This window comes from Oncorhynchus kisutch, linkage group LG5, assembly GCF_002021735.2.
Source record: "Oncorhynchus kisutch isolate 150728-3 linkage group LG5, Okis_V2, whole genome shotgun sequence".
Lineage (NCBI taxonomy): Eukaryota > Metazoa > Chordata > Actinopteri > Salmoniformes > Salmonidae > Oncorhynchus > Oncorhynchus kisutch.
In genome coordinates, this window is record NC_034178.2 from 36,485,718 (window position 1) to 36,774,075 (window position 288,358).

General features: G+C 42.3%; 8 protein-coding genes, 1 long non-coding RNA gene, 2 other non-coding genes and 1 pseudogene across 24 annotated transcripts; 7 read left to right on the forward strand and 5 right to left on the reverse strand.

The window, feature by feature from the left end:
* Nucleotides 1-224: 224 nt before the first annotated feature.
* Nucleotides 225-11,607, reverse strand: LOC109890997 (inter-alpha-trypsin inhibitor heavy chain H3-like). Of its 3 annotated transcripts, XM_020483227.2 has the most exons (22): nt 11,233-11,607; nt 8,148-8,177; nt 7,749-7,772; nt 7,186-7,340; nt 6,882-6,986; nt 6,489-6,651; nt 6,280-6,390; nt 6,033-6,161; nt 5,817-5,933; nt 5,497-5,665; nt 5,152-5,277; nt 4,821-5,002; nt 4,424-4,609; nt 4,086-4,225; nt 3,655-3,815; nt 3,466-3,492; nt 3,226-3,291; nt 2,821-2,934; nt 2,460-2,661; nt 2,104-2,276; nt 709-820; nt 225-616 (listed from the first exon to the last, which is right to left on the reverse strand). In XM_020483227.2, the coding sequence occupies exons 1-22, from the start codon at nt 11,332-11,334 to the stop codon at nt 478-480; spliced, it is 2,733 nt and encodes a 910-aa protein (XP_020338816.1). In that variant the 5' UTR covers nt 11,335-11,607; the 3' UTR covers nt 225-477. The 3 variants fall into 3 exon arrangements, with proteins under 3 accessions (XP_020338816.1, XP_031680856.1, XP_031680857.1); XM_031824996.1 differs by having other exon boundaries at nt 7,749-8,177; nt 11,233-11,602; XM_031824997.1 differs by lacking the exon at nt 225-616 and having other exon boundaries at nt 712-820; nt 2,041-2,276.
* A 2,100-nt stretch (nt 11,608-13,707) lies between these two features.
* On the reverse strand, nt 13,708-16,750 carry mustn1b (musculoskeletal, embryonic nuclear protein 1b). Its single transcript, XM_020483229.2, has 3 exons — nt 16,624-16,750; nt 16,272-16,395; nt 13,708-15,705 (listed from the first exon to the last, which is right to left on the reverse strand). Exons 1-3 carry the CDS (start codon nt 16,630-16,632, stop codon nt 15,599-15,601), a joined length of 240 nt encoding a protein of 79 aa, XP_020338818.1. The 5' UTR covers nt 16,633-16,750; the 3' UTR covers nt 13,708-15,598.
* A 1,220-nt stretch (nt 16,751-17,970) lies between these two features.
* On the forward strand, nt 17,971-18,042 carry trnae-cuc (transfer RNA glutamic acid (anticodon CUC)). Its single transcript has one exon. It is a non-coding gene; the product is annotated as a tRNA-Glu (tRNA).
* A 5,500-nt stretch (nt 18,043-23,542) lies between these two features.
* LOC109891000 (store-operated calcium entry regulator STIMATE) lies at nt 23,543-53,695 on the reverse strand. 8 transcript variants are annotated; one of them, XM_020483232.2, is made up of 22 exons: nt 53,593-53,695; nt 53,186-53,250; nt 50,957-51,014; nt 50,768-50,862; nt 50,424-50,667; nt 50,184-50,272; nt 49,818-50,064; nt 44,340-44,437; nt 44,137-44,238; nt 43,580-43,742; nt 43,389-43,471; nt 43,137-43,263; nt 42,870-42,983; nt 42,670-42,712; nt 42,474-42,541; nt 42,230-42,369; nt 41,723-41,832; nt 41,419-41,594; nt 40,844-41,022; nt 40,544-40,765; nt 38,889-39,017; nt 37,743-38,765 (listed from the first exon to the last, which is right to left on the reverse strand). In XM_020483232.2, the coding sequence occupies exons 3-22, from the start codon at nt 50,979-50,981 to the stop codon at nt 38,625-38,627; spliced, it is 2,595 nt and encodes an 864-aa protein (XP_020338821.1). In that variant the 5' UTR covers nt 50,982-51,014; nt 53,186-53,250; nt 53,593-53,695; the 3' UTR covers nt 37,743-38,624. The 8 variants fall into 8 exon arrangements, with proteins under 8 accessions (XP_031680860.1, XP_031680861.1, XP_031680858.1 ...); XM_020483230.2 differs by having other exon boundaries at nt 43,137-43,281; XM_020483231.2 differs by lacking the exon at nt 53,186-53,250 and having other exon boundaries at nt 43,137-43,281.
* trnae-cuc (transfer RNA glutamic acid (anticodon CUC)) lies at nt 25,765-25,836 on the forward strand. The gene has a single exon. It is a non-coding gene; the product is annotated as a tRNA-Glu (tRNA).
* A 17,173-nt stretch (nt 53,696-70,868) lies between the features above and the next one.
* LOC109891002 (protein kinase C delta type) lies at nt 70,869-104,468 on the reverse strand. Of its 2 annotated transcripts, XM_031825004.1 has the most exons (18): nt 104,284-104,468; nt 84,864-84,996; nt 84,415-84,684; nt 80,840-81,008; nt 79,896-79,927; nt 79,623-79,708; nt 78,745-78,874; nt 78,497-78,597; nt 78,298-78,391; nt 77,733-77,857; nt 77,250-77,423; nt 77,037-77,128; nt 76,796-76,858; nt 76,512-76,650; nt 76,157-76,345; nt 72,704-72,832; nt 72,347-72,546; nt 70,869-72,254 (listed from the first exon to the last, which is right to left on the reverse strand). In XM_031825004.1, exons 2-17 carry the CDS (start codon nt 84,970-84,972, stop codon nt 72,388-72,390), a joined length of 2,061 nt encoding a protein of 686 aa, XP_031680864.1. In that variant the 5' UTR covers nt 84,973-84,996; nt 104,284-104,468; the 3' UTR covers nt 70,869-72,254; nt 72,347-72,387. The 2 variants fall into 2 exon arrangements, with proteins under 2 accessions (XP_031680864.1, XP_031680865.1); XM_031825005.1 differs by having other exon boundaries at nt 70,869-72,546; nt 80,840-81,005; nt 104,284-104,466.
* An 8,368-nt stretch (nt 104,469-112,836) lies between these two features.
* Nucleotides 112,837-154,727, reverse strand: LOC109891003 (FYVE, RhoGEF and PH domain-containing protein 5). Of its 2 annotated transcripts, none has more exons than XM_031825007.1 (20): nt 154,450-154,727; nt 149,550-152,331; nt 143,584-143,701; nt 142,888-142,946; nt 142,371-142,401; nt 132,736-132,887; nt 132,156-132,312; nt 123,658-123,748; nt 123,437-123,487; nt 123,194-123,252; nt 121,867-121,938; nt 121,588-121,656; nt 116,646-116,729; nt 116,437-116,516; nt 116,164-116,260; nt 115,853-115,990; nt 115,408-115,647; nt 115,186-115,287; nt 114,634-114,788; nt 112,837-114,540 (listed from the first exon to the last, which is right to left on the reverse strand). In XM_031825007.1, the coding sequence occupies exons 1-20, from the start codon at nt 154,457-154,459 to the stop codon at nt 114,504-114,506; spliced, it is 4,584 nt and encodes a 1,527-aa protein (XP_031680867.1). In that variant the 5' UTR covers nt 154,460-154,727; the 3' UTR covers nt 112,837-114,503. The 2 variants fall into 2 exon arrangements, with proteins under 2 accessions (XP_031680867.1, XP_031680866.1); XM_031825006.1 differs by having other exon boundaries at nt 115,159-115,287.
* A 17,679-nt stretch (nt 154,728-172,406) lies between these two features.
* LOC116374093 (uncharacterized) lies at nt 172,407-174,811 on the forward strand. Its single transcript, XR_004209906.1, has 2 exons — nt 172,407-172,969; nt 173,413-174,811. It is a non-coding gene; the product is annotated as an uncharacterized LOC116374093 (long non-coding RNA).
* A 16,199-nt stretch (nt 174,812-191,010) lies between these two features.
* LOC109891004 (NEDD8-activating enzyme E1 catalytic subunit) lies at nt 191,011-202,719 on the forward strand. Of its 3 annotated transcripts, XM_020483236.2 has the most exons (18): nt 191,050-191,138; nt 191,269-191,307; nt 191,959-192,079; nt 192,285-192,365; nt 192,636-192,718; nt 194,375-194,455; nt 194,796-194,839; nt 194,959-195,023; nt 195,242-195,397; nt 195,499-195,601; nt 197,658-197,771; nt 201,042-201,095; nt 201,236-201,272; nt 201,372-201,453; nt 201,571-201,671; nt 201,793-201,856; nt 201,981-202,035; nt 202,198-202,719. In XM_020483236.2, the coding sequence occupies exons 1-18, from the start codon at nt 191,119-191,121 to the stop codon at nt 202,284-202,286; spliced, it is 1,389 nt and encodes a 462-aa protein (XP_020338825.1). In that variant the 5' UTR covers nt 191,050-191,118; the 3' UTR covers nt 202,287-202,719. The 3 variants fall into 3 exon arrangements, with proteins under 3 accessions (XP_020338826.1, XP_020338825.1, XP_031680869.1); XM_020483237.2 differs by lacking the exon at nt 191,269-191,307 and having other exon boundaries at nt 191,011-191,138; XM_031825009.1 differs by lacking the exon at nt 191,269-191,307 and having other exon boundaries at nt 191,109-191,237.
* Nucleotides 202,720-234,500: 31,781 nt separating this feature from the next.
* Nucleotides 234,501-252,723, forward strand: LOC109891005 (sodium/hydrogen exchanger 3). Its single transcript, XM_020483238.2, has 16 exons — nt 234,501-234,945; nt 240,612-240,914; nt 241,164-241,324; nt 242,318-242,396; nt 242,759-242,936; nt 245,063-245,283; nt 245,506-245,708; nt 245,858-245,947; nt 246,223-246,293; nt 246,449-246,578; nt 246,736-246,887; nt 247,754-247,874; nt 248,184-248,360; nt 248,472-248,526; nt 250,087-250,170; nt 250,329-252,723. Exons 1-16 carry the CDS (start codon nt 234,684-234,686, stop codon nt 250,436-250,438), a joined length of 2,397 nt encoding a protein of 798 aa, XP_020338827.1. The 5' UTR covers nt 234,501-234,683; the 3' UTR covers nt 250,439-252,723.
* Nucleotides 252,724-256,607: 3,884 nt separating this feature from the next.
* LOC109891527 (TATA element modulatory factor-like) lies at nt 256,608-272,971 on the forward strand (annotated as a pseudogene).
* A 4,683-nt stretch (nt 272,972-277,654) lies between these two features.
* LOC109890189 (EGF domain-specific O-linked N-acetylglucosamine transferase-like) lies at nt 277,655-283,945 on the forward strand. Its single transcript, XM_031825010.1, has 8 exons — nt 277,655-278,247; nt 278,329-278,400; nt 279,287-279,373; nt 281,516-281,584; nt 281,775-281,836; nt 282,078-282,197; nt 282,569-282,671; nt 282,898-283,945. Exons 2-8 carry the CDS (start codon nt 278,368-278,370, stop codon nt 283,042-283,044), a joined length of 621 nt encoding a protein of 206 aa, XP_031680870.1. The 5' UTR covers nt 277,655-278,247; nt 278,329-278,367; the 3' UTR covers nt 283,045-283,945.
* Nucleotides 283,946-288,358: the final 4,413 nt, after the last annotated feature.

Sequence of the window (288,358 nt, forward strand, 5' to 3'; positions counted from 1 at the left end):
CTTATGTGATGCTGTTGGGAAGTGACCTCATATCCGGATGAAGTAACTGGCATGAGCGCCTATGCCTAGTTAAACTGGGCAGAGCAAGAAACACACACATACCAAGGCTGAGGTCAGGTCTGACCAACGCCCCTACGTCAAGCACACAGGGGCGTTGATATTTAATCACTCTGTAAATCTTTCTCTCTCCGTGGCCATTCAACATGGGAAAAAATACACACAAGTTAGGTGGAAGTGGGTCCATTTATTTCAACAGGTTTTGCTCATCACTATCTATATCAATATCTATAAATGTCCCCTTTCTTGACACTTATCTTTTAATTAAATGTACTCCAGTCAGATTTTATCTAACGTTACCCACAATTATTCTCATGTCATGATGGTATATCTTTAGCACATAGGGGGTGTTGAATCCATGTGAAATGTGTGACTAATGTACTGTACAGTTTGAGGAGGTTGACTGCTAGTGTACCAGACTCAGACAGTCTTGAAGAGTCCAGACATGATGTAGTCTGTGTGGTTTCCATCGATGAGGCCGTTGCCGTTGCTATGGATGAACCAGCAGGGGATGTTCTCTCCATTCTTCACATCCCAGCGGAAGTCCCTCTGCCAGCCCCTGTGGAAACACAGCAAGGAGGAGAGACAATGATGAGAAAAGTGTGTGTATGTACTGCATGTGTGTGTGTGTGTGTGTGTGTAAACATCTACCTAGTCACTGTAAGCTCCTGTCCCTTCACTAGCATGGTGGCATCTGGTTTCTCTGGCACCTCTCCTGGACGCATGTCTTTCACCTCAAACTGCACGCCATGGTAAAACTGACCTGCATGGGGACAATACAAAACATTTTAATTGATCAACCAAACAGACAATTGTCCAATATAATGCAGAGGCCGTGGACGCTGGGGGAGAGGAGGTGGCGGTCCTAAGAGGAGGTGGCTGTCCTACCTAGAAGGTCAGGGACTCTGGGGGAGAGGAGGTGGCGGTCCTAAGAGGAGGTGGCTGTCCTACCTAGAAGGTCAGGGACGCTGGGGGAGAGGAGGTGGCGGTCCTAAGAGGAGGTGGCTGTCCTACCTAGAAGGTCAGGGACTCTGGGGGAGAGGAGATGGCGGTCCTAAGAGGAGGTGGCTGTCCTACCTAGAAGGTCAGGGACAGGAGGTGGCGGTCCTAAGAGGAGGTGGCTGTCCTACCTAGAAGGTCAGGGACTCTGGGGGAGAGGAGGTGGCGGTCCTAAGAGGAGGTGGCTGTCCTACCTAGAAGGTCAGGGACTCTGGGGGAGAGGAGATGGCGGTCCTAAGAGGAGGTGGCTGTCCTACCTAGAAGGTCAGGGACGCTGGGGGAGAAGAGGTGGCTGTCCTAAGAGGAGGTGGCTGTCCTACCTAGAAGGTCAGGGACCCTGGGGGAGAGGAGGTGGCGGTCCTAAGAGGAGGTGGCTGTCCTACCTAGAAGGTCAGGGACTATGGGGGAGAGGAGGTGGCGGTCCTAAGAGGAGGTGGCTGTCCTACCTGGAAGGTCAGGGACGCTGGGGGAGAGGAGGTGGCGGTCCTAAGAGGAGGTGGCTGTCCTACCTAGAAGGTCAGGGACTCTGGGGGAGAGGAGATGGCGGTCCTAAGAGGAGGTGGCTGTCCTACCTAGAAGGTCAGGGACAGGAGGTGGCGGTCCTAAGAGGAGGTGGCTGTCCTACCTAGAAGGTCAGGGACTCTGGGGGAGAGGAGGTGGCGGTCCTAAGAGGAGGTGGCTGTCCTACCTAGAAGGTCAGGGACTCTGGGGGAGAGGAGATGGCGGTCCTAAGAGGAGGTGGCTGTCCTACCTAGAAGGTCAGGGACTCTGGGGGAGAGGAGGTGGCGGTCCTAAGAGGAGGTGGCTGTCCTACCTAGAAGGCCAGGGACTCTGGGGGAGAAGAGGTGGCTGTCCTAAGAGGAGGTGGCTGTCCTACCTAGAAGGCCGTGGACTCTGGGGGAGAGGAGGTGGCGGTCCTAAGAGGAGGTGGCTGTCCTACCTAGAAGGCCAGGGACTCTGGGGGAGAGGAGGTGGCTGTCCTACCTAGAAGGCCGTGGACGCTGGGGGAGAGGAGGTGGCGGTCCTAAGAGGAGGTGGCTGTCCTACCTAGAAGGCCGTGGACGCTGGGGGATAAGAGGTGGCTGTCCAGGGTATAGAATCCCAGATAGTCCTGGTGGTAGGGGTGCTGCTTCCACACCTTGTGTAGGATGACCACAAACCGGACCGAGTCCCTGAGGGTGACAGTCAAGCTGCGGTCTTTGGTCACCTGCAGGTCCATACTGTAGGAGGGAGAGAGGCAGAGGGAGGTGGTTTAACCACGACCACAGAATAAAACGTTAGATGCCCCTTCAACCTTATGTGGTAGAGGGGTTGCATTACAGGTAGAAACTCTGGTCACTAATAACTTATAGGAGTTATATGGAAGCCAGAACGGCAAAATCAGAATGGGTAAGGGTGCTTACTTGGCTCCCTTGAGAGAGGTGGTGTCTGACCAGAAGAGCTTGGCCTGCTTGCCATCCTGGGACACAGTGATGTCATGAGTGGTCACCTCCAGTCTCACCCCCAGCCCCTGGTGAATGATGCCAAAGCGACCAAAGTAGGTGTTCACTTTGCCATCAGGGGCCACTTTCTTATCCCCAATGGTCTGGCCGTTGACCAAAATACCTGCAAGGCAGCATGGGATTGAGGCAAGCTGTTGATATAGATTTGATGTGTTATTTATTTGATAAAACAAGTGTCATGTTTTGATTTCATGCCTTCAAAAGACGCATTACTGTCAAAGGTTGGTCAATTTCAAATAATGTCTACTTTCTCCATATTCACCTGCCAGTTGGTCTCTCACTAGGTTGAAGATGGTACCAGGCCTGTCGTCTATGTTGAAGCACAGTGCATCCTCCTGCTCTGGCAACTCAATCATGAAATGAGGGTCTCCATCCACTGCAGAGCCATCAACAGATTGATCCAGTTTTTACATTTGATTTGGTTGAGGCTAAGCCCATCCAAACTTTGGATCACTATATTATTGTCTGTGCGTGACAGCATGGTGACAGCATGGTGACAGCATGGTGACAGCATGGTGACAGCATGGTGACAGCATGGTGGGCATTGAAAATACTAAATATAAATATAACATTTCAGTATTCATTTTTGGGACAGTTTCACTACATAGAAAATCCAGAAGTAACCCATGTCTGACAAGAGTGTCACTCTGAATGAAGGGGGACTCACCAAAGTTTGTAGGTGAGATCCTGCTGTGCGTCCAGGCGTTGCTCATCAGCTGGGGTACAAAATGACCTGAAAATCACGCCAAGATGTCAGATGGCAAATAAAGATTTCCACATTCAAAGTGGTAAAATGCATTTGATGGTGTCAGCTTTCCATGTCATAAATCCAGGTGATCCACTATAATGACATAGAAAGCCATTTCGTTGAAGGATCCAGTCATGTCCATTCATGTCAGGTGCTTACCAAATCTCTGGGCTTTCTGCCTTTCATCTGTCAAACAGTAGCAGGAGAAAAACAGTCAGACACACACATTTGACAATCGATGCAAGGATTTCCATAACCACTGAGATAAACATGTCAGATAAGACACGCCAGATGTACTGGTTGTCTCCCCCTGCCCCTGCCCCTCTTCCAACCCACTGGGTCACATACCCTCGGTCAGCTTGTCGGCGATGAGGGGGCCCTCTGGCTCCTCGTCAGTCTCAGGTTTGGTGACCACCATGGAGGTAAGGGGGGTGACGAAGCTGTACTGCAGGGACATCTCCAGAGCCTGGGCAGTGGCATTTCCCTTCTCCTCCGCAGTACCAGTCTCTCTGACAATAGAAACATAGGACGAATGGTGTTATTGCATTAGGTTAGGATTAGAGGTTAGGTTCGGTTTAACTTGGGTTAGGTTTGGTTTAACTTACACCGCAGGGCAGAAAATAATGGAATATTTAAGAACTGAGTTCCTTTAATATACCCAGTTCCATTCATTAGATCCCAAAGCTAAGCTCTCATCCACCAGTGATGCTAATAATGCTTAAACACAATTCAGTTCATTCACCAGACATCAGTAATAGCAGTTAGCTGATCACACAGACCTCTTGCTTAACAGTTCTTGGATGGTGAGGTAAGCCCAAAGACGCTCAGTGTAGTCCCCAAATATGTACTCCTGCTCAGGGTACAGTATGTCCCACTCCTGGGCACTGGCCTGGCCTTTGACAATAAAGTCCTCCTCAAACTAAAAAGAGAGTGAGGGAGTGAGAGAGAGAGAAGAGAAAGAGGTATTAGACACAGAGAAGGAGTGAGAGAGAAGCATTAGTTGGGTTGAGCATTGTCCAATACTTGAGTCGCAATGCCCTTCAGGTGCAAAGAAAATATCATCTTTCTAAGCTCAGTATCCGGGTGGTGTGTTGTGTCGTGCCTGTCTGTTCCTCACCCCATGTGCAAACACCTCCACCAGGAAGTTATCCAGGCTATAGTCAGTGAGCCGGCCAGCTACCACGATCTCTGAGCCGTTGAACAGCTGCTTGTAGTGACTGGTGGTCAGAGAGTTCACCAGGTTGTCAGGGTAACGCAGGTCCACCTCGGAGAGGAGGGGGCTGGCCACTTCCTCATAGAAACCCTGGGACACAAATGCACACATCACCAAGTCATTTGTCTATTGCAATTTTTGACAGTACATGATCAATAATGCCAAAACGTAGGATCAATATAAGACCTCGACCTACATAGTTTCGTTTGTCCTGTGACGCTCCCCATAAGTGATATGGTCAAACCAGAAAGACACAGAAAAGTGACTATTGTGAGATTTGGGACAGAGCCCTGGTCCACACCTGAAGCTGGACGGTGGCATCAGAGCCCTCATAGATCCTTCGGGCCAGTCCCTTGTTCTGTCTAGACATCACATCCAGAAAGGAGTAGTCCACATCATCCCCAAAGCCCAGACAGAACAGAGTCATGTTCCCACCCATAGCAAGAAGGACATTCTCCTGAATCTGTGGTACAGAAGACTCTCCTGTAGACAAACACAAATAGCATGTACCATGACCTTACTGGCTGGATCTAATATAGAGCAGTAAATCAGATGGCTACTTCAACGTTAAAATGGCAGTCCCAGTCCCAACCAAATAAGTACGATCAGAAGGGAAGGAAACCTGTACGCACCTGAGTTGGGCATTCCATCTGTCATTAAGATAACCATAGACACACTCCTCTCCGGGACCTTCTTGTCTCGTTTGCCTTTCATTATCATGTCCACAGCTTTCATCACAGCATCATTTATATTAGTGGCTAAAAGGAGAACACCAAAAACCAATCCAGGTGTAATCAAAAATAAATATTTGATAGACATAATTTTGTAACATAAATGCACCTCACTCAGTTTTATCATACTGCTTGCCCAAGTGTTGTACTGCCATAGTTTTACTACTAAAGTCCTAATGGCAGAAACATCATTAATGATCTATCTCTGTATGTCACCCTGTTCCCATTAAGCACATAATGACTCACTTCCCAAATCAGTTATTCCCTGGATAAATTGTTGGGCTTCAGACACATTTTCCTTGGTGGCCTTGGTAAGAGATTCCTTCCATGTTGAGATGCTAGAGTCAAATAGGACAATGCCGAAATAGTCGTCCTCAGCCAGGTCATTCAGTATGGCCAGCATAGCATCCTTTGTCTACCAGGGATCAAAGGCTCTCAGGTCAATCTGAACATGAACTACAATTACAGCACTGCAACCAAGTGATATGTTTCCTGCATCCTTCTCTCTTTCATCTTCTCTGATCTTTCTTTCTTTCATTCTCTCAGACACACGGTTTCTCTCTTACCTGCTTCATTTTGATTCCTCTCATTGACCCACTCCTATCGATCACAAACACCACATTTTTTGGAACTCGGGGTAAGTCCGAAGGCGCAAAGAAGTGCACAAAGTACCCATTAACTATCTGAAAAATACATACAATGAATATCATTATGACATGAACACCCTGAATTGATGGAATTGACCCCAATACTTATTCTATATTATATTCAACACAACTGACTTGGATGTCACCGATGGTCTCAGCTCGGTTCACGTCATATTTGATGAAGAAATCCCCGTCAATCAGGGTGCCTTCACAACCCAGGCACTTCCTCTGCTGGTCCAGTGTTGGGCAGAATGAGATGTGTGCCTGAGTGAGTGAGGGCAATACAGTTAAACACAAAACAACACAGACAAATAGTATTCATCTCTTTCGGAGGATATGTTCCACATGCAGTTGTTTCATAGAACAGAAGCGCATCATATACCTTTTTGTCGCTGACTGTTTTCTCCACCAGGGGGAGAAGCTCGTTGGAGATGAAGGTTCCATAGGCCTCCAGGAAGGCAATGCCCTGGGGTTCATAGATATCTGCCACAATCTGTCACAGAGACATGAACAGGACTGATGAGACACAGGACTGAGGAGTCAAAATGATGACAAGATGTTTTGGGGTATAGGGTGTAAACATCTACAGACCTCAAAGTGCTGAACCAGCTGCTTGGGTTTGACCCGGGTCATGATCTCGTATTGGCCCAGTTTACGCTGAAGCAACTCCTCGTGGGTCAAAATGAAGGTGACGTTACTATTGGCCGCGATGTTCACAGACACAGTGAACTTCTCCATCTTCCTCCCTGATGCCCTAGAGTACACAAACACGGGCCAAGTAGGAGGGCAATCACATTTTAAACAAAACACACAAACACAGGCCCAGTAGGAGGGCAATCACATTTTAAACAAAACACACAAACACAGGTCCAGTAGGAGGGCAATCACATTTGAAACAAAACACAGGCTGTGATGAAAGAGAATAGGAGTGCTTGGTGTAATGGAAACACGTTTGTACCCTCCTCATTGCCCTGGTCCACTCACTTGACCAGTCCTGCTGTCTGCCCTGTGGAAACAGCTTTCTGATACTGCTTCTTGGCTTTCTCCTTCTCCTTCACCTCGCCCGTGTACGTCTGACCCTCTATCTCCCTGAGATACACAAACACAGTCATTCAAACAAACACACAGAAACACATATATCTGCATATGTATATCTGCACTCACACGCAGATATACACACATACAAACACACACATAAACACACAGCGCAGAGTAACAGTCCTATGGATTGGTGTTATCATTTCTAGACATAACGTGGCTTCTACACACGCCATGGGTGCTGACTGACATGCTGAAGTTGGTGATGAAGGCGGTTTTGGGCAGATCCACCTCGAAGAACACTTCCTGAGAGGAGTTGGCCTTGTTCAGAGCACTGGAGGTTATGACCGTGTGAGCAAAACGAGAAGCGACCTTACAGTCCACCTTTACACTGTACACCTCCACCTGAGAGAGTAAGAGAGAAAGTAAGAGAGAGAGGGGAAGAGAGAGAGAGAGGATGAGAGACAGGGATAGAGTGAAAGAAAGAAGAAAGAAACAGAAACAGAAGGGTTTTGAAATGTTTGCTTGACTGTCTTGACTGTCTAATCTGCCTATAAAACGTTCACACACTTTCTCAAAATGTATTTTCCTGTTACAGCTGAATAGTGTGAAGTAAGCTGCATTGACTACAAGATTACTGCCAAAACAAATGATTACCGCTGTACTCTTGTGAAAAACATTAACTCAGTGTTTCCAGTAGAAAGACTAGATGAGTCAATCTGGGTGAGCAAAGGCACGTATTTCTAGTGTTGAATATAGTGGTGGCGATGCATGATCATCACAAATAGAACGTAAATATTGTGATTTCCTTACCTCCGCATTATCTGTACTTCTTTTCTGTAAAAAAAAATAATAATAACATTTAGACACAGTATTATAAAAAAATAAGTTTCTTACAGAGCACACTGTACGACTTTGACATGTTTTACTTTTCAAGTGGCTGAAACTTCTAGGTGCCAATGATACTGTTGTATTTACAGAAATAGAGAGTAGTTTAACCATGGTAAAGAGCGAAGGATTTCCTCAAATATTTACTCAACCACGATCTCAAAGATCTGTTTTGGGGAAAATACTAATAACAATATATTCATCAGATTCATCAGGTATCATCAGATGCACCACTGGGTGGTCAAGAGTAGAAGTCTGACGGATTCTGCAACAGATTCCTGTTTTGGATTTGTTTCAGACAGGTTTATGTCGATGCTGAGCTACCTTTAGTAGCCGTGTAGCACCATCAGAGCCCTGGGATACAAAAGCACAAGGGAGAAGTTTGAATTTAGGGTCAGAATGTCAAACTAATTTAACACCTCCTAGTCTAATTCATTGTAAAGCATAAACATATTTGCATGAATAAAAATGGATTAATGTACACAGGCGCATGCACAGACACCCACACCCACATACACGAAAGCAGACCAGATATGAATCAAAGTAGAGATGTGTTGACAGAAAAGTAGAAACGGTACAGATACACATCAAGTAAATAGAGTAACAGTAGAGTATATCAGGAGGGGTGAGATGTAGTAACAGAACAGTATAGCAGGAGGGCTGAGATGTAGTAACAGAACAGTATAGCAGGAGGGCTGAGATGTAGTAACAGTAGATTATAGCAGGAGGGGTGAGATGTAGTAACAGTAGATTATAGCAGGAGGGGAGAGATGTAGTAACAGTAGATTATAGCAGGAGGGGTGAGATGTAGTAACAGTAGATTATAGCAGGAGGGGAGAGATGTAGTAACAGGACAGTATAGCAGGAGGGGTGAGATGTAGTAACAGGACAGTATAGCAGGAGGGGAGAGATGTAGTAACAGGACAGTATAGCAGGAGGGGAGAGATGTAGTAACAGCAGATTATAGCAGGAGGGGAGAGATGTAGTAACAGGACAGTATAGCAGGAGGGGTGAGATGTAATAACAGGACTGTATAGCAGGAGGGGAGAGATGTAATAACAATAGATTATAGCAGGAGGGGAGATATGTAGTAACAGTAGATTATAGCAGGAGGGGAGAGATGTAGTAACAGTAGAGTATAGCAGGAAGGGAGAGATGTAGTAACAGTAGAGTATAGCAGGAGGGGAGAGATGTAGTAACAGGACAGTATAGCAGGAGGGGAGAGATGTAGTAACAGTAGATTATAGCAGGAGGGGTGAGATGTAGTAACAGGACAGTATAGCAGGAGGGGAGAGATGTAGTAACAGTAGATTATAGCAGGAGGGGAGAGATGTAGTAGTAGTAGAGTATAGCAGGAGGGGAGAGATGTAGTAACAGTAGAGTATAGCAGGAGGGGAGAGATGTAGTAACAGGACAGTATAGCAGGAGGGGAGAGATGTAGTAACAGTAGATTATAGCAGGAGGGGTGAGATGTAGTAACAGGACAGTATAGCAGGAGGGGAGAGATGTAGTAACAGTAGATTATAGCAGGAGGGGAGAGATGTAGTAGTAGTAGAGTATAGCAGGAGGGGAGAGATGTAGTAGTAGTAGAGTATAGCAGGAGGGCTGAGATGTAGTAACAGTAGAGTATAGCAGGAGGGGTGAGATGTAGTAGTAGTAGAGTATAGCAGGAGGGGAGAGATGTAGTAGTAGTAGAGTATAGCAGGAGGGGAGAGATGTAGTAGTAGTAGAGTATAGCAGGAGGGGAGAGATGTAGTAACAGTAGATTATAGCAGGAGGGGAGAGATGTAGTAACAGTAGAGTATAGCAGGAGGGGAGAGATGTAGTAGTAGTAGAGTATAGCAGGAGGGGAGAGATGTAGTAACAGTAGATTATAGCAGGAGGGGAGAGATGTAGTAACAGGACAGTATAGCAGGAGGGGTGAGATGTAGTAACAGGACAGTATAGCAGGAGGGGAGAGATGTAGTAACAGTAGATTATAGCAGGAGGGGAGAGATGTAGTAACAGGACAGTATAGCAGGAGGGGAGATATGTAGTAACAGTAGATTATAGCAGGAGGGGAGAGATGTAGTAGTAGTAGAGTATAGCAGGAGGGGAGAGATGTAGTAGTAGTAGATTATAGCAGGAGGGGAGAGATGTAGTAACAGTAGAGTATAGCAGGAAGGGAGAGATGTAGTAACAGTAGAGTATAGCAGGAGGGGAGAGATGTAGTAACAGGACAGTATAGCAGGAGGGGAGAGATGTAGTAACAGTAGATTATAGCAGGAGGGGTGAGATGTAGTAACAGGACAGTATAGCAGGAGGGGAGAGATGTAGTAACAGTAGATTATAGCAGGAGGGGAGAGATGTAGTAGTAGTAGAGTATAGCAGGAGGGGAGAGATGTAGTAACAGTAGATTATAGCAGGAGGGGAGAGATGTAGTAACAGTAGAGTATAGCAGGAGGGGAGAGATGTAGTAGTAGTAGAGTATAGCAGGAGGGGAGAGATGTAGTAACAGTAGATTATAGCAGGAGGGGAGAGATGTAGTAACAGGACAGTATAGCAGGAGGGGTGAGATGTAGTAACAGGACAGTATAGCAGGAGGGGAGAGATGTAGTAACAGTAGATTATAGCAGGAGGGGAGAGATGTAGTAGTAGTAGATTATAGCAGGAGGGGAGAGAAGTAGTAACAGTAGATTATAGCAGGAGGGGAGAGATGTAGTAGTAGTAGATTATAGCAGGAGGGGAGAGATGTAGTAGTAGTAGATTATAGCAGGAGGGGAGAGATGTAGTAGTAGTAGATTATAGCAGGAGGGGTGAGATGTAGTAACAGTAGATTATAGCAGGAGGGGAGAGATGTAGTAACAGTAGATTATAGCAGGAGGGGAGAGATGTAGTAGTAGTAGATTATAGCAGGAGGGGAGATATGTAGTAACAGTAGATTATAGCAGGAGGGGAGAGATGTAGTAGTAGTAGATTATAGCAGGAGGGGAGAGATGTAGTAGTAGTAGATTATAGCAGGAGGGGAGAGATGTAGTAACAGTAGATTATAGCAGGAGGGGAGAGATGTAGTAACAGTAGATTATAGCAGGAGGGGAGAGATGTAGTAACAGTAGATTATAGCAGGAGGGGAGAGATGTAGTAACAGTAGATTATAGCAGGAGGGGAGAGATGTAGTAGTAGTAGATTATAGCAGGAGGGGAGAGATGTAGTAGTAGTAGATTATAGCAGGAGGGGAGAGATGTTTCTGTAAATTTTTCTTAAGGGAAAATCAAGTCTGACATTTCAAAGTGGAAATTGTAAACTTCCGAAGCCTTTTAAAACCTCACAAACAATACAAGTTTAACATGTCCTGCAGTGCAGTAAGTCCTCCTGCAACAGGGGGATCAAATTGAGAACCTGCATCTTTATAGTAACAATGGAGAGTCACCTGTGGTGTGGAATCATCCTGTGAGATAACCAGAGCTCCATGCGACAGAGCCGGGAGAAAGACACATCCCAATAGCAGCAGCACAGTCCACACTCCAGACATGACCAAACTGCAGCTGAACACCGACTTCACTGCTTAGAAAACTCAACCCTTTCCTACTGCCCAGCTCAAAGCAGAAGTGTCAGAGTGTGTGCGTTTGTCTGCTTTTATACTGGCGCAATGACCAGAAGACATGACCTCAGCGTGGCAGGAGGCCCGAGGTGTGTGTAGGTCTGTGTTCTTGTATGCCTCTAGGGGTTTGTGTCAGTGTGTTTACATATATTTGTTTGTCTGTCCACATAGCCTACTCTCTCTACCTACTGTAGGGAAAAAAAAGCAACTGAACATTTGAGGTTACTTTTTATTCTGACTGCATGGAATCTGGTAAGCACAAAAAGTAAATAAGTTTGTTTTTGTAAGAGCTGTTATTCAACAAGCATGGACTTCATTCTATCGGTCAATACAACACCAGGATACTACAACCACTCCTTGTCCAATTTTTGTTAGTTCTGTTGACAAACCAAGTTTCTGAGAAGGCTCTATCCTAATTGGCTAGTGGAGTGGCCTTTGACCAGAGTAGTTTTTGCCTCTCCACTCTGTGAATATTCCTTTGCATGCCAATGGGCTATTCCCAGAATACATTGCAATTCAGCAAACCTAAAATCAATACACACCGAAGTCCTATATTCACCACCCATTCCTGTCCTTCTCTTTGGCTCACACATTGCTCCCACTGGTACAGTATTGTATGTGTGTTCCTGTTCTCACTCATTACCAGAGAAGTCTGTACATACATGTACAGCAGGTATATGTTCCCTCACTGAGGGTTGATTGCAAAATGATAAGAAAAGTTGTAATTTTGCTGACTCATGGAGGGTAGAGCTGGAGATACATATACTTGGACCACCATATCAAGGAGGGCTCTGTGTGCCCAATACTGAAGCCTCATTCAGACCAGAGGGGTACACCAATAATCTTGCTAGATGTACTCAAAGCTTTTCGGAATTGAGCTAGTTTCAGTTAGTTACACAATCCAGATCAGGCTTCATCCATGTTACGAAGGTAGATATTGATCGTGCACCCGCCACACTTGTAACTGTGTGTGCATGTCGCAAGTCCCTTTTCTCCCCCCACTACTCAGTGGCGTGTATTCATAGGTGCCAAGAGAAACCAGTGTTCCGCAAAAAAACATAAAATAATTTATCTTTTGTCTCTCAGTGTTTCATCATTTTCCTTCAATTCAAAAGCACCCATCTGTCTCTCTACGTGTAGGCCATCTATCTGATGATGTCTGGTCCAAACGAGTGTTGACGACCCTCCCACTCTGTCTGCCGAATTCTCTCTTTGCTCTTGTTTTCCTTATAAGGATGTCGGTGGGCGGAGCCAGGAGGGTCGTCAGCCATGTTGTGTCCCGGGATAAATACAGAAAATAATATCATGGCTTTAGAAGCTTCTGATAGGCTAATTGACATCATGAGTCAATTGGAGGTGTACCTGTGGATGTAGTTCAAGGCCTACCTTCAAACTCAGTGCCTCTTTGCTTGACATCATGGGAAAACCAAAAGAAATCAGCCAAAGACCTCAGATTTTTTTCTTTAGGCCTCCACAAGTCTGGTTCATCATTGGGAGCAATTTCCAAATGCCAGAAGGTACCACGTTCATCTGTACAAACGCAGCTGTCATACCGCTCAGGAAGGAGACACGTTCTGTCTCCTAGAGATTAATGTACTTTGGTGCGAAAAGTGCAAATCAATCTTGTGAAGATGTTGGAGGAAACAGGTACAAAAGTATTTATATCCACAGTAAAAACGAGTCCTATATCAACATAACCTGAAAGGCCGCTCAGCAAGGAAGAAGCCACTGCTCCAAAACCACCATAAAAAAGCCAGACTACGGTTTGCAACTGCACATGGGGACAATGATCGTACTTTTTGGAGAAATGTCCTCTGGTCTGATGAACCAAAAATATGGCCATAATGACCATCGTTATGTTTGGAGGAAAAAGGGGGAGGCTTGCAAGCCGAACACCATCCCAACCGTGAAGCGCGGGGGTGGCAGCATCATGTTATGAGGGTGCTTTGCTGCAGGATGGACTGGTGCACTTCATAAAATAGATGGCATCATGAGGCAGGAAAATTATGTGGATATATTGAAGTAACATCTCAAGACATCAGTCAGGAAGTTAAAGCTTGGTCGCAAATGGGTCTTCCAAATGGACAATGACCCCAAGCATACTTCCAAAGTTGTGGCAAAATGGCTTCAGAACAAAGTCAAGGTATATTTTCTTTGACTTGCGGCAACTCTTGGTGGTTCTAAATTTAGTCAAATAGTTGTTTAAAGGCAAACATTAACTTGACTGACCACTCTGTAGGTCATGTCTGTTACTGTACATGCAATATGCTTGGTGGACTTCACAGGACAGAGGTTGCTATCCGGTTTTGTGATAAAACAAAGGTGTGGTTTTATTCTGCCACGGTTTTCTTGTCTCTGCCTTTAGGCCTATATATCACGGTCGCAAAGCATATGAATTAACAGGTCATAGAGCAAACAATGCAATTATCACAACACAGTTGTAATATGGCTATCGATACAATTGTATTAAGTCATACAAAAGTTTCAAATGCATCCTGTCATATTGCATTTCAATACTATAATTTTTTTAAACTCACATTTGATTAATAAAATACTTAAAATGCCCCAAAATATGTTTCAGGAGAATGAAGGGATGATGGCGCACTCTTTGCGGCAATTGCTGGAGGGAACCTAATTTGATTGGTCCTTAACTTACAGCTCAAACCTTTCATGATAAATGAAGTTAGCCCTGAGTTAGACTGCTGTGGGGAAGGTTAGCTGTGAAGGATTCGTTCCCATATACATTTAGCAGGTTGGCATGTCATGAAACTTGTGCTGGAGGCAGCTCTGCAGAGTGGTCACTAGCTGGCACAGTCAGTCATAAATCCAGATTTTAAAACCTCACACACACACACACACAGAGCTAACCTTAATGCCTAACCATACATTTTTATGATAGCCAATTTTGACTTTGCAGCTGGCCCATCTAGCAGAAATAATTTAGTTCTGCCTCCAGTGTAAGATTCATTACAATAAACGTCAACCTGTAGAAATTTGCCTGGCTAAAAGGTGAGCCACTTTCAGGTCACCGGATGGGTTATCCCGAGTTGAGCTCAGAGCTGACCAAAGTTCGCTATGTTTGACACCCCTACTTTTACATGACTTTGTCCACGTGTTTAAGACGCTAATCTTGTAGTAATGGTGACAATAAGTAGGGAAGTCATTCATTTGTTTATAAAAACATAAGACAAATATTTCAGCATTTACAAATTTGAGCAACTTCATAGTAAGGTCAACCCGAACATGAAAAACTAGCTTATTTCCTAATTAAACTTTCATATTTAGAGAAAATATTTACCATATTTTCACTACACCCCCAATAGCATCTGCAAAATATGTGACCAATACAATTATATTTGAATGTGTGTATTTTGAAGTAAAGACTACATTTGGCCTTTATATTTGCCAAATTTAATGTTACTACAAAGTAGGCTACAAAGTCTCAAAATAAGTATTTTCAGTCAACCATATTTCATAGCTTTTGGTAATGGCTCACAGAACTTGTTTTGGTACTAACATCTGTCCCTCTGTTTCTGACCAAGCCGGAAGGTTCATGAAACACATTTTTGTCCTTTGATTGCTAGTATAGAATTCTACAGTCTAGTGAAGATAGAATGCTGATTTGGACAGGCAGTGTCACAACTGTAATGTTTTTGAGGAAAGGTTATTGTGGACATGTTTTGAGTATGATTTTACACAAACTTTCTGTGCAAAGCTAACTTCATCAAGGGCTTATGTGATGTATAATTGGTTTCCTTCCTCTCTGTAGGTACTCGTTCTAAGCATAACGAATGTGACCGTTACAGACACGTCATAACATGATCAATGGCATGATCATAACATGATCAGTCAGCATTGCTGCGTAAGGCAATCATGATAGCACTTTCATTTCAAGTCAACTCTGTGAGACAATTATTTTTTCATTGTGTGTGCAAATATCATATCCATGATGCTGGAATTTCCCTTAATTCTCAATCAATCATAAACAGTCATGAAAAAGTATGAACAAACCCTACTATGAAGAACCTGCTCAAAATGAGATGGGCCTATTTCCGTGCTGAAAATGGAAAAACAGGTATCAAACCATTCAATAACAGCAAAGTTTGGCTTCTTCATTGCAGTTTGTCCATTGATGCGTCTGTCCCGTCTCTCCTCCAGACTCTAGCGCAGTGATGATAGCCAACACTCCACGGCTCTACTTGCCAAAGATGCTGGCTCCTGGGGCTTTAGGCTTCTCCAGTACAGTCTCTCCTCCAGACTTCACCCCACTGAACACTGAGGGAGCCACCTTTCCCATACGCTCTGTGGATGGACAGAGACAAGACTGTGAGCGAAGATAGTGCTTGGCACGCCACACTACCACAGAAACATGATGCAACATACACACACTGACAAATCTATATAGTGAAATGTGTCTATAATCTTTAGAAGAAGTGCTGTAGTTGTTGTATTTTATCCTCCTTTCTAGTTATCTTGCCACCAACTATATATACCCTTGGTCTTACAGACTGACTATACAAGATTCAGTCTCTATAGAAGGAGTGGAAACTTTGTCCCTACCTCAATCCGAGCTGGGCTAGGGCCAAATACATGCCAGAGTTCAGAGATAACATTCTAAAAAGTATAACCGAGCTCACATCTCACTTGACTGTGTAACTTTACTCCCCCTGATATGTTCCCTACACTAGTGTCTACAACTAGTGAAAGTGATTCATTACTTATATTTGACACAAATGTAAATAAATGTTATGCAAGCGACAGTACTATAGGTACTGAGTCTGTAGAGCCAGAATGGAAACTTACAATAATGCCAGTGTGTAAAACGCTGTTCCGATGACACACTGTGGAGTGGTAAAGCTCCTACTCACCACACTCTACCATGACCTCATAGGTCTTACTCTTGGGCTCGCCCTTTAGCCCCAGTTTGCTGCGGGCTCCTTTCAAGTCTTCTTCCTTCATCACAGGACGCTTCTTCTTCTTCACCTCAACGGGCTATGGAGGGCAGGAGAGAAAATGGAGGTTAAAGACAGGACAAAATCTCACACTTTTCCCTGATCCTACAACGCTCCCTCTGATTTGTCTCAATCTTTCTATTCTAAAAGTAAACATTGTGGGATCCTTAACATAGGAAATAATATGGAAATGTGGCGATCATCAAAAACGGTGACAAATAGTTGATACAGTAGGTCAGTACAGTAGGATACAGGGAAGTTGGCTTACCTGAGACATGGTGTGTGGGTTGTGTCTTAATCCCAGAGTTCTGGTCAGTGGAGCTGTGTGCGCGTGTTGGTGTGTCTGGACTGTTCCTCTCTGTCCAGTCCATTATATTTATACCCCGAGATCCTCAGGGGGCTAATCTCTCTTATTGACCCTGGGAGTGAGTCAGTGGACCCCCACCCTCTTTCTATTCCTCTCTCGCTCTATGACCATTATCAGGGTGTATTATTAGGCCTGACGTGAGTGATTGTGCAGCTGGAACGGGTCTTCCTTCGTTTACGATGTGGTTTCAGCGAACAGCTGAGGGAACGAGACAACAAATAGCCCTTTCCCCACAACATTCTGCTGGGAGTGATTCCAAGGAACAGAAATAACTATGGGAAGCCACGCTAGTCCCTAGTAGTCAGGATTCAGCACTCTCACCACTGTGGCCTGGGTTTGATTCCCAGTCAGGGAATGTCCTTTTGGCCTTATTGAATGCACTTCAGCTCAACTGGCAGAACACATTAGATAAATTCAACATGACATAAAGTAACAGGCCTACACCCAACTGCACAAAAAAAAAAAAAAAGGTTTTGTCGTCACATACACCAGACTGGTGCAGTAAAATGTGTTTTACAGGGTCAGTCATAGTATGGCACCCCTGGCGCAAATTAGGGTTAAGTGCCTTGCTCAATGGCACATTGGCATATTTTTCACTCATCGTCAGCTCAACTATTCAAACCTTTCGGTTACTCGCTAACCGCTAGTCTACAGGCAGAGTTCTTCTTCCATCACATTAAACCTGGAGGTCAAAAGTACTTTTCTGAATTGATTACCTAAAAGGTGTAGAGATTTTGCAGACAACACTTGGTCATACAATTTCGACTTGACTCCGAGAAGGGGCAAGACCATACATATCACAGGGAGACTAGTGAGTCAACCTTTCTGTTTGGGAGAAAAGCCAACGCTTGCCTGTCAACATGCATCTGTGTGCAGTCAAATGGCAAGCGAGTCAGGACAGAATGCAGAAAGTGTTTGAGAGCCAGGCCTGTGTGTCAATAATAGTTTGAGTCATTTTAAATGCTAGAAAAGTCTGTGTGTAGTGAGGGGTCTATTTGTGGGTACTGAGACATTACTCTCGGAGTATGGGAAGAAATAGGTCCTCACTCAGTGGTGTACGTCTCACTGCACCTGTTACTGTTTACTGAGGGCCCACTCTGTCACTGTGAAAATGTGTACCCTGTTGGCAGTCTAGAGTATTATGAAGACCTATGATCTCAGACTCCTTCCCCTGTCTTATAACTCTCATTGTCCACCCCCTCCATTCCAAGAGACTTATTACTACAAATCATTCTATGCTCTGGCAGCTCCCTGGTGGTCTAGTGGTTAGGATTCGGCGCTCTCACCGCCGCGGCCCGGGTTCGATTCCCGGTCAGGGAACACGTGCTTTTTAAACCCTACAGAAAGCGCTCTCTGTTCAGAGACAAAATCTGTTATTTCAGTGTTTTACAAACTTTATTGTAAAATCATTTTTAATGGTAATGTAAGTCGATAATTTGCCAGTCATTTTAGTTTTTACAATAAAATCCCTCTGTTGAACGGAGGACAACCTGCACCACCATTTACCAAACCCCACAGTCAGTTATTCCTTTGCCTCAGCCAACATCCTACTCAAACTGTTCATCATCACCACATTTACTGTATCACCACTCCTTAAGACAGACACTCGGTGTTGTGTTCCTGGTCACCTAAAGCGAGACCGATTCAACACCTAGACCTGAGGAAGGGGGAGGGGGCGACAAAGTCAAGACCAGAAAAATGCGAGTCCAATTCAAGACCATGAATGTTATTGTCCAATCACCACCATAGGAGTTAAAAATGTCCAGTATTTCTGTGTTCATATTTCAGAATAACATATGGATATTTTAGATATTCATAATAGTGAATAAATGCATGCTGAGGGCAAATAGAGCCACTCTACAAGTTATTACTAACCCAAACACACTGGGGAACAATGAACTAAGGATTTATAAAATAATTATAAATGACACTATTTTAAAATTATGTTCTGATTTAATCATCAGTTTTTGTTGGATGGAAACAGTTAACAGTTTACAGGGCTGCAGCAGGTGTTATCAAAGAGGATGTTGTTGCTAATTTGTTAGCTTCTCCCATTTCAAGAATAACTTTCAACAAGAAGTTTCAAATGATCATCATCTGGTCTCAGCCTCCAGTATTTATGCTACAGTAGTTTGTGTGTCGGGGGGCTGGGGTCAGTTTGTTATATCTGGAGTACTTCTCCTGTCCGATTCGGTGTCCTGTGTGAATCTAAGTGTGCGTTCTCTAATTCTCTCCTTCTCTCTTTCTTTCTCTCTCTCGGAGGCCCGAGCCCTAGGACCATGCCCCAGGACTACCTGACATGATGACTCCTTGCTGTCCCCAGTCCACCTGGCCATGCTGCTGCTCCAGTTTCAACTGTTCTGCCTTATTATTATTATTATTATTATTATTATTATTATTATTATTATTATTATTCGACCATGCTGGTCATTCTTGGCCATGTTCTGTTATAATCTCCACCCGGCACAGCCAGAAGAGGACTGGCCACCCCACATAGCCTGGTTTCTTCCTAGGTATTGGCCTTTCTAGGGAGTTTTTCCTAGCCACCGTGCTTCTACACCTGCATTGCTTGCTGTTTGGGGTTTTAGGCTGGGTTTCTGTACAGCACTTTGAGATATCAGCTGATGTACGAAGGGCTATATAAATACATTTGATTTGATTTGATTTGGTGAGTGGAACTTTTCTATTGCAGCGTGCTTGCTGTTAGCCATCAATCAATCAAATGTATTTATAACGCCCTTTTTACATCAGCAGATGTCACAAAGTGCTGTACAGAAACTCAGCCTAAAACCCCAAAACGCAAGCAATGCAGATGTAGAAAGAAGCACGGAAATAACTTATTTGTGTGGAACACTGTTGCATTCAAAGTGGAACTGACAGCATTTTTTCAACATGAAATCTGTTCATATACACCCCCAGGAAAAATGACACTTTAAAAAATTATTCTGACAAGTGACAAATTAGATATGGTCATTTTCATGGTTTCCTAAATTCTTAGAATGTTTTGGAATGAAGTATTCTAAGGGATTTGTGAAAATAGAGAGAGGGAAAGCGGCCGAGCGTTTGGACAATTAATAGACACTGCTGTACAAAAAAACGAATAAAAACCTTGGTCTTGTCCAGGACCGGAGTCGACATGGAACGGACCGCTATAGCTAATCAGAGCTATAGTAGACCTTCATACAAACAAGTCATTTGAAACACGTGCCTGGAATCATTCACTTTGAACTGGACTGTGTTTACAGGCAGTTGCAACAGCGCGACTTTAAAATCATTATTACGCATTCGCCAAAAAACACAAAAAAAACCACACCTGACTGGATTTCAGCAAATATGTCAACACCAGCCTAATCTCGGGAGTTGATAGGATTGAAGTCATAAACAGCTCAATGCTTGAAGCACAGCGACGAGCTGCTGGCAAAATGCACGAAAGTGCTGTTTGAATGAATGCTTACAAGCCTGCTGGTGCCTACCACCACTCAGTCAGAATGCTCTATCAAATCATAGACTTAATTATAACATAATAAACACACAGAAATACGAGTCTTAGGTCATTAATATGGTCGAATCCGGAAACTATCATCTCGAAAAAAATGACATTTATTATTACAGTGAAATACGGAACCGTTCCGTATTTTATCTAACGGGTGGCATCCATAAGTCTAAATATTCCAGCTACATGACACAACCTTCAATGTTATGTCATAATTACGTAAAATGCTGGCAAAAGGGCGGCCCAAACTGTTGCATATACACTGACTCTGCGTGCAATGAACGCAAGAGAAGTGACAATTTCACCTAGTTAATATTGCCTGCTAACCGGAATTCTTTGTGTGCAAAATATGCAGGTTTAAAAATACACTGCTCAAAAAAATTAAGGGAACACTAAAATAACACATCCTAGATCTGAATGAATGAAATATTCTTATTAAATACTTTTTTCTTTACATAGTTGAATGTGCTGACAACAAAAATCGCACAAAAATTATCAATGGAAATCAAATTTATCAACCCATTGAGGTCTGGATTTGGAGTCACACTCCAAATTAAAGTGGAAAACCACACTACAGGCTGATCCAACTTTGATGTAATGTCCTTAAAACAAGTCAAAATGAGGCTCAGTAGTGTGTGTGGCCTCCACGTGCCTGTGTGACCTCCCTACAACACATGGGCATGCTCCTGATGAGGTGGCGGATAGTCTCCTGAGGGATCTCCTCCCAGACCTGGACTAAAGCATCCGCCAACTCCTGGACAGTCTGTGGTGCAACGTGGCGTTGGTGGATGGAGCGAGACATGATGTCCCAGATGTGCTCAATTGGATTCAGGTCTGGGGAACGGGCGGGCCAGTCCATAGCATCAATGCCTTCCTCTTGCAGGAACTGCTGACACACTCCAGCCACATGAGGTCTAGCATTAGGAGGAACCCAGGGCCAACCGCACCAGCATATGGTCTCACAGGGGGTCTGAAGATCTCATCTCGGTACCTAATGGCAGTCAGGCTACCTCCGGCGAGCACATGGAGGGCTGTGCAGCCCCCCAAAGAAATGCCACCCCACACCATGACTGACCCACCGCCAAACCGGTCATGCTGGAGGATGTTGCAGGCTGGAGGATGTTATTCAGAACGTTCTCCACTGCGTCTCCAGACTGCCACACGTGCTCAGTGTGAACCTGCTTTCATCTGTGAAGAGCACAGGGTGCCAGTGGCGAATTTGCCAATCTTGGTGTTCTCTGAAAAACGTCCTGCACGGTCTTGGGCTGTAAGCACAACCCCCAACTGTGGACGTCAGGCCCTCATGGAATCTGTTTCTGACCGTTTGAGCAGACACATGCACATTTGTGGCCTGCTGGAGGTCATTTTGCAGGGCTCTGGCAGTGCTCCTCCTGCTCCTCCTTGCACAAAGGCGGAGGTAGCGGTCCTGCTGCTGGGTTGTTGCCCTCCTACGGCCTCCTTCACATCTCCTGTGATGTACTGGCCTGTCTCCTGGTAGCGCCTCCATGCTCTGGACACTACGCTGACAGACACAGCAAACAGTCTTACCACAGCTCACATTGATGTGCCATCCTGGTTGAGCTGCACTACCTGCGCCACTTGTGTGGGTTGTAGACTCCGTCTCATACTACCACTAGAGTGAAAGCACCGCCAGCATTCAAAAGTGGCCAAAACATCAGCCAGGAAGCATAGGAACTGAGAAGTGGTCTGTGGTCCCCACCTGCAGAACCACTCCTTTATTGGGGGAGTCTTGCTAATTGCCTATAATTTCCACCTGTTGTCTATTCCATTTGCACAACAGCATGTGACATTTATTGGCAGTGTTGCTTCCTAAGTGGACAGTTTGATTTCACAGAAGTGTGATTGACTTGGAGTTACATTGTATTGTGTCGTTTAAGTGTTCCCTTTATTTTTTTGAGCAGTGTATTTCACAGGGTTTGAGATTGTGTAGGTGGCTTAGTGCATCATTTCTCTATTGTACTACATAATTGATAAGTCTTATACCTCCACAACACTGATACGCATTAGTAGGGATTAAGTTGTTGAGTATAAGCAATGCCCACTGAAAAAAAAGTGGGATATGGCTTATACCTGCGTATACCCTCCACTACACCACCGGCCCTTTGTGTTTTACAAATAGTGCACTCTCCTACATGAGTGCGCTGGTATTACGCTTGCTGTCCTTTCAGAATCACAAACATGTTACACACTGAACGCCTATAGGTTCGCCACTGCTCAAACGTCTATAATAGATAAAGGCTGTTAAGATAATGTTAAGTGTATAGAGCGCATTTGGAAAGTATTCAGACCCCGTAACTATTTTCATATTAAGCAAAAACAGATTTAGACATTTTGCAAATTTATTTAAAATAAATAAATATATAATTTACATAAGTATTCAGACCCTTAACTCAGTACTTTGTTGAAGCACCTTTGGCAGCGATTACAGCCTCGAGTCTTCTTGGGTATGGTGCCAGGTTTCCTCCAGATGTGACGCTTGGTATTCATGCCAAAGAGTTCAATCTTGGTTTCAGATCAGAGAATTTTGTTTTGCGTGTCAGAGTCATTTAGGTGCATTTTAGCAAACACCAAGCAGGCTGTCATGAGCCTTTTACTGAGGAATGGCTTCCTTCTGGCCACTACCAAAAAGGCCTGATTGGTAGAGTGCTGCAGAGATGGTTGTCCTTCTGGAAGGTTCTCCAATCTCCACAGAGGGACTCTGGAGCTCTGTCAGAGTGACCATCGGGTTCTTGGTCACCTCCCTGACCAAGGCCCTTCTCCCCTGATTGCTGTTTGGCCAGGCAGCCAACTCTAGGAAGAGACTTGGTGGTTCCAAACTTCTTCCATTTAAGAATGATTGAGGTCACAGTGTTCTTGGGGACCTTCAATGCGGCAGACATTTTTTGGTACCCTTCCCCAGATTTGTGCCGACACCATCCTGTCTCGGAGCTCTACGGACAATTCCTTGAACCTCATGGCTTGGTTTTGCTCTCACATGCACTATCAACTGTGGGACCTTATATAGACAGGTGTACCTTTCTAAATCATGTCCAATCAATTTAATTTACCACAGATGGACTCGAATCAAGTCATAGAAACATCTCAAGGATGATCAATGGAAACAGGATGCACCTGAGCTAAATTTAGAATATCATAGCAAAGGGTCTGAATACTTACCTCAATAGGTTATTTCAGTTTTTATTCAGTATAAATTTGCAAAAATGTCAAAAAAAAAAGATTTCTGATTTGTCATTATGGGGTAGTGTGTGTAGATTGAGGATTTAAAATAAGGCTGTAGCGTAACAAAATGTGGAAAAAGTCAAGGGGTCTGAATACACTGTATATTTGGCCTGGCGAAGTGGTTTTATGTACTGACTGAATGGAAGTTGATAATTATGTTTAGCTTTTAAAGAAATTACCAGTCGTCACTGTTCTAGACAGAGTCAAGACAGAGTACAAATGTATCTGACACCAAGACACTCAATATGTTGTCTCGAGACCAGTCTCGAGTACTACAACACTGCACACACAAACATACAAACATACCCGCACTGCTCTCCACTGTACTGTAGGTTGTACACCGGCCCAAAAGTCACTCCCAGTCTAGAGGTCTGTGCTTCTGTCAAGTTCTCAACATCTGAGCCAAACCAACTGAATGCTACTGCAAGTCTGAAGATCTGAGGCACAAGATGAACATCCACAAACACGGTAAATTCACACAGGCACATTGTCAAAAACAAGGAATGAACAAAACAAATACAAAAATACAAAACAAACAAAGAACATCCTTAGACCAGTGATGGGGGCAAGAGCAGAGAGTTTGAACATTGGTTGTGAGGACACACCCTCAGGTCCCATATCTATTCAGTCTCTGAATTAAGAACACATGGTGTAGGTTCAGTCTCATGGTTTTAGTCCAAAATAACTTAGTGTAAAAAAAATAAACAGGACACACCAAAGATTAGGAATAAAGAGGTAACAGAAGAGATCCTAGCTAAGTCACTCACTCACACACACACACAGGGAGAGAAGGGCCCGATCCAGGCCTGCAGACCTAAAAGCCTGGCTGTACCGTCAGTGGGATAGGGGTCTCAGTCCCTTAGGTTAATGTTGGGTGGTGCATGGTTGAGACACACACAGCCAAGCTGCACTGTCCTGACCCGTACTCCCTCTGCAGTCATGATATAGGCTTAGGAGTTAGAAATGTGAGTGTTATTATAAAACACTGCATGTTTACAGAGCAAAGCCTCCATAGGAGCATCATCCTAAACTTCCCGCACATGCATGAATGAGAAGTTCACAGACAGACGCACACCTCCACCAACTCCTATAAACAGGCCATTGCAGTCAGCCTAGCTGAGGAAGAGACATACATTTTATATACGGAATCTAAATGAGGAATACAATCACTTTTAGATTCGGAAGATAAGTATCAAATGTATTAAAATGTTAAAATGACAGAGGTTTGCTTGAAGGCAAGGGAAATACCGAGTGCAATCCCAGGTGCCTGTTCTCTCCCTCTACATCCAACAGGGGTCATCTGTTAAACCACAGAAAAAGTAACAACCATTCACAGCTTAACCTGATGCAGTTAATATTATCCGTGGCCTCTTAAGAGTCCGTGTGGAACCACAGTGAAGGGGTGCTAGCAATTATACTGCGTCACCCACTCAACCAGTCCCAAACATTCCTATAATACACCAGTGTTAACGGTTTTCCACAATCATAACAATTCATTTCTTCAATGAGTGTCACCACCATAAGTGATAGATCCATGGTGGAATCTGACGTGGTTAGCTGCAGCAAAATACTTTCCCGAGTGTTTCTATTCCCAGTGTAGAGGCTGCAGGAGTCCCATGCAAATGTGTAGTAAAGGCAGTCCAATAGTCCCCATGATCTGCAGTCCTCCAAGATCCCACCTCCCTACAGAGGCGCCCTACTCACAAAGAGACCAATGCTAGCCTGCTGTTAGAGGAATCTAGACGATATGTTCCCAGGAGGCTCCAGTCAGGGCAGCGGGGCCTGGAGAGGAAGAGAGTGGGGACGTGAAGTGAGGCGAGTGGACATAGGAGTGGGTTAGACCAAGTCAGCCTGGGTAGGACCAGGTTAAACAGGGATCCCCATACGGTGCTTCTTTTTCTTGACCGTTTTGAGGCCGGTGAGCCGGCGCACATCCTCCTCCTCTGAGTCGTCCATCTCATCGTCAGCCGAGAACAGGATCTGAGAGACAGAAAGATTGGAAATGAGACCAAAGGAAGTCACACTGCCTGGATGGCTGATATTCAAAGAACACTGCGATATGGGTCAAATGAGTTGAATCCCAGAGTTTAAAATGTTCACAGCAGCCAGCAAATCTCCCATGTCAGAAGAAATGCATCATTCTTCATCCATCTGTCTCAGAGGGGTGGAAAGATGGGGGTAGAGGCTGATTGCTTAGGGTAAAAAAAAGTGCTCACCCTGGTGGCAGTCTGGTAAATTACACCTTTTGGAGAGGCGCCTCCTTTTTGTCACGCATTCCATCTGACATAAATTCAAGCTCCACACAGAGCTCCCTGGTGGTCTAGTGGTTAGGATTCGGCGCTCTCACCGCCGCGGCCCGGGTTCGATTCCCGGTCAGGGAACACACGTTTTATTCTTTCCAAGAAGGCCCGACAACTGTAGCCCAGTCACCACAATCATTTTCTATTTACACTAGAGTACCTCTCCTTTTACCCGTTCATTCAGATCTTAAAATACACATGCATACAGTGCATTGAGAATGCATTCAGACCTCTTGACTTTTTCCACTTTGTTACATTACAGCCTTTATCTAAAATGTATTCAAATTGGTTTTTGTCCCTCGTCAAACTACAAACAATACCCCAAAATGAAAGTGAAAACGGGTTTAGAAATTGTTGCAAATGTCTTAAAAATAAAACCCGAAATACCTTTAGGTAAGTATCCAGCCCCTTTGCTATGAGACTCGAAATTGAGGTCAGGTGCATCCTGTTTCCATTGATCATCATTGATGTTTCTACAACTTGATTGGAGTCCAGTTGTGGTAAATTCAATAGATCGAACATGATTTGGAAAGGCAAACATCTGCCTATATAAGGGCATTGTGTGGATTGATGAGGGAAACATCTATTTAATCCATTGTAGAATAAGGCTGTACAACAAAATATGGAAAAAGTCAAGGGGTCTGAATACATTCTGAATGCACAGGTAAAATGAGAAGTACTCACCCGGGCCGCGGCAGTGAGAGCGCCGAATCCTAACCACTAGACCACCAGGGAGGTGTGAAAGTGGAAGGAACAAATGTCAAAGCATCTGGGTGTAGTATAGAGGGTTGCTATTGGGGTTGTTTACAGCATAACCAATATGTCAGCATCTGTAACTTCAACAACTAGGTCCAACTCATCACTATAAAACAAGCCTGCTATTTCCCACCACATATAAGATCACTGCTCTTAATCTCTATGTAGACACTGTTCATTTTTTTGTATAGCTTGAGGCAGATTACTAAAGCTATATATGCTCTGTGTACAGGAGGTTCATTTAATAGTGGGTTTGGGCCACACTGGTGGATTGCAGATGGTTCTTCTGATTGGAGGAAATGCGCAATGTGGTGGCAGTCTGCTACACTACATCCAGATGTCTATGAGAAACTACTCCCATCACACATGCCACGGCCAGTCGTGTGTAGTGCCACAAAGTCTATGTGACGGTAATTCCATAGGACATGCATTCCTAATATTAGATACAGCTCCCTGGTGGTCTAGAAGTAAGGATTTGATGCCCTCACCGCTATATATACACATTCAAGTTATTTAGCAGATGCTATTATCCAGAGCGACTTTAGTCACTCAACAATGTCAATAGTGCTATTAGAGCTGGGTGATAACGGCAAAAAGTAATAATATAAATTGACCCATTTTTCTTGATAACAATAAATACAACTAATATACACATACATACATAGTACCAGTCAAAAGTTTGAAAACACCTACTCATTCCAGGGTTATTTATTTATTTGTACTATTTTCTACATTGTAGAATAACAACTATGAAATAACACATGGAATTATGTAGTAACCAAGAAGTGTTAAACAAATCAAAATCAAATATTTAGCCAACCTTTGCATTCTCTTAACCAGCTTCATGAGGTAGTCAACTAGAATACATTTAAAATTAACAGGTGTCCCTTGTTAAAATTTGTGGAATTCCTTTCCTTCTTTTGAGCCAATCAGTTGTATTGTGACAAGGTAGGGTTGGTATACACAAGATAGTCCCATTTGGTAAAAGACCAAGTCCATATTATGGCAAGAACAGCTCAAATAAGCAAAGAGAAATGACAGTCCATAATTATTTTAAGACATGAGTCAGTCAATGCAGATAATTTCACTAACTTTTAAAGTTTATTCAAGTGAAGTCGCAAAAACCATGATGAAAACTGGCTCTCATGAGGACTGCCACAGGAAAGAAAGACCCAGAGTTACCTCTGCTTCAGAGGATACATTCATTAGAGTTAACTGCACCTCAGATTGCAGCCCAAATAAATGCTTCACAGAGTTTCAGTAACAGACAACTCAACTGTTCAGAGGAGACTGTAAAATCAGGCCTTCATGGTCGAATTGCTGAAAAGAAACCACTACTATAGGACACCAATAAGAAGAGACTTCTTATTGGCCAAGAAACACGAGCAATGGACATTAGACCGGTAGAAATCTGTCCTTTGGTCTGATGAGTCCATATTTTAGATTTTTTGCTTCCAACCGCCGTGTCTTTGTGAGACGCAGAGTAGGTGAACGGATGATCTCCACATGTGTGGTTCCCACCATGAAGCATGGAGGTGGTGTGATGGTGCTATGCTGATTACACAGTCTGTGATTTATTTAGAATTCAAGGCACACTTAACCAACATGGCTACCACAGCATTAAGCAGTGATACGCCATCCCATCTGGTATGCGCTTAGTGGGACTATCATTTTCCCCCCCCCAACAGGACAATGAGGGCTATTTGACCAAGAATTAAAGTGATGGAATGCTGCATCAGATGACCTGTCCTCCACAATCTTCCGACCTCAACCCAATTTAGATGGTTTGGGATGAGTTGGACCGCATAGTGAAGGAAAAGCAGCCAACAAGTGCTCAGCATATGTGCGAACTCCTTCAAGACTGTTGGAAAAGCATTCCAGGTGAAGTTGGTTGAGAGAATGCCAAGAGTGTGCAAAGCTGTCATCAAAGCAAAGGGTGACTACTTTGAAGAATCTCAAATATATTTTGATTTCTTTAACACTTTTTTGGTTACTACATGATTCCATGTGTTATTTCATAGTTCATGTCTGCACTATTAGTCTAATGTAGAAAATAGTCCAAATAAAGAAAGACCCTTGAATGAGTAGGTGTGTCCAAACTTGACTAGTACGGTATAATTTTTTATACCTAAAAGGGGTCCTCAAATTTTAAATCAAATAGCTAAATGATCCATGGTATTACTTTCTAAAAACAATTCCATATGTTAGCTTAGTAGAACCCAGACTGAATAGTTAAACACATAGATACCTGGACTAACTTTTTTTGACTGATCACATGCTGCGGTTTACTCAATTGGCCACTTTATTCCTAGTTATATGTACATATATCCCTCAATTACCTCGGCAGTGGAACCCCTTGTATAAATTGTTACTAATTGTGTTTATTTATTTAAATAGGTAAGTCAGTTTAGAACAAATTCTTATTTACAATGACGGCCTACCAAAAAGGCAAAAGGCCTCCTGAGGGGGCTGGGATAAAATAATAATAATTAAATAACAATGTAGGACAAAACACACATCACGACAACACTACATAAAGACCTAGGACAACATGTATTATGTGTTTGACTATTTTATCATTTCTAAATGTTGGTTCTCTCTGTATCGTTGGGAAAGGCCTGTAAGTAAGAAGTCAATGTTAGTCCACACCTTTTGCAACTTTGAAATTGGCTACTAGTGGGAACTTACACATAACTGTCAATAACATTTGATTGGCTTGGAAGAAAAAAAACTTATGGATATAACAACCAGATGAATTGGATATAACAACCAGATGAATTGGTTAAAACAGCAGAATTTGTTTAAGAAACATATCTATATCCAAAGATAAGTGGGCTTAATAGGTCCACTTACCCTAACAGTAAGTGTTTAAAAAATAAATTAAAAAATCCCCCCGTAATTACATTTAAAATTGTTCCTCAACAGTCGTATGCTTGTGCTTATCAGGATGCATCTCTCCCTTCAATCTGTGTGGAAAGGGGGAGAGGGAGTGTGAGCTGGAACCCAAAAACAGGGACAGGGTAGATATTTTCATTGCAGGAAGCATGCAAATGCATATTAAATGCTAAACAAATAATTGTTTTGGAACCCAAAAAATATGCAGGAAAGTTGTGTAGCCTAATCACCTAATATTACCGACGTAAGCAAATTTGCCTCAATAAGAGGGAATGTTGGTGTCGGTAATCCTTGCCTAGTTAAATAAAGGTTAAATAAAAATTCTCTAAGTGCTATGGCTCTCCAATACCCTCTTGTTAGTGGAGAAACCAATCGCCTAGGTTTCACAATAAGCTCAACCTTTGATACCAAAGCAACAACTCTGGACTCTAAAAAAAACTCCTGACGGATGAACAGTTTGATTTTACAGTTTCTGATTCATAAGAATTCCCCCTGCTCGAGACAGACTGTTAAATGACTTAATGTATGAATGTTTGTGAGTGTGGAGGTTGTCTCTGGTTTGTGGAGGAGATTACAGGCCTGTAAAGTGACTGACCATGGGCACCAGGTGGAATGATTTACAGCCCAGAGAGGCTCCTGCTGGTGCTGGGCAGGGTTTGTCTACACAGCCAGTGGAGTTCAGGGAGGATGTAGCTTAGCACAGTGGCTACATCAGCCTGAGGCAATGGAGGAGTGAGAGGCCACACAGGGTTGGTCTACACAGCCAGTGGAGTTCAGGGAGGATGTAGCTTAGCACAGTGGCTACACCAGCCTGAGGCAATGGAGGAGAGCGAGAGGCCACACAGGGTTTGCAAGGAGAGGGATTTTGGGGGTAAGGAGGAGAGGTGGACGAGGCTCAGAATCAAATCAAGGACTTTAGTCTATATTCCCGAGCTCTTTCCAAAACCAGCTTGTGTGTGTAATGTATGTATGATTGTGTTTTGAATTTTTTTTTGTCCATGACTTTATAAAATGGCCCTGTGTTAGTGGTGGGGTCCAGGTCTTACCTCAGACTCCGAGTCGTCGTGGGAGAGTGCCCGTCTGTAGCGCACCTTACGGTTGCCCCGCACATCCTCCCCCACCTCCCGCTCCTCCAGTTTGGCTTTTGTCCTCCCCTTCTTCATCAGGAAGTTATCTACCACCCAAAACATCAGGGCCTGAGGACAACATATGGTACACAGCCCATTGAGCAAGTACAACACCAGACACACATAACTGAGACAGTTTGATCACACACACACCACAAGCCTAACTGGCTAAAATCTGTCAACAAACATAACATCAAATACACATAGTTGTCGCAAACAACAACCTATGAAGTAATACCATTCCATATGATACCATGTTCTTCATAGAGCCCTGCCTCACGGAGGCACTGCACACTTAACTTACATTAACGAAGAATGGGACGATGAGCATGACGATGGCCAGCTCCAACTGAGGATTGTTTATGGGGTTCAGGAGAGCCAGCTGTGATACACAGACACACGAATGAGCACAACAAACAAGACAGGAAATACAAACATTAACACAACTAAGTTAAAACAGACAAAGTTTACTTTACTGTTAGAATTCATACACTTCCCACAGGGATAATATAACTGAACTGATACGAAATGGTCTGAACTGAAATGGCCATAGGTCAGGACCCTACCCAATATGCCCCCCCTACTCACCTTCTTCCACTGGGGGATGAGTAGGACCAGGATGATGAGGACCTTCTCAAACATCATGATGAGGATGTAGAGAGCACACTGGCCCGCCCACGCAGTGCACTGCACCGGCTCTCCTACACACACACACACCTCTTACTATACTTGTGAGGACTTTTTTGGGAACAATTGAGTCCCACTCCAAATACTGTTTTCCCTAACTCTAAACCCAATTATAACCCAAACCCCAAAGCCTAAAATAGTATTTTACAAGTGAGGACTGGCAAAAATGTCCCAACTTCTCTGAATATTTGTTGAGTGGTTACATTTCTCCAGGCCCATCTCAGCCTTTTACCAAAACAGAGGCAGGGTGACTGCTTTGTAATTGTTTCAACTACATATTGGTGTCTTTAAATCAAAGAACCAGGGAAAGTTCGTTGTAGCAAACAGAACTTGTTCAACTGAGGGAGAGTTTAACAGTGGTCCACTGTTTGATCTGGATGACATTGCAGCACTGCAGTGCACCAGGTAGCCTCTGCCCTCTTCTGGACATCATGTGTACTACAGGGTGAAAGGATCCACACCAACAAACACACACTCTCCTGATCCTCACCGTATTCTCCGAAGCGTAGAGCATCCCACTGCCTCCACTCTACAATGGCACTGACAGTCCTCACCCCGGCATAGATAAGCAGCATACCCAGAGATGCATCCAGGAGGAAGTTTATAAGGTAACTGAGGAAGAGAGAGGAGACATTATCCACTTCAAGGTTGAGGTATTTTTATTTCACCTTTATTTAACCAGATAGGCCAGTTGTCATTTACAACTGCAACCTGGCCAAGATAAAGCAAAGCAGTGTGACAAAAACAACAGTTACACATGGGATAAACAAATGTACAGTCAATAACACAATAGAAAATCTGTATACAGTGTGTGCAAATGAAGTAAGGAGGTAAAGGCAATAAATAGGCCATAGTGGCGAAGTTATTACAATTTATCAATTTACATTGGAGTGATAGATGTGCAGATGAGGATGTGCAAGTAGAAATACTGGTTTGCAAAATAGTAGAAAAAAACAAAAATTAAATATGGGGATGAGGTAGGTAGTTGGACGGGCTATTTACAGATGGGCTGTGTACAGCTGCAGCAATCGGTAAGCTGCTCTGACAGCCGATGCTTGAAGTTAGTGAGGGAGATATAAGTCTCCAACTTCAGTGATTTTTGCAATTCGTTCCAGTCATTGGCAGCAGAGAACTGAAAGGAAAGGCAGCCAAAGCAGGTGTTGGCTTTGGGGATGACCAGTGAAATATACCTGCTGGAGTGCGTGCTCTGTTTGGGTATTGCTATGGTGACCAGTGAGCTGAGATAAGGAGGAGCTTTACCTAGCAAAGACTTCTCGATGACCTGGAGCCAGTGGGTTTGGCAACAAATATGTAGCGAGGACCAGCCAACGAGAGCATTCATGTCGCAACGGTGGGTAGTATATGGGGCTTTGGTGACAAAACGGATGGCACTGTGATAGACTGCATCCAATTTTCTGAGTAGAGTGTTGGAGGCTATTTTGTAAATGACATCGCCGAAGTCGAGGATCGGCAGGATAGTCCGTTTTACGAGGGTATTTTTGGCAGCATGAGTGAAGGAGGCTTTGTTTTGCGAAATAGGAAGCCAATTCTATATTTAACTTTGAATTGGTGATGCTTAATGTGAGTCGAAGGAGAGTTTACAGTCTAACCAGACGCCTAGGTATTTATAGTCGTCCACATATTCTAAGTCAGAACCGTCCAGAGTAGTGATGCTAGGCGGGCGGGTAGCGATCGGTTGAAGAGCATGCATTTGGTTTTACTAGCGTTTAAGAGCAGTTGGAGGCCGCGGAAAGTGTTGTATGGCGCTGAAGCTTGTTTGGAGGTTTGTTAACACAGTGTCCAAAGAAGGGCCAGATGTATACAGAATGGTGTCATCTGTGTAGAGGTGGATCAAAGAATCACCCGCAGCAAGAGCGACATCAATGTTTACAGAGAAGAGAGTCGGCCTGAGAATTGAACCATGTGGCACCCCATAGAGACTGCCAGAGGTCCGGACAACAGGCCCTCCGATTTGACACACTGAACTCTGAGAAGTAGTTAGTAAACCAGGCGAGGCAGTCATTAGAGAAACCAAGGCTGTTGAGTCCGCCGATAAGAATACGGTGATTGACAGAGTCGAAAGCCTTGGCCAGGTCGATGAAAACGGCTGCACAGTACTGTTTTTTTAATCAATGGTCGTTATGATATCTTTTAGGACCTTGAGAGTGGTTGAGGTGCACCCGTGACCAGCTCGGAAACCGGATTGCATAGTGGAGAAGGTATGGTGGGATTCGAGATGGTCGATGATCTGTTTGTTCACTTGGCTTTCAAAGACCCAGAAAGGCTGGGCAGGATGGATATAGGTCTGTAACAGTTTGGATCTAGTGTCTCCCCCTTTGAAGAGGGGGATGACCGCGGCCGCTTTCTAATCTTTAAGACTCTCAGACGATACGAAAGAGAGGTTGAACAGGCTAGTAATAGGGGTTGCGACAACGGCGGCGGATAATTTTAGGAAGAGAGGGTCCAGATTGTCTAGCCCAGCTGATTTGTAGGGATCCAGATTCTGCAGCTCTTTCAGAACATCAGCTGTCTGGATTTGGGTGAAGGAGAAAGGGGGGGGGGGCTAGGGCCAGTAGCTGCGGGGGGAGCAGAGCTGTTGGCCAGGGTTGGGGTAACCAGGTGGAAAGTGCGGCCAGCCGTAGAGAAATGCTTATTGAAATTCTCGATCATCGTGGATTTATCAGTGGTGACAGTGTTTCCTAGCCTCAGTGCAGTGGGCAGCTGCTCTTATTCTCAATGGACTTTATTACAGTGTCCCAAAGATTTTTGGAGTTAGTGCTACAGGATGCAAATTTCTGTTTGAAAAAGCTAGCCTTTGCTTTCCTAACTGCCTGTGTATATTGGTTCCTGACTTCCCCGAAAAGTTGCATATCGCGGGAACTATTCAAAGCTAGTGCAGTGCGCCAGAGGATGTTTTTGTGCTGGTCAAGGGCAGTCAAGTCTGGAGTGAACCAAGGGCTATATCTGTTCTTAGTTCTACATTTTATGAAAGGGGCATGCTTATTGGTGAGGAAGGTACTTTTGAAGAAGAGGTAGACAACGTTATAAAGAGACTATCCTACATACAGTCATACGCACAGTTAGACAAACACAATGACTGACGGACACATACAAATATACAGACACTCACAGTGAACAGGGGTCCTCCTCTGTGAGGTCAGACAGGTAGACATTGGCAAAGTGAATAAACAGCATCCCAATGGCTTGTTTGGAGGTGTCCAGGAACCTGGAAGAGTTGGCCAGGACAGGAGGATATTTTAAAAACTCTTTGAGCATTCAAGTTGTTTCAAAAGCTGAACATAACATTACAACAAGCACCAGTCTTGTGTTTATCTTAGTTGCAATTCAGTATTCCCATTGTAACTAGGTCATAAGCAATATTGAAGAGGATTAGCTTGAATACACTGGTTGGGAGTGGGTGTGAGATGGCTCCTGTCTTACCAGATCCTCCAGGGCCTTCTCTCATGCTTGGGCTCCCTGAAGCGCTTTACTGTGGACAGGAGACAGACAGAGAGTCACATATAGGACTGCTGCTCTCCTTCTCACGCGGATACAAACGATGGCGGTGGGATGAATCAGTACCTCTGTCCTTCTAATTATGTCAAGGAGTAGATTCAATCAGCCTATTCATGTAAATTAATTTAGGACCGCTCAAGTCTGAACTTAAATAGGCTTTACATTTTCATCATCAAGTTTAGTATGATGGTCAACATATCAGCATGAAATGTAAGGGGCCTTTTTCTATGAGTATTGGCCAGTGTGATGGGAAATGCAGTTCAGTGTTCCCCTTTAACTAGGCTACACCTGGCACCATAGCCTAACTAGTAGACTTAAGACTGAACCAAACAATGTTCATTAGGCTACATTCTCTTAACAAGTCAGCTATTGAGATGCCATGTTTACACAAGGTCAGACTATAGAGGAAGGGTGAATGGTAAAAGAGGAAGTGGCACACTACTGTACTAAAATTGTAGTCAAGCTGATGTCACTGTGCCTATCATTATCAGCCAAATCTCACTTGGCCTGTGAGCAGAGGAAATACTTGGGTTGTTTCGCAGTGTAATCAAGAGGACCGGCTAGTGCTATGAGTATGTTACACCAGGCATGGTCATATTACATATCACACTGTCCTGACCACGTGACTGGTATATCAGTGACTTGAATCTTTCAGCATGATCACCTGGGTTACCAACCTGGCTATGCAAAAATGGGGATGAGATAGTGTAGGTTGGGAGAATGTGTTCAAACATTTTACCCTACAGACACAATAGCCTACATGAAAGAAACTGCCCGACTGCTACTCTGGGGTTCAGGCCCCTATGTGTACGAGAGGCACAAGCCACTGGGTTATTTTAAAGTCTAGGCCTACACTTTAATTAATCCCTGTGTGAGCGTGTGTATTCTCCCAATGTGATGTAATGGCTGACAAATAAAGCTCTGGCTGTTCCCAACAATAGTAATCTTGTTTCCATGCCCCCCCCCCCTTTCTCCTAACATCCATTACACATGATTGATTGCTGGGTGAGAAGTGGTTCAATGCTTTATGACTCAACTGGTCATTAATCTACTGGACATACCCTAATCCTCAATTTGTGTTTCAGCCATGGTACCACTAGACAACAATCTCCTAGTGTGTGTTAAGTACTTTACTGTGTGCGTGCATGCCTGTGTGTAAAGTATGTGTCTGTCACCTGTCAAAAGGGGAGCTTGTTTTCCTAGTGTGATGCCCAAACTAATGTTGACAGTGGCATTTTCATATGGTTGTGCTGTAACTTTAGGCTCCCTCATACTACTCTGTTATGTGTTGTGTATGTAACTACTGACACACCCTGCATGTAAGCTGTGGGCTGGGCTGTGTGACTGATGCAGGCTCAGGCCCAGCCAATTCCTGCTTAGAAATCTGCATCAAGCATCATCGCTGCTCTGAGAGCTGAACATTCCTCACCTCTTGCTGATGTGACTGAAGTTCCTCTTTACCAGCGAAACACTGACACTGAATCAAAGGGGAGGACAAACTACATGGCCAAAAAGGCACACCAAGGGGATGGGCCAACATAGATGTCTGTTGTGTCCAAAGTAACTCCGTCCAATCCAGTCTTTTGAGACACAGTGAATGCTATGACTGCCAGTGATTCTTGCCAATTGAAAACAGACAGACAATTCAAAACAAGTAGCCTAAGCAGGTTATCCAATTTCAACAATAAGCCTATACTGAACAAACAAGTCAAATTTCCAGCCTGGGTGTGCTTCTGGCTGGCTGTACTCACACATCAGCGTACTGAAGGCCACCATCGCTAGCAGGCCTTGCAGGAAGATGCCGAAAGAGTCCATCAAGGCACCGTTCTCGCAGCCACGGGTGTCCGCATCTGGCGTGGGACTGGCGGACACTGACGTATTGGAAGAGGACATAGCGGCCGGTGCAGCCACGTCCCCGGCTTGAGAAAGGAGACTCACCCCGCTAACCGCCATAGTTGACCAGATAAAAAATGGGTTGTTGGGGCGATGGCATATAGGTAGATAGCCAAGCAATAACGTAAATTTAAATGTCTCATCCACATAGAATGGGTGTCTTCGTCATCCAGCTAGCAATCGACTAGCTAGTTATGCAGACAATCTCGGCAAAACAGAGAACGATAACTAGCCACTAGTAATGGAATATTCTCCCTTTTAACTGCGGATCCATATCTTTTCGTTTCCTATGTAGCCAGTGTCAGCAAACAAATGCCATTGTTGATAATATTATTCCCGAAAAGCCATAAAAGGATGAGATACATACCATGCGTCAGCATCTTCTTTTACGACAAATCAAAACCCATCTTGGGTCCCTACCTAACGTGAACTAGTTAGCCTAGCTAGATACACAGGCAAGTATGGACAAGGATACTTCACGCATATACCACACTTACATGCATGCAGCTACTCAATGTTTTACTAACGGAAACATTAACAACAAAGTTGCATTTAACATCAGTCGGGTAAAAGATGAGTCATCCCAAGGCATGTTCTTCATGTCATTTTAGCTAGCAAATGAAGCTAGCTGATTTAGGCTATTTCTGTACCACTTAACGTTAGCTAGCTATGTTATCAAGCGCCTTGAGTAAATACAAATGTGTTGCGCTAATATCGCGTCAGGTACAAACCACCAGTTATCATTTTAGCTAGTCTAACGCTTCCAGGGTGAAGCAGGTAGTTGCTAACGCCGGTAATTTAGCTAGGCTAGCTAAATTAGCTACATAGTCTGGTCCAGTCCAAGTAACGTTACTTGCAATTGATCCCTCCTGCATGCATGAAATGCATGATATTGATCTTTTCACGACTCCAGATTTTATTTGAAAAAGCTGTTTAGCATAAAATCTATGAATAATGACCAGAGTATCCAGTCCATTCGTTGCATAGCTAGCTAATTTACCACTGGAATTTCAAGCTACATCACTTCTGAGTCTGAACAGACTGCCCACTCATGTTGACAAGACGTGAAGGTTCATGTGCTCGACGTGACACAATTAACGGCATCATGGGAAGTGTAGGAAAGATCATGAATCTCAAGAGGAAGAGATTCAGGCTTTTATTCCATATTCTCTTAAATATCATATTCCACAAACATATACAGTCAAATTAATCAATTGTATCTCCTGTAAAATATATTTGATCTCAGTGGCAGAGCCGGGTAAACGAGGGAAACTAAAAACACAGCAAAGAGTTAGTTGGCTAACGAAAATAAAATACCACACAATACCCAGTAATCTACCGAGGGTTGTAGGAAAAAGGTAAAACTATAAAATGTATCTGATTTCTGCTCCAAAAACACCTCAATCCTAAATGCTTTTACCACAGGCCCTAATGTCTTCAATATGATTATCAGTTCAAATCATTTTCAGAGATAACAAAAAGGCTGTTTTGAATGAAGGCCTTCACAAATACTTTCAAAGCAAATATGTTTTGTAGAAAATCAAGCTATAACCATTAATCACCCTGTTGTACTAGAATAGCTTTTAAATATGTACACTATACACAAATACACCCTGTTAGATACACTTTGCATACCACAATATAGTACAGTGGTTTATTTCTCTTTTGTGCTTAGAACATTGCATTGTCCATGCTTGCATGTTGATCAAATGAAACCAGGAGTCATTTTGAGACTGTCGGTGACAAACCTGAATATGAATATCCATGTGAGATGTCTTTGCCTAGAATAAAGCGGGGTAAACCCCTCTCTGACCATACAGTAGAAATTGCAAAGAAACAATGCAAGTCTTGAATCATCTGATATCCATGCCTGACTGCTGCTGCTGTTGTGCTGGGCCTGGGTGCAGAGTCCAAAGGATGTCCAGTGGTAGATCAGTTACGGAATCATTTCAGGTTACTGACTATGTAAAGTTTCTCTTATTTTAGAACCCTCAGCTACGTAGCAAATTGCTGGTAGAATGCCAGTTTGACCCTTTCGATATGGTGACACAGCTTTATGGCTGGTCCCAGTTTCAGGTCCATACACTCCTGCACCGTGGGCAGGTTGAGAAGGAGCAGAGCCTGTCCATCAATCTCCTGAAAACACAAGCACGGTCATGGGGTAAGACAACAATGGTCATGGATGTAGGCCACAGTGTACACACAGTTATACAGTAAAGATAATTATCGTGTGTGTGTGTCTGTGTGTGTAATTATTACCTGATCCAGGAAAATGCGAGCCAGGGGAGCACAGTCGGTGGTCCTGATGAAACGCACCACATCAGTCACACTCCACTCTAGGGGACTGGTGTCCAAACACAGCTTCTGGGGAGCCTCACTTCTTGAGCGCTGCAAAACAACATGCAAGACACAAAGATGCAGTTAATTATGTTTTTTTAACTTGAAAAGGGACAATAAAGTCTGGACAATACAACGTACTGTATATACAGTGCCTTGCAAAAGTGTTCATCCCCCTTGGTGTTTTTCCTATTTTGTTGCATTAAAACATGTCATTTAAATGTTTTTTTATTTGGATTTCACAAAATTGTGAAAAAATAACATTAAAATTAAAAAACAGAAAAGTGGTGCGTGCAGTATTCACCCCCTTTACTATGAAGCCCCTAAATAAGATCTGGTGCAACCAATTACCTTCAGAAGTCACATAATTAGTTAATAAAGTCCACCTGTGTGCAATCTAAGTGTCACATGATCTGAGTATATATATACACCTGTTCTGAAAGGCCTCAGAGTCTGCAACACCACTAAGCAAGGGGTTCCACCAAGCAAGCAGCACTATGAAGACCAAGGAGCTCTCCAAACAGGTCAGGGACAAAGTTGTGGAGAAGTACAGATCAGGGTTGGGTTTTAAAAAAAAGATCAGAAACTTTGAACATCCCACGGAGCACCATTAAATCCATTACTAACAAACCTGCCAAGAGAGGGCCGCCCACCAAAACTCACAGACCAGGCAAGGAGGGCATTAATCAGAGAGGCAAATAAAATACCAAAAATAACCCCGAAGGAGCTGCAAAGCTCCACAGCGGAGATTGGAGTATCTGTCCATAGGACCACTTTAAGCCGTGTCCTCCACAGAGCTGGGCTTTACGGAAGAGTGGCCAGAAAAAAGCCATTGCTTAAAGAAAAGAATAAGCAAACATGTTTGGTGTTTGCCAAAAGGCATGTGGGAGACTCCCCAAACATATGGAAAGTACTCTGGCCAGATGAGACTAAAATGGTGCTTTGTGGCCATCAAGGAAAACACTGTCTGGCGCAAACCCAACACCTCATCACCCCGAGAGAACACCATCCCCACAGTGATGGTCATGGCAGCATCATGCTGTGGGGATCTTTTTCCATCGGCAGGGACTGGGAAACTGGTCAGAATTGAAGGAATGATGGATGGCGCTAAATACAGGGAAATCCTTGAGGGAAACCTGTTTCAGTCTTCCAGAGTTTTGAGACTGGGATGGAGGTTCACCTTCCAGCAGGACAATGACCCTAAGCATACTGCTAAAGCAACACTCAAGTGGTTTAAGGGGAAACATTTAAATGTCTTGGAATCAAAGCCCAGACCTCAATCCAATTGAGAATCTGTGGTTTGACTTAAAGATTGCTGTTCACCAGCGGAACCCATCCAATTTGGAGCTGGAGCAGTTTTGCCTTAAAGAATGGGCAAAAATCCCAGTGGCTAGATGTGCCAAACTTATAGAGACATACCCCAAGAGACTTGCAGCTGTAATTGCTGCAAAAGGTGGCTGGGGGGGGGGGGGGTATTTTTTATTTTTTTATTTCTTGTTCGTTTCACAATTATTATTTTTTTCATCTTCAAAGTGGTAGGCATGTTGTGTAAATCAAATGATACAACAGTAGTTTACCTTTGGTGAAGGTGGGTGGTTCTCATAATCAGAGTAGGATGGGGAGTGAGGTTTCCTGCGCTTTCGGGTTGGCCGGGGCGTTGCAGGAGGAGAAGGGGACGGGGTGGGTGGCTGTGACTTCCCAATGGAATATTCTGAATCGTCCTGATCATCCTGGAGTTCAGAGCCAGTATCGTCACTCAGAGAGTCCTCATCATCCAGATCCTCCTCCTCTCCACTCCCCTGGGTTAGAGAAAGGGATGGTTCAGTTTAAAGATGTCTGGATATATAGAGATATGTATGCGTGTGTGTGTGTGTTACCTGTGGTGAACCGGCAGGTGTGTTGTCCAGTGAGGCTGAGGAGCGTCTCTTCTTATGGACGAAGAGTTGCTTCCTCCTCTTCCTCCTCCTACCTCTCCTCTTCACCCCCCCTTCCAGGTTAGAGTGCCCCCCTGGTGGGCGGCCCACTCGCCTACTCTTCTTCTTACCATAGTAATAAGCTGTAGAAAAAAAAATCAATATTACAATCTTTGTCCTCCTGAGCATTATAAATCCAATACTTTACAATCAATATTGTTTATTCATCTAAGTACACATAAAAACAGACACTGGTTCCCTTAGATTTTTCCCCCCTGCATATCAGCCTGATCTCAATAACACCAGCTATTTTAATACCCGTTTTCACAGATATGCATTAGATCTAGAGTGATTGATTAGGGCAGGGGCTCACCAGAGTACGGCACGTCAAATGTTCTACTGCTTGATCTCCTGTCCCTCTTATAGAATATTAACTCAAAAGTATTGTGGAGTCCCTGCATCTAAATATAAACAGTAAAAGCACCCAAAATGAGTACCGGCACCTATTACAGTTCAAGTCAAACACCGGTGACACGTACTGTATTTGGTCTTGGTGAGCACAGAACAGTTCTCTGAGCAGCGCTCCAGAACCATGCGAGGTCCAAACAGGTTTGGGCAACACTCCAGCTTCATGCAGGTCTTTCTACAAAACTCAGCCACGCAGTCTGCTGTACGCACTATATCCACCGTAGCCCGGTAACTCTTTCCCTTGTACCTGCCGGCCAAAAATAGATCCTCAGGTTTGCAACGCTAGGACTGCTTAGCCAGGTCCAGTACACACTTTAATAAAATCAACTCAAGCACAAAAGTTACAAACGTAATGATAGAGAATGCGTTCCTCACTTGGCTTTGAGCGTCTCTCCATGGCCGTGCCAGCGGTTCTCCTGGTCCAGCTGCAGCTCCCTGAGCACCCGGCTGGGCTTATAGGCAGAGTTGATCAGCAGAGTCAACACCTGGACAGGACACAGGGAGACGTGAACGGATTAGCATGGATACTATTCAAAGTGGGAAGTGATCTTCAGGGATTTTTATTTTTATTTTACCTTTATTTTACTAGGCAAGTCAGTTAAGAACAAATTCTTATTTTCAATGACGGCCTAGGAACAGTGGGTTAACTGCCTGTTCAGGGGCAGAACGACAGATTTGTACCTTGTCAGCTCGGGGATTTGAACTTGCAACCTTTCGGTTACTAGTCCAACGCTCTAACCACTAGGCTACCCTGGATAGTACAATTGTGCTCTATTACTAACCGGTTTCTAGAAGAATTGAGTAGTTTACTTTTGAGTATATTGTAATATAGTTATAATATTGTGTAGTATGGTTTTCCGATCCCACTCGGGTGCTCCTCACCTCTTTGAGCACCAGTACACAGTTGCCAGGGCCGACACACTGGGGCAGCTCAGCGATGCGGCCCTTGTTCAGGTAGGGGCCAGAAAAGCAGCGGTGGTTGAAGTAGATCTTAGGACAGCAGTACTTCCCGTTCCCCTGTCCTGTACAAAAAACATCACACACACAATGTAATAGCTGTGCCTCACCTCAGAAACAATCCTAATGTATTTGTCTGGGATGTCTAGATGAGAAAGAGAACACTCACCAGTCTCTGATTGGCTGGTCATCTGCTGCTTGAGTGCATCAGGTGTTGCGGATTTGGGTGGAGCTCGGCTTTAGGGACAAAGATACAGGTTAGTGGTCAAAGTGCACGGGACTGGAATATTAACCAATCAAAAGTGGACAAACAGCCAATGAACAGCCAATGATAAGAGTCCTTCCTTTCCCATAGGCCTACTTACTGTTTCTCAGGCTGCACCACAGCAATCCTCCTCTGCTTCTCAACTGTAAGACAATGTATAATCAACATGAAAACTACTGAAACTATACACAGTACTGTCAAATATTGTGACTGCAATATTAACAATTCCATGCATATTGTGGCATGGCACCCCTTCAGATTAGAGAGAGGAACAGAGGGATCCTATTTTGGGATGCCCACCTTCGGGCTTGATGGGGTACAGCAAAGGGTAACCGTTGGTCTCACACCAGCTGACAGGAAAGATGTCCAACGAGTCCACATGAGCTATAAGCTCTGGCATAGCCTGTTTCAGCCCTGGACACACAGGGACACAAATGATTTAATCACACAACTTATTAATGATCTAATATCAATACCACCATTGTGAACAAGCTCACACTTAAATGGTCTCAAACTAAGCTTTAAAAACGCAGGGCCCAAATATGAGGCGTAGCTACGGGTTCTCACCTTCCAGGCCAAGCCAGATATGTTGCCCTTTAACCTTGATTACTGATGCCACATGAATGTGCTCAGGTGAGAGTGGGTTGACCGCTTCCAGTTTCATGGCCTCTTTAAAGCTGTGATCGGACTGTTCCTGAGACAGACAGAGAGACTTCAGGAGAGAGAGATTATTCATTGCCCCTGTTCATCCATGCTATACACTCATGTTATAACATGCATTGTTCTATGAGGCCGTTTGTCAGACAGCGCATGACTCACTGTGGGGAAACAGTGTTGTGGTGCTGCCTCGGCCTCACTCTGTTTCAGGTAGTCTGCCCAGTCAAAGTCCTGCCCCTGGTACCCTACACAACCGGAGAGAGAGAACACAATACAATTAGCTTAATGTTTAAGAAAAAAAGTTGAGCACAGTTTTAAAAGTAGTTCTGTAAATGTTACTAGTGTTTCCTCACCTGGAGGGGGGCTGAGCGGGAGACCGTTCTTCAGGCTCCACTGGGCGGGAAAGATCCCAGGACTGTCCCTGTGACACAGGAAGGACTTCCCACGGCCTTCTGTCACCAAATCATCACCACAGAGATTATCCATCTTTACCAGGAAGTACTGGTCACTGAACACCTGAAGAGAAGAGGTAGGTTATGACATCATACTCATGTTGGCTCTATGCAGTAGTTACCCTACCCTTCCTCCATGACCATATCACACCCAAAGCTAGCCTCATACACAACCATACTGTATCTCACTGACTACCCACTTCCGCATGGAGTGGATAGACTCCCAGAGTTTACATGGGTACTATGTCAGGATTCATCTTTACTCTCCTAGCCCTGAGGTGAACACTGATCTGAGTGGACTGAATAGGCAGCAACGATATGGTGGAAACTGTTGGGTGGAGTACCTTCATTACTGTACTGCCATCATCCAACCCAGTCATTCATTTTGGCCTGGGAAGGACGCATTCAGACAAATCCAGGAGCCTGAGGTGAGAGGGGGACAGTAAAGAGGTTGTTACCTTGGTAACGGTGGCAGGACTGATGCAGAATGGGGATGCAGGGTCAACGGCCTCCAGTTTCATCCCCTCAGTGAAGCAGTGGGCAGCGATGACAGGCCGGTCCTGATGCACGCACACACACACACACCACACAGTGATGGCTTATTATATTAATATTGCAGACCCTTGTAACGTTAGTAAATAATGCTTGGTAGTGCCATCACCTTATAGAACTCCTCAGAGAGGGCTTCATCATGAGGCTGATCAATCATCCTCTGTCTGACCTCCTCCCACTTCTCTTCTGTGTGCAGGGCGACCAGGGCTGAAACAAGCAAGCACGCACACACACACACACACACACACACACACACACACACACACAAATTATCACGTTAAAACAGTAAAAACCGCAACCTCCGATTTATTCATAAATTGTGTTTGCATCTTAGCCCTTTGATGCATAAGATCACATATTTGTGATCATTGTTGAGTGGTCCCTGCAGCTTACCATCACAAATAGCAAGTAGCAACAGAACGCAGGATGCAACCAACATGTCTAAACAGCATTGCTGTCTGAAAAACAATGTTGTTATGTACTGATAGGAAATAAAAAAAGGTATTCACAACTTTATTCCTCAATTTCACCTTTTATTGTAAAAGATAAAACGCAAACTTCGTCATCCAAGCATCACACGGAACACATCCACAGCCAAACTCATTCCATAAACCAGTCTAAATAATAGGTTGTGCTGAGAATTTTAATTTTATTTTACATAAGTTAGCAACCTAACTGCTAGACTTGTTTGCAATGTACCACATCTCTGGTGAGCACAAGGGAGAAATGTAATATTGTTTAGAAAAGACATGCACGTCAGCTAAGATAACAGCAGGTAAATTCTTTATGATGGCAGCCATGTTTGTTTATGCTTGACAAGTGAAAACTCCCTAATCCCAGAATGACATTCACTATAAGACACAAATAAATGAAGTCAAAGTCAAAGATGGCTGCGTCCATTGTCTAAAAAACATGAACTTTGTTTGGCCACTTTTCAGCATATTACAAATCTTCGATGTACTTGTTACAGCGTATAAAAGAACCGGAGTACATGACATGACAAGTCATTTACAGTGTTTGACAAATCACATAGCAAATAAAATGTTATCAACTCACAGATCACCACCACCAAATAAAAGCCTCCTGCCTAGCCTAATCATAGTGTGAAAGCTAAACAGGGTTGCCAGATTGAGTTAAAAACCATTTTAGGATGTGTAATGGGAATTTTAATGTTTGTGCTTTTCTTATAACTCATTTCTGTGTTCTATTCATGTGCTGTTCGATAAGCCAATTTCTGTGTTCATGCAAGTGGCTGACTGTACAAATCCTCATTTATCAGTAGCTGCAATTTGGCAGTACGCCCAGATGTTGTTTTGAGAACGAACTAAAGATATCTCAGTTAAGGTCTCAGTTTAGAGAGAAGCCTTGTGAGGTATTGGTCTGTCCCATGTTATGAAACAGTATTGGTTGGTCACATGAATGAAACAAAACGGTAATGATGAATTAATTATGCTAAATCTTGTAAATATAACTTGTCTGTGTATAGTCATATATAAAAGACAACTGCTGGGTCTGCCCAACGAGAGCTCCTGATTGACATGTGTACTATGGTGCATTGAGTTGGTTGGGATATTTACGTTACCTCAGATATTTACGTGACAACCAGAAAGCTTTATAGGATGTCAACACACATGGCACCACACATAGCTGGAATTCACTAATCATAATCAGTACAACTTTCCAAAAAGTATTTTACACGCCATACACTACATGACCAAAAGTAAGCGGACACCTGCTCATCGAACATCTCATTCCAAAATCATGGGCATTAATATGGAATTGGTCCCCCCTTTGCAGCCTCTACTCTTCTGGGAAGGCTTTCCACTAGATGTTGGAACATTGCTTCCATTCAGCCACAAGAGCATTAGTGAGGTCGAACACAGATGTTAGGCAATTAGGCTTGGCTCGCAGTCGGCGTTCCAATTCATCCCAAAGGTGTTCGATGGGGTTGAGGTCAGGGCCCTGTGCAGCCAGTCAAGTTCTTCCACACCTATCATCTCAATAAACCATTTCTGTATGGACCTCGCATTGTCATTCTGAAACAAGAAATGGCCTTCCTCAAACTGTTGCCACAAAGTTGGAAACACAGAATCGTCTAGAATGTCATTGTATGCTGTAGCATTAAGACTTCCCTTCACTGGAACTAAGGGGCCTAGCCCAAACCACGAAAAATAGCCCCAGACCATTATTCCTCCTCCACCACATTTTACAGTTGGCACTATGCATTAGGGCAGGTAGCGTTCTCGGCATCTGCCAAACCCAGATTCATCCATCGGACTGACAGATGGTGAAGTATGATTCATCACTCCAGAGAATGCGTTTCCACTGCTCCAGACGCCAATGGCTATGAGCTTAACACCACTCCAGCCAACACTTGGCATTACGCAAGGTGAGCTTAGGCTTGTGTGAGGCTGCTTGGCCACGGAAACCCATTTAATGAAGCTCCCGACGAACGACAGACAATTTTTTTCGCACTACGCGGTTCAGCACTCAGTGGTCCCGTTCTCTGCTGTTGTTGCTCCTAGATGTTTCCACTTCACAATAACAGGACTTACAGTTGACCGGGGCAACAATTTAATGAAGTGATTTGTTAGAAAGGTGGTATCTTATGACGGTGCCATGTTGAATGTCAATGAGCTCTTTAGGAAGGTCATTCTACTGCCAATGTTTGTGTATGGAGATTGCATGGCTATATGCTCGATTTGGTACACCTGTCAGCAACGGGTGTGTTTGCAATAGCCAAATACACTTACTTGAAGGGGTGTCCATATGATTTTATAAATATAGTGTATGTGTCCATTATAATCTATGCAAGAATCGGAATGCATGATTTGTCAAAAGTACTTGAAAATGTGAATAAAACAGTAAATATATGATGCTCCATACATACAGTTGAAGTCGGAAGTTTGCATACACTTAGGATGGAGTCATTAAAACTCGTTTTTCAACCACTCCACAAATTTCTTGTTAACAAACTATAATTTTGGCAAGTCGGTTAGGACATCTACTTTGTGCATGACACAAGTACTTTTTCCGACAATTGTTAACAGACAGATTTACTTAACTTATGTTTCACTGTATCACAATTCCAGTGATTAGAAGTTGACATACACTAAGTTGACTGTGCCTTTAAACAGCTTGGAAATTTCCAGAAAATGATGTCATGGCTTTAGAAGCTTCTGATAGGCTAATTGACATAATTTGAATCAAAAAGAAATCAGCCAAGGCCTCAGAAAAAGAATTGGAGACCTCCACAAGTCTGGTTCATCCTTGGAAGCAATTTCCAAATGTCTGAAGGTACCACGCTCATCTGTACAAACAAAAATATGCAAGTATAAACAACAAGGGACCACGCAGCCATTATACCGCTCAGAAAGGAGACATGTTCTGTCTCCAAGAGATACTTTGCAAAAAGTGCAAATCAATCCCAGAACAACAGAAAAGGACCTTGTGTAGATACTGGAGGAAACAGGTACAAAAGTATCTATATCAACAGTAAAACGAGTCCTATATCGACATGACCTGAAAGGCCGCTCAGCAAGGAAGAAGCCACTTCTCAAAAACCGCCATAAAGCCAGACTACGGTTTGCAACTGCACATGGGGACAAAGATCGTACTTTTTGGAGAAATGTCCTCTGGTCTGATGAAACAAAAATATGCCCATAATGACTATCGTTATGTTTGGAGCAAAAAGGGGGAGGTTTGTGAGCTGAAGAACACCATCCCAACCGTGAAGCACAGGGGTGGCAGCATCATGTTGTGGGGGTGCTTTGCTGAAGGAGGGACTGGTGCACTTCACAAAATAGATGGCATCATGAGGTAGGAAAATTCTGTGGATATATTGAAGCAACATCTCAAAATATCAGTCAGGAAGTTAAAGCTTGGTCGCAAATGGGTCTTCCAAATGGACAAAGACCCCAAGCATACGTGGCAAAATGGCTTAAGGACAACAAAGTCAATGTATTGGAGTGGCCATCAAAGTCCTGACCTCAATCCCATAGAAAAGTTGTGGGCAGAACTGAAAAAGCGTGTACGAGCAAGGAGGCCTACAAACCTGACTCAGTTACACCAGCTCTGTCAGGAGGAATGGGCCAAAATTCACCCAACTTAGTGGTTTGTGGAAGGCTACCCAAAACATTTGACCCAAGTTAAACAATTTAAAGGCAATGCTACCAAATACTAATTGAGTATATCATCTTCTGACCCACTGGGAATGTGATGAAATAAATCACTCTTTACTATTATTCTGACATTTCACATTCTTAAAATAAAGTGGTGATCCTTACTGACCTAAGAAAGGGAATTTTTACTAGGATTAAATGTCAGGAATTGTGAAAAACTTAGTTTAAATGCATTTGGCTAAGGTGTACAGTCGTGGCCAAAAGTTTTGAGAATGACACAATTATTAATTTTCACAAAGTTTGCTGCTTCAGTGTCTTTAGATATTTTGTCAGACAATCTTACTGGCAGCAATATCCTTGCCTGTGAAGCCCTTTTTGTGCAAAGCAATGATGACGGCACATGTTTTATTGTTTGTCCACCTGCCTCTGGTTACCTCATGGTAACCATGGTTGAAAGAGGAATAACAATGATTCCAAGCACCACCCTCCTTTGAAGCTTCCAGTCTGTTATTCAAACTCAATCAGCATGACAGAGTGATCTCCAGCCTGGTCCTCGTCAACACTCATACCTGTGTTAACGAGAGAATCACTGACATGATGTCAGCTGGTCCATTTGTGGCAGGGCTGAAATGCAGTAGAAATGTTTTTGGGGATTCAGTTCATTTGCATGGTAAAGAGGGACTTTTCAATTAATTTCAATTCATGTGATCATAACATTCTGGAGTATATGCAAATTGGCATCATACAAACTGAGGCAGCAGACTTTGTGAAAATTAATATTTGTGTCATTCCCAAAACTTTGTCACGACTATGTAAACTTCCAACTGTATGTACGGTGTGCTACAGTAGAAATGACATCACAATAAAGAAACTATAATGATAACGTAATAAGTCACTTACTTTGATAGGAACACACACGTCCAAAGTTTTTATTAGTAAGGAAAACTAATATTAAGGCAATGTGGGCGCCAGCTGGATAATATGCCAGGGGAAAAAAGTTTGTGTTCTGACTAGAGATATGCAAATGTCTGCATATTTGATCTGGGGAAACACTTGGGAAGTGTTTGGGATCTCCTCGAAGAGAGAAGTTTGTCCAGCTCAATAAAGCCTCAAATATAAAATGGTCCACAACAGTGAAATGGGCTACTTCTTATGTGAATTAACAAGGAGGCGGAACACACCTCAATTCAAACTGTTGATAGAAAATAAAACTTGTTTGAAAATAACTTGAAATTGATAAGTTAAAACATAGCCTATAGATAAATAGCAGGCAGTGTGCCTTGGTTTGAGGACAGTGTGGGTTCACTGTCCTGTTGTGTAACAATCCCATTTTGGAACAGTGAGTCCATTCTGACATCACACATATAAAAGAAACGTTGGGGCGACCGTTAGAGATTTGTGGAACACACGTGAAAAGGTTCAAACTGAATTTACCCCAGGTATTTTTGAAAAGAGGATCAGCTTACCTAAAGGAGGCCTGAGGGTGCAGCCATGCTCCTTGGCCCAGCCATGTGGGTGAAGGCGGGGGTGCAGGTAGTAGAGCCAGAGGGTGGAGTGTGTTTCAGGGAGCCCCTCTGTGCCTGCTAGGCGTAGTCTCAGCCTGCCACCCACATTCTCCTCCACCTCAGCGCCCCACGCCACCCCAGGGTCAAAACTGTCCTGGAGCTCCACACTGCAGCCTGGAGACATCAGGTCCACTGGGTCCTTACGACGCTGAGGCCACACACACACACACACACACACACACACACACACACACACGGAGTTCAAAACCCTTGCCTATCTGTCATACATTCCCAGTTGTTCTAGTTTATAACTGAGCACCCCCTTACCCCTTCCAGCAGGTTGGCAGGTGCACTGCACTTCTCAGCCAGGGCTTTCTCCAGGATGCCCTCCCAGTCTGGCTGCTTCTCTCGCACACCTGAGGAGGGCGATGGAGAGGCACGATTACAGAATATGGAAAGAAACCTCAGAAATGTTTTTAGAAAACAACATTTTAGATTTGACTGTAATAACCCGTGTAAAACAACACCCGTCCAACTGAGTTTCCTCCCCAGCCCTAGTTCTCTTACCCTCGGAGGGTCTCATGGGCTTGCCCTGCTGCCGGCTCCAGCCCAGGGGGTGGAGGTCCGCCGTCATGATGTCACACCAGAAGTCAGCGCGGCGGTCATCGTGGTAACCCTCGTAGCGCAGGAGGAGCAGCTGGCCACAGGTGGTGATGATGGTGGCCACCCAGTAGGGTTGGTCAGGCTCTGAACGCACACACACCTCCAGCTTCATACCTGGAGTCAGCCCTGTCTGCAAGCCCTGGTCCACCTGGGGGATGTTGAAATATCTTACAAGGTGGATTTGGGATCAAGAGTGTGTGAGTATTGTGTGTGGTTATGAGAGGATTGTGAGCGGTCTCAGTACTTACGTGTTTGAAGGCATGGTGGGGCACAGACAAGGTCCCGTTTTCCTCCAGATATTCATCCCAGTTAAAGTCAGACACGTGCTGACTCGAGTCCTCATCTGCAACACACACATACACCAGTTCAGTTCACTTTGTTACGTTAGAAAGACCTCGTCACCAGTAACAAAGCTGGAGGTCCATGTAATTACTCACCAGACTCCAGTGACTCGTGACTCATGTTAGCTCCTCCCACAGGCCAAGTCTAGAAGCTCTGGGGAAGAAAGGAGAGCTGGATTATTATTTGTGTTTGACAGCCAAAATCAGGAGAGCAAGTGAGAATAGTAGGTGGTTGGTAAAAGTGGTACAGCTGGTGAAAGAGAGGTAATTTGTCCAGTGATTACATTTATTTTTGTGAAATTTGATGTGAATTGCCAAACAAAAGCATAAACAAAGTTTAGTTAGTGTGTGTGAGAGAAGTGAAACTGAGAACATTTAGGTAAGGGTTTTGAAAATACAAATGAGCCTTCTAGCTAAGTTTCTAAAAGCATGAGTGAGGCCTCTTAAAGACATGATAACTTTGAACCAAAGTTGAGCTGTAGGCTTATAGCCAGTCTGTGACAACAAAGCAGATTAAAGAATTGAACACAAAAGAGAAATGGCATTTATATACCGGGCATGAGAGAGCATTGGAAATGACAATAGCTGAGAGGTTTGTGTATAGGATGTAGAAGATAGCTGCTCGGTCACTGCTGCTCCATTCAGCAGGGCTGTCAGGCCCGTCTTTGTCAAGTCTGATGTCTCTATTAAATTAGAGACAGCCATCAGACAGGGTCCTTCTGACCACCGCACGGACACCGCGACCCAGGATCAGCCCATCCTTTCACCAACGACCCTGCCGCCCTCAGAGTACACACACAGAGCTATCCAACCAAGCCCGACTGAATTTTCTGACACACACAGACAGTGTAAAGGGCCTCATTGTGCTGGAGATCATACTGACGTCTCACACTAGGGAGGATAAAAAGAGCAGCAGAGCCATTTAGCCATTTGCACACAGCCAAGCCTCACTGTTGAGGTGTATTCTAATATACCCGATGATCACAAAAAAAAGTATTCTAACAGTTGTTGATAAAGATTGAAAATGTCAGCAAGTTTATTGTAATATGATATAGACAAGTTAGAATGAAGCTGAGAAGGGAAGGATGAGGGGTTGATAAAATATTATTATGCTGATATTTCTGGGAATTCACAGCTAATTCAGTTAAACAAACTCTCAGTTCATCACCAAAGTGAACAGGATGACTAACAACTTCCCCTATGGTTTGAAAGAGGCCTGCCCAGTATCCACACACACCACCAGGCTCCCTGCCAATCTGACTCTCTCCACCAAAAGATAGACCCAGCAGAAATACACTGACTCGCCCTGAAAGAGAAACTAGAATGCATACACAAAAACAAACATATTTTTAACATGCAGCTGACTGAATCAAGTCCTCTTAGTCACTGGGTGATCACTGGGCAGGAAATGCAAGCAAAATAAATGCATTGATTGAACACACAAGGGTTTGAGAAATGTACTTTAAATGAAAGTGAAGTCTTGATGACAAGGGTTTATGTCAAGAATAAAGTTAGACTGTTGGGAGTATTTTCATCAAGTGTAACACAATTACAATAATAGTAGCCTATTTGTTTATGAATCCTTTCTGTCAGCAATTTGCTTTCACATAGGCTACTTCTTCTTTGAGAGATTGTATTATTTCAGGGTTGCATGTTGCCAATGTCAAGTAGGGGCCTAATGTTAGTGGGGTGTTCGTGAGCCCCTTGCACGTCAGAGGGCAGTGTTGTTGTCCCACTGTTGTTGTTGTCTCAGTGTTGTTGCAGTGTTGAAACTGTTCTTTGAACTGGATTTTCGTGTAAATGGCCATAGGAGAGCCTGACCATAAATAGCTCCAACTTAATTACCAATGGCAGACGTAAATATAAAAGTTTTGCGAAAAAAAACCCACTTCGCATTGCTATTTCATTGGCAAGTGGAAGAAACAATGTAGCATTTTAGCCTATAGATGCACATCAATTGAAACAATGTTGCAGTTTAATGCCGCAGGTCATTTGAAAAAAATGTTGCCGCGATCACTCAAGTTGCATAACTGGGAAGTTGGACCTGGAGAGAAATGGGCAGTTTAGTGCTTAGAGTAGCCTACGTGGAAATATCAATGTGTATAGCATAATTTAGGCCTGATCTGTTAGGCATATTCCATCAACTACAATTTATTTAAAACAAAATAAAAAATAAAAATGGCAAGGCTATTTGTAAAATAAAATACATCCGCAGACGTCCATCAAGCTTGTGCAACCGTTATTATATAGGAGCGATATCCAACTAAATAAATGGATTAAGTACATTAACAACATTTGTGGGAATTCCGATAGAAGGTTACTTACCGCAATATGGATATTAATTTGAACGCACGAGCGCCGATGATCCAACTTTCACACTGGAACGTGCACTAAAGAGAAGAACACCGAATGCAATAAAGAACATGTATTTCATAGCCTCTCTGTGTTTATGCCATATAGGTCAGTTCAGAAGCCAACGGCACCGCAGTAGAATGCGGCTGATTCCGCACATGCTAAAAACGCCTGTGACCAAGTCAAGTTACTGAAACGTCATGGCTTGAGCGATAGGCTATACTAAGCAATACCGGCGCTTGCACTCGACCGAGCCAGAGTCATCTTTTTCAGAGACGGGAAAAAAGATGCAGACAGCACCAAATTACATTATATCATATTAAGATCTTAATAAACAAAATATTGTATGTGAGTATTTGGTCACAAAATCTGATTCTTACCAGTAAATAGTTTTTCAAGTCGGTTTTAGATGCCGTCTCTTTCCGCCTAGTCGTTCACGACCTCATTCCAATATGGCACAAACTGCCACTGCGCATGTTCTGCCGCCTATATCTACGTTCTAAACCAGAGTAGCTGATATTGTCGGCGTTGAGAATAAAAATATGACTTCCACCTTCAAACACAATAAAAATCTAATATCCAAAAACCAGAATTAACAGATGCAAAGAAACAGAAAACAATGTTTTCTTTAACGTTGTTTAACAATGTTAATCTTCTTTAACGTTGATTGAGAAAGAACCTTTAGCCTACGTTTGGCAAATTCCCTTATGGATTCAACACTTTGTTAATCGTTGAACTAGAATATGGATTGCATTGGCCTATATAATCGAGCCACTTTCGTTGAATGGCATTTCTTTCTCCACAAAACTGTCAAGGTGATATCGACTTTTGACTGAAACAGCATAAAATAACTCGATGTTGCTTAATTTTGCTCCATTGTTCGGCACATTAATTATCCCCCCCGCCCCCAGCTTTTTTTGGGGGGGCTGGGCGGTGATAAGGTGTTTATGAAATGTTTGGGTGTAGAGTTTTTTTAGAAATATGCTTTCATGGCGAACCCAATATGTTCTAGATGTGAAAATCGTTATAAAGAGACCCGTTTGTTAAAAGCAGGTTCCCACTAGGCTGTTGACTCTATAGGCTAAAGCTTAATCCCCACAAATACCAATCCATTTGGTAACAAATGAAATGTCTGAGCTGTCCCACAGTCGTTGAGAATGGAAATGGCATAACTACAATTCAATAAATGTAGCATAACAATAATCCATTCGCTAGAATGAACATGTACGAATGGCTTGAACATTAAAACAACAGTTTATTAGCCTATTTCTTTCCAATTTTACAAAATCGATTTGATCTTTCTTAAATATTTGTTCCCAACAAGAAGTAGCCGCAGATATGATAACCATCAATACATCAAAGGGGAAATAGGTCTAGTGCCATTTTGAGACATGACATGGGCCTATGTGGTTTTATTTTGGAGGGGAAAAAAGGATGTGGATTTATATTCCTAATATAAACCTCAAATGTCAATGGTGTCCGAGTTGCTAGGGATAGAATAATATGCAGCCATAACATGAGATAATCTTAATTTATACAGGCTTTTATGAGCCTTCTAAAGGCTTGGAAGCTTGGCAGATGTCCCAATGATGCAACTTTTCAACCATTGTTGGTTAGTGCAGTGAGCTTATGTGATGCCAGGCAGAGAGGGAGGGAGCGGACTCAGAGGACAGTTGCCGTGCGCACTGCAGGAATGTCGTCGGCCTCCGAGGCTCAGACAATGAGATGAATAGTAATTGTAGAACCTGACCGCTAGATGGCAGGGTAGTCAACCTATTGTAACCTACAGTCAAAAGCAGGGGCGTTACAACGATTTGATGACATTGGGGGCTTAGCCCAAAGCCAGAGGAGGAAACTAGCAGGGGTTTCTGGGGGTCTCCACTGGAAGAAAAAAAAACTATAATTTTAACAGCTAAATGCAACAATATAGTGGACTTTGAAATGAACATTAATAAGAAGAATCAACATGTCATTTCTATTCAAAAGCCAATCCAATATAAATACCATACAAGACATTCAGGTAACTTGCACCTTCCCACCTACCATAGCAGTGGTGTCAGTTCAGCCAAACCTTTTTTGGAAGTTGAAGCTCATTTACTGCCTTTATTCACAATTTAAAACACACAAAAAAAATATTTGGAGAACAGCAAAAATAATCAAAATGTATCATCACCGAAATATTAAGTTTAAAGGTCTGTGGAACAGCATATACAATGTCAACCACTAATCAACCTCATAAATTGACTAATTTACTTGTGGAACGGCACGTATACAGTGCAACGTGAAATAGATGCAATAAAACACGCTATCAAGTCAGAACAAGGCCGACTTCAAATGTCAACGTCCATGAGTTTCAAGTTTGAGGAAGCTATTTTTCTACCATAAAATTGCACCTTCATAATAATGGATTGCATGCATCTATCATCAAATTTGCAGACTAATGTAAGATAGGCTACTTTTCCTAATGTGATGAATAGATTGCATAGTCATAATTTAGGCTAATAATACAACTCAAATCACTGTAAGCTAAACAGACAGTTCTGAACACTGCATGCCTGAGTGCGTAGTGAAAGGGTAGGTCTTATCAGAGACATTTCTTCTGTTTTTGCACAGGGAAAATGTGACCTTTTATAAACATAGTTCATGCAATTCTATTACACTTTATATGATTGGAGACATAACCAACATAATTTTTAATATGACACAAATTAGTAGCCTACTCCGCTGAAGAAATTGCAGCCTACTCCTCCTAATCTAGCCCTACGAAAAGGGGAGACAAAAATTGTACAATATGATGACCATCTAGCCTGGAGGAGGAAATGATTGTCCCCCAAAATACGTTGAAGTGGTACTCATCCAATAATAAAGGCAGTTCATGTGTCCAAATAACCATACTTGCATCCTTAATAGTAGGTCGTTTGAGTATGTAAAAAAATAATGTTGAATATTATGAGATTATTTGAAAATCAAGTATACTTTAAATGCCCGGATGTCATACTTATTTCGGCTTTGACAAAAGCTGATCTATTAGATTGGGACGCGCTACTGAAATCAACTAATAGCTGTGAAACAACACATTCTCAGTATGTAAAAATAGAATGTATCATAGTATCTGAGTTTTCTAAAAATCGAATATGGTTTAGATGCCAGGATGTTATATTAATTTTGGTTCTTCATTTAGTAGAATTCGATGCACACTTTTCCACAATGCGTTGGAAGAGCTGGGCTGCGAGTGATAGGCCCTAGTTCTCTTCAAGTAGCTAAACAACAGCTATTCCACTTAATTGGGAAGATTCCGAATAGAGAAGCTTCTGCAGTGTTGTTCAAATGTAGGCTAAGTCGTTTTTGTTGTCCTTAAACTTATCACGAGTATAGGCTACATCTTTGAGAAGAAAATTATTTTGATTTGTTTTACCCAAAGTGGATTTCTGTTTCCTCATTGAAAAGTGTTTATTGTTCTCTTGGACTTCATCAGAGCTTTTAAACTAAATTCTAAACTATCCTTTACGTTTCTGAATGTCTCGGCACCAGGAACTCGGGATGTGGCTGCGTCAAGTTAATCAGGCCTTTTAATTTGAAAATATGGATTGTTTAGTATTTAATTAATCGATTAAGCCTTAGCAGTCATTCTCATCTAATTCCCAATCATCAGTGCATTAGTTTATTATGTTGCTGTCCAGCGGTTCTGAATTTGTGATTTGTGACTGTCCATATTTTTCTGTACAATAGCCTTTTGATTTGGTGTGTGCTAGGCAATTTGATTTAATTTATGTTACTGTACTTTGGTTATACTAATAAATATGTTGAAATGTAACCAATTAATCTGTTTCTCTCTTCAGTCCTTTTTAAATAAGATAGATGGGATTTATGGGCTATGGTACAGGTCGAGTGATAGTCTGCCTATAACCAGCCTGAGAAGGCCTATAACTCCATTCCTATTCTATTCAGAGTTTTGATAAATTAATCAAATTGCAAAATAACATGTAAAGTGTAGGTCCCATGTTTCATGCACCAAAATAAAAGATCCCAGACATTTTCCATACGCACAAAAAGCTTTTTTCTCTCCAATTTTGTGTACAAATTTGTTTACATCCCTGTTAGTGTGATTTTCTCCTTTGCCAAGATAATCCATCCACCTGACTGGTCTGGAATATCAAGAAACTGATTAAACAGCATGATCATTACACAAGTGCACCTTGTGCTGGGACAATAAATTGCCACTCTAAAATGTGCAGTTTTGTGACACAACACAATGCCACAGATTCATCTGCCACCATCACGTTTCAGCGTGATAATGCATGGCCCCATGTCGCAAAGATCTGTATACAATTCCTGGAGGTTGAAAATGGCCCCGTTCTTCCAAGGCCTCCATATTCACCAAACATGTCTCCCATTGAGAATGTTTGGGATGCTCTGGATCGATAGTGTGTTCCAATATCCAGCAACTTCGCACAGCCATTGAAGAGGAGTGCGACAACATTCCACAGGCCACAATCAAAAGCCTGATCAACTCTATGCAAAGGAGATGTGGTGTGCTGCATGAGGTACAGTGCCTTGCAAAACTATTCATCCTTGTTGGTGTTTGTCCTATTTTGTTGCATTACAACCTGTAATTTAAATAGATTTTTATTTGGATTTCATGTAATGGACACACACAAAATAGTCCAAATTGGTGAATTGAAATGAAAAAAATAACCTGTTTCAAAAAATAAAAAATAATACAAAACAGAAAATTGGTGCATGTATTCACCCCCTTTGCTATGAATCCCCAAAATATCTGGTGCAACCAATTACCTTCAGAAGTCACATAATTAGTTAAATAAAGTCCACCTGTGTGCAATCTAAGTGTCACATGATCTGTCACATGATCTCAGTATATTTACACCTGTTCTGAAAGACCTCAGAGTCTGCAACACCACTAAGCAAGCGGCACCATGAAGACCAAGGAGCTCTCCAAACAGGTCAGGGACAAAGTTGTGGAGAAGTACAGATCAGGGTTAGGTAAAAAAAACATATCAGAAACATTGAACATCCCACGGAGCACCATTAAATCCATTATTAAAAAACTGAAAGAATATGGCACCACAACAAACCTGCCAAGAGAAGGCCGCCCACCAAAACTCATGGACCAGGCAAGGAGGGCATTAATCAAAGGCAATAAAGAGACCAAAGATAACCCTGAAGGAGCTGCAAAGGTCCACAGCAGAGATTGGAGTATCTGTCCATAGGACCACTTTAAGCCGTACACTCCACAGAGCTGGGATTTACGGAAGCGTGGCCAGAAAAAAGCCATTGCTTAAAGAAAAATATAAGAAAACACATTTGGTGCTCGCCAAAAGGCATGTGGGAGACTCCCCAAACATATGGAAGAAGGTACTCTGGTCAGATGAGACTAAAAGTGTGCTTTTTGGCCATCAAGGAAAACGCTATGTCTGGCACAAACCCAACACCTCCCATCACCCCGAGAACACCAAGAGGATGTTTTTCATCAACAGGGACTGGGAAACTGGTCAGAATTGAAGGAATGATGGATGGCGCTAAATACAGGGAAATCCTTGAGGGAAACCTGTTTCAGTCTTCCAGAGATTTGAGACTGGGATGGAGGTTCACCTTCCAGCAGGACAATGACCCTAAGCATACCGCTATAGCAACACTCAAGTGGTTTAAAGGGAAACATTTAAATGTCTTGGAATGGCCTAGTCAAAGCCCATACCTCACTCCTATTGAGAATCTGTGGTATGACTTAAATATTTCTGTACACCAGCAGAAAACACATCCAACTTGAAGGAGCTGGAGCAGTTTTGCCTTGAAGAATAGGCAAAAATCCCAGTGGCTAGATGTGCCAAGCTTATAGAGACATACCCCAAGAGACTTGCAGCTGTAATTGCTGCAAAAGATGGCTCTAGAAAGTATTGACTTTGGGGGGTGAATAGTTATGCACGCTGTTTTTATGTGTTATTTCTTGTGTTGTATAAATCAAATGACACAACCCCCCCCCCCAAAAAAAAAAAATATTTTAATTCCAGGTAGTGAGGCAACAAAACAGCGAAAATGCTTTTGCAAGCCACTGTACTTCTCCGTAAACAAATTAACAACAGACTTTCAGCATGCTTATAGAGAAGGGCACTCGACATGTACTTCACTGACACAAATGACTGATGATTGGTTGAAAGAAATTGATATGATTGTGTGCAGCCTTTGATATTATTGACCATAACCTGTTGAGAAAATGTACAGTACCAGTCAAAGATTTGGACGCACCTACTTATTTGAGGGTTTTTCTTTATTTTGACTATTTCCTACATTGTAGAATAATGGTGAAGTATTATTCATATAGTGAATAGTGAAATAACACATATGGAATCATGTAGTAAACCATATAGTAAACCATATGCCATATGATAACCAGATATCGTTACCTCATTGATTTTCCCTAAAAGATAGAGCGGAAGAACAAGCATGAGTCTCTTGTAGAAAGTAAAAGTCTGCCTTAAACCGTTTGCAATACAGGAAAATAGACTTACGTTTGAGTAAATTACGAACACCCCTGACATTAATTGAACAAAGAGATAAAGACAAACTTCAACCAACAACCTTGTTATGCTAATATAAGCTTTTTCTAAGGATACATAACTCAAAAGGATTTCCATCCCATTATTAACCTCTCCAACAAAAACAAACAAATACTGGTCATAAAGTTACCAAAGTATTCTTACTCCCACAAGGGGGAGACATTGTGTAGACTTTACAATAAGCAGTTATTCACCTAGAGTTCGTGTTTAGTTGACCAGTTCTCATGTCAGCCTTTTCTCATTCAAGTGTTTGTGTACATTTTTTATAATAGAAGGCTGCTTTTCACCTGGCACTTAGGCAGCTTTTTGGCCTGACAGTTCTGTCCGAGTTAGATTCTGTCGCTCTCTCAAATGTTCTGATTTGGCCGCATTTCTTTCCCATAGATGATCACTCTTGCACCGACAAAAAAAATCCGTTTTCCGTGCCTTTCGAGCTGCAGCCACCATCATCCACAGTTTCTCTCTTGACACTTTGTCTGCTGAGGTCAGATCCTCTGTGAACCTCAATTTTTGCTTGATGAGGAATTCACAATTCTTCGCTCGCCTCCAGAGAAGATCCTGTGTAGATCTGTTGGTGAACCGGATGATGGTTGTCCTCGGTCTCGTCTTGATCATTGACTCTTCCCAAACAATGAACGATGTCTACACTTTCCTGAAGTTTGGCTTTTGATTCAGGAATGACAGCTCCACAGATGTCAACAACTCTGCATTTGATGTCCTCACCCAACTGCTCTGATATCTCTCTGCCTCATTCACCTTTTGCTCGAGATCAGCCACATTCTTAACATTTTCATGTCACTTTTGAGGGTTTTCACTTCTTGAAAGATAAATTCAACAGATTTTTTCATGGCCTCAATTTTCATCGTATTCTCCCTCACCATGTCCTCCAAGCCATTTGCCTTTTCATCTATCTTTGCTGTCAAAAGCATTACAATATTGTTTTGCATCTCAAGAAGTGACATACCCTCTTGGCCTCATCTTTTTCCCCTGTGGCTTGACTGGAGTGCCGGGGTCATAAGGTAACAAAAGGCCTGAGCTGTGGACTGGAGGGGCGCAGAGTTGTGAGCATTGTTGTCCGTGCTCACCACATTTTCATCACCCATTGCAGTATTTCCCCCCACAGTTACATTCTGAAGAGGAGTACCCAAAATCATACCATCTTTTGTGGTTAATTGTCCATCTGACGATCTCTCCATTTATTTTATTTTGGTTCTGGAAGTGTCCATGTACGTTCGACAAATTCGATTTTGAGCTAGCTATCTAGTGTTGTCGTAAACTAACTAAACCATATTCATACGGCGTTTGACCGTAGAAATGACCAAATAGTCATATTTGGGTAAGGAAATCCAATAATTCCTTCAGCTACCAAAACAACTTATCTGCATTGACCACCATCTTGCTCGTAAGTTGTATTTGGTCTGTAATGTGTTTTTTCGTTATATGTCAGACCCCTGTAAGACTAGCTATTGGTGTCAGCTAATGGTGATCCTAATAAATCAAATTAAATCAAGCCCAGCGATGGTCAAAAGATCATCTTGCTGTGAATGTGTCTCTTGAGGAGCAAAGTTGTGACAACACATTTATGAGAAAGTGTCACATTTTGCAAATATAGAGGCAATCAAAACGTAATGGAAAACACATCACCATAAATAAAAATCTGTTTATTTATAATCAGATGTAAAATATGAAGACAGTAAAAAAGTACATACAATATTTATAAAGTGTCTGTTTAGGGCAATCAACATTTTCATTTCATGTCCAGCATATTATTATTTTATTGTTACAATTACCAGGGGCCTCATGCACCCATTATTTTAGAGGGGTAATATAGTACATGAAGATGGATGGTGGGAATTCTGACAAGTTGGAGAGTTTAGCATTTTTCAAACACCTGAAACAGCTTTTTCCTGCAATCTAGAGCAATAATTGTTATGCCTAATTCTATGTAAATATATTATATTTTTCTGCATAGGTTATTTAACCATACCCCTAACCGGTTTAATTGTAATTGTAATTAACTTTTATATTTTAAGAGTTTAGTACAAACTGCCACTGGTATATAGTCTCATAACCCAAGAATTAAAGCTATTTTTGTATTTTCTAAAGTCTAGCAACCTTGCCAGCAGACATGCCAGCGAAGATAGTTAGACAAGCTACTCTAACTTGACTGATAGCCTGAAATGGCTGGGAATCTATTTATGAGGCTAGGAAACTATTCATAATAAAACACGCTTCACTGTCCCAATAATTACAAAGGGCACTGTAGCTGGCTAGCTAGCTAGTGTTAGTAATTAGGTATGTAGACGGACGAGTCGGTCAAGGATCGATTCAGACAAGGTGGTAAATTGTATGACAAGCTACAGTTTATTCAGAGTGAAGATATCTAGAACAGCGTAATTACGGCTCTCCCGCTGGTTCGTACGGAAGCGCAGACGAAGAAGAGACCGATACAATCAGTACACCACTTATATATAGAACAGAAAGTAGGTTGATTCTGGAAGATCGGATCTTTGGATTGGTTCAGCTGGGGTGTAGTCTGTAGTCTTCCGCCATTGGCTCAGTAGTCTGTCCGTCATCGTAGAATCCTCTTCGGGCATTCAACGTTCAGCTACAACGGAGATCATGTGTGTGTGCGCTGGTTTTGGCCATTAGTGTAATGCGGGAGCTATCCTGTAGGGGACCCCACAGGCTCAACTCTGAGTTGTAGCCCTTTATCAACAATAGTTTGGTCACCTACATAAGAATTAGCATTTCTCTACAAAACCCTCTCTTCACGTCTCACCAGAGACGTGACACAACCTAACTGGATCCAGACACAAAGAGAAACTTCTCCCAATGGGACTATGAAATAAGGCACGGTTTTAAACAGAAATAGATATATATGTATTACATCATGTTCTCCATTCAATCCCACTATGTACTAAGTTGGCTACCAGCCACCTAGGAACTTACAACCCTCATTTTACAGAGCGGAGAACAACAGCTCAAAATAAAAGTAAATGCTTGTCTACATAAGCCAACTTTTTTCCCGCAGGAAAAAGTTGTGATTCCCTCTCTTCACATCTCCAAAGAGATGTGACTTAAACTAGGCAAGTCAGGCGGAATGATCCACTTGCATAACACATACATACATCCCCATAAGGCAACAGCAGATATAATGTAAACCTAAATAGGCACTCTCCTCCTCATCCTCGAATTCATGTAGGTCTTTATCCAGCAGAGGAAACATCTGGGAAGGGGAGGAAGGGTCAATGGCTTTAGAGATAACCCTAGTGGCAAGGGGACGGATGCATGGAATGCAACAGCATCCACAGAGAACTAAAATTGCAGCGAACACCGAAATGGATACCAAAATGGAGGACACCAGGGTTTTATATTTACCAAACGCACTCATCCAGGAGTCCCCACATAGAGGTATCCATCCCAGAATGAGATTTCATTTTACCATTAAGCGTCCTCAAACCTTCTAGGGCCATGGTCAAGCTACCATCGGAGGCTGTGTTACTAGGGATGAAAGTGCAACACTGTTCACCAAACATAGTACAAGCTCCACCTTTCTCCGCCAGTAGCATATCTACTGCAATGCGATTCTGGAATGTCATAAGAGAAGTTGCAGCCAGGCTCTCATGCTCCATACCGTTATCACGCACCTGGCTCCTGTTATCTAACAACAACAAAAAAAAAAACGCTTGTTCTCGCAACCCCACGCTCTGAATGTGCCCTCCCTTCTGTATTTTTCCAGCATGAGAAAGTCCCCTGGCCCTGACACTTTTAACAATGTTTCAAGTCAGCTATGTTGCATAACACTTGCATACATCAACACAAGCCAACAGCAGATAATATTCAATCATATATATGGTAATGGCTATAATGTAAAACACAGGAACCAATAATCCCTCTTTTTCACACCCCCCAGGGTGTGAACAAAAATTCAGCAATGAATCATACAACAGTCACAGAGTTTAAAATACCTTCATGTCAAAAGAGAACAGCTCATTCAAAAACAGAACATTAAAAAAAAAATGAAATTTAAGTCCCCCTTTTGACACCCACAAGGGTGTCACTTAGCAAAAACAGGATAACACTTTGTTTATTGACATGTAAGATACCGGATAAAACTTTGGTCATGGAAAACAGAGTAAAACAAAGCAAAGCATTATTATAAACCATCTGGTCCTCTCAGCTACTCCTATCCTGCACCAGTTGGGCTTCATGCCACCCAGGGACTCAAAACCTTCACAACAGGGAGAACAAACATACTGGAAAGAAAACCCATCATAAAGATGTATAACAAGGAACTGTGGTGGTGTAAGATTTATTCTACTACCTCGCCCACAGCATACCATGGGTCATCCTCAGTCAGTCTCATCCTCCCCTGAAAGCATGCTTCAGTATCAGCATCTCCAACTGGAGCATCAAGCAAAGGCATCATCATGCCTGAAGCCTTCACCACATCTGTAACAGACTTCTTAAAACACGGTATGATGCAAGCAGCACAACACGTCAAATAACAAAAATTAGGGTCAGAAATCCAGTAACCACCATTCTAGTTTACTTACCAAAACCCGGCTCCCACTCAAGAGAACAGGCCAGACTCCTCCACCCCCGCCATGGTCCACATCTCAGCAGATAGTGCATCAAGCCCACTAAGGGCCTTAGATATACTACTATCTGGACTGGTGTTATTAGGAATATACGTGCAACATTGTTCACCGAACATCTTGCATACGCCCCCCTGACTGGCAAGAAGCATATCCAAAGCAAGTCTATTCTGTCTGGCAACCCTAGATGTGGCCTCAAACTGTTCAGACATACCAGTGAGTGCATCACGGGGGTAATTAACAAAACGCTGTTGATCATAGTAGATGTAATGAATCCATGCAGTCTGTCTTGCATCCACTATGGCTGGACCTATAATCCCTCATTCCTGCCCAAGGCCTGAAGCTCATGAGGAACCCCCACCGGCACTCCCAACAGGTTAGTGTGTATGTCAACTACATCCTCTGTCCATGGAGCACTACTTCTATGTCTCCCATGGGATGGAATGTTTTCAGGTCCCCTGGATACAGAACCCAACAGCTGTTCAGCAGTAACATCAACAATGGTCAGTGGAATTATCAAACTGGTCAGAGCACACGTACCTTGCCAGTCTCCTCTAAGAATGGGTCTCAGCACTCTTTTGGGTCCACAGATCCACCACACATCAGCCAGACCACTAGTTTGGTTTAGGCCTGTAACTGGCCAAGTGGAATTAATGGTTATGTTACTACTGCAATCAGCTTCAGGCAATCTCCCATAATCAATGCCATTTCCTGTACCCGTGATGCAACTGTAATTGCCCCCATATGCCTCAACACCCCAAGGGGCCCGATGAGGAGGTACTGTAGGAAACACAAGGCTCAAAGAGGAACAGAGAGTTGAATTGGCCTCAACCAGGTATAAACCTCTCAGAATACACAACCACCCCTCTCCTTCTCCTATAGCAAATGGATGTGTAGCCAGAACAGGTCCATCATGACCAATGTTTCATGTAACTCATGTAGTCCTTTCTTTTCAGGGTCTTAACTGTACCTCATAAGAAAGCCACAAATTGTCCCTACCAATAACACCAGTCTCAGTGCCTAATTGATCAATAGCTGAATAGTCTAACATTAATTACCTGAATGGGATTTTTTAATACAGTGGTGGCAGGTTCGGTCCAGGGGTGGTAGAGGAGTGTGTCTGGCCCTGGTTCATCTGGGACCTCTGGTTTTGGCAGCACCTTAATAGAAAACACACCCATCGTGTCTGTCCCGGTCCTTTGTAGTCCGAGGGTGTAAGTGCCTGCATCAGAGAGCTTAATAGTTTTGATGGTTAGCAAGATTTCATCACCTTTACAAAGTTCAACAGTGCTCCCAGGTTTTCCCATATCATGAAAAGCCTATCCACCTTTGTGGGATCCCCTATGCTATAAGGATACCCTCTCTTCCAATCCCAGAACTGTCCCAAGTCGGTTATCCTGTAATCCCCATACGGACACCCTCCCAATTTAATATAATTTCATTTATAATTTTCGTCCACTTGTTCTGTAGACATACATTCAGCATTCCACGGGTCAGAACCTGGAATCCGCTGGTACATCACCATCTATTTCCATCGATTTCTCCAGAGTCCTGGAAATAAGGCCTCATAGACAGGGAGTTAGACAACAGCCCCATAAAACTAAAACAGTCACACAGGTGAATGTAGCCCATAATACAGTGATCATAATATTTTCCCCATTTTCTAAACATATTATCCAACCCAATTAATCAGAAGTATCCACCCCAGTGTTTTCTGTCAACCCGTGATCCAGGGTGGTCAAACCAGCTGAGGCTTCGGGTACTGATTCATCCGGAGCTGTGTTATTTGGGATGTCACCCACGATAAGACAGCTCAGACAAACAGCTTCCATGTGAAGCCCCACCCTTTCCCCGAGAACACATCACTTAGCAAGAGCCAGACACATCTTCACTTCTATGAACAAAAACAGGGGTGACAGGACAGGGAGGATTTTCTTCATTCGAGAGATGGCCCCCGGAATTCTGTTAATTCCAGTTCTCCTCTCGAACACTGTTTATTGTTCGATAGTGTCAGTGTGTCTTACCCTCCCACCGTGCGATATGAATCCGGGTAGCTCTTTCAGCTAGCTGCCACCAGGAGACCCTGGTATGGTCCCCCCAACAAGCCTCTGGGACTGGATTGAGTGACTTCACCTGCAGTTCACCTATAATGCATAAAATGCTGGACATACAGGCTTGGTTAACAAACAGTTTCTCATGTTTGATCTGATTCTATCTTTAACTTCTATGCCCATTTGTTAACTACATTTAAAAAAAATATTAGTTTCTTATCCAATAGGCCCCATCCTATCCTAGACCACAATTTACCTATCCCCCTTTTGATACCTAGCTTTGCCCAGGTAACAACTTTACCTGCTCTAAATAATGACTTAGGTAAGATTAGTATATTATCCGTCTGTTCTGACATTATCATGTAGGAGCGCCCCTTTAATTTTTCACATGTCCAATTCTCCCCTCTGTCTCCACTCAGTGACTGTTATCTACACACTCCGTTATCCCTGCTCGTCCTGGCTCCCTTCTAAAACTTCTCCTCTCTGCTCTCCAACCGTCAAGGTCTCTGCAGTGCGGGGGAGGGCTCATCTGTCTGCCTTTTCCCATGTTTCCACATTTTAACTAAATGTCTCACTGTTTGGCTTTATCTAAACTCATGGATTTTTATTTTTTGAAAAACATGTCTATGGTGGCAATTACTAAAGTCTTTATATAGGTTAAGTAAACTCCACTATAATTAAGTTACCTTAAAAAATTAAATTTAAAAAAAATAAAATAAAATAAAAAAATTTTTTATAAAACAGTATTACCCATGACCACAAATGTATTATTCAAATGGCACCCCCTTGTGGCTGATCAGACCACCCGAGGGAGCCATGAAATCCGGTCACGGGTTACACCATCCCCCCACATTCGTGTTCCATACCATAGACATATTAAAGAACCCTTTATCCTTAAAATAAAATAAAAATCACTTGTGTAATTAAAACTCATAAAATAAAAAACTCATAAAGGTTCCATATGTGAGCGTGCCTCTTTAAAATATCATGTCTCTGGAAACATGGAAATCCCCTTAACCCAAACATTTACTACAAAAACAAAACCTAATAATTATGATAATCCCCTCAAACTCAAATAATTTGTCTCGATGTTTCATGTCTTATTCGTGTTTCTGCAAATTTTCTCCCAAAAATACTTCTTAAATACCCAGCCATTAGACAGACACACACAACTGTGATAAATGTGCACTGTCCCTTTAACATAAAAACCTCAGCCTGCAATCCACTCTGCGGGCCTTTCATAGTTCTCCATAATGAAAACAGATTCTAATGTTAGTATACCTTGACCTCCTGTTTAATTTCAATGATGTTATCTGAACAATCAAACCAAAATCAATACCCGGGAAGTACTTGTGTAAATGAATTAAAATAACTAAATAATTTGGTTAGAACACCACTCCAGTCTTACATCGACCACACCCTTCGCCCCGTACCTAGTGTACAGCTTATCTATTACTCAGTGGCTCAATTCATGTTTAACGTAAGTATGTTCAGATGTTGATTATGTAATTCTACAACATTAGTATAGTTCAAACCTCATAATATAAATCCGCAAAAAGAAATTTGCGTTAATAGAGTTTAACACTCTTTCCAACAGTCATGCACCCCCCTCAATATTCTATGATATAACTCTCATCAGCAAGCCTGCGACTTTTTCAACATTCTCACCGGTTCCAGCTCCATCTGAAACACCTCATGTACCACACTCGCTTTGTCCCCGACCTCATTCATATCGATATTAGTCCCCGACTGAATATCAAGCGTGTTTCATGCACAGGATTTGATTCTTGCAAATCTTCATTTACGCCAGTAAGCAGACCAGTGGGAGACGCAATGGCCCCGCCTTCTGTTCATTCTCTGTTTGGTCCCTTGGTTCTTAAATACATGGCTTTTATTTCTTTCAACTTCCTTGTCTCTGGCCTCCTGCTACGTCCCTCTCAACTCACGTTCCATTGTTTTCAGCTGGGCCCCTGTTGGCGGCCACCCCCCTAGATAACCTGCTTGTGTCCATCTTAACTTCAATCCCTCCCAAACTTTCTTTATAGGCGTCCATCGTTCCTTTCCCCCTGATCTATATTCAATTTTTTGTTCTAGGAACTCATTAAACCTCAGCTTTGGAGTATTGGGGTTCGCCATTGTGAATTTGCTTTAAACGTAATTTAATTTAATTCAATCGGAATTTAATCGTAGTTTTAATCGAAATTCTCTCCTTCTATCTGAATATAGTTAGCATATACTTCGCCCGACGTTGATTAATGCCCACGAGGTATTCGAAGAGACACTATTGCTCGTGCTCTGCCTTATCTCAGAGCTTCTCCTTCGTATATTCAGGTTGAGAAAAACCGCATGGGCTGGTATAGCATTTGTGGAGCGCACAACCAAGGGATCTATTCGACTATTTAGTCTCAATATTTAAATATTATATTCAGATATTATTTCAATTATACATCAGTCATTTCATTCCTGATTATACATTTATACATGTACCTATTAACATAGGTACATAGGTACAATATAGAAGTTTCGGATTTATCCAATATCCCTTATTATAATTCTCTCTCTCTCCCTCTATCTAACCACCCACAATCTTAATGGAAACAATTACAACCACATTGCATTTTAACATAACATAACATAAACAGTTACAAATAGACAAAACAAGACAAAACAGCACGTTATATCTCTGACCCCTGAAAGCCGATCCTTATCAGTGAATTTCTATCAGACTGAGCCGTACCGGACCACAGGATAAAATTACAATTTATCCCCATCGGCGCCAGATTTGAAGAATAGTAATTAGCTATCCCCTACTGATCTCTATTCCTGATCCCTATCGAGCTGACCCCTATCAGAATTATTACACATGTCCGACCCCTATCGGTGAATCTCTATCAGACTGAGCCGTACCGGACCACAGGATAAAATTACAACTTATCCCCATCGGCGCCAGATTTGAAGAATAGTAATTAGCTATCCCCTACTGATCTCTATTCCCGACCCCTATCGGAACTAACACACATGTCCGACCCCTATCGGTGAATCTCTATCAGACTGAGCCGTACCGGGCCACAGGATAAAATTACAATTTATCCCCCTCGGTGCCAGATTTGAAGAATAGTAATTAGCTATCCCCTACTGATCTCTATTCCCGACCCCTATCGGAACTAACACACATGTCCGACCCCTATCGGTGAATCTCTATCAGACTGAGCCGTACCGGGCCACAGGATAAAATTACAATTTATCCCCCTCGGTGCCAGATTTGAAGAATAGTAATTAGCTATCCCCTACTGATCTCTATTCCCGACCCCTATCGGAACTAACACACATGTCCGACCCCTATCGGTGAATCTCTATCAGACTGAGCCGTACCGGGCCACAGGATAAAATTACAATTTATCCCCCTCGGTGCCAGATTTGAAGAATAGTAATTAGCTATCCCCTACTGATCTCTATTCCCGACCCCTATCGGAACTAACAAAGACAAAACAGTGATCACTCATCATTGAAAGCTAGCAGACTGTGCTGACCGGACTGATATCTCATCAATGATTTAAATCACACCGGCCGTCGCCGGTTCGTTACTACATATGTTCACATACACTGTTATTTCGACTCGTCAGCAAATTATAAATTTACACAAGAATTCATACTTACTCGGAAAAACTGATAAAAATTTGGACAGACTATTCGACAATATGCAAAGTTTGATTTAACAGGCTTTTGCTTACCTTATTTTTTTATGGTGCACCTTGAAATCAGTTTTCCGAGTTGAGCAGAATTGTTGCCCTCCCCCGAAAGTCTTCACCCGTCTTTCTTATTTATTTAATGAATCGTCCTTTCCCCAACTCGCCTTCTCCACACCCAAATCAACTCACTTCGACTGGATCGTTAGTAAACCATCCTCTGCTACCATTTCTGTTAGTAATTAGGTATGTAGACGGACGAGTCGGTCAAGGATCGATTCAGACAAGGTGGTAAATTGTATGACAAGCTACAGTTTATTCAGAGTGAAGATATCTAGAACAGCGTAATTACGGCTCTCCCGCTGGTTCGTACGGAAGCGCAGACGAAGAAGAGACCGATACAATCAGTACACCACTTATATATAGAACAGAAAGTAGGTTGATTCTGGAAGATCGGATCTTTGGATTGGTTCAGCTGGGGTGTAGTCTGTAGTCTTCCGCCATTGGCTCAGTAGTCTGTCCGTCATCGTAGAATCCTCTTCGGGCATTCAACGTTCAGCTACAACGGAGATCATGTGTGTGTGCGCTGGTTTTGGCCATTAGTGTAATGCGGGAGCTATCCTGTAGGGGACCCCACAGGCTCAACTCTGAGTTGTAGCCCTTTATCAACAATAGTTTGGTCACCTACATAAGAATTAGCATTTCTCTACACTAGTCAACTTCATAAAATTGCTAGGTGGCTAGTATTACAGAGAAACAACCAAACATGTGTTTTATTTACTTATCAAGAATGAATCAATTGGCTACATAGCGTGATCAACATTATTTTCATACATAGCTCCTGTGAGACCTGCCGATAACCGGCAGTAAAAATCAACAGTGATTCACTCGATACTCTCCTCCTCCACTGACAATACTCTCTGCACGCATATCTTTGGTCCGCGATGCACCTTGGAAGGAGCCACTTACTGGACCAGAATCTGTGGCCCCTCCGCAACATACAGCTGACAGATCTTTTTTTATAAATAATGATAAAAATATGTGGGCTCTTTAGGTTTCTTCCTAAGTTCCTGCCTTTCTATGGAGTTTTTCCTAGCCACTGTGCTTCTACACCTGCATTGCTTGCTGTTTGGAGTTTTAGGCTGGGTTTCTGTACAGCACTTCATGACATCGGCTGATGTAAAAAAGGGCTTTATAAATACATTTGAATGATTGGCTTAAAAATGATATTTAGTAAATAATGTAACGGTAGGAGGCACGTGCCCTTGTGCCCCCACACAAGACCCAATTATCCATCCTTTTGCTAATGGAATACCCCCCAACACACCCATATCCTTCAAAACGACACACCGTGTAGTACCATTAAACTTACTCCCTTCAGAAAGATGTTCCACTCTGTTTCACACTTACTCAGGTCTTATTCAGAGTAGCTGCAGTTGGATCAGGAAAGTGGGGAAGTTGCAGTACTGGTTGCAAACCCTTAGTTTTATACCGTGTGGATGGGCAGCTAGATCCACACGGTGAGAGGGGAATGAGACTATCCATGCCAGCATACATCTGTGCGTTCTCTACTGGTCCTGTTTCTTGGGTATTATACAAACAAGATTTTGTATGCAGCACCCTTTCATTTTGTACCTGAAAAAGTACAAACTTTTTTTTCATTGTAGACAATTCATAACTGGCACCAGCATGTGACTCCAAATCAGAGTAACTGCTACAGCTAGGGGGAAATACTAGACATTCATGCTGTCACTCACAAAGACACATTCATTTATGCATTCACGCACAGCGAGTGCTGACACGCACAGACACACAAAGTATTATGTGAATGTTCAGGACAGGAAAGAGTGACAGGCAGTAGGTAGGGCACACAGGGGTGTGATAATAGAGCCACATTTGATCCCCGACTTCCCAGCATGCAAAATATTAAACAACAATCTGAGTTATGGGGTGGTGCAAGTGTTGTTGGGGGATAAAGTACACTATATGGACTGATTCATATTGATTCAATATTTGATCACAAGGAAAAGAAAGACACCACTATTGATTGGACCCACCACAGTGATAAATGCTATACTGGTCTCCTTCCTTCCTTCCTTCCTTCCTTCCTTCCTTCCTTCCTTCCTTCCTTCCTTCCTTCCTTCCTTCCTTCCTTCCTTCCTTCCTTCCTTCCTTCCTTCCTTCCTTCCTTCCTTCCTTCCTTCCTTCCTTCCTTTCTTCCTTCCTATGTTTATAATGGATAGATGGAGGAATCGTGTTGTGCCTTCAATTGACCATAATGCATTCCATCTTGGGGTTGATGAAAGAGAAGCCTGCAAAGGCCGCCTGGTCCATAGAGTCAATCAGGTTCTTGTCCGCGTGGGAGAGGCGGGGCTTCTCACGCAGGAACTCCCGGTCAAAGTTGCTGCAGTCATTGGGCGCTTTCTGTGCTCGGCAGAGAAGGGGTGTCAGTTCAACAAGTGACCAATAGAAACATTCACACCACAACTCCAAACAAGTCATTCAAAATGGTGTAAACCAATCAAAAGCATCAGTGTGTGAGTTTCACTATCCACATCAAAGCCAGAGAACCAGATCGTACCACTTTAGGTTTGAAGGGGGGTTCCAGCTCTCTCTTCTCCAGGGCAGGCCAATTGAGGGTCTTGAAGAAGGAGTGTCCTTGGATGTTCCCCACCACCCCTAGTCTGTTACTAGGGTCTCGTTCAAACAGCTGGGGATTGAGCACAGAGACGCACAAGAGCTTAGAAACAGGCATCCCATCTGAGATGTAAGGTGTGTGTGTGTGCAGAGCTTGAGCTTGTGAGTGTGTAGATGGGAGGGGTCGAGAGGGTTATACTGTAATCGCAACATTATTTGCATATTTATGGAAAAATAACCATTTTTTCCCCCAGGCGCAACGTTGTGACATTCAAATGCCTGTCTTTCTCTGTATGTCTGGGTGTGACTAAACTCAGCAAAAAAAGAAACATCCTCTCACTGTCAACTGGGTTATTTTCAGCAAACTTAACATGCGTAAATATTTGTATGAACAGAACAAGATTCAACAGCTGAGACATAAACTGAACAAGTTCCACAGACATGTGACTAACAGAAATGGAATAATGTGTCCCTGAACAAAGGGGGGGGGGGGGGTCAAAATCAAAGTAACAGTCAGTATCTGGTGTGCTGCAGTGCATCTCCTCCTCATGGACTGCATTAGATTTGCCAGTTCTTGCTGTGAGAAGTTACACCTGCAAGTTCCCGGACATTTCTGGGGGGAATGGCCCTAGTCCTCACCCTCCGATCTAAAAGGTCGCAGACGTGCTCAATGGGATTGAGATCCGGGTCTTCGCTGGCCATTGCAGAACACTGACATTCTTGTCTTGCAGGAAATCACGCACAGAACGAGCAGTGTGGCTGATGGCATTGTCATGCTGGAGGGTCATGTCAGGATGAGCCTGCAGGAAGGGTACCACATGAGGGAGGAGGATGTCTTCCCTGTAACGCACAGCATTGAGATTGCCTGCAATGACAACAAGCTCAGTCCGATGATGCTGTGACACACCACCCCAGACCATGATGGATCCTCCACCTCCAAAATCGATCCCGAGTACAGGCATGGGTGTAATGCTCATTCCTGCGACGATAAACTCAAATCCGATCATCAACGCTGGTGAGACAAAACCCGTGACACGTCAGTGAAGAGCACATTTTGCAAGTCCTGTCTGGTCCAGCGACGGTGGGTTTGTGCCCATAGGCGACGTTGTTGCCGTTGATGTCTGGTGAGAACCTGCCTTACAACAGGCCTACAAGCCCACAGTCCAGCCTCTCTCAGCCTATTGCGGACAGTCTGAGCACTGATAGAGGGATTGTGCATTCCTGGTGTAACTCGGGCAGTTGTTGTTGCCATCCTGTACCTGTCCCACAGGTGTGATGTTTGGATGTACCGATCACGTGCAGCTGTTTTTACACGTGGCCTGCCAATGCGAGGACGATCAGCTGTCCGCTCTGTCTCCCTATAGCGCTGTCTTACGCGTCTCACAGTACGGACATTGCAATTAATTGCCCTGGACACATCTGCAGTCCTCAAGCCTCCTTGCAGCATGCCTAAGGCACATTCACGCAGATGAGCAGAGACCCTGGGTATCTTTCTTTTGGTGTTTTTCAGAGTCAGTAGAAAGGCCTCTTTAGTGTTCTAAGTTTTCATAACTGTGACCTTAATTGCCTACCATATGTAAGCTGTTAGTGTCTTAACTTCTTATGGCTAAGGGCAGTATTGAGTAGCTTGGATGAATAAGGTGCCCAGAGTAAACTGCCTGCTACTCAGTCCCAGTTGCTAATATATGCATACTATTAGTATATATGCATACTATTTGATAGAACACATTCTGAAGTTTCCAAAACTGTTTGAATGATGTCTGTGAGTATAACATAACTCATATGGCAGGTAAAAACCTGAGAGAAGAAATCCAACCAGGAAGTGGGAAATCTGAGGTTGGTCATTTTTCAACTCATTCCCTATTGAAGATACAGTGGGATATTGGTCATGTTGCACTTCCTAAGGCTTCCACTAGATGTCCACAGTCTTCAGAACCTTGTTTGATGCTTCTACTGTAAAGGAGGGGCTCATAAGGGCTCTTTGAGTCAGTGGTCTGGCAGAGTGCCACAAGCTCGTGACGCTCGTTCACGTGAGAGTTAGCTAGAGTTCCATTGCATATCTGAAGACTAAGGAGTTCTCCGGTTGAAACATTATTGAAGATTTATGTTAAAAACATCCTAAAGATTGATTCTATACATTGTTTGACATGTTTCTACGGACTGTAACGGAACTTTTTGACATTTCGTCTGCTCCTAGTGAACGTGCTTCGTGAGTTTGGATTTGTTTACAAAACGCACTAACAAAAGTAGCTCTATGGACATAAATGATGGACATTATCGAACAAAACAAACGTTTATTGTGGAACTGGGATTCCTGGGAGTGCATTCTGATGAAGATCATCAAAGGTAAGTTAATATTTATAATGTTATTTCTGACTTCTGTTGACTGCACAATATGGCGGATATCTTTTTGGCTTGTTTGGTGACTGAGCGCCGTACACAGATTGCATGGTTTGCTTTTTCCGTAAAGCTTTTTTGAAATCTGACACAGCCATTGCATTAAGAAGAAGTGTATCTAAAGTTCAATGCATAACACTTGTATTTTCATCAACATGTATTATGAGTATTTCTGTAAATTGATGTGGCTCTCTGCAAAATCACCGGATGTTTTTGGAACTACTGAACATAAAGCGCCAATGTATACTGAGATTTTTTGATATAAATATGAACTTTATCAAACAAAACATACATGTATTGTGTAACATGAAGTCCTATGAGTGTCATCTGATGAAGATCATCAAAGGTTAGTGATTCATTTGAGCTCTATTTCTGATTTTTGTGACTCCTCTCTTTGGCTGGAAAAATGGCTGTATTTTTCTGTGACTTGGCTCTGGCCTAACATAATCGTTTGTGGTGCTTTTGCCGTAAAGCCTATTTGAAATCGGACACTGTGGTGGGATTAACAAGAAGAGTATCTTTAAAATGGTGTGAAATACTTCTATGTTTGAGGAATTTTAATTATGGGATTTCTGTTGTTTTGAATTTGGCGCCCTGCACTTTCACTGGCTGTTGTCATATCGATCCCGTTAGCGGGATCTCAGCCCTAAGAAGTTTTAAGACCATTCCACAGGTGCATGTTCATTAATTGTTCATGGTTCTTTGAACAAGCATGGGAAACAGTGTTTAAACCCTTTACAATGAAGATCTGTGAAGTTAATTGGATTTTTACAAATTATCTTTGAAAGACAGGGTCCTGAAAAAGGGACGTTTCTTTTTTTGCTGAGTTTACGTGTGAATGTCTGTGTGTGCATGGTTAGTGTGGATGAAAGTTAGGGGAGAATGCAAGATTACATTGTTTACTAGTGGAGCCCCATCTGCCACCAACTGTCACAGACATACAACATTGTGAAAAGGAGGTCAGGGGTCAGTGAGAGAAGAGAATGAGCAGTAGCTTCACCCTCTCCAGCAGGTCCTTGGCCTCCTTGGTGAGCCAGCCAGGGTAGTGAGGCACGTCCATCCTGATGGACTCAAAGAGCTCTTCCTCGTCATCACCCTGGAATGGCGACTGACCGATCAGCATCTCATACACCAGCACGCCAAACGACCACCAGTCCACGGAGAAGGTGTACTTCTGTCCCAGCAGGATCTGAGGATGGACAGACAGAGAGACACATGTTAAGAGTCAACTATGTTAGGAGTCAACTACAGTCAGGATCAAAACACAGGCTAACAAATGCAGGACAGAGAGTAAATTGCTTTCAACAGAATCCTACAAAACCCTATCCCGCATAAACACAGACAGTCACACAAACCTCTGGTGCGATGTAGTCTGGTGTCCCACAGAAAGTGGTGGCCCGATTCTCTCCAAACATGTTCTCCTTGCACATCCCAAAGTCCGCAATCTTAATGTGGCCGTCCCTGTCCAGCATCACATTGTCCAGCTTCAGGTCCCTGTAGCAGGGAAGGGTTAAGGCAGGGGGGAGAGAGGTTCAATCCGCTCCCTGATTAAAGGGAATTAAGTTCATATATTAAGCATTAATACAGGGGTGAATCATGTGCACGACAAGATCAGGCCATCGCAGTTCATGGAGCTCACCTGTAAATAATTCCTTTGGAATGGAGGAACTGCAGTCCAATTACGATTTCTGCTGAGTAGAACCTGGGGTAGAATAATGGTAGAGGCCCAACTACTTCTGAGTGCATCATCATTATGAAAGGCCTACAGTCTGTCCTTAACCTGTTATCAAACCCTCTTGGATGAGTTTTAAAGTAACATAACTACTTAGTGGCTGGTGGATGGATGGTGAGTCTACATAACACTGCAGTCTGTCACTCACGTGGCTCTGTAGAGATCAAAGCGACCCTTATCTTGTATGTGGAACATCAGATCCCCTCCATTCAGGTACTCCATCACGAAAAACAGGTGTTCCTGGAAAAACACACACACGCACATAATCCTATCATTTACACAGATAAGTATAGTGACACAAATCAGTCTGAGGGAAAATCCTTCTCATAATAAAAGATGAAGCTTTGGAGAGGGGTCTCACCCTGGTCTGGAAGGTGGAGTAGAGGTGTGCGAGGAAGGGGTTGTCCCAGGCCAGGGCCAGGACTCTCTTCTCCACCATGGTACACTCCACATCATCATCCATCAGAACCACATCTTTCTTCAGGGCCTTCACAGCAAAGTACTGCCCTCGCCCCTTCAGCTCAGCCAGCAGGACCTGGAGCGCCAGACGGGAGAGGTGATACTGTTAGGCTGTATACTCCCAGAGATAAAACACATGTTGAACAACTATCAGACCAGAGCAGGCCACTGGGTTGCTATTGTCACTCTGACAACAGATAATAACATATAGTAACTAAACACCTAAAGTAGGTTAGTTTGCAGCAGTTGAAGAGTGCCTTGGAACCTTTTAGACAATGCAGTATTAGCATGTGACACTTGTGGGAAGGCAATTGAGTGTGTGTGCATGGGTGTCAGTGATGTGAGGGTAAATGTACCAGAGTGGTTGGCCTGGGGCCTACATTACCTTGCCAAAGCTGCCCTTGCCCAGCACCTTGTGGAACACAAAGTCATCGATGGTGAGGTGGATCGTGGGGGTGATGTTGGTGGGGGCAGGGACCTTACCACCCTCCCACAGCTTCTCATTGGCTTCTGTTGAACACACACACACAAAGACAGGGGCATAATTTCAATAGATACATTTACACATGTAAAGACACAACAACAACAAAATATGGATAAGTAAAACCAAAAAGTATAGTTTACTTAACCAATAAGGCTTGGGGGGGGGGGGGTTGTAAATGGCCAATATACCACGGCTAAGGGCTGTTCTTACGCACGACACAACATGGAGTGCCTGGATACAGCCCTTAACCGTGGTATATTAGCCATATACCACAAACCCCTGAGGTTCCTTATTGCTATCAAACTGGTTACCAATGTAATTAGAGTAATAAAAATACATGTTGTCATACCCGTTGTATACGGTCTGATATACCACGGCTGTCAGCCAATCAGCATTCATGGCCCGAACCACCCAGTTTATAATGCAGAATACCTTGCTCTCAGCTGCAACAGTGACAGCTACTCACCACTAGGGTCCGCTCCTGGGCTTTTGTTGAAGTCCTGGTAGATTCCAATGTCCGTTGACTCGGATTTGTTGGATTCAGACCTACTTATGGATTTCTGAGGGGGTAAAAATGCCATTACAATAGGTTTATGAATGTGCATTAATGATTCTAAAAAACACATATGTGGGTATGACCAAGTGCATATCCCTGCCTTTCACACCTGGCTAACTTGGTTGAGGGCCTCAGACAGAAGTTTCTGGTTGATTCCACAGAGATTGCCCACTTTCTTCTGACACTTGTGATGGATGTTCATGGAACAATCTGGCAGGAGAAAGGAGAGAAGAGTAAGACACTGGTTGTGAAAGACGGAGAGGGAAAGAGATAGAGGGCCAGAGCTAACAGATTGCGTGTATTGAAGATAGATGGAAAGAGACAGAGGGAATGAGAGAGAAGGGGCATCACACCCACCTTCACACTTGATGCCCTGCTTGACCATTCCCCACAGCATACTGCCACAGTGGTCACAGAAGGTAGGGCTCATGTAGTTGTGGCTCTTGAAGCGATGCGGCATGTCGATCTTAAAGCGCTCCTTCTGGAACTGTGGACACAGAGCTTCCGTCATCAAAGAGCCAGTCCATAGTACCAATGAGCACTGCCCAAAAACCTGGGAGTCTGTGGGGCCTCACAGCCCTTCTGAAGCTCCTCATGGTTCCCCAAAGGGAGCAGGGGGCACACACCTACACCCTTAACTGTTGGACTGACTCCACCCTCAAAGCACTGACTGGCCTATAAATCCACCTACACACCCAGGGGAGCTCCCATACAGGCTGCAGACAGGGGACTCTGCCCTCCAAGAGAAGGCAGATCTATCCTAGCTGCCTCAGGTGCTGAAGAGCTGATCCTACTGCGGCAGATACTAGCAGCCTTACGATCTCCCTGGCTGTATACTTCATAAGAAACACTAGTTAAAAGTGCTCCACTACTGGTAACAATGGTCTTATACTGAAACCACTGGCACTATACTGGCTACTTTGGTCCTTTGCTAGCTAAATTACAACTGGAACGGAGCACCACTGTTCAGTTTTAAACACGAGCCCATTGATTTGCCTGGTCTCTGACGGCCGTTGGCCTCCCTGAATGGGTCTCGTCTTGCCGTTAAAGGGATGCAGAGAAGCGTGACACAGTTCCCTCACAGCCGCATGACCGCGATGCAATCAGAGGAATTGTCGTGGGAACATGACGATCCAAGTAAACATATTGATCAAGGGAAATGCTCCGTTGAAAACTGATCTTCAAACACCAACTACTATTTGCAATGTATTATGACAGGTGGTCATAATGCTTACCACAGTGTCTCTACTGTTCTCTGCTGTTCCGGTGCATCTCCCAATGATTTTGTCGATGCATTTCTTGTGGATAGCCGCGTTGCATTCTGAGGACAGAGATAAAGCCACATTAGGGCAAGCTCACAGTTGAGACATTCACCTATTGATATGAGAAATGTGTATATTTTTGGGAGTGAATGATTGCACAGCGAACGTTTAGGATGCCTCCAAGCTACAAAACAATTTCCATATAGTGGAATAATCTAAACAGCAAGTGGTCAGAGAGACACTCACGTCGGCACTTGTAGCCTTGCTTGTTGAGTCCCCTGTTTGAAAAGAAAACAGGGTGTAAGTCATACAATACATGTCTAATCTTTGTGCACTTTTCCCAGAAGGTGAGAAAACCACATGAAAAGTATTGATGGTGACAATAAACAACGGTAGCTTAACAGAATGAAAGAGAGGAGAGACATTCATTAATCTTTTGCACAAACACCGTCCGAACACACTTCTAAGGCCAAAAGGGACATTGGTCATTCCTCAACCTGTCGCCATTAGGAACCAATAACAGTTTTCTTCTCTGGTCGGAAGGGGGCAGCCCTGCCCTGGGGATTGTGCTGAGCTGCTGACCTTGTTGGAACACCCTGTGGGTTTTCCCAAGACAGTGACTTACAGAGCTCACATTACAGGTCGCGCCAGCCAGTCTTATTGTTATTATTGGACTGGCTCCTCCAGTCAGGGAACAATTAGGGCTGCTAATGGGTCTACTTAGAGACCCCATGGGGGCTGGTTTTGGGGTAATCAGTCAACTCTCTCTGTACTCTGGTTTACTGCTAGGCCAAGGCATAATACCGTTTGCGTGTAAAACAAACAACTACACAAGTAAACCAGGTTGAAAGCCCACTCTTTGATGCAGTAATGGCGTGTGAGAAAGTCATGCTCTTTTTCCATGGTCAGTATGGATGGTATTATACAGCATCTTGCCTATGCTGCTCGGTCATCGCTCATCCACACATTTATATGTACATATTCTTATTTCATCCCTTTACTGAGATTTGTGCGTATTAGGTAGTTGTTGTGGAATTGTTAGATTACTTGTTAGATATTACTGCACTGTCAGAACTAGAAGCACAAGCATTTGGCTACACTCGCATTAACATCTGCTAACCATGTGTATGTGCCCAATACACTTTGATTTGGTCATGGTGGTGTTAGGATAGGTATTCTCCGTCTCTCACCAGACAAACTCCCTGCAGACAGAGCAGAAGGTGGGCTGTCCGAAGAAGGTGGCGGTGAATTCATGGTTCTTGATGAAATGCACCTTGGGCTGTTTAATGGCTCTCCTTCGGTTCAGTGTCTTCGGCTCGTCCTCCAGTTCGCGCATCTTCACTGTCGATTTAAACGCTGCTGGGGACACATGAAAACGATCAAGCTAATGATTCTATGTTCTCAGTCATACCATTGTGTCTGTGGGTGATATTGAGACATTTTGTTACAGTAGCTAGGATTCCATCCAATTTGCGACAGATTTTCATGCAAACATAAACAAATCTGCATAAAACTATATGCGCATTTTCAACCAGTTTCCATCAAAATGACTTTTTGCGTATAAAAGGCTGTCCGTGTTGATGTAGTGCACATAAAAAACTTTTGCTGATAAAATCCCATGTACCAAATGAAAAATACAAAGTTAAATGGGTTTCCATCGCATTTTCAACTCTACCGATGGTTTTGTCACAACAACTTTAAATCATCAGCTTGCAGCGGGTAGGCTACCCACATTATGAGATTATTATGGTTAACAGTGATATTATTACTGTCAAACGGCAGCCAAGCATCGATCATCATGTCACCTTCGATATTTATTGTAAAGGAGCATCAAAGCCTTGCACTTTCACCACCCTGTAAAGTTCTTCATAACTTATTTCATCTGTAGCCTAATAAACTGTATGGTTTCCCGAGTCATAGTGGGAAGACCAAGTTTACTCCAACATGATGGTTTTTATTTCAATATTTGCACATAAAAAGGGGTTTCCAATCACCATTTCTCGCATAATACATTTTACAGAGACAAAAAGATCCCACCATGTCGAACGAACAAATTGTCTGTTGGCATTTCCATCAGCCTGGTCGTGACTTTTTTCATGTGTCAGGTAAATCATCATGAAATGGTGGAAAACTGGTGATGGAAACGTTGTTACGTTGTTACAAATGGCACCTTGGTAAAAAATATATATATATGGAATTGCAAATATTCATGCACCTTGTATCTACATTGTTATATTCTAAACCTGTATAAGTTGAGTCTCAGAGTTAGAGATGATCTATTTGCTATAGAAATACCATTTATAAAACATGAACCATCAAATTGGGATAGATTAAGGAAAAGAGATCTACAGACGGAGGTCACACTTGTTTGACTTTCAGAGTAAACCGTGACGACCTTCTGGAAAATGTGGATGCAGCTGGAGGAAGCCAAGGGGGCTGGGTCAAAGGTCATGAAAAGAAAATGAGAGCGGCGTGAGAGAGGTAAACAAAGAAAATAAAAACTGATATGAGGACTGTGAGAAGACACAAAAGAGAGTGAGGGAGGACACAGACAGACGGGAAGATGAATAGATTGAGAAGAAGAGAAAAAGATCTCATTCCATTGACTGGTGTGTATGTTTAGAGGAGAGTTGCTCCTGCCTGCCAGCTCTGGATACAGGCTGGTGACAGAGTCAGGCAGAGGGGGCTACTCAGACACACAGGCCTAAATATACCACAGTCTGGGCTGCATTTCAGGAAACCAGCAGAGAGAGAGGGGGGTATGATGGATGCTGCTCCAGCCTAGCCTAGCCTGGGCCAAGCCAGAGCAGTTTCAGCCTGAATGGGACACTCCCACATACAGTCCCTCCCTAGACCTGGGTCATATGCCAGCTGTAGATACACACACTCCCCCTTTCAGGGCCTGCAGGGCTTCTGGGCTAGGCTGAGCTCAATGTGACGAGCTGGCCTGGCAGACTTGTGCAGCAGCATATTTCTCTAAATCATATCAAATATATTTCTCACATGCGCCGAATACAACAAGTGCAGACTTTACCATGAAATGGTAAACTGCATTTCTTACAATGCAGTTGCAATGTAAGAAAATTAACAAATAGACAGAAATAAAATATGAACATAATAAAATAACAATAACGAGGCTATATGTAAGGAGTACCTATAGAGTCAGTGTACTAGAGTTTGAGGGAGTTGGGTGAGTTGGGTGGTGATTGAGGTAATATGTAGGTAGGGGGTGAAAAGCAGATGAAGTGTTCAGCAGTTTATTGGCTTTGGGGTAGAAGCTGTTCAGGAGCCTTTTGGTCCCAGACTTGGCGCCCCAGGACCACTTGCCGTGCGGTCGCAGAGAGAACAGACTAAGTTGGGTGGCTGGAGTCTTTGACAATTTGTAGGGCCTTCCTATGACACCACCTGGTATAGAGATCCTGGATGGCAGAGAGCTCAGCCCCAGTGATGTACTGAGGTATACGCACTACACTCTGTAGAGCCTTGCGGTGATGCAGCCAGTCAAGCCTACCGCTGTTGCCTACCATCACCACCTGGGAGCATCCCGTCAGAAAGTCCAATATCCAATTGCAGAGGGAGGTGTTTAATCCCAGGATCCTTATCTTAGTGATGCGCTTGGAGGGCACTATGGTGTTGAATGCTGAGCTGTAGTCAATGAACCACATTCTAAGTGTTGCTTTTGTCCAGGTTGGTAAAAGGCAGTGTGGAGTGCAATAGAGATTGCGTCATCTGTGGATCTGTTGGGGCGGTATGTGATTTGGAGTGGGTCCAGGGTAAGCATTTTCTTGTTTGCTTATAGCCTTATTCAGCTCGTTGAGTGCAGTTTTCGTGCCAGCATCGGTTTGTGGTGGTAAATAGATAACTATAAAAAAAATACAACTCTCTTGGTAAATAGTGTGGTCTACAGCTTATCTATAGCGCCGCCGCCTCCGAGTGACGGGGATTTGGGCCCGTTCTGGGATGAGCATTATGTCCTTTCCCTCTGATTCGTTGAAATAGAAGTCCTTATCCAAATCGAGGTTATTGATGTCTGTTTTGATGTCAAGAAGCTCTTTTCAATCATATGAAACGATGGATGAAACATGTTAGAAGCAGCGCAAAAGAAAAAAACACACAAAATAGCACAATTGATCAGGAGCAGCTTTGAGTATGACTATCTGGGGCCTCCCGAGTGGCGCAGTGGTCTAAGGCACTGCATCGCAGTGCTAGAGGCGTCACTACAGACGGTGATTGGGAGTCCCATAGGGCGGTGCACTGTTGGCCCAGTGTTGTCCGGGTTAGGGGAGGGTTTGGCTGGGGGGTGGGGGGGTTTACTCGGCTTACTGCGCTCTAGCGACTCCCTGTGGCGAGCCGGGCGCCTGCAGGCTGACCATGGTCGTCAGTTGAAATACTATTTCCTCCCACACATTGGTGCGGCTGACTTCCGCGTTAAGCGGATGGGTGTTAAGAAGCGCAGCTTGGTGGGTCATGTTTCGGAAGACACATAACTCGACCTTCACCTCCCGAGCCAGTTGGGGAGTTGCAGCAATGAGACAAGATCAACATTTTGGGAGATAAAAATATAAAAATCGAAATAATTATAATAATAAAAATGTTTAACTATTGTTCAGGAGCCCGTAAAACGGCGGCCATCCCCTCCAGCACAATTATCCATATACCACTAGAGGCCACTGTTTACTGTCTAACCAGTGTTTATGAGTGCTTGAGAGTACAGAGAGATATACAGTAAGTGTCAGATTGAGAGCATGTATGTTTGGGCTACTACCTGTTGTGTCTGTGTCCTGCGTAAAGAACTGGATGGCCATTTGAACCTTCCCAGAAGGCTGCAGGTCTACCCAGAATTCAGCACAGCCATTGCCCTTCTTACAGCGCTCGGCCAGCAAGGACACGCCCACCGTGGCCTCGGCCAATGGCTCCTCTGTGGTCTTCATCAGAATCACCTGCAGGACACGGCCCTCGTAGATGTGGGCGTCGAAACAGGACTTCCAGGCTGGGTACATAGTGGGTTTCCTCTGGACCAGGGTCTTCCCTCGCTCTGGAGAGCGAGAGGAGAGAGGGAGGGAGATGAGTTACACTACTACATACAGATTACACATGTGCTTGTCACAAAGTGTGGTTGTGTACATGTGAAAGGCAGGGGGAGAGAGAAAAAGGTGAGAGTGAGAGGTGTGTGTATATACAGTTTGGTAGTACTCTATGGGTAGTGCTACTGACCAGTGCTGAGGGACTCCTTCATCTTAATGGCACAGAAGGGATCGTTAGTCGGGGGGGGCAGGACCCCCACATCAAACGCATTAAAGGCGATGCGCAGGAAGGGCTCCATGGTGACCACTCAGTCAGCAGCCTCCTGTAAAACAGAGTTAGGGTCAGGGTTACAATTATGAAAGACATAAGGCTGCACAGCACAAACAAACACTCATACTCAACACATATCCTAAAAACACGAAGTAAAAACACGAAAGGCACAGCTGTGGGCCACCAAAGAGACAGGAAATACAGAGGAAGTGGAAGCTACCCACTGTCACGTACCATGCTAAAATAACACCCTACATTGCGACATCAGAGGGGAGAGAGACCATTGTGAAAGACTCAGAAGAAGAAGAAATTCCTCTCCTGTCCCAGGGACTATGTGAGAGAGTTGGAGAGAGAGAGCAATATAAGACAGCGGGAGAAGAAGAGAGAATCAGACAGAAAATCATTGGGATCAGAAACACACGCCACATTAAGTCACAGAGAGGGAGAGTGCTCTAAATTTGGTCCGCCGGCTTTTCCTTTCCCTCCGCCAATAGTTTTTTGTTGGCCGACTTAGACACGCCTTTGAGATGTAGTCATAGGGGTCCTTCCCTGGGTCATGAGGCCAACCAAATCCCTACACCTGCAAAAACCTTATCGAAAGCCAGAAAGGATGAGGTCGGTTTTGACGATATAGTGACTAAAACCTCTACCAAAGCGGAGACCAGGAGCATAGAGGAAAGAGGAGACAAGGCTGTGAGACAGCTGACTGGATACACAGCACAGCAACACAAACGATTGTGGCCAGCATGCCATTTGTGGACTTACAGACCACAAAAGGCCTGACAATGTTTCCCATACAGCTTCAAAGCTAAACAAACCACATTTTTTCATGAAGGCTGCACTCACTGTCAAAGGATCCATGACGTTGGCTGGATAAATGTGAACTGGCAAGTCCAGAAAGACTGCTCACTCATCAGCTTACTGCTACCAACAATTTGAAAAGGTGACAGCAGTTTCCCGGATTAGGACACCTTTTGTTCCTACATGTCATTTCGGGGAATTGATGTCTTTCATAACCCAACGGGTCTAATTAGGCCTGGGAATTGTCAGGGACCTCACGATATAATACTATCACGATAGGTGCCTATACAATATGTATTGCAATTTGCACGATTGTCTATATATTGAGATTTCTATGTTCCAAATAAATTGCTCTATAAAAATAAAGAGAGTTGCACACTATATACAGTACGAGTCAATGGTTAGGACACATCTACTCAGTCAAGGGTTTTTCTTTATTTGTACTATTTTCTACATTGTAGAATAATATTGAAGACATCAAAACTACGATAACACATATGGAACCATGTAGTAACCCCCAAAAAAGTGTTAAACAAATCAAAATATATTTTATTTTAGATTCTTCAAAGTAGCCAGCCACCCTTTGCCTTGATAACAGCTTTGGACACTCTTGGCATTCTCGCGACCAGCTTCACCTGGAATGCTTTTTCCAACAGACTGTGTAAAATCAGGCCTTCATGGTCAAATTGTTGCAAAGAAACCACTACTAAAAAGGACACCAATAAGAAGAGGAGACTTGCTAGGGCCAAGAAACACGAGCAATGGACATTAGACCGGTGGAAATCTGTCCTTCAGTCTGATGAGTCAAAATTTGATATTTTTGGTTCCAAACGCTGTGTCTTTGTGAGAAACAGAGTAGGTGAACGGATGATTGCCGCATGTGTGTTTCCCACCGTGAAGCATGGAGGAAGAGGTGTGATGGTGCTTTGTGATTTTATTTAGAATTCTAGAATTCACACTTAACCGGCATGGCTACCACAGCATTCTGCAGCGATACGCCATCCCATCTGGTTTGTGCTTAATGGGACTATCATTTGTTTTTCAAAAGGACAATGACCCAACATACCTCCATGCTATGTAAGTGCTATTTGACCAAGAAGGAGAGTGATGGAGTGCTGTATCAGATGACCAGGTCTCCACAATCACCTGACCTCAACCCAATTGAGATGTTTGGGATGAGTTGGACCGCAGAGTGAAGGAAAAGCAGCCAACAAGTGCTCAGCACATGTGGGAACTCCTTCAAGACTGTTGGAAAATCATTCCTCATGAAGCTGGTTGAGAGAATGCCAAGAGTGTGCAAAGCTGTCATGAAGGGAAAGGGTGGCTACTTTGAAGAATCTAAAATATTGGATTTGTTTAACACTTTTTTTGGTTACTACATGTTCTCATATGTGTTATTTCATAGTCAATGTCTTCACTATTATTCTACAATGTAGAAAATAGTCAAAATAAAGAAAAACCCTTGACTGATACTTTTGACTGGTACTCCATATATGAGTATGCGAATCTTTACTTTTTATAGCTTACAGTTTATTCACTGTTAGTTAGCACCTCTAAACTAAATACATTTTTCTCTGTGTGTGCGCCAGCTCCTGCTTTACATTACCCAAATATATTGCTCATCCTGTCTGCTGCAGAGGGACAAGAGAGAGCCATGAGAAAACTGCTGAAAGTGTAGATCCCCCCCCCCCCAATTAAAAAAGCTAAGAGAGTGCAGACAACTAGCGCAAAAATAATATTGTGAGATCGTCAAAACTATACGATATATCATCAAAAATAATATGCAGCTGTATCCATTTCCCCCTCATCACTAAGGCTAATGGTAAGTGAGTGAATGGTGAACTACCTTCTTACATAAGGCTTCTTTAGAACAAAACATTTGAACAGCAGAGCTACAGTTCGTCACAGAGCTAACGTTAGCATGCCAAAGAGGGAGGCGGCATTAGCCTACATCATAATTCCCCAAGCAGCCATGAAATCCTACAGAATTTCTTCAAGAATTTCCACACAGCCGTTTTCTTGTGAGCTTTGTGTTGTAGCTACTCCAATTTCCTCTTTTCAGTGTTTGTGGCAATACTCATGTGGATTAACAAACAGTGATTTCAGTGAAGTACTACTCCCCCGTAACCCAACTAATGTGACATCTCGTGACTCCAGCCACTCAGAAGTCCTGTGGCTGTTCTTATCAAAGCGTTGTGTGTTGGTACAGTGTGGTATTAGCTAAGGATATGATATGGTCTTATCCTTTAACTTCTCTGCAACATAACATACAGTATGTACTGCCAATGTAGTGGTACAAGTGTCCTTGTGTGTAAAGAGAGAAATCAGTCAGACACTGCTTTGTGTTCATGCTCATTTTTACATTATTGTATGTCAGTCATTATCTGGGTTAGTCATGTAGACTGGAACACCTTGTGGCATTGAGGAGCATTCAGCTCACAGTTACTGGTATTGTACATGTCTGAAGTCAGAACGGGTTCTGGTTTCATTAGGTTAACTAATGGTACTGCTCTCACTCACTCCCTCTCCGGGACTTAAAGTGAACTGTGAATCTGATCTCATTGAGGGATAGTAGTTAGTAGGGTTGGGTGATATCCTGATTTTCATACCGTTTCTGTACCATACCAGGGTATACAGTATTACCAAATGTGCACCCAAAACATGATAGGCAACGGGGATCTTGATCCAGGAGGGGATTGAATGCATCGGCTGTAACCAAGAAGCTTGACATCTAACCACTTAGCTAGCAAGTTAGCAAACCAAATGCATAGCTGGACCCCCGGGGCTGGATATAAGTTATTTGACACAGCTTAGATTTCTTATAGTTATAAGCAGTGACGCAGCACGTATTGAAAATCATACCATTGGTATTTTGAAATACCCCGGTATACAGTATATCACCCGAGCCTAATGGCCTGCGGTCAAGAGGGCTGAAACAGCTGTGAGTGAAACTCTCCCACTGTCTTCCTCCGCCCACGCGCTACCCATGTAGATAAACACAAAAGATATGGTTGCATGGGAAATTGGGAATCCCTGCTTCCGGAAGTAGACTTTGGAGTCGACTTGGAAATAAGCCCAAAAGCAACTAAAGACTGGATGCCAGCAGGTCTGAAACAGCTACAGTACATTGCATAACATTGATATATACCATAGACATAGTAAATACATTTGCGCTCTCTTGTAGACTGGCAGCCATATGCACACAACGTTGTAAAAGACATCTGTTGTCTCCCCAGAGAGACTGGAAAAAGTGTGCACAAGCAGCCGGGGAGGGAGTGTGCAAAAAAAACAGGAGGGGGGAAAGAGACGGAGGGAAACAGCGGAGGTGGGCAGCATACTGAAAGGCGGGCTAGTGGACAGGAGGGAAAATCAAACATTAGCGACATATACAGTCTTCAGACCTCTCGAGAGTGGAGTCACAGAGACGTCCACTTGAAGAGGCTGTGGGTAGAATAGGTTTCTCTGTGTGTGTGTTTTCTTTAGGGAATATGACTTGGAGCCAGAGGGCCTCAACTGTGCTATTTAGATTAGGCACTCAAGTAACTATTTAGCTGTTGTGCTGAAATTAAAGGGCCAGAGTAACCATAAATATAAAACTAAAATATCGCATTTAGGTACAGTACATGTTAATATACACAGTGTACAAAACATTAAGAACACCTGCTCTTTCCATGACAGACTGACTAGGTGAACCCAGGTGAAAGTGATGATCCCTTATTGATGTCACTTAAATCGACTTCAAATCAGTATAGATGAAGGGGAGGAGACAGGTTAAGGAAGGATTTTTAATCATTGAGACAATTGAGATATGGATTGTGTATGTGTGCTATTCAGCAGGTGAATGGGCTAGACAAAAGATGTAAGTGCATTTAAACAGGGTACGGTAGTAGGTGCCAGGTGCACCGGTTTGACTGTATCAAGAACTGCAACGCTGCTGGGTTTTTCACACTCAACAGTTTCCTGTGTGTATCAAGAATGGTCTACCACTCATAGGACACCAAGCCAACTTGACTCAACCGTGGGAAGTATTGGAGTCAACATTGGCCAGCATCCCTGTGGAAAGCTTGACACCTTTTAGAGTCCATGCCCCGACAAATTGAGCCTGTTCTTAGGGCAAAAAGGGGGGTGCAACTCAATATTAGGAAGGTGTTCTCAATGTATATATCTTGAGGGAAGGAATATTCAGTGGAACAACACAGACCAGTGTACATTCGTAGAAAGGTTGGCATTCAAGAGAGATGTCATTAGAGAGGGAGGCAGTGGCCTCAGCACTAAGCTCAGGGCTCTGCCCAAGCAGGACTGGCAGGTTTAGACTGGGAGCTTCTGTTTGGCTCAATCATCATTACTTTCAGCTGATCTGCTATCTACAGTATGGGACAGGGGCAATGGCAATGACTGTGCGTTTCCATCATGTCATCATGCAGTGTTTCAGTAGCTGTTGACTCCTGGCTGCTACCTACATACATGGATGAGTAAAGTAATCTTTGCCTACTCATAGTTGGTTAAAGTCGCATGATGCACACCAGTTGTTATCAATGTCACCGGCTGATGTCCACTGAAACACTTATCTTCCATCGTTTAGACTACAAAAGCACAAATACATGTACCTGCAACTTTTACATGTTGATGTTAGGAGGGTGGCTGGAGATAATGAAGTTGATGTTGAAAAACTGTGAAAATTCCCTTTAAAGCTGGAATCCTTCATGGTGAAACTGCCACGTCCATTTGCGATATTACATTAACAAAAAAAGTTACTGAAAACAAAGAAAACCCAATAACAATTACAATGTCTGCGGGGCGCCGTTTCCCTCTACTGTGGATGCCATATTTGGGGCGGCAGGTAGCCTAGTGGTTAGAGTGTTGGACTAGTGACTGAAAGGTTGCAAGATCAAATCCCCGAGCTGACAAGGTAAAAATCTGTCGTTCTGCCCCTGTTCCTAGGCCGCATTTGAAAATAAGAATTTGTTATTTACTGACTTGCCTAGTTAAATAAAATGTCAAATAAAAATACAACTATGAGTGGAGGACGTTGAGGCTGATAAGGAGTTCCAGGAGAATACAGATGACTAGGTTTATAAAGGTGAACAGCTGAGGGAATTTCCATATGGAAAATGTTTCAACCATTTTCCATCCTAAAAATTAGGACTAAGCTTAGATTTCTGGTCACACAAATGGAAAAGAGGTTTTAGGAAACATCTTGCAGAAAAAGTATTTAAAAAGCATTAGAAATACATTAAAGCATAATAATGTTGAAGAACCCTGCCAACTATCAACATTTATATTTAGATTAGCAGAAATTATTTGCCTTCTGTAAATTGAAGAAATATTACCTAGTGTCTTGTCTTTCTGTTGCCAAAACCCCACATATCTTTAAGATATTTTCAAATGCTGTCCTTCATGAGGAGGGAGGATAATGAGAGTTCACAGTGACTAAAATGTGTCATTCTGTCAACAAGGCAAAGGGCGACTACTTTGAAGAATCTCAAATATATTTTGATTTGTTTAACACTTTTTTGCTTATTACTACATTATTCCAATGTGTTATTTCATAGTGTTGACAATGTAGAAAATAGTCCAAACAAAGAAAAACCCTTGAATGAGTAGGTGTGTCCAAGCTTTTGACTGGTACTGTAGTTTTTAGCCTGAGCACTGCTGCGTGAGGGAGAGGCTGGCACTATATTGCTGCAGCTGCAGAGGTTATACAGGGCAAGCAGACAACTCTGCTACAGCTAAGAGTAGCTTGAGGCCACATGCTGCACTTTCTCCCCAACCCCATTCCATTAAAAGAACAGCTCTTTGTAGACTACTCCTTCTCATTTCGCTAAATGTTATATTGCATTAGTGAACTCTCACTCCACTTGCTACATACACATTGAGCCTCTCTTTGCCACTTTGTCTGGCCAAACAAAACAACAAGCTACACGTGTGAAGGCTACATGTCTTTTTATGGGGGCACAACGCACATCATAAAAAAAGACATTGAAAAGTTGTACATTTTCTTAAATGTATTATTTGAAATGTCATGGTAAATCCTTGTATGTACCAATGTCACAAGGATATTATAATTTCATTTAGAATTATATTTTTCAGGGTTAAAAATCTGGTCAAAATAGGCCTATATATATATATATATATTAGGCTATATTTTTTTAGCTCGCAAAAATTAATACTAACAAAACGACTTGAATACTAACGTTAGTTCAAAAATGTGAATAACAGTGCACATCCCTATGACAAACCACAGGTGGGTCACCTGCTACTGTCCTCCCCTCCACTGGCATACTGTCATGTTCAGCTCCTAACTGTTTTCTTATCATAACTGTCATCTGGTGGTCAAAGCAAGACTGTGAAAACAGTCTGGACAACCCCTCCCTCTCTCCTTCCACACTCTCCATTTACTGTAAACAGCCCTCTCACCCACTGAGCACCAACCTTCCACTCTCTCCAGTTACTGTAAACAGCCCTCTCACCCACTGAGGACCAACCTTCCACTCTCTCCAGTTACTGTAAACAGCCCTCTCACCCACTGAGGACCAACCTTCCACTCTCTCCAGTTACTGTAAACAGCCCTCTCACCCACTGAGCACCAACCTTCCACTCTTCATTTACTGTAAACAGCCCTCTCACCCACTGAGCACCAACCTTCCACTCTGCAAACACCATTGGAGCGTCTTTAAAAAACACCCTAAATCAAAGACTTAGTTTTCTGCTCTTATTATACAGATACAGGTGAAAGGTGGGACTAGGTGGGCGGAAAGACCTGCTTTAAAGGGGCAGGTCAGTTAAAATGTGGAGTTTTGTGTTTTATATGTATGTCCACAATATGAGGTTGGAAAAATACTGTGAAATGGTGAACATTATGATAATGCCCCTTTAGTGTAGGAGCTGTTTGAAAACACTGGCTGAAATTTCAGCTTGTTTGGCTGGGTGAGGTTTTTGAATGTATAATTTAAGAAACCAATAACAAAAGAGAGTTAGCCCTGCTCTCTGCCAATAACATCTAGTTAAGGTTACACATCCCTCCCATTAGGCCCCTCTCTCAGACCACTCCCAGACTGTCCGAGCAAAATTCTTGCTTGAGAAATTGCATTTTGCTATGAAATAATTTTTAAAAAGTCATTCATTGTTACCCAGAAATTGTGATAGAGATAAAAACAGCTGCATTGTACATTTTATTATTCAAAACCAAATGTTTATACACCTGTTCAAACCCCTTGCTGTTCTAATTTTACAGATGTGACAGGTTTTCCTGGTTCTCCAATCATGCCCTGTGGGTGCCATGCTAAGATTTGTGGGAATCCTCTCTAACCACACATACAGCAGGCTGTTTTAGGACAAAATGGGTGGACCCAAACAGCTGACCTGATGGTCTGTTTACTGTAGACGAATAAACAGTCAGTCTCATCTTCTTTTTCATCGCTCTACCAAACACGCTCTCTCTCATACTGTACACTGTCTGCTGCTGGGCTGGCTCAGGGTCTGTGTTGGCCTGTCCATTAATCAAAGTGCCTTGATGTGAATTCTCTGTTCAACAACAGAATATGGATCCGTCAATCTGTCTGAGTTCACAGTGAGTGTGTAGAGTACATGCACAGGCCCCACCACAACCAAATGTTCACTCACCCGGGAAATATGACAAACACAGCTGGTGCACAATGTTAAGAATCAAATCTTACACAAACCATTTCCCAAACTGTGGGATTCCTCTAGCACCAGGATTATGAGATTAGAACCCAGGCTATTCCAGGCCAAGCTCAATTCAGTTCAAACAGCATTTTGTCACTCTGACTCCAAGACTGAGCAGCGAAGACTGTGTCCTCTGAACGGTAAAAGGCTCTCTGTGCTGTTGACAAAGTTCTACTTAGACCTAGATGGCCAGAGTGACTGGAACCTGAGATGTGAGAGAGGAGAGATGGGGGGGGGGGGGGGGGGGGGGGGCGTCTCCAACCAGAGGACAAGGAGGGTCTATTGAGCCCTAGCAATTACAGTTAAGCAAACAGCCTCCACGCAATAATGAACCTGAACCTACGTCAGCCTGGATTAGATAATAGCTACTGTGTGTGTCAACTGAAAGAATAATGTTTTCTACTGAAGTTATTGCTCATTGTGACTGAAATTGCCATTTTGACTTTGGAAAAAAAGGGCGTCAGTGTAATTTACTACTCTATGTCTGTTAATACGTCATCTCTTTGTGTTAATATGGTTAAACTATATGGCAGCTGCTTGTGCAAGATAACCATGTCCTTACACACAACTAGAGCAATAGAGCAAGCATAAATTAGGTAGGGAGGGGGGTAGTCTCATTTTGCCATACCTCCAAAATCACATTGTTGTTTGGAGAATTCTGTATTGTATTGAATTCTGTATTGAATGGTCCACTGGCTCCCAGATGCAAGATTTTGATTGGCTGTTACATTTCAAGAACCCTCCCTCTTCTGCTTGAACACTCTCAAAGAAAAGAGACATGTTGGTGAGTTTACCTACAGGCTATGGTAAAAGTGTAGTGTATCAAGGGTGGCCAACAATCTGTGATTTATTGAAAGTGGATAAATGGATGGTAATAGTAGTTTCACAATAATCAACGATCAGGTTTGTATTCTGAAGGAATAGCAGGCACATACACAGGTCAAAGTGTGAAGAAGGGTAAGAAAATTGCCACGGGTGAATACACGATTGTCTTCTGAACTCCGGAAACTTTAATTGGCTCAGAGAAATGGTGAGGCCTACTTCAAATGTCATTGTTCCACGAGCGTCTCATTGGATTGGCTGTCGATGAGGTCCACACAATGGTTCAATGGTGATCTGGGGGGAGGGGGGGGGGATGGAGGTATGGCTATGTGGTGAGAGAGGGAGTGGTGAGTGGATATGGTTGCAGCTATGTGGGGTGGGGGGCATACCATGTGTATGTACCTATGATTTGATATGCCCTGGTATTATTTGACTTGTAAAATGAGTGTCTGATGTGTGTTACCTGCTAATTCTTTGATCAGTTGTGCTTGTGCATTTTAGTATATACACTACCGTTCAAAAGTTTAGGGTCACTTAGAAATGTCCTTGTTTTTGAAAGAAAAGCACATTTTTTGTCCATTAAAATAACATTAAATTGATCAGAAATACAGTGCAGACATTGTTACTGTTGTAAATGACTATTGTAGCTGGAAACCGCTGATTTTTAATGGAATATCTACATAGACGGACTGAGGCCCATTATCAGCAACCATCACTCCTGTGTTCCAATGGCATGTTGTGTTAGCTAATCCAAGTTCATCATTTTAAAAGGTGAATTGATCATTAGAAAACCCTTTTCCAATTATGTTAGCACAGCTGAAAAATGTTGTCCTGATTAAAGAAGCAATAAAACTGGCCTTTTAGACTAGTTGAGTATCGGGAGCATCAGGTGTTCATGGGAGTGTCTCTGTTCATTGCACATCAGCCAATGAGGGTACCTGTGACAAAATTATCAACTTTCTGAGCGCAATTCTTTTAATTTTCTGAAATGAGGAAAGAATTCTCTGCTCTGCCCATTACTGAAATGAGACATGCAATAGCCTTACTGTCTATCACCACTGAGGTTTTGAAGGATGATGAACACTTAAGTGATGATGATTTATGACAACTTAGGGCTTTGGATTAATACTGTAGGCATTGTCTCATCTGCTTAACACTTCAAAAGCCTTACGGTATGTAGTCTAAGATATTCTTGTTGTGGAAACAGGCCCTTTTACCATTGAGCTGTATGGAAGAGTAGAATGTATGCCATACACACTGTAAATAAATAATTTAGCTTAAAGATTTGCCCTAATACTCATTTATCTAAAGCAGTGGTTCCCAACCTTTTTCAGTTACTGTACCACTAACTGAATTATGTGTATTTTACCTGTAAGCCTATGGTCTCATGAATCCACCGTATCCTCTGTGGATAAGCCAAGTACCCCCTGTTGGGAACCACTGATTTAAAGTATAGAGTGGGCCAAGATGTGACCTGTCACCCATAGTTACCTGTTCATAAAGTTATTTGTTTTAATCTTTCGCTTTTCACTTGACCAATAAAATCCAGATTTGGAAACATCCATGTTCAGTGGATGTTATGACTCTATTGTAAATTAACTTGTAGTTGCCATTTCTGGATGAAAGAAGTAAAGTGTACTACACAACTTTCAAAATAGAAAACGTGTGGGCTTTCCCCCCAGTGTTGGCCTAGAGAATTGTGAAAAGGCTATAGCCGTTGTGTTACTGCTTTTGCAGTGTACACATCACAGCCCATAAAACATATACCGATATACAGTTTCAGACAGCAACAACAGGAACAATGTTAACAGTACATCAAATTGTAAGTAAAAAATAAAAAAAAAGACCAAAATAAACAGTAAAAAAAAGGAACACAGAATATGTTCTATTCAAATAATTACACAACAAAGAATGTAACGTTATAAAAGTAAATACACGTGTTTTGTGAGTCTACATTGTCATTGGTTTCAGTACTACGTCTTATTTCCTCTTACATTACTTCTCTGTGGAATTGAAGATCATTTCCATTCTAGGGTCTCAGCACTACAGCTGAAAACAACTGTCAACGTTTGTGCCTCTTTGTCTGCATGCCAAACGAGCAGACCGTTTCTTCTTCTCCCGGTGTAAGTTCAGTTTGTGGTTGCTGATCCACCTCACTAGTTCCTCGTAGTTCAATTTGTGCAACAGATTTATTTGAAAGTTCTGGAAGCTTGGGTAGCACCTTCCAGGTGTCAAAGCAAACACCTTCTGATCAAGAAGCACACATACTATATGGTTGATGTCTCAGATCTACTTGAGATTGAGTGCTTTCCAGACTCTGGCTTCAGCTAACAGTCTTCATCAAATCACTGCATGAGGTCTGTCTGCTCTGCAACGGTCCTGCTGTCTTTCTGTGCCATGTCAAACTGGACATGGACCCCTGGATGTTGGATGAGGTATTTTGTGAGGCGCACATGGTGTTTGCAGTTCTTGCATCAAATACTTTGGTATTGCTCTGGGCTGACTATGTTGAATACATATACCACTGCATCATATGATGCAAAATACATCATGCTGGGATGATTTCTGTATTTTGAAAGTTACATATTTTGAAAACTTGATTGCTGACAAAGCAAAACATTTTGGGACTACGTCAACAACGGACTAATGAAACAATTAAAATGGACAATTCCACCCAAAAACTGTGATCACTTTAGTTGTCACTTCTAGTCGAGGTTGCACCAAAAACTATGCTTGTAGTAGCAGTTGAATTCCTATATCTGGCGGGCGGTCATCTGTCTCTGGGTCCCTGAATAGGCCTGGTCTCGCCAGACTCTCAGTGCTTTCCTGAACAGACAGTCTTTTGGTACTTCTGGCGTTTGAGACAGCTGCGACATCTTTTCGTTCTAACTCTAGAATTTGCACTTTCCCCTCACAAAACATAAATTATTTCCATGTCATTGGCACATTTATGTATATTGCATTTGGAAAGTATTCAGACCCCTTGACTTAATCCCATTTTGTTTTGTTACAGCCTTATACTAAAATGGTTCAAATATTTTTTTCCCCTCAATCTACACACAATACCCCATAATTACAAAGCAAAAACTGTTGTTTTTTCTCTCCAAATCTATTAGAAATAGACAGATACTTTATTTACATAAGTATTCAGACCCTTTGCTATGAGACTTGAAATGTAGCTCAGGTGCATCCTGTTTCCATTGATCATCCTTGAGATGTTTCTACAAGTTGATTGGAGTCCACCTGTAGTAAATTCAATTGATTGTACATAATTTGGAAAGACAGACACCGGTCTATAAGGTCCCACATTTGGCAGTGCATGTCAGAGCAAAAACCATGCCATGAGGTCAAAGTAATTGTCCAGAGATCAGAGACAGGATTGTGTCGAGACACATATGGGGAAGGGTACCAATTTTTTTTCAGCATTAAGGGTCCCCAAGAACACAGTGACCACCATCATTCTTAAATGGAAGCAGTTAGGAATCACCAAGACTCTTCTTAGAGCTGGCCGCTGGCCAAACTGAGCAACCGGGGGAGAAGGGCCTTGGTCAGGGAGGTGACCAAGAACCCGATGGTAACTCTGACAGAGCTCCAGAGTTCCTCTGTGGAGTTGGGAGAACCTTCCAGAAGGACAACCATCTCTGCAGCATTCCACGACTCAGGCCTTTATGGTAGAGTGGCCAGACGGAAGCCACTCCTCAGTAAAAAGGCACATGACAGCCTGCTTGGACTCTGACCATGAGAAACAAGATTCTCTGGTCTGATGGAACCATCCCTACGGTGGTTGGGCTCCCGAGAGGCGCAGTGGTCTAAGACACTGCATTTCAGTGCAAGAGGCATCACTACAGTCCCTGGTTCGAATCTAGGCTGCATCACATCCGGCTCTGATTGGGAGTCCCATAGGGCGGCAAACAATTGGCCCAGCGTCGGCCGGGGTAGGCCTTCATTGTAAATAAGAATTTGTTCTTAACTGACTTGCCTAGTTAAATAAAGGTTAAATGTAAAACATATTTTTAAAATGACAGTGAAGCATGGTGATGCCAGCATCATGCTATGGGGATGTTTTTCAGCTGCAGGGACTGGGAGACTAGTCAGGGTCGAGGGCAAGATGAACGGAGCAAAGTACAGAGAGATACTTGATGAAAACCTGCTCCAGAGTGTTCAGGGGGTTCACCTTCCAATAGGACAGCGACCCTAAGCACACAGCCAAGACAAGGCAGGAGAGGCTTCGAGGACAAGTCTCTGAATGTCCTTGAATGGCCCAGCCAGAGCCCGGATTTGAACCCAATTGAACATCTCTCTCTAGCTGTGTAGCGACACTCCCCGTCCAACCTGACAAACCTTGAGAGGATCTGCAGAGAGGAATGTGAGAAACTCCCCAAATACAGATGTGTCAAACTTAGCGTCATACCCCAAAAAACTTGAGGCTGTAATTGCTGCCAAAGGTGCTTCAACAAAGTACTGAGTAGAGGGTCTGAATACTTATGTACATTTTATATTTATTTTGAATTTTTTATACATTTGTTAAAATTTCTAAAAACGTGTTTTTGCTGTCATTATGGGATATTGTGTGTAGATTGATGAGGGAAACAAACAATTTAATCAATTTTCGAATAAGGCTGTAATGTAACAAAACGTGGAAAATGTCAAGGGTTCTGAATACTTTCCCGAAAGCACTGTATATACTTTAATATGAGTAGAAGATTGCGACAGGAGTCACATTCTGCTTTTGAAAACCCATCACTCAGCGTGACAGGTCCCATTATCTCTTCTAAAGCCCGTGTGTAGTCAAGTCGCAATAAAGAAGATTTACTTTGCAAAAGGTTATGTTTGCTCCTGTTACAGTCATACGGTTCACCACAAACAAGGTATAGGCTACATCAGCATATTTTGATGGGGTCTTAATTTGCGATTTCACAGCCATACTCATGCACAATTGCACCTACGACACTACTCTATTGAGCTCCTCCGCCCAAACAAGGCATTTGATTGGTTTGATGTGTTGCGAGGCGCCACCGATTTAGACCAGGTTCCCACCATTTTTTTCAGCTGATTTTGTGCATTGGACTTCCCCAGGCTTCCCGTTTAGGGAGGGGGGTTACAATGATTAGTGAATATTTAAGGACACGTTTGTGATCAACTTGGAATATGACCATTCCCTAAAGTGTTCCACTTTCACCTAAGCTTTGACAAACAAAATAAATAAAAACTACCATGACATGCTCTCTTTAATGGTGACTACTGCTGTGGCAAGAAAGTATCAAGATGATTTGATTGAACTAGATTTGATAGTGTTACTAGCATTTTGGGCTTTTGATTCCATCTGGACCTGTCTTACAACACACTCTGTAATATAATATGTAAACCCTTTTCCACAGTTTTGCATATCACTTTAACACCCCTTATAACTTTGAGTGTGAGGAAGTATTCTACAGTAGAGACTATACTGAGTATATGAAAACCTTCCTTTCCCATCCATCAGATGATAATGCATCACTCTACCTACACCACACACACTGACAGAGGTCATGACAGCAGACACAGCCTAGAGCGCACATGGGCAGACACCAACACACACAGGTCAATGAGACATTCCAACCAGACAGACAGAGAAAGTCAGAGGGAGAGGCATGGAATAACAAGTTCAAGGTCAGAGCAGCGTGTCTGTGGTCATGGAGTGCTTTCGCATTCACTTTCCCCACCGTACTTACCCGACTCTCAAATCAATACAAACACTTACACAATGTCCATAAAGGGTTACACTAAATGGTTGCCATTATGATTTTTGAACGACGGCCTTAAGCTTTTTGCCTGTGGCTATGGGTTCAAATGGTAATTTTTCGGTTTTTAAACAACTAATTGACCGACGTAGGTTCAATTATTTGAATTACATTTCATTCTGTTTTTTCCCCCGTCTGTGAACTCGATGCTCCGTTTCTGAAGAGATAAATCAGATCAAGCTGTGCTATGTAGTAGGGAGTTGAAGTTTCCAACAAGCCAACATTCTACATAATTACCACATTTCCAGTGCTAAACTAACTACAATGACCATAATCCATTGCATTCCGCTTACTCGTCCGACCTGTGTTGAGCAGACACGGAGACCCCGTTAACCGAGAGAAGAGAGAACGCACGAGAGGGATAGAAAGCAGTCACTTGCGAGGTATCTCTACCTGAAAATACATTATCTAAGTGATTGATAAAAGTATGCCTTATTTACTTGAAATAACTACTAAAATAGTGATTTTGTCAGACAGCATAGGTAGCAGATTATTTATAATGAAATAAAGTCAAATAAAATAAATATTTTATTAAAAGGAAATGGGAATAAATGGTTAATAAAATAAGGAGTAATGGGAAGTCACTACCATCATGGGACTTTTATTATTTGTTCTATTCTGTGTTGTTACAGCATTCCACCCACATAATGCATTTAATGTAAAAAATATAAAAATCTAGTTCCTGCTGCATGCCTTAAACCTGCTCATTCACACTCAGTATAACAGGAATGCTGCTCATTAGTGCGTGTGGTCGTGTAGGCGCCTCTCTCTCTGCATTAAGGTATACATTTCTGCTTTGCTCACAGTCGACACAGTCTTGATTACCACAAGCCGCAGACAGCCTCGTGCAATGGCCAGACAACAGAGAGCACAGTGGGGACTGAGGTAGACCGACAAACAATACACCACAGGGTGGGATGGAGACAAGCATGGTGCTGAGAGAGATGCTAAATGATGTAAGAAGGCAACATTGGGTGCTACTAGACTGCTGTCATCCAAGGTGGGTGACAGAGAGAACGTGTTCCGAGAGTGTCACTATAAGTAGCAGAACGTGTAAAAAAGGAAAAAAATAAGCTAACTCATCACCTCTCTAACTGCTGGGATAAATAATGGAGTACGGGAGCGTGTTGTAGATTCAGCCCAATTACCCGTGTTTCTCTTCCACTCACTCTCGCTGTGTGTGATGTGCTGAGAGCCATGCCTGGGAGCAGTTCTGGTCAAAATGAATAAATAATACATCATTGCCATGTAGCCTAAACCACAACAGAGCAGACAACAAAAGGTCTGTGTTAGGGTGGCAAACAGGATTATAAAAACACACAGTCTGTCATACAATGCCTACAAGCTGCGCACGACTCATTATAACAAGGTGGACAAGACCAGACACTAACTAAATCAGAGTGGGGGGGGGGGGGGGGGGGGGGGGGGGAGATCGTCATTAAATGATTACGTCCTTTTCCACACAGAAGATCATACAAAATGATTGCCTGAATGATCTTCTGAACTTCCCAATACCTTTCTGATGCATTTCAGTCACTTCATACCATACTTCCTTCAGATTGAAATAGTCAAAAGTACTGGCCAACGGATTACTAATAGACTGTCATAGTCTCAATTAAAAAAGGTAACATTGCCCGTTGATTGTATCACTTTTTTACATGGTGGGGTCATTACTGGCAAAAAAATTTTAGGAACCTCTGCTCTACCACCATCTCTCTCCTTCCAGAGATTAAGGACAAAAAGACAGTTGCGCTTCAAAAAGATGACTCACCCTTTTAAAAGAGTTTGCCTTATTGGCTATGCTAGTGTAGAGTGTTATTAGTAGTCTTTAGCCTCAGCTTAACAATTTGAGAAAGAGAATCAAAGCAGAGTCAATTAAACTGACTTATAAATCACATGTACAAGCTCACACATTGTGCTCTAGCAGATCCATAGAGGGTAGCTGGCCATATTTGTTGTGTTTCCTTGTTTGGGAGCTCTTCACTGAGCAGCTGTCACAAAGGTAGTAGCAAGTAGACACACCTCTCCTGTCTCCTACTGTGTATAGGATTACCTTTACTGTGCTATTGTGGCCTGTCAAAGAGATAATGAAAAACTGTATCTGACAAAATATGTAGCCTGGGTGACACACTGTTTCTGCCTTAGTCGACTTGTTGTCTTGCCAAACAAGTCATTGGCAAGGCAATGAAGTAGTATGGTCAAGTACAAAAATGGTCAGGTTAGGTATCAACGAAGGCTAACAGATAAGACAGCAAAGAAAGAACTTCTTTCCTGTACTCTCTAAATGATGTGGCACAGACAGGGGGGAGGGTCACACACCACAACATTCTTCACAGGGTCTTGAGGATTCTGGAACCCACACTGTCTCGCAGAGTTTAAATATCTAGCCAATACATTTGGAATTGAATAACATTGTGTGTAAAGAGTTTGTCAGAGCTGTAACGATTTGACACTATGGCACAAATTACAAACGCATACTAGTAGCAGTCATTGCTCCTGCTCGAGAGTCTACACATTCTGGGTGACGCGATACAACATCATCATCATTTCACTGGCTTCTCCTCTGGCGAGCTCTCATTGGCTTTACTAATCACCGTTTTTAAATATTGTCGTTACATCTCTCACTAAAAGAGCATAGCAGATATGACAGTAAGACATGCCTCATAATATAAAGTAAAACATCCAGGTTTCAAACAATTAAGGAACAGGGAAAATATAGTGATGCTAATGATAGGCCGTACTGTCTTTTGACCCGTAGATGGAAAGGCTTTCCCAGAAACCTTCTCAATTAAATGTTAACTAGCTACAAAGTAGCCTATGCCTACCTGGTAGAATGATATCATGATACCTTGCATCAACCCAGTGGCCATCTGTTTTCCAAACTCCATCTCATGTACACTACAGAAACACCGCTAACCAAACAGTGCTAGGTGGCTGCCACTTGAATTAAAGGGTAACTACACTCACAAATCCTAATTTCTTAGATTTTTCCCAGACCCCATTGTTGTGGACTTAAAACATCCAATGTTGTTGTCAAGAAGAAAAAAAAAATATCTGAAACTTGTGAATTTCTGACTCAGGTGACAGCCTCATTTATCAATTTCAATAGTATGCCTAATATTCATCTACCTGCACAATACATCTTAAGTTGGCCCAATATGGGATTTAGCCTTTTAGGTCTTTCAGAGTACATGTCACTGTTTCTCAAATCATTTTTCACACAGGGCACCTTTCCTTTGCCTGGCGTGCTGTTTGGGAAACATTTTAGTATCTTAATTTCTCCAGACACCACTGAGTACAAGGAATTCAACCTCACCAAAATAATTAGTTGACCATCTTTCTGCAAATTTCATCTCAGTAGGCAGCGCAGACACATGTTGAAAAACAACTGGGCCAGTGTCTACAAATCTTTAATTTATAGATCACATACTGTATAAACATACTGTACTATGTGGTGATTGGCACCATGGACAACAAATTACACAATTTGGGGTTGTGGACTTGTGGTGCAACATTCCTAGATCACAAGTGGCACTAGCAAACAGGAGTGACTCATATCTGTGGCAAACATGGTAATATATAATTCGAATATTGTGGTATGTGTGGAGAAAAATTTAAGTGAAATATCACACATCAAGGACTGGCGGTGGCTGAAATGAGCAAGATCCCTCCGCACAAATAACAATCCATTCTAAATACCATGATAGCATCAAGACCAATGGAAAGAAATACACTAGACAAGGATACATTGCTTGATGTTTATTTTTGCTCAACTTCATTCTCACAGAAACTGAGCGTGAGTGATGCGTATTAAATGACTAACCAAAAAAACATTTGACAGACAGTTAATCTACCAAGAGCAATCGAGAAAAGTTTGCGTAAGGATTCCTACAGAACATAGGTTACTTACATCAACAGAGATGGAGGGTTCTCGCAACGGTTTTTGTGCTTTGAAGCGCGCATAGGTTACCGAACACTTTACCGCAGTGATTATTTTGTAGCCAACTTGCTCATTTTCAACAATCAGCAGACGCGGTAGTGTCAAAGTCTCACTCAAACTTTAAAATACACAAAAATTAGTTTAAAATATATATATAATGCACGTGTGCGAATATCGAAAGTAAGTCCTCCCCTGGTGCTGTCAACGTGCAGTTATACTGTCTGATTTGTCAAGTATCTTAATTCTGTCAACTATTGAAGATTTCCTCCAATACTGTTGCAATGATTTAAAAGTTAGGGAGTCGACTTACCTTCGTGTTCCTGATCAAGTTTGCTTTCCCTTGTGCTCGGCACCTAGACTGACAGGTATCTTACACTGGAAATCTAGAGTGTGTTTGAGGAAACATTCGACCGTTCGCTCACTCGCAGACTTGTCATTGGTGACGTCGGGCAGGTGCATTCCCAAGAGAGAGAGAGAGGGGTTTCGTTTGAGTGGTGAGGCGAAAGCAACCGACTGTAGACGAAAGTCGAGTGAAGTCGGGGGAGGTGCATCTGCAACATCTGAAAGTCGAACATTAATGTGGTTTTCCAACAGAAAGACTCAGTGCAACATGGCAGTGTTGCCTTTGTTTATAGAAGTTGTTATTTATATTGTCAAAATAAATATGTCTCCAACCTCCATATCACACACCCACAAACTTTGGAAGTTTCATCAAGCGCTATGATGAAACTGGCTCTCATGAGGACCGCCACCGGAAAGGAAGACCCAGAGTTACCTCTGCTGCAGAGGATAAGTTCATTAGAGTTACCTGCCTCAGAAATTGATGCCTAAATAAATGCTTCACAGAGTTTCCGTAACAGACACATCTCAACATCAACTGTTCAGTGGAGACTGCGTGAATCAGGCCTTCATGGTCGAATTGCTGCAAAGAAACCACAACTAAAGGACACCAATAATAAGAAGAGAATTGCTTGGTGAGTCCAACATTTTAGATTTTTTGGTTCGAACCGCTGTGTCTTTGTGAGACACAGAGTAGGTGAACGGATGATCTTCGAATGTGTGGTTCCCACCGTGAAGCATGGAGGAGGAGGTGTGATGGTGTGGGGCTGCATTGCTGATGACACTGTCACTGATTTATTTAGAATTCAAGGCACACTTAACCAGCATGGCTGCCACCACATTCTGCAGCGATACGCCATCCCATCCGGTTTGGGCTTAGTGGGACTGTCATTTGTTTTTCAATAGGACAATGACCCAACACACCTCCAGGCTGTGTAAGGGCTATTTGACCAAGAAGGAGAGCGATGGAGTGCTGCATCAGATGATCTGGCCTCCACAATTACCTGACCTGAAAAGCAGTCAACAAGTGCTCAGTATATGTTGGAACTCCTTCAAGACTCTTGTAAACGCATTCCAGGTGATTCTGGTTGAGAGAATACTAAGAGTTTTCAAAGCTGTTGGCTACTTTGAAGAATCTCAAATATAATATATACACTACTGTTCAAAGGTTTGGGGTCACTTAGAAATGTCCCTGTTTTTGAAAGACAATGACGTTTTTTTGTCCATTAAAATAACATTAAATTGATCAGAAATACAGTGTAGACATTGTTAATGTTGTAAATGACTATTGTAGCTGGAAACGGCTGAATTTTAATGGAATATCTACATAGGCGTACAGGTGCCCATTATCAGCAACCATCACTCTCCTGTGTTCTAATGGCACGTTGTGTTAGGTTACTACATGATGTATTATTTTATAGTTTTGATGTCTTCACTATTATTCTACAATGTAGAAAGTAGTAAAAATAAAGAAAAACCATAGAATGAGTAGGTGTGTCCAAAGTTTTCACTGGTACTGTATGTATGTACAATCAATTGGAGATAGAGAGATTGTACATTTACCAGCACAGTACAATGCCCTTGAGGATCTAGTTTTACCACATATGTCCTTTTCACTGCTTGGAGACATGCCTCGAAGAAGACATACAGGTTTCTATTGTTGTAACAAACAGTATCAACAATGGTACCTAAGATGCAGTCATCTAAATGTCTGCCACAGGTGGCCAGTGGCACCTCATTTGGGGAGGACGGGCTCCTGGGATTTGTCTGCCCTTGAGAATCTATTTTTACCACATTTGTCCTTTTCACTGCTTGGAGACATGCCTCCAAAGAATAATATTCAGGTTGATGTTTTTTTTTGTAACAAACAGTATCAACAAGATTCAGTCCTCTAAATGTTCCAATGGATTTTTAGCCAATGTTTATATGTTGAAAATAAAACCCAGTAAAGTTCATAAATAGGCCACAGAATTCAAGGCTGCGTCTGTAACTTTCTTTCCAGGAAAACATGTTTTTGGCAGAGGTCAGACACACACACACACACACACACACACACACACACACACACACACACACACACACACACACACACACACACACACACACACACACACAGAAAATGTAGTCCCTCACTCCATAGGTTAGAGCAGGGATTTATTTGGCCCCCCGAGTTTTCTGTGCAATAAATAAATATTAGTTTTTTTTAGGGGAATTTTTATTGTTGGATATAAAAAATCAGCTCTAAGTGATCTTCATTTAAGAAATCTGTTTCCAAGTATTCCCACATGTAATAGAAAGACAGGAAGTGATCGTATACAAATGCCAGCAAGGTTTGAAAAGATTATGTTTTAGTCAAACATCTGTTTGGGCTTCTTGCGGTCAATTTGCATTCTATAAATTATTTATAATTATGTTCCGGCCCCCCGACCATCCGCTCAAGAAAGTGACGGCCCGCGGCTGAATCTAGTTGATGATCCCTGGGTTAGAGCAGCCAGAAACTGCCTTTGGAGGCTTGGTTAAACCAACCCAGTCCCACCTACATGCTCCCAGCCATCCATCTTCCTCACCCATACAAGGCAGTGAATCAAGAGTCATCATACCCCACACGCCCACCTCTCTGGCTATAAGAGACAAGAAGCTTCTAAATTTAGCCAATCTGTCCCAGCTTCTATAGGGCTATTTGTAGTCCCATTCAAAGTTTATTGGTGTCACACAGACTTGTATTTCTAATTGTGAATGCTGACACAGATTTGGTTTTTCATCAATCATATCCATAATCACCATGGTGTAGTGTTGTACTCCCAACTTTAAATAAAAGACAGAGGTTTCTAATAAGAGGTGCCAGTGGTTGAGTAATCATATTCAACCTCCTAATGCTTATGTCGTACCTATGACCGTGGCACTGCTGTGAGAGAAGAAAGTAAAGTGTGTTATTAATGTGTTTGTGTACTGTCTTGTGTAAATGGTATAGACGTAGCACATTCCCTAGACAAGGTAAGGTAATGTAAATGTTATTGTACTATTCCGCGCACACAATATATTTTAGGCTGGTTATTTTCCTAAAGTATGCATGTGTTTGACATGTACAGTGTACAGTCAACCTTAGTGTGAAATAGATGCTTGGCTTTTGTTAACCTTACTTTTGTCAGATTGTTCTCCTGTGCTGTCATCACATTCCAGTGTTAAAACAGTGGTACGTTTGACTTGTCTTCTATACCATTAATTTAGCTCTGATTATGATGTGTGGGATACCACTGCTGTGCAGTCAAAAAAATGAGGGGCTCAACAAGGGTTCTTCTAAGACCCTCAAAGTTCTTTGAAGAACCTTACATGCTGACCACATGGCTCGCGTCTCGTCCGCGAGCGTTGCAAAATAAATGTACACATACATGTTATTCAATCATTGCACCCACACCACTTGTGTACCTCTGCGACCGTCTGTGTGGCCAGGCGCTAAAATAGAAATTGGTTCTATTTGTGATGCTCAAAGCACTGCAAGTCCGGCATCCCATCTCCTCATTGGTTTTTAGGAGCATATGTGTGAAAGATGAACTTAGGTCCACTCTCCGATCGGTTGTAGTAGTGTTGTCATGTCACGTCCTGACCTTAGTTCCTTTTTTATGTCTCTATTTTAGTTTGGTCAGGGCGTGAGTTGGGGTGGGCATTCTATGTTTTGTTCTGTGTGTTAGATTTCTATGTCTTTGGCCTGGTATGGTTCCCAATCAGAGGCAGCTGTCAATCGTTGTCTCTGATTGAGAACCATACTTAGGCAGCCTGTTTTCCCACTATGGGTTGTGGGTAGTTGTTTTCTGTCTTCGTATTAGTTACCAGACCGAACTGTTTCGGGTGTTCTTTTTGTTTACGTTGTATTTTAGTGTTCAGGGCATTTGAAATAAATGACGAGCACTTACCACGCTGCATATTGATCCGATCCTTCCTACTCCTCCTCCTGAGACGAAGAGGACTGCCGTTACACTTCAATTTAAGGTAAGGTTTGTCCCTTGCATGGTCTAAGTTGATATTGTTTTATGATGATTCCATCTATCTTTTCATAGAAGTGCAAATCTTTCTAAAACAGAAAATCAACAGAGGTAAGAATATGTATGCTATAAGAATATGTTGAAGGCTAGCTGAGGCGCATGTTTTGTTAAACATCTATATAACACATTTTATGGGGATTCACAGACTTCACCTCTGATGAATATAACAGGAAACCTGTTTGATCACCATGAACAGCAAAATCATTCTGGCTATGGATACGTAAAACATGAACACATTAACATCAACACGCCAGAGGATATGCCCATTGGACTTGGGGCTCTGCTGGGAGTTTACCTCATATTAAGATGTTTTATTCTGCTTAGGGGATACATTAAAAGGGGTTCTTTGAAGAATTTATAGGTTCCCCCACAGTTTCAATTTGAAGAGCCCCTAAAGGATCCTCCAGGAATCTTTACTTTTTAGAGTGTGTGTCCTGCCCCAGACAGTGTGTAACTTTGTTTTCATATTGGCACTGGACGTTAGGGCAGGGAACACAGACGTTTCCTGCGGTTATGCCTGCTGCTGTTGTCCCTATTGTGCCAGGGCAAACATCAGGGTGAGTAATGAGAGGAAGGGATGGATGGAGGGCAAAGCAAAAACACCTAAAAAATGAGAATTGTCCTTTCATCCTGACCTCTGCTAAAGAAGCAAGCCTTTCTTTACATGTCCTTCCTCTCTTACTATTCCATCCATTCTCTCTTCTTTGTCTCCTGTCATTTTTCGCTTCCTCTTATCTCCTTCCTGCACATGTCCTAAAAGCCTGTCTTTATTCATGTGAGCTTCATCAAACCATAACATTGCTCTTAAACTGACACAGTGGCTTTCTGTACGAATAGGCTACTATTTGTGGTGTGTGTGCGAGTGTACACGTGGAGAGGAGAGTAAGATATCAGCTTCCCGTTTAAATTGGCTTACACACAAGCATGTGGTAAACCAATCCATTTTGCTCTGGCCAACACTGAGATGTTTTACACATACATGGAGACAGTGTGAGTGTCAAACATTGAAATACTTTATTGAACACTTATCACTCTCTAAAAGCAGCAAAACCTTACTTTCCTATTTTAGCCACTGACTAACTGATTTGTTTTTATCTTAAACTTTTGAAGAAATTACAAACACCTAGAGTCTTGTCCATCTGTTTGCCATGCTGTACATGCCATGCTAGCCTATACTGTAGATGACATAGATGGCCTGATTATCGAATGGACACTAGTACATTCTGATCTGAAGCACAAAATATGTTCTGTACTAAATCTGAACTAGATGTTCTATTGGTAAACACATTATCCCTTCCTGTGTACTGTACTCTCCATTTCTTACTTTGGACTTTCACAGAAATCGAACGCCCTGCTTTTAAAAAAATGACTTATTTATTTTCAAATAAACACCATGCTTCCTGATGATTAACTGATCCTGAAGCCTGGTCAGGTGTTTCCTGTCTGCAGTGTAGAGGATGGACCATCCCTGGAATGCTGACAAGGAGGAAAGGTCACACTGGAACCACTGGAGAGAGAAGCCCTTTTAATTAAAAAATGCCTCAATTAAACAACCTTTCTCTGTCTCTCTTTCTACATCCCTCCACCAGTCAATGAATCACTCTCTCCTGATTGTGGATCCAAAACTTTCCAAGGAGGGACAGAATTGTCATTGTATATCTTTAGAGCTCCACTCTCACCTTGAGGGCACTACAGAACACAGACAGACTCCATTGATCTGAGCATGCTTACAGTGACCCGTCTCTGATTCCTCTTTCCTTGGCTCCTGCAGAGAGAGAGAGAGAGAAACACTGAGAACAAGGGGAGACAGGCTTAGGTAGAGGGAGAGCACAACCCACTTGGCAACAACTGGTTGAATCAATGTTGTTTCCAAATAATTTAGACAAAAAAAATGTGATTATGTTGAATCAACGTCGAAAACTAATAGTATTAGCAAAAAGTCATCAACATAAGGGCATTTCATATTTTTATTTCTTTCACCCAACTTTTTACCTAAAAGCAAAGACATGGTGACATTTAGTTGACAACTCAACCAAATGTAAATCAAAACTAGACGTTGAACTGACGTCTGTGCCCAGTGGGAAAGGACATGATGGATTAGCGAAAAGTAGAGCAAAATGTCTTTCAGGTTCTTTAGAGGGATTTTTTTTCCCGTAGTCTCTCTCTCTGTTTCTCTCCCTCTCTTTCCTTCTCAGCACTGACTTAGTATTGGGCCACAATGACTCCGGGGATGGTGGTAACTAGAGCAACCCCATTTCCTTCTTCATCCATCCTTCACTGCTTCCTCTAATCTCACTCACTCCATCTTTCTATCTTTATCTAACATATCCAAACATACTTCATACTTCCACATTACCCCTCAACCCCTGCATCGTACATCTTCCAGTCTTCTGTCCTCTCCCATACTGTCACTTTGTCAAGTTCCCCCCATTTCTCCTCTCCTCACTGACCTTAATAAGGTTCTGTTAGTCTGTGTACTCTGGGATCAAACCCAAGCTTTGATATAGTTTCAGGGGACCTGGCTGGATCAGACAATAAAATGAAAACAAGGTCTTGTTTTGCTGGAAAGCTCTTGCCGTTGGCCTTCAGTGTTCTGTTTAACTTGTGGCCATTAATATTGCAGGCGTTGAAAAGAAGTAGGACAAAATGTTTTGTGCTGTTTCTTAACTTTAATTATTCATACCAGCTGCTGCATTCCTTTCCCTGGTCTGCTGGTCGGTTGGGGCTCAGTGGAACTCTTTGATATGGCTAATTAGCTTATCTTATTTGTGTCATATTACCATCAGTTCAGTCCTAGCAGGGAAGCAGGGTAGGCACAAAGACAGTATGGGATGAATGCACCTGTAGAGATAGAACCTGTAGACTTGTAGACTTGAGGTAGAGTCCGTATCATAAACCCTTCACAGTTACTGTTCTCAAGACTCAACACAAAAACCCATGCACTTAGAATACTGCTCCCAAATGTCATCACACGGCTATACTGTAAACATACATAAAAATGAATCAGGAAACCCCACGTGCTTTAGATTAGGCAGCATAGTTACACAGGAACAACAACCACAGGAGCCCAGAGACACACCTGTTTAGGTACATACCTGAGATATGAGTGTGTCAAAGGCTGATGACATGCCAATGCCTACTGCAGCCATACCAGTAATATCGATCATCACCTCATAACATCATATAATACAACAATCACAATGAAAAGAAGAGGCTGGAATCCTTCAATGTGTATCATGCGTATCGTCATCAGCTTTAACCCATGTTATGTGGAGAGGGGAATTGAAGTAAAAGGCATCACATCGTGTATGTTTCTGATGTGTGTGTCTGAGGTTCTCTTAACTGTATTGCATAGTCTTCAAAAGGGGAGAGCACACACAGAAACAATATGGTCCAATACTTATTCATTTGTATACTTTACATAGTGTAGGGGGGATAAGATAAGTGTAAATATGTAATTTCTTTGATGTACATACCATCAAAGAAAAGGCCACCCAATAGAACAATATAAAGTGATGCAGGTAGCCTATAGGCAAAGCGTGTTGGTCCAGTAACTGAAAGGTTGCTGGTTTGAATCCCTGAGCCGACTAGGTGAAAAATCTGTCGATGTGCCCTTTGAGCAAGGCACTTAACCCTAATTGCTTCTGTAAGTCGCACTGGATAGGAGTGTCTGCGAAAATAATAAAACATTTATAAAAATGTTGGTTATGATAAGTTAAAACAGGTATTCTAATCTCAGTAAAGCAGGATACTTAAAAATAAAGTAAGTAGAATAAACAAATCAACAAAGCAATACCATTGGTCAAGCCTGTTACAAAAATGAAAACAGTCTCTCGTTTATAGTCCAATGGAATCTAGCACTAACTTCGTACGAATCATCCTGATCTCGCATGTTTACATTCTGTTTAGCTTCATCATTTTCCTCATAGCGTTCTCCTCTTACAGGCGCCCCTGCATTTTGACTGTGTATAGCTGTAGACTCATCCGTAAGACTTTGATAGTTAAACAAGTGACCTTCCAAGGCGAGATGTTTTCTTCTTGATAGTTCCATTTTTAAATGTTTGGTAGCTTAGTCTGAGGCTATATCTCTAGGACTAGACCGGGCTCAAGCTTCAACAGTATCGCTAAACCACCACTTGATCGACAAATACACCTGCACGACTTTTTAGCATTATACGGGTATCAGCCCCAGGCTCAAAGTTCGAGAGAAACAGAGGGCCATGATCTGCACGGGTATCAATTTGTTTATGATGAGTTTGTCTGTTTGTGAAATGACCTTCACTATGATGTTCACCTGGAAATAACCCACTGACCATTTCGCTAAACCCGCAATAACATCTGCTAAATATGTGTATGCGACCAATAACATTTGATTTGATTCACATACTCCTAGTAACTGTGCCATATCAACTGCACCATCATTGTTTCTGATGAAATGTACATTCCGTCTCTGCTGGTCTTTATGGAAGCACGGAAAAAGCAACTTTTTCTGATGAGTTTATTTATTGTAATTGTTTAACTGTATACTGTACATCAACATTTAAATGGTGCTATATGCAATGCCATGTTAGAGGTACAATCTCATAATACTATTGGTATAACCCATAATCCCAGGTGTGAAGACCAAACGTATCGACCGAGTGTAGATACATGTACTCATGATGTGCAGGACTGGTTGCATTTTTGACTAGAATAAAACGTAGTCTGACAAGTCTGACAGGGATAGTCTGTTAATATCTGATGTTCTCAAAGAAGGAGAATTAGAAAAGAGAGGGAAAAAAGAGTGACATCATCAGCATCAAAGAAAAGCGCTCAGTTGATGCTAAAACTGATATTTATTGATTTGTTTAACCATTTACTTTTCAGCCGTTCCCATAAAGACTATCATTTGATATATGCACATTTGTTTATCCAAAACACATGGCATGGCATTCAAATGGAAACGGTTGGCACTTCAAAAATGTAACCACCCTTTCAGAAAAGGTTCAGAAACTGTACATTCAGCTATGAAATATACTTCAAGATGATCTTTTGTTGAATAATACTAAAACTGTCTGTAACATTTCACATTCTGGCATTGTTATTACACACCTGTGGTGTAAAACAAGTATGTTCACAGAGAGTACATTGGACAAGATATGATGATTAAAATGGCTTTCGCTTGTAACATCATACAATAACATTGCTGTACAAATACTTATTATACCTCACTTCAAAATGTGTGAATTGAATATTACACTGTATTTGAAATACGATGCGTCTCTTACAGTACATAAACGTCTCCATACAATACCAAAGTTGTTAATACTGCCCGACAAATGCAAAACGCAGTAACTATGAATTCTGATCAAAAATGGCCAGGTATATTATCTGATTAATGTGTTATTTCCTTTCCTGACACAAGAACAAGCCAGTTGATCAGAATATATCATGGAATATCTGAAATTGCAGTCTGTCTCGATATCATTTTTTTTTTGCATTTCAGAAAAATGAGGTAGTTACTGCGTTTTGCCATGGTAGGGCAGCATTTTGATTTGGTATTGTTTGTACAGCGGTGTGCACTATCCAAAACAGAACCCATACAAAGTTGTTCCATGTACAAGTTCATGTTAGACAAAGAGTGTCAGAAAAGACAAGTGTGTGAATGTGCACTGGCACTGAAGGCTGTCAATCAAACATTTTGATACACATTGTCTAGGAGTTTTACAGTTGTGGCATGTTGTGACATGCAGTTGTGGTCTTTTGACACAGGGACCTGTGTGTGTTTGAGCTGGCTCTATGTATTTCCTCGGAAGATTTGTGTTCAAAGAAAGTCAAACACTTTAATTATGCTCCCAAACATTTAATGGGTCTAGCAACCAACGTTTCGTCCTTCTTCAGGGTCCTGTTCGCCACTGCTGACCCAAACAAAGTCATGCACCGAGTTTGGAACTGACCCAGTCTGAGTATACACTGTACTCGACTGAGAGGTTTTTCACCTTAAAGAGGCTCACTCTTGGATGTTTTCCCCACACATAGTCTGCATGCATGCCCTTCTGCCTGTAGATGGCAGCCTTGTCAAGGATGGTTTTTGCGCAGAAGACACCAGGAAAGAGAGAGTGGGTCGATAGGCGATGCACAGGCAGCGTTGGTCTGTGCAGACAGGCAGGTGTTATAACACTGTGGCCTCCTCCATGGCATTGACCCACCTGCAAAACAAAAGTGAATAACATGAACACGGTAGATGTGTATGTGTGTCTGCCTGTGTGTGTGTGTGTGTGTGTGTGTGTGTGTAGCCTGACCTGCGGGCAGTGTGCTGATCGTCTGCTCTAAAGGTGTAGTATAGTGTCTTCTTGTGGTAGAGCTGAAACATGTTGGAGCTCTCCTCTCCCTCCGGCCTCTCTGTCAGCTTCACTGTGAAACTCTGCAGGGGCAGAATCTCAGATGCCATCTTGTCCTGTGTTGAGAGTGAGGTAGGGACATTTATAAAGGACAAGTCACATACTCAGCTGTATATACCAATTAGGTTTTTACAGATTTTTGAGAAACAAGGAAACTAACACACACTTGTATTTGTGATGTAAGTTAACAACACTGCTCATTATAAATGGTAGCTACAAAGCTTGTAAAAATAAACATACAATAAACAGTACAAATAAAGAGAGAGCACAGAATTTCTCCATATCAGGAGAGACTTTGTAGAAGCTTTTAAAAGAGTCCAGAATAATATGGGCATATTGTGAGTATATTGAGGGTGCGTGCTCACGTGTGTGTACGTATGTGTGTGTGTGTTTGGGGCTGGTGTGGGAGACTCTGTGCCCCCTCACCTCACGTGCTGTGAAGGTGTAGAGCACCTTGTCTTTGAGGAGGAACCACAGCCTCTTCCACTTCCTCTTGCTCTTCTTACGCCGCTGCAGGCTGCCACTCATGGCCGAGCCCTCAGCCCCCAACACCACCTGCAACATAGGTTAGAGGTCAACATCAGGAAGTTAGTAGGGCATACCACAGAATATTGCATCAGAGCAGAACTACATAACTACACTGATAAAGGTCAAAGGTGATGAGGTATTGCAGACCTGGTTGAGAGAAGAGGTGCTCTTCCTGCTCCTCCACAGGCTTGGGGGCTGGAAGCTCTGGAACACAGCTGAGAGGGGCCGAGTGGCCCGGTGGGTGCAGGGGCTGGAGTTACCACACGCCCCTGAGATACTGACACCTCTCTTCCTGAGCTCAGCGTAGCAGTGGTCACACACTTTGGCCACCCTGTCTTTGAGGTACTTCAGAGGATACTTGTTCCTGGAGCAGGCACGACACACCACCTGGGTGTAGAGAGAGAGAGAACAGGTGTGAAGGTGGAACGAGAGGACCTCTGATTTAAGGAGTGTTGGAGATCAAGAAGTCAAGATATTAAAAGAGTCTGCCAGGATCATGTAAAACAGTGGGTTGGGGTCAGTATGAGTGAGAGTCTCCTATGACAGCAGTATGATTGACAGGCTCCTACAGTAAGGCCCGTGTGTGTCTCACCTTCCCGCAGGCATTGCAGTGGTGGCGTCTCAGGGTCATGCTGAAGTCGGAGGTACAGTTCATACACATCATCACATGAGTCACGGGCACCAGCACTGGAGCTGCCTCCCCCAGGGCCATCCACAGCTTCTCACGTGCCTGCATGGGGAAACAATGTTGCAGCAACGTTAAAACAACATTACAAACCAATACATCAACTTTACAACAGCATAACAACAATGTTACAACAACGTTAACAACGTTAAATTGGTTACAAGTGAGCTTTAATGGTATGTCCCGTCCTGAGTGTCATTCAGTGGTGAACTCATTACCTCACTGCAGAGGCCACCGAAAGTACACAGGCCTGCAGCATGATCTGCTATGGCCCGACTCAGCGTGTGGAACCAGTCCTCCCTCTCACCACAGGAACTAGGGACACAGAAACAGGTATGTGTTCAGGCTGTACACATAATTAGACATATACATGTGTACATACAGTATACATGCAGTATATGTATATATAAGTACATATATTATATACTGTATGTAACCAACGGACAAGACTGAGACAAAGCCCCAGACAGGTGTCCTCTGCTCTGACTTACCTGGCTGACAGGGTGATGCTGACGTCATTCACCTCGATCCTCAGGGCATTGAGCACGTTGTCTATGACGGGTATACTGACCTGGGAGAACAGTACACACAGCACAGCAGTCAGCACACAGACAGACAGAAAGACATGGTGACACAGCCATAGGTCAGGGGTGAGGTCAGATCAGGGACAGTCATCTCAGTAGGAGGGGGTGGGACTCACCTTCATCCCAGACAGATAGAGAGTGTTCTTCAGCCGGTATTTACCATCCTGCTGAGGATAGGTGTACAGCATCACATCATTCATCTGGTGTAGACAGAAACAGAGGGACAGAGGTATGATTACTATCATGTGTGCAAACACAGCCTGACTGCCAGCCTGAAATGTACGGCTACATTCCGATACTCTACCCTTCTCCTGAAGTGTGTGCTCGTATACTTTCCCTAATGGATTTAAAAGTAATGTGAGAAATACTCCCTCCAGCCATGCTTGCATCCAATCCAATGCTTTTAAATGCATGGGGGGAGTGAACAAGAACACACTTCTGGAGATTGGATACACAACCCTTATCTCGTTCAACGGGAATTTGCCATAGGGGGCACTATAAACTTGAAGACGCCCTCCAGTGATTTTTGAAAATGTCCTGTTGAAAAGTGATATCCCAAGTATATAGTAAAGCACACACACTAAAGGGTAAATATATATGTTTTGAGCAAAATAATATTTTTTTCGACACAACTGCAAACTTCAAAGAGTGAGGCATTCAAGGAGTTGGTCTGATGGTCAAATGTGATGTAATTGATCTCCCGACTTGCTTGAGGAGCAATAGAGAACAAAAGAGGAAGACCCCACCCCACCACCTGTGTCATGTCATGTCATACCTGGACCACCTATTGAGATGTGCCTTTTGTTTAGTAAATCAGGTGTTCAATGAGGTGAAAAGAAGACTGGAGGAGGACTTTAGAGCAATTAATGTGGAACCTCCTTGGTCGCAATTATTTTTTTGGGGGCGGGGGGGGATTTCCTTTCATATTATTCACACATTCAAATGTTAACGCCTCAAACCACACATTCCCATGTCACACACAACAAAGGCTATATGATAAAAAGGCACCAACGTTTATTTGCTTATTACACCCAACGTACTGTAATCCTCAGAACATACTACAGCCTATTGTGTTGGAGGGCCTTATTTAGAGTGGGACAAAAGCAGTGACATCATTATTCACACATTTTGTGTGCTCTAAACATCCGCGGCCCATAAGGCAGCATCCAGGAATTCTCCACCGGTCCCTTCCAGCTCCCAGCTGCTCTGAGAAACTGCCTGGTCTGGGTGTAGGCCCTGGAACCAGCCACCACTACAACAACAAAACAAGCTCAAAAGGGACAAAACAGCATGTGACCCTCTAGTCCTGACTGTGGTGCCAGGAAAATACCTCTCCCTAAACGTCAACATAACTCAGGAGCTGATCGTGGATTTCAGGAGACAGTAGAGTGAGTACACCCCCATCCACATCGACGGGACCGCAGTGGAGAAGGTGAAAAGCTTTACATTCCTTGGAGTACACATCACTGACAATCTGAAATGGTCCACCCACACAGACATTGTGGTGAAGAAGGCGCAACAGCCTCAGGAGGCTGACGAAATTTGGCTTGGCACCTAATACCCTCACAAACTTTTCCAGATGCACAATTGAGAGCATCCTGTCAGGCTGTATCCCCGCCTGGTACGACAACTGTACCGCCCGCAAACGCAGAGCTCTCCAGAGGGTGGTGCTGTCTGCCCAATGCATCACCGGGGGCACACTGCCTGCCCTCCAGGACACCTACAGAGATGTGTACATCCTAGAAACATCCTAGAATTTTAATCATGCATTAGATGCTCAACTACTGCAAATTCACTTTCCTAACACGTTTCTCTTCCTCTCTTCTGCTTCAAGTACTTCACCTGTTTCTTCCCTTCTGTGACAGTCCCTCTCTCTTCTCACTCCTCCCCTAATCCTTTCCTTCACTCGTGGCTCTCTCCTCTCTAAAACCTTCCTCTGGTTGCCATGACAGTGACGTTCCTCTGGTTAGCATTACAGTGACTTTCCTCTGGTTAGCATGACAGTGACTTTCATCTGGTTAGCATGACAGTGACATTTCTTTAGTTGCCATGACAGTGACATTCCTTTAGTTGCCATGACAGTGGCATTCCTTTGGTTGCCATGACAGTGCCTTAATGGCTGTTGAGCGCTGCTCCTCAGTGTCACTAAGTGAGTGATGGCTTTCATCATCTCTGTTTGGACTCGCTGGCCCATACATTACACCTGCTGCCCCTCTCCAGCCATCTACTCCAGAGGAGCTACCCAGTTACTCACACACATCAGTCTCTCAACCATCACTCTAGGACCAAAAGGCTCCTTAACAGCTTCTACCCCAAGCCATAAGACTGCTGAACAATTAATCAAATGGCCACCTGGACTATTTACATTGACACCGCTGCTACTAGCTGTTTATGATCTATGCATAGTCACTTCCCCCATACCTACATGCACAAATGACCTCAACTAACCTGTACCCCCGCACATTGACTCTGTACCGGTACCACCTGTATATAGTCTCGTTAATGTTCTTTTATTGTGTTACTTTTTTATATATATTTTTAAACTTTAGTTTCTTAACTCTATTTCTTGAACTCCATTGTCGGTTGAAGGTCTACAACTGTTGTATTCGACGCATGTGACAAATAAACATGGATTTGATTTGATATACAACCCATTTGGGAGACACAGGGAGAGAGAGACATGAAGACAATAAGAAAGTGGTAGGAAAAGGAAGCAGAGAAAGAGAATGGCTCCTCAGAGAATGGCTCCCAGCTAGCACATAACGTTCTGAGAACCATATGTTTCTTAGAGCTCGGTGAGAGCGTGGTTGCCCTATGGTTATTTTGCATACAACTTTCCCACAATGTTCTGAGAATGGTGGAGGACAGTTGCTTGGCATTAGAACATTCTCAGCACATTTAAGGAACTTGACAAAATAATTTTATTTTCTTGGAATTTCATTACTTCAACATAATGTTTCCTAAAAGTTCAAACATGGTTACATTGAATGACATTTCTGGTAATGTTCTAGGAATGTTCTCCAACTAGTTTCACATTGGGAATGTTCTCAAAAAGAGAACTTTAAGAAACAATGTTCTTCTGTGGGAATTTCAATACTTCAGCATTATGTTATTATGTTACCTACAGGTTTCCTTATGGTTCTATTTAAATGTATATTTTCAGAATATTCAGAAAATGTTCAAAAACAACGTTCTTCTGTGGGAATTTCAGTACTTCAGCATTATGTTTCCTACATGTTTCCTCATGGTTCTATTTAAAGTCATGCTCTCAAATTGTTCCAAGAAACATACGGCGTTGTTCCCACAACCAATGTGAAACTAAAAACATACGTTCCCACTACTTCCAAGGAACCAACTGTGCTATTTGTTTTAGTTCAATATAACGTACATACTAGTAAATGTCACAATAGTATATGATACCCTTTTCTTCTTTCTACCATTTACTTCCCTTAGACTTTGTTTTATGTCACTCCCCCCAGTCTACAGAGTGTCTGGTCTTTGTAGCCCTGTCAGTCCCCTCACTGCACAGGAAGCCAGCATCCAGTGACCCACACCAAACATCCTGTGAGGAAGCAGGGCCCTCGAAAACAAGCCCTGAGAGAGGGAGGCACCTGGCTGGGTATGGTGGGGCTAGGGTTGTCAATTTCTGGGAACGTTCAACAAATTCCCTGGTTATCTCAAAATCTCGGTTGGAGGATTCCCGGAATCAGGAGGGAATAAGCAGGAAATCCGGAATCCTCCAACTGTTATTTTGGGAAAACCAGGGAATTTATTTTGTGTTCCTGGAATTTTGCAACCCTAGGTGTGGCCCTGTGGCCTTGTCCTCCTTCCTCTGCCTGCTTCTACATTCTGCCTCCCTCTGTCTCCTCCCTTTGCCTCTCTGCCTCACCCTGTTTTTATTTTTTTTTATTTCACCTTTATTTAACCAGCTAGGCAAGTTGAGAACAAGTTCCCATTTACAATTGCGACCTGGCCAAGATAAAGCAAAGCAGTTCGACACATACAACAACACAGAGTTACACATGGAAAAAAAAGTCAATAATACAGTAGAAAAATAAGTCTATATACAATGTGAGCAAATGAGGTGAGATAAGGGAAGTAAAGTAAAAAAAAAGGCCATGGTGGCGAAGTAAATACAATATAGCAAGTAAAACACTGGAATGGTAGATTTGCAGTGGAAGAATGTGCAAAGTAGAGATAGAAATAGTGGGGTGCAAAGGAGCAAAATAAATAAATACAGTAGGGGGAGAGGTAGTTGTTTGGGCTAGATTATAGATGGGCTATGTACAGGTGCAGTAATCTGTGAGCTGCTTTGACAGCTGGTGCTTAAATCTAGTGAGGGAGATAAGTGTTTCCAGTTTCAGATATTTTTGTAGTTCGTTCCAGTCATTGGCAGCAGAGAACTAGAAGGAGAGGCGGCCAAAGGAAGAATTGGTTTTGGGGGTGACCAGAGAGATATACCTGCTGGAGCATGTGCTACAGGTAAGGGGGGACTTTACCTAGCAGGGTCTTGTAGATGACCTGGAGCCAGTGGGTTTGGCGACGAGTATGAAGCGAGGGCCAGCCAACGAGAGCGTACAGGTCACAGTGGTGGGTAGTATATGGGGCTTTGGTGACAAAACGGATGGCACTGTGATAGACTGCATCCAATTTATTGAGTAGGGTATTGTAGGCTATTTTTTTAATTACATCGCCGAAGTCGAGGATCGGTAGGATGGTCAGTTTTACAAGGGTATGTTTGGCAGCATGAGTGAAGGATGCTTTGTTGCGAAATAGGAAGTCAATTCTAGATTTAACTTTGGATTGGAGATCTTTGATGTGAGTCTGGAAGAAAAGTTTACAGTTTAACCAGACACCTAGGTATTTGTAGTTGTCCACATCAGAACCTGTCTCCCTCTACATCTGATTGCCTTTACCAGCCACAACAGTATCCAGAAAACTTGGATGAGACCCCACCCTTACATGATCCGAATGACCACCATGTGTGATTCTGAAATATTAGTGAGAGTTTTAATGGCACATGAAGAGGATAGTGGTTAGTAGACCGGTAATAGTTACCAGAAATAGGTGTCTGGGCTGTCTGCTTTTCCTGGAAACTTTCATTAGAGTGCCTTCCTTCACAAACATCTGCAAACACACAGAAATAGAGAACATGTTAGCAAGAGGACTGCCTGTACTGCACTAGCAGTGGGCTTTTAGATCCCGTGTCGGATTTCTAGGCGGCCACGGTCTGAGATTGCTATTATTCACTGTTTATGTTATGTGTGTTGAACAGAGTAACACTGTTCAGAGAGAGAGAGAGAGAGAGTGAAAGAGAGAGAGGCAGACTGATCTCACCCTTCCTGGCTTGAGTAGATCTCTCTTGCCTCTGACACTGTACTCAATGTGAACCAGCCGCAACAAATTCTCCTGTGTGTCAGAGAGACAGAGAGAGAGAGAGAGGGACAAGAGAGGAGAGTGAGATAAGGAGGAATTTTCCTGTGAGAGATGGGTAAAGAGAGGAACTGTCCTTGTGAATGAGAGTGAGGGCAGTGGAAAGGGATGTGCTGCTGGAAACTGAATAGGAGTGGAAGAGATAGTGTGTGTGTGTGTGTGTGTGTGTGTGTGTGTGTGTGTGTGTGTGTGTGTGTGTGTGTGTGTGTGTGTGTGTGTGTGTGTGTGTGTGTGTGTGTGTGACACGCGTACACTGTAAATGGGTTACTGTGAATTTGACAGTATAGCTTACAGGCAGCTCGGTGGCAAATAAAATTCAGTATTTTATATTACAGTAATATAAAAATGGTATCAAAGAATGTACCGTATAGACACACAGTACAATACCAAACAATATACTGTATTATACTGTAAAAAAGCAAATGCTACCGTAATTGGAATTAATGGATAAATTCATTAAATTAATTGAGGCATTTGTATTTCACAGTATTTTTCTGTAATTACAAGGGATTGGTGCAAGCAGGTTGGATGCTAGGTAAAGTGTTTTCACATTACAGCATATTAATGAATAATTGGTGGCACTTCTAGAGGCCTTAACAAAGGCTTCCAAACTGTCAATGACTACAGACCAAAACAGATAGGGCAAAATGTTCAACCATTTATGGCTTAAGGCTTTCTGCCTTAAGGGGATCTTATGAGGATCTGTGTGGCTGTTTGAGAGACAGGGGTTATATGATCTATCTTAGGATGATCTGTGTGGTTGTTTGAGAGACAGGGGATATATGATCTATCTTAGGATGATCTGTGTGAGGCTGTGAGAGACAGGGGATATATGATCTATCCTAGGAGGATCTGCGTGAGGGTGTGTGTGTGCTCTACAATGTAAGTAATGTCCTTACTCATACTGCACCCTTTGTTACGAAGCACCTGGGATCTTTGATGATATCATCTTTCCTCGCCCTCACATTAATCAATAGGCAACAGAGCCCAGTGAGAGCAGAGAGACAGGCCTCTCCAAGATGACTGACGCGATTTCACTCACAATAGTGTTGCCATCCGGAACCAAGAAGGATTTACACAGGGAAAATGTGAGCTGTCTCCACACTTTCAAGTTCACACTCCAAGTTTGTACATTCTGTACATGCATACCTCTAGCAAACACTTGCATGAGCACATGTACACAGTCGTCTGAAATAAATAGAGAAACACCCATACAGACACACCGATTTACCCCTTGCTTGAGGTTTTCATTAGCCTGGTCTGCCACCTCTGAAACGATGACTAAGGCAGCTGGAACAGAGGGAGAGACAGAAAGGGTTAATGTCCATTAATATGCAGGGAGTAAACAACTAACCTATGATATTGTATCTATGTGTGTGTGTGTGTGTGTGTGTGTGTGTGTGTGTGTGTGTGTGTCTGACCTCTGGCAAAAACATGTTTTTGGCAATTCTTAAAAAGCAGAGAATGACCATACCTTGTGTATCCTCATATTCTTTCGAATCAGGGGAGAGGTTGTTTAAGTAATCTACAAAACATAATGGCACAAACAAACAAATTATTCAAAAACAGAAGTGGATGAATAATGTGCAGAATGCCACATAACACTATTCAAGGTCGAGAGCCAAGATGGGGTACATAAATGTAAGTTAGTATTACAATTTTGCAATAGTACATTATGAGGTGTGTGTCAAATACCTGTGAGCAGCATGCGGTACTGGAGGACTCTCACAATGACCTGCAGCAGCTGGTGCTTCAATTGGACCTGAGCTCCATCTGGACCTTGCTTCTGCACACATAAACACATTGCCAGGTTAACACACACCTGCATGCATGACTGTGGAACATACACACACGCACAGACATGAACACGTAACCTCGCACACGCAAATAAATAATACAATGCACAACACTACTCTCAACTTGGGTAACCGCTGTTAAAATGATGCAATCAAAGCTATAGATGACAGAAGGATGAATGAGATAATCTTGACAGAATGTTTGACCACCAACCTGACCACTCCAAATCTCCTCACCACACAACCCTGTACTGTCTCTATTCTTCTGCCCTATGGAATCCCTTCAAAGGAGAGAATAAGCGAGATATCTAAAACAAATCTTTCAGAAGCTAATTGTGTCTGACGGACATGTATTCCCAGTCCCAGAGAGGGTCTATAATACAAAGGGCCCAGAGCAGATCCACACATCACCATTGACTGAGAAGTCTCCTAACCCAATAGAGCCCCGTTCCTCATTAGAGACGAAGAGATAACCCCCCCACGGGACTGAGACAACCATCTCTTCATTTACACTGCGTGACTGTGGAACACACACACACACACACGCCCGCAAACATACACACATACACACACTCACATGTAAGCACACACACACGTAGGATGCACGCACACACATGCAAACGCGCAAACAGGCACGCAAGGACACACACACAGACACATGCAAGCACACCCACAAATGTACGGACACACACACACACACACACACACACACTGGGCTGGCGAGACAATATTGCTGGCCCTACAAAGGGGAGGATTAATAGCCACCACACACCAACCTTGGTCTTCATTATGAGAGATGGAGCATAGCAGAACGGAGTAAAAATAGAGCAACGATTTGGAACCAGGATTCTAGTGTCAAACCCCCACCTCTAATCAGCTAATCCACCTCCCTAAATTCTCTTTCTCTCTTTGTCTCTGTTTCAATCCCCTTTTCTCTTACTCCATTCCCTCCCCCTATGGGAAAACCACATGATTTCACATGTGGAAATGTCACATGATTTCACATGTGGAAATGTCACATGATTTCACGTGGAAATGTCACATGATTTCACATGTGGAAATGTCACATGTGAAATTATGTGGTTTTGGAACCGTTCTCATGTAATGATATTTCACATGACGATTTTCACATGTGATCACATAACCTTTCACATTACATTGTGCATGTTTATACGTATATACACAGTAACTATTATTTAACACGTCTCACGATCTGAACACACATAGATGACAGAAGGATTAATGAGATAATCTTGACATAACGTTTGACCACCAACCTGACCACTCCAAATCTCTTCACCACACAAACCCTGTACTGTCTCTATTCTTCTGCCCTATGGAATCCCTTCAAATGAGAATCTTCCTGCTATGCCACCATGTCTATGTCAATAACTGATTTCACTTGGGTTCCAACACGTTGGACTTCAAAGTAAATCATATTGAAAAGCCAGCACTAGGTGATAATATCAAACGTAATCACATTGATCACATAAAGACGTTTACACTATTTTAGCAGAGCAGCGTGACACTATTTATTACTTCCCTTACAAAAAAACACATGCGAAATGTGTAGTTTCACATGGGTAATAGCTGTTTTCACATGTTGAGCTGAAATGTTCACATGTAAAAACAAAATAGACAGATGTGAGGTCAGCTGTTCACATGTATTACATTTAGAGTTCACCTGCACCACCTTTTCACATGAGGGACAATAACATATTTTCATCTCACATGTAAATTGCAGAATCACATGTGAATTTGCAGTTTCACATGTGAAAAACTTTCACAGGTGAAAATCTAATTTGCACTATCACGTGAAAAACATTCACATGTGAAAATGTAATTTTCACTTTCAAATGTGAAAAATATTAACATGTGAATATCTAACTCTCACATGTGGAATTGCATTTTGCACATCTAAAATACATTCACATGTAAAAATTGGACTTGCAGTTTTGTATGTGAAAAATGCATAATGTTGTCATGTGTAGTTTCATGGTATCATATGTTGAAATTTTGCAACCCCATGTTGTCACATTTATTTCACATGAGATGATTTGTATTTGTATTTATTAAGGATCCCCATTAGCTGCTGCAAAGCTAATCGAATTTAGTGTGTTCCCTCAGGCCACTACTCCACTATCACATATGTGACCCGTTTCAGAAAACTAGGCGCATGTCGTGGGTCACTACTTCACAGGAGAACCTTTGAACGTAAACTTTTTTTAAAAATCAGATAATGGGTGGGCTGGACATGCCAAGAGATGAGTTTGGATTGGTCTGCCATATAGCATGCTTCTTCTGTCTGTTTGAGCTGGTCAGTCTGTCTAGGTAATCCTGTCTAACACAGTTTTAAAAAAAATGTATTGTGTAGTAAAACTGCATAAGTGTTGCTCTCCACTTTCTGCAGGACCGAGTTTTGAAATCAGTGGAATTCGAGAATGTTGGAGATGGAGAATACACCTGTCTCCGAATTACATCTTCAAACTAAGGGCAACCATGGCATCCAACAGGAGATGCGTCCATCGATGTATATGTGTAAGATAGTCTAGTTAGCTACATTTTCAGATATTACATGCTTCTAATTTTGACAGAAAGTGGTTTCATTTCAAGTTAATGTGTACTGTTGGCTAGCTAGCTAATGTTAGCTGGCTGGCTCGCTAGCTAACGTTATGTGTATGTTCTTATTATTCGTATCTCAGAGCCATTTGCTTGGCTAGCTATAGCCCAATGTCAGCTAGCTAACATTGAACCGGGTTGGTTAGCTTCCTGCAGATACATGCAGGGTAGTAATGTCGTGAGATGGGATTATGTTTCATTGTTTACCTAGCTAGCTACATGTCTTAACAAAAGACTCCACTATGCAAGTAACCATTTTGGGTGCGTTCGTAAATTCAGTCTGGCTATCTTCTCCGATTTCAGAGCACTCTCGTCTGAGTGTGCCAGAGCACAGAATAAATTATGAATTTCCGAACGCTCAACACCAGTTGAATATGGCCCGTGTCACTAAACGTTGGTAAAAAAGCGTAATTACCCAGCTAGCAATGAGGAATCGGCCCAGAAGCGGCACTCTTCTGGGGGGGGCAGAACTGATTGAATTGGCCTGGAATCGGGTGTCGGACTCGGCCCGGAATCAAAATGAATGACTGCCCAGAATGGGCCCAAGTACATTGGGCCGTTTCCATCTACCAGAATTCAGCCACTTTGCCGGCATCTTACCAGAATCCCCCCAGAAGCGTCCCTATGCAAATGTAAATAAATGTATACAAAATTACCCAATTTAGTGACTTAAAATATTACTATTATACATTTTATACATACAAATGCTTCCCATTTTGTCTCAGAGGAAACACCATACACCTGGTGACCGTGTCAGCGTGCATGCGCCTAGCCCGCCACAGGAGTCACTACAGCGCGATGGGACAATGACATCCCAGCTGGCCAAACCTTCCCCTAACTCGGACGACACAGGGCCAATTGTGCATCCCCTCATGGGTTTCCCGGTCAACACGGATCTCGAACCAGCAATTGTAGAAACGCAGTTTGCACTGCAACGCAGTGTCTTAGACCACTGCGCCACTCGGGAAGTTCCAGACACAATTTTTTTTTATGCTTGCACAAAGTATCAAAATACTAAAATACTACACAGGACTCTGAAAGAATTTCATTTAAATGTTAATTGTATTCTTTTAAATCACAGAAACAATGAGAAAATATGGAAAAATAAATAATTAAATGTTAATTATATAAAGCAGCCCGTGTAATCATCTGCCAGAGCGTAGCCACAATCGGCCCGAGCACCAAGTAATACATTTGGGCCAGATAACTCACACCGGAATCGGCACAAGCTCAATCTCTGCATCCTAGCCACAAGTAATACTGCCAAAGGCACATGACGTCGGCCGAGTCTGACTCTCAGCCGAGTATGACTCTCAGCCGAGTGCCTCGACTCTCAGCCGGAATCGGTCCAGATCCACTGTGCTAGCTGTGTAAATTGTTACCAGCACCACAATTACAGTCACCAACGCCCTGAAAAACACGAAAATAGCCTAACCAGCTCTGCCAGGGCGAGTAAAATGGTCAGAGTAGGGTGTTCTCTCATTTGTGTCTGGAAGTATCTAGCAAGCTAGCCAATGTTAGCTAGTTAGCTTGGGTGCTTAACTGCCATTGTGAGGTCAGAACGTTCAGATCAACTCTACTCATTGGCCAGAGCGTCCAGTGTGCACTCTGGACGGTCTGAGAGCGAAACGCTCAGAATATATGAATGGACAATCTGACAGCACAGTTGCAGTCACCAACGCTCTGGATAACATAACAGCCTAACCAGCTCCGCTAGGGTGAGTAACGTTCTCTCATTTGTATCTGGAATTCACTAGCAAGTTAGCTTGGGTGCCTGACTGCTGTTGTTTGTACAGAACGCTCGGATCAACCCTTTAAAGAGATGGGTGGGGCTAAAGCTAAAGAGGGTGGGAACGATGCTGAATGGGTGTAGACAAAGAAGGGCTCTCCAATAGTAGTACCAAAACATTTAAAGGCCATTTTCTCAAAAGGGAGTTTACAAGTTAATTAACTTTCAAAGCAGAATTACTTTCCCATTGTTCCTCAAATGTAGTGTATGATATACAATTTCGTAGCTCCGAGTCTCTACTTTTATCCAATGTAAAAAATACAATTTTGAATTTTGCTACATAAGACCGATTTGAGCCGGTCGGTCACATATTTACAATACAACATCCACATGTACGTGTGTTTAGAGTGCGTGTTTTTTTCTTTTCATGTTCATGTGTGTCTGTGCCTGTGTGTGTCTATTCACATCCTTTTTCATCTGTTTTCTTTTTATCCGATTCTGCTGCTTGCATAAGTTACCTTATGTGAAAATGAGTTCCATGTAGCCATGGCTCTATATAGTACTGTGCACCTCCCATAGTCTGTTCTTGACTTGGGGATTGTGAAGAGACTTTGGTGACATGTCTTGTGGGGTATGCATGGGTATCTGAGCTGTGTGCTCGTAGTTTAAACAGACACCTTGGTGCATTCAGCACGTCAACACTTCTTACAAAAACAAGTAGTGATGAAATCCATCTCTCCTCCACTTTGAGCCATGAGAGACTTACTTGCATGTTATTAATGTTAGCTCTCTGTGTACATTCAAGGGCCAGCCATGCTGCCCTGTTCTGAGCCAATTGTAATTGTCCAAGGTCCCTCTTTGTGGCACCTGACCACACGACTGAACAGTAGTCCAGGTGCGACAAAACTAGAGCCTGTAGGGCCTGCCATGTTCATAGTGTTGTTTAAAATGCAGAGTGCTTTATTATGGACAGACCTCTCCCCATCTTTACTACTGTTGTATCAACATGTTTTCACCACAATTCAGGGTTACTCCAAGCAGTTTAGTCTCCTGAACTTGCTCAATTTCCACATTATTTACTACACGATTCAGTCGATGTTTAGGGTTTAGTGAAGGATTTGTCCCAAATACAATGCTCTTAGTTTTTGAAATATTTAGGACTAATTTATTCTTTGCCACCCATTCTGAAACTAACTGCAGCTCTTTGTTAAGTGTTGCAATGATTTCACTCACTGTAGTAGTTGACGTGTATAGTATTGAGTCATCCGCATACATAGCCACACTGGTTTTACTCAAGGCCAGTGGCATGTCATTAGTAAAGATTGAAAAAAGTAAGGGGCCTAGACAGCTGCCCTGGGGAATTCTGGATTCTATCTGGATTATGTTGGATACTCTTTCACTAAAGAACACCCTCTGTGATATGCTAGACATGTAACTCATGCTTTCACATGTGCTCAAATGTTATCACGTGTAGTTTCATGTTATCACATGTTGCTTTTATATGATGTCATGTTATCATAAGATCACATGTGAAAGTCATGTGTTTTTCCATAAGGGTCTCTCTAAAGGCACCTTACATTAGCTCTGTGTGGTTTCCTCTCTCTCACTTTGGATTACCCTTCAGTTTCCCCCTCCCTTTTCAATAAAAACATCCCATCATTATAACCTCTCCCTGACAGAACACCAGCACCTCAAGTGTCGCTTGTTCATGTAAATTGTGATCCAGTTGACACTTGTACGGCTGAAATGGCTTATGTGGCGAGCCAAATATGATAATTAGTGCGTGGTTGTTTGGGTGAGTGAGGCAAAAAGAGGCGGTGCCTACACACACACACGCACACACACACACATACATCCAGTCATGGCCATCTGATTCGCTGGCTGCACACACAGTTGATCTAATTGGGGAGTTGTAAAGGAGGCTGCCTCTCTAATTAGCTTGTGTCTGCCTCATTACCCAGCTGCCTATACTGGGATTTATCACCATCACACTGTCTTTATCTCTCTCTGTGCACCTGCTGCATCTCACACACAAACACTCTCCTCCTCCTGTGTTTCCTTCTCAAGGGAACACAAACACCTAGGCACAAACACCAACACAAGCATTCAATATCACATCAACATCACAGGAATACACACACCATTGGCCGCTGTAAATAGCAGCACAGTAAACAACAAATTGGCTGAAGAGGGGCTTTTATCTTTTAAGGTCCTATGGTGATCTGATCACAACGCATAGCTACTTCATCACTGTCATCACCACATCCACAATGAAATTACACCCCAGAACACAGCACTGCTGGACCAACGCTTGAAGAGCTTACCCCTCCACTTACGAGAGAGAGAGAGAGAGAGAGAGAGAGAGAGAGAGAGAGAGAGAGAGAGAGAGAGAGAGAGAGAGAGAGAGAGAGAGAGAGAGAGAGAGAGAGAGAGAGAGAGAGAGAGAGAGAGAGAGAGAGAGAGAGAGAGAGAGAGAGAGAGAGAGAGAGAGAGAGAGAGAGAGAGAGAGAGAGAGAGAGAGAGAGAGAGAGAGAGAGAGAGAGAGAGAGAGAGAGAGAGAGAGAGAGAGAGAGAGAGAGAGATGAACTCTTTAAGCTTTACAAAATGAACATTAATCTAACCAATAACGAAGAGATATAAAGTATACAAGATGTACGAGACCTTGGGACTATAAGTTCTATCTGAATTAGTTCTTCACATAGAGTTGCTCTTTAGGTGGTCCTTTACATGTGAGACATGTCAGATTTCTTTTTTTGCGATTTCTTTTTTTGCGATACCTACATTGCCAGTCCCGTAGAGCCACAGTATATCTGGTGAGGGCAGCTGCTCGTGAATATTCATAAGCTGAGACAGTTGCTTCCTTGTCTGGTTGCATTCCTAATCACTATTGAGATGCGTAGAATCATTGTCTACCAATCACTACGCATCAAAATATGGCTAGGAACCGCTAACTCATGACTATGCAAGAAACGGTACGCTATGCATATCTGTGGGTGGTCTTGGGTACAATCTTAGTAGCAGTGAGAGCCAAGACTCATTTCCAAAATTAACATAATTATAATGAAACTTGAGGTGCTTCAAAATATGTCTAGGAACCTCTAACTCATTTATATGCAAGAAACGGTATGTTATGCATATCTGTGGGTGGTCTTGTGTACAATCTTTGTATTAATGAGAGCTGAGACTAATTGGTAGATTCATTGGAAAAACTTAACACAAAAGGCCACTCCAATACTGAAATAGTGCGTTTATAGATCCTTCTCCAAGTCAAACTGCTAACTCTATCATAACCAATCAATAGGACTTAACACGGTAAAAGCAAGGTGACCTGAAGCATGTGAGAAACTTCCACTATATGAGCACTGAATCAATGATACAGGCCACTCAGGCCTGGAGAGGAAATAAGAAATCCATGGCTGCATCCAGATGGTCTTATCTGGGAGCATGTTTTACATCATCTGCCATGGTTAATAATGGTTCCTATCATCATCATTAGGGACCTTGATTACACATTCCCTACTCAACTGAGAATCCCTTTGCATACTACGGAGCTGTGCAAAGCAAGTTTGCGTGACGTATTCTTCCTGATGGATGTGGTGATCACATGATCAATTCCCGTTAACCAGTGATGACATCCTCTCAGATAGTACTTCCTGTTGACAGCCAAGATAAAGGGATGCACAGTACAAAAAAGGGTTGGTGTTCGGTCTTTGAGAGGTATAAAACATGAGAGTAGCACGTTGAAAAGGTCAGTCCCATAGAGCAGAGCAAAATAGAGAGGGTTTGGGAAAGGCCATTGACTCCCAGTGGAGTCTGGTTGACAGACTAAAGCTGCTATATAAAGGGAACGGGGAACTCCTGGCTGAATAAAGACATTGTTACAGACTGGCAGGTACAGTGGCTATGACCTCAGGACTGATTCTTCTGAGCATGCATATCCAAAGGTTAGTTTAAATCAACACAAGATAAAGACTCACACTGGGGTTTTAGGTAAAGGACTTCCACTTTTATAAGTAGTCTCTAAGCTCAGACTAAGTATAGCCTCTTACCTCAAACTGCTTGACGATGTCATGGAAGGCAGGGTTGAGTTTGCAGCTCTCTGCCAGTAGGGACATGCTCCGGTCATACTCAGAGATGTAGGTAGCAAACCCAGCAAACTCCTCCCGTCGAGACAGGATCACATCCACCACCCTCTGGCTCTCCTCCCTGGTGATGGGGAATGGAATTATGTTGAGGTTTGGAGGATTGGATGAGTGTATGTTATTGAATAACAGTTGACAGGTAAGTTATTGAATTACGGACATAGAAACATGTCGATACCTCCTGAGCTCCTGAATGGATAAGAATTAAAAAAATATACAGTTGGATACTATTTACAATCATTCCACTTGATGCGTTTAAAATGCAGAACTGTCTATGCTTTTTCATTTCTATGGAATTTACAAGGCTGTGGGTATTTATTTACGAGTGCATATAATAATAATAATAATAATATTAGCTAATTAAAATAATACATTAAACACATCTTTATAAAATTTATAAAATAGTGTCTTCAGCAGGGATATAAAAAGAGGCACTTAATCTGCATATATAGATATCCCACTGTGTTTAACGTACTCAATGTCTCACCATTGTCTGATGCGTGAGTCCAGCTCAGTGAGGATGTTGCTGTGGAGTATGTAGACTTCAGGGAGTGTGCCCAGTATCTCCCCCAGCCTCTGTTCCTCCACCACAGGTTCCCCATCCTCCCCCACCGCCTCCGACACTGCTGCCCTGAAGTCCTGCAGGAGAGGGATGAAGAAGGGGAGAGAAGAGAGGGGGTAGAGGGAGAAGGGGAGAGGGATTGAGGCAGGAAGAAGGGGAGGAAAAGAATAAGGAGGGAAAGGGCAAAGGAGGGAGAGAGTTACAAGGGGGGTCAGATCCTCCTAGAGCTTAACATCCTTCCTGTTTCTCTAACCCAGTATCATCTCAGTCTGTCTTCCTCTTCCCCAGTCTCTGCCTGTCTAACCACTCAGGAAAAGGGGTTCTGGACCTGGGTTACCTACCAGCTGTTAGGTTGCATAATGACCTTGGTCACTGATACATTGTTGACCACAACCCTACCATTTATCAACATATTGACATAAACTATATGTTCTTATACAACGGATGGGTCTAATTCTGGATGCTGATTGGTTAAAACCACATTCCAACCGGGTTTCTATTACACAAGTAAGGCTGTGACGTTGAAATGCCTATTTACTGTTCCATCTCACTGTCATCCACTGTCTCATCAGCCCAACCAGGTAATTTATAAACTTGATTTCTACTGTAACATTATCTCCCCTTTCTTTCAGACTAACATTTGGTTTTCAACAACGGAGATTTGTATAAAACTTGTTGTCTGCCTCTTCGACATTTGCAACATTGTTTCAGTATTTAAATTCAATCTCCTGCTGTCCCATAGTAATGAATGTGTCGTGAGTTAGGATGGGAAAGACAGGCAGGCAACTTTTCTTAGCCAGTCAAAATCATGAATCAGAATAGTTTTTATGGATTTATTCAAAGACATTTCTATAGAAAAGCAGGCCAAACAAAATGATTTTTTAAAATGAGGAGGATATATTGGACTTCGTCTCGGGCCTAACAACCTTGCCAACATATCCTTCAAACACCGGCTTTGAGGGCATTGTCACTTAAACACTATTATTGCACACAGATTGAGTCCATGTAATTTATTATGTGACTTGTTAAGCACATTTTTACTTTTGAACTTATTTAGGCTTCCTTTAACAAAGGTGTTGAATACTTATTGACTCAAGACATTTCAGCTTTTAATTTATAAATATTTTGTACAAAATTCAAAAAACATAATTCCAATTTTACATTATGGTGAATTATGTTTGCACCAGTGACAAAATATCTCAAATTAATCCATTAGAAATTCAAGCTGTAACACAACAAAATGTGGAAAAAGCCAACTCAGAAGCTGACGTTCGTTAACGTTAGCATTCTCATAGAGAATGAGTGGCGGTGTTAGCTAGTTAGCATTTTAGAATATCTGATGGCCGTGATTCATACCGGTTGTATCCCTTTTCAATCAAAGAACAATACTTAAAATGGCAATTTTGTTAGACACAGAATATCAATGACAAAATGTTTTATGTAGATATTTGCAATCTGTTGTGCCATAAAGATAACTAGCTAACACCACCAGTCATTCTCTATGGGACTGGCCACCCCTCAAAGACTGGTTTCTAGGTTTATTCCTAGGTTCCTGCCTTTCTAGGGAGTTTTTCCTAGCCACTGTACTTCATCTGCATTGCTTGCTCTTTGGGGTTTTAGACTGGGTATCTGTGTGACAACTGCTGATGTAAAAAGGGCTTTATAAAATACAGTTGATTGATTAATGTATTAATGCTAATGAACATTGGCTTCTGAGTGCTTATGGAGGAAGACAAGTTTAAATGTTCGGACGCGCCCCCTGCCAACAGCTTCGGTACTACCCACAAGAGGTAAAGATAAGTGAATCTCTCATTCAAATGCATTCATTCATTTTAGTGCTGCATTAAATGGCTTAAAATATGATAATATATATTTTAAAATGTTGTATTGTATCTATAACTGAGTTGATGTCTGACTTGTGTTGTGCTAGCCATCAATTTGAATTTTAAAAAACAACTCTTACCACATATTTCAAGCTACGAAGCCATGGTGGTGAAATGCTAATTCAATAGCCTACAACAGGGATGGGGAACTGGCCCCACTGCCTTTTTGTAGGCCCGACAACCAATAATAATAATAATCTTTTTTTTTTTATTGGGGGGGTACTCCGTCGGGGTCTCAACCTACTGTTGAGAGTTAGAATAATAGGTGCAATTTCAGAATTTGGTTGTGCAGTCACTCAATTAGCCAGTGTCAGCAAAATATTTTTAGATTGCTAAGTTAGTTTCGCGGCCAGCTTTCTAAACTTGTAGTAAGCATGGTTAAATTACCGACCGGGGTGGGGCCCATTGATCATTAGTTGTCATATTAAAAACGGAAAATATTTGCCTCCAGCCTATGGCAAAATGTGTAGAATTGCATAAAATGAGTTATAAAATTGCTAAATCTTCTCTCCACCCCATGGCAAAATTTGTAGAATTGCAGCAAACTTGCTTTAGAACGGCAACATTTTATCTATGCCCCAATAATTTGCATCTCTGTCATTTATTTGAGATAGCTAAACTAAAAAGAGGAACTTGTGTGTCATGTATACCTAGCTAGCTATATCTAGCTTGAGTCAAAGCAGAAGCTGTCACTCTTCATCAGCATAAATCCCAAATATTGCTGAGAAAAATACATCACCACTTTGTGCAATTCAAAGACCCAAGCCAGCTAGTTGTCGTGGATGACAGATCAGGTTTGAAAAACCTAAAATGTGTTTTATGGTCGGGACAAACTGCACACCCAAGCTATTGATCTAGCTGTTGAGCATTTTGAACATGAATTTAAAGCAAACCAAAGACAGGAAACTAGCTAGTTAGTGAACTATTTTCCAATAAGGCATTACTTTCATAACCCGTCTAGCTAAGATAATACTTTTCACCTTGTTTGTCGATCTGTAATGCTAGCTAGCTATGCAGTTCCAACCTATCTAGCTAGCTGCCCATACAACCAGCTAACAATGGGCAGCTAGCCAGTTAAACATATCTAGTACAGAAGAGACATTCATCAAGACGAAGTTGGATATTAGTAGCGTTGTAGCTAGTAAAGGATCTATTATACATCCAGTTAAGATGGAGAGAATACGATTTAAACTCCCAAAATAAACATGTTAATTTCAAACAAAACACATGTACTGTAAGTGAATGGGTTTTCCAACATTCTGAAGCTTTCTTTACCCTTTGTGGTCATTGCTAAACAAAAGCCTCACATCATCGATGACACAAACCTGTCTTCCTCCATACTAAGTGAAAACAAATGTTTTCATTTTTTAAATAATTTTCCTCAAAATAGAACATATCTTTCAAATCCTGTGCACATGAATGAATAGTTTTTCATATTTCATTCATATTTAACAATGTTTTGCTTATTTGTGAGTGGGCCGGAAGGAAAAAACAATCACAACAAATTGGATGTGCTCTTGTTGTCAGGCGTCATAAGGTGAATAGGTTCCAGAAGCCATTGATGACATCACGTCCTGTGTGTCAGCTCCTTGGTTTGTGGTGGTTCTCTCCGGCCGCCAGCCAGCCCTGTGCTTAGGTTTATCAGTGTTGTTCCAGCTAGATTGACTACCTTGCCTTGACAATGTGGGCTCGTCAGCCCAGGGGTAGTCAGTCAGATGATTATGCAGAAACGTACGCACCAGGCATTGTTTGAGGTGAATTTACACAAGCGCTGGAGCACATCGGTGCTCATTTGACGCCAGGGTACCTTCCACAGAGAAAAATCTAGAATAGGTCAATGTTACCTTCATTTAAGGTGTCCACCCCGAGATTGGAAGGTTGTGAGTTTGATCCCCGGGGAAGTCATACCAAAGACAGTAAAAATGGGACTTGATGCATCTCAGCATTAAGGAGATCGATTGGGGGTAAGGGCCTGTGATAGACTAGCATCCTGTCCACGGGGTGTACTTGTACATCAAGCTGCTACACGGGATAGGCTCCTGCCATATGAGCTGTTCTGGCTTGCGCAAGGCTACTTACTTAGCTTTATTCAGCTATGTTCACTGTAACTTCACCTCTTCAAAAATAGATAGAGTATAAGATGGCAATGGGGTTGGTTCTTTGTACCAGTTACCTTAGGCAGATAATACAGTAAAGCAGTAGGGGACATTCTGAATGAGGGCAGTGAGGAGAACCAACTGTTGATTCCCAGAGGTCAGTGATGCATCAAATACAGCTGTTGTCATTCCTCTCCATGATTTCTCATTTACTGCCTGTCAGAGTAAGTGTACAGTCTAGATCCCAGCAGGTTTGGCTGAAAAATTGACATTTTCCAGTAAGGCACTGGAGCTCGACCTTCACATATAGAATAGATTGAATACGGTACCATGAGTAATTCATTTGATCCCATTTTGATCTCAGAAGAATGTTGTATGGAGAGCCAATGCATTTGAATTAGGGAAACCCCTAACCCAGAATGTTGTGGATTCAATTTCCAGATGCAACAAAAGCTAAATGAGACTCTTGCCTTGAAGGAGTCATTGAAAATAAGAAGTTGTTCTTAATTGACCTGCTTGGTTAAATAAAGGTCAAATTAAAAAATAGTTTGCTGAATTGGTAAACTGTTGATATTTTGTCATGGAGCTAGTGTGTGTGGTTGCTTGGATAGTTGGAACCTGACAGCTTGAATCCAGGGAACCTCATCATTCATACTGGATACCATTGAGCAAGGGCACTACCTGAATTAGTTAGTTAGGTGTACACCCATGATTTAGGATCGGTTCATTTGAATGTAAAAGCTGTAGTCTATGCACTTTGATCCCATTAAACAAACTGAGGTATGCAAATATCATACACAAGTCCACTCTAAGGATTGTACTATACGTCATCATTATACTAGGTTTCTTATGTAGATTCTGTAGACATATCGACGTCTTTTTGTTGCTTTGTTACTGAGTCTTTCATGTAAAGATCATGAACATTCTTATTCATTACCTTTTGTACAGTGTGTTCTTTCATGAATTCTCAATCCTGCACACTTGCTAGGTTTTTTGAATACTGAATGCAGGTTGTTTAACCTTGTTTCCCCCCCTTCTCAATAAGGTTATTATATCAGCTACATGTCCCTCATATGCACCTTCCAGGCATGATATTCAACAATATTTCATTATTCTGTTGCATAATGCATAAATGCAACACTCACCTCTTATGAATCTTAAAGCTATAACAGTAGAGGGATGTTCCTAAGTGGGTTCCCTCTCCAACAGACCTAACTCAGCAATCCATGCATGATTGGAACAGACCAGACATTCCTAGACGACCCCCCCCCCCCCCCCTCCTAGACGACCCACCCCACACACACACACACACACACCCCACACACTCCCTAGAGCTCTCTAACACTCACACTCAGCTGGGGGGAAAGACCACCGTCAGTGAGAGTTGGGAGAAAACACACAAGCTATTGTTCCATTGTTTGATAAGGAATAACAAAAAATACAACACATTTCCAGACCCTGTCCCCAAATGGGAAGTGAAGTTCTTCTTCTGAGTTTTCTTCTCCAGGACTTTCCCAAATAACAGGCTGACGTTTGATCTGTTCATATATTTGTCTCTCAGGTTTGACGAGGCTTCCCTGTTCAACCAACTGTCTAATGTTGTCATTTGACCCTGTATGCTTTAATTCTATACACTGGGGGTGAGAGTAGATGAGAAAAGTAGAGGGTAAAGCTGCTGTCCTGTGTAGGGGCTTAGTGAGCTGTGAGTAAGACAACTGTGTCTGTCCCAGGGGAGGGAGCAGCCAGGACATAAAGTAGCAGCCAGGGCTCCTTCACAGCAGCAGTGATGAATGCTAACTCAGATGGGATCGATAGCACATGATGAACGGGAGGCGTTAAAGCACACAGTGTCACAGTATTATCTCACTGTGGTGTGTATGTCTCAACTTGTTTTGTGTCTGCAGTGTTCTAAAACTGAAATTGATGAGGTCCAGACGCTTGTCCTTGTAGATACATGATGGATTTATATTATAGATGGTGTTAGCTACCAGACAGCCATACCAGGAGGGACAATTGATATTGTTGAAGCATTTTGACACCTTCAATCAATTAGTGAACTTTCATATGTTTTCCCCAATTCTTAGAATAGAGAAATTACCCTTCTCAAGAGCATTCCTTCCTAGAGAAGTGCCATGAAGCCACTGAAGTTTTAGCCTGTGTGGTGACACTAACACAATCACGTTTTAATGTAGTGATATGCAGTTCGGGAATGATTTGTAACTTTTTTGAATGACTCTTTTTACTGGCTCGAGAGTCATGATTATTTTTTCTGAGGGACTTTAGTCGTTCGTTTGAACTTCTGGCTAGCCGCAATGAATTCTACTGTAGGATTAATACGCAATACTCTGGCTCAGCGGCTCTGGAGACGTGCTCCGACCAACAGCTGTCTATGATACACTCACCGGACAGTTTATTATGTACACCCATTTAGTACCGTGTCGGACCCCTCCTTTGCCTCCAGAACAGCCTGTATTCTTTGGGGCATTCTACAAGGTGTCGTAAACGTTCCACAGGGATGTTGGTCCATGCTGACGCAATGACATAATGCAGTTGCTGTAAATTGGACGGTGGTACATTCATGCTGCAAACAGCCTGTTTTGTGTTGAGGTCTGGGTAGTACGCAGGCCACTCAAGTAAACTGAACTCGCTGTCATGTTCCAGGCAATGTTTTTCCACTCCTCAATTGTCCAGTGTTGGTGATCGCTTGCCTACTGAAACCGCTTCTTCTTGTTTTTAGCTGAGTGGAACCCGGTGTGGTCGTCTGCTGCAATAGCCCATCGGTGACAAGGATCGATAAGTTGTGCATTCCAAGATGCCGTTCTGCACACCACTGTTGTACTGCGCTGTTATTTGTGGCTGTTAGCTTGCACGATTCCTGTCATTCCCCTTCAACCTCTCTGATCAACAATATGTTTTCGCTCACATGACTGGATGTTTTTTGTTTCGCACCATTCTCAGTAAACCCTAGAGACCTTTATGCATGAAAAGTCAAGAAGTGAGGCCGTTTCTGAGATATTGGATCCGGCGTGCCTGGCACCACCGAAAATGCTACGCTCAAAATTGCTTAGGTCACTTGTTTTGCCGACTCTAACGTTTAGTCGAACAGTAACTGACTGCCTCGATGCCTGTCTGCCTGCTTTATATTGCAAGCCACGACCATGTGACTGTGTGACACTGTCTGTAGTAGAATATTTTTTTTTTGTGAACAGGGTTGTGTACCTAATAAACTGGCCGGTGAGTGTATATACAAGCAGGAACATAAAGCATTCTGCAGGCAGCATAGAGAAGAAAAATTGATAATTGAACTGATAATTGATAGCATGGTGCAAGAATTAAAGCAATGTTTTGATGGACATAGCTTTGTAAAACCAGTTGCAGTTCACGAACGATATTGTGCTTATCATCCTCATGGCAGTCAACCAATGCATTTCGTAAAGAGTTGTTCACAATCTAGTCCAGTATCGGCCACAACTAAACCTTCTTTCAAATGCATCACGAAATAATATTATTTGTATACCTAACAATGAACAAATGTACATAGTTTAAAGCACACTTTTACAAGTCTCAGTCACAAATGACAGCTCCAATAAGCCCTTCACCCTTTATGGTGAATGACATGTGAACAAGAGGCTTGCTGTCACGACTTCTGCCAAAGTAGATGCCACTCCTTGTTCCACCGGTGCTCGGCGGTCGACGTCACCGGTCTTCTAGCCATCATTGATCTATTTTTCATTTTCCATTGGTTTTGTCTTGTCTTCCTACACACCTGGTTCCAATCCCATTCATTACCTGTTGTGTATTTTTTTGGTGCTTTTTTTGTGAATTTTACCCCGTTTTCTCCCCAATTTCGTGTTATCCAATTGTTTAGTAGCTACTATCTTGTCTCATCGCTACATCTCCCGTACGGGCTCGGGAGAGACGAAGGTTGAAAGTCATGCGTCCTCCGATACACAACCCAACCAAGCCGCACTGCTTCTTAACACAGCGCGCATTCAACCCGGAAGCCAGCCGCACCAATGTGTCAGAGGAAACACCGTGCACCTGGCAACCTTGGTTAGCGCGCACTGCGCCCGGCCCGCCACAGGAGTCGCTGGTGCGTGATGAGACAAGAATATCCCTACCGGCCAACCCCTCCCTAACCCGGACAAGGCTAGGCCAATTGTGCGTCGCCCCTGAGACCTCCCAGTCGCGGCCGGTTACGGCAGAGCCTGGGCGCGAACCCAGGGTCTCTGGTGGCACAGCTGGCACTGCAGTACAGCACCCTTAACCACTGCGCCACCCGGGAGGCACCTGTTGTGTATTTAACCCTCTGTTTCCCCTCATGTCCTTGTCAGAGATTGTTTGTTGTTCATTTATCATGTTGTTTGTATTGGTGCGCGACAGGGCCTCGTACCCACTTTGTTTTGATTATTGTCATGGTTTTGGAGCTATGTTTTTAAGTTATTAAACTACTCCATTTTACCAAGTTCGATTCTCCTGCACCTGATTTCCCTGCCACCTATACACACTTTTATGACACTTGTGGAATCATGACTCTTTCAAGTTTTCAGTTTATCGTTCACCAGTAGAGGTTCCTGGAGGTTCCTACCATCACTATTTTAAAAGCCTACTATGGTTATTTTACATGATTTTTGAATGACTACCTCATCTCTGTACCCCACGCATACAATTATCTGTAGGGTCTTTCAGTCATGCAGTGAACACAGATTCAACCACAAAGACCAGGGAGATGTTCCATTGCCTCGCAAAGAAGGGCACCTATTGGCAGATGGGTAAAAATAAAAGCAGACATTGACTATCCCTTTGAGCATGGTGAAGTTATTAATTACACTTTGGATGGTGTATCAATACACCCAGTCACTACAAAGATACAGGCATCCTTCCTAACTCAGTTGCCAGAGAGGAAGGAAATCGCTCAGGGATTTCCCCATGAGGCCACTGGTGACTTTAAAACAGTAACAGAGTTTAAAGACTGTGATAGGAGAACACCGAGGATGGAGCAACATCATTGTAGTTACTCCACAATACTAACCTATTTGACATAGTGAAAAGAAGGAAGCCTGTAGGGAATAAAAAATATTCTAAAACATTCTTCCTGTTGGCAACAACTCTAAAGTAACATTGCAAAAAATGTGGCATAGCAATTCTCTTTTTGTCCTGAATATAAAGCGTTATGTATGGGACAAATCCAATACAACCCATTACCGAGTAACACTCTTCATATTTTGAAGCATAGTAGTGGATGCATCATGTTATGGGTATGCTTGTAATCGTTAAGGATTGGGGAGTTTTCAGGATAACAAAGAGACGGAATGGAGCTGTAATTTTCCTCAACATAGAATGAACATATCTTTCAAATTCTGTAAACATTATGTAATAGTTTTGAGAAATGTAATCCATATTTAACAATATGCTTGTTTGTGAATGGGTCGGAAGGAGGAAAACAGTCATCTTCAATCAGGAACTGGATCAAGTGGGCGTGGCATTATAAGTTGAATAATTGGAGTATTCAGAAGGCTTTTACCAGAATATATTATACTCTGTACAATGAGAGTGATGTCGCTCCATTTGTTTATCTTACCTCTTGAAGGAGCTTAAGGGCCTTTACATGTCTAAAAAAACAACAAGAGAGAGTGATAGGTTAGTGATATTGTCAGCTTAAATGGGAATCCATTCACACATCCATTCAGAGAGGTAAATACTTTAGCAGATTATTACAAGATATAAAAGAACAAGATACAAAATGTGTGTCACATGATTTACATAGAGAAACATTCTCCAACAAGTCAAATGTACTCTCCGAAGTATATCAGAAGAACAGTTCACTGTCTGCTGAGGCTGTGCTGATATTCAATAACTTACACCAGACACTCATTTAATTGGCTGTCAGTTTGGGATGCTGTGGATGCTACTCAATAAATTAGTGAAGACAGTGATGAATAGTACAGAGAGAGAGTTAGAGAGAGAGAGAGAGAGGAGAATGAGCGACAGAGAGAGAGAGGGAGAGAATGAGAGAGAGAGAACAAGAGAGAGAGAGAGAGGGCGAATGGCCTGACTAAAGCAGGGATGCTACTGAATCCATTAAAAGAGATACTCACAGTCTCTCAGAGTCCACCAGCTCTTTGGCAACGTAGAAGGCTCTGGATCGTCCATCAATCTGGGTGACAGAAGCGAAAGCAGCAAGAAGTGAATGAACAGAGCTAATGTTAAAATGCTCTCTTTAGGTACTTATTCCTGTGAAACACTGATAGCAATAGCTACACGGGAGAAGGAGAATGAGGATGATTTACTTAATTATCCACTTTCAAAATAAGAGTGATTATTTGATTAGAGTGGAGCATAGACGTGAAAGCTTTTTAAAATACACAAATTTAAATTCAGATGCATTATGTATGAGAGGCTGGCTGGCTATTTCTGGGACTGGCGCAACAATTTTTCTCCTTATTGTGTTTTTCTTTTGAAGAAGAAGAAGAAAGCAAGGAAGTGTGAGTCACGTGGCGGGAGCCCGGCTTATATTATTGTGGCAGTGGGATGGGGGTGGGGTCCATCTCTGGGCTACTGTAAAATGGCTGCTTGAATAGAAAGAAGATTCAACAGAAAGTGATAGCCACCATTGAATGTGGTAGCCAAGTGAAATATTATGTTGTGGATATTACAAGTAAAGGTCATCCATCTTAGATATACTTAATAATAAGCGTTTCATTCCCAAATCTTTCAAGATCTGTACAACTTGTGACTTAACACATGCCCACAGAGTTTCATCGTCTGTGTTTACTGCTCGCCGTGTGTATCACCTGTTTGTCAAAGCCGTGCTCCACTCCTCCCTCCTCCTCCTCTGAGGTGAGTCCATGGTCCTCTTCAGCTGAGAGCCCTGCTAGAGTATCGCTCATTGGGAAAGGCTCTGTGTAGGCACTGCAACATCAGGGAGAGGAGAGGGACATTACATTCACTGGCAAAGGTTTTACTATAGATGCTGCAAGAATGCAAAAAAGACACATTCATTTTTCAATTCACCTATCCCCTTGCCCTTGCGTGTATTATCCTCTCCGCTGTGTGTGTGTGTCCTACAGTAGTAACATGGATGACTGAAGCCAGATTGCCGGGACATTAACAGCATGAGTAGAAGCGTTTGTTTGGGGTCTTGCTGTGAACAGGTTCATCACAGCAAGACAAACCAGACACACACACACACAGTTAGAAGTACTGTGCTGTACCAATATACACACAGATACAGTGTGATGGAACCACACACACATTTCGGTAGAGGATATAATGAGTATGTTATATTTAAGCAATAAGGCTCGAGGGGGTGTGGAATATGGCCAATATACCACAGCTAAGGGCTGTTCTTTAGCACGATGCAACACAGAGTTCCTAGATACTGCCCTTAGCCGTGGTATATTGGCCATATACCACATAACCCCGAGGGGCCTTATTGCTATTATAAACTGGTTACCAATGTAATTAGAGCAGTAAAAATACATGTTTTATCATACCCCTGATATACGGTCTGATATACCTCGGCTGTCAGCCAATAAGCATTCAAGGCTCGAGCCACCCAGTTTATAATGACGACTATAACAGATCACCCTGTAGAGACAGAGGCTATTACAGGCCTGTACTGCATCTATACCCTCTCAGCCCCTGAGTACCAAAGGTTAAAAGAGTTCCTAGCTGGACTTCATATTCACCGAGACACAGTCATCCTTCATCTTGCCCTTACCACACTGTAGGCTCTCACACAGGACCCGGTGCTATTGGCTGGGCTGGAGGAGCATTACTCATCTGTGACCTCCCTTTATCCCCCCCTGAGGGGCCAGATCACACTGGGGGTCCCTGTTGATGGTGATAGGGCTAGAGAGTGTCTGTGAACCTTTGAGTCCTAGGAGCTCATAGTTACTATATAGCTGGGCTATCTAAAATAGAGTTATACATTTTCTTGCGATCAAAACCGTTTCAGCTTTTGCACTGTGCCATAGATCATCACCATCCTCAGCTTCTCCAATAATATAGTTCTGTTTAAATAGTAGGCCTAGGCTACTAAAGGCATACTCTCTATCCCCCAGTGTCTGGGCACAGGAGTCTTTTCTTGTGCAACCTCTGTTATAATGGGAAGCCCAAATGGTTTCCTTTCATACTCTAATTCCACGTTTAGTGCAAATATTGTGTATGGGATTGTGTATGTGTACCATTCAGAGGGTGAATGGGCAAGACAAAGTATTGAAGTGTCTTTGAACAGGGGCATGGTAGTAGGTGCAACGGTTTCTGTTTTTTTTTCATGCTCAACAGTTTCCCATGTGTAGGCAACTTGTTTGCTGTTTAGTCCTTGGAGGACCTCTTGTCTGTTTCAAATCTCCAGTACCTGTCAAAAGTTATGGGAGCGGGCACATTCCTGTAGTCATGACATCATCCTGCAAGGGCGCCAATATTAGAAAGGAGTCAACTGTGAATAGGGAATTAAATTACATTTATTTTATGAACGGGTTCCGATGAAGATTATGTCTGCTTATTATTAAGGATTTGGAAATGAAGGATTTGGAAACATGCCTTTTACATTGATTACCGGTTATGTGATTCATTGTAATTTTGACAGTGGTATGTCCCAGGCAGGGATTAAGTGATTTTAAGCGTCTGTTTTGATCTCCGGTAGATTTGGTGTGGTAAACGTGAGGCCAGGCTGACGTGAGCATGGCATACCTCATCCTCAATGGGATAGACAGGTTTGCTCCAAGTCATTTCCTTTTCATTGAAGTATTATTGAGCAGTTTGAAATATTTGTGATTATTTGTAAATATTGCCAATTGCACATGTGGACCATCATATTCAACTATAAGTAAAAGCTTAATTCTGCACCTGATCCTGCATCACAATGCTCAGTTTGTCCTATAATATCTCATAGTACTATCCTTTCTCTGCCAGCGTCTAGGCACAAGGGACATAATTGGGCTCATATAGCAATACAGCAGTAGAGAGCTACATTAGTGACAATATGTATAAACCATTACTGAACCGTTAGATTGAAATACTAGCATTTCAGTGCCCACTGAGGGTAATTTCTCACCAGAGTCACCAAGAGTCATTTCCTGCTCAACCTCTGTTATAATAGGAAGCCCAAATGTAATGGTTTATTATCCTGATTTATTCCACATTAAAAATTCAAAAATGTTTCCCTGGTTCCATATGTAATATATGTCCTCAATCACAGTATATATTTTTGCTATCAGTAAAACTGCTTCCTACGAACAATACTTGAAAGACTTTAAAATGCTCATTACACGGCAATATAATTATGCCAGCAATCTCTTTGCCTTTGCAACCAGTGTCTTCTTTAATACCTGGGAGTTAAATCTAATGTGACAAATTCAAAAGTGATTTTCTATTAAAAGACCTATATGTCCCCCTTTTCCACGGATTAGATGGGGCATGTAATATGTAAAACATTGAGTATTCAAATATGTATTAGATGCAATCAGAAGGGTATTTTCTGTCTTCGTAATAATACTATTAAAGAAAATAGGAATACGGTCATTAGTCGACTCGACATGGGAGATGTAAACGCAGATGTGGATTTAAAAACATAACCGTTTGAAATAGTTTTGAGCTGCTTATGTTGATCATTATGTGTGATCTACGGCTGTTGTGCTGCTAGTTGTCTGACAGTGTTGTATGAGGTAGCATGCTTAGAGCCTGTCCCCTGACTGTGACTGCCATGATAAGGCATCAACGCAAACAACAGGAGAGCATCTGACAGGCTATTTCTCTATTGAGTGGGACCTGGTGTTGTCATACTGTGAGAACCCTGCTTAAATGGTCCAGACTGGGTCCCGCTTACTCTTTTACAGTAACCCCTCCTCTGTTCTACCAGTGAAGACAACAACAGCACATTGTAGTTGTAGGTCGGACCTGACATTCCTGACAACACCACACCTCGTCTTGTTGTTCCAGTCCTGGGGGAGTCTGGGAACATACACCCTGCCTCGCCCTCACACCCCACCCCGCCATGGTGGCCCCCATCGCCTCCGTCTTCCCCCTACCCCTCAGTCCTATCTCCCTCGCTCCCTCTGCCCTTGTCTTGCATTTCCTGTAAACAGCAGGGTGGAGTGTAAGCCTATAAGGCAGGACTCTTCCTCCCTGGGGATTACCTGGCAATGACCTCAGAGGGCCTGGCTCCAGGCCTGCTGTAGCCCACGCCCTGCCCTGCCGCCCCATAGCCCTGCCGCACCAGAGACCGCCCAGCCACCACGGTAACAGTGGACAGCCACCACCCTCTACAACAATGCACTCAGGACGTCTCTCTGAGCAGAACTAACACAGCACAGAGGCAGAGAGGAACTACAAAGGAGAGGATACACTAGAGGCTGCACTAGGGAATTGCCAATCATACTGCTGTATCCCAAGGTCCACTTTAAGCCTTTTACCATAAGAGAAAATAATTATCTCTCTCTCTTTCTCTTGACATGAATCAAACCTCGTGTAAAATGTTTTATGCTGTAGTAACTTTCTGACTTTGTGGTAACTATTTGCCTTATTTTGTGGGTATATCCCCTTGTCTCATTTCCGCCCACTGTCCCTTGGTCCCTCTGCCCTCAACAGTCCCGATCCTCTCTGTTGGGCGGCGAGAGAAGAGTGTTAAGTTAACTTCTGAATACATGCTCAATAAATCACCCTGCCATCATTGGCCCGCAGGGCTAGGACAGTAGCAATGTCAACCCCTCAGCAAGAGCTTAGCAGGAAAACATACACACGAATGCACACACACAAACACATATGCACGCACGCAGGCAGGCACACACACACACACACACACACACACACACACACACACACACACACACACACACACACACACACACACACACACACACACACACACACACACACACAGACACAAAACAGACACAAAACAGACACAGCATCCCTGGCAACAGAAGTCTATCCAGGGAGAATGCAGCCGAGGCGACAGGACAGATAGGCCCCTTTAGATCAGTTAGGTTTCAGACTTCTAGCAAACAATGAGCCCAATCGATAACATCACCAGCAGAAAAAGATCCTGCTCTGGGGGACTATTGTCTGAGAAATGGAGGAGATTCAAACGTGTGGCACATTGGTTTCCAACAAACTCCAGATAAACAGTGAGGTCATTGATCATGATAGGGAATGGTATTCATCCACGGAGACTCACAGTGCCTATGAAGTCGACAATAAGCCTGGTTTTGTGAGAAAGGCTTCCGCCTGAGAAGACATGCAGGCTTTTAGCCTCTTCTAAAAGAGAACTTGCATGGAACTATGGGTCAAATATGCATTGGAAATAAGCAACATAATAAACTGTGAATCAAAATATACAATAATTGCATAATACAACTCTCGATCTAAAATGTCTAAATAAAAATAATGAATTCAAATGATCAATATACTGTAAGTGTGAAATAAGCAACTTTGCACGAAGCAACCATAAATAGCAGCTGTGGCAATTTCCAAGGAACTGGTGTGAAAATGCTTTTTTTTTTAAATGTTAAGAGGCCTGTAGTAATGGCCAGTCCCTATAAACGCACACCAGCCATCAAACAGGTGTCTAATTGTGACTGTGGGTGGCCTGGGCTGGCTGTAGAGAGTGGTGGCAGAGACCAACGAGAGGGACATTTGGTCCTACAGTAGCAGGTCCCAGTGATTGATCCTCCTATCTCTATCTCTCTCTGCTGTAAATCTCTCCATCCCTCCAGGGCTCAATCAAAGAGAGGCACTCAGGGAAACCGCCTTTAATAAAAGCGATCCTAAACTTAACCACAAATGTCAGAGACAAGAGAGCAATTAAACCAACCCACTCTTACTCCTCCCCCTTCTTTCTCATTTTCTGCCATCACTTTGTCTCATTTCCATGGCTCTCCCTCTCTTTCTTCCTCCACTTTCTGTTCCTCATCACGCCTTTCCCTCCCTCTCTTTCTAGCACCCACTTTCTCTCTCATCTTTTGTAATCCAAGTCCCCTTGTCCTGTTTTCTACAGTACCTCTCTCTCTCCCTCTCTTTCTCCCACCCGTCCACCCACCCACCCACCCACCCACCCACCCACCCACCCACCCACCCACCCACCCACCCACCCACACACTCTCTCTCACTTTTAATTTTAACCCATAATTACTTCTATTGTGAATAAACCTGAGCTTTGTCTACGGTGTTCAGTCTGTGAGCTATTCCATCCCCTCAGACACACTATGAAGCGAACACCAGATGCGACCCTGAAATCCAGGAAATGAGAAAGCAGGATAAGCTCTCCCACAAGCATTGTCCATCTTCCCAAACTGAACGAGCCTCGTCAAATCAGGCTGCTCATCTCTCACAGAACATAACACTCTCCAAGAAATCTGGTCAGCCAGGAGCTGATGTTCATTTGAGCTACAGTTATCTTGAAGCTGGTCTGGAGATTGCAATGTTGAAGTGATGCAGCCTGGCCAAACCAGTCCACTGGACGACAGGGGAGAGTGGTTATGGGGAAGAGCCCTCTCTGCCGACTAGGGTTGCAAAATTCTGGTAACTTAAAACAATTCCAAGTTTTTCAGAAATCACAGTAGGAGGATTTCAGGATTTCATGCTTATTCCCTCCTGATTCTAGGAATCATCCAACTGTGATTTCCAGGGAATTTTGGGAAAGTCTCCGGAATTTTGCAACCCTACTGCAGACTGTACACTATCTTTTTCAGTTCAGACGACCACTGAAGAGGCCCGACATCCGTAGTTGTGAATTTGTTTTACTGTGTTACTGTACCTCTCAGGCTCCTGCTCAGGTGACTGGGGTTTGCTGTCGATCCCAGGGAAGCTGTTCATATCCACATAACCATCGTTGTCATTAGAGGGGGCCACTATGCGTTTGGGGTCCTCAAAGAAATCTGTGACTTTCATGGATCTGGTAGGTCTCCCGCCAGGGCGGATCTGGATGTTCTCATAGTCAGAGCTCATAGCTGGGATGTTCTCATATTCAGACGTGTCTGCACTGGGGAAGGAGATAGAGCGGGGTTTGGTCAGGGGGAGGGGCATGAGGGGGCGGCGGGAGCGCTCCTCGAAGGACTCCACCCTGGACACGCCCCTGCTACCATAGGCTTTAGGGTCTTCTTTCCTGAGGTCTTTGTAGAGCAGGAAGGTGGAGGGAAGGTCTGGAGGGCGCTGCTGGGGCTTCACCATACGAGACTGGGACTGAGGGGAGCCAGTGCTCCTGCGCTCCAGTTCCAGGAGTCTTGTTGGGCCATGGTGGCTGGACTCAGAGGAGGAGCGCGAGGAGCGTATGCTCCCGTCACCAAAGCCTTTAGTGTCCGTTTTCCTCTTGAACTTCAGGGTCAGGAAGCGCTTGAATGAGGACTTCTTCTTCTTGGGCTTGTTGTCTGTGGACTCAGGAGAGACGCTGATCAGGAGGGATGGGGAGCTCTTAGTGACCGGTCTCTTGGTGATGATAGCCAGCTCAAAGGGAGGTGGGATGTCCACCAGAGAGGTTGGCATGGAGACATCGCTGGACGACTGGTGGCTCCGCTGAGAGAAACTTCCGGAAGAAGTGCTAAAACATGGCAAAGAGAGGGTGTCATCTGTCCTTTTCATCCTGCCATCATCCTTCAGGGATTGGTCGGCCTCTATGTGAGCTCCCAATGACAGTTCTCGACCCTCTGCGGAGTATGAGTTTGGGTATAGTAAGAAGGGGCGTGGCTTCAGAGAGGGGATGAGTCTGTTGACCTCAGGCTGCTCAGGACGTCGCAGAGGTTCTCCGTTCTGGTCTAAGGCCACAGTACAGTAGTCATAAGTACTCTGGTACTCAGATGTCTCCTCGGGAACTGTCTCAGGGACATAACCCGAAACCTTCCCAGAGTAGGAGCGTGACCGCGTCACAATGCTCTTCCGGTCCAGAGACATAAAGTTCTCCCCCTCAGAGTCAAAGCCGGCCTCCTCATAGATGTGCTCCTCGCTGTCTGACTCTGAGTCATCGTGATAAGGTACGATGTGGCAGTCTAGCTCCTCTATGTCCTCCTCGAAGGCCTCTGTGGTGTGGGCGAACACCACCCTGTTGGTGAGCTCTGGGGTCCGTGTCCGGTCCAGGTCTGCTGGCACTGTGATGTTACACAGCCTGAGACGGGGCTGGCAGCTGTTCCGCTGGCTGGAGAAAGCCTGCTCACGCTTGGCTGTTCTCTCTCTCACACTCCTCCCTCTGATCTGCTTCCTCTCCGTGTCATCCGTCTCATCATCGTCCCCAATCTCCACATAGTCCTCTGATGAGGCACCATCCAGCTGCTGAAAGTCATGTGCCTCAGGGCAGAGGGAGTCATCGATATCTGCGTATTCATCCACATCCTCTATGGCTGTTTCTATGTGTTGGGAGGATTGTTCAGGAGTGTCCTGGACCTCACTCTCTCTCTGTTTAACCTCTAGCTCTTCCACATAGTCTGATGACAAATAATAAGGCTCTTGGTTAGAGGTGCCTGCTGTGTCCATCTCCTTTGCAGTGTGTGGTTTGTCACCACAGAATGTATCCTCATGATTCACCTCAGGGTAGGCGGCGCTCATCCTGTCAGCAGGCACTGCCTCGATGACGGAGTAAGGCCCAAACACATCCTCAGTGCTGCCAGAGAAACGGAAATGGCCAGAGGGGTCCTTGGTGGCACGCTCAGGCTGCCACACACCTGTGTCACCGGGCTCACCAGTGTCACATGTGTAAACAGGCTCATCTGAGGGGCCAATCACATCGTAGGGATACTCCTCGCCGACGGGTGGGAGTGTACAGCAGTGTGCTCCCAGTAAGAGATCCTCTGCTTCCTCTTCAGCCTCATCAGTGGGTACCTTACACTGTAAATATTCACCACCAGGTGAGCTGACTTCCTCTTCAAGCCCAATGTCAGTGTCTGCAGCAGGCTGACTAGGGGTGGTCCCATGATCATGATCTTCGGTGTCTGGTTCTTCAACATCTTCTTCTGGGTACCCTATAGGTTTATCAGATGTTTCAGTCTCCTCAGCTAAACTCTGATTATCTTCCTCCTCCGCTTTGATTCCCCCCCTTTCCTCATCTCCTCTCTCACACAGAAACACATTGTCACTCTCAGGTAGGTTCAAGTCATCTGCTGCAGTACAGTCTATCTCCTCTGCAGCCATGTGAGTGTCAGATGAACCAGTGTTTCCCATTTCAGATGCATTGTTCTCTCTCTCTATCTCATCCCCCTCCTGCTCATTCTCCTTCTCACCATAATCTGTGATGCCATTGTCATTAAGGATTTCCTCTGGTGCTGCTTCCTCCTGGTTGTGATCTGTGGAGTGGGGTATGGGGTCCTCTGACCCTTCCTGGTGGTCCTTAGGTTCCCCCTCTGAGGAGGTCAAGTCTCCATTGCTCAAACTGTGAGGGGGGCATTGCTCTTCCTCTGCCTCTGTCTCAGATGAGGAGGGTCTGGCCATTGCAGCGGTGGGAGGTTTGGGACCCCGGGTAGAGGGACAAGGCTTTGACATCAGTTTGGACTGCACCTTGATCGTTAGGTGACTCCGGATCTTTGGTCGGGGAACTTGGAGTCGCTTCTGTAAATCTGGAAAGGAAATGACAGAAAGTGTGATTCATTGCAGTTCAAATACAATGTTCAACCTCAATAGTAGTTGAAGTAGTAGTTGAAGGTGCAATATCCTACCTAGAATCATCTTTCATTAACCTTTTATACATTTGGTTGGTTTTTGGATGTATGGATATAAAACAAGCAACCCCTTAGCCTTGTCTTTATTTGGTAAGAGAAAGGCTGCAGATATGTCTCAAACTCCGTGACATGCAGATGGCTAGAGGGGACGCATCTACAGGAAAAACAACACACCCATAGGGAACATACTGTAGGAACAATAACATCTACCTGAGTGGAATACAGAGACGTATTGCATGCTCTACACTTTACAGCTTATAGGGCATGATCATAATGAAATGACATGTGGAGACAGACATAAACAAACTTTCATTGTCTTTTACCTCTATGTCAAAGTCCCCTGTTTAGAAAATCAGATACTGTATGCAGCATGTACCTCACAGTCAAGTCCAGTGTTTTCTACCAACTTGCTTTGAAGGGTGGAAAACCTGTCAAAGATAGCTGACTGGTTGATAAGTCTTTTGGTGAAACACACCCTTACTTAACAAAACTTATACACCCCTGGTCTCTTCCTGTTATTTAGTACCTGCCCTGACGCACATCCTATTAAACTTTGTGTGCACTCTGTACTCTACCTCCTTGTCCATCTGTCTGCCTCTCTGTCTCTGTGTGCGTGTCTGGCTGTCTGTCTTGTCTGGCTGTCTGTCTTATCTGTCTGTCTGTCTGTCTGTCTGTCTGTCTGTCTGTCTGTCTGTCTGTCTGTCTGTCTGTCTGTCTGTCTGTCTGTCTGTCTGTCTGTCTGTCTGTCTGTCTGTCTGTCTGTCTGTCTGTCTGTCTGTACCTGACGTCTGTCTGTCTGTCTGTCTCTCTCTCTCTCTCTCCCTGTTGTTTTCCAACACTGCTAATGAACTATTCCAGCAGACTCCCATTGAAGAACTCGACGCAGGAAGTCCACGAAGGAAGGACATTAACAGTGTTCCCTCACTCCTCCATGAACCCTTCTAGGAGTACAAATTCTAACAACACAAATGGACTTCCTTTTTGTCATTCTTCCCCTGACACACACACACACACACACACACACACACACACACACACACACACACACACACACACGCACACTTTTTCTGAAAAGGTCCTTTCAGTGGGAAAAATAACAATAAAACAGAGAAAAAACTAACTTCCAGTCCCACAAAGTCCTTCTGCAAACAACAGGATATGAATTACGCAACAAGAATTCAATTAAAACAAACGGTTGAAAAACAAAGGAAAGATAGAAAAATGGGACCATGACTGTGCCAAGTTTACAGGATAATCATGAAATATCCCCCATCACATAATAACAACAATTCTATAAAATACTCTGTGAATAGGCCAATCACCACAGTGCAGTAGAAATGCAGTAGAGCTACCTTTCGCTTCACCTCTAAACTGGCATAAATAATCCCATCATACTGTACCTCATACAGTATAACCGATATAGGATTTTCGGATCCAATACGGATTCCGATTTTAGAGTGGAAATATTCACCGATATATCGCCCGATATTTTCAGAATTATAGCTGGAATTCAAAATATACATTTTTTTTCTGTATGGATTGCGCTTAATAACATGCCACATGAATCGCCCGAACAGCCCAAGGACAGAACTACACAAACTGATTCACCTATTATGGTTAATTGACTTTAATTCTGCAATAGCTGTTATCTCACCCAAAGTGAGATTTGACACCCTATTAGTTGATCTATCAAAGAAAAGGAAAAAGTCCTTTAAAAAAAAGAACAACTAATCGAAACAATAACCTGTTTGGTCTCTGATCCTGTAGTGATTTTAGTTATTCAATTTGTTCTCCAATGCTATTTCAAGTGGTGTAGGAAAAAAAATACATTTGTTTAACACAAAATTGAGAAATGCTACATCTCTTTTGCTCTCTCTCTCTCTCTCTCTCTCACACACATACACCCACACTTGGAGTATCCTTTATGTAAACACAGTAAGTAGATGAGTAGGCTATATCAGGCTCCCAATTTATTTTCTTGAATATGCATCGTCACTTGAATTTTAGCCTACATACCTGTGTTCATTTTGGGACATCATCCGCTATAGCAACCGAGAGTTATCCACGTGTTTTTTATTTCAAACGCAGGAATCAACCGCCACAATATGTCCACAGGTTCTGTGAACTTATCCCAAATTCATGTTGAAAGTATTCAAGTGGTCTAAATTCAACATTTCACAATTTTCTCTGGTTGTTTTTCCAAGTACTGGCTACTACTCTGTCAAGGTAGTAGCTGTTTGCCTACAGAGCCGGCATCCCTCTTCTTTAGCTGATGCGCGACTGGTGCGCTCGCGAAGTATACCGGAGGCGCTCTGTCGCGCATCCTGAGAAGGAAGGTCTATTTCGCGGACATGGAACACTGACCAAACCCACTTCATCCACATTCAACTCAATAAAAGTTTTGCATTTCGAATTACAATAGCTATATAATGTACACCATAAATTCCTGTATTTCAAATGAGCAAATCGTTTTTTATAAATTGCTAATTATTTGTGACCTATTTGCCTACCTGAAATTGATTTATTTGGATTTGCTAGAACTTTCATGTATTTGACACGTCAGTACAGAGTTGGATGCATTGAATGTGTAAGTATACCAGGCTATAAGCTTAATGAGACATTGTTCATATTAACAGGGTCGTTTTTAAGCATCTGGTTTCAGTGTCTCAAATGATTCACATATGACTAAAACAAATGTGCATTTAAATAAGAACAGTAGCTTTCCTTTTCATTATTGATATCTTTATTGATATAGAATGAACATAATTTGAATCTGAGATAGGACTGAGTACTCTGTCAGCATAATCAGTTTGAGTCATGATAAACTTGTGTTGTAATACCTAATATTCCAGAACATATTTGTCCCTAAAACATTTCCAGAATGCTATGAACTCTAAAGTTCCCCAAAACAGTTTCTAAAAACAGTTTCTAAAAACAGTTCCCCAAAACAGTTTCTAAAAACAGTTTCTAAAAAACAGTTTCTAAAACAGTTTCTAAAAACAGTTCCCCAAAACAGTTTCTAAAAACAGTTTCTAAAAAACAGTTTCTAAAACAGTTTCTAAAAACAGTTCCCCAAAACAGTTTCTAAAAACAGTTTCTAAAAACAGTTCCTCAAAACTGTTTCCAAAAACTGTTTCTAAAAACAGTTCCCCAAAACAGTTTCTAAAAACAGTTTCTAAAAACAGTTCCCCAAAACAGTTTCTAAAAACAGTTTCTTTGGGACACCAAAAGCGTTTGCTATTGGCCCGACTTCCTGGCTCAGCATCTGTTGTATGATTGGAGGAAAGCAACCCTTTAAAAACCTCTCTTCATAACAGGAAACCTCTCTCCCTGTTTCCTGTACAACAGGCAACACTTCCTTAGCAACAGATGGACAAGGTTGGCAACATTAACCCCTTGGGTAGGCTAATGTGGGATGATTGAGTGGTGCTGTGGCTCAAGGAAAGCCAAACTTACAGTAATCTCCAACTGAGACTCAGACTCGGGCTGTTCAAGGACACAGAGACGTCCTGAAACACAGGGGGAGACTGGGATAGTCAACCACCTGGGGCCTCTTTTTTGGCAGCTCGCATCGCTGGTTAAACGGCCACACGTTGGGAAGGGACAATCTTACCTCTCTATTCTTTTCTTCCTCACACTTGAAGGTCAGACACTGCAGCTGATCCTCCTGGGGATAAAACAAAAGTGGATGGAGAAAAGTACAATAGAATAATCACCTTGAATCGCCGGAGGGCACATGGCCTGTGGACTGCAGAGGTATGCTATGTTTTACACGTAGCATGCTCCCCAGTCCAGATGGCTTGGTGCAGAAAGCACTGTGTGTTGCAGATCTATTAGGTCACAGTAGGTGATCCAGGTCCTTGAGACTGTATCTGAAATATGTTTTGCACCTGCTACTGTATGTGGAGTTTGTATTATGTTAAACAGGCTGATTAACTTGTGCAAAGCCTCAAATGATAACAGAGTGGAGTTTTGCTTGTTCTTGTCATGGAATATTCACGGCATATTAGCCTACTATTCAAGCCAGCCAGGTCAATGTTATATGTCAGTAGCTCAGTTGCAGTGCCTGCCCTTTTTTTATCCAGATGGAAAAGTAACTCTAAAGATAGCTCTGGCCTGGCACTGCCAGTTGTGTTTCTCTTTGGATTGTGCTGTATTCAGTGTAGCTAAATCTGACCTTTTTTGGTTTCACTATTATTTCACAAATATGATTTGCAACTGGAGGACGGGTCTTGTGTAATGTGTCATGATAGATGTGGACAAAAAAGAGAATGGGTTCAGGGGTAAATATCCCTACAGACGTAATAGTACAGACCATAAAACAACATGTTTTGAACTCAGGACGCACATTTCCTGGACTACGAGGGTCTGTGCAGCGCTCTATCCCACCACCTGGAAAGAGAGAGAGAGAGAGAGAGAGAGAGAGAGAGAGAGAGAGAGAGAGAGAGAGAGAGAGAGAGAGAGAGAGAGAGAGAGAGAGAGAGAGAGAGAGAGAGAGAGAGAGAGAGAGAGAGAGAGAGAGAGAGAGAGAGAGAGAGAGAGAGAGAGAGAGAGAGAGAGAGAGAGAGAGAGAGAGAGAGAGAGAGAGAGAGAGAGAGAGAGAGAGAGAGAGAGAGAGAGAGAGAGAGAGAGAGAGAGAGAAAAACATGTCAAAGAACAAGAGAATAACCCGATATACCCTCTGCTGCCCCAAACAGGAAAGAGATCAGGGAAAGAGGTCAGCAACTTGTTCCCAGTCCTCTAGACATATCGAGATGTTTCGTAACACCTGCTCTGCTACACACTGGACATGGACGTGCTCAATGTTTTTGTCCCCAGTTTAAGTTGTCAGACATTATTTCTGTAATGCAGCCAATTACTGGAAACCACCGTTTTAGTTGGTATGAATTCTCACTGCCAAACATTGCACAATGTGTCCTTACTGTGTGTCCTTGATGTATTACCTGTAAAGTTCAATTCAATGGAATTATTAGCCTTGATTACACTTTAGTTGGAAAGGGTTGTAGTGTACTGATGAGTGTGATTTCAGAAAGCAATCAAGGAGAAATTCTTATCTCCTTAAAATGACCTCAACGCCTTTGTAATTAATGGATGGTAAAGTGTGACACACGTCTGAAACACTGAAAGAGTATTGGCACATTTTATTGATCACAAACCTAGACAACCAATAAATCCTTTAGAGACTTGCTTGTTTGACCTGAGGTTTATACCCAAATTAAGTCACTTGAGTATTGAAGCATGGAAATGAAATGAAAATACAATCAAATTAAGACAAACCACTTCAATGAATTCAGTTGATTGCGTGTAAATTGACCTGCGTCGGATGAATATCGTGACCCAAATCCACAGAAATAGCACATCTGGCCAAAGAAGCATAGGTACTTTTCTCTATACCAAAAGTAAAATGTAAAAACCCTGGTGTTAGAAATGTGCGTATACTACAGTATGCTCTCACAACAGCATAAACTAAGGACCACTACTCACACCTCCCCCAGTGACACAGCCTGGAGCACAGTATTGCAGTAAACAGGTAGACCTGGGACGTCAGCGCTTTATCAAAAAACAGCAAATACAGGCTTTATTCCCCACAGGCCCAGGAACCTCCAACCAATCAATACGGCAGGCTTGTATCACCACAGCCACCGAAACCAACCCAGATTCCATAATACATATTGCAACAGCCTTATGTCTGGTTATTTTATTTACTGCACTGTAACCTTTGTGTTAGTACTGGGTATAATAATTTTAGAGTTTCTCCTCAGATGTGCGGTGCTTGAGAGTTTTGTGCATTATGTCTCATTATATGGCACTTCTCTGGATTCTCTGTAATGATCTTTGTGTACATTGAAAAAGGTAAACGCCTACGTACGAATTAAATGCCTCTAGCTGTGTTTCCCCAGTTAATAACAAGGTATTATTCCTGTCTGTCTAAAGGGCAGTGCCACGAGAGCCTGGAGAATAAGAGGTCAGCTTCTGATAACAGACCACTTTGTTATTAGACTTTCTCTATTCATAGAGAGACAGTCCTCCAAGCTTGACTGTAAAAACAGCAATTTATAGGCTCAAAATACAACCCCTCAAGAAGCATAGTAAAAAGAGTTGTGTGTGGCCTTTGAAATAAAGCACTATGGCACAATCAAAACATTAGCCGATGGCCTTTAGCCAGATAGATTTATGAGCACTGTAAAGATCTATCCTATTGAGAGTGTTTGTGCACATACTGTATATGGCTTTATATTTTCCTCATTCTCTGCAACGTGTTTCTGCTTTTCATCGTAATAGGACTGAACAGTTACGGTTATGTCTCATGGTTCTGCACATGATATCATGTGAAATCCCTAGTTGTGTTATCAGGCTCAGTATAGCCTGTGGTACTAAGGGGCGGGTCTTTGTCTGAAGGAAATATTAGGATAATGAAACAATTCATTTGCCTGGATTTGCTCCTCCTGTGGACTGTGATCTTTCAGCCAAAGGAGACTGGGAAGATGTAGATACTACTGTAGTCCCAAAAATATATTTGGCAATGCTTTGCATTGATTAGGCATTATTCCAGTGTAACTATATGGAAATAAGTTATGTAATTACACTGCACAAGGATTTAACAAAGAAATGACCGCAGCAGTAGATATTTTTGCTCAAGAAGTGGAAAGTCCATTTAAACGCAAAATGAATAATAACTTCAACACAAACTATAACTCAGTGGTCGTTTTGTAAGCCGAGGCTATGTCGTCTAACCTTAACGGTGGGGGAAAAATGGAGTGCATTTACACAGGAACAACCATAAGAAAGAAAACATGTAGGGGGTTTCACATTGCATTGACAATGCATCTTTCGTCACTCTGCCTGTGTGTATATATGAGTGAGTAATGTGACATCTGGGTGCTGGTTTGCTCAGCGATAGCCCACTACAGAAGTAGGGAAAACACAGAAGGTTGTTGTTTTTGGTTCTTCCGCCAGACCTGTGTGACTTCTACACAAAGATGACAGGGTGGTCTCTTATCCCCACCACCCTCCCCAAAACACTGCTTCTTGGCAGCTCAGAGCACTTCCTTCTTGCTCAGGGCTGTCTGTTGGGACAATATCAGTAGCTCCACCTTTTTTCCTCTGTCTTTGATTAATTACGTATTTTCTATTTACTGACGGACAGGAAATTAGAAATCTAGGTCAAAATAACATTGTTATTTAGTAATATGGGAGCGCCGGTCTACAAGTGATGCATATTCAGCATTCACAGCTGACACTCAAAAGTGTCATTCTAAACTCATTTTTCAATTAATGCCATGCAGAGTATTTGAACTGAGTTTTGACAAAAGTATACTGTCCAAACTTCACCTATCGGGTGTAAACTGAATGTACTGTATGTGTATGTGAGTTCTCCTGCCCTTCAGAGGAGGAGATATGGGACCAGTAAGACCACTGGACTGTTAAACTGCTCTGCGTGTTGTTCACTAGGAGTCTAAATGGGGCGTCATGAATCAGTCTTGTTCTATACCAGCAGTCAGTGGTACACATCAAAATATAATGAAAGTGTAATTGTCACATGTTTCATAAACAACAGATGTCAACTGTAAGTAAAATGCTTACTTACAGGCCCTTCCCAACAATGCAGAGAGACAAATATAGAAAAATAATAACTCTAGGAATAAATACACAATGAGTAAAGATAACATGGCTATATATACGGGGTACCAGTACCGAGTCGATGTACAGGGGTACGAGGTAATTGAGGTAGATATGTACTGTACATATACACTAGGTAAGGTAAAAGTGACTAGACAATAGGATATAAAATAAACCGTAGCAACAGCGTATGTGAGGAGTCAAAAGAGTTAGTGCAAAAAGGGTCAATGCAGATAGTCCAGGTAGCTATTTGGTTAGCTATTTAGTAGTCTTATGGCTAAGGGATAGAAGCTGTTCAGGGTCCTGTTGGTTCCAGACTTCGTGCATCTGTAAAATTTTAAGGGCCTTCCTCTGACCCTGCCTGGTAAAGAGGTCCTGGTTGGCAGGGAGCTCAGCCCCAGTGATGTACTGGGCCATACGCACTGCCCTCTGTAGCGCCTTACGGTCGGATGCCAAGCATCTGCCATACAATGCAGTGATGCAGCCAGTCAAGATGCTCTCATTGGTGCAGCTGTAGAACGTTTTGAGGATCTGAGGGCCCATGCCAAGTCTTTTCAGCATCCTGACATGTTGACTACACCGCTAGCGTCGCGTACATGTTGTTATTCAATTATTGACATACATGTTATTCAATTATTGCACCCACACTGCTCCCTGCGTTGCCAAGGGCTAAAATAGAAGTCAGTTCTATTTGTGACGCAGATCGCGCTGCAAGTCCTGCCTCTCCCATCTCCTCATTGGTTTATAGAAGCAGATACCCACGTGCCATCTCCTCATTGGTTATACCCACGTGGGTGACTGAAAGACGAACGGAGGTCGGTGGTGGTAATACACCTTTTATGAAAGTTAGTTGCCAATCACAATATAAGTCCCAAAGAAGAAAAAGAATGACTAGAAACGATTCGGTTGACCGTTTTATGTGTGGATTAATTGTCGGAGTAGAGGAGCTTGTACATTTCAGGTAAAATAACAACCCAATGTTTATATCCCAGGACAAATTAGCTAGCAACAGCAAGCTAGCTAAATAGGACAAATTAGTTAGCAACTGCAAGCTAGCTAAATTGCCATAAATGTTTAATGCTTTTCGACCTGTCCCCAAATTAATATATTTGGTTCAGAGTTTGTTTTGATATTTTAACCTGCGTGTCTTGATCATGTTTGGTGTGGGGGGGGGCAAAATCTATTTGCGTACGATGGAGCATGCACGAGGCCGGTTTGGGTATGGTGTGAGGAAGAAGAGGCGTTGTTGTGACCTCTTCCAAACTGTGTTGGTGTGTGTGGACTATGTTAATTCCTTATTGATTCCTTAGGGATGTGGACACCGAGGAACTTGAAGCTCTCAACCCGCTCCACTACAGCCCCATTGATGTGAATGGGGGCGTGCTCGGCACTCTGTTTCCTGCAATCCACGATCAGCTCCTTTGTCTTGCTGACGTTGAGGGAGAGGTTGTTGTCCTGGCACCACACTGCCATGTCACTAACCTCCTCTCTATAGGCGGTATCATCGTCATTGGCCTACCACCGGTGTGTCATCTACTGTACAGTACAGGAAGTGCCCTTAAAGTTTTGTCCTCATGTCTTTATCCCTTTTTTAAATTATTATTATTTTCTCCCCAATTTCGTGGTATCCAATTGTTTTTAGTAGCTACTATCTTGTCTCATCGCTACAACTCCCTTACGGGCTCGGGAGAGATGAAGGTTGAAAGTCATGCGTCCTCCGATACACAACCCAACCAAGCCGCACTACTTCTTAACACAGCGTGCATCCAACCCGGAAGCCAGCCGCACCAATGTGTCGGAGGAAACACCGTGCACCTGGCAACCTTGGTTAGCGCGCACTGCGCCCGGCCCGCCACAGGAGTCGCTGGTGCGCGATGAGACAAGAATATCCCTACCGGCCAAGCCCTCCCTAACCTGGACGACGCTAGGTCAATTGTGCGTCGCCCCAAGGACCTCCCGGTCACTCCCCAAGGACCCAGGGTCTCTGGTGGCACAGCTGGCGCTGCAGTACAGTGCCCTTAACCACTACGCCACCCGGGAGGCCATTTATCCCTTATTTACGTTCATACATTTTAGTAATTTAGCAGACACTCTTATCCAGAGCGACTTGCAGGATCAATTAGGGTTAAGTGCCTTGCTCAAGGGCACATTAACATATTTTCCACCTAGTCGGCTCTGGGATTTGAACCAGCGACTTTTCAGTTACTGGCCCAACGTCTTAACCGCTAGGCTACCTGCCACCGAATGTCTGCCGTTATGTCCAGGGATGTTCTGGTTTACTCAAGATAACTTGTGTCACGATCTCCTGATATAAGCAGGACATACCACACCCCACGTTCCTAGGGTCCAATGGGTGGGCAAGGTGACCCTCCTGTAGGTAACAAGCCAGTGGGATTCTCTGTTGAGGACCTCTGAGGTACTGCTCAGACTAAATGGCACATAGTGTGTCATCCATATTCAGATCTCTGTGTGTCTGTTGTGTCCTCCACACGCACAAACCCACACATACCTTTTGTGAGGGTTGTTTGTGGTCAGGGTTTTGCTGCGGTGGTCTTAGCAGGAGCTCACATGCACAAGAATCCCCAGGAGATGGAGGGAGGATGCTCCGTGCACTGGCTATTGCCTTTCTCACCAGATCAGCATAAATGGCAAAGTCAATTTTCATTTATGGCAGTACAATAGCAATGTTATTAAGTGCAAAATATGTTTTGGAGGGTTTTGTGCATGTTTAAATCAGCATGTCCCAAATAAACGTAGCTGTGTGGGGCATCAGTAAAAGGACATTCGATGAAAGGGGGACTTTTCAATGGGATATGTTTGGTGACATTGTTTCTCTGTATCTTTGCGTTTTTGTCCTGCCAACCTCCATATCAACTGATGTCTATCACTCTATGGCACCTGCATTGTGATGGATTTGCCGTTGCCATGGCAACACAGGGGGTCAAAGAGGTCTGTTTTTGATACAACGATCCCCCCTCTGTATGTCACTAATCACTGTCTTGTGTAAACAGTTGACGACGGATATTGTTTGTCCCTTTATTATCCGTTTTAAAATGAAACCACCATCTCTCCTTTTCTCCAGGGTTAAACTCCCCTCCTTCACCTGTCTTTTGTGATTCCAGTCGTTATTGCCCAGACAGGGGCTCGCCTCTTGACAAGGATTAGGGATATGTTGTGTCATTCATCGTCATTATATGGATCCACTGTTGAGGCACCATTGCAGTAAATGAGAGATTAAACCTCAACTAACCGGGGCACTTTACCCTAAGTGGGCAGTAAAAAGGAATAGCTCTTGATAAAGTGTTGTGGAAAGTGCAAAGCGTGTATAGTCTGTCTGTGTGTGTGTGTGTGTTTTGAGTAGCGTTTCATTTCCCTGTAACGAGGTTGTGGCACATAAAGGTGAGACCCAGCTGGGGTCGGAGCTGGAGCAGCAGACAGCTGCCTTTATCCGTTAACCTCTTAAACTCATACACAGCCTTAAACGGCCTTTACAACCTATTTCCTTCAGACCTCATTTGTCACTCCTACAGTAAAACCCAATTTCCCTCTGACCACTGAGCACTGTCGAAATGTATCTGACTGTTAATGAGTAATAGATGTGGTGATAACTCGAGAACAGTTCACTCAATCATAATCAAATACAATTGATTAGATAGATGAGATTTTTCAAATTGCATCCCGATTCATGAGCTGTGGTATTAAGTAGCGCAGTTGTTATGGCAGCCACCTCTCTCTTTTGGAGTGGCATTCACGGTCTTGATAAAGCCATGGTGGATTGACCTTGACATTGTTAGCATAAGATCTCAACGTTGTGGCAAGACAAACACAGATTCTCAGATTCCACTGAAGCGGAGCAGACAGATTGACAAGGCAGACTGAACAGACACACACTCACACAAGCTGCACACGAGCACACACTCCATGTGAGGGCGGAGTCGAGTGTATGCCATTTTCAAACATTTACTCTGTTTCTGAGGGCTCTTGGGCAATTGTATAAAGAGCAGGTACACATTTGAAATGTTTCAGTAGCTTGCTGCATTGGATGGAACACTATCATTTCTTAACCTCTCCACCAGAATGTCTGCTTGTGATTTATGTGGCACTTATAACAACCACTGACCGCTTATGTTGAAGGTGCAGTGTGAGGATGTAGAGATCTCTATGCTATGAGTGATAATAAAACAAAGAGCAGGCACAGACAAGCTTTAGCGATTGTGCTACTGCAGCTGATACAGGTTCTCACAGGAGGGAATGCTGTCCTTTCTACTATAACAGATTTGAGTCCTATCATGAGTTTGTGCTAACACAGACATGAATGGGTCATAAAATGGAAAACATCATCCTCAGGGCAAACTCACTATTGAAATCCTATTATCTTCAGGTTGGACATAATATGATATGTGCTTATTCTGCAGAATAAACACTTGCTCTGTTTATTATATCAGTTTCAGAATTTCCCCCCTCCTGCCAATGGGGAGGGGGTGGCCTGTGCTTATGCTCAACTGCACTTTTCATTACCTTACTAAGGTAAGGTGAGGAGGTTAGGAGTAACAGAGGTGAGCGAACACACTTCCACGTTGTTTCTATAGCTGAGGAGAAATGAGAAGAAACGTTCGGAGTCGTTTTTTATTAAAGTGTCAGCAGACAGTGAGATGTGACAGGCAGGGAAATGAAGCGCTGGTGGATGGTGAGGTGGAACAGGAGATGTCTGACTCAGATACTACGGTAGGGGACTAATTAAGACCTCCACGGTCAACAGCATAGTACACTCCACAGTACAAGTAGGTGGGACTAGAATAGCCTTTAAATGCGCAATATGCCTGGTTGCTAACATTCTAATGGTTTGCCTAATTTCATTTTACGTGACAAAGCAAGCAATGTATCGAGTGTAGAGAATCATTGTAGCATCTAAACCACTAACTGTATTGCAGAGCTTTGATAGGAATTCCAATCAAGGCTACATTATTCATCAATCATATTACCAAACATAGCGACAGTCTGATTAGACATGATGAAGACCACATTTCTGAGATGTCTGATAAAAGAACCTTCAGTCCAGATGGATCCTGACCTGGAGGCCTAGACCTTCTAACCAATCAAACCTGCTTTTTCTCTCTTAGAGGACAGAGCCACCTCAGTCGCCTCGTCTCGTCTGATATGTGCATCACTTACTGCAAGGAATAATGGGAGAGATCAGCCACCACAAAGGCACCCGCAGAAACATCTCCAGCTCAACCTGATTACTGCATTGTTGGAGCGGGAAGCATAAGCATTTCTCTGCACTGGTGATAACATCTGCAAAATATGTGTACACAACCAATAAAATCTGATTTGATTTCATAATGACAGCTAATACACCTTCCATAGCATGATCAATTGACGCAACTTTCTCAACACGCCAAACAACTCAGCAATAAAAATGAATAGAAATCATAACGTCCACTTATACTCACTGGAAGGAACAGACGTGTTGACTGTGTTGGTATAAAAGGTCCATCCTCTGATTCGTAGTGTATGTGTACACTTATAGACACCCTACTCATTCGCCCTCAGCGTTTATCTTGTAAACCAATGTAATTAACAGAACGTTTAGCTAAACATCGACCTGCAGTACATATTTTACACGTCATTCTCCAGGCCGGTTCATTTAATTGTACCGCCATTCAAAGTGACACCAGCATCTCCCTGAACACCACTTAGTAAACAGAGTAATACCGTGATTAAAATGTTTCACTGCCTCAGTACGGCTAATATCTGTTTTCTACTTAAAACACTCTCTTATTACATTATACCTTATCCCTTTGATCTCTCTCTTTCCCTTCACTTCCTGAAATAATACTTGTTTATTACAAAGACCCTAGTATGTACTGTATTATTCATATAAAGTAATGAAGTTTTACGGTCAGCCACGATGGTAATAAAGGCAGCGTGTTGAGAGAAGCAGGATGAATGAGGGAAGCTATATTATAAAGAAGGGCTGTTTGGCATCCTATTGAAGGCCATTAAATGTGATCGTGTCCTTTAATGCTGAACACAGCGCCAGGCTGCCAGCCACACCAGGCATAAATCCCAGCCTCTTCTTTGAGTCATCAGGTTTTCATGTGAACATCCAGTCTCAGCACATATAGGCTAAGTGATCTAACGTGTGTGTGATCAGCGGAGCATACGTTCAAATGTATGCGTTCAGTTGTACAGTGTCCTCAGAGACTTAATGTATCCCTCCCTCTGTTGCGGAGCGCGGACAAAAGATTTTATTTACGTTCTGACCTGATTAGCAACGCTCTCTCCTCCCATCTCTTGCTACTCTTTCATCCTATTCTTCCCCCTATCTACAGTATAGGCCCATCTACCTCTTTACACACCTACCATGCCTTCTCTTAAATAACATTTTAAAAAACAGTGGAAGAGCTGCACAGTAGCTACCACATCTCACACAGGTTCTGTATTAGTGTTGTACAGCTCACTGGAAGTGTAGTGCATTGTACCTTCCTGGGGAGCACTGTGGAGCTGAATTTGTACTGTAGCTGTGGAAGAGCAGTATTTGTACTGTAGCTGTGGAAGAGCAGTATTTGTACTGTAGCTGTGGAAGAGCAGTATTTGTACTGTAGCTGTGGAAGAGCAGTATTTGTGGTGTTGTGATGGACTGGTGCAGGGATTGAAACAGGCGGGCAGGAGTAGATTTCGCCTGTCTGGTTCTAATCTACCAGGGGGTTGGACCTACAGGCAGATAGGGTCACTCTGAAAAAAATAAAAACACTGGGTTAAATTCACCAAATCTAGTGTGGGTCACAGGAGAGTCTATTGTATGAACTACCTCATCTCCACTGTGCCTTGGGGACCAATACTTATAGTACAGAATGGGCTTTGACGAAATGAAGATTTCAAAAAAGATAATGTTATTTTTATGTACATCAATTGTTGCTATTTATCATTTGTTCATGACATATGACAAAACTGTTCAGCTGAAGTATCACCAAGGGTATCAAATTTCTGTGGAAAAGATGTTGTTGATATCAAACAATATCTTAAGGGTTTTGGTAGATGTCTGCCCCCTTGGCAGTACAGGGAGAAGAGATGTGGAGATGAGAATATTGAGTAAATATAGCCCGTCTTTTGATGAATCCCAAAGGGTTCATGCTCTTACTTGGATTGATTGGTTGCGATACAACACACGGAGGAGCATCTAGCATCTAGTACCTAGTTGGATATTATGCAACATTATTGGAATGTTATAGAGTTCTACAGGTATACTACCATAGCGGTTATGTTGAAGTAGCAGTAAATCAGTAGTGTACCGCCTTTAGAGGATTTAAAATGAGTGGCTGTACAGATGGGACCTCCCTAGCTCTAGTCAAGTTAATATGGTAATATCAGGCCCAGCACCGCCCACCTCCTCAGTAGACACAGGCCCAGGATTTACTCTTGTTGTTACCTCAGCAGAGCGTTTCATTTCCTGGCCATTTGGGTCTGTTAATGGTACAAGCAGGCGTGTGTCAGTACTGGCAATCACTCAGGGTGACGCTGGGAGACAGTGACACACAGCAGCATCATTACCACAGGCAGAAGACAGACTGCCCCTCCCGCCTCCCCGTACTGGCTACACATGATCAGGACCAGGTTGAATTGGCTGGGGTGGAGAGAGGATACTATTGTGTGTGTGTGTGTGTGTGTGTGTGTGTGTGTGTGTGTGTGTGTGTGTGTGTGTGTGTGTGTGTGTGTGTGTGTGTGTGTGTGTGCTATGATGAACACATTGTTACAGAACTGGTTTTTAATCAAGAGCCCATCTCAGTTGTGAACTCATGAACACAACACAATATCGTAGGTTATGGAAAATACTGAGCATACTTAACAATAAATGCCTTCTTGCGTTCTTGTGGGTAGTGTGTTCCTTTGACTCCCCATTTGGTCAAGTACAACGGGATCATTCTAAATAAGCACGTGAGTGACACTTATTGTCTTCTCTCTGGGTGCCTGAAGGATGAGGAGAGTCATTCTAAGTCACTGTCATGGAACTCTGTCCCCACTGTTTACCATACAATAAAAAAAATGCACTGACTTTGCTGATAACTACTTTATTGCGAAAACATGTACTTACGATGACGGTGATATGTGGTTGTCTTCTGAATGAATCAACTGTAAGTCGCTCTGGATGAAAGTGTCTGCTAAATGACTCAAATGTAAATGTCTTTGTACGACTAGAAAGAAATAATGTGGCCTATTTATGTAGTTACATACTGCATGTACACCTGGATATCCCATTTTAGAAAACCAGAACCACAGTGTAGCCACAGGTGAACAATCTTATGATTCATTAATGCTCAAATGAATGCTCATTATGAACGAAACAGCTCATATTGTACTCTCAACTACTGGCAAGAGTCGTAACAATTATATGATTATGGGGTGCTGCTGTTAAATTGAGTGATAATGGCAGGACATTAAATCCCTTTTTATTACTGTGCATATTGGGGATTCCATTCCATTATATGTGCATATAAAATGACTAATTATCTCAGAATGCGAGATCTACAGCTACAGTACCTCTGTGCCAATCTGCTGGTGGGGCGAAATGGGCTATTAGATTGCAGAAACATACATTTGAAGATACAAAACCCACAATTCACAAGTTTTCCTTTAAAAGTGAATTGGCCAAGTCTGTGGTTTATGAAGTGTTTAATAAAGGCATATTGTCAGAGAAGAGAGACAGGCTGAGGGCCCCACACTGTATCCCTATCGCCAGCACAGGGCCTGCAGCACTCACTCCACTCAGCCACCCCCTCCTCAGTAATGTCCTCAGCGGAGAGGAAGGATATACCCCACTTCCTAGGGCTCCACCCTGCCCAAGCCCAGTGTACAGAGAGAAAAGAGGAGGGTATACAAATGTGGGCCTGAAAGACTCTCCAGGGGATGAACCTGAGGGTGGGAACAGACACACATGAAGCACCAGTCCAAAGCCTCTCCACTACAAACACACGTTCACCCATTGGAAAATGTTGGTTGAATGGAGCATCTGTCTGTTAAGGTCCATCATATAAGCTTGTTCCAAAATAGCTCCCCTTTGTCCAGCATTGCAGTGGTAGGCCTGCCTGACAATGTTATATGTGTTATGCCTTGTACATGTATGCCCCTGTGACGTCAATACGTATGCTGCATACTGTGTACCATAGGGCACTGAGGTTTGTCACTCATTCTAAAGCTCACACTCATTACTGTACCCTCTATACAAGAGTGGGCTGGCAATCCTTAGCTCTTTGGAGATTAAATCCTTGGCACGTTTTTATTTATACTTGGCAACTACATTGCCCAGCAGACAAATTAAAACTATCGCCTACACTCACATGACTGACTATGTTTTGTTGATTGTGCCTAAGGCCTATACAGAGCTAGGGGAAAAAATATTTCCAGTTCTCCGCCCCCTCCGCTTGGAACAAGCTTCTAAGGGTCCTGAAATTACAGGAGCTTGTCTTTTTAAATTAGTTTAAAGATAGGTTAAATAATATAATGGAAAATGAAGTGGGGTGTTGTCAATGTTTTGACACCTAGTTGCACCACATTTTCCCAAACCATTTTGCAGTTTTTTCGTTTTTGAACCGTTTCCCTCTTGAGTTCCAAATATCCATAACGGTTGCCGCAGCATAAGTTTTTTATGAGAGTGATGTCAGAATGCACAAACTGTTCCAAAATGTGATTGTTATGCAACAAGACAGTCAACCTGCGCCGCCCTCAAACCAATGCACACTGCCTGCTAATTATCTGTAGGCTCCTCATTAATTCACATAAGAAGTAGCCCATTTCATTGTTGCGGACAATTTATGTTTGAGGATTTACTGAGCTGGACAAACTGCTCTCTTTAACGAGAGCCCAAACACTTCCCCAGTGTTTCCTAGATCAAGTATGAAGACATTGTGCATCTCTAGTCAGAACAGAACTTGCACAAACTTTTCCCCCTGGCTCATTATCCAGCTGGCGCCCTCATTGCCTTCATTGTTGTTTTACTTACAAATAATAACTTTGGACATGTGTACATCGAAGATGTGTAATACGCTGATAAGTGGCCAAAGTAAGCTAATATATTTCCAGTGGGCGCAGCAGTCTTTGACTTTGACTTTGTTTATTTGTGTCTATAGTGAATGGCATTCGGACGTTTTTGCTTGTCAAACATAAACAAACATGGCTCCAATCATAAAGAATTTAGCTGTTGTTAACTGCTGCTCTTTTCTAAACAATATTAAATGTTTCCCTTGTGCTCGCTCACCCGAGATGTGGTACATTGCAAACAAGTCTAGCTGTTAGGTCACTAACTCGTGTTTTTTTTTTGTCAACTACATAATGTACAAAAGTCAACAAGAAGCAGCAGCAAAGAAATTATTTTGATGAAACACTCATCAATATCATGCCAATGTTTAAATGAGGGGCTGTTCATTTTTCTGGTAACCTGTTATTTAGACTGGTTTATGGAATGAATTTGGCTGTGGATGTGTTCGTATTTATCTTTTACAATAAAGGGTGAAATTTGGGAATAAAGTTGAGTACCTTTTATTTCCCATCATTACAAAACATTGTTTTGATGCTTTTCAGACAACAATGCTGTTCAGATGCATTTGTTGCATCATACGTTCTGTTGCTACTGTTCCAACCACATATTTGCGATGGTACGCTGCAGGGACCACTCAACAATGATCTCAAATATGTGTCAATTAAGCTGTGCTTTGTGTTTTATGTTGTAAATGTGTCTGCAACTTTGTCTGCTGCTATTTAGGCCAGGTCTCTCTTGTAAAAGAGATTGTTAATCTCAGTGAGACAAAACTGGTAAAATAAAGGTAAAAAATGTATAATAAATAAACTGTCCATAGTCAAATAAATAATTCCAGGTTCTTTGTTTTGTTCAGCAGATGAAATTCTGCAGGACTGGGGATAGGTTCTTATCTCTCCAACGTAATCTCATTCAGCATGGGGAGCCAATGCTATTGGAGGAACACAAGACATGGAATGACAGGAAGTATACTGAGGAGGACAGGAAATAAGAAGCACAAGCAGGAATAAACGGGGTTGAAATAGCCGGAGAGGAAATTTCCGTTTCTCTGTTTGAAGGCTTTCTTGTAGTTATATTCCTGTTCTGTGTTTGAAAGACACAGCCGGTGCTTCCCTGTCAGATGCAGGTACTGATAGGAAGATCACATTCAAACATCCAATACAATGATACAGATCAGCACAGAGGAGACACCAAACCACTTCTCCCTGTCTAGAGGCACATAAGGACTGATAAACCTTTTTAGTGTGAAAATAATATACAGTGCCTTCAGAAAGTATTCACACCCCTTGACTTTTTCCACATTTAGTTGTGTTACAGCTTGAATTTTTACAAATTAATTTAAAATGAAAAGCTGAAATGTCTTGAGTCAATAAGTTTTCAACCCCTTTGTTATGACAAGCCTAAATAATTTCAGGAGTAAAAATATAATAAGTTGCATGGACTATTTTTTTTTATCTATTAAATGTAAAGTCCCTATTATATATATTTTTATTCAATTCAGTCTGTTTTGAGAACTGTAGCCCCTATTTGCAAACCAGTGGTGGAAAAAGTACCCAATTTTCATACTTGAGTAAAAGTAAGGATACCTTAAAAGAAAATGACTCAAGTAAAAGTGAAGTCACCCAGTAAAATACTACTTGAGTAAAAGTCGAAAAATACTTGGTTTTAAATGTACTTAAGTATCAAAAGTAAAAGTATAAATAATTTAAAGAGTCTTATATTAAGTAAACCAGACAACACACTGGTATTGTTTTTTTAAAACTTACAGATAGCCAGGGGAACAGTTCAACACTCAGACAAAATTCACAAATGAAGCATTTGTGTTTCGTGAGTCTGCCAGATCGGAGGCATTAGGAATGACTAGGGATGTTTTCTTGATAAGTGCATGATATGAATTATACAATTTTCCTGTCCTTGCAAAGCATTCAAAATGTAACGAGTACTTGTGAGTGTCAGGGAAAATGTAAGGAGTAAAAAGTACATTATTTTCTTTAAGAATATAATGGAGTAAAAGTAAAAGTTGTCAAAAATATAAATAGTAAAGTAAAGTACTTATACCCCAAAAAACGATTTAAAAGTATTTTTTACTCAAGTACTTTACACCACTGCTGCAAACGCAGGGTGTCTGCGGAAAGCTGAGTATCTTGGCTATTGATCGGTTCCTTGAAAATCTTTGGTGTGACTTACTACCATATATGGAGATACGAATATATAAGAGAAGGTCGAGCATATAACCTAATTTCAAGATGGCTGCTACCCACATTTCAGACACCGTTGTGAAGCATAAACAAAATAGACACAGAATTCAAGATGGCTGCTACCCACATTTCAGACACCGTTGTGAAGCATAAACAAAATAGACACAGAATACATGATACACACTGAAAGCCAGGACTCCATGGATCATGAGGATATGTTAATTGTCTGCCTGGGACCTACCATTATTGATCACCAGCCCCGAGAGTCAAAATGTTTATTTTACACAATGTTTTCATCAAACAGCAAACATCTTACAAGGAAAGCTTCGATTTGGTCTGTGTTTGAGCTATAGGTATCAAATGAATCCTTAGGTTGTTAGGAACAAATCTAGCCTACTGCCATTGTTATCTGATGAAGTATGACTTAATGGAAACATCGAATGTCCACCAAGGGACTATCTTTGCGCATAAAAAATATTATGTCGCCTGCTTACGTGCTGTAGGCATCCATTACACAGGGGAATGGCTACTAAAAAAGACAACTATGAATAAGTATACCGAAATAGAATCTTTGAATAAAATACCGGAGTCAGACTCGAGAATCAGGGGAGCGATTTGGACAACGAAGTTTTCAACTCGGCTGACGAAGATTGTTTTCTAGAGGATTGGATCCACTTTTAGATCTGTAAGTAAATTATTTTCATTACTTTATATTTCTAATTTACTATATGTATTTTTAGTTTTTTATAAATGGTCTGCTTTTTGTGCTTTGGATTTAGTTGACATAGGCCTATTTAACAAATAATTTAAATGTTATATAATTCCAAAGTAGTTATTGTCTATGTTTCATATTAGTTCACTGTTTGCTGTTCTAAGTTTCATCCTTGTAACTTTGGAGAGGCTAATAAACTCTCATGGCCATTGTTTATTTGTGGTTCTCACCTTTGTCTCCGAAGTGTTACTGTTTGCATTGTGTGTGTGTGTGCTTCACACCTTCTATGTGAGTCACTGTACAGACAAAGTTAAGGTTTGGTGTTTTTACATTACAGTAATATTGTTTTGTAGATTTTGTCAAATGTAATTCTGTGTGTCTTACAACAATGTATCCCTATATTTTATTCACCAAAGACTAGAGGTTGCAGAAGATTTGGATGTTGGCGTTTGGGAGCCACCCTTCCCCAGCAAGCGCCCCCGCCGGTCAAGGTCTTCACCCCCCACTGCTATATCAATCAGCCTGTCTGATGGTTCTACATCCATTTTTTTCTTCAGACCTCTTGAAAAAGAAAATAGGGGCTTGTGGCACCATTTGTCCTAACAGAACCAGTTTCCCCGAGACCAAGGTAAACAGCATGACAAAGACAGCGGAGAGGGGGACCATACGTTGGATCAGGACTAACAAGCTGCTTTTTGTGAAATGGAAGGACACCAGGGAAGTAACCATGCTCACCACACAGCATAAGGCCTTCAATAACAACCATGTCTCAAGGAGGGTGAAAAATGCGAATGGGCATGGGTGAGGAAGAACATCCCCATTCCTGTTTCTGTGAAGGACTACAATCACAGCATGCTCTGATAGGCTACAACCAGGTCCTCCACAAGACCAGGAAGTGGTATGAGCCTATGTTTTTTACAACTTTGTGGACATTGCTACAGTAAATGCTTTCTTTCATTCTCCACAAGCAGATGGCCAAAGCAAAAGGTCAAACCCCTCTCTCACAGTTGGCCTTCAGAAAGCAGCTAGTGTTGGAAATGGCTGAATTGGGGGCCCAAAGCAACTTCACAACCGTCACAAGACCCACTCAAGGTGAGCTCCATTATCCAACACACATGCAAAAAGACAAAAGGAAGAACTGCAAGCATTGCACAAAACACAGGTGGGGGAAAAAGGGTGAAATGCCAGATCTTCTGTCTGAAATGCCAGTTCACTTTTTGTTTCCTGGCAGAGGGGGACTGCTTCAAAGACTATCAGGACGTGCACATGCCATGGTGAAAGTGAAATCGGATTTAAAACAAACACGAACGCCATTGGTAAATAGTTAGCTTGTTTCTATTTTTGCACCTTTTTTAGTGAAGGACACGTGTGTAACCAAGTTTGTGTTTGATAAGACATTTTATATATTTTTTTAATGTATATCTGTTGCTTTTATATTATTTTTGTAAACAGTACATTTTTATTTAGGACCAATACATTGGATATGCCTAAGCTAAATGTTAAGGCACTTTGGAGAGGTTGAAAAAAAAAATGGATATCCCCTGTTTGGCACCTAAAACCACCACAATAGTTTGAAAGAGTTGGGTGTTGTATACATTTATTTTTTATAGTGAACAATACCTTTTAGGCACATCCAGTGTGCTGAAACAGTGCAATTACCACATTCGGACACTTTGGAGAGGTTGAAAGGACAAATATGTAATAGCATTGGAATTATCTAATGTACAGGCATATAACCACTTTGGAGAGGTTTAGGGATACTTGGAAATGTCCCGTGACCACACCTGACAGCACTTATTAAAACATCTTCCCATTTCTAGTTGTTAGGTCTATCAATCCCATTTTTTCTGATATTCTTCACATGTTGTGGATGCTATCTGATGTGTTTTCAGCTCTGGTCATCAATAATTCACTTATAGATTATCAATGACTTTCAAAATGTATTTTGTGTGTGCTTGACCTTGTGTATTCTGAGCTATGTAACTCCTATCTGTCTTCTGATCATTTCCTCATAATCTCCCAGATGTCTTCTTTCATGTAATTACACATGAATAGCAGATACTTTTGGGTATGTCTACTTACACGGAAATCTTAATTTTGCCATTACATGTAAGAGGTTAATGACTACCTCATCTCTGTACCCCACACATACAATTATATGTAAGGTCCCTCGGTTGAGCAGTGAATTTCAAACACAGATTCAACCACAAAGACCAGGGAGGTTTTTCCAATGCATCACAAGAAAGGGCACCTATTGGTAGAGGGGTCAAAATAAAAAAAAGCAGCCATTGAATATCCCTTTGAGGATGGTGACATTACTAATTACCCTTTGGATGGTGTATCAATACACCCAGTCATTATAAAGATATGAGCGCCCTTCCTAACTCAGTTGCCGATAGGTCAATAGTGACTTAAATTTTTTTAAAGAGTTTAATGGCTGTGATAGGAGAAAACTGAGGTTCGATCAACAACAATACTAACCTAATTGACTGAGTGAAAAGAAGGAAGCCTGGACAGAATACATTGTAGCAAGGCACTAAAGTAATAGCCCTAAAGCTTTTTGTCCTGAATACAAAGAGTTATTTTGGGGGCAAATCCAATACAACACATTACTGAGTACCACTCCATATTTTCAAGAATAGTGGTGGCTGCATCATGTTATGGGTATGTTTGTAATCTTTAAGGATTGGGGAGTTTGTCAGGATAAAAAAGAAACCGAATAGAGCTAAGCACATGCAAAATCCTACTAAGCACAGGCAAAAACCTGGTTCAGTCTGCTTTCCACCTGACACTGGGAGATGAACAATGATTTACAGTTTTGGATTAAATCTGCATAAAAATCTATGGCAAGACTTTAAAATGGTTGTCTAGCAATGATCAATAACCAACTTGACAGAGCATGAAGAATTTTGAAAATAATAATGTGCAAATATTGCACAATCCAGGTGTGCAAAGCTCTTAGAAACTTACCCAAAAAGACTCTCAGCTGTAATCGCTGCCAAAGGTGATTCTAACATGCATTGACTCAGGGGTGTGAATACATGTAAATTAGCTATTTCTGTATGTCCTTTTCAATCAATTTGCAGAAATGTTGAAAAACATGTTTTCACTATGTCATTATGGGGTGTTGTGTGTAGATGGGTGAGAAAAAAACATATTTAATCCATTTTAAATGTATGCTGTAACACAACAACATGTGAAATAAGTCAAGTGGTATGAATACATTCTGAAGGTGCTGTATAATGTGTGCAGTAATATTAGCACTATTACAGGTCCCAAAAACAGATTTCAACTCAATTAGTTTAATATGCTTGGTGACTACTATAGTAAGCCTATACCAAGTGTAAACATTGTTATATGACAGAAGAAACGGCCTTGCATTCTTAAAACAAAACATCTAAGATTGTCCTTTTGTCGATTACATATTCAACGTGTGTGTAAATGTTACTTTTGGGCCATTATAAACACTGGGATCAATGTGAATTCCACTATAGATGCGTCTCTGACTTAGCCTACTTCAGATCCAGCCAACAGAGGCAGGGCCTTTTCTCCGTCTTAGAAAAGCTCTTGGGGACAACAGCGGGAAAAAACATGCGAAACAAGGTCAGTGCTAGCCCTCCACCCCTCCTGGCAGGAACTGCCGAGCACAAACTGCCTGTATGTGGGGGTCTGCCCATTAGAAACAGGAAGTACAAAGTGCAAACCAGCAATAACGCCCCACCCACCCCTCACACCAGGAAGACAGCAGAATCCAGAAGATGGACTACTGAACTCCCTGGTTGTTTTTTAAAGACTGATTTAGACTGGTCTATGTATTACAGCTTCACGGATACTATTATGATTAAGACTATTCCAATGCAGGCCCTGGGTCAGTTGTTAAAGGGAGGAAGTGGGGGTCATCAAAACATTTTTGAGGTGAAAAGGTACACGTTGTACAGATGAAAGATGGAGATCTGAAAATCCCTCAAATCAATTGATATGTAGCCAAAGTTCTTGAAAGTGTATCCAGCATCTACACTCATTTGACATTAAATTATCCCCTAGTAGATTATGTATGTATTTACTTCCACCTTTCCATTCACGTCTAGGGACTCTATGCATTTGCTGCTATCTTGCTTCCTCCACTCTGTCAACCTGATGACATGAAGACAAACTGAAGCTCACAGATCTGAACCATTAAACGCACAACATGCATTTTCACAGCAGATAAGACATATTTACTACGCTTCTGGCACAATGACTACACCCAGGCAATTTCAGCTGAAAGTAAACACATCCATCACATTTTAAATAATTTAATAAGTGTGTAATGCGCATCAGGGGATGTTGTAACTTCTCAAAGGATATGTTCTGTGTTGGACTGTGATGTCATGCCTTTCATAGACTCCTGCTATGTCTGCACCCTAACAAAGGCCATTGTGTTCTGGAACTGTTGCTTGTATAAAAGAACTTATGTAAATCAAATTTTATTTGTCACATGAGCCAAATACAACAAGTGTAGACCGTACAGGGAAATGCTTACTTACAAGCCCTTAACCAACAACGCTTCAAGAAGTTTTAATAGAAAAAAAATGTTAAGTAAAAAATGTAAAATAAAAGTAACAAATAATTAAACAGCAGCAGTAAAATAACAACAGTGAGGTGATATACAGGGGGTACCGGTACAGAGTCAATGTGCGGCGGCACCGGTTAGTCGAGGTAATATGTACATGTAGGCAGAGTTAAAGTGACTATGCATAATGCATAGATGATAAACAGAGAGTAGCAGCAGTGTAAAAGAGGGGTCAGGGTAGCCAATTGAATAGCTGTTCAGTAGTCTTATGGCTTGGTGGTAGAAGCTGTTAAGAAGATTTTTGACCTAGACTTGGCGCTCCAGTACTGCTTGCCATGCGGTAGCAGAGAGAACAGTCCGTGACTAGGGTGGCTGGAGTCTTTGACAATTTTTACGGCCTTCCTCTGACACCGCCTGGTATAGAGGTCCTGGATGGCAGGAAGCTTGGCCCCAGTGATGTACTGGGCCGTTCGCACTACCCTCTGGAGTGCCTAGTGGTAGGAGGCCGAGCAGTTGCCATACCAGGCAGTGATGCAAGCAGTCAGGATGTTCTCGATGGTGCAGCTGTAGAACCTTTTGAGGATCTGAGGACCCATGCCAAATATTTTCAGTCTCCTGAGGGGGAATAGGCTTTGTTGTGCCCTCTTCACAACTGTCTTAGTGTGTTTGGACCATGATAGTTTGTTGATGTGGACACCAAGGAACTTGAAGCTCTCAACCTGCTCCACTGCAGCCCCGTCGATGAGAATGGGGGCATGCTCGGTCCTCCTTTTCCTGTAGTCCACAATCATCTCCTTTGTCTTGATCACGTTGAGGGAGAGGTTGTTGTCCTGCCAGCTCTCTGACCTCCTCCCAATAGGCTGTCTCATCGTTATCAGTGATCAGGCCAACCACTGTTGTGTCATCTGCAAACTTAATGATGGTGTTGGAGTCGTGCCTGGCCATGCAGTCATGGGTGAACAGGGAGTTCAGGAGGGGACTGAGCACACACCCCTGAGGGGCCCCTGTGTTAAGAACCAGCGTGGCGGATGTGTTGCTACCTACCCTTACCACCTGGAGGCGGCACATCAGGAAGTCCAGGATCCAGTTGCAGAGGGAGGTGTTTAGTCCCAGGGTCATTAGCTTAGTCATGAGATTTGTGGGCACTATGGTGTTGAACGCTGAGCTGTAGTCAATGATTAGCATTCTCAAGTAGGTGTTCCTTTTGTCCAGGTGTGAAAGGGTGGTGTGGAGTGTAATAGATATTGTATCATCTGTGGATCTGTTGGTGCCGTATTAAAATTGGAGTGAGTCTAGGGTTTCTGGGATAATGGTGATGTTGTGAGCCATGACCAGCCATTCAAAGCATTTCATGGCTACAGACGTGAGTGCTACGGGTCGGTAGTCATTTAGGCAGGTTACCTTAGTGTTCTTGAGCACAGGGACTATGATGGTCTGCTTGAAACATATTGGTATTACAGACTCAGTCAGGGACAGGTTGAAAATGTCAGTGAAGACACTTGCCAGTTGGTCAGCGCATGCTCGGAGTACATGTCCTGGTAATCCGTCTGGCCCCGTGGCCTTGTATTTAAAGGTCTTACTCACATCGGCTACGGACAGCGTGATCACACAGTCGTCCGGAGCAGCTGATGCTCTCATGCATGCTTCAGTGTTACTTGCCTCGTAGTGAGCATAGAAGTAATTTAGTTAATCTGGTAGCCTCCTGACTCTGGGCAGCTCTCGGCTGTGCTTCCCTTTGTAGTCTGTAATAGTTTGCAAGCCCTGCCACATCCGACGAGCGTCGGAGCCGGTGTAGTACGATTCAATCTTAGTCCTGTATTGATGCTTTGCCTGTTTGATGGTTTGTCAGAGGGCAATAATACTTGTATTTTTACCTCCCACTATATAAGGGCCATTTTACTCTTGAACTTCTTCTCTGTGAAATCAGAGATAGATCTCCATCCCAGCTGCTTGAATAAGATTTTTATATTATACAATTAAGTAGTCTCTGCCTTAGTCTTTGGTTAGATTTTTCCACAATACTGCTTTAATGCGCAATTGTTGGAGGGAGTACATTTCCTAATTTATTCAGACGCACTTGGCAAGCTACAAGATTTATATTATAGCAAGGAGATTCACACACACGCACATGCACCCACGTGCACAAGCCAGTCGACACTGTGTCTTTGTTGAGTGCGTATATGGATGGTATAATAATGTTCTGAATAACATAGATAAATCACAGGAGCCTTAATCAAACCACTAAGGCGGAGAGAGTAATGAATCACTCACGGCACAATAACAATCTGGGTAGTGTCCCTCTATCCTCTCCTCGCCCTGACAGCACCGCTCACTGCCCTCCATGGAAGACAATGGTGACACATCATCATTACTACTATCACCACTGTAGACTTAGCATACTCTAAATGTCCAGTATGGCAATGGGACTCATGTTAGAATAACCTTTCCCCCCACAAAATACAATCTATATAAAATGAATGGACACAAATGCTAATGTGTTTGATTGACTTTAAAATGGTACATTTCAGTGCAAGGAAGATAATGCCAAAAACTGATGCCAGGTTCTAGTGAGAGTTCCCACCCTCACTAACAAAGAGAGGCTGCTGCCTACATACACACTTCAAATCATTGGCCACTTTAATAAATGGATCACTAGTCACTTTAATAATGCCACTTTAATAATGTTACATATCTTGCATTACTCATCTCATATGTATATACTGTATTTTATACCATCTATTGCATCTTGCCTATGTCCTGCAAGACAGGAATGTCAGTGTTCTGCCATGGCCAGCGAAGAGCCCAGATTTCAATCCCATTGAGCACGTCTGGGACCTGTTTGAACGGAGGGTGAGGGCTAGGGCCATTCCCCCCCAGAAATGTCTGGTAACTTGCAGGTGCCTTGGTGGAAGAGTGGGGTAACATCTCACAGTAAGACCTGGCAAATCTGGTGCAGTCCATGAGGAGGAGATGCACTTCAGTACTTAATGCAGCTGGTGGCCACACCAGATACTGACTTTAATTTTGATTTTGCCGCCCCCCCCTGTTCAGTTTATGTCGCAGTTGTTGAATCTTGTTATGTTCATAAAAATATTTACACATGTTAAGTTTGCTGAAAATAAACGCAGTTGACAGTGAGAGGACGTTTTCTTTTTTTTGCTGAGTATATAAGCACAAGCATTTCGCTCCACTCGCAATAACTTCTGCAAACCATGTGTACGTGACAAATAAAATATGATTTGACCACAGACTGACCATCCCGTAATGATTGAGTGTTGGGCTAGGATTCCTTTGGTCACTACAGTCCCTCCCTGGTTACAACAGTAACTGTACTATGATGGATAACATTCAGAATGTTCTTGAAAAGGGAGAATTGACAGATGACGTGGTGTTCTCACTTCCTCAAAGCGCCTCAAGTATCCTCAACTCGAGAGGAATCTCACACGAGAGGGCAGGAATGGATACCTGAGGAGGGTTTTTCACTGTAATATGTAGCTAGGCTATCACTGCCTTATGTAAGCTGTAGCCTACCATGTGGCATGTTATTACACTAATATGAGATCATCTCTCTTCTATTAGACATTTTCTAATTTCTTCAATTAGACTACACACAGTATCTTATCACAGTTGTATTGACCGTCAGGACTTGATTAGGAAAATCCTGAATGATGGTGCACTTTGTTCAATATCCATAGGAGTCAGATAACTTCTTCAACAGATACGAAGACGATGAGGGATTCTTTATGAAACCCAGACAAATGACCATGATTCTCAAGAAATGCAGTTCATAGAATAGTCCTTTGGAGGAAGGATTATTGACATTTATATCTAAAAGCATAATTGAGAAATGATTTATCAATATGTATGACATTTTGGCCTTACCCAGGTCTCCTTTAAGACTTCACAGGGTTTCATCCATAGGTGCTACAAAGCAAACAGTGGTGTCAGTCAATCACTCTTTGTTATAAAAAACGACTAATCTTGTTTGATTTTTGATCTTCCTTCATCAGTGGGATCAACTGATGCTCAGGTGGGACACTTTCAAAAATGTGTTCAGACACCATTCAGTCAAGTGGCCATCATGGGGGGGGGGGGGGGGGGGGGGGTATACAGTATGTTAGGAGGGAAAATTAATTAACTGAGAATATAAATGACTTGAATAAACAAATTTATGCAATAATAGAACCTCCAATTGAAATACTTATTCTGATCAAGAGTAGACATCATGAGCTTGAGAGCCTTTATGCAGAAAGGGTTAATGGTATTATTTACAGATCAAACCCAGCTTGGATGGAAAAAGTGGAAAAGTGTTACATGCTTTTTTTTGTAGGTTGAACCAAAGGAATCAACATAAGAAAACTGTCATAAAACTGCTTTCCTCTGAAGGCCTTAATTTATTATCACCCAACCAGATACAGGAGAAAGTACAATATTTCAGTCACATTTCTTCTTTCAAGGAGCGGCTAACCTTCCCTGAAGACGATGGGTACCAGTTAATGGAAATACAAAAAGCATCCTGTGAGGGGTTGATTGCTGACGATGAACTACTAATGTAAATTAACCTTTCAAAACTGGTTAAAGCTCCTGGCTATGACCGTACACCAATTGAGGTGTACAGGGTATTTTTTATTTTTTTACACTGCTTAAATTTTTCCTTTGAACGGGGAGAACTATCAACAACCCAATGAGAGGGACTGATTACATTGCTATTGAGGCAGCATAAAATCCCTGTACACCTCAAACACTAGAGACCCGTAATGTGCTGTGGCACCCGCATTGTATTAAAATGTTTATCATTGGAATAAAGAAAGTAATAAGCAAAATGACTCCGTGAGCAATGTGGCTTCATTGAGGGTCACTACATTGGTGACAATATTCTTTATTTTCTGGAAACGATTGAACATTATGTAAAAGAAGAAAAGATGGGTTTGGTGTTCATTGCAGATTTTTTAGAAGGATTTTAATAAGAAAAGGTGGGATTTCATTCATAGGTGTCTTCAGTAAGTTGTTTATTCAGTGGTTTACATTTTATATCAGAAAGCAGAGAGTAAAGTAGGGAATAATGGGTATTTATCGGAGAACATTGAGCTATTTAGAGAGGTCTGACACGGGGATCCAGTTTCGCCTAATTTATTCCTATTGGCTATTGAGATGCTGGCCATCAGAATCAGGAACAATTCCAATATAGTCGGTCTGAGTATCAATGGTCTTGAAACCAATATGTCCTTATCCAGAGGATACAACATTTCCCATTCAGCTTATAAAGTCTTAAACCAAATGATGAGACATTGACCATTTTGAGAGTGGGTTCCTTAAAAAAGTCAAACTATCCTTTGCCATGTTGCGTACTAACTACAGTAAGTGGAGAAATGGCCCAGTGGACATGCTTGGCATACACAAGAATGAAGGATCTTGTAAAGGAGAACTTTGATTTGAAACTAGCCAAAATTGTCAAAATACTATTGCCGGGGAAATGTAAAGCTTTGTCTTTATATGGCAGAGTGACATTGATAAACACCTTCATTGTCTCTGTTTATCTATCTTTTCCTGTCACGTCCATCCCCAGAATAGGTTTTCTTTAATCAGTTTGAAGCCAAGATCATTCCGTTTATATGTAATAGTAAACCAGAAAAGGTCAAGTGGAATTATATCTATATTACGTATGACAATGGAGGGCTGTACTTAAAGAATATTGAAGCCTTAAATCAATTTCTGAAAGCCTCATGGATTCAAAAACTATTTGTAAAATATGAGTTGGATCTCATGTCAAATCTGAGAAAAGACAAACCCACGTTTCAATTCCAAAAATATACATTTTTATACAAATGAAGTCTTTGCACTTTACTTGGTTCCTGTAGGATTTCTTAATGGACATATCCACATTCTTCAAAGAATCAATAAAAGCTTGGTTGCATTTTCAATATTTTCCCCTGGAAAAAATTACAGATATTCTGAGCCAAATCATATAGTTGAATTCAAATATACTGATTAAAAAAAAAAAGTGTTTCTGGAAAATGGGATCTTATTTTTTAAAAGATATCATTGATAGTAATGGGGATTTTATTGTATTTGAAACACTATCCCCAATGTATGTAAACATATCGTATGTACAAATCATAATTACAAATCAGTTACTGGCAGCAATTCCAACAGATTGGAAGAAAAAGTTTTAAGGGAAAGAAAAGATAAACTGTTTGTTTGCAAACCTTATATTAAATCTCACAGATGCTAATTAGAGATAAAATCAATAAAGACATGTACCATTTTCATTTGGAAAACAAATCTTCTTACTGGAAAGAGCAGTTTGATACTCCCAACCCTCGGAAATAGGTTTTTGGTTTGATTTATAAAACAACAGACACATTTCGGGCTACTAACAAGATGCTACAAAATGGGGCATCGAAGAATTCCCTTTGTGCTGTTTTTGTTGTTTGGAAGTGGAGGATTTGTTACATATTTTCTGGCACTGCCCCGTAGTTTCTAACTTTTGGGCAAAAGTACAAGAGTGGTCACTTCCTGTTTCACAAGATTTTGTTATCTCTCCACAAACAGTTAAATTGTATGGCTTAAGGGACAGATGCAACAAGATATACAATCTCTTGACTCTGCTGGGGAAGGTTCTCACTTTTAAAAAATCAGAAAACAAATATGTTAGTATTGGATTCTTTCAATATTAAAGAAAACACTATTATACACTAGAAGGGTGAAAGTGGGAGGTCCCAAGATTTGACTGATAAGTGGGACCAAATAACATGTCAAGAGGGATGGGCCTAATTTCATATACAAAGGGAAGGTGCTCCAGTCTTATGACAATTCTAGTTGTTTCTTGTTTTTTGTTTCTTGAGGTGCATTTATTGTTTTATTTTGTTGTGTGTAATTCCTGTTCATGTCCTTTTGTAGCTTGTTAGGGTAATTGCTTGTTTGTTTGTTTTGTGTGTGTCCACCTCATCAAGGTAGTGGGCTGAATAGGTTGGGGGTGTTCTGGGGGAGTTGTGGGTGGTAGTCTAGGGGACCATGAACCTTTAGCCCACACTTCCCTATTGTGTCATTGTAAAAACATATTTTTTATAATAAAGAAGCAATTTAATAATACATTTTAAAAATGTGTCCCACAAATGTGTGTGGAAAAAATAAGGGGGAAAAAGTGTCATATGAAGCATTGCCGCTTGATCTGTAATATGAATACTATTTTGGTTGCAATAATGTTTTTTTTACATTAATTTATGAACATTGAACAATATAATCATTAATATTGAAAATATCAAAACAATTATCTGGCAAATGTTTCACATTATTGTTGAACATGAAATACTCTCTCGGCAAATCAAAGTTCCTGAGTGGGATCTCTGCTACTATTGGAGTTATAATCATATTTGAAGCATTACCAACTGAGAGAATGTGAAAATTAATTCAAAATGGTTGCCCTCTGCTGGTCATTTGCAGGATGTGCAATGATAGAAGTAAAAGGAGGACTGTGATCTGTTACAGTTGAAGTCGGAAGTTCACATACACTTAGGTTGGAGTCATTAAAACTCATTTTTCAACCACACGCCACAAATTTCTTGTTAACAAACTATAGTTTTGGCAAGTCGGTTAGGACATCTACTTTGTGCACAACAGAAGTAATTTTTCCAACAATTGTTTACAGACAGATTATTTCACTGTATCACAATTCCAGAGGGTCAGAAGTTTACATAAATAAAGTTGACTGTGCCTCCACACACAAGTCTGGTTCATCCTTGGGAGCAATTTACAAACGCCTGAAGGTACCACGTTCATCTGTACAAACAATAGTACGCAAGTATAAACACCATGGGACCACACATTCTTCATACCGCTTAGGAAGGAGAAGCATTCCGTCTCCTAGAGATGAGCGTACTTTGGTGCGAAAAGTGCAAATCAATCCCAGAATAACAGCAAAGGACCTTATGAAGGTGCTGGAGGAAACGGGTACAAAAGTATCTATATCCACAGTAAAACGAGTCCTATATCAACATAACCTGAAAGGCCGCTCAGCAAGGAAGAAGCCACTGCTCCAAAACCATCATAAAAAGCCAGACTACGGTTTGCAACTGCACATGGGGACAAAGATTGTATTTTTGGGGAGAAATGTCCTCTGGTCTGATGAAACAAAAATATAACTGTTTGGTCATAATGATCATCGTTATGTTTGGAGGAATAAGGGGGAGGTTTGCAAGCCGAAGAACACCATCCCAACCGTGAAGCACGGGGGTGGCAGCATTATGTTGTGGGGGTGCTTTTCTGCAGGAGGGACTGGTGCACTTCCCAAAATAGATGGCATCATGAGGGGGGAAAATGACATGGATAAACTGAAGCAACATCTTAAGACATCAGTCAGGAAGTTAAAGCTTGCTCGCAAATGGGTCTTCCAAATGGACAATAACCCCAAGCATACTTTCAAAGTTGTGGCAAATGGCTTAAGGACTTTGTTGTCCTTGGCATGGCCATCACAAAGCCCTGACCTCATCCTATAGAAAATGTCTGGGCAGAACTGAAAAAACGTGTGCGAGGAAGGCCTACAAATCTGACTCAGTTACACCAGCTCTGTCAGGAGGAATGGGCCAACATTCACCCAACGTATTATGGGAAGCTTGTGGAAGGATACCTGAAACGTTTGACCCAAGTTAACCAATTTAAAGGCAATGCTACCAAATACTAATTGAGTGTATGTAAACTTCTGACCAACTGGGAATGTGATGAAATAAATAAAATCTGAAATAAATAATTATCTCTGCTATTATTCTGACATTTCACATTCTTAAAATAAAGTGGTGATCCTAACTGACCTAATTTTTTACTTTGATTAAATGTCAGGAATTGTGAAAAACTGAGTCTAAATGTATTTGGCTAAGGTGTACGTAAACATCCGACTTCAACTGTCCTTTGCCTATTATGTCAATTTATCTGTATAAAATGGACCTTACCTTCAAAACTAGCAGAGGTCCCACTTTGGAACTTTGATATGCCCATAGAGTATATTATATTCCACAATATATTAAAACATTTGCCAAATCAAAAAGTTTTCAATATTCATGTTTATATTTTTCAATGTTCATAAATACTTTGAGATCAAAATACTACTCATTGTACAGAGCAAGTGCTAAAGCCACCAATTTTTGCATTGTAACATCTCCAGATAAAACATTATGGAGTCTTAAAGACATTCTACGGAACTTTGGCGACTACTAAGTATTGGGCTGGAAGTGTCAATATGTAGTTCATACATGCATAATCTATGAGCAAAATTACTGTTTTACATCAATTGGCCACAAAATCCCTAGTTAGAAAGTGACTGTTTTTCTGGAAGGTGTGCTGCACCATTTTCCCTGCATCTTCCCCGACATGGGCCAGGCCTCTAGCAATTTGAGTTCTAGCCAATGAGCTTCAGCCCCCCGCCATTTGAGTGACATCTAGCAAGATACACACACAGCAGAACGAGAGAGCAATGACTTGGTGCACATATCTGCACATATGTGACGTAGTATGCAATTCTTAGGGACCACTTTTGGCTTGTGAGTGCTACTTTCAGAACTACTGGCTCAAAAGTATACAAAAGTACTGGGGAATCACTCCAATGTCAAAAACCTTCTACCAATGATATCACAATAAGAGATCAAATTGCATATTCCACATGGAACTTTTTAATGTTTTCAAATTAGATTCTTTCACGGTGATTAAGCTCTTTTGATAGAATTCTGATCGGATTGCTCTGTTGTCTGCCTTGTTGACATCATTGATGAGAGAGAGAGAGAGAGAGAGAGAGAGAGAGAGAGAGGGAGGTTATAATAATGTCAGTTAGTCAGCTATGAAGGACATCTCTGGGTTAACATGATTATTAGTCATCAGATGTCAGAGGCTGTCGCATGGAACAAAAATCTCATTATGAAAAAAACTTGAATGTTCTCTTCAGATAGAACCCAGAGAGCACTTTATATTGCATGAATACACATGATTTGCATACACAAACACAGAGAGACTCACACACCAATGCTGATGTTTTTAACAAATCCCAGAATTATATCTGCATCAAACTGCAGGGAGCTCCATGATGTAATTGCATACATTAGGCAGATTTTGGTGACCTCCGCGGAAGGTAATGGTTGCAAATGTGCTTTAATGTGGGTGGGTGAGGGTTGGGCAGATGGATTAATGACATTAATGTGCTCCTAGGCATGTATCTTAAAATACATTGAGGCACATCTAAGGTTTATTAATCATTCTGTGATGAGATTAACCTCCCAGTGTCATTAGTGTAATCTGAGTAGATTTACTGGTGAGAAGCAGAGGAGTAGACTGAAAGTCATATCCAATGGAGTCATATCATGTGTCTCTCTACACCCACCCTGCTATAGCATGATCTTAAAAGTAGGGTAAATCTACAGGCTATGCCTAGTATGTAAAGCGCAAACATTACTCCAAGTCAAGTTTATAAAGTGTCAAGAAAAATTGTGAACCCTTTGGAATTACATGGATTTCTGCATAATTTGGTCATCAAAATTGATCTGATCTTAATCTATGTCACAACAATAGACAAACATTGTGTGCTTAAGCTAATAACACACAACTTATTGTATTTTTCTTGTCTATATTGAATACATCATTTAAACATTCACAGTTTAGGTTGGAAAAAGTATGTGAACCCCTAGGCTAATGACTTTTTCAAAAGCAAATTGGAGTCAGCTAACCTGAAGTCCAATCAATGAGGCGAGATTGGAGATGTTGGTTAGAGCTGCCTTGCCCTATAAAAAAAAAGCATGACCTCAATAGAGCACGTCACACCAGACATCCCAAGAATATTGCTGATCTGAAACATTTTTGTAAAGAGGAATGGTCCAAAATGATTGTGCAGATCTGATCCACAACTACAGAAAACATTTGGTTGAGGTTATTGCTGCCAAAGGAGGGTCAACCAGTTATTAAATCCGAGGGTTCACATACTTTTCCCACCCTGTACTGTGACTGTATACATGGGGTGTTCAATAAAGACATGAAAACGTATAATTGTTTGTGTGTTATTAGTTTAAGCAGACTGTGTTTGTCTATTGTTGTGACCAAGATGAAGATCAGATCAAATTTTATGACCAATTTATGCAGAAATCCAGGTATTTCCAAAGGGTTTACATACTTTTTCTTTCCACTGTATATTCTTAATTCCATTCCTTTACTTAGATTTGTGTGTATTAGGTATTTGTTGTGAAATTGTTAGATATTACTTAATAGATATTGCTGCACTGTCAGAACTAGAAGCACAAGCATTTTTTCTCCACCCGCAATTACATCTGCTAAACGTGCATGTGACCAATAACATTTGATTTGATTTGACATATGCTGAGCACTTGTTGGCTGCTTTTCCTTCACTCTGCGGTCCAACTCATCCCAAACCATCTCAATTGGGTTGAGGTCCGGTGATTGTGAAGGCCAGGTCATCTGATGCAGCACTCCATCACTCTCCTTCTTGGTCAAATAGCCCTTACACAGCCTGGAGGTGTGTTCTGGATCATTGTCCTGTTGAAAAACAAATGATTGTCCCACTAAGCGCAAACCAGATGGGATGGGGTATTACTACAGAATGCTGTGGTAGACAAGCTGGTTAAGTGTGCCTTGAATTCTAAATAAATCACATACAGTGCCACCAGCATAGCACCCCCACACCACCTCCTCCATGCTTCATATTGGGAACCACATATGCGGAGATCATCCGTTCACCATGTCTGCATCTCACAAAGACGCGACGGTTGGCAAAAATCGCAAATTTGGACTCATCAGACAAAAGGACAGATTTCCACCAGTCTAATGTCCATTGCTCGTGTTTCTTGGATCAAGGAAGTCGCTTCTTTGCAGCAAGACCATGAAGGCCTTTTCAGACCATGAAGGCCTGATTCACACAGTCTCCTCTGAACAGTTGATGTTGAGATGTGTCTGTTACTTGAACTCTATGAAGCATTTATTTGGGCTGCAATTTCTGAGGTTGGTAACTCTAATAAACGTATCCTCTGCAGCAGAGGTAACTCTGGGTCTTCTTTTCCTGTGGCAGTCCTCATGAGAGCCAGTTTCATCATAGCGCTTGATGGTTTTTGCGAGTGCACTCCAGTAAATTTAAAAAAATTACATTTAGATTTGTTTAACACTTTTTTGGTAACTACATGATTCCATATGTGTTATTTCATAGTTTTCGATGTTTTCACTTTTATTCCACAATGTAGAAAATATTAAAAATAAAGAAAAACTCTTGAATGAGTCAGCGTGTCCAAACTTTTGACTGGTACTGTATATCATTTTCTTTTTTGTGGATTTTGGAAATTCTCCCAAGACCCCATTTTCTTATCAGGTGAAACCATGTGGGGCCGTGAACCCTAGTTTGGGAACCATTGGTGTAAATAGATAGCCCTACATCTAAAAATAACACCCAAGAGAAGAGTGATGTAAATATATGCCAAGGCAGCCCTGAATAATTGATTGTGCTACAGATTGCATCCAGGCCAATAAGGACAACTGACATTAATTGCCACTCTCAAGGACTATTTCTTCTTGAACAGAAATGTACTTCAGACAGGCTATTTTCCCATCCCCTCTGAGACTGTTAACTGGTTTTATGGGTAATTGCTAATCTTAAAGAGCTGTTCCTTCAGCAGTGTAATTATCAAGTAATTACCAATGAGTCACATTCACCTTCTTTGCCAATATTAAACCACCATCCATCCAACACGTGGGACCAAAGAAACGTAGTTACAAAAGAACCACAATTAGAAGTAAAACGTTACATAGAACCTGTGAAAGAGAACGGCAAACAGGATACTTGAAATACACTGCATTTTTGCTTTTTGTGTACTCGGCCTACCCTTATTCAATATGTTTGATCTTCCACGAGTTTCTCTCTGTCATTTCATAGTATATACTACCACCTACTGGTATCATGGTGAATAAAGGCTTTCCCAAGGGGTTCTAGTCTCGATCTCGGTTTCCAAATCTCGGTCTTGGGCGCCGCCTCCACCCTTGGTGCACGTTTTAGTTTTACACAGATGAAAGGCCTACTATTGGCTTCTCAATACTGATGACCAGACTTTACATAACAGGTTAGGAGAACTAACGCAGTAGGTTTGAATAATTAAAGTAGCAGGTTAGGAGAATTAACGTTGAATGTAGGTTATGTTTAGCTAAAATGCTTACAGTTGTCCCTGACGCAACTCGAACGTGCACGTTTTGGTCCGTACTCAATTTTCTAGCCAGTAGCCACAAATGTAGAAGCCAATCAGCAGTGGTGGAAAAAGTACTCCATTTTCATACTTTAGTAAAAGTAATGATACCTTTTAAAGAAAATTACTCAAAGTGAAAGTCACCCAGTAAAATACTACTTGAGTAATAGTCTAAACGTAGTTGGTTTTAAATGTACTTAAATAAAAAGTAAAAGTATAAATCATTTAGAATTTCTTATATTAAGGTTAGGGTTTTATGGTAGGGACGTCACAAGGAACTCGGATTGCATTGTCCATTCCACACCGGTGTCCGTGCAATGCATTGTGGGTAGCTATTGGTCTTCCTGGGCACGAAAATGGCGGATACTGACGAGCCGTAAGTAGCTGCAGAAGTAAACAAGCAAGACATAGCCGTTAACTGCCCGAACGATGCTTTCACATCCCATTAACTGGTTACCTGCTGAAAGCAAAGCATGTATGAACCTTCTTTTATTCTCTCTTTTTAGGGAGAAGAAAAGAAGGAGAGTAGTGGAGCTGACTGAGAAGTTAGTAATGAATTGCTAGAACTGGCAGCAGGTTTGAGAGGGTGAATAGAGCAGGGATTAAAACGCTGTCTCGAATAACTCAGACGGCAGCTAAATCCAAATAAATATATAGCTACGCTAGCTAGTTCTAACTAGCCTACAGTAAATATTTCCTGTTATTGGTCTATAATATAGTATCCCTACAAATGGCGGCTTTGAAACCGATTCAATCATTGAATGGGCTCCCGAGTGGCCCAGCTATCTAGGGCACTGCATCTCAGTGCTAGAGGCGCTGAGACAGTTACTGTAGTGTAGGCTTGTTGGCTAGCTAGCTATTCACTTACTGGCTGCCAATAAGGTACTGTGCTTCTTCCATAGCATGGCACCCTAGGTGCAGCGATACACGTTTAAACCATCATAGAGTTATAAACAAAAAACATATGAGACAATAAGATATGTCATAAGGTTGCTGCTAGGTAATCATGACTACTTTCTACATATGATTGTTTATAACATAACAATGTGCTTCTCTGCTATTAGCATGTCTGCTATAAAGATGTATGGCAGCTGTTTCTAATTGATAAAACATTTATTAGATAATTAAGTTTTATATTCCTCAAATGTCTCCCCACTGACATATTTAGCTGGACTCCTGTCCTGTGTTCTCTCCAGGATGGTGGTGGATGGGGGCAGCAGAGACGGGGGCGAGTGGGACGGACGATGGAACCACATCAATACGTTTCTGGAAAGACCAGGACCTTTCACTCACCCTGACTTTGAGCCGAGCACAGAGGTAATCATCACAGTGCATACTCAACGTTTGTAAATAAAACAAGGAACAGCACTGAATGGGTTGCAAATAATTTCATACTAAAAGCCATGGTTCATGTCATACCAGAGCTCAGTTGCACATCTGAATACTTTTGATTGTGCTGTGATAGCTTCCTTTATTACTGATTAACCTAACCCTAATGGAACTGTTGCTTATTTCCTTACAGTCGCTCCAGTTTTTGTTAGACACCTGCAAAATACTTGTTATTGGAGCAGGTGGCCTTGGATGTGAACTTCTCAAAGATCTGGTATGATTTCATCTCTTGAATGCACATGCTACTCTACAACATATTTTCCCTTTGCAATGTGAGAGATAGACCTGCACACACTGTTCTGCTAGTAACCGTCAGTTTGCGTATCATATCTTTCATGGAAATGTTGAATAGCCTATTTATTGAGGAGAAAGATACCCAGTGTAGTCTTACTTAAGTAGTTTAATTAGGACACTTATAACAACATTGGTTCTGATAGATATTCACTCTGTCGTTTTCCCATCTTTTGGGGATGCTGTGGACCAGGCCTTGTCAGGTTTTCGTCACATACACGTTGTTGACATGGATACCATTGACGTTTCCAACCTCAACAGACAGTTCCTCTTTAGGTCAGATCATTTGCCTTTCACTTTTTTCTACTCATCCCTTGTCATTATTGGTGTTGTTGGTTTTGTACATACAATGCATTCGGAAAGTATTCAGACCACTTGACTTTTTCCACATTCTGTTACGTTACAGCATTATTCTAAAATAGTATTTTTTTAAATATCTCAATCTACACACAATACCCCTTAATGACAAAGCGAAAACAGGTTTTTAGAAATGTTTTAAAAACGGGAAATACCCTATTTACATGAGTATTCAGACCCTTTGTAATGAGACTCGAAATTGAACTCGGGTGCATCCTGTTTCCATTGATCATCCTTAAGATGTTTCTACAACTTGATTGGAGTCGACATGTGGTAAATTCAATTGATTGGACATGATTTGGTAAGGCAAACACCTGTCTATATAAGCAAAAACCAAGCCATGAGGTCAAAGGAATTGTCTGTAGTGCTCAAAGGTAGGATTGTGTCAAGGCACAGATCTGGGGAAGGGTACCAAAATATTTCTGCAGCATTGAAGGTCCCCAAGAACACAGTGGCCTCTATCATTCTTACATGGAATAAGTTTGGAACCACCAAGACTCTTCCTAAAGCTGGCTGCCTGGCTAAACTGAGCAATCGGGGGAGAAGGGCCTTGGTCAGGGAGGTGACCTAGAACCTGATGGTATCTCTGAAAGAGCTCCAGAGTTCCTCTGTGGGAATGGGAGAACCCTTCAGGAGGGCAACCATCTCTGCAGCACTCAATCAGTCCAGATGGAAGCTACTCCTCAGTAAAATGGCACATGACAACCCGCTTGGAGTTTTCCAAAAGGCACCTAAAGGACTCTCAGACCATGAGAAACATTGGTACACAAACGGGTCTGATGAAACCAAGATTGAACTCTTTGGCCTGAATGCCAAGCGTCATGTCTGGAGGAAACCTGGCACCAGCAGGTTTGGAAGCATGGTGGTGGTAGCAGCATCATGCTGTGGGGTTGTTTTTCAGCGGCAGGGACTAGGAGACTTGTCAAGATCGAGGGAAAGATGAACAGAGCAAAGTACAGAGAGATCCTTGATGAAAACCTGCTCCAGAGTGTTCAGGACCTCAGACTGGAGTGATGGTTCACCTTCCAACAGGACAATGACCCTAAGCACACAGCCAAGACAACGCAGGAGTGGCTTCGGGACAAGTCTCTGAATGTCCTTGAATGGCCCAGCCAGAGCCCGGACTTGAACCTGATCAAACATCTCTTGAGAGACCTGAAAATAGCTGTGCAGCAACACTCCCCATCCAACCTGACAGCACTTGAGAGAATCTGCAGAGAAGAATGGGAGAAACTCCCGAAATACAGGTATGACAAGCTTTTAGCATCATAACCAAGAAGACTCGAGAGGCTGTAATCGCTGCCTAAGGTGCGTCAACAAAGTACTAAGGGTCTGAATACTTATGTAAATTATATATTTCCGTTTTTATTTTTAATACATTTGCAAACATTTCTAAAAACCTGTTTTTGCTTTGTCATTGTGGGGTATTATGTGTAGATTGATGAGGGGGAAAAAACAATTTAATAAATTTTAGAATAAGGCTGTAACGTAACAAAATGTGGAAAAGTCAAGGGGTCTGAATACTTTCCGAATGCACTGTACTTTTTCTAATGGGTGGTATGTGTATCTCTGAAGGCTAAAGGATGTGGGTCGGCCAAAGGCAGACATTGCAGCGGATTTTATCAATGGACGCATTCCAGGATGCAACGTGGTCCCGTATCCTTTGGAGATGAAGTAAAATGGATGATTTGGGAGTTGATTTATAATAATGATAATAATAATAATATATAATACATTATTATTATAGCCCAGGTTAATAAAAAAAAAGTTTAATTGTGACATACACCCGGATAGGTGTTGTTTTACAGGATCAGCCATAGTACTGCGCCCCTGGAGCAAATTAAGTTTAAGTGCCTTGCTCAAGGGCACATTGACAGATTTTTCACCTTTTCGGCTCGGGTATTCAAATCAGGATGCTTTCGGTTACTGGCCCAACACTGTAACCACTAGGCTACCTGCTTCCCTAATCTACTGATATCCTTATAAAATTGCACAGCCATTTCAAGAAAATACAAGACTTTGATGAGTCGTTTTATAGACGTAAGTCCTGGGATTCGTCTATCCTCGTCCTCTTTCAGATTACTCATTATAGGAAATATCAAATTAGCAGTATGTTTTGTTTCATTTGAAATAATTACAGCTTTGTCTCCCTCGCACAGAATTCCACATAATAGTTTGTGGACTCGACTCCATAATCGCCAGGAGATGGATGAATGGCATGTTGGTATGTTATTACAAAATGTATTCTAAGTTAAATATAGATCAAGTGGAATGAAATCTAGTGCTCACTTGTTCGAGTACCCTTATGTCCTGCACAGATTTCCATGATCAATCTATAAAAAGCCAGTCCATTAGATATAAAAAAAAACTGATTGTTAAACAGAGATCAGTTGGTCTGCCTTTTTCACAATTTACCCTGTGTGATTTTCCATTCCTCTCTAGCTGTCTCTGCTGGTTTATGAAGACGGGGTGCTGGACCCCAGCTCCATCATCCCGCTGATTGACGGGGGGACAGAGGGCTTCAAGGGAAACGCTCGGGTCATCTTCCCTGGCATGACTGCCTGCATCGACTGCACCCTGGAGCTCTACCCACCACAGGTGTGCTAGCTTTTGTTTTACGTCCAGATGTATCAGGATGGCTATTCTTTTTATTCCGGGATCTAATGTGTTGCTTCCTCTAAATATGTTTATTTTCTCAGATTAACTTCCCCATGTGTACGATAGCCTCCATGCCCCGGTTACCAGAACATTGTGTTGAGTATGTCCGCATGCTGCTGTGGCCTAAAGAGAAACCCTTCGGAGGTATGTACCCAATCAGCTTAACAACAGCTTAACATGCTTATTTGACCAGATATTACTGTGCCTTCGTTTTCTCACAGATTATTTTTTGATTCAAATATGTTAATGCTCCATAAGGAGTGACAGATTTATTTCAATAGTAGTACCAGCCATAGGTACAGTGGCAAGAAAAAGTATGTGAACCCTTTGGAATTACCTGGATTTCTGCATAAATTGGTCATAAAATTTGATCTGATCTTCATCTAAGTCACAACAATATACAAATACAGTCTTCTTAAACTAATAACATACAAACAATTACACATTTTCATATCTTTATTGAACACAACGTGTAAACATTCATAGTGCAGGTTGGAAAAAGTATGTGAACCCTCGGATTTAATAACTGGTTGACCCTCCTTTGGCAGCAATAACCTCAACCAAACGTTTTCTGTAGTTGCGTATCAGACCTGCACAACGGTCAGGAGGAATTTTGGACCCTTCCTCTTTACAAAACTGTTTCAGTTCAGCAATATTCTTAGGATGTCGCGGTTATGCCACAACATCTCAATCGGGTTGTGGTCAGGACTCTGACTGGGCCATTCCAGAAGGTGTATTTTCTTCTGTTGAAGCCATTCTGTTGTTGATTTACTTCTGTGTTTTAGGTTGTTGTCCTGTTGTATCACCCAACTTCTGTTGAGCTTCAATTGGCGGACAGATATAAAAAAATATATATATATTTAAACTTTTTATTTAACTAGGCAAGTCAGTTAAGAACAGTGTAACAGTATAGCTTCCGTCCCTCTCGGCTTGAACCAGCAACACGACGACAACAGCCACCACATCGAAGCAGCGTTACCCATGCAGAGCAAGGGAAACAACCACCCCAAGGCTCAGAGCGTGTGAGCGTGTGAGTCAGATTATATGCAACACAGGAGACGCTAGATAATATCTAGTAATATCATCGACCATGTGTAGTTAACTAGTGATTATGATTGATTGTTTTTTATAAGATAAGTTTAATGCTAGCTAGCAACTTACCTTGGCTTACTGCATTTGCGTAACAGGCAGTCAGTCTCCTTGTGGAGTGCAACGAGAGAGAGGCAGGTCGTTATAGCATTGGACTAGTTGGACTAGACTGCAAGAACTGGATCCCCCGAAACTGACAAGGTGAAAAGTCTTTCTGCGCCTGAACGAGGCAGTTAACCCACTGTTCCTAGGCCGTTGTTGAAAATAAGAATGTGTTCTTAACTGACTTGCCTAGTTAAATAAAGATTAAATAAAGAATCCGCAAATCGGCGCCCAGAAATACCGATTTCCGATTGTTATGAAAACTTGAAATCGGCCCTAATCAATCGGCCAATCTGATTAATCGGTCGACCTCTAACAGAGATGTTAGCATGTTCCAAAGATTTCTGTAAGCCTTTAGCTGACACTCTAGGATTCTTCTTAACCTCATTGAGTTCTGTGTTGGGCTCTTGCAGTCAACTTTGCAGGACGGCCACTCCTAGGGAGAGTAGCAACAGTGCTGAACTTTCTCCATTTATAGACAATTTGTCCTACCATGGATTGATGAACATCAAGGCTTTCATAGATACTTTTGTAACCCTTAACCCAATTCTTAATCTTAGGTCTTCTGAGATCTCTTTTGTTCGAGGCATGGTTCACATCAGGCAATGCTTCATGTGAATAACAAACTCACATTTTGTGAGTGTTTATTATATTGCAGGGCAGCCCTAACCAACATCTCCAATCTCTTCTCATTGATTGGACTCTAGGTTATCGGATTCTTGGCTCCAATTAGCTTTTGGAGAAGTCATTAGCCTAGGGGTTCACATACGTTTTCCAACCTACACTCTGAATGTTTAAATGATGTATTCAATATAGACAAGAAAAACACAATGTGTGTGTTATTAGTTTAAGCACACTGTTTGTCTATTGTTGTGACTTAGAGGAAGATCAGATCACATTTTGGTGAAAGAAATCCAGGTAATTCCAAAGGGTTCACATACTTTTTTTTTTGCAACTGTACATGAAGATCCCTTAACATTTCTATCCTGATTGTGTGTTGTATTGTCAGATGGTGTGGGGCTGGACGCAGATGACCCGGAGCACATCCAGTGGGTGTACCAGAAGTCTCAGGAGAGGGCAGCAGAGTTCAGCATCACAGGAGTCACCTACAGACTCACCCAGGGTGAGAACACACATTCTGCAATACTGAATTGTGCTCCTATTCTTGGACCTCCATAAGGATCTGACTAGGGTTGAATACCGGGAAACAGGTTACTGAGATTTCATGCTTAAACCCACTCCATATCTCTTAATCAATTCCATTCAAATTGCATTCAAAATAGATCATCCTGTTCAAGATGGTTATATATTTCTCAATGTCCTAGCCTACCTCTTTCAGGTAATAAAGTCAATAGAGTATTAGCTGTATATTTAGCTAAGGAATGATGGGTTATGCATGAGCTTCAAACTTATAGCGTCTGTCTCTTGCGCAATACTCACCTGTGCTCCCCTGGCCTCTCCTTTAAAAAACACCCCATAGCTCTTGGAGTCCCACGAAAAGCTTAATCGGTGGAGGGGGGGCATTTCTTATACTAATAGCTTTTTCAAAGACTTGAACATGTAATGCTAAATAAAGCAGCCAATTGAACGCACAGGGAGTTTGAATCAAGAGAGAACGCACGATGGCGGTAGGCTATAACATGTTTGTTTTTTTACTCAGACATGTACACCCATATCCATTCAATCTTCATGAAGAGAAGTGAAAGTCTACATCTTATTTTAGTCTTATATTATTCAAGCATTCCATTACAAAGATTAAGATAAGGAAAACAGAACGTTTCATTTCAGAAAGAAAACGCTGCGTAGAAATATGCTCCATTTATTCAGCAATGAATAATGCATGTCTTGGCGATATAGGCTCTCCTCCTTCAGGGTAACTCACTGCCCGAGTAAAGCAGCCATATAAAATATAGCCGACGAGCAATGAGTGTGGTAAGCTATACCAATCCCCCTAACAGGAACAGGGAACCTAACAGGTGGAGGCTGGGGTGGGAGCAAGAATACTGCACAAACTTATGTATGTTTCACAAGCTCAGAAGCAATGCATTGTAGCAGCAGAGGATCAGAGTGGAGCTGGGATCAATTGAGAACCCGTAGCGGCGCCGATGCAGAATTGGACGGCCTATAACTCAGAGCTATCCCTCAGTGCTGACGAAGGAACCAGAACCGTGATGAGTTCCAGTATCTTGTCATTGGTTGCCAGCATCAATGTTGAACAGAGGTTCGCCAGGTGCTGCCCGTGCTCAGCATGCAGGCAGCACAACATGAGGACAAAGCAGTGTTAGTTCTGATGATGATGACGACAATGTTCCACATATGAGACGCCGTAATGCAAACAGAACTTAAGAGATCATGCAAGATTGAAGGGAAGGAACATTTAGTGTAATCATACTGAAGTACCCCTAATGCCATCATACGGACCGCCACTGGAACAGCATAATGTAAACCCAACACCGTTGCATTAATGTGAACTCAAACTTGTGCTACTGAGAGAGAGGAGCGATACTGATATGCATGTTTGTTGCCTCTCCGTAGGCCATGAAGAATAGGCAGACAGATGGATTCTTGAGCAGACTGCATGCTGAAAGGTCCTAACTCTCAATATGAACTGAACCCCTGCTATTGGAACATAAGGCACATTTGCCCTCCTGAAATTGGAATAGAAAAGGCATACGTGGTTATATAACAGAAGACATTGCACAGATCGAAGACCATACAGTAGACGATACTGATATGCATGTTTGTTGCCTCTCCATAGGCCATGAAAAGTAGGCAGACAGATGGATTCTTGAGCAGACTGCATGCTGAAAGGTCCTAACTGAGCACAGCTCAGCCATGACATACAGTACCATTACATAGCATGACATACAGTATTACTAACGAACCCCCAAAACCACAACTAACATTGGCGACGTACCCACCTTTTCTAAATAGCCTAATGTCCTACTGAAATTGTTCAGCAGTAGTTGATGCATCTGCAGCATGCACAGTGAGACTGACCTGATAATCAAAACCTAGACACTACAAATAGTCTACTTGAGCTGAAAGCTAATGTCTAACGGTATATTCTGGTAAACCAAAAGAGAGGAATAAATGACCTAATAACAAGAGAAATAGATTACTAGATAATAAGCCTGTATATTCAGTGCATTCGGAAAGTATTCAAACCCCTTGACTTTTTCCACATTTTGTTACGCTACAGCCTTTTTCTAAAATACCTTAATTTATTTTCCCCCCTCAATCTACACACAATACCCCATAATGACAAAGCAAAAACCACCTTTATTCAGTACTTTGTTGAAGCACCTTTGGCAGCGATTACAGCCTCGAGTCTTCTTGGGTGTGACGCTAAAAGCTTGGCACACCTGTATTTGGGGAGTTTCTCCCATTCTTCTCTGCAGATCATCTCAAGGGCTGTCAGGTTGGATTGGGAGCGTCGCTGCACAGCTATTGTCAGGTCTCTCCAGAGATGTTCGATTGGGTTCAAGTCCAAGGGCTCTGTCTGGGCCTCTTAAGGACATTCAGAGACTTGTCCTGAGGCCACTCCTGCGTTGTATTGACTGTGTGCTTAGTGTTGTTGTCCTTTTGGAAGGTGAACCTTTGCCCCAGTCTGAGGTCCTGAGCGCTCTGGAGCAGGTTTTCATCAAGGATCTCTGTACTTTGCTCCGTTAATCTTTCCCTCAATCCTGATTAGTCTCCCTGTCCCTGCTGCTGAAAAACATCCCCACAGCATGATGCTGACACCACCATGCTTCACCGTAGGGATGGTGCCAGGTTTCCTCCAGATGTGACGCTTGGCATTCAGACCAAAGAGTTACATCTTGGTTTCATCAGACCAGAGAATCTTGTTTCTCATGGTCTGAGAGTCCTTTAGGTGCCTTTTGGCAGACTCCAAGTGGGCTGTCATGTGTCTTTTACTGAGAAGTGGCTTCTGTCTGGCCACTCTACCAAAAGGCCTGATTGGTAGAGTGCTGCATAGATGGTTGTCCTTCTGGAAGGTTCTCCCATCTCCACAGAGAAACTCTGGTCCCCTACCCCTTCAAACATTCAACCTCCAGCTGCGTACCCCTTCTAGCACCAGGGTCAGCGCACTCTCATATGTTGTTTTTTGCCATCATTGTAAGCCTGCCACACACACACACACACACTATAAGATACATTTGTTAAACATAAGAATGAGTGTGAGTTTGTCAGAACAGTGACAAAGAGCTCTTATAGGACCAATATATTTTGATTTGTTTACCATTTCATGGTTTTGATGTTTTCACTGTTATTCTACAATGTAGAAAATAGTAAATACATTAAGAAAAACCCTTGAATGAGTAGGTGTTCTAAAAATGTTGACCGGTAGTATTGTCACAGTGAATGTTTTCTTTTTGTACACGTGCTACAGGTGTTGTAAAGAGGATCATCCCGGCTGTGGCGTCCACAAATGCAGTCATTGCTGGTAAATGAGTACACACTAAAGGAAATGTCAACGTTTTACGAGCTAGATTAAACATTAGGCAGCATTGTGATAGGACTTTCTGTATTTACTATCAGTAAATAGAAATGTCTTTAGCTAATTACTTTTTGACCCCATTTTAGCTGCTTGTGCCACAGAGGTCTTCAAAATAGCATCAAGGTGAGTTTAATTGCTGATTTACTACTAAACCAGTCCATAAGTACATGGAAGTGCATATGCATTACACAACAGCTTCATGACTTCCCGCTTTGTCTGCAGTGCCTACATTCCTCTGAACAACTACATGGTGTTCAATGACGTTGATGGTCTGTATACCTATACGTTTGAGGCGGAGCGAAAGGTGGGTTTTCTGTGTACTGGGATTTCTGTGTACAGATCTCAGGTTAACAATGGTATGATGAAAGGTAACTGGTAATACATTTTTGTCTAATACCTCTATATTTGTTTGAAATGTCAGGAGAACTGTTCATCCTGCAGCCAAGTCCCCCAGGACCTGCACTTCTCTCCCTCAGCCAAGCTCCAGGAGGTGCTCGATTACCTGACTGAAAACGCTTCTCTGTAAGTTCACCTGCCACGTAGGTGTTATGTTTCCTGAATTCTGTGACCCCCAATGTGATATTATACAGTAGTTTGGACTGCGTCTTGGTCATAATGACACTCACAACTGTACATTTTTCAGACAAATGAAATCTCCAGCCATCACTGCGACATTGGAAGGAAAAAATAAAACATTGTATTTACAGGTGAATTTTCACATTTTGATATGCAATATGTAAAGTTTTTTTTGTTCTGATCATGGTGAAAAGAATAGTCTTGAGCGGGCATACAAGTAGTTAATGGCTATTGACTCTTATTTTGTTTTGACAGACTGTCACATCAATTGAACAGAGGACACGCCCCAATCTGAGCAAGTCACTGAAAGGTGAGGTCCCTAATTGTAATATATGCCATGTAGGTTTGATACAGGTTGAGTGTTTCATATTGATGACATTATGCTTACCCAGCCTTCATTACTGTCTATAGTGTGTGCTTCTAGTCCTCTTTGTGGTTGGACTCATTCTTGTAATTAACATTTTTTCCCCAGAGCTGGGTCTGTTAGATGGGCAGGAGCTGGCCGTAGCTGATGTCACCACTCCCCAGACTCTGCTCTTCAAACTCAGCTTTACCTCTTAGGACCAGCATGTTTTCCCCAACAAACACCAGACGTCTTTGTTATTACTTTTCTAACAGAGTACCGGGTATTTGAAACGGCAAATAAACTAGAAGTTTTACAGTGTATTTAAGTGAATATGTAAATAAATGTATTTCATATCCAGTTCTCTGACATACTTGTAGACTCAAGTCTATGAATGCATTTGGTTGTGGAAAGCCAAACTACTCCCCTGTCATATTTGATCATATCTGCAACTGTTTGTGATGCATTTGCGTTATATGCACTGCAACCTCTCAAGCTCTCTTACACTGGAGAAAAAAACAGTACCATATTTAAATTGATTTCTCTTACAGTTTCTTGTGAGTTTAATTTATTTTCATTTCATTGCACACTCAGACACAACCAGAATAAATGTTTTCCTGTACAATACATGTCTTCTGTGTTAGTTATGACTGAGACTTCAGGCTGAGTGGGCAAATTGTTTTCCTTGTTGTATATCCATTATGTTATTGTGCAAATATTGTAGTGTGAATGTGCTGACTCTGCAATTTACACAGATTTTTTTTTAATTAACATCCAAATGTCTGTACCCAGTAATAATTATACTTCCAAGTTGTTTAATTGGTGCATGCACAGTTAAGCTTTAATGTGAAGGTACTACTCCAATAAATATACATGTATTTTCTGAATATTTGCCAGTCCTCCCAGTCTCAAAGCAACTCAAAGGTCAACTCCAGACGCTCAAGCGTGTCATCTGTCAAGAGACAAGAGGCTGCGGCGGAAGTTGCTGCTAACCAAGCAGCTTTCTAAGTAATGGTTAAGCAAGAACGCCAACTAGAAGAGCTTCAGAGACTTGAATATGAAGTTAAGAAGAGGACAGTGGAGCAAGAAGCTGAGGCTGTGAAACGCAGCTTAGGAGAAGCTAGGCTGCGAGTCAAGTTAGAGGTAGAAAATGCTGCCAGGCGAAGAACGCTAGAAGACAAGCGTAGAGGGTTAGAGCGCCTTGAAGTGCTCAAGAAACTAAATGCTGCCAATGCGGATGCAAGTGTATGAGCAAGATGAAAACTCAGAGGACGAGAAGAGAGAACTGCTCTCTAACTGCAAATCTGTGAAAAAAGTTATGCATAGAAGTGGCTCATTTCACAGTCTCTCACCACAACATGTTGTGACAAGCACACAACAAGATGGCACCAAGACCATGTTCAGGTTACAAACGGAATCAATCAGTGAAAGCCGCCTCCCCATACCTGAACCAGTAACATTCAATGGAGAATCACTCTCGTTCACTGACTGGAAGGTCTCTTCAGACTCTGATAGACAGGAAGAACATACCAGCAACTGAGAAGATATATTACTTAAGATAATATGTCGGTGGGACTGCCAAGAAAGCCATCGAAAGATACTTTGTTAGGAACAGAGTCAGCCTACCATGCTGCGTGGACCATTCTTGAAGAAAGGTACGAAAACAAATTCCTCATCGCCAAGTTCTTCAGAGATAAGCTCAATGCATGGCCTAAGATAGGATCCAAGGACAGTCTTGAACTTAGAGACCTTGTAGACTTTCTTCACAGCTGTGAGGCTGCTATGTCTCAGAATAAGGGCCTGGAGGTGCTTAATGACTAATGAAAACCAAAAGATCCTCGCTAAACGTCCAGATTGGCTAACTTCAAGATGGAATAGAAAGGTTATAGACATCTTAGAAGAAACTGAGACCTTTCCAAGTTTCAGTCAGTTTGTGAAGTTTCTCACGAGAGAAGCAAAGATCGCTTGCAATCCTGTAACATCCCTTCATGCTTTGAAACCAAGCGAAGATGGAAAACCTAAGACGCCAAGGATTCAAAGCCCCGGAGCAAGGGTATTAGCAACTAACTCTGATGAGAAAGATACTGTTACTAGTTGTGTCTTCTGTGAGAAGTCAGGTCACAGTCTCCACAAATGCTGGAAATTCATGGATAAGCCCACCGCAGAGTGACATAAGTTTGTTCAAGAGAATAAATTGTGCTTTGGCTGTTTAACCTGTCTGGGAATGGAACCCCTCGCCAACAGCCAATGAAATTTTAGGGCACCAAATACAAATCAACAGAAATCTCATAAATCAAATTTCTCAAACATACAAGTATAAGGCACCATTTTAAAGATACAATTCTCGTTAATCCAGCCACAGTGTCGGACTTCAAAAATGTTTTACAGCGAAAGCTCCACAAACAATTATGTTAGGTCACCACCAAGTCACAGAAAAACCCATCCATTTTTTCCAGCCAAAGAGAGGAGTCACAAAAAGCACAAATAGAGATCAAATTAATCACTAACCTTTGATGATCTTCATCAGATGACACTCATTAGGACTTCATGTTACACAATACATGTATGATTTGTTCGATAAAGTGCATATTTATATCCAAAAACATCATTTTACATTGGCGTGTTATGTTCAGTAGTTTCAAAACATGCGGTGATTTTGCAGAGAGGCACATCAATTCACAGAAATACTCATTATAAATGTTGATGAAAATTCAAGTGTTATGCATGGAACTTTAGATAAACTGCTCCTTCATGCAACCTCTGCGTCAGATTTCCCAAAAACTTTAGGGAAAAAGCATAATCTGAGTACGGCGCTCAGAGCCCAAAACAGCCAAAATAAATATCCGCCATGTTGCGCAGTCAACATTAGTCAGAAATAGCATTGTAAATATTCACTTACCTTTGGTGATCTTCATCAGAATGTACTCCCAGGAATCCCAGTCCCACAATAAATGTTTGATTTGTTCGATAAAGTTCATTTATGTCCATATACCTCCTTTTGTTAGGGTGTTTGGTAAACAAATCGAAACGAGCGTGCAACTTCCAGCGGAAAGGTCGGACGAAAATTCCAAAAAGTTATATTACTGGTCGTAGAAACATATCAAACTATGTATAGAATCAATCTTTAGGATGTTTTCATCATAAATGTTCAATAATGTTCCAACCGGAGAATTCCATTGCCTGTAGAAAAGCAATGGAACGAGAGCTACCTCTCATGTGAATGCGCGTGACTGAGATCGAGGCTGCTGCCAGACCTCTGACTCATTCCCCTCTCATTCGGCCCCACTTCACAGTAGATGCTTCAAACAAGTTTCTAAAAACGGTTGACATCTAGTGGAAGCCTTAGGAAGTGCAACATAACCAATATCCCACTCTAACTTCAATAGGGGCTGAGTTTAAAAACTACAAACCTCAGATTTCCCACTTCCTGTTTGGATTTCTTCTCAGGTTTTTGCCTGCCATATGAGTTCTGTTATACTCACAGACATCATTCAAACAGTTTTGGAAATTTCAGCGTGTTTTCTATCCAATACTAGTACTAATATGCATATATTAGCATCTGGGACTGAGTAGAAGGCAGTTTACTCTGGGCACGCTTTTCATCCAAAAGTGAAAATGCTGCCCCCTATTCCAAAGAAATTAAGGCCTGGGCATCGCTCGAAAGATTGTGATAACAGGAACACCCACGACACATGTCAGAGGAGGCATCCATCCTGCCTGCACGAAGATCGTACTAAAGAAAGGTTAAGGGATAGGAAGACAGAGCCCCCACAAGATAAGGGGACAAGAGCGTCAAGTGAGGCCATATCTAACAGTCGTAAGGGACATTAACAATACTCACACCTCCACAATCATTCCAGTATGGGTGTCAACCATAAGCGAGCCAGATCGTGAAGTTCTTGTGTATGCATTTCTTGACACCCAGAGCGACACCACTTTTATCCTTGAAGAGACAACAAAAGCTCTCAATACAATGAAGGAGCCAGTCCAACTGAAACTCTCTACAATGGCTTCAAGGAATACCAGCGTGCCCTGCCAGAAGCTGTCTGGTTTGCAGGTTAGAGGGTTTTACTTGGAGAAGAACATCCCTCTGCCATTGACCTACTCGAGAGAGTTTATTCCTGCAAACAGAGATCATATTCCTACTCCAGAGACTGCAAGAGCATGGTCTCATCTTGAACACATTCCAGAGGACATTGCTCTTCAACAGAGCTGTGATGTCGGTCTCTTAATTGGCTACAACTGCTCCCAGGCTCTTCTACCAAGAGAAATTGTGTCTGGTAAGGGAAATCAGCCTTTTGCTCAGAGAACAGACCTTGGCTGGAGCATAGTCGGCTATGGAAACCCATTGTTACGAATCCCTTTTGGCCCGACAGTCTAGGGGGGATGGTAATGAGACCCGTAACATAACTCATGCAAATTATAATTGTGACAAAGTAAAAGTGTGAACGAAATAACCAGGACAACTGAAATCTACCGTCAAACTCAAAGTTTATTTATAAACTCACGGTAATGGGGGGAGCAGGAAAAGGGGCTGAGCTGGACCCAAGGAAAGAAACAATAAATATACAAAAACACCCCTAAGCTAGACTAGCCTACTTTAACAACAGCTAACTAACCAAAAATACAGTGGGTGGTCCGCCCAGTTCTAACTAGTGTATTTAACAAAGTTCACCTACGGGTAGTGTATGCCCATGGGCGACTTGTCTTGGTTTCCCCCTTTTCCCACCAGCAACAAACAAACACCATAACCAAAACAATACTCACAGGTGATGACAAAGTGCTATGGAGGTGCTCAAACAAAAGAGAGGTTTAAGACAAAGAGAGAGTGAAACACAGAGACCTACAGACATGGCATTTACAGAGAGATTGAGCTAGCTCTAGAGCAAACAAATGATGGGGTTTTTAAACCATGGGGAAGGAACTGTGATAGGGTAGGAAACAGGAGGAGGTGTGTCTTCTGATTGATGATTGATTGTTGACTGATTGGGGAGTGATGATTCTCACCTGTGAGGGGAGAAGGAGAGAAAAGAAACACACATACACAGGATACACACACACACAGGATAACTGTATCCGTAACACTTGTATCCGTAACACCCATGTATCGACTGTGGCGACGCTATTGAAGTGAGTCATCGGGTTATCATTAGACAGGTGATGCCAAGCCTTCAATCTTCTTCCAACCTCACAAATCAAGTACACTATGTTTGTAGAACACGCGTAAGGGAGGTAATCACAGCACTGGACATTATCAAGACGCTTGAATCCGACTTCAACGAGAGAGCTGCAGAAGAGGACCTCATATCTCAAGATGATATCCTGTTCCTGAAAAAAATGAAAGCGGGCATTAGACGCAAGGACAATGGACATTACGAGATGCCGCTGCCGTTTAAGGAAGAAAGACCCAACCCGCCGAACAATAAAACATGTGCAGTTCACCGTCTCAAGTGCCTGGAAAGTTTCGAGAGACGTCCTTGAACGACCATCTCCTTACCGGTCCAGAGTTGGCAAACAAATTGCTGGGCGTCCTTTGTCGTTTTCGTAAGGGTCCAGTTGCAATCATATGTGACTTAGAGCGCATGTTCCACCACTTTCATATGTGAGAGCAGAAGACCAAGATTATCTACGGTTCCTTTGGTGGGAGAACAGAGATCTAGAGTCTCAACCCTCAGTGTATCGTATGAAGGTCCACTTTTTCGGCACAGCTTCATCTCCTGGTTGCGCCAACTATGGTCTCAAACATCTTGCTGCCGAAGGACGAGGAAGCTTCAGCGAGAAGTCTATGCAGTTCATAGAAAGGAACTTTTAAGTTCGTCTGAAGCTGAAGCGGCCCAGCTGGTGACAGAAGCAAGAGAGCTTTGCAACATCGGCAATCTTCGGTTGCATAAGTTTATCTCTAACAGCAGGAAGTTATAGCCACAATTCCCAAGGAAGAACGTGCCGAGGATGCCAAAGACCTGGATATGGCTCTGTTATGTTGGTGATTTGTATGATTCCCAATTAGAGGCAGCTGGTAGTTGCCGTCTCTAATTAGGGATCATATTTAAGTAGTTGTTTTTCCCTCCTGTGTTTGTGGGATATTGTTTATGTGTAGTTGCATGTTAGCACTCCATTGTCGTCATGTTTCATTTAGACTTTATTGTTTTGTTGTGTGTTTCACTTATTTCTAAATAAAGATGTGGACCCCAGATCACACTGCATGTTGGTCTGGGTATGATTCCAACGATCGTGACATAACCTTATCAGGAGCACATGTACAGTAGTGATGCACGGTATGGAACATTTTTGTGTTGATTGAAAAAATGACCTTGGTACTGCAATGTCTCTATCTCTCTCACTCACTCGCTTCTCGGGTAATGGCCTGACTTGCACTGGCAGACTATAGCCATTAGGCCAAAACTATAGATCTTTGTTATTTAAAAGATTGATGTGAACATTATCCCTCTGGTGTGTTTCTTTATTTTTTAATATATTTTTTATTAGGATCCCCATTAGCTATTGTGAAAGCAGCAGCTACTCTTCCTGGGGTCCACACAAAACATGACATAATACAGAACAACCTCTTAAGGATCGAATACCATTTGAAAGGGAACACTTTGAGGTTTGTGGTAAAAGATAATACAACGAAAAAACGTGTTTATTTTTTCTTCCACATCATCTTTTCTTTTTTTGTACCTTAATCTTTGAAATGCAAGAGAAAGGCCATAATGTATTATCACTGCCCAGGCATCATTGAGATTTTGGCCACTATATGGCAGCAGTGTATGTGCAAAGTTTTAGACTGATCAAATGAGCCATTGCATTTCTGTTCAAAATAGTGTATCAAGACTGCACAAGTTGGTTTATTAATACATTTTCAAGTTCATAACTGTGCACTCTCCTCAAACAATAGCATGGTATTTTTTCACTGTAATAGCTACTGTAAATTGGACAGTGCAATTAGATTAACAAGAATTTAAGCTTTCTGACCATAACAGATATGTGTGTGTCCTGGGAAATGTTCTTGTTACTTACAACCTCATGCTAATTGCATTAGCACACGTTAGTTCAAACATCCCACGGGGGGGACACAAATCCTGTAGAGGTTTTAAAACAAATCCTGCAGTCAATTTGTATACCAAATGCATTAATTCCATTACCTGGGAAATACGCAGATATTTAATTGTAATTCAGATCCAAAGATGTTTGTGTTTATGATTCAGACAGCCTAATTCCAATTCATTTTCATTTTCATTCAATTTAACATAAATTCTCCACTTCATGAGTGAATATAATAATTGAATTGTAATTTCAAAATTAAATTGGAATTGACCCCAACCCTGCAAATGACACTACCCAAAAGGTACCCTATTGGTGAAACGGCATGCCTATTGTGATACTGGCTTGGGTTTTAGAGATTGTGGTTCTTCTGTAAGAGGTGACTGGGAATCTAGCGGTTGCTGGGGGTGGTGGTCAGTGGTCAGTTAGAGGAAGGGTTATATGTATAGAAAACTTTTGAACAAGTGTTTTTTCAGGCTGCCTGAGTCCAAACAGTGTAAAAAAAATGTATAGATTTTTTCTTCCATAGCTTGCTTATAGAGATCAGCATGTATTGATTCTCAGTCCTGCATCCCTTTCGGAATGTACTGTATGCACTGATATGAACACAATGGAGAGGTTGGGAACAGGTTGGAGAGAGCCGAAAACATTCCTGTTTCGATTGCATCCCATGGATTCTTTACTGTTAACAAACAGTTGAAGTGTTTGACAAAATACTGTTATTTTTGGGAAACTGTTGAGTCATTATAAACAGACAGAAAAAAACTATGACTAACATGTGACTCTCCCTTAAGATCTGACACAAAGGGAGTAAAGACAAGATTTCTGTTCTCAAAGACTGAAAACCCCCTTAGAGAAGAGAGATCCATTGGTGTCTTCCTCATTCCTTTGTCCACGATCAAGTTCTGTCTATGGAGGAAAATTGGCTTTTTAGAGGTGTGTCAATAACAACAGACTGACTGAAACGACTCTAAACTAAACGTTCATAAGCAATGTTTGATTTCTGTACACCCTCCTTGCACCTTATACATTAGTCTAAATGCCAAGAGTGCTTGTTTTGGGTGTTGTACATCTTTCCCTGACTGGCACATTTTATTTCACTGTAATGCCAAACATGACCAAACAGAGAAGAAAGGGGGAGGGAGGGAGTCAGGTAGACTGTCCATGCCCAGACTTGGAACAGCTAACACAAACCGTTTTCCTCATTCCTGCTGATAGCAACTGTTCATGCTAACAGAAAATGCCTTCTTTATCCTCGATCGACTTGTTTGTGGTATCACATTGAAGGGAGGAAGGAAATTGTATGTATAACAGTAGACACAGTCATCTCATTGTCTGCCTGCATTACCAAGTCACATCAACATAAGCTCCTCTTGATTTTGTTGTTCGTTTAAACATTTAAATGTGTAGTAGGTTGCAGGAGTTTTTTTTTTTTTTACATTTGACATTTTTGTCATTTAGCAGACGCTCTTATCCAGCTTCTGGATAAATTGTGTCTAATAAATCAACTACTGGTGATGCAATGCACATTGTGACTTAAACATAAATGATGAAGGGTCTGTCAAGCAGGTTGGTAAATTGGCACGCCACAGATCCACAGATTATAAGGCTGTAGTTAAATTAATGGAAATTAAGCATATCAAAATAATATGCACCAATATTGATAAAATAAACAAATAAAATGCTTTGTATGACAAAGGAAATCAGCCAAAGATGTTTTATCGAAATGTCACTGTCACAGTGACAGACAAAACCACTCAGACTTCATTAAATAGTACCAGCAAAACACCAGTCTCAATGTCAACAGTGAAGAGGCGATGCTGGCCTTCTAGGCAGGTCCTCTATCCAGTGTCTGTGTTCTTTTGCTCATCTTAATCTTTTATTTTTATTGGCCAGTCTGAGATATGGCTTTTTCTTTGCAAATCTGCCTAGAAGGCCAGCATCCCGGAGTCGCCTCTTCACTGTTGACGTTGAGACTGGTGTTTTGCGGGTACTATTTAATTAAGCTGCCAGTTGAGGACTTGTGAGGCGTCTGTTTCTCAAACTAGACACTCTACTGTACTTGTCCTCTTGCTCAGTTGTGCACCGGGGCCTTCCACTCCTCTTTCTATTCTGATTACAGCCAGTTTGTGCTGTTCTGTGAAGGGATTAGTACACAGCGTTGTAGGAGATCTTCAGTTTCTTGGCAATTTCTCGCATGGAATAGCCTTCATTTCTCAAAACAAGAATAGACTGACGAGTTTCAGTAGAAACTGCTTTGTTTCTGGCCATTTTGAGCCTGTAATCGAACTCACAAATGCTGATACTCCAGATCCTCAACTAGTCTAAAGAAGGCCAGTTTTATTACTTCTTTAATTAGAACAACACTTTTCAGCTGTGCTGACATAATTCCTAAAGGGTTTTCTAATGATCAATTAGCTAATCCAAGTTTATCATTTTAAAAGGCTAACACAACGTGCCTTTGGAACACACGAGTGATAGTTGCTGATAATGGGCCTCTGTACGCCTCTGTAGATATTCCATAAAAAGCTACAATAGTCATTTATAACATTAACAATGTCTACACTGTATTTCTGATCAATTTGATGTTATTTTAATGGACCAAAAATGTGCTTTTCTTTCAAAAACAAGGACATTTCTAAGTGACCCCAAACTTTTGAACAGTAGTTTATATATTTTTAAAAATATATTTTCCTTTATTATTTTCCCCTAACTCTACCACCCTTCCCCTAATTGGAGTAAAACATCAACATTTAGGCTTCTACTTCCAGCTTATACATACTATATATATTTTATGGACACGGTATATTTTACAATAGTTATCTTTTGTTTGTTTTTAATCCCATTCTTCAGCTACCCTCAACCCTTCCCATCTATCTCTGAAGACCATCCAGTTTGATTTCTATTTGCCATATAGCTGATAGTCCTCGCATTGGCAGACCACGTGTAACAACACCTGTGGAGCAGGTACAGGATGACAACATCAACTGCCCGAGTTACACCAGGAACGCACAATCCCTCCATCAGTGCTCAGACTGTCCACAATAGGCTGAGAGGCTGGACTGAGGGCTTGTAGGCCTGTTGTAAGGCAGGTCCTCACCAGACATCACCGGCAACAGCGTCGCCTATGGGCACAAACCCACCATCGCTGGACCAGACAGGACAGGCAAAAAGTGCTCTTCACTGACGGGTCGCGGTTTTGTCTCACCAGGGTTGATGGTCAGATTCACGTTTATCGTCGAAGGAATGAGCGTTACACTGAGGCCTGTACTCTGGAGAGGGATCGATTTGGAGGTGGAGGTTCCGTCATGGTCTGGGGTGGTGTGTCACAGCATCATCGGACTGAGCTTGTTGTCATTGCAGGCAATCTCAATACTGTGCGATACAGTGAAGACATCCCCCTCCCTCATGTGGTACCCTTCCTGCAGGCTCATCTGACATGACCCTCCAGCATGACAATGCCACCAGTCACACTGCTTGTTCTGTGTGTGATTTCCTGCATAACAGGAATGTCAGTGTTCTGCCATGGCCAGCGAAGAGCCCGGATGTCAATCCCATTGAGCACGTCTGGGACCTGTTGGATCGGAGGGTGAGGGCTAGGGCCATTCCCCCCAGAAATGTCCGGGAACTTGCAGGTGTCTTGGTGGAAGAGTGGGGTAACATCACACAGCAAGAACTGGCAAATCTGGTGCAGGAGATGCACTGCAGTACTTAATGCAGCAGGTGGCCACACCAGATACTGAATGTTACTTTTGACCCCCCACTTTGTTCAGGGACACATTATTCCATTTGTGTTAGTCACATGTCTGTGGAACTTATTCAGTTTATGTCTCAGTTGTTGAATCTTGTTATGTTCATACAGATATTTACACATGTTAAGTTTGCTGAAAATAAATGCAGTTGACAGTGAGAAGACATTTCTTTTTGAGTTTACAAGGTAAAAGGATGGTGTTTACAAATCAAACATTGCTTATGAAAGTTTAGTTTAGAGAGGTTTCAGTCAATCTGTTGTTATTGACACCTCTAAAAAGCCAATTTCTTCTGTAGACAGAGCGTATTAATGATCATGGACAAAGTAATGAGGAAGACACCAATGGATCTCTCTTCTCTAAGGGGGTTTTCAGTCTTTGAGAACAGAAATCTTGTCTTTACTCCCTTTGTGTCAGGTCTTAAGGGAGAGTCACATGTTAGTCATAGTTTTTTTCTGTCTGTTTATAATGACTCAACAGTTTCCCAAAAATAACAGACTTTTGTCAGACACTTCAACTGTTTGTTAACAGTAGATAATCCATGGGATGCAATTGAAACAGGAATGTTTTCAGCTCTCTCCAACCTGTTCCCAACCTCTCCATTGTGGTCATGTCAGTGCATACAGTACATTCCGAAAGGGATGCAGGACTGAGAATCAATACATGCTGATCTCTATAAGCAAGCTATGGAAGAAACAATCTATACATTTTTTTTTACACTGTTTGGACTCAGGCAGCCTGAAAAAACACTGTTCAAAAGTTTTCTATACATATAACCCTTCCTCTAACTGACCACTGACCACCACCCCCAGCAACAGCTAGATCGCCAGTCACCTCTTACAGAAGGACCACAATCTCTAAAACACAAGCCAGTATAACAATAGGCATGCCGTTTCACCAATAGGGTACCTTTTGGGTAGTGTAATTTGCAGGGTTGGGGTCAATTCCAATTTAATTTTGAAATTCCAATTAAATTCTTATATTCACTCATGAAGTGGAGAATTTATGTTAAATTTAATTAAAATGGAATTGGAAATGAATTGGAATTAGGCTAACTGAATTATAATATGAATTATATGAATTGAATGACAATGAAATATTTGTGTATTTCTCAGTTAATATAATTAATGCACTTAGTATAAAAAATTAACTGCAGGATTTGTTTTAAATAATTTCAACTTGTATTTCTAGTCTGTCTAAATAGTGACATTATCAGCTTCAAAGCCTGTGGGGATTGAATTTGAATTTGTGGAATTATTCAGAACAATATTGAATTGGGAATTGAATTCTTAGAAGTGACCTAACATTGGAATTGGGATGACTTGAATCATCTCTGAATTCAAAGACTGGTGTGGAATTTTATTTGAATTACATGGAATTTACATGGTAATAATCTGACATATCCCAACATCAACTGTTCAGAGGAGTGTGTGAATCAGGCCTTCATGGTCGAATTGCTGCAAAGAAACCACTACTAAAGGACACCAATAATAAGAGGAGACTTGCTTTGGCCAAGAAACAATAGCAGTGGACATTAGACTGGTGGAAATCTGTCCTGTGGTCTTGAGTCCAAAATTGAGATTTTTGGTTCCAACCGACGTGTCTTTGTGAGATGCAGAGTAGGTGAACAGATGATCTCCGCATGTGTGGTTCCCACCATCAAGCATGGAGGAGGAGGTGTGATGGTGTTGGGGTGCTTTGCTGGTGACACTGTCAGTGAATTATTTAGAATTCAAGGCACACTACAGCATTCTGCAGCGATACGCCATCCCGTCTGGTTTGCGCTTAGTGGGACTATCGTTTTTTTTCCAACAGGACAATGACCCAACACACCTCCAGGCTAGTTATGGGCTATTTGACCAAGGAGAGTAATAGAGTGCTGCATCAGAGGACCTGGCCTCCACAAACACACAACCTCAACCCAATTGAGATGGTTTGGGATAAGTTGGATCGCAGAGTGGCGTAAAAGCAGCCAACAAGTGCTCAGCATATTTGGGAACTCCTTCAAGATTGTTGAAAGGCATTCCAGGTGAAGAAGAATGCCTAGAGTGTGCAAAGCTGTCATCAAGGAAAATGGTGGCTACTTTGAGGATCTAAAATATATTTGTATTGGTTTAACACTTTTTTGATTAATACATGATTCCATATGTGTTATTTCATAGTTTTGATGTCTTGGAGTGCTGCATCATTTTTGCCTTAAGTAACCATCTGTCTTATGTAACCATACGAAACCTAACATACACTAAATGGAGTGTCTCAGATTTACATAAACAATAATTTGACATGCTCTGAGACCAGGCTGCTTCCTGAGGTATCCTCTGTCCTGCTGTCCTCTTCTGGGGCCTCACTTATAAACAAGTACATTTTACATTAAATATCTGTGTGCACCATTGCACAAAATATTGAGATCAGACCTGTCATAAAACTGTGCTTGTGTGAATGAGCATTGTAACCTGAAAAATGTCCATCATTCATCTTTTATGGTGACAATAACGCCCTTATTTGCTTTATACTTTGGAAGTATTGGAATTAGGCCAAGACCGTATCTAAAGGAAATAGCAATGGTGAACTTGATCAAATGTCTTTGAAGGTGTCGGCAGAATGTTTTTTTGAGATGGAGATGGATGAATTGGACCGCATAGTGATGGAAAAGCAGACAACAAGTGCTCAGCATATGTGGGAAATCCTTCAAGATTGTTGAAAAGCATTCCAGATGAAGCTGGTTGAGATAATGCCTAGAGTGTGCAAAGCTGTCATCAAGGAAAATGGTGGCCTCTTTGAAGAATCTAAAATATATTTGTATTTGTTTTACACTTTTTTGGTTAATACATGATTCCATGTGTGTTATTTCTTAGTTTTGATGTCGTCACTATTATTCTACAATGTAGAAAATAGTAAAAATAAAGAGCAATCCTTGAATGAGTAGGTGTGTCCAAACTTTGACTGGTACTGTAAGTATTCACACCTTTTAACTATGACACTCCAAATTGAGCTCAGGTCTATTAAATTTCCTTTGATCATCCTTGAGATGACACTCGGATGATCATCCTAGAGTCCACCTGTGGCCAAGTCAATTGTTTGGACATGATTTGCAAAGAAACACACCTGTCTATATAAGGTCCCACAGTTGACAGTGCATCAGAGCAGAAACTATACCATGAAGTCATGAAGGAACTATCCATAGATCTCTGAGATAGGAATTGTGATGAGACATATTTCTGGGAAGGGTAGAAAACAATTTCTATGCTGTTGGTAAGTTTCCAAGAGCACAGTGGTCTCCATCATTGGGAAATTGAAAAAAATATGCATCTACTGAGACTCTGCCTAGAGCTGGCCGTCCGACCAAACTGAGCTACTGGGCAAGAAGGACTTCTGTTAGGAAGGTGACCAAAAACCCAATGACAACTCTGACAGAACTACAGAGTTAATTGGCTGAGATGGGAGAACCTGCCAGAACATATTTAGATTTGTTTAACACCTTATTGGTTATTACATGACTCCATATGTGTTATTTCATAGTTTTGATGTCTTCACCATTATTCTACAATGTAGAAAATAGTACAAAATAAAGAAAAACCCCTGAATGAGTAGGTGTGTCGTAACTTTTGACTGGCACTGTATTTATACATTTCACTGGCCTGAACTACAATACAATGGATTTTGTAACAAGTTACACACTTTCAAAATGCAAAATACCTTTCTATACCCTTTTTATTTATAGTGATTCACAATTTTGTGGCCTCTTATCAACACAAATGTACTGCATTGTAGATGAGGCTGGTGGGAGGGACTATAGGAGGATGGGCTCATTGTATAAACTGGAGTGGAATAAATGGAATAGTATCAAACACATGGAAACCACGTTTGACTCAGTTCCATTTATGCCAATCCAGCCATTACAACAAGCCCATCCTCATGAAACTCCTCCTACCATACTCTGCTGCATTCCTGTCAAAAGTATAATGGCACCATGGTGTAATAAAAACATCTGCTAAATGACCAAAATGTAAATGTCAAAATGCACACTGGGTATTATTCTAGCTCTGCTCCCAAACAAGACCACATGTGATTAAAATACAAACAATTTGGGGCGGAACTCATTAGAAAAATACCCAATGTTCTTTGCAAGTGTTCATTTTTACATTTACAGTACGTGTTGGTGATTTAAAACAACCACATATCACAGACATAGCAATTAAAATGCTTCTGAAACCGTTTGTGGCGAATATGCACCATAGGCGCGCCTCTCTACTGTGCTCTCTTCAAACTCCCGCCATTGGAGAGCTCTTTGTTCTCTTGTTGAAATGTTTGCTGTTGCTTTCACATGTTTCAATGCGTACGTTGTAAATCAATATTCCATATTATACTGCAATAGTTGCTAGCGTTTTACTATTCCATTCCCCTACCGTTTATTGCAACATTTAAGATATTTCTGATTCATGTTTGATACAGACTAGAAGTTTTCATTTGCCTTTTCTTACCCTCTTATAGTGCACGTGAGTGTTCACAACACTCATGAGGTAAAAGTTATGGTCATTTTTATTTTGGTAACATGTAGGTCTATTTGTGTGCTGTTTTGTCCTGAGAGCTTCTCAGTCTCCTTATTGTCATTGTGAATGCACGTGCAGGGCCGATTCCAGGCCTAGGCACTGTATCTCAGTGAAAGAAGTGTCACTACAATCCCTGGTTCAAATCAAGGCTGTGTCACATCCGGCACTGCATCTCAGTGCAAAAGGCGTCACTACAGTCCCTGGTTTCAAATCCAGGCTGTATCACATCCGGCCATGATTGGGAGTCCCATAGGGCGGCGCACAATTTGCCCAGTGTTGTCCGGGGTAAGCCGTCATTGTTAATAAGAATGTGTTCTTAGCTGACTTGCCTAGTTAAATAAAGTTTTCCTTTTTAAAAAATGTGTTAAACTCATCCACCCCAACCAACCAGCCTCCTTTAAATATTGCCTTAAGTAACCATCTGTCTTATGTAACCATACGAAACCTAACATACACTAAATGGAGTGTCTCGGATTTACATAAATAATAATACAAAATGCTCTGAGACCAGGCTGCTGCCTGAGGTATCCCCTGTCCTGCTGTCCTCTTCTGGGGCCTCATTTTTAAACAAGTCATTTTTATATTAAATACCTGTGTGCACCATTTCTGAAAATACTGGGTACGCACAAAAGTATTGAGATCAGACCTGTCATAAAACTGTGCTTGCTTGAATGAGCATTGTAACCTGAAATACGTCCATCATTCATCTTTTATGGTGACAATAACGCCCTTATTTGCTTTATACTTTGGAAGTATTGGAATTAGGCCAAGACCGTATCTAAAGGAAATAGCAATGGTGAACTTGATCAAATGTCTTTGAAGGTGTCGGCAGAATGTTTTCTTTTGCAGTGACATTTGCTTTATCTGACCGTTTCTGAGAGACAAAATAATCACAAATGGTTGTGGATCTGTAAACAGATCTTTTGAATTCAATAATGTTTTGCATTTAATTTTTCTCTAACCTAAATATGCTGCACTGCCCTCGAATTCTAAAACATTGTCTACTCGGGGAAAAATGAAAGCTACAGTGTAAGCCTACTTACAGTGAGTGGTAGCCTACACACATCGATGCAAAAATATTTTTGGGTTATACTCAACATGACCCTCAGTCATAAGAACCAACAATACACTGTCATGACATAGCAGATTAACTGTGCTAGTGTAAAGTTGTATTTAGCAGATTTGGACTGTTAGGTGACCGTTTGATGACGGACTTATTTGGGTGTTTTGACATGAAAGCTGAGGGGAACTTTCATTGAGTCCGGCAAGTTGTGATGTAGTGGAGGACTTAGTGGACTGAATTTGACCAGTTGGTCATGTAATTTGTGCATAGGCAGATATGATTTATGGCGTTTCAGCCTCAAAAGGTTAGTAGTTAAAGGTAATGGAGCATCCACCATGTTGTGTTTAGGTCGTGTTTGTTGTGGTGACGTGGTGGTCATTAGCATTGTGAGTGTACAACACACACAATTGAGAGGTGACATTGACACTGTTTTTTTATTTTTTTTATTTTTTTATTTCACCTTTATTTAACCAGGTAGGCTAGTTGAGAACAAGTTCTCATTTACAACTGCGACCTGGCCAAGATAAAGCATAGCAGTGTGAGCATACAACAAAGAGTTACACATGGAGTAAACAATTAACAAGTCAATAACACAGTAGAAAACAAAGGGGGGGTCTATATACAATGTGTGCAAAAGGCATGAGGAGGTAGGCAAATAATTACAATTTTGCAGATTAACACTGGAGTGATAAATGATCAGATGGTCATGTACAGGTAGAGATATTGGTGTGCAGAAGAGCAGAAAAGTAAATAAATAAAAACAGTATGGGGATGAGGTAGGTGAAAAGGGTGGGCTATTTAACAATAGACTATGTACAGCTGCAGCGATCGGTTAGCTGCTCAGATAGCTGATGTTTGAAGTTGGTGAGGGAGATAAAAGTCTCCAACTTCAGCGATTTTTGCAATTCGTTCCAGTCACAGGCAGCAGAGTACTGGAACGAAAGGCGGCCAAATGAGGTGTTGGCTTTAGGGATGATCAGTGAGATACACCTGCTGGAGCGCGTGCTACGGATGGGTGTTGCCATCGTGACCAGTGAGCTGAGATAAGGCGGAGCTTTACCTAGCATGGACTTGTAGATGACCTGGAGCCAGTGGGTCTGGCGACGAATATGTAGCGAGGGCCAGCCGACTAGAGCATACAAGTCGCAGTGGTGGGTGGTATAAGGTGCTTTAGTGACAAAACAGATGGCACTGTGATAGACTGCATCCAGTTTGCTGAGTAGAGTGTTGGAAGCCATTTTGTAGATGACATCGCCGAAGTCGAGGATCGGTAGGATAGTCAGTTTTACTAGGGTAAGCTTGGCGGCGTGAGTGAAGGAGGCTTTGTTGCGGAATAGAAAGCCGACTCTTGATTTGATTTTCGATTGGAGATGTTTGATATGAGTCTGGAAGGAGAGTTTGCAGTCTAGCCAGACACCTAGGTACTTATAGACGTCCACATATTCTAGGTCGGAACCATCCAGGGTGGTGATGCTAGTCGGGCATGCAGGTGCAGGCAGCGACCGGTTGAAAAGCATGCATTTGGTTTTACTAGCGTTTAAGAGCAGTTGGAGGCCACGGAAGGAGTGTTGTATGGCATTGAAGCTTGTTTGGAGGTTAGATAGCACAGTGTCCAAAGACGGGCCGAAAGTATATAGAAGGGTGTCGTCTGCGTAGAGGTGGATCAGGGAATCGCCCGCAGCAAGAGCAACATCATTGATATACACAGAGAAAAGAGTCGGCCCGAGAATTGAACCCTGTGGCACCCCCATAGAGACTGCCAGAGGACCGGACAGCATGCCCTCCGATTTGACACACTGAACTCTGTCTGCAAAGTAATTGGTGAACCAGGCAAGGCAGTCATCCGAAAAACCGAGGCTACTGAGTCTGCCGATAAGAATATGGTGATTGACAGAGTCGAAAGCCTTGGCAAGGTCGATGAAGACGGCTGCACAGTACTGTCTTTTATCGATGGCGGTTATGATATCGTTTAGTACCTTGAGTGTGGCTGAGGTGCACCCATGACCGGCTCGGAAACCAGATTGCACAGCGGAGAAGGTACGGTGGGATTCGAGATGGTCAGTGACCTGTTTGTTGACTTGGCTTTCGAAGACCTTAGATAGGCAGGGCAGGATGGATATAGGTCTGTAACAGTTTGGGTCCAGGGTGTCTCCCCCTTTGAAGAGGGGGATGACTGCGGCAGCTTTCCAATCCTTGGGGATCTCAGACGAGATGAAAGAGAGGTTGAACAGGCTGGTAATAGGGGTTGCGACAATGGTGGCAGATAGTTTCAGAAATAGAGGGTCCAGATTGTCAAGCCCAGCTGATTTGTACGGGTCCAGGTTTTGCAGCTCTTTCAGAACATCTGCTATCTGGATTTGGGTAAAGGAGAACCTGGAGAGGCTTGGGCGAGGAGCTGCGGGGGGGGCGGAGCTGTTGGCCGAGGTTGAAGTAGCCAGGCGGAAGGCATGGCCAGCCGTTGAGAAATGCTTATTGAAGTTTTCGATAATCATGGATTTATCAGTGGTGACCGTGTTACCTAGCCTCAGTGCAGTGGGCAGCTGGGAGGAGGTGCTCTTGTTCTCCATGGACTTCACAGTGTCCCAGAACTTTTTGGAGTTGGAGCTACAGGATGCAAACTTCTGCCTGAAGAAGCTGGCCTTTGCTTTCCTGACTGACTGCGTGTATTGGTTCCGGACTTCCCTGAACAGTTGCATATCACGGGGACTATTCGATGCTATTGCAGTCCGCCACAGGATGTTTTTGTGCTGGTCGAGGGCAGTCAGGTCTGGGGTGAACCAAGGGCTGTATCTGTTCTTAGTTCTGCATTTTTTGAACGGAGCATGCTTATCTAAAATGGTGAGGAAGTTACTTTTAAAGAATGACCAGGCATCCTCAACTGACGGGATGAGGTCAATGTCCTTCCAGGATACCCGGGCCAGGTCGATTAGAAAGGCCTGCTCACAGAAGTGTTTTAGGGAGCGTTTGACAGTGATGAGGGGTGGTCGTTTGACTGCGGCTCCGTAGCGGATACAGGCAATGAGGCAGTGATCGCTGAGATCCTGGTTGAAGACAGCGGAGGTGTATTTGGAGGGCCAGTTGGTCAGGATGACGTCTATGAGGGTGCCCTTGTTTAGAGTTAGGGTTGTACCTGGTGGGTTCCTTGATGATTTGTGTGAGATTGAGGGCATCTAGGTTAGATTGTAGGACTGGCGGGGTGTTAAGCATATCCCAGTTTAGGTCACCCAACAGAACAAACTCTGAAGCTAGATGGGGGGCGATCAATTCACAAATGGTGTCCAGGGCACAGCTGGGAGCTGAGGGGGGTCGGTAGCAGGCGGCAACCGTGAGAGACTTATTTCTGGAGAGAGTAATTTTCTAAATTAGTAGTTCGAACTGTTTGGGTATGGACCTGGAAAGTATGACATTACTTTGCAGGCTATCTCTGCAGTAAACTGCAACTCCTCCCCCTTTGGCAGTTCTATCTTGACGGAAGATGTTATAGTTGGGTATGGAGATCCCTGAATTTTTCGTGGCCTTCCTGAGCCAGGATTCAGACACAGCAAGGACATCAGGGTTAGCAGAGTGTGCTAAAGCAGTGAGTAAGACAAACTTAGGGAGGAGGCTTCTGATGTTGACATGCATGAAACCAAGGCTTTTTCGATCACAAATGAGGGTGCCTGGGGACATGCAGGGCCTGGGTTTACCTCCACATCACCCGCGGAACAGAGAAGGAGTAGTATGAGGGTGCGGCTAAAGGCTATCAAAACTGGTCGCCTAGAGCGTTGGGGACAGAGAATAAGAGGAGCCGGTTTCTGGGCATGGTAGAATATATTCAGGGCATAATGCGCAGACAGGGGTATGGTGGGGTGCGGGTACAGCGGAGGTAAGCCCAGGCACTGGGTGATGATGAGAGAGGTTGTATCTCTGGACATGCTGGTAGTAATGGGTGAGGTCACCGCATGTGTGGGAGGTGGGACAAAGGAGTTATCAGGGGCATGAAGAGTGGAACTAGGGGCTCCATTGTGAACTAAAACAATGATAACTAACCTGAACAACAGTATACAAGGCATATTGACATTTGAGAGAGACATACAGCGAGGCATACAGTAATCACAGGTGTTGAATTGGGAAAGCTAGCTAAAACAGTAGGTGAGACAACAGCTAATCAGCTAGCACAACAACAGCAGGTAAAATGGCGTAGACTAGGCAACGGGGCCACAGATAATACAATCAAGCAGAATGGAGTACCGTGATTAATGGACAGTCCAGCGTGCATCAGCTATGTAGCCAAGAGATCAGTGTCCAGGGGGCAGCGGTGGATGGGGCAGGGAAGCTGGACTGGCGAGTCTGGCGAGACCAGTGTCCAGGTAAAAAAAAACTAACAATGACTAAATAGCTTGTAGCTAGTTAGCTGGTTAGCTTCTGGAGGTTCTTGAGTGTGTTCTAAAAAAAAAATATAATAATAATAATAGTGATTCCGTATCACATTGGGTGAGGCAGGTTTCCGGAAGGTATAAACAAATTAAAAGTCAAAAGAGATAGAAAGTAAATATGGGTCCGGTGAGCGTTTGGGACGCGGCGATTCAGGCGGTTAGCAGGCCTGTGCTAACAAGCTAACAGTTTGTAGGCCCGGGCTGGACAAGGTAGCAGTTAGCGGACCGGAGCTGGACAAGCTAGCAGTTGGCTAGAGAGTTAGCCTTTGGGGGACGTCGCGATGGGGTGAGTCTGTTTATTCCTCTTCATGCGGTGACATCGATAGACCGGTCGTGGGCCCGGGTATTGTAGCTCAGGAGTATGCTACGGTGGTAGCGCAGGCCGGGCTAGCTTCAAGCTAAGTGGGTGGAAACGCTAGCCAGGGGTAATCATCCGGGTTTAGCTAGATAGCTAGTTGTGAAGATCCAGCTGAAAAATCCAGCTGAAAAATGTTCCGTTTGCGGTGGGAATCCGGGGATGAATCCGGGGATGAAAAATAAATAGGTCCGTTATGCTCTGGTTAGAGTCGCGTTGTTCGAACTGGCGAGAGCTTTCCGAACTACAGGTTAGCTGATGACCGGTTAGCTGAAGACCGCTAGCATAGCTGGTGGTTAGCTGGCTAGCTTCAGTTGAGGGGTTCCGAAGTAAATATAAATACTTTAGGAAAAATAGCTACATTGGGTGAGGCGGGTAGCAGGAGAGTATTTGGAAGCTTAGGTTTAGCAAAATGTTTTTAAAGGGATAGCTATGTAAAAAACGAAAAATATGTAAAAAAACGAAAAATAAACGAAATATACAGGGACACGACACGACAGGACGACTTACTGCTACGCCATCTTGGAAATACACTGTGTGTGTTCGTGTAAATGTGCATATACTGTGTATAAGAACATATAGTTACTGTACTGTACATGTGGGAGTGTGTTTTCAATGCATATGTTGGAGAAAATGCATAGCATTCGTGAGTGTTGCAGGCAGAAGTAGACTTCCATATGTACTGAAAATAAATATAAACGCAACATGTGACGTGTTGTTCCAATGTTTCATGAGCTGAAATAAATGTACAAAAAGCTTATTTCTCTCCGATTTTGTGCACAAATTTGTTCACATCCTTGTTAGTGAGCATTTCTTCTTTGCCAAGATAATCCATCCACCTGACAGGTGTGGCATATCAAGAAGCTGATTAAACAGCATGATCATTACACCTTGTGTTGGGGACAATAAAAGGCCACAGTTTTGTACACAACACATTAACCAAGTATTATCTCAAGTTTTGAGGGAGCTTGTAATTGGCATGCTGACTGCAGGAATGTCCACCAGAGCTGTTGCCAAGGAATTTAATGTTAATTTCTCTACCATAAGCCGCTTTCAATACCATTTTAGAGATTTCGGTATTACGTCCAACCGGCCTCACAACCGCAGACCACAAGCCCAGGATCTCCACATCCGGCTTTGTCACCTGCGGGATCGTCAGAGACCAGCCAACCGGACAGCTGAGGAAACTGTGCGTTTGCACAACCGAAGAATTTCTGCACAAACTGTCAGAAACCGTCTCAGGGAAGCTCATCTGCGTGCTCATCGTCCTCAGCAGAGTCTTGAGCTGACTGCAGTTTTGCGACGTAACTGACTTCAGTGGGCAAATTCTCACCTTCGATGGCCACTGGCATGCAGGAGAAGTGAACTCTTCACGGATGAATCTTGGTTTCAACTGTCCCTGGCAGATGGCGGACCGCATGTATGGTGTTGCGTGGGCGAGTGATTTGCAGATGACAATGTTGTGAACAGAGTGCGCCATGGTGGTGGTGGTGTTGTAGTATGGGCAGGCATAAGCTACGGACAACAAAACAGAATTGCATTTTATCGATGGCAATTTGAATGTAGAGATACCGTGACGAGATCCTGAGGCCCATTGTCGTGCCATTGAATGTCCCCAAGAACAAAGTGGCCTCCATCATTCTTAAATGAAGAAGTTCTTGAACCACCAAGACTCTTCCTAGAGCTGAACTGAACAATCGGGGAAGAAGGGCCTTGGTCAGGGAGGTGACCAAGAACCCGATGGTTACTCTGACAGAGCTCCAGAGTTCCTCTGTGGAGATGGGAGAAGGTTCCAGAAGGACAACCATCTCTGCAGCACTCTACCAATCAGGCCTTTATGGTAGAGTGGCCAGACGGATGCCACTCCTCAGTAATAGGCACATGACAGCCTGATTGGAGTTTGACAAAAGGCTCTGACCATGAGAAACAAAATTCTCTGGTCTGATGAATCCAAGATCGAACTCTTTGGCCTGAATGCCAAGTGTCACATTTAGGAGGAAACCTGGCAACATCTTTACGGTAAAGCATGGCGGTGCCAGCATCATGCTGTAGGGATGTTTTTCAGTGGCAAGGACTGGGAGACTAGTCAGGATCGAGGAAAAGATGAATGGAGCAAAGAACAGATAGATCATTCATTAAAATCTGCTCCAGAGTACTCAGGACCTCAGACTGGGGCCAAGGTTCACCTTTCAGCAGGACAACGATCCTATGCACACAGCCAAGACAATGAAGCAGTGGCTTCGGGACAAGACTCAATGTCCTTGAGTGGCCCAGCCAGAGCTTGGACTTGAACCAGATCGAACATATCTGGAGAGACCTGAAAATAGCTGTGTAGCGATGCTCCCTAAGTATTTGATACACTGCCGATTTTGCAGGTTTTCCTACTTACAAAGCATGTAGAGATCTGTAATTTTTATCATAGGTACACTTCAACTGTGAGAGACGGAATCTAAAACAAAAGTCCAGAAAATCACATTGTATGATTTTTAAGTAATTAAATTAGCATTTTATTGCATGACGTAAGTATTTGATCACCTACCAACCAGTAAGATTTCCGGCTCTCACAGACCTGTTAGTTTTTCTTTAAGAAGCCCTCCTGTTCTCCACTCATTACCTGTATTAACTGCATCTGTTTGAACTCGTTACCTGTATAAAAGACACCTATCCACACACTCAGTCAAACAGACTCCAACCTCTCCACAATGGCCAAGATCAGAGAGCTGTGTAAGGACATCAGGGATAAAATTGTAAACCTGCACAAGGCTGGGATGGGCTACAGGACAATAGGCAAGCAGCTTGGTGAGAAGGCAACAACTGTTGGCGCAATTATTAGAAAATGGAAGAAGTTCAAGATGACGGTCAATCCCTCGGTCTGGGGCTCCATGCAAGATCTCACCTCGTGGGGCAACAATGATCATGAGGAAGGTGAGAGATCCGCCCAGAACTACACGGCAGGACTGGTCAATGACCTGAAGAGAGCTGGGACCACAGTCTCAAAGAAAACCATTAGTAACACACTACGCCGTCATGGATTAAAATCCTGCAGTGCACACAATGTCCCCCTGCTCAAGCCAGTGCATATCCAGGCCCATCTGAAGTTTGCCAATGACCATCTGGATGATCTGATCCAGAGGAGGAATGGGAGAAGGTCATGTGGTCTGATGAGACAAAAATAGAGCTTTTTGGTCTAAACTCCACTCGCCGTGTTTGGAGGAAGAAGAAGGATGAGTACAACCCCAAGAACACCATCCCAACCGTGAAGCATGGAGGTGGAAACATCATTCTTTGGGGATGCTTTTCTGCAAAGGGGACAGGACGACTGCACCGTATTGAGGGGAGGATGGATGGGGCCATGTATCGCGAGATCTTGGCCAACAACCTCCTTCCCTCAGTAAGAGCATTGAAGATGGGTCGTGGCTGGGTCTTCCAGCATGACAACGACCCGAAACACACAGCCAGGGCAACAAAGGAGTGGCTCTGTAAGAAGCATTTCAAGGTCCTGGAGTGGCCTAGCCAGTCTCCAGACCTGAACCCAATAGAAAATCTTTGGAGGGAGCTGAAAGTCCGTATTGCCCAGCGACAGCCCCAAAACCTGAAGGATCTGGAGAAGGTCTGTATGGAGGAGTAGGCCAAAATCCCTGCTGCAGTGTGTGCAAACCTGGTCAAGAACTACAGGAAACGTATGATCTCTGTAATTGCAAACAAAGTTTTCTGTACCAAATATTAAGTTCTGCTTTTCTAATGTATCAAATACTTATGTCATGCAATAAAATGCAAATGAATTACTTAAAAATCATATGATGTGATTTTCGGGATTTTTGTTTTAGATTCCGTCTCTCACAATTGAAGTGTACCTATGATAAAAAATGACAGACCTCTACATGCTTTGTAAGTAGGAAAACCTGCAAAATCGGCAGTCTATCAAATATTTATTCTCCCCACTGTATGTCTCTGCTTGCAGATTACCTGAAATGTTGTCTTGTCATTAGTCTCTTCAATTTAACCATTGGTGACATCTGTGAAACAGCCCCTCAAAACATAACCATAGTATTTGCACTGGTGACTCTGAGGAGTGCTTATCAAACAGAAATAATGTGATGTAAGTCTCAGATAGACCCTAAGATTGTGTTGTGTCAGGCCTCGTCCCTATTAGTTACATTTTTTATTTTTTATTTTACCAGGCAAGCCAGTTAAGAACTTTATTTATTTTTATTTTTACAATGACTGCCTACCGGAGACAGTGAGTTAACTGCCTTGTTCAGGAGCTGTACAACAGATTTTTACCTTGTCAGCTCGGGGATTAGATGTAGCAACCTTCGGTTACTGGCCCAACGCTCTAACCACCTGCCGCCCCCCAAAAAGTCTATAGAGAACTCAAACATGCTGAAATTCAATAATAATTCAAATTCAATCAATGGCTTTAGCCCTGGTACAAGCCTTTTTCATTGCACTGGAGCCTTTTTAAGAATATTGCACAAGAGTTGTGGTCTACTGTAAACAATGGTGTGTTTTCTCCAGAATGGAAAAGGGTGTGGCATTACAATGTTTGCTTTGTTCGATCCTTTTCCCCGCCAGCATTCTCAGTACATTTATTCTGCTTGATGTTGATTGTGGACAATGGACAATGAACATGTCTTGTTAGTGTGCTGTGCTCTTTTGGTGCTGGGAATCGGCAGTCATACCTGTTCCAATCAGTATGAAGTAGGCACTGTAAAATGAGCTGTAGGAACTTCAGAACTTTTGACGAAATTATATTGACCTGTTGCATACTTCACATAACCTCCTGTGAACATCTACATGCATGATCATGTACCCACATTTAGTACTAATTAACTGTTGAATGTGCCCTGTGTTTTGCTTTCAACCTCTGTCACCAAACACAACCAGACCAAATTGCATACTATACTATGTGAAAATGCCCTTTGTCTAACCTTTCCCTCTTGCCAAGACTTGACCTTTCTATTCAGGTGTTAAAAAGTACATACTTATACATGCTTGGAGGAACATGGGCCTCAAGGCCTTAGTCTGGGCACTGGTTAAAATGATACATTGGGACATTAGTTAGTTAATATGGCTAATAATGTGAAATGATGCATGACGTCTTTTTCCACCCTACTTAGCCTTGGAGTTAAACTTTTGCCATAATGTATCATGATAAACCCACCTCCTCTGTATGTTCAAATAACATTTGACTCATAATCTATTATGTGTGAAAATAGATTAGCCTACTCATAGGGTATGCTACGCAAATGCAACCTCAGGTTAATGGCTGCAGTGTCAAAACACTTGCAGCAGAATGCCAATGTGAAAATGTCCGCCTTTTAGGCCTACGTACAATAGGCCTACGTAAGCACTTGTGATGTGCTACAATGACGACTGCTGAATAAGTCAGGTCTTAGTATATGTGTTTACAAACTATTATATTCGCAAACACAAATAATTCCACATCAAAAAAGAAAAGTTTCAGTTGGATTAAGGCCTCATATTTATTACATTGATTGAGTACAGTATTTGTAAACAACCAATAAGTGACAGATAGTATAGTAAGTGCTGTTTAAGGAAATAAAAAACATATCTTATTATGTGATTTCATGATGCCTCTGGACACAGACCCTGAACAAAACAACATCGTAACTATGGAGAATGGCAACAGTGTTTACATCACATATACAGTACTTTCGGAAGGTATTCAGACCCCTTGACATTTTTCACATTTTGTTACATTACAGCCTTATTATAAAATGTATTAAATTCCCCAAAATGACAAGGCAAAAACAGGTTTTTAGACCTTTATGCTAATTTATTCCAAATAAAAAAACGTAAATATAACATTTACAGAAGTATTCAGACCATTTACTCAGTACTTTGTTGAAGCACCTTTGGCAGCGATTACAGCCTCGAGTCTTCTTGGGTATGACGCTACAAGCTTGGCACACCTGTATTTGGGGAGTTTCCCTCATTCTTCTCTGCAGATCCTCTCAAGCACTGTCAGGTTGGATGGGTAGCGTAGCTGCACAGCTATTTTCAGGTCTCTCCAGAGATATTTGATCGGGTTCAAGTCCGGCCCCTGTCTGGGCCACTCAAGAAAATTCAGAGACTTGTCCCAAAGCCACTCCTGCATTGTCTTGGCTGTGTGCATAGGGTCGTTGTCCTGTTGGAAGGTGAACCTTCACGCCAGTCCGAGGTCCTGAACGTTCTGGAGCAGGTTTTCATCGAGGATCTCTCTTTACTTTTCTCTGTTAATATTTGCCTCAACCCTGACTCGTCTCCCAGTCCCTGCCGCTGAAAAACATCCCCACAGTATGATGCTGCCACCACCATGCTTCACTTTAGGGATGGTGCCAGGTTTCCTCCAGACGTGGTGCTTGGCATTCACGCCAAAGAGTTCAATCTTGGTTTTATCAGACCAGAGAATCTTTTTCATGTGCCTTTTACGGAGGAGTGGCTTCCCTTTTCGCTTGTTCATAAAGGGGTGTTGTGTGTATATTAAGAAATGTTGTTTATTTAATTGACTTCTTTGGGATCAGTGTCCCTTCCATGGGACGGTTGAGCTAACGTAGGCTAATGCGATTAGCATGAGGATGTAAGTAACAAGAACATTTCCCAGGACATAGACATATCTGATATTGGCAGAAAGCTTAAATTCTTGTTAATCTAACTGCACTGTCCAATGTACAGTATCTATTACAGTGAAAGAATACCATGCTACTGTTTGAGGAGAGTGCACAATTTTGAAAATGAAAAGTTCTTAATAAACAAATTTGGCACATTTGGGCAGTCTTGATACAACATTTTAAACAGAAACTCAATGGTTCATTGGATCAGTCTAAAACTTTGCGCATACACTGCTGCCATCTAGTGGCCAAAATCTCAATTGCACCTGGGCAGGGATAATACATTATGGCCTTTCTCTTGAATTTCAAAGATTATGGTACAAAAAAATACAAAATAACAGTTGGTTTTTTCTTTGTATTATCTTTTACCAGATCCTTTGTGTTATATTCTCCTACATTCCTTTCACATTTCCACATACTTCAAAGTGTTCCCTTTCAAATGGTACCAAGAATATGCATATCATTGGTTCAGGGCCTGAGCTACAGGCAGTTAGATTTGGGTGTGTCATTTTAGGCGAAAATTGAAAAATAAGACTAATGTAACAAATGTGGAAAAAGTCAAGGGGTCTAAATACTTTCTGAAGGCACTGCCCATGATGCCATTGTTTCATACTTAACATGTTTTTGTTATATATCAAAGTATAAATATAATATAATAATATAGTCATGAAACAGCCCTCTGAGGCCAGGTAGTTTACTGTTTGCTTAGTTTTCTATCATCAATGGGTGCATTGTGCGGTGTGTTTCACTAATTGGACACGGCATAATTCCACAGAAAACATCCAGTCAGTGGAAAAATATTTAGGAAATTACTTTATGGCTGTTTAAAAATGAATTTCCTGCAATTTTACATAGTAATGATTAACTACTCGGTCAATTGATTTGATGATTAAATCTATGCAAAGACATATTATGAACTGACCGTTCAACTCTCTGTATTCTTTTATTCTGTAATAGGGTAACCATAAGTTCAAGCTAAACAAATCAAAGTTTATTTAGCGCTGTCCTTGTAGAACCGTGAAGGGCGCTCCAACAGTTTAAAACAACACTCATCAATATCTGTTGCCTACGTCTAATAGTCCTGCTCATCACTTATTATTATTATTAGGAATAGAAGAAGTTCACTTCTCACAATTGTGCTCCTTTAGTAAAGTTAGATCAAAGCTGAATCAATGCCTCGCAAGAGAAATGAACGTAATGATGAATGATTATTTTACATAACAGAATATAATCGCATAGTAGGCCTATACTGTTAGTGTTACACCCAAAACACCACCTTGTTTCTAATGACATTTTAGGATGATTAGCTGAAGCTGAATATTAAAACTAAAATTCTCATGCAACAAAACTCATAGCCACGAGGCAGGATATACCGTTGAAGTCGGAAGTTTACATACACCTCAGCCAAATACATTTAGACTCAGTTTTTCACAATTCCTGACATTTAATCATAGTAAAAATTCCCTGTCTTAGGTCAGTTAGGATCACCACTTTATTTTAAGAATGTGAAATGTCAGAATAATAGTAGAGAGAATTATTTATTTCAGCTTTTATTTCTTTCCTCACATTCCCAGTGGGTCAGAAGTTTACATACACTCAATTAGTATTTGGTAGCATTGCCTTCAAAATGTTTACCTTGGGTCAAACGTTTCAGGTAGCCTTCCACAAGCTTCCCACAATTACATTTTTTTTTTTACCTTTATTTTACTAGGCAAGTCAGTTAAGAACAAATTCTTATTTTCAATGATGGCCTAGGAACAGTGGGTTAACTGCCTGTTCAGAACAACCGATTTGTACCTTGTTAGCTCGGGGATTCGAAATTGCAACCTTTCGGTTACTAGTCCAAAGCTCTAACCACTAGGCTACCCTGCCGCCCCAACAATAAGTTGGGTGAATTTTGGCCCATTCCTTCTGACAGAGCTGGTGTAACTGAGTCAGGTTTCTAGGCCTCCTTGCTCACACACGCTTTTTCAGTTTTGCCCACACACATTTTCTATAGGATTGAGGTCAGGGATTTTTAATGGCCACTCCAATACCTTGACTTTGTTGTCCTTAAGCCATTTGCCACAACTTTGGAAGTATGCTTGAGGTCATTGTCCATTTGGAAGACCCATTTGAGACCGAACATTAACTTCCTGACTGATGTCGTGAGATGTTGCTTCAATATATCCACATAATATTCCTCCCTCATAATGCCATCTATTTTGTGAAGAGCACCAGTCCCTCCTGCAACAAAGCACCCACACAACATGATGCTGCCACCCCCGTGCTTCACGTTTGGGATGTGTTCTTCGGCTTGCAAGCCTCCCCCTTTTTCCTCCAAACATAACGATGGTCATTATGGCCAAACAGTTCTATCTTTGTTTCATCAGACCTGAGGACATTTCTCCAAAAAGTACAATCTTTGTCCCCATGTGCAGTTGCAAACCGTAGTCTGGCTTTTTTATGGCAGTTTTGGAGCAGTGGCTTCTTCCTTGCTGAGCGGCCTTTAAGGTTATGTCGATATATGACTCATTTTACTATGGATATAGATACTTTTGTACCTGCTTCCTCCAGCATCTTCACAAGGTCCTTTGCTGTTGTTCTGGGATTGATTTGCACTTTTCGCACCAAAGTACGTTAATCTCTAAGAGATAGACTGGAATTGTGATACAGTGAATTATAAGTGAAATAATCTGTTTGTTAACAATTGTTGGAAACGTTACTTGTGTCATGCAGAAAGTAGATGTCCTAACCAACTTGCCAAAACTATAGTTTGTTAACAAGAAGTTTGTGGAGTGGTTGAAAAACAAGTGTTAATGACTCTAACCTAAGTGTATGTAAACTTCCAACTTCAACTGTATGCTTCGATTGAAACAAAATACAAGAAAGGCTAATTGTTTGTTAACATCATCTGCTCAGATTCTTTCACAAACAGTCATTCAAGAAGATAAAAATGCATAGTCTATTTCCATTCAAATGATTGAGATCAATCAAATGATTGGCAGGCACATGCAGTTTCACCAGTAAAACATGAATAATTATCCTTCACAATTGACGTGATAATGGCCTGTTTTGAAATGAGGTTTTCCTAACTTGGTGTCTGAGGTTATAAAAAATATAAAATGTTCTTGAGACAATATGTGTGGGCATAGGCAGACGTTGCAATTGGAGGAAGCATCCTGTAGTTGCAATTGGAGCTACCATTCTGTAGTTTTTCATTCCAACCCTAATCTAGCACACCTGATTCTAATAATTAGCTGGTTTATAAGATGAATCGGGTTAGTTACAACTGGGGTTGGAGTGAAACTTTACAGGATGGTAACACTCCAGGGGTTTGAGAGTCCAGTAATGATAGGCTATTCAATAGGCTACATCTGCCAGTACAAACTTTGATTGAGTAAATTATGACATCATTTACATTTTTTTCCATTCCTCACCCCAAAAAAGAGCACTACACTACTGCAAGTAAGATCTATGGTAGGTCTGTGGTCGGTGGTGTCTTTATGCCGCATGTGTTCCCTGCTGGCTTCATCCATCTAAGCAGAAGCCAAAATGCAACCATCCTGTGCTCATTACGAACAGGGTAAATAAAGGACTTTGAATGACAGCACCATGGACAACTCCTTTCACCCGGAGACTTCGGGGGCTGTTTTGATCTGATTATTTTACTGAGCCATCATTGCAATCCAATGCATGTACGATTTATGCAATAAACTGAGATATATTGTGGCACTGTAAAAAACATTTTTTTGGGGGGGGGGGCACTACAGAAGGTCTGGTACAGGACTGGTAAAGGCCCAGTGCACTATAGTGAAACAAAAGATTTTGCCCGCACTATAGACACTATTTTGACCTGCTAATACAGGACTAGTAAAGGCCCAGTGCACTACATTTGTCAAAAAAAAACAAATATATATATATATATATCATTTTTTAAATTCAGATTTTTCAGGGGGTGCTGCAGCACCCTCTGCTCCTCTACTTCCCATCACTATGCCCTCTGTAGCACCTTGCGGTCAGATGATGATCAGTTGCCAAAAACAGGAGGGGACTGAGCATTCATCCTTGAGGGGCCCCTGTGTTGAGGTTCAGCGTGGCAGATGTGTTGTTGCCTACACTCACCACCTAGATGCAGTCAATACATTGTATCATGTTTGAAACAATGTACATTGTATCATGTTTATAATATTCCTGAAAGAAAGTGCATTCTAATTCCCACAAGAGTACATGAACAAATATTGTGAAATATACACATCAATCATTAAGACAAGCTATCAGGCATTACTTAGCAGGTGTATGCTGTTCAAATTGCAGAACAGTTGAATTATTTTAACTTAATCCAAAATACATAATCAAAGTTAACCTTGGCTCAGCACAATGCACAACCAGGCATGCAAATAATGAACTGAAATTCCACACCGAAAACCGGTCCTAAAAATACCCACAGATCAAATGTAACAACTTTGTATCCGGCATGAAAGCACACTTTTGGAATGACGTTTCCTCCTTGAGAGTGGCATAGTAATCTCTGCCCTTGATTGAGTACAGTAGACTGAGGGACCGAAACAATGCAGACACTGCTCAACGTGACTGAGTAACCAGGAGCAGTGGCCCTACAGAGGAGGTACTTTACCCCCCCCCCCCGAGAAGATATATAAACGGCTGAGCCTGTGAGTCCGTACACCTCTGCCCTCACTGCACCACCGCCCTCAGGCACCCGCCTGGCCCACACCACTGTGACCCGATCAAGTCTTCAGAGAGTGAGAAAGAAAGAGGACTACTCAAAGAACTTTGAGAACAAGTTTTTCTGCATTTGATTTCTTTATCGATCTACTTATTTGGTGAAATGGCATGCAGAACTTGCCTCTGGCTACTAGGGACAACATTTTTTACTTGCACAGTCCGCCTGGTTGTTGAGGGTACAGAGGTGGGAGCAACCCAGGGGTCGCACCCGGAGCCAGGGGTGGTGGGATCAAACCACAGCCAGGCTGGAGGGGGCCATGGGTCCAGCATCTCAGGGATACAAATCGTGACCTTTAAGTGGCACCATGTGGAAGCCCCCTATCTCATCGCCTTATGGATACTTGTGGCTGGGGTATCCAAGATGGGTATGTATACAGAGAGGGATGCGATCAGCTCCAATGGCCTATCTATCAGACATTGGTATCTAATTTCAATTCAGTCCTAATGAAAATTATGCTAAATTATTGTTTTAATTCAGTGTTTTAAACCTTTAGGAAGAGCAGTTAAGTTCTTCAACAGGAGACCCAGACTGTACTCAGGCTCCACTTTGGAAAGTTATTTCATAATTTAGAATATTGTTAGACACAAACTGCTATGTCAGAGAATATACTGTGGAGTTAGTATCAGACAAAAATATGCTGGCAGACAGATATGTGACTACATTTCCCAATTGAGTGTTATGTACCATTTACAATATTGACTTTTTGTACATTTGAAAAAAGTACAGACTCCGAGCATCAAAATTGTATATCATACACTGCAGTTGGCGAAATCTGGGAAAGTTATGCCTATTTGAAATGTGATTAACTTGTTATTCCAGAAAATCCACTTGAACGTTTCTCACTTGCTGGAGAGCTCTTTTTTGAGTATTCCCATTCAGCATCGTTCACACCCTTTTCAGCTTTAGCCCCAACCATCTCCCCCATTTGAGTCTTCACGTGAGGCCATGTGCTAAACCGAGTGATTAAGGTAGTGTAGAAAACAAGTGGTGAAAGTAGTAGCCTATAAAAAGGAAATTCTCTTGGTAAAAATACACTTTATCTAGTCCTTGGCCTATATCCAAACACTTTGTTCTTCATATTGTCTCTAGTAAACACAATGTATATCCAATCAAACCACCCCCCAGACTCATCTACCGTAGCTAAGTGGATGGGTCTCTATTGTCTAGACTTGTTCACATGTTCATGAAACACAATAGATGGCCATATCACCCCCAAACACATCTGGCTAAGTTTATGGGTCATGTTATCATCTGTGGACTCTTTTGTTGAGACATGTAGCAAGCTAAATAGCTAAACATATAAATGTACCATAATCCCAACCCATACAGTTTAGTAATACAAACAGATTGTCATACACTTAGCCAGCCACCATGCATGAAATGATACAGCATTAATCTGCAGGTAAAGCTAACCAATCATCTAGCTAACAGTAGGCTACTGTATAACTAGCGATGCAAGCAGATTTCTGACTAAATGAGATATGATTTATAATGTTAGCTGGCATTAGCTACCAAGCAACTAGTTAGCTAGGTTTAATGTTGACTAGCTAGCTAGCCAGCCAACTTACGTTCGCTAGCTAGCAAACAGTATTAAACAATGTTCAATATTCCCTTTATTTGTAGATGTAATCCAGTGAGAGTTGTTTTTTACAAGACCTTTTAACACCTTTTACACCTTTTACAAGATGTTTCTGCAAGACCTTCTGAGTTATCTTTTCGTCTCTCTCATTTGCAATCAAACTTCCACATTTTGTCCATCTCCTTCTCATACTCTGCTTCTACTGGACATTACACTGAGTTCAAAATTTGGTCCACTTCTTCTGTGACAACAACACTGTTGATGTGTCATCACAAAACTCTGCAATGTCTGGTGCAATGACAATGTTGTTATTTGTTGTCACCCAAGTCAAAGATTTCTTAATCATCTGATTCCTTTTCAGAGTCAGGGAAAGTCAGCCCATCACAACATTCTCCCACTGAGCTTTATCGATAGAGTCTGCTAAATTCAGGGCAGCAATGTTGTTGAGAGCTGTAGCAACACATTTGCAGTTGTCCATTGCTAATATCTTTAAAAAAAATCAGCGTAGACTACTGACAGTCGTGAAGAGAGCACGACTACCTATTTTCCCCCTCAGGAGACTGAAAAGATTTGGCATGGGTCCCCAGATCCTCAAAAGGTTACACTGCTGCACCATCGAGAGCGTCCTGACCGGTTGCATCACCTCCTGGTATGGCAACTGCTCGGGCATCCGACCGTAAGGTGCTACAGAAGGTAGTGTGTACGGCCCAGTACATCACTGGGGCCAAGCTCCCTGCCATCCAGGACCTATATACTAGGATATACTTAGTTTATTTAGTAAATATTTTCTTAACACTATTTCTTGAACTGCATTGTTGGATAAGGGCTTGTAAGTTAGCATTTCACGGTAAGGTCTACAACTGCACAAGTGACTAATAAAATTTGATTTGATCAGGGAAGCCTACGTTGCCTTCAGACTTTTTCCACATTTTGTTCCATTACAGCCTTATTCTAAAATAGATTAAATAAATAAAAATACTCAGCAATCTACACACAATACCCCATGAGACAAAGGAAAACAGGTTTTTAGAAATGTTTGCAAATGTATTAAAAATAAAAAACAGAAATACCTTATTTACATAAGTATTCAGATCCTTTGCTATGAGACTCAAAATTGAGCTCAGGTGCATCCTGTTTCCATTGATCATCCTTGAGATGTTTCTGCAACTTGATTGGAGTCCACCTGTGGTAAATTCAATATATTGGACATGATTTGGAAAGGCACAGAACTCTCTATATAAGGTCTGACAGTTGACAGTGCATGTCAGAGCAAAAACCAAGCCAAGAGGTCGAGGGAACTGTCGGTAGAGCTCCGAGACAGGATTGTGTCGAGGCACAGATCTGGGGAAGCGTACCAAAACATTTCTGCAGCATAGAAGGTCCCCAAAAATGCTGTGGCCTCGATCATTCTTAAATGGAAGAAGTTTGGAAACACAAAGACTCTTCCTAGAGGTGGCTGCCCGGCCAAACTTTGCAATCCCTTGGTCAGGGAAATGATCATCAAATCAAATCAAATCAAATTGATTTATATAGCCCTTCGTACATCAGCTGATATCTCAAAGTTCTGTACAGAAACCCAGCCTAAAACCCCAAACAGCATGCAATGCAGGTGTAGAAGCGCGAACCCGATGGTCACTCTGACAGAGCTCTAGAGTTCCTCTGTGGAGATGGGAGAACCTTCCAGAAGGACAACCATCTCTGCAGCACTCCACCAATCAGACCATTATGTTAGTGGCAAGAGGGAAGCCACTCTTCAGTAAAAGGCACATGACAGCCCACTTGGAGTTTGCCAAAAGGCACCTGCAGACTCACAGACTATGAGAAACAAGATTATCTGGTCTGATGAAACCAAGATTTCACTCTTTGTCCTGAATTCCAAGCATCATGTCTGGAGGAAACCTGGCACCATCCCTACGGTGAAGCATGGTGGTGGCAGCATCATGCTGTGGGGATGTTTTTCAGCGGCAGGGACCGGGAGACTAGTCAGGACCGGAAAAAAAATATGAATTCCCATGTTTTTCATTTTGCAGGAGAATATCAGGCTATCTGTCCGCCAATTGAAGCTCAACAGAAGTGGGGTGACGCAACAGGACAACGACCCAAAACACAGAAGTAAATCAACAACAGAATGGCTTCAACAGAAGAAAATATGCCTACTGGAGTGGCCCAGTCAGAGTTCTGACCTCAACCCGATTTAAAATGCTGCGGCATGACCTTGAGTGGTTCACCAGACATCCTAAGAATATTGCTGAACTGAAACAGTTTTGTAAAGATGAATGGTCCAAAACTCCTTCTGACCGTTGTGCAGGTCTGATCTGCAACTACAGAAAACGTTGAGTTTATTGCTGCCAAAAGAGGGTCAACCAGTTATTAAATCCAAGGGTTCACATATTTTCCCACCATACACTGTGAATGTTTACACAGTGTATTCAATAAATACATGAAAATGTATAATTGTTTGTGTGCTATTAGTTTAAGCAGACTGTATTTGTATATTTTTGTGACATAGATGTAATTCCAAAGGTAATTCCAAAGGGTTCACATACTTTTTCTTGCCACTGTATACTGTGTATGTATGTATGTAAGACCGTAGGACCTAGAGGGGAAGAATAGGATTTGAGGTCAATTTTAAACACCAGACTGATCAAAGGTAGCAGGCAATACCATCCCTCCAGTGAGAACAAAATCTGTCTTTTGTGTAGCATTTGTGCCATAAATAGGCCCAGCATAACGCTACTACTGTCTGGTAACTGTAGCTTTTGTCAGTGTTATCAAGGCAACACTCTGTTCTCCCGACCAAGTGCTTTTAGCGTTTTACTCAAGTTCATGGGATATATTAAGACATTCCATAGATAACTGTTCAGAAATGTTGACAATTTTTGAGTAGGTGTGAAATAAGTTTGAATATGGCATCTTCTTACATACAGTACTTTCTATTCTCAAGGCCAATCACTGTGCTTCAGACAGGAACAGTGCTTATGTCCAAAACAGTGGCAAAAAAAGTTGAACATTTAGAAGGAAAGAAAAAGCTGAGCAAACGAGGAACAAAAATGCATGTTTTATTCAGTTAAAAGTTTCTCCAAACAAGTGAAGAATAATTTACTCAAAGATACTTTCTAAGAGTTAGTCTGGAGTGGTCTCAATCCGTGTAACTAACCAATAACCATACATGTCACAAAGGGAAAATCCTTTGAACAACAGCTTATCTATTTGTTTACTTAACATTTAACTAATTTATCCCAGATCCGGAGTGTTGGGTATACATCACTTGAGTATAAGTAACACATAAAATGGATTATAACTCTCCCAACAGCTTTGCAACTTGCTAAATATTTTCTTTTCACAGCCAAGGTCCTCGAGGATAAATAAACAGAATAGTAAAGGAGAATCTAAACTTAATCTTTAATTGAGCTTCCAGCAGTCAAGAGCAACCTGTAGCCTGAAACACCTCAGCAGAATATACAACCCTGAGGTACCGGAAAGATACAACCCTCAGCACTGTGGGTGGATGACAAATCCAGATGTTGCTGTGCATTGTCAGTGAATATCTCCACATTAAGATAGAGAAGAGGTCATCTGAATAAGTAGAATCTGATAAAAAACATTTATGACTTATGAGAAATCCCTGCCTCATGTAACTTATCCAGAGTGTGAGTGAGTGATGAGCACATTTATAATGGTACGCTGCTAATGAATCATACTCCAGGGTTCAAAAGACTTTCTCAGTCATCCGAAATGGTTGATCATTTACAGACGTCATATCCTCACACATTTTAATCTCTTTGCTTTACCGTTTAGTTAGGGATTTGAGTTTCAGCACCTTCCTGTGTGTGAAGCCCAAGAAAGTTGTCAAGAAGGAACAGATGTCAATGTCTGACTCCCTAGTATCCTGTGGGCATCTTGATCCCGTTATTGCCCAAGGATCAACAAAGTGTAGGGAGGCCAGACCCCGTATTCATAAAGCGTCTCAGAGAATGAGTTCTGATCTAGGATCAGGTCCTCCCAGTTCATGTATGCATATTCAGTGGGATCTTAAAGGCAAAACTAAACTGAGCCTAAATCAGCACTCCTACTCTGAGATGTTTTATGAACACAACTCCAGGGATCAAGAACGTGTGAGGTTGACTGAACTCATTACCCAATTATGCTCAAATAGTGCCAGCGACTCGGCCCTGAAAAGTTGATGTTGACTTCAGAGGTTTGCCAGACAGTGAGCAGAGCACAAGCGCCATGAACTCTCTCTGAGGCATCATTGGAGTAATGAAGCAGAAATAATTGACTGGGTTGGTACCTGAGACAGTTTATGGTTTAGGTCTGTTTGACTTGGCTCGTCTGCACCTGAATCTATCAAAATTATCCCTGTAATCTTTTCTACTCGCTGACACTCTTTGGCTCTCATTTCCTCTACGTATCACAGACTTTGTCTCTTGTCTCTCTCTGTTCCCCAACAGTGGTCGAGCTGAACCACAACCTGACCAGTGTGATCCCGGAGAGCGCCCTCCTCATCATCATCGGTTGGATCCTGGGCGGCATCATCTACGGGGCAGACAAGATGCAGACCTTCACCCTGACACCCACCGTCTTCTTCTTCTACCTGCTGCCCCAAGTCATCCTGGATGCAGGCTACTTCATGCCCAACAAGCTGTTCTTCAGCAACATGGGCGCCATCCTGGTTTACGCTGTGATTGGCACCTGCTGGAACGCTGCCACTGTGGGTCTCGGCCTCTGGGGGTGCTGGTTGGGCGGGGCCATGGGTAAGGCAGCCAACATGTTTGTCCCAAATGGCACCCCATTCACTATACAGTGGTACACTTCTTTTGACCAGGGGGTCCTGGTAAAAAGTAGTGACTATACAGGAAATAGGCTGTCATTTGGAACTGGCCCGACCAAAGCTTGAACTGATGATTGAAACTGGCATTTGTGAGGTCCTCAATCAGCAAGTTAACGGGTAATGTAGTTTAAAGGTCTGAGATCATTATACCTTTCACTCTGGGCCTCTGCAGGTGATATTGACATTGGTCTCCTTCAGTTCCTGTTGTTTGGGAGTCTAATTGCTGCTGTGGACCCCGTGGCTGTAATTGCCGTGTTTGAGGAGGTCCATGTCAACGAGGTCCTGTTCATCATGGTGTTTGGGGAGTCCCTCCTCAACGATGGTGTCACAGTGGTTTGTCTCACATTTTCATCCTCATTCAGCATTATTAGGCCATGTCCCAAATGACACCCAAATGGTGTGTCTCTGGTCAGAAGAAGTTCAGTATGTAGACTAAGAATAGGCCGCTGAATTCATGTTTACACTATAGTTTTTCGCCCACAAAATGTACTCAACTTTTGAAATGTGTTGCTTTAGTGAACTTTATCATTGCAAAGATATATCCAATGATTGAAGTACAAAGTGAATACACAAACTGCAGTCCAAGGCAGGGCTCCTTGGCTGAACTGCATGCATCAGTCATGTGCTTCACTCTGAGAATGCTGTCCGTTTGTACATAACAACATAAATCACATACAAATAGACCAGGAATAATTCTGTTTGTCCAATGGATAGACTACACCATTTATTCCAGTGATTATAACACAATAAAGCAGGGACCCCATTATTCAAACTTTTTCAGCAGGGACCCCATTTTTTGGCCATACTTTCTGGGGATGCTCATTTTTTGGCCATACTTTCTGGGGATGCTCATTTTTTGGCCATAACTTCTGGGGATGCTCATTTTTTGGCCATAATTTCTGGGGATGCTCATTTTTTTCTGGTGACACAACCCCACCCAAAATCTAATTACACAACGTTACATTTAGTCAATTTATATTTTCAAATAACTTGAACTAATAACCTTCAATCCACTGCATTTTCAGCTTTCTAGGAGAACCAATACATACATTTACTCAATACAATTACATTTTTCAAATGATCTTTCTATATACCGTTTGTATATTGTCCCATATATATTATATATATAGTTTCCCCCCTCCAAAATAAAAAATAAAGTTGCAATTTTTTTTAAATTTAAATTCCCACCCCACTGCAATTCCACGACACAGACTTTAAACACCACTGCATTAAAGAACATACTGTTCTATTGATTTGGTTGCATTTGGTTCCCTAACCTCCCCACCTCCTCAGTGACCAGTCATCTTTATGTCCATGTTCCCTTAGGTGCTGTTCAATGTGTTTGATGCATTCGTGTCGCTGGGAGGGGCAGAAATCGATGCTGTAGAGATCATTAAAGGCATAAGTATGTAAGATCCACATACTTTTTGCATCCCAAATGACTGTTTCCCTATTAAGTGCACTATATAGGGAATAGGGTGCCATTTGGGATGCACATTTTCAGCGTTGGATTCTCAGGCCAAATGCCAAGCCATTAACAATCCTGTCGTGTAATCAATAATGACAACTTCTTGTGCCATCTTGAAGCAAACAGAAAGGGTAATGCAACAAGCAGTAGATTATGTAATCTGTTTAACTAAAATGTTATGTATTCATGAAATAATCAATATCTTTGTTCACTGTTTGCCTCTCCATATGTCCGTCTTTCTCTTCCTCTTTCTCACTCCTCTTTCGCACTCTCAATCTCTCCCTCTCTACCATGTGTAGTCTCGTTCTTCGTGGTGGCATTCGGAGGCTCCCTGGTTGGTATTATCTTTGCTCTGCTGATCTCGCTCCTGACCAGATGCACAAAGAACATCCAGATCATCGAGCCAGGCTTCATCTTCATCCTGGGCTACCTCTCCTACCTGACAGCTGAGATGCTCTCGCTATCCGCTATCCTGTCGTAAGTGCTTCTGAGTGTTATGTTGATTTATTAGGCCAACAATACCCTTTCCGTAAAGGGATGTTCTATTCAAAACACAACCTAACATGATTTTTCCACTTGGCTGTAATCGATTTGGATATGTATTTCAGTTACTTAGTACAGTGCATCCAGAAAGTATTCAGACCCCTTTACATTTTCCACCTTTTTTTAATGTTACAGCCTTGTTCTAAAATGGATTAAAACATTTACACCCTATAATGACAAAAGGAAAACAGGCTTGTAGAAATCTTTTGCACATCCATTAAGAATAAAAAACAGAAATACCTTATTTACATAAGTATTCAGACCCTTGAGCTCAAACTCGAAATTGAGCTCAGTTTCATCCTGTTTCCATTGATCATCCTTGAGATGTTTCTGGAACTTGATTTGGAGTCTACCTGTGGTAAATTCAACTGATTGGACATGCTTTGGAAAGGCACACACCTGTCTATATATGGTCCCCCAGTTGACAGTGCATGACAGCCCAAAAACCAAGCCATAGTGTCGAAGGAATTATCTGTAGAGCTCCGAGACAGGATTGTGTCGAGGCACAGATCTGGGGAAGGGTACCAAAACATTACTGCAGCATTGAAGGTACCCAAGAACACAGTGGCCTCCATCATTCTTAAATTGAAGAAGTTTCAAAGCATCAAGACTCTTCCTAGAGCTGGCCGCCCGGCCAAACTCAGCATTCGGGGGAGAAGGGCTTTGGTCAGGGAGGTGACAAAGAACCCGATGGTCACTCTGACAGAGCTCCAGAATTCCTCTGTGGGGATGGGAGAAACTTCCAGAAGGACAACCATCTCTGCAGCACTCCACCAATCATTCCTTTATGGTAGAGTGGCCAGACAGAAGCCACTCCTCCGTAAAAGGCAAATGACAGCCCGCTTGGAGTTGCCAAAAGGCACCTAAAGACTCTGACCATGAGAAACAAGATTCTCTGGTCTTATGAAACCTGGCCTGAATAACAAGAGGAAACCTGGCACCATCCCAAAGATGAAGCATGGTGGTGGCAGCATCATGCTATGGGGATGTTTTTCAGAGGCAGGGACTGGGTGACTAGTCAGAATCGAGGGAAAGATGAATGGAGCAAAGTACAGAGAGATGAAAACCTACTCCGGAGCGGGTTCATGATCTAACAGGACAACGGCCCTAAGCACCAAGCCAAGACAACACAGGAGTGGCATCAGGACTCTGAATGCCCTTGAGTGGCCCAGCGAGAGCCTGGACTTGAACTTGATCGAACATTTCTGGGAGAGACCTGAAAATAGCTGTGCAGCTACGCTCCCCATCCAACCTGACAGAGCTTTAGAGGATCTGCAGAGAAGAAGGGGAGAAACTCCCTAACTACAGGTGTGCCAAGCTTGTAGCGTCATACCCAAGAATACTCGAGGTTGAAATTGCTGTCAAAGGTGCTTCAGCAAAGTACTGAGTAAATGGTCTGAATACTTACGCTACCGTTCAAAAGTTTTAGAACACCTACTTATTCAAGGGTTTTTCTTTAATTTTACTATTTTCTACTTTGTAGAATAAGACATTAAAACTATGAAATTAACACATATGGAATCATGTAGTAACCAAAGTGTTAAACAAATCAAAATATATTTGAGATTCTTCAAAGAGCCACCATTTGCCTTGATGACAGCTTTGCACACTCTTGGCACTCTCTCAACCTGCTTCCCCTGGAATGCTTTTCCAACAGTCTTGAAGGAGTTCCCACATATGCTGAGCACTTGTTGGGTGCTTGTCCTTCACTCTGCGGTCCGACTCATCCCAAACCATCTCAATTTGGTTGAGGTCGCGGAATTGTGGAGTCCAGGACATCTGATGCATCTGAAGTTTTTACATTTTTTAAATACATTTGCAAACATTTCTAAAAACCTATTTTGGCTTTGTCATCATGGGATATTGTGTGTAGATTTATGATGGGGAAAAAAAACTATTTAATCCATTTTAGAATAAGGCTGTAATATAACAAAATGTGGAGAGTCAAGTAGTCTGAATTCACTGTATGTACAGTATGAGCCTTATAGAAGATTATGGTCCATAATCTTTGGACCCTCTACTCACCATGAAATACGATCCATTTGCCTGCTGTGCCATAGGATCGTGTTTTGTGGCATCTGCTGTCAGAAGTATATCAATGCCAACATGGATGAGAGGTCGGTCACCACAGTACGATACGTCATGAAGGTGTTAGCCAATGGCTCAGAAACCATCATCTTTGTCTTCCTCGGCATCTCGGCCATAGATCCAGCTGTATGGGTTTGGAACACAGGCTTCATCCTCCTCACACTCCTCTTCATCTTTGTGTTCAGGTTCATAGGTCAGTTTTGATCTTTAGTATGATTTTGTGAAATCACTGCTGACTCCATTTCACTCTTCATAGGATGAACAATATTGTAGTTTGGAAGCTTAGGGCTGATTATAAACTTGCAATCCCTGTGTATGTAGCTCAGTATTTTACTCAAAGATTCTCATTCAAGGCTTCACATTACCAGCACTAACACTCTGTGTGTCTATGTATGTTTGTGTGTTTATATCACAGGGGTCTTTCTCCTTACCTGGATATTGAACAAGTACCGACTGGTTCCCTTGGAGTTCATTGATCAGGTGGTGATGAGCTACGGTGGCCTGCGAGGGGCAGTTGCCTACGGCCTTGTGGCCATGCTGGATGAGAATAAATTCAAAGAGAAGAATTTGATGGTCAGCACCACCCTCATAGTGGTGTACTTCACTGTCATGCTGCAGGTAAAATGGCTAATTTAAATGTAAAACTTCAGTCCATTGCGATTTCATTAGTTTAAATGTTTTTCTTCCATAGTGTAATATGTCTTGACTTGAATAGACTGGCATATGTTAATTACCAGTTTACTATATATTCTTCTTCTTTGGTGCAGGGAATAACCATGAAACCACTGGTCACCTGGCTGAAAGTGAAGAGAGCAGCTGTGACAGAACTCACACTAGCTGAAAAAATACAGAATAGGGTAAATATTTGGTTAGAAGTCTTTGTTGTTCATCAACCTGAGAATCAGATAACTAACCATACATCTCTCTTATAAATCCACAAAGTAAAGTTTCACCTTTTGTTGTGTCAGATCTTCAGGGTCAGACCACAAAAGTCAAAACCCACCTCCAATATAGCTGAACCCTTATTTTACAAGGCATCAACCATTTAATCTAACAGTATTGAAATTGGTTGACCTAAATATATTCTTGACAAAATAAATCCATGACTCACCATTCATTTTTATTTGTTCAGACCTTTGACCACATGCTTGTCGCCATAGAGGACATTTCTGGACAAATAGGACATAACTACATGAGAGACAAGTATTTGGACACTAACATCACATTATCAACTTCAATAAGTTATTATCATAAGTACAGTTTGAATTAATATATCACATACCATACCTTGAAAGACAGAACGTTAGCACAGATTTTTAGAATTCTATCCTTTTCCTATCTTCTCGTATCCTTCTAAGGTGGCATAACTTTGAGGAGAGGTGGTTGTGCTGGTTCTTGATGAAGCCCTCTGCCAGGAAATCCCGTGACTACATATTCAACATCTTCCACCAGCTCAACCTGAAGGATGCCATGAGCTATGTAAAGGAGGTAAGAGCAACTCACAAGGTCAGGGAAAGCCATGACAACTTAATACTGTATTTACAAACGCAATATATCGACCACCAAGATCACTGATCTACAGTAACATTAACAAATAAAGAAATTGGATGGCATACCATGAAGTCTTCTTATGCTCCCACCATAGGGAGAACGCAGAGGCTCATTGGCGTTCGTTCGGAATGAGACCAAGGCCGATGTGGATTTCAATAAGAAGTTTCGTGCCAGTTTCTCTGAGATTATGCCTGACATCATGGCAGATAATATGGGACCGGATCATGTTCCACTCTCCTCTATCTTGTAAGCAACATTTCCTGACTTTAGGGTTCTGGTCATGCAATAAATAGGGACTAGAGTGTCATTTGGGATGCTGTCTAAAACACATGCATCATTAACTTGGGTTGGCGGACATATAAACGTAAACCCCTTTTTCATTCTATGGCAACTATAAATGCATACCATCACAGGGAACTGTTTCATTGGAAGATGCAGGATGTCTAGCATAAACATGACTTATTTATGAGAAACATTACATCAAGGAAGCAGAGAAGGGAAATGTCCCTTAAACATAATCCAAGGGATTTACCATCAGTTTTCTAAATGTTCTTTGACAGAGAGGAACACACATTCACAAAAATGTTATTAAATAACATCAGGATCACTATAGGTCTTATTTGAATAGTTGTAGATGTCTTTATCTTCTCCAACAGTTGATCTATTATTTTCCAAGTTTCCTTTATATTATTGAAGAATTCTTGGAATTTGTTAGTAAAATATATTTTGGGGGGCATCCGAAGTAGGTGAGTAGATTTGTTCTTATACTTTTTATAATTTGCAGAATTCAGGGGAGAGGGATTTGTGATTTGTCATCTTTATCTGGATCCCAATTAGCTGATGCCATGATGACATATAATCTTTCTTTCTAATAGTTTTAAGTAACTACTATTATTATACCACCAAATATGATGATTCAAAATAGAAACAAAAGCATACAGTAGCAAAAGCATGGTTAGTAGACACTAACTTTTTGTAGAGTAAGATCCTTCTCCTTGCTCCTCAATGTACTGTAACACTTGAAATACTGTAGGTCTGGTACGTTTTCAGTGTCTGCCCTCCAGTGGCCAGCTAAACAACAACAGTGTACATTTATATTTCTTCCCTTCTAGACAGGACATTGTGCCCTCTGTCTGCCTAGACATGCATGAGCAGGACCTGACAATGAGGGAGTCAGAGGACTTTAATGCACACCATCTACTGCAGCAGCACTTGTACAGAGGCAGGAAACAGGTATTAAAGCACTCAAAAATCTCAGGGGCGGTTTCCCGGACATCGATTAAGCCGTGTCCTGGACTTAAAAACAAACTCAAAGGAGAATCTCAGGATTAGGATTAGTTTGTGTGCTAACAGGCCAGTTGTAATCCTTTTACCTTTTCTTTTTGTTGATACTGTACTCAAAGGGAAATCCCAATCTTTGGGAGTAAATGTATGGGGATTCTGTCTCCTAAAGCATCTCCTGCATCTTGTCAATCCACAATCAGCCATACACAGATTAAGATGGTCAGTTACCCTGTTCTCTTCCTCTCATTCCCTCAACAGCACAGACACAGGTACAGTCGGAGCCACCTCGAAACCAACAGGGATGAGAATGAGGTGCAAGAGATCTTCCAGAGAACAATGAGAAGCCGTCTAGAGTCATTCAAGTCAGCCAAAATGGGTGTCGCCCCTGCCAAGAAGATCCAAACCAAGCATCAAAAGAAAGATAAACCACAAAAGGTCAGGGGTGAAGGCACTTTTTCCCCCTTCCTCCATGTCCGACCTCATAGCCATCCTCTTATAGGCAATGTAATGTGTATGTTGTGTAATTTCATGTTATGTCATTTTTAGATGCCAAATGGAAACTCCTCGGATAAAAGTAAAAACCATCCTTATGGGGATAAAGGTACTTGCTCTTTGCTTTTCACTTCTCTTTTGCATTATATGAAATGGTTAAGGGGGGAAAGATGATTACTGATTACATTTGCTTTCTGCCATTTGGGCTTAGATACCTCTACATTAACCTAACGTAACAGGCGTAAAAGAAATGGCTCAAACTAGATCCCCCACATTTTGGTCTTGATGAGAATAAAACCTTTTAGGGGAAGGTTCTCTTCTGCACTGTTCATCCAATCCAGTAAATGTGGAGGAGTTAAGATGGAGTGTCACCTTGTTAACATCCAAAAACAGAAGTCGCGTCTAGGTCTGTGACAGTCATGAATGTTTTTCAGACGGTTATTTTCATACAAAAGACTGCTGCTGATACCCGCCTTTGGAACATCTACATTTAAAAAAGGCAAATAAATCTATGTAATGTACACCACCACAATGAATCCATTATTTATTTTAGGTCAGTCTAAAGAAACATTATGATATGATGAAAATGTATGGAAACCATGTGTTTGATACCATTCCACTGATACCGGTCCAGCCATTACCACAAGCCCGTCCTCCCCAATTAAGGGGCCACCAACCTCCTGTGGTATGCATAATAATACAGTCCCACTCAAAGGCGATTAGTAGAATTTGTTTAATTTTGGAGAATAGGCTAGACTAATTATTTACCAAAGACATCGTTAATCCGTTTTTAATTTTAAAAATTCTGCCCTGTGTAATATGCGGTAGGCTATGTATTGTATAACGGCCCAATAATTATTTAAACAAAATAATTTGGGCTGGGCTCATTTTGGCCTATGCGTATGGATAAGCTCTAATATGCGGATGCGTGTTTTGAATTAATCATCACCTTAGACAGCGCTATCGACTTCGTTGTTAGGCTTTGAAACAACATCCACAGCCACCATTTTTCCACTCAGTTTCAACCTGTTGTTGAACTTATTTCTTCAAATTGATCAATCACAGTGAGGTGAGTGTTTTAAAAGCACAATACTATTTTGATAAGTGTTTGATGTGATTTTCAATTGCATTTGCATTGATGTCAGGGTGGTTAGATCACGTGGTAAACTCATTCCATGGAGAGTCGAGTGTCTGCAGGTTTTCACATCTCCCTTGGACTTGATGAATTAAGGTCACTGATTAGTAAGGAACTTCCTTCACCTGGTTATCTAGGTCTTAATTGAAAGGAAAAAACAAAAACCCACAGACACAAGGCTCTCTATGGAATGAGTTTGACACCCATGGGTTATATGGACATTAGAGTCCTGCGTGCCAGGCCGTTAGCGACCTGATGGTCGTTAGAGAGTTGGGTACTACTAGGCATGTCCAGAGTGCATAAGAGATTACCCCTATTCAACAGTCAAGTGTAATTTTACTGCAGTCATGACTCATTACCGCCGGTGTGGTGGTAATACTGTCACTGCAACAACCCTAGTCTCATCACAGGCTCTCGCTTCCATTTCCCCTGAAAACCAGAACATACGGTTGTTGACAAGCCCGCAGAGGCTACCCCTGCATAAATGAACATCATTTCATTGTTTTCTGATTGGCTGTTTTGCTCTGCCTCCAGATTTTGAGTTTTCTGAAGGAGACTGTGGCTCTGGTGGCGAGGCTGCTGGCGATTTATTCCCCATGAGGGCCTATAGAGTAGAAGGTAAGAGTCTTCTTCACATCAACTCAAGACTAATGAAACCAACCAATTTAAACATGCCAAAGCCACACTAAAACCATTTAGTTACTAACACTAATCTCACCTCAGAGACCTTTCAGTCAGTTAAATCAATTCCATTAATTCTATCCCTTCTGGTGTAGCTGGAATAGTGAACCCAGCCTTCATGGCAGAGATGGACCCCATGGACAACATGCAACAGATCCCACATGTAGCACTTCTTCCACAAACTTTGAACTCCTTTGACACCTAACCCTGGGTCCTGGTCGTGACCCCAGTTGCCAAAGAATCAAACATTGCACCTGCTCTTTGACAAAACATTTACTAGGGCATGTTTTCTTTGCTGTGCAGTTGTTTAATCATAGTTCTGTATCCCCAGACAAAACATTTCAGGTCCAGTAACCCTTGTGCTCTCCAAAAAAGGCTTTCAGTCTTGACTGAGCTCTTCCCTCTTCTTAGTGTATGTTTGGTTGTAGGTTAGGTTTTTTAAAGTAAAGGGAACTGTGCTGTATGTAACTCCATCGTAACACATGCAGATCATCATGAGTCCAACACCAAATAAGAATGTTGGACATTTGACCTTGCCATCCAAATCCATGGTAAATTCTGACCCGGTTTACCTGACAAAACCAATCCCTCAAACAATCCAGGATTTGCCTGGCTTGCTCACATCCCATGTAGGCTGACAGCAAAAGAAAGTTCAGTCACACTTTATTTGGATAATCCCATATAGATAATCTACGGCTGGTCATATTATTTACATTTGAGTCATTTAGCAGACGCTCTTATCCAGAGCAAGTTACAGAGTTACAGTGCATTCATCTTCAAAACGCTAGGAGGGGCAAGCACATATCACAGGCATAGCAAGTACATTTTTACTCAGTAAAGTAGGGTGGGTGTCAGAAGGGGGGAAGGAGAAAAGTATCTAAGTGCCATCCGCATAGCAATGATAGGAGAGACCATGTGAGGATATGAAGGAGCTCCTCCTGACCGGCTTAGCTGTCCACAACCCTGTTCTGTAAACTTACAATGATTCACTCAGCCACGGAGCAGGAGGGGCTGGAAGGAAAGGGGACAGTGCGAGTCATAAGATGCGGAAAGGGAGGAGGGTAGGACCGACGAGGCAGAATCAGGAGACAGAAGGATTTAGCAGAAGGGAGAGATGGTAGAATAGAAGAAGAGAGAGTAGTGGGAGAGAGAAAGAGCGAAGACCATGACCATTTGGGTAGGGGCTGAATGGCTAGGTTTGGAGAAGAGTGAGACAGAAAAGGAAACAAAGAAGTGATCAGATACCTGGAGGGGGGGGGGGGGGTTTGTAGTGAGATTAGTAGAAAAATGAGGTCAAGCATATTGCCTGCCTTGTGAGTGAGAGGGGACTGGGAAAGGCTGATAGAACATTTCCACTTAGGAGAAACGAGTAGCCCTGTGCCACCACCGCGACGACCAGATGCTCTCAGACTTTGAGAGAAAACATAGTCAGATGAAGAGAGAGCAGCTGGAGTAGCAGTGTTCTCTGGGGTGATCCATGTCTCCGTCAGGGCCGAAAAGTCAACGGACTGAAGTGTACCATAAGCGGAAATAAACTTGCCGTTCTTGACTGCAGATCGGCAGTTCCAAAAGCTGCCAGAGACCAGGAATTGCACATGGATTGCGCGCGCAAGGTACACTAAATTAGAATGGTTGCAACCAAGGGGTGGGGAGAGTCTTTGAAGCCTACAGGGAGAGGAGTGGACAGGTATAGAAAACACACCGTTTCCAAAGCTACAAAAGAGCAAAATGAGATCATCTGAAAATAACTAGGTAAGATACTGAAGTGAGAGTGTGGTGTGGGAGCCTTCCTATATTTCCTTCCTCTAATAACTATGTAGAACAACAAGGCAGAACAGTCTTAGTTTTGAGACAAGACCACCACTGACACGACCCCAGCTTACAGCTGCCACTGAGAAAACAGAGGAGATTGAACAAACTATACTGTATGTTGATAAGCAACTGCTTGCTAAGGTTACAGTTAGGGTTAGGTTTGGAATAACCGTTAGGGTAAGGGTTAAGGTAAAGATTTGGGTTAGGATAAGGTTAGAGCTAGGGTTAATGGATAGTTGAAATGTTGTTGATAGTTATTGAACATCTACTTGGGACAATCCAAATAAAGTGTTACCAAAAGTGTAACGACACACCATACTTAAGTTCATAGAATGAGACCAAACAAGCAAGTTTATTCAGACTGTCATTTTTGTGACCACCTTATGTCCTCACCCTTTAATGTGATCAAATTATGTCGATTTTTTTGATGATAAAGAATATAAAGCACTTTATATGACAGTAATTTATTGAGAGGATGACATAATCTAATGCAATTTTAACAATTGAAATGCTGTCAATCACTTTGTGTTTTTTTCCATTTGTTTGAGAGATTTGTAGCCATTTTTGAGGTCAAGATGTGGTTGGTGTTGAGAGATTGAATTTTACAGATGTAAATGTCACTTGTATAGTAAAGAAATAACCTATTTATTCACCAATAAAGTTTATTGGTTACCTGTATCGTGTATCAGTCTGTTCAGCTTTGCATTAGTCTAATCTAAGCAGACTATTGTTTCATGGGAGACATATCATTCAATAATTAACTTACAATGGTGTCACTCATCATAGCCAGGAGTTGTACCACAATGACTAGCTTGGTACTCTGTTACGGTAAACGTGTGAAAACTGTAAATCTATAGATTGTCAGTCGCAGTGGTAAATCAGGAAATCTTTTAGATTTACCAGTGAGACAGAGAATTCAGACATTTACCGGGGAATCTATAGATTTTCCATTTTTATACCTTTACTATAACATCCCCATTGAGAGATGCCCTAACAATAGCCTCTAGAATAAACCTGTTACACTCGCACCTCCCTCAAACTTACAGGTTAGCTGCAGTGAATAAACAATGATTTGAAATCTTATATTTGGCAATACACATCATGAATTAGTTCCTATGAATAAACAGATCTAAAATGTACAAGGGTCCAAGGAATGCGCAACAAAATACAGCAGCAGTTAATTACTGTCATTTTGAACTTGAGGATCAGAACAAAAAAGTGACAGAGATGAACAGATGGTACTGAAACTGGCACAGATGTTGACCAACTTTCTAAGGGAAATCAGGCTCAGCAGAATGTCATTGGTATAATACAGTAATGGTAACATGGGCCCTGGTCAAAAGTAGTAAACTATAAAGGGAATAGGTGTCACGCCCTGGCCATAGAGAAGCTTTTATTCTCTATTTTGGGTAGGCCAGGGTGTGACTAGGGTGGGCATTCTAGTTTCTTTATTTCTATGTTTTCTGTTTCTATATTTTGGCCAGGTATGGTTCTCAATCAGGGACAGCTGTCTATCGTTGTCGCTGATTGGGAATCATACTTAGGCAGCCTTTTATCCTTTGTATTTTGTGGGTAATTGACTTTGTTAGTGGCACTATAGCCCTAGTAAGCTTTACGGTTGTTTCTTTGTTTCTTGTTTTGTTGGCGACATTTACATAAATAAAGGAAAATGTACTCCCACCACTCTGCACCTTGGTCCGGTCATTTCCACAACGACGTCCGTGACAATAGGGTGCAATTTGGGATGCAGCCATTGGTCTACATAGAGGACCAGTCAGTCAATCCGCCTGGATAACATTTCAAGCCGCAATGTACAACTTACATCACTGTTAAAATCCTAAAACACACTGACTAGATTCACATTCATTCATTTTCAACAAACCCTATTTCCATCATTTGCATTAGTGCTCATAGGGATAGAAAAGGGAAAGATATTTTGAGGATCCATAGGCAGGAATCCACAGCGGTCCACCCATTAAGAAGAACAATAATAATAATATACACTACCGTTCAAACGTATGGGGTCACTTAGAAATGTCCTTATTTTTGAAAGAAAAGCACATTTTTCATCCATTAAAATAACATTGAATTGATCAGAAATACAGTGTAGACATTGCTAAATGTTGGAATTTACTATTGTGGCTGGAAACGGTTGATTTTTAATGGAATATCTAAATAGGCGTACAGAGGCCCATTATCAGCAACCATCACTCCTGTGTTCCAATGGCACGTTGTGTTAGCTAATCCAAGTTTATAATTTTAAAAGGCTAATGGATCATTAGAAAACCCTTTTGAAATTATGTTAGCACAGCTGTAAACTGTTGTCCTGATTAAAGAAGCAATAAAACTGGCCTTCTTTAGACTATTTGAGGATCTGGAGCATCAGCATTTGTGGTTTCAATTACAGGCTCAAAATGGCCAGAAACAAAGACCTTTCTTCTGAAACTCATCAGTCTATTCTTGTTCTGAGAAATGAAGGCTATTCCATGTGAGAAATTACCAAGAAACTGAAGATCCTGTACAACGCTGTGTACTACTCCCTTCACAGAACAGCGTAAACTGGCCCTAACCAGAATTGAAAGAGGAGTGGGAGGCCCGGTGCACAACTGAGCAAGGGGACAAGTACATTAGAGTGTCTAGTTTGAGAAACAGACGCCTCACAAGTCCTCAACTGGCAGCTTCATTAAATAGTATCCGCAAAAAAAACAATGTTTTAAAACATTTTATTTTTTAAATGGAATATCTACATAGCAAAACACCAGTCTCAACGTCAACAGTGAAGAGGCGACTCCGGGATGCTGGCCTTCTAGGCAGAGTTGCAAAGAAAAAGCCATATCTCAGACTGGCCAATAAAAAGAAAAGATGAAGATGGGCAAACACTGGATAGAGGAACTCTGCCTAGAAGACCAGCATCCCGATTTGCCTCTTCACTGTTGACGTTTGGACTGGTGTTTTGCTATGTAGATATTCAATTTAAAAAATAAAATGTAAATAAAATTTCCAGCTACAATAGTAGTACATTTACAACATTACCAATGTCTACACTCTATGTCTGATAATTTTGATGTTATTTTAAAATGGACACACAAAAAATGAATTTCTTACAAAAACAAGGACATTTTTAAGTGACCCCAAACTTTTGAACAATAGTGTATGTGTCTAGTTCTTCTCTCGGGTGACATTTCTAATGGTGGCCCTAGTGAATATATCTGTCTTGAGTCAATCATGTACTAAGTGTGTGTGTCTTACATTCTGTTTGGAGACATTCCTCTTTTTGCACAAAGACAGATTTGATTCACCATCAACCCTGTACTTGAATCTCCTGGAATTGCGTTTAGTATTACAATGATGGTGGTGTTGGTGGTGATGATGATTACAATGATGAAGAAAACCATTTTTTTCTTCTCTAAACCTTGGCACAAACAGAAGGGTAGTATTACATGACAGCTACTCTCCTCTGAAGCTATGGTACATCATAGTATCTTAATGTGTGAAGATGTTTTACTTGATAGTCTGTAAAGAGAATTAATCTTACATATGTCTTTCATTTTAGATTCGATGATATGTATTATTTTTGATTCTGAATGGATATGTTGTTATTAATATATAATTATTATTTAACTTGAAATGAAATACCCTATGAACATGTATGTATTACAGAGTATGTTTGTAATATAACATGTGGGTGGCAGGTGTGCTTTCCTGTAAGTCGCTCTGGATAAGAGTGTCTGCTAAAATGTCAAAATGTGAGATGAGATCGTGACCCTTTAGGTCAGAGTTCAGTCTGTAGCGTCATTCCAAACCAGTACATCCCCTCTGACCCTGTGATGTCACTGGTATTTATTCACAATATGTACCGTATAGCAATTTTTGTCAGTTGATATTTATTATCCTTATACTGTGGGATCTGTCTGTGAATGGGAGGTGAATTGCATTTGGCAGGCTTTTGTTCCAGCCTAGCACTAAACACACCCGATTCAACATATCAACCTCTCATCAAGGCTTTAATAAGCTGTATCAGGTGTACTAATGCTGATATGTAACTTACTAAGCATGCACACCCTATGGCTCTCCAGGACCAGGATTGACCACCCCTGGCTTGGGGAGTGTGTGGGGGTCTGGGTTAAACCAAGTATGGCTCTCTGTTTTTAAGGTTTATGACTGCTTGCATGTATTACATTCCTCTGACCCAGATGCTATTGTAGCAGTTGGTGCACTTTGACTATATTAAGTTAAGAGACACCCGACTGCAAGTCAAAATGTCATCACAGTAAAAGGGAACGGCAATGGTAGTCTATTTGTCTCCCTTCCTGCTCTCTTCCTCTGACTCTCCCTCTATCTGTGAGGATGGGATACTGATCCAAGCACTATGAAACTGACATGTCTGTGGGAACTGAAAGACTGAAAGATTGTAATACAGTTTGACTGAAGCAATACATTTGGCTACTTTGGGTGTTAAGTGACTTTGGTAGACTTTGGGGGCCTTGAAAAGCACTTATAATAAAAAGTATTATGCGTTTGTTTCTGATGACACTGGAGAGCTTTGTGCATTAGAGCTAATAATGTACCATGCCAGGTAGGCGAGTGCATTTCACTGCTCCCCGCGTCACCACAAATCTCTGTTTTAACTAGTCATAAATGTTTATATACAACATATTTATACAGTAGAGATCATGTTTAAGCCAGAAATTCAAACACAGTCTAATTTTAGTCAGTGGTAATATTTGACATTCAGGTCATTTAGCATACACTCTTATCAAAAGCAACTTACAGGAGCAATTAAGGTTAAGTGCCTTGCTCCAGGGCACATTTAAAAATGATTCACATTATCAGCATCGAACCAGCGACCTTTAGGTTACTGGCCCGATGCTCTCACCACTAGGCTACCTGCAACCCAACTTTTTCAAATTTGAACTTTTTCAATAATTAATCATAATTATTGATAATTCATTCCATGATGACTGAAAACACAACCGTGGTTGGAAAGCAACCATTGTAAACAAAGCGACATGGCAGGCTGCTTAGCTCTTGCGTTTGCTTTCTTTGGATTTATGGCTACATCTCATTATTGTAATCCTTATTGGAATATTCGATGCGGGTTGTTGCGGTAAACTGAGTGTATTAATTGGAGAGAGTTTCTATGCACTTTAGCCTCATTCTATGCATGCACATAGCCATATCCAGACAACTCCGATATGAAGTGTTTTTTCTCAAAGTTGCCGGATATCACATGACCTACTTATGTCTGTGCACTCGTAACAACTTAAGCATTAGGAAACTTCTATTTGATTAAATAAACCTCACCTTGCAAATAAGCTATTCATTTAGTTGTTTACTAAGTTAGGCACTCTTATTGACCTTCATACAAAAAGTAATTGCTTGGTAGGCGAAACAACGAAAAACACTTGCTGGATGGCGACTGCGTTTCCGCTGAGTTGGGCCTCCCTCTTCCGGTGCAATCGGGTGCACCCTCTGACACAATCTAATATCGTCTCTATGGCAGGAACTGATCAATGGACTGACCAATGGCAGGCACTAATGGGCGTTTCCTGATATCAAGGAACGCCCATATGAAGAAACTCCGAGAATTACGCCATATTTCAAAAATACCAAAACATATCAACAATGAAAGGGAAAGGCGATTAACGAAACAGAATAATAATAACGTTTAAAGAGTCATGTCCCAGTTGAGGCATGGATTTTCATTCCACTGTATGGATGTACTAGCTAGCTAACGTTATATTTCTGAAGTATTATTTGACTTGTATCGAGGTCGAGGAAGGGTTTGCCTGATTGATGCTTATCTAGCTAGCTAACCAGCTAGCCAACTCGCTTATTTGCTTCGACAGAGATTGTTGTTAAAACATATGGCTCATTGCGTGGAATGGGCATATTATTCCAAGCTGACAAGTTAACTCTCTGTCTTGTTAGTAAACCTCATGTGGATGTTCATATTCCTAGCTAAATTGGCTGGCTAGCTAGAGAGTCTGTTCACTAACGTTAGCGCTCGCTAGCAAGAGACCGCTATCATGAGTTGGTTCAGATTTACCCAGCTGTCAAGCTTTGCCAAACAATCTTTGACAACAGCTCAGAAATCCATCGACCGAGTTCTTGACATTAAAGTGATAATGCCTTATGGCGGTAGGTGAAGTAACGTTAGCTAATGTTATAGTATAACTGTGTACTGCTGTCATTGGTTGTTTTGTGATTTAATACACAACCATTTGCGTCTGAGCATTATTCCTGAATTGATGTGATTACCAATGAAAGTGAAACACTAGCTAGTCTTCGTGATAAGGAAACTATGATGAGCCGGTGTCTAATTTACCCAATAAAATAAATATAAAATATGCTTTGGTGTCTGACTGCTATATGCCCTTATCTTCTGGCCATTTACCAACAAGGGCTACAACCTTTTTTCCCGTTAGATCTACCAGGGAAGACGCCATTGAGCGGTGGATGGGGGTTGACACAATGGGAATCTCCTCCAGAGGATTGTGTAACAACTCTCCCTCTGTCATCAGAGGCCATCACGACCGCTGTCACCCGCGCGGTTGTGGATGAAACAGAAAACTTCTTCAATGCTTTTCTGCCCCCAGGAGAACTGCAGAGTGTCATGAATATCCAGATTGTATCTGTGCCACCCACAGGTGGCTACAGGAGAAGGATGATGAGAACAGGGAGACTATGGTTAAGGACGATGTGGACCCTCACAAGCCAGGGATGAAGGAGACCAACAGACTTGAAGAACAGGAAGCTGATGAGAACCTGACAGAGTCCAAAAGTCAATGGTCTTCCTCAGAAATCATCCTCGTTCAGACACCAGACCCTCCAGTCTTGGCTCAGGGTGATGCTCATAATGACACTGACAGTCCACTAATCAGTGAGAGTTGGGTAGAATCAACTGTAGATGATACAACTGCTGTTCCTGAGGATGCACAAACAGAACAACCATTTACTCCCTCAGACACCCAACCTGATGATGATGTTGTTGACACTTCTGAACCCTCTAGCAACACTGAACTGGAGTCCCCCTTCGACTCTTTCCTTACCACACCCCCTAAGGAAATCCTATTGGAGCCCAAAGACCCCAAAGTGGAGGACAAGCAGAGTGAAGCACCCTCCCTGAAATCAGAGGACAGACAGCAACACCCCCTCCACTCCTGTCAGCACATTCTCCTCAGGCACCTCCACCACTAGTGACATAGAGGTTTTGGACCATGAAAGTGTGCAGAGTGAGAGCTCGGCCAGTTCCAGGCAAGAGACTGCAGAGGCCAAGGCAGGCCTCCACCTGATGCAGGGCTCTTTCCAGCTGCTCTCAGCATCTGCATGTGGAGACTTCTCCTGCCTGGAGGACTACGCCAAGTTGACCGAGAGCTGCGGCTCCTCTTCCGATGCCTTTGAGCGCATCGACTCGTTCAGCATGCAGTCTTTGGACAGCCGCAGTGTCAGTGAAGTCAACTCTGACGATGAGATCCCAGGGAACCGGACGCTGGCGTCTGTCACCGCAGGACCCATGCCCTCACCTCCTGTCATAGTTGCCACCCCCACACAGGTACGGAAGGAGGAGAAACAGGAAGAGGAAGAATAGGAGGTGCTAACAGAAGCAATGAAGGATCAGTCTCTGGATAAGAATGAGATGGAGGAGAGTGGTCGCAGTGCCACGCCTGTTAATGGCGAGAATCCTGAGGACGTGGAGGAACAGCAGCCCCCCACCAATTACACAGGAGAAAAGAGTGTCAACTTGTCCGATTCTAGGGCTTCAAAAGGTAATACAGCGGTCCACAACATGACCTTTGCAACTTGAAACACCACTTTTTAAAAACTGTGTGTTGTGTCAATGTGCATGGGTTTGTGTGACTTTAAATACTTACTCATAGAGAGCAGAATCATGGCACTGTTGGGCAGTCATGTTCATATATCAAAGTACAGTGCATTCGGAAAGTATTCAGACCCCTTTCCTTTTTCTACATGTTACGTTACAGCCCTGGTCCAAATTTGATTAAATAAAATAAAAAGAGCTGGCTGCCAGGCCAAACTGAACAATCGGGGGAGAAAGACCTTGGTCAGGGAGGTGACAAAGAACCCAATGATCACTCAGACAGAGCTCCAGAATTCCTCTGTGGAGATGAGAGAACCTTCCAGAAGGACAACCATCTCTGCACCACTCCACCAATCAGGCCTTTATGGTAGAGTGGCCAGACGGAAGCCACTCCTCAGTAAAAGTCACATGACAGCCTGCTTGGAGTTTTCCTAAAGGACTCTCAGACCATGAAGCAAGATTATCTAGTCTGATGAAACCAATATTTAACTCTGGCCTGAATGCCAAGCGTCACGTCTGGAGAAAACCTGTCACCATGGATCAGGATCAAGGGAATGATTAATGAAGCAAAATAAAGAGAGATCCTTGATGAAAACCTGCTCCAGAGAGCTCAGGACCTTCCAACAGGACAAAGACCCTATGCACACAGCCAAGACAACGCAAGAGTGGCTTGGGGACAAGACTCTCTGAGTGGCCCTGCCAGAGCCCAGACTTGAACCCGATCTAACATCTTGAGAGACCTGAAAATAGCTGTGTAGCGACGCTCCCCATCCAACCTGACAGTGCTTGAGAGGATCTGCATAGAAGAATAGGAGAAACCACCAAATACAGGTGTGCCAAGAGGACCCAAGAAGACTCAAGGCTGTAATCACTGCCAAAGGTGCTTCAACAACATACTGAGTAAAGGGTCTGAACACTTATGTAAATGAAATATTTCATATTTTTTTGTTTATACATAAAAATAACATGTTTTTGCTTTGCCATTATGGGGTGTTGTGTGTAGTAGATTGCTGAGAAATCCATTTTAGAATAAGGCTGGAAAATAACAACGTGGGAAAAGTCAAGGGGTCTGAATACTTTCCCAATGCACTGTAAATGGTCCCTGTGGGGTTGTTCCACTTCAAAGCACAAGAAAGAATTTTGGTAACCATCTCAGATTGTTCATTAATTGTTCCTGTTGGAAACGGATTGGATTGGCATTCCTGCAAAACAATTTTGTTGAAATATAATTTGATAAATTTGGACCAAACGTATTTTTTCTAAAAATGAGTTAGACACAAGGAATCTGACATTCATGGACCCCCCCCCCCCACGCTAATCCTACCCCAACAATGAGTACAAAGTATCAGTTCTCTACATTTGACATAATCGACAAGTAGTATGGAGCTGTGGCTCGGAGTATTGTTTCTTCATCCTATGTAATGTATTCTCGGAATTTGAGGATGTTTTATTTTTCCCTTGTTCAGATAAATTAGTCATTGAAGTTAGGTTTATGTCCCATCCTGCGTCCTGATATGACCAGGTTCTGACCAGTAGATGGTGCTGTTCCAGGTGATGTTAAATGGATAGGCCTAGTTCACCCCAATTACAAAATTACATTTGTTTCCATACCCTGTAAGCAGTTTATGGACAAGGTATGACAGCAATCCATGCTTTGGGTTTGTTGTCATCAATAAGAACAATCATTGAGTTACACAATACATTTTTACGGATGTAAATTATAATATACTATAGGTACTATTGCCTTGCATTGGATTTATGGTACAAATGCTAGAAAGTTAGTACTTGAAACAGTAGACAACAAAACCAAAGAATGGATTGCTTTCGTACCTTGTCCATTTAACTGCTTACAGGGTAAGGAAACCAATATGTGATTTTGTAATTTGGGTGAACAAGGCCTATCCCTTTCACATAATCTGGAACAGCACCATCTAGTGGTCAGAACCATATAATATCAGGATGTAGGATGGGCGATAAACCTAACAACTTCAAAGACTAATTTATCTGAACAGGGGGAAAAAACATCACCATATTCAATGAGAATACACTACATTTGATGAAGAAACAATACTCAGCCATGGCTCCATACTACTTGTCAGACATAGAAAACTTATAGTCTATACTCATTGTTGAGGTGGGATTGGTGTGAGGGATCAGTGGGTGTCTTTGGACCTTTTCTTTGGATTCACCATGGCTTACACATTGTTAGGAAAAAGTTTGGTCCAAATGAAATGTATTTATTGAATATTATTATATGAATCCTTATCCTTTCAATTAAAGTGGACAATTAGCTTAATTTCTCAGAGATAAAATGATATTTCAACAAAATAATGTTGCAGGAATGCTAATCTTAGCTGTTTCTAACTACAGACACAGAACAATCTGAGATGGGTGTCATGGCTTGCTGAAATGACATGGATTGACCCTGTTGACACGAAGCATTCCCCAAACCATCATGCATTAAGCAATGTGCTCCTCTATTTGAAAAACATTCTTGGTGGAAACTGAAAATGAAGTTGTCCTTTGAAAGCGAGTCTAGAAACAAGGTACACTATCATTTTTATTCATTCACTGAGTGAATTCCCTTTGATGTTCCTATGTGGACTTTTTTGTAGGTAATTGATGAGATGTCAAACTGCCTTGAGAAGAGGGAGTTACAGCTGCTGACAATCAGCGAAGACAAGGCAAGGCTAGAGGAAGAGTGTGACAACCTTAAACAGTGTGTATCAACATCTTGACATTGGGTAAAATCCAGGTTTGAAAATGCCATGTAAGAGCAGAAAGGAGCATTCTCTAAACGAACCAATGGAAATATACTGAACAAAAATATAAACACAACATTTAAAGAAAGTGTTGGTCCCATGTTTCCTGAGCTGAAATTAAAGATCACAGAAATTCTCCATAAGCACAAATAGCTTTTTGCTCAAAATTTGTGCACAAATCTGTTTACATCCCTGTTGGTGAGCATTTATTCTTTGTCATGATAATCCATCCACCTGACAGGTGTGGCATATCAAGAAGCTGATTAAACAGCATGATCATTACACAGGTGCACCCTGTGTATGGACAATAAAAGGCCACTCTAAATTTTGCCACACAACATAATGCCACAGATGTCTCAAGTTTTGAGGGAGTGTGCAATTGGCATGCTGACTGCAGGAATGTCCACCAGATTTGTTGCCAGATAATTTAATGTTAATTTCTCTACCATAAGCCGCCTCCAATGTTGTTTTGGAGAATTTATCAGTACGTTCAACCGGCCTCACAACCGCAGACCATGTGTAACCATGCCAGCCGAGGACATCCACATCCAGCTTCTTCACCTGTGGGATCATCTGAGACCAGCCACCCGAACAGCTGATGAAACTGTGGGTTTGCACAAACAAAGAATTTCAGCACAAGTTGTCAGAAAGGATCTCAGGAAAGCTCATCTGCGTGCTTGTCGTCTTGGCCTGACTAGTTCGGCGTCGTAACCGACTTCCGTGGGCAAATGCTCACATACTTCTCCAACATGGCCACTGGCATGTTGGAGAAGTATGCTCTTCACGGATGTTTTCCGGTTTCAACTGTACTGGACAGATTGCGTGTATGGCGTTGTGTGAGCAAGCAGTTTGCTGATGTCAACGTTGTGAACAGCGTGCTGCATGGTGGCGGACAACGAACACAATTGCATTTTAGTTATGGCAATTTGAATGCACCGCGTGATGAGATCCTGAGGCTCATTGTCGTGCCATTCATCCGCCGCCATCACCTCATGTTTGCATGGCCTGCATACTCACCAGACATGTCACCCATTGAGCATGTTTGGGATGCTCTGGATCGACGTGTACGACAGCGTGTTCCAGATCCCGCCAACATCCAACAACTTTGCACAGCCATTGAAGAAGAGTGGAACAACAGCAACAGTCTGATCAACTCTTTTCGAAGGAGATGTGTTCCATGGCCCTGCATGAGACAAGTAGTTGACAGACCAAATACTGTTTTTCAGATCCATGCCCCTACTTTTTTTTAAAGATATCTGTGACCAACAGATGCATATCTGTATTCCCAGTCATGTGAAACCTTTAGATTAGAGCCTAGTTATTTTATTTCCATTGACTGATATCCTTATATGAACTGTAACTCGTCAAATCTTTGAAATAGTTGCATTTTGTGTTTATATTTTTGTTCAGTTGCATGGTCTATATTAGAATAGCCTAAAGAAACAAATAAGTTTGTCGGCGAGTATATGTCCTCTTGGTTTTGTCAATGGGAGGGTATGTATGGTGTTTGGATAAGGATGGTCCTTTATGAGACTGAGGAGTCTCTGTGTGTGTCACAGTGAGGTGATTGGTCTTACGGAGGAGAGTTCCAGTGTTCAGTCTCTGAAGGAAGAGTTCACACAGAGCATCGCAGACACCGAGAGGAAAGCCCAGCTAGCATGCAAGGAGAGAGACATTGCCAAGAAGGTAAAACAAGCTAAGAACTAACACACTGCCTAAGAACTCATTTAAGATCATTGTCATATATCTAACTGAACATTAGTGACAATGATAGTCACAATGCAAAAAATGCCTGATCTTTTTACTGTTATGTTTACTCCATAGGAGATTAAGGGGATGAGGGAAGAGCTGTCCACCAGACTATGGAGATCCTCAGAGAGAAGGAGAAGCAGATCCACGGACTGATTGAGGAGGGTGAGAAGCTGTCCAAGCAGCAGCTGCAACACTCCAACATCATCAAGAAGCTGCGTGTGAAGGAGAGTGAGACTAAAATCACCAAACAGAACAAGATGCTTAAATAGCAGGAGGAGGAGCTCGAACACCTACAGCAGGTCAGGGGAAATATATTAAAAAATGTTGAATTTTATAGAAAAGTCGCAATACTTTATGGTCATCAGAAGTGTGTCCTGATCCTGAATGCCCATTAGTGTCTAACTATGCCTGGCCGTGTGTGTGTGTCTCCAGCTTTTTGATGGGAAGGAGGAGGTGGAGAAGCAGCACAGGGACAACATTAACAAGCTGAACATAGTGGTGGAGCGCCAGGAGAAGGACATGACCAATCTCCAGAATGACTCAGAGGAACACCAGGAAAACAATAAGAGCCCGCAGGCTGCCCTCGACAACTCCTACAAGTAAGAATACATACTTCACACAAATAATAATAACTCTACTTTTCCAACTCCTACTTCAGATGTGCTTGTCATTTAGAAATCCCACAAAGACACAACATTCTGATGGGTAAAGATGGTCACAGAAGCACCAACTCATATTTCCAAGCCATGTAGTGACATGGTGGGGTGTATGTGATCTCATGGAACTGGCAGGGCTGCACAAAGCCAAGGCCAGCCATGCCAGCGAGGCCCAGGAAGCTGTTTTGAGCAGGGAAACCCAGGTCAAGGAGGAGCTGGCTCTGACCCTGGTGGAGGCCCACATGCAGCAGGATGCTTTGGTCAACCAAGTGGCTGATCTGCAGCAGGCTCTGCAGAGGGCTGAACAGCAGCTGGCCAGGAAAGAAGACTACCTGAGTGTGGAGATCAGTAACCTTCAGCAGGTAGGAGACACTCACACAGTCCTGTTTTCCTCATTACTTCTTTGGAGTTCACTGTAAGGCGCAGCCATGCTTGTGTGTTAGGGGTCAAAGGTTACACACTGATGTGTTTACCGGTGGTCTTTAGAGACTGCAGGGGGTGGAGACCAGGACCCAGGAGCTGAGTCAGAGTGTTACCTCAGCAACACAGCCCTTGCTCAGACAGATTGAAAACCTGCAGGCCTCGCTGGATTACTCCTATTTTTAAATGAAGGGTTAATTCCTTTATCCTCCCACCCTTTAACTCATCAGCGGAGGCACAGGCCCAGCTGACTGTTGCTGTGGAAAAGGAGTGCGCAGCAACTGAGGAGCTTCTGGCCATTAAGGTCCAGCTGGTCTCACTGGAGTCCCAGAATTCCCTGCTTTGCCAGGAGAAAGGGCGTCGCCACTGTCAGCTGGACACAGAAAAGACCAGGCTAGAGAAACTGGAGGATGACAGCAGCAGGTATTGGAGGGCTTTTAACACAGGCTCGGTGAGACACAGTAGTAAGTTGCCTTCACTTAGTGCTTTCAGAAAGTATTCCCACCCCATGACTTTTTCCACGTTTTGTTGTGTTATTGCCTGAATTTAAAATGGATAAAAAAAATACTAAAAAATCACTTGCCTGCAGACAATACCCTATAATGTAAAATAGGAATTATGTTATGGGAATTGTTTTACACTTAATTGAAAAGCTGAAATGCCTTGAGTCAGTAAGTATTCTACCCCTTAGGAAAGCCAGGAGTAAAAATCTTCTTAACAAGTCACAAAATAAGGCGCATTGACTCACAGTGTTCAATAATAGCGTTTAACATGATTTTCGAATGACTACCACATCTCTGTACCCCACACATACAATTATATGTAAGTTCACTCAGTTGAGCAGTGAATTTAAAACACAGATTCAACCACAAAGACCAGGGAGGTTTTCCAATGCTTCGCAAAGAAGGGCACCTTTTGGTATATAGGTCAAAATACAAAAAGCAGACATTGAAAATCCCTTTGAGTATGGTGAAGTTCTTAATTAAACTGTGGTTGGGTGTATCAATACACCCAGTCACTGCAAAGATACAGGCGTCCTTCCTAACTCAGTTACCGGAGAGGAAGGAAACCGTTCGGGGATTTCACTATGAGGCCAATGGTGACTTTAAAACAGTTGCAGTGGTCTAAAGTACTTAAGTAAAAATACTTGAAAGTATACTTTAGTAGTTTCTTGGGGTATCTGTACTTTACCATTTATATTTTTTACTGCATTCCTGAATAAAATATACTTTCTACTGCATACATTTTCCCTGACACCCAGAAGTACTTGTTACATTTTGAATGCAGGAAAATGGTCAAATTCGAACATCCCTGTTCATCCCTACTGCCTCTTATCTGGCGGACTCACTTAACACAAATGCTTCATTTGTAAATGATGTCTGAGTGTTGGAGCCATTTCCATTTCCATTTCAGGAAGCCATTTCCTGAAATAAACACATGCAAATACACAAACTACAACACATAATCTGAGGAACGTAACAGTGGACCTAATGGCTATTCATTACAAAGCTTTGGAGCCTTTCCATTAACGTGCCATTTCCTGTCATCCTTATGGTGTAGGGAGCATGTGGAGCTGGAGAATCTGAGGGGAGAGCACACTCGAGCACAGGAGGAGGCCAAGAAGGACAAGGCATGTTTCTTCCCCTGCCCAATTTATCCTGCAGTAACGTAACAACACTTCTCACACATCCTCAGAGCCTGGTTTCTTCCTAGGTTTCCTTCCTTTCTAGGGAGTTTTTCCTAGCCACCGTGCTTCTACATCTGCCTTGCTTGCTGTTTGGGGTTTAAAACTGGGTTTCTGTATACCACTTTGTGACATCTGCTGATGTAAAAAGGGATTCATAAATACAGTTGATTTAACCTCCTCTGTTCCTCCCACCAGCTACTCCTGACCAATCAGCTGGAGATGGAAAAAATGAAGGTGGAGCAAGAAAGGAAAAAACGCTACCTAGCACAAGAGACCCTCAAGGGAAAGGTAGATATCTATCGATTTCTGTTTTATATCAATGACCAACCTTGTGTGTCTGTTCTTAAATCAGTCTGTGTGGAGGGAAAATAACATGCTGTTTCTGTCATTAGGAGTGGAAGTCATTGGTTCAGTTTGTGGGTGAGCCCCCAGCCTCATCTACCCCCTCCCAGTCCCGTTTCAGCTCCATCAGTGCAGTGGACCACACAGGCCTGCACTCCTCTTCCTCCCAGGTACTCGCCACAGGCACACAATTGACCCTTTCACACCCAGCCAACCTCCATTTGTTTGCCCAGTATTAGGGAAGGTTACCTCAGTAAAAGGAATAGGGAACTTATGGCAAAGGGACAAATCTGAGCTAGTTTGCATATTTGGCTCACTTGAGGTTGGATGGTTAACAAGAGAGACCTGTTTTGTATTTCATCAGGAGGACTCTCTGGATCAGTCGTTGGGGACGATGACCACGTCCATGTCTTTGAGTGGGACCAACTTGTATGAGGCGGCTCGGCTCAGTGGAGGCACCAGCATCATAGAGATCCTGCAGTCCCAGCTGAAACTCAGAGGGAGAGAGCGCAGCTACAGGTACCAACTGCCTTCCTGACACTGCTTCTACTTTGCTTTGAGGACTACCACTGCAAGAGTGTCCTACATGGATTTCTTCAAATGTCTTCTAGTTTTCGATGAAGTGTCTGATTTTCAAATGTACTTTCTGAAGGTTGCTGAAAAACTGCTTGCCAGGATCTTTCTTACCTCTTTCTTTCCTCTTTCATTCTTTCCCTCTTTCGCTCTCTTGCCTGCCCCCTTAGCTGGAGATCTCTAGTCTAGAGAGGACTCGCTCTTCCATGGTGGAGGAGACGGTCAGATTGACCAATCAGAATGAGGAGATGGAGGACAGTGTGAGGGAGATCTCCACACTGAAAGTGCAACTTCAGGTGAGGAGAGGATTCATTCATAGAAGTACCACTAAGACAGTTTAATCATATTAGGGTAAATCGCTGTTGTGATTATTTAGCTTAAATACAAGATGTTAGTTGTGAACTAATATCTCGTAAGATGAGTTGCTGGACAGAGCTTTATAAGCAGCTAGTCACAGATAAGGAAAAGTCCACTAGAGTTAGCCCTCTTGAGACTATAGATCTAGTGTTATCCTCTGAGCCCGCGTTGTGTGACTGACTGTGTTGTAGGAGCTGGAGCTGAGACGCTACACCATCCTCCAGATGTATGGAGAGAAGGCTGAGGAGGCAGAGGAGCTGAGACTCGACCTGGAGGACGTCAAGAACATGTACAAAACCCAACTACATCCTACATCTCCACCTTGTGACTAATAGTACACTGCGTGCCGGTGTAATGTTTCCGGTGTTATGGCGACCTGGAGATTCTACATTTTAGTTTGCAGAAGGTAAGCGCCAGGTTTAATACATGTGTAGTTTAGTCTTCTGATCGACCACATAAACTTTATTTTATTCACGAGAAGTTGTTTTTGGAAGTTTGCAGGTTCTATCACTTTTCACTCGGGAATGCATTTAGCTGTGTACCAGCCATAGCGGTGCCACCAAAACGTTCCAAATTGATGACATCAGTGTAGCGGGGCCGGGATGATTTATCGAGCAAAGTGAAACTACTAATCCAGACGTTTTATTAGGGGCATTTGTAATGGTCATGTAATAATATTGCTGCAACTTTCGTAAGGAGCTCTGGAGCAGTGATAGAACCCCGTAAACTACAGATAATTATATATTGGTGAACAACTTGTGAAAATCGGATAATATGTCAGTCACTGTGCGTGTATGGTTCAGAGCGTGTGTTCCATTGTAGCAATGAATATAACGATTGTGTTGTGGAAGCAACAATTTATTCATTTGATACAGTAGCCGGCCTGTGACACTCCCTGAGAAAAGTCTAGACGGCTTTAATTAAGGGAGCAACACTTTACACCATAAACATGCCATAATTATGTGATTCGACATTTAGCCTATTGGTGTTATTATTAAAGACTCTGAATGTACATATTCAAACAACTTCAGCATATTTTTGAAGCCTCGTGGTGTTTCCCCACGGGCTCAAAAGCATCAGATTGAGACGAAAAAATTGTCAAACAACATAGCAGCCAAGTGGCCTAAAACGGTGGTGAAACGGACAGCACCCTCCAAGGTGCTAATTAATTCAAAGCATTTTACACGTCACTTCAGTATGCCCACATACTTGAGTATAGCTGCGGTGTTTACACAGGTCTACATTTCTTATGGCCTACTTGTCTAGACATCAATGTCCAGCAACATTTTTAGAGGACACTGCAGAACACACTGCAGAACACCCAAAATGTTTTTATCTGAGTATGCCCCACAACTGTACCCAGCTGTGGGGCTTACAAGACCCGAATTCCATATCATTTTCAAGACATCAAGGTAGCAGTAGAACAAATATCACAATATTGGAATAGAACTTCAAATAAAATAAATCAATGTAGGCTACAGCAGAACATGCATGAGAATACATAGGCCTCCTACCTATGTGATAATACGAAGCACATACTCGGATAAAAACACGTTTTAACCTCCCACAATGACTCTCCCCATCTCAAGTCCATTTAACTCCTGAGAGTCAACGCGCCTTGGTTCAGGCATGTTCAAAAACCAAAAAAAAATCTGAGGGCTCACTAGCTGACCACCAATACCTGTGTCAAGATCAGTTACTTACCCCACTGGCCCTCCCCATAACCTCTATCAACAAATAATAGAGCAGGTCTGGAGTCAGTGTGTCAGTATAGAATGATTACACGGAAGGATCACCACGCTTTTACATGATGGTCTTTCTGGAGGGCAGGAGAAATAACAAGGAGACAACTTGATTTAATACTGATCGCTTTTATTCGAATGTCTAAAGTGTGAACAGTGGAATAATTAATTAATCATGCCGCGAGAGGTACCAGATCTGGGCAAATAGGTGCCGGAACAAACCAAGTCAAATCTGATAGGTGCAGGATCCTGTTCCTGGTCACTGGTCATACCCGTCCCGCACTTGATTTTTTTGTTGTTGTCAATTTCCCCTATCCCAGCCATGATTGCTTGAACAATGGTAGGAAAAATGTCACTAATATTTCCTGCAACAGGACTTCTACTATATAAAGTTCAGATCCGCCTCAATGCAGATTCCCACACTATTGTCTATACCCACAAACTTGTAAACGGTGGTATCCATTTCTTACCCAAGATTACAGTGTGTCTGCCTCTCTCGCTCTCACTGCACAGAGTTTGTGCTGTGCTGTGAGGTAAACCAAGGTGACTCTCACATGTGTTTGTGTGGGACTGACTATGCTGCAGCTGGTAGCACTGGTCATGGTCTGTATTTATGCTGTGGTAGCTGCTGAAGAAGCTGAGAACACCAACCACAAACCACCACTCCACTACAGCAGCCTTGCACTGCCACGGCACCACATCTCCTACTTCCCCCGCAATAACAAGAGAGTGGCCAGGCTCTGTGGAGAGGACCCGCTCTGCCCTTTTAAATTAAGAACTGTACTGTCATAGTTTTTTAAATAATACAGGGTGAGCTACTGTGTTATTATTCATTGGACTCGCCTGCCTGTCAGACCTGCTCTCCCCCTATGAACCTCCACACACCTTATGTTCAAGCCACTCCAAACTACTCCATGGGGGACTGTGCCTTTTCCTCCCATGCACCACACCAATGGAACTCTTCCTGATAATCTCTTTTTTTTTTAAAGCTAATCTCCATTGGCGGAACCTACCATTATGTCCTTACCTCAAAGACTTTGATTGTTGCTTTCCTGATATGGTTAGATATACAGTATTTGGTTTTTTAAACTATTTTTATGTTTATTTGATTTTATGCACTTTGAGATTATTCTTGTATAATGAAGAGCAAATTTGCAAATGTAATTGATTATTATTATTGTCAGTAATAGGGCCCTATGACTACCATGTTTGTTATCATCATACACATGGTGGAGGGGGATTAGCTCATTTTAAGTCTCTTGTCTAAGCAGCCAAAGTCTTGTGAACAGAAAGCAAGTTTAGAGCTCAAGCCTAAAACAATTGAAAGCTTACAGTGTTTGACAGTGACCACGTACTGATGTTTTGTGTATAATGGTGGTACAAGTAGGCTGTTTTTAGTGGGGTCTTTTAAGTTCCATCCAAGTGTTTAGCACGTCTTTTAGTTTATGCCTCCCCCTTCCCCACCCTTTAATGTTTTATAACAGGATGCTCTGCTGGATGTGTCGGCCTGCTGGGGCTATGAGAAGAACTGTGCCCCAGAGAACTGCTTTGGCTATCCTGTCTGCACCAGGGTTGACTCCGGATGGTACAATTACAATCCCACTCTCTCCATTCACTAACAATGGAGAGAGTGCGGCAGCGTAGCCTAGTGGTTAGAGCGGTGGTTGTTCAAACCCCTGAGCTGACAAGGTACAAATCTGTTGTTCTGCCCCTGAACATGCAGTTAACCCACTGTTCCTAGGCCGTCATTGAAAATAAGAATTTGTTCTTACTGACTTGCCTAGTTAAATAAAGGTAAAATAAAAAATAAAAAAATAATATTGTTTCATTTTATTAATTAGCATATTGTGTCAAGCTCTTGTAATACATGTGGATGTGCATAATTTATTTCTGCCACTGGTTTGACCTAACAGAGCTCTTCGTCCTCCCTAGGGCCAGCTCATTGGAGGCAGCAAAGCTGTTCTGGAAACAGGCAGAGCGCCTCAGTGAGATGAAGACTCTCTGCAAGGCCACCAATCCTGTAAACCCTTCCTCCTCTAGTGCAGCTGCACACAGGACTCAGGAATCCACACTGATAAACAGAAAATACGTTTGCTAAACGCTCACATTTTATTTCTAGGGAGACTCGTCTCTGAAATGCACCCGCCACACTCGCTTCTGCAGGGCAACCAATCTGTACTTGGACCTGCGGAACCCTCGCAGGGGTCATGAGAGGTCAGTGTACCCTTGGGGACACGTCTTATCTAGAGTCCCATCTGGAATCCTAGTAGTTACGTTTTTATTTCTTACATTTGCTTGTCTCTTCATCGTCATTGACCTGAAAGGCAGGATAGGTGAAAGCAGTATGACTGACCCTCCTCTTGGCCTAATGAAAGAAATGATGATAAAATGAAAGTGTAGGACTCACCTGTGTTTTCTCTGCAGGTATAAGGAGGACTTTCTCCAGGAGGGGGAGATTGGGGGGCTTTGCAGTCTGAACCACGAGCGCTGGCCGCAGAAGGAGAGCACAAGAGCCCTCTGCAGTCCTGGTGAGACAAAACATAGATTCCTTATGACCCTCTCTGAACTGTGAGATTCATATCAAGTTTTCTTCTTACTAAGAACATTTCTCTCTGTAACAAAAGTAAAAAGGTTCAATTTGATTGATTGATGGTCATGTCTGTGACTATGAATAACACAGGGATGATAACTCTGAAAAACGCTCGTTTTCCCCTCCCAAGGTATGGTGAACTACAGACATACACAGAGCTGGACTTGAAACCCACAGATGAAGAGCACTATGACATCATCTTTGAGAAACCTACTGTATTCATGAAGCTTGATGCAGGTGGGCACAGTCTTCATGCCTTTTTAGTACAATATCAAATAACACATTCTGTTTGCGTATATATAAATACAATTAATATAACATTTATTTATTATTCTTTTTAACCTTTATTTAACTAAGAACAAATTCTTATTTTCAATGACAGCCTAGGAACAGGGGCCTTGTTCAGGGGCAGAAAGACAGATTTCTACCTTGTCAGCTCGGGGATTTGATCTTGCAACCTTTCGGTTACAAGGCCAACACTCTAACCGCTAGGCTACCTGCCGCCCAACATGCTTGGAACCCTGGCAATGGCTGCCTGGTATACACTGCACAGAGTTTGATATTTTGAAATGTTCTATCATCTGATGCTGGGTTGCCATGGTAATGTAGACTGTTCATTCAAATGATGCTAACTGATGTGGCTCGTGAAATGGAATGTATTTTTTGCCATGTCAGTTGAGTTGACTCAACAAACCACAGCATAGATTGAAGGGTAAACTTCCGGCCTTTAGTTTCTGGCATGGTCCAGGTTGAAGATTGAGAAGGTTAAGACAATATAATAATTCCATGCAGAAGCGTTCGGAAATAAACAAATTCATTGGACCAGCACCGGAGTCGAAAATGACTGGAAGTGAATGTTAGCAGTACAGAAAGTTTGCCATGAAAGTGGAAAATACACACAATCGCAGTGAATTTCAGCTAACTAGTCTGCAAACACATAGCCTAACTGTTTTAATGTCATTCTATTTAAATGTCTTTCAGATGATCTATAGCCACTTTATTACCGCATGTCATGTTTTCAATACTAATCCTGTAGTATTAGCAATGGCACTGGTCCAATGAATGTGCTTATTTTCTAACGTTAATGCATACAATTATTACGTTGTCATAACCTGTATTTTTTCATTTTAGGAATGGGTACACTCAAAATGGCTGCCAGTCCAGCTATTATGTCATTAATGACAAGAATGTGGGATGGGCTATCTATGCATTCTATTTCTAAGGTAAGTGACACAGGAAAGCCGAGGTCACACAAAGAAATCTGGACACAATTGATGTTGTTGCAACAATGTTGCATCTGGGTTGCTCCTTGTGTCACCCCCCAAACAATAGCCTGCGACTTAGTTGCATTGCATCACAAGAGATATAATCATCCTATTTCACGCAGCTGACTCTATACAATGTCCAATCATTGAGCAGAAAAAAGTTGACATGACGTGCTGTTCGGAACTTCGTCCGAGTTGTGGTGTCAACACAGCTGTCAGTGCTGCTGCAAACTGCGACAGAAGAGACATGCCAAATGGGAAATGCATAAACAATTCTAAATATCATGGCTAGCCATGTATATGGTCTGCCAGTCAATAAACATTTTAAAACGTAAACCCAGACCTTTCTCTGTCCAGTTTCAACTGAAATTGTCCAACATGAACTGCACTATCTGTCGCTATCTTGGTTAGCTATCTAGCTATCCTGTTAAAACTTGTTTGGAAAATAGGCAACATTTTGCTAGCTAGGTCAATTGTACAGCCGGCATCTTGTCTATGTCGATGCTGTTACAATTACCAAACGTTTGAATAAACAAATAATAACAGCCTTAACAGCGGTACTGACTGAGATGTGATGGATCAACCTGAATGTGTGTTTTTGGCAGGGGTTAACATGTACCATCATTTCTGTGACTTTGTCAACCTGTACATCTCCCAGCACATCAACAACTCCTTCAGCAGAGACATAAAAATCCTCATGTGGGACACAGTAAGTACAATATTCTGCAGCCCAACTCCATTTCACTGATCTGAGACGACTGAATAAGTGCAAGAAATATGGTGATGGCTTAGCTGGGCCCTAAAATAGGCTAATTAGAGATTCCACCATGTTGCTGTCACCTCGCAAGCTGAATGTTTTGTCCAAAGGTGTTTGTACAAACAGAAGCAAGAGAATGGTTGTTTACCAGAGTGTTGTGTATCGATGTGCTGTGTTTCACATTTGACCACTTGCTTGTGGAGGAGATTAAGGTGAAGCAGTGGGTGTAAAACAGAATGATTTATGGGAAACCTTATCCTGTCTATTGTTCCCCCCTCTGTCTGTGGAGGCAAAAGGATAAGGATAGAGGGAGGGAGAGAGAGAAAATGACAGCAAGATGGAAAGGAATGGCCTTTCATCTGACAATCGTGAGCGAAGTCAGTTCGGTTTCAGTTCGATAATAAAGCAAGGTCGGTTCGGTTTCAGTTTGATAATAAAGCAAGGTCAGTTCGGTTTCAGTTTGATAATAAAGCAATGTCAGTTCGGTTTCAGTTTGATAATAAAGCAAGGTCGGTTCGGTTTCAGTTTGATAATAAAGCAAGGTCGGTTCGGTTTCAGTTTGATAATAAAGCAAGGTCTGTTCGGTTTCAGTTTGATAATAAAGCAAGGTCTGTTCGGTTTCAGTTTGATAATAAAGCAAGGTCTGTTCGGTTTCAGTTTGATAATAAAGCAAGGTCTGTTCGGTTTCAGTTCGATAATATAGCAAGGTCGGTTCGGTTTCAGTTCGATAATAAAGCAAGGTCGGTTCGGTTTCAGTTCGATAATATAGCAAGGTCGGTTCGGTTTCAGTTTGATAATAAAGCAAGGTCGGTTCGGTTTCAGTTCGATAATAAAGCAAGGTCGGTTCGGTTTCAGTTTGATAATAAAGCAAGGTCGGTGCGGTTTCAGTTTGATAATAAAGCAAGGTCTGTTCGGTTTCAGTTCGATAATAAAGCAAGGTCTGTTCGGTTTCAGTTCGATAATATAGCAAGGTCGGTTCGGTTTCAGTTCGATAATAAAGCAAGGTCTGTTCGGTTTCAGTTCGATAATATAGCAAGGTCGGTTCGGTTTCAGTTCGATAATAAAGCAAGGTCTGTTCGGTTTCAGTTCGATAATATAGCAAGGTCTGTTCGGTTTCAGTTCGATAATATAGCAAGGTCGGTTCGGTTTCAGTTTGATAATAAAGCAAGGTCGGTTCGGTTTCAGTTCGATAATAAAGCAAGGTCGGTTCGGTTTCAGTTCGATAATAAAGCAAGGTCGGTTCGGTTTCAGTTTGATAATAAAGCAAGGTCGGTTCGGTTTCTGTTTGATAATAAAGCAAGGTCGATTTCGGGTTGAGATTTTTTTTGTTTTTAAACATTAAATGCACCATACATTATGTGGGTTGACTGCTGTCACAACACAGAATAAAACAATAATATTAAGTCCCGTGATGGTAAGTGATGGTGTGACTGCCCATTGCTGCTTATCACTTTATTAACCATCCTTTATTTACATGACTTTACTTTAATAAAATATTTCAGTTGTGTATATTACATTTGTTTTATTTGGTTACTTTATTTCACTCCAAGTCATCATCTCGTCTAGAGAGCTGCTGCCTATGCTGTCTGACAAAATAACTATTTCAGTAGTTCTTCAAAGTAAATAAGACATACTTTTATGACTGCTGAATACCAAATATCAGTCACTTAGATCATGTCTTTTCAGGTAGAGATACACTATATATCAAAGTTTATTTGTCACATGCGCCGAATACAACAGGTGTAGTAGACCTTACAGTGAAATGCTTACTTCATACAAATTTATGTGGACATGCTTCAAATTTGTGGATTTGGCTACAGTATTTCAGCCACACCCGTTGCTGACCGGTGTGTAAAATAGCACACACTGCCATGCAATCTCCATAGACAAACATTGGTAGTAGAATGGCCTTACTGAAGAGCTCAGTGACTTTCAACGTGGCACCATCATAGGATGCCACCTTTCCAACAGGTCAGTTCCTTAAATGTCTGCCCTGCTAGAGCATCCCTGGTCAACTGTAAGTGCTATAATTGTGAAGTGGAAACGTCTAGGAGCAACAACGGCTCAGCTGCGAAGTGGTAGGCCGCACAAGCTCACAGAACAGAACTGCAGAGTGCTGAAGCGCGTAGCGTGTAAATATCGCATGTCTTCAGTTGCAATACTCACTACCGAGTTCCAAACTGCCTCTGGAAGCAACGTCAGCCCCATAACTGTTCGTTGGGAGCTTTGGGAAATAGGTTTCCATAGCAATCAGCCGCACACAAGCCTAAGATCACAAGAGTCGGCTGGAGTGGTGTAAAGCTCGGTGTCATTGGACTCTGGAGCAGTGGAAATGCGTTCTCTGAAGTGATGAATCACTCTTTACCATTTGGCAGTTTGATGAATGAATCTGGGTTTGGCGGATGCCAGGAGAACGCTACCTGCCGAGTGAATAGTGTCAACTGAAAAGTTTGTTGGCGGAGGAATAATGGTCAGGGGCTGTTTTTCATGGTTTGGGCAAGTCCCATTAGTTCCAGTGATGGGAAATCTTAACGCTACAGGACACAGTGACATTCTAGACGATTCTGTGCTTCCAACTTTGTGGCATCAGTTTGAGGAAGGCCCTTTCCTGTTTCAGCATGACAATGCCCCCGTGCACAAAGCGAGGTCCATACAGAAGTGGTTTGTCAAGATCAGTGTGGAAGAACTTAACTGGCCTGCTCAGAGCCCTGACCTCAACCCCATCAAACAATTTTAGGATGAATTGAAACGCTGACTGCGAGCCAGGCCTAATCACCCAACATCAGTGCCCGACCTCATTAATGCTCTTGTGGCTGAAAGCAAGTCCCACAGCAATGTTCCAACATCTAGTGGAAAGCCTTCCCAGAAGAGTAGAGGCTGTCATAGCAGCAAAGGGGGTACCAACTCCATATCAATGCCCATGATTTTGAAATGAGATGTTCGATGAGCAGATGTCAACATACTTTTGGTCATGAAGCAACTGTTCTCTAACCCTCTTGGTCGCGCATTCCAATAACCACTACATTTCAGTTTTCTCCTCCCCACTCAGCCCACTCACAGAAAGTCTTAGCAAAATTCACGCTTGATAATTTTCTCTTTGTTAAGAAGCTATTTTTGTTTCTTTTTGACAATTTAAATTTAAAACTACAGTAAGATCCTTAATTTTTACCCAGAAATGATTTGATATTCAGATAAAATCGGTTGCATTGGACCTTTAATCAGGTGGCTGACTGCTGGGCAAGTAGAGTTCTAATGAAACATACACCATAATTCAAAACAGTGTTTCATAATACTCTCCATGGAATCTGACATGAAGTTTAGCCAGTCCGATGAAGCAACTGAATTTCAAAGTCATCTTTCTGATGTATTTTTCTTCCTTGTCTGAGTTTTTACAGATATAGGGATCTGTTCAGTGAGACCTGGAATGCTTTCTCTGACTATGACATCATCCATCTGAAAACTTTTGACACTAAAAGGGTAAGAGAGAGTGTGTGTGTGGGGGGGGGGGGGGGGGGGGGTCATTCATGGTTGTATAACATATCCATTACCTTGAAACAGGTGTGCTTCAAAGACGTGGTGTTTACCCTGCTCCCCAGGATGAGATATGGGCTGTTCTATAACACACCTATGGTTCGTATTCTGTCTGTATCTCTTCATGTGTAATGAAAATATAGAGATAGGATTGCGCCGCCAATGAGGAAATCGGAATCCATTTGAGCTGCTTGGGTTGTCCCTGCCTTTCGGACTCCATGCCTTCCTCCGTGCCTTCTCTTATTTTGATCACATAGGCTTTATGTCTGTGGTTTTTTCTTTCATGCTTCTCGCCTCATCATGCCATTTTCTTTTATCATCTGTTATCCAGTTTGGTCATAACTCATAGCATGCCATTTGGGTCAAATATTTATGCTATGTACTCATCATCTCCAGCTCTTAAGTTATTTAAATGATAATTTCAAGGAGATTTGTGTAAAGATGGTATCATTTAAATACTTAGGTCTAGGGGGGGGTCAGCCTTGAGGTGTGAAATATTGATAGGTTAGCCTCATATCTGATGCCTTGGATTGCTCCTGCTGCTTATGTCATGTTTATATTCATGTGTTTATATTTATGACTGCTGTGCTCTGGCCTGTAGGAGGGAATCGTAGACCTGTGCTTGGCATGGCTTTAAATGTCTTTCTGTGTGGGTATGGAATGTGTTTGGATTTGTCGGATTTCTATCCAAATACAATTCTCACTGTGCATCTGTGCGTGTGTGCGAGGGACATTGCGTGTGTGTGTGACATTGAGTGTGTGTGTGTACATGCGTGTTTTGTGAGGGACATTGTGTGTGTGTGTGGGACATTGAGTGTGTGTGTGTACATGCGTGTGTGCGAGGGACATTGTGTGTGTGTGTGTCTTTGTGTGTGTGTGTGTGTGTGTGTGTGTGTGTACATGCGTGTGTGTGAGGGACATTGTGTATGTGCACGTGGGACAGACAGATGGAGCTAATGAATTTGTCTTGGTGTGTTAATGGTAGATATCTGACTGCCACAGTGAATTGATGTTCAGGGCCTTCTCCCAGTATGTTCTATATCGACTCAACATTCCACAGGATGGACCCAAGGTAAGGAATACTGACCACACATGCAGACACACACGCATACACACACACATGCACACACACCTTTTCTTCACTGGTCTGTAGCTCACCGATACAGGCTTTACTGGTCTTTACGACCCCAGACTGAGTGCATTTGACTGTATCTTTACGACCACTGAAGACTGTTGCGAGGATGCAGCTCATTGTGTATTCTCGGCTGATGCTAAGAATATGCTAACAGCCTTCCTGTGAGATGGCAGTGCTTGCGATACCGTCTCCCAGCTGAATAAGAGGTGTGCCCGGCCCTGACCCCCTCTCAGCTCCTCTCAGCTCCTCCTTTCATCCCTCTGATTAATGGTTCAGGGAGACAGCAGACTGCTCCTCTCTACCATTGTGTTCTACTCATCACAATATCAGCTCTCCTTATGCACACACTGCTGTTTCATGTCATCCATCTAATATGCTTTTCTAGTTGGGTAACTGCATGTATTTGGCATTATGTGGTGGTGTGTTCCCTCTGGGTTTCTCCTGACAGTCTGTGTGGTTTGTGGCTGATCACTTTCACAGTTTTTCATTTTTTAACATTAGGAGTTGTCTTCCTGAGGCTATTTCCAACTCAGATGGTACAATGCCAGTGAGACTGAAATTGAGTTTTGTAGGACTTTTAGCCACTAGATGGTGATGCTGTACAGGGCATTTACTCTCTCACTTGTTATATAAACCCTCTGTGCTGTAGCTCTATGTAATGTGTAAAAAAAATGTAATAAAAAATACTGTAGAAAACTCCCACTTCACCTCTGGATGGGAGCCTGCCCCTTATTGGTTGTGGGAGTTTTCTACAAGTACATCAAATTGAGATTAAGGTCCTTGAAAAGCTATGGATGGGTTTACAGTTTTTCTTAATCACATTCAAGCATTTTGGGGATCTGATTTGAAAAGTATCTATAGCAGCAATGTTCAAATGCTCAAATACATTTACAGGACTTCAGAAGATTTTCTTGCCTGAGTTCCCTGAGTTGCACATCTTAGACACACTTTTGCTAAACTTTAAATACAGATGTCATCATTGAATACAACATTCACTGTTAAGTGAATTTTACACATTATTGGAATTGGAAGAGAAATGTGTGAAATTGTGTTCAATGTTTCCAGTAATCAGTAAATACTTCTAAATCACCCCATCAGTGTCATACCATGCAAATATAGGGGAAGATCTAGGCAATGGGGAAGATCTAGGCAATGGGGAAGATCTAGGCAATGGGGAAGATCTAGGCAATGGGGAAGATCTAGGCAATGGGGAAGATCTAGGCAATGGGGAAGATCTAGGCAATGGGGAAGATCTAGGCAATGGGGAAGATCTAGGCAATGGGGAAGATCTAGGCAATGGGGAATAAGTTTAGATGTATATATATATAATTTTTTTCTTTCATGACATGTAAAGATGTGACCTTCCATTATAGAGCTTTGATGTGGATTGAGGCATTTACATTCATATCAGTTGTGTTTTTCCGTTGTATCCTTATTTATATTGTGTTTCTGTGCGCCAACGAAAAGTCTACAAAACAATGAGCCAATCAACCTATGTGTTGAATAGATGGAATTTGATTGTGATAATACTGATGAATGAATCCTTATTGCGTCTTTTTCATTGGAAGAATATTTGATTTGATGTATATTGTTTAGTGAAACATGCATAAAAGGAGTGTAATTGCCCATGATTGTACACCTTTGGATAGTTGTAATTCCAATTTTGATCATCATGATTTAGTGACTGCTAAGAACATGTGTTGATCTCCTGGGATTTTAAAAAGACAGACGAACTTTCTGCTTCGTCTGCTTGGACTCTATCTTTTTTTGTTTTTATGAATATATTTGCCATTTTTATGGTATAATATAATTTAGATGAATATACTGTATTAATGTTTTGAGAAGGCAACCACATTTTGAAAGTGCATTTACTGTTTTGCAAAAGGTCACAGAGTTCTGGTTCTTTTAGACTGTTTTGAAAATCGACAAAGTTGAATGCTTTTACACGTTTGAGAAAAAAATGTATTACGTGAAATGCTGGAGTTCTTCTTTGGCTATTTCTGTTAATACACCATATCCAATATAGACGTCCTATTTATATCATCTGACTACTCCTGATCCTTATGCTCTTGGTTTCAGGAGGGGAGGATTCGTGTCATGTTGTTAGCACGCAGCACAGACTATCGCAAGACATTAAACCAGCAGGAGGTGAGTCCAGTCTGAGGCAGCACTGCCCACTTCTCCCTCCCTCAATTGATTTACTGCCTCCTCCAGCTCTTAACTGGCCATTTAAAATCTTATTTAAACTGGCGGAGTAAAATGCCTGTGATTTATGCGGCCGGTGTCTGTGTTTGTTCCTCTCATTGATCAGAGAATGCATCTCACTGTGTTCATACAGCTCACAAACGCCCTGAAGACCGGGCCTTTACTCGAGGTCAAAGTGGTGGATTACAAATACAAGTGAGTGTGAACAGTTTGTGTTCTTTAGATGCATTATTGGTGGATAAATGATATGGTGCTGCTGGAGGACATAAGGCAGCAGCACAAAGGGAATTGAGTAACAGGTGTATTTTATTGTCTGACACACCGCTATTAGAGTGGGGTAAATATTGAGTGGTATACTATGTTGGAGTGAAGTCAGTAGGGGTATTATGAGTTAAGTAGTAAGTTAAGTTTCATAACTGTCTTGTCTTGTCTGAAGGGACGTCCCGTTCCTGCAACAACTCAGGATTACCCACAACTCTGACATCTTCATCGGGATTCATGGGGCGGGACTTACTCACCTGCTCTTCCTCCCTGATTGGGCTGTCATCTTTGAGCTGTGAGTGACACTGTTCAGTCTGTCTGTTTGTGTCTAAAACTGCTTTATGTCTTTGGGTTTTTCTGGGTCTGTGTATCTGTCTGTTCCATTGGATCCTTGTCTGTCTGTCCGTCCTTCCATGCTCTGTGAATGGTGTAGTACAGGCCAACAGGGCAGAGTGCTCCCTGTGCCGTCTGTGCTGGATATAGTGCTATCTGTGTGATGGGTCTGGCAGCATGCTGTGCTCTGTTAGCCCTTAGCCATGAGGTGCAGCAGTGAATAACGGCCTAATTAAACAGGCATTCATCAGGCCAGGCCATGCAGGGCTGGGAGGCATACTGAGAGAAGAGAGTGAGAGCAGGAGATAAAGTGTCTGCATCTGTTCTCCACAGATATAACTGTCAGGATGAGAGCTGCTATCGAGATCTGGCTCGGCTGCGGGGGATCCGATATGCGACTTGGCAAAAAAGGGACAAAGTGCTCCCAGAGGACAAGGTGGGACACTCCAGTACCGCTCCTGCCACCTCCACCTAACTCACTGCCCCAGGTCCCCAGAGACACCTTACCAATCCCCACCTGTAGCTGCAGCATGTACCACCAGACTCATCTGTCATTTTGTCTTTAGTATATACACTTGCGTTGCCTCGCACACACTCACAAATCACAGACCTGCAGTGCGGTGTTCATAACGACTCTTTCTTTCACCCCCCCACACACACAGGGTCACCATCCCACCCTGGGGGAGCATCCTAAATTCACCAACTACTCCTTTGATGTGGAGGAGTTTGTGCATCTGGTGCTGAAAGCAGCAGACTTCGTCCTGAACCACCCCGAATGGAAGCCCCGGCTCAGCCGTGATGAACTGTAGGCCCCCAGCAGCAGACTTCGTCCTGAACCACCCCGAGTGGAAACCCCGGCTCAGCCGTGATGAACTGTAGGCCCCCAGCAGCAGACTTCGTCCTGAACCACCCCGAGTGGAAACCCCGGCTCAGCCGTGATGAACTGTAGGCCCCCAGCAGCAGAAGGAACACAGGACAGTTAGGTGAAGCCAACACAGCCCAGGGTACATCTCAATAGAGATAATGAAGACCAATCAAATGGCCTTGGCAAACCTTATGAGTGCCTGCTACCATTTTCCTTGCTAGAGAAAAGTATATACTCCTTACAACAATTGCCAAATTTGTATTACATGCTTCCACTGGTGTGTTTGCCAGAAAGAACATTTGTTTCATTTCTAAACAATGTGCTTATTTTCTGCATTTTCTGATAAAGTTGTGTGTGACAGACAGGGATGTACCTTTCAGCATGTTGTGTATGTACCAGTTTGAACAACACTTCAGACTGGTCTTTGCAGGTGTTTTGTAGTCCCTATCGCACACAAACTATCGAATGAATCTAAAGCTCAATGTTTTATTTATGAGAAAGGGAGTCGGACCTTTTGGTCGATGTTTTGCAAAGACTTGTGAAGTAATTTTATATTTCAAGGCCAATTGAAACATTTTGAAATAAATATTTTCAAAAGAACTTATCTCCTTTTTTTTGTGTGCAATTTAACCCTAAAAGTGGCAACATATTTTTTTTGATGACCAAATTGGTAATGATTGCAAAGTAACACCTGTCAAGCAGTAAAATAATCAAATAAAAACCTTTTGTAACACAAGTAAATACATTTTTTTACACATTTATAGTCAAGTTTATGTAAAAAAAATATATGTTTTTGTGTGTCATGTTTTTAACTGTTATTTGAATAAATTTCACCCATAGCAACTGAAAAATGTGTTGTGATTCTGTGATACTCAAGGGCTGAGAAATTACAGATTGAGCCAGTCTGACATACCGGTACAACCGATATGGGCAGTATGATCAGATTTTCGGAAAGCTATGGGCTGTCAACTCCGTTCCAATTTAATCTGAAAGATGAGACTCTCACCTTGGTATAGAGATTGACTGGAAGCTTAATATGCATTTACATTTTTGGGGGGGAGTGGTGCCATATGTATATCTTTTCAGGGTACATGCATCTTCTGTGCTAAATGTGATGCTTTTATGACAAAGTGCGCACTTGAATAACATTTTTCAGAAAGATTATTTTTTATTTATTCCATATTAAGACAGAAATCATAGTAAATTGTGTTTTTTCGTCAGTAACTAGTTGCTTGACAAAGTCTTACAGTTCCGGAATGGATCAAAAAAAGGGTTTATAAATTATGTTTTGGACACTTGGGGTCCAAATATACCCGTTGGCGCTAAGCATCAGTGATTTTATTAATCATAATTTTAGTCAATCTTTGATGGTGACCATGAACAGAAACGCTCTGAACTTTTCCAAAATAATTGCTGATCTCAAACAATTATTTTCTGTGGGTTTCATTATTTTAGTTAGCTGGGGACTGGGGAGGAATGTCTCCCCACAAAAGGGCACTGTTTCAGATCTTTCTGTAAAAACCATAAATCTGTCTGACCTCAAAACCACCAAGCCTGTGCTATCGGTGACACCGGTTCACCGCTAGATGGCAGCAGAACACCACACATTAGTCAACAGATGAGTTTATTTCAGGATTACACAGCAGAGGATTGCACGGTGTGGCACTGCATTGATTAGCCTGAGACTGCTTTCTTGATATAGTCTGTTGAACTCCTGTGTAATCTGGGTCAGGATTTATTCAGTTGATTGATCATATGATGAATGATAGATAGGCTAGCTCTTAAATATGAATCAGGCTACGTAGCTGATGTTCTAAAGGATTGTCAGCAGTTGTACCCCGTTCACAACACTAACACAGAAAATATCATGCAGGCAGGCCTATCTGAGCTGCTCTTGACAGACGTTGTGGCTGAACAGACTGTCTGGGATGAACACTATTTATGGGTCGGCTAAGGTTACGGCCAGTAACCTCAAATAAAATAAGAATCTCTATGCAGCGGATGAAAAGTGGGGAAACAAGATGTATGCCCTCAATAACCTTCATGGCAGCAGAGAGCAGAAGGGTATCCTACGAAGCAAGTTAGATCTACTCAGGGTTTTCTAAAGCTAACCAGTTTCAGTTAGCTTCTCACTCAAGCTCGTGCTTCATCTGCCTACGATGAGGGTGGGTGTTGCTCGTCCGCCTGCCGCTAGCAGGCTTCTAACTGCAAGTGCAGTTCTGCTGAGAGAATGATGAAACATCAACCCAGGGGTGAGTTAGTGCCACATTTTCATTTGTGACAAAATTAGACAGGCTATGAGGTGAAATAGAATTTTAGACGTGTTGTCTTTCTTTTATTAGTATATGAACATTGTCAATTAACTCAGAAAATCAAAATGTCAGTTGTGTGTGTGTGTGTGTGTGAGAGAGGGAGAGAGAGAGAGAGAGAGAGAGAGAGAGAGAGAGAGAGAGAGAGAGAGAGAGAGAGAGAGAGAGAGAGAGAGACAGAGACAGAGAGAGACAGAGAGAGAGAGAGAGAGAGACAGAGAGAGAGAGAGAGAGAGAGAGAGAGAGAGAGAGACAGAGAGAGAGAGAGAGAGAGAGAGAGAGAGAGAGAGAGAGAGAGAGAGAGAGAGAGAGAGACAGAGACAGAGAGAGACAGAGAGAGAGAGAGAGAGAGAGACAGAGAGAGAGAGAGAGAGAGAGAGAGAGAGAGAGACAGAGAGAGACAGAGAGAGACAGAGAGAGAGAGAGACAGAGAGAGAGAGAGAGAGAGAGACCCTTGGAAACCCGCGGTGGTCCATTCAGTGAGTAGTGTGTGTGTGCGCCTCCTGTGTGTAATTAGGATGGAAGCATGTGCTGGGTGAGTTATGGTTTTTCGGTGCAGTTATGTCCCCAATCGTTATCTATGAGCTTTAGCCATTAGCGCTTATGACAGCGACTTTTGGATATTTTCTTCAGGTGTCCCACATGGTGCTTTCTAAACAGGGCTGCTTGGGTGGCCTTATTTCGTGTTAGAAGTAATGATGTGTGTCTACCCTGGAGGTGTTGAATTACCGCCTCCTCTGTTGCTCTTAATGTGTGCCATATGGGGGGAGAAATGAGCTTGAAATATGCAAGGAGAGGGTGTGCTCATTCAAAGAGAGTCTATGGCTTAATCATGGGGAAGTGTGATGTGCGTAAAGTCATTAAGGCACATCTCATCCAGTGATTCAGACTAGATTAGGGAGAATTAATGCACTGCAGTTTTACCAGTTGGGCTTTTGAGGTTTGAGGTTTCACTGCCAATGCAAGGGAAATACACTATATATACACAAATATGTGCAATCTCCATAGACAAACACTGGCAGTAGAATGGCCTTACTGAAGAGCTCAGTGACTTTCAACGTGGCACCGTCGTAGGATGTCACCTTTCCAACAGGTTAGGTAGAGCTGCCCAAGTCAACTGGAAGTGTTGTTATTGTGAATTGGAAACGTCTAGGAGCAACAACGGCTCAGCCGCTAAGTGATAGGCCACACAAGCTCACAGAATCGGACCACCGAGTGCTGAACGCGTAATGGGTAAAAATAGTCTGTCCTCTGTTGCAACACTCACTACAGAGTTCCAAACTGCCTCTGGAAGCACAATAACTGTTCGTCTGGAGCTTCATGAAATGGGTTTACCTGACTGAGCAGCCGCTCACAAGCCTAAGATCACCATGCGTAATGCCAAGCGTCAGGTGGAGTGGTGTAAAACTCATCGCCATTGGACTCTGGAGCAGTGGAAACACTTTCCATGGAGTGATGAATCCAGTGGAGGCTGCTGAGGGGAGAATGGCTCATAATAATGGCTGGAACGGAGCCAATGGAATGGTATCCAACCATGTGTTTGATGTGTTTGATGCCAGCTATTACTATGAGCCCGTCCTCTTCAATTAAGGTGCCACCAACCTCCTGTGGATGAATCACGCCTCACCATCTGGCTGTCCGACGGACGAATCTGGGTTTGGCGGATGCCAGGAGAATGCTCCCTGCCCGAATGCATAGTGCAAAGTGTAAAGTTTGATGGAGGAGGAATAATGGTCTGGAGCTGTTTGTCATGGTTCTGGCTAGTCCCTTCAGTTCCAGTGAAGGGAAATCTTAACGCTACAGCATACAATGACATTCTAGAAGATTCTGTGCTTCCAACTTTGTGGCATCATTTTGGGGAAGGCCCTTTCCCGTTTCAGCATGACAATGTCTCCGTGCACAAATCGAGGTCCATACAGAAGTGGCTCGTGGAGATCGGAGTGAAAGAACTTGACTGGCCTGCACAGAGCCCTGACCTCAACCCCATCGAACACATTTGGGATGAATTGGAACGCTGACCGCAAGCAAGGCCTAATTGCCCAACATCTGTGCTTGACCTCACTAATGCTCTTGTGGCTGAATGGAAGCAAGTTCCACAGCAATGTTCCAACATCTAGTGGAAAGCATTCCCAGAAGAGTGCAGGCTGTTATAACAGCAAAGGAGGGACCAACTGTATATTAATGCCCATTATTTTGGAATAAGATGTTCGTCGAGCAGGTGTCCACATACTTTTGGTCATGTAGTGTATATAGGCCTAATTCCACCGTTGGTTCTCACTGCAGTTCAAACACTACCCACAGAGATCATTAAATCAATAAGCATTGCATCCCTTGTTTTGCCATTTAACTAACTTGTCTAGGCCTATCTAGTCTAGTTTGTGAGCTCACTTCTTTGTCATACTATGCTCATGTCTTTTCTACCCAGGCCATAGATTTGATTTAGTTCTCATCATCTATCTCCTCTCTCGTCCATTTCCCCTAGTCTTTTTGCACAATATCCATCAAATGTGTCTTATAAAAAAAACATGTCTCACCACTAAGCAGAGATAAATCAATTACAGTGATCTCATCTTACCTCACCACTTCTACAGGCGTCCAACAAAGCAGGAAAACATTCTCTTTCAGGGGATAAATGTGGAAATATTGATTGAGTGGGAAAAAAAATATTCAAGTTATGACCAGATATTTCCATGTTTTTCTCTCCGAGGCAACGATTCTGGGGGGAAATAGTCCCAGAAGGGATACTATTAACCTGGGTCTCTGGAACCCGAGACGGACTTTACTCCACTCTTACCCATTCAGCAGTATTTCTTCCATCAACTCTTTTCATGCCAAATGGGATATATGAAGGAAGTTGAAAGATATTATCAATATAAAACATATGTCTTTATGATAACCTTGGCTTGGTCTCTTCTGAAATCACTGCTCTTGCTGAATATACCTGTTTGT

Coding starts and splice junctions, on each gene's coding strand:
- LOC109890997 (XM_031824996.1), bottom strand. CDS start 7,937: ATGGTTAAACTACTCTCTATTTCTGTAAATACAACAGTATCATTGGCA. Junction 6,162..6,279: donor AAACAGTCAGCGACAAAAAG/GTATATGATGCG, acceptor TCACTCACTCAG/GCACACATCTCATTCTGCCC. Junction 5,003..5,151: donor AGATGGAATGCCCAACTCAG/GTGCGTACAGGT, acceptor GTTTGTCTACAG/GAGAGTCTTCTGTACCACAG.
- LOC109891000 (XM_020483231.2), bottom strand. CDS start 50,981: ATGAGTCACGAGTCACTGGAGTCTG. Junction 42,542..42,669: donor GTGGTGCAGCCTGAGAAACA/GTAAGTAGGCCT, acceptor TTGTCCCTAAAG/CCGAGCTCCACCCAAATCCG. Junction 42,370..42,473: donor GACCAGCCAATCAGAGACTG/GTGAGTGTTCTC, acceptor TTTTTTGTACAG/GACAGGGGAACGGGAAGTAC.
- LOC109891002 (XM_031825004.1), bottom strand. CDS start 84,972: ATGGAGCCCTTCCTGCGCATCGCCTTTAATGCGTTTGATGTGGGGGTC. Junction 79,928..80,839: donor GTCTGCAGGGAGTTTGTCTG/GTGAGAGACGGA, acceptor CTTTTCAAACAG/GGGACTCAACAAGCAAGGCT. Junction 78,598..78,744: donor GCAGGGCATCAAGTGTGAAG/GTGGGTGTGATG, acceptor TTCTCCTGCCAG/ATTGTTCCATGAACATCCAT.
- LOC109891003 (XM_031825006.1), bottom strand. Junction 121,657..121,866: donor ATCTACTCAAGCCAGGAAGG/GTGAGATCAGTC, acceptor GTGTGTTTGCAG/ATGTTTGTGAAGGAAGGCAC. Junction 116,517..116,645: donor TCTATCTGTCTGGGATGAAG/GTGAGTCCCACC, acceptor CTGTTCTCCCAG/GTCAGTATACCCGTCATAGA.
- LOC109891005 (XM_020483238.2), top strand. CDS start 234,684: ATGGCATGCAGAACTTGCCTCTGGCTACTAGGGACAACATTTTTTACT. Junction 242,397..242,758: donor AGAGATCATTAAAGGCATAA/GTATGTAAGATC, acceptor TACCATGTGTAG/TCTCGTTCTTCGTGGTGGCA. Junction 242,937..245,062: donor TCGCTATCCGCTATCCTGTC/GTAAGTGCTTCT, acceptor GCTGTGCCATAG/GATCGTGTTTTGTGGCATCT.
- LOC109890189 (XM_031825010.1), top strand. CDS start 278,368: ATGAGATATGGGCTGTTCTATAACACACCTATG. Junction 279,374..281,515: donor TTCCACAGGATGGACCCAAG/GTAAGGAATACT, acceptor TCTTGGTTTCAG/GAGGGGAGGATTCGTGTCAT. Junction 282,198..282,568: donor TGGGCTGTCATCTTTGAGCT/GTGAGTGACACT, acceptor TGTTCTCCACAG/ATATAACTGTCAGGATGAGA.
- mustn1b (XM_020483229.2), bottom strand. Junction 15,706..16,271: donor TGAGGTCATGGTAGAGTGTG/GTGAGTAGGAGC, acceptor GTCCATCCACAG/AGCGTATGGGAAAGGTGGCT.
- LOC109891004 (XM_020483236.2), top strand. CDS start 191,119: ATGGCGGATACTGACGAGCC. Junction 194,840..194,958: donor TGATGAGTCGTTTTATAGAC/GTAAGTCCTGGG, acceptor TCCCTCGCACAG/AATTCCACATAATAGTTTGT. Junction 202,036..202,197: donor TCTGAGCAAGTCACTGAAAG/GTGAGGTCCCTA, acceptor TTTTTTCCCCAG/AGCTGGGTCTGTTAGATGGG.